Source organism: Dunckerocampus dactyliophorus, chromosome 2 (genome assembly GCF_027744805.1).
Source record: "Dunckerocampus dactyliophorus isolate RoL2022-P2 chromosome 2, RoL_Ddac_1.1, whole genome shotgun sequence".
Classification (NCBI taxonomy): domain Eukaryota; kingdom Metazoa; phylum Chordata; class Actinopteri; order Syngnathiformes; family Syngnathidae; genus Dunckerocampus; species Dunckerocampus dactyliophorus.
Window position 1 is genome coordinate 11,414,234 of NC_072820.1, and position 265,878 is coordinate 11,680,111.

General features: G+C 40.7%; 6 protein-coding genes and 1 long non-coding RNA gene across 18 annotated transcripts; 2 read left to right on the forward strand and 5 right to left on the reverse strand.

Moving 5' to 3' along the window:
• Positions 1-2,693: 2,693 nt before the first annotated feature.
• Positions 2,694-114,062, reverse strand: LOC129177480 (receptor-type tyrosine-protein phosphatase S-like). Of its 7 annotated transcripts, none has more exons than XM_054768673.1 (37): positions 113,747-114,062; positions 89,074-89,285; positions 79,932-80,077; positions 75,742-75,883; positions 63,258-63,446; positions 50,050-50,160; positions 43,954-43,968; positions 42,213-42,482; positions 41,752-42,131; positions 38,599-38,800; positions 32,347-32,483; positions 32,121-32,265; positions 29,930-30,247; positions 28,905-29,098; positions 28,756-28,782; positions 27,234-27,351; positions 26,413-27,075; positions 25,597-25,691; positions 24,953-25,206; positions 24,057-24,144; positions 23,669-23,887; positions 22,994-23,151; positions 21,242-21,253; positions 20,897-21,009; positions 17,748-17,845; positions 15,772-15,895; positions 14,601-14,776; positions 14,377-14,496; positions 13,167-13,321; positions 12,787-13,072; positions 11,437-11,615; positions 9,132-9,258; positions 8,706-8,831; positions 7,412-7,566; positions 7,194-7,329; positions 3,886-6,398; positions 2,694-3,362 (listed from the first exon to the last, which is right to left on the reverse strand). In XM_054768673.1, exons 2-36 carry the CDS (start codon positions 89,213-89,215, stop codon positions 6,330-6,332), a joined length of 5,889 nt encoding a protein of 1,962 aa, XP_054624648.1. In that variant the 5' UTR covers positions 89,216-89,285; positions 113,747-114,062; the 3' UTR covers positions 2,694-3,362; positions 3,886-6,329. The 7 variants fall into 7 exon arrangements, with proteins under 7 accessions (XP_054624648.1, XP_054624647.1, XP_054624650.1 ...); XM_054768672.1 differs by having other exon boundaries at positions 79,929-80,077; XM_054768675.1 differs by lacking the exon at positions 43,954-43,968.
• An 85-nt stretch (positions 114,063-114,147) lies between these two features.
• On the reverse strand, positions 114,148-124,838 carry fem1a (fem-1 homolog a). The gene has a single exon (XM_054768680.1). The coding sequence runs from the start codon at positions 124,668-124,670 to the stop codon at positions 122,817-122,819; it is 1,854 nt and encodes a 617-aa protein (XP_054624655.1). The 5' UTR covers positions 124,671-124,838; the 3' UTR covers positions 114,148-122,816.
• A 4,166-nt stretch (positions 124,839-129,004) lies between these two features.
• On the reverse strand, positions 129,005-138,004 carry LOC129176983 (C2 calcium-dependent domain-containing protein 4C-like). Its single transcript, XM_054767621.1, has 3 exons — positions 137,833-138,004; positions 135,841-136,607; positions 129,005-130,020 (listed from the first exon to the last, which is right to left on the reverse strand). Exons 2-3 carry the CDS (start codon positions 136,576-136,578, stop codon positions 129,469-129,471), a joined length of 1,290 nt encoding a protein of 429 aa, XP_054623596.1. The 5' UTR covers positions 136,579-136,607; positions 137,833-138,004; the 3' UTR covers positions 129,005-129,468.
• A 31,770-nt stretch (positions 138,005-169,774) lies between these two features.
• LOC129176559 (phospholipid hydroperoxide glutathione peroxidase-like) lies at positions 169,775-175,189 on the forward strand. The gene is made up of 7 exons (XM_054766704.1): positions 169,775-169,875; positions 170,540-170,634; positions 170,875-171,019; positions 172,176-172,327; positions 173,800-173,824; positions 173,921-173,980; positions 174,106-175,189. Exons 1-7 carry the CDS (start codon positions 169,810-169,812, stop codon positions 174,136-174,138), a joined length of 576 nt encoding a protein of 191 aa, XP_054622679.1. The 5' UTR covers positions 169,775-169,809; the 3' UTR covers positions 174,139-175,189.
• A 624-nt stretch (positions 175,190-175,813) lies between these two features.
• LOC129177395 (phosphatidylinositol 4-phosphate 5-kinase type-1 gamma-like) lies at positions 175,814-193,311 on the forward strand. Of its 6 annotated transcripts, none has more exons than XM_054768486.1 (18): positions 175,814-176,126; positions 181,402-181,427; positions 182,163-182,252; positions 182,428-182,558; positions 182,645-182,762; positions 183,600-183,752; positions 184,056-184,355; positions 184,462-184,670; positions 184,741-184,824; positions 185,033-185,081; positions 185,229-185,313; positions 185,473-185,649; positions 187,037-187,193; positions 187,301-187,369; positions 187,441-187,954; positions 190,744-190,818; positions 192,110-192,185; positions 192,258-193,311. In XM_054768486.1, exons 1-17 carry the CDS (start codon positions 176,039-176,041, stop codon positions 192,170-192,172), a joined length of 2,388 nt encoding a protein of 795 aa, XP_054624461.1. In that variant the 5' UTR covers positions 175,814-176,038; the 3' UTR covers positions 192,173-192,185; positions 192,258-193,311. The 6 variants fall into 6 exon arrangements, with proteins under 6 accessions (XP_054624461.1, XP_054624462.1, XP_054624463.1 ...); XM_054768487.1 differs by having other exon boundaries at positions 192,110-192,177; XM_054768492.1 differs by lacking the exon at positions 175,814-176,126 and adding an exon at positions 178,185-178,248.
• A 10,797-nt stretch (positions 193,312-204,108) lies between these two features.
• LOC129173866 (ephrin type-A receptor 4-like) lies at positions 204,109-247,362 on the reverse strand. The gene is made up of 19 exons (XM_054765135.1): positions 247,096-247,362; positions 245,838-245,905; positions 240,024-240,221; positions 239,697-239,807; positions 237,920-238,274; positions 220,484-220,639; positions 217,385-217,891; positions 213,276-213,400; positions 213,001-213,160; positions 212,812-212,923; positions 211,811-211,869; positions 211,564-211,677; positions 211,309-211,494; positions 211,175-211,236; positions 210,886-211,095; positions 209,454-209,630; positions 206,067-206,254; positions 205,816-205,995; positions 204,109-205,291 (listed from the first exon to the last, which is right to left on the reverse strand). Exons 1-19 carry the CDS (start codon positions 247,250-247,252, stop codon positions 205,174-205,176), a joined length of 3,243 nt encoding a protein of 1,080 aa, XP_054621110.1. The 5' UTR covers positions 247,253-247,362; the 3' UTR covers positions 204,109-205,173.
• Positions 247,363-251,387: 4,025 nt separating this feature from the next.
• Positions 251,388-256,483, reverse strand: LOC129173871 (uncharacterized). The gene is made up of 4 exons (XR_008567318.1): positions 256,066-256,483; positions 255,389-255,527; positions 251,910-252,044; positions 251,388-251,833 (listed from the first exon to the last, which is right to left on the reverse strand). It is a non-coding gene; the product is annotated as an uncharacterized LOC129173871 (long non-coding RNA).
• Between the last annotated feature and the right edge of the window lie 9,395 nt (positions 256,484-265,878).

Sequence of the window (265,878 nt, forward strand, 5' to 3'; positions counted from 1 at the left end):
TTTGCTCTTGTCGCTTGTCATTCGGATCAGTGTGCTGATCCTTGTCTCTGCGGAGACTGGAATGTTTTTATACTTTCAGTATGATTTTACGAGTGCATCACATCTTGAGTTGCCAGCACGTTTGGAGTCAAAGTGAAAACTTGAGGTGCTTGCATTGTTGCAATTCAATTCAATTAAAAAAGTCAGTGAACTATGAAGCCCCCGAGGGGACATGGAGGGAAAAAAATCGATAGGTTAAAAAAAAAAAAGACAAACTTTTGAACTTGCAAAACACCTATCAACATGAGACTGGATAATATGTTGGGTTTATTCAAATTTCTGCTTGTTAAAACTCTGTTTTTTTAATACAAGTAGGCTGTGACGATTGGCTGAAGCCAAGAGTACTGGATCCCAATTGCAGAGTCGAGAGTCCATGCAACAAAAATGTACTAACAGAAAGTGTCCACACAGTAGAAAAAACAGGAAACACAAAAATACAAAGTACAACCGAAAACAACCCGGATCTAGTCACTGGTTGTTTTCAGGGAAAAAAACTATCACGAAAAACGCTGCTGAGCACGGAAAAAAACAACTAAGAACTAAAGGACCTGCTAAAAAAGGAAGCAGAGAAAAAAATAGTAACTCAAAACGCTGCTGAGAACCAAGCAGGATACACTGGCTAACACTAATACAAACCACTGAAGGAAATAGCTTGGCAGGGAACAAACAGGGAAATCGGGAAGACCTGGGTTCGAATCTCTGTGTGGAGTTTGAATGATCTCCGGTTATTCCAGTGGGATAGGCTCCAGCACACGCGCGCAACCCTAGCGGAGATAAGGGGCATAGAATATGGACGGGTGGAACATTTCGTAAAAGTGTTCATTTGCAGGTGGTCTCGGAATGGAAGTAGTGGTATTGGCTTGTATAGTGTGGAGTGCACACTGTAGGGGGAGCTCTACAAGAAAAAACTAACAAATAATAAAACAAAAAAACAAGAACAAATCAAATAAAATGATACAAATATAAAAAAAAAATAAAAATGAAACAAAAATAATGAAACAATGTAAAAAAAATAACAATCAAATCTATATCTGTAAAAAAAACATATTTTTGAAACCACTAGGATGATGACGTGCAGAGTTCTTCCTTGTTGGATCAGCACCTTATGTTAAGTCTAGGTCACAACCGGTCGTACGAGCTCCTACGGCCGGTTTATGTGCAAAAAAACGCAAGAAACAGGGCGCGCGTGTGACGTGCTGATTTTGAAACCGTAGACCGGCCACAGACCGGCCGCAGAGGTTCAACAAACTCTACGGGCGCTTCCATTTTTTTCAGTTTGCAAGATAAACGTACGCACTTCGTACATCTTTGTGCGTCATCCTCCCCGCAAACGTATGTCTTTCATATGTTTTGCTGGTGTCAGGTTTGGGTAAAACGTCAATTTGTTTGTAGGTTTAGTGCGACCAACGCACGTTCACATATTTCCATGCGTGTCGAGATCTTACTCCTTCATGGTCATCACAACTGCATTCTCCATGAACAACAACAAAAAAAATGCAGCGATTTGGGGAACGGCAAAAATCGCATGGCCAAAAAAAAAATCACACGTCCGATTGTGAGCTAGGCTTTACACCAATGCTTATTTCCGAACTTTGGCTATACACAATTCAGATTTGTGCTTTATTCAGAAGTTATACATAGAAATGTTGAATTAATTCACTGTCTTGCAATATTTTTCTATTATTGTTAAAAATGTTGATAATAATAATAAAAAGTAAAACATCCCAGATCTGCAGCTTTATCCACAACTGAGATATTTTAAATGGGTTCCATAGTTTTTGGGTAATTCTACTAACAAATACACCAAGATTCTTGTTCCTTACTATATGTGGCGCCCGTGAACATGTGTTCCACATAGTGCTTGATAAAATCCACCATATGAGATCGTTATTTCCCAAAGAAATACCAGTAACCACACCTCCTTAGGTGTGGACAGCCATTAAATAACAGCAAGCAGCTTCGAGTTGCCAACTGAAAGCACCGAAGGCTGGTGAGGCAAAGAGCAGACGTGTTCCTGCATGTATGAGGAAGTGTTTGTACAGATTTGAAAATGATTAAATGTACCACTACATAATTGAAAAAAAATCTGCAAGTCAAACAAGTCCAACAAGTATAAAGATCATTAGTGAAGGCAAAAAGGCAATAGCTGGATGTGATGATCTATGTTTTCTTTTCAAAAGCAAATCAACATATGGAGTAAAATGATGGCACGGCTTGAGTAAGGAACTCAAGAAATATCTAAATGTCTAAAAAAACAGTACTATCATACGGTGTTTTAGTTCTATGGAAGAATGCTGAGAGCCATAGTGTCTGATAACATTTATCCTGAATTCATTTATTATCTAACAACTAATTATTCATTATATATTCTCTGTTTTTTAAAAATTCATTATACAATGTACAATGGTGCGAAGAAGTGTTCCTGATGTCTTATTTTTTTGCGTTTGTCACACTTAAATGTTTCAGATCATTAAACAAATTTCAATATTAGTCAATGATAAAACAAATGAACACAAAATGGAGTTTTTAAATGAAACTTTTTATTATAAACAACATTAAAAACAAATCCAAGCCTACATGGCCCTGTGTGAAAAAGTGATTGCCCCCTAAACCTAATAACTGGTTGGGCCACGCTTAGCAGCAACAACTGCAATCAAGCGTTTGCGATAACTTGCAATGAGTCTCTTACAGCACTGTGGAGGAATTTTGGCCCACTCATCTTTGCAGAATTGTTGTAATTCCGCCACAATGGAGGGTTTTCGAGCCTTTTTAAGGTCATGCTACAGCATCTCAATAGGATTCAAGTCAGGACTTTGACTAGGCCACTCCCTAGTCTTCGTTTTGATTTTCTTGAGTCATTCAGAGGTGGACCTGCTGGTGTGTTTTGGATCATTGTCCTGCTGCAGAACCCAAGATGGTTTCAGCTTGAGGTCATGAACAGATGGCCGGACATTCTCCTAAAAGATTTTTTGGGAGACAGCAGAATTCATGGTTCCATCTATCACAGCAAGTCTTCCAGGTCCTAGTAGCAAAACAGCTCCAGACCATCACACTACCACCACCTTATTTTACTGTTAGTATGATTTTTACTTTTATGCCAGATGTCATGACCTTAACTGAGGCGAGTGATGCCTGCAGTTCTTTTGGTGTTGTTGTGGGTCTTTTGTGACCTCTTGTGTCGTCGCGATGCTCTTGCCGTAATTTTGGTTGGCAGGCCACTCCTGCGAAGGTTCACCACTGTTCCATGTTTTCACCATTTGTGGATGATGGCTCTCACTGTGGTTCGCTGGAGTCCCAAAGCTTTAGATGATTTTTTTGGTGATCTGAAACATGTGATAAAAAGTGTGACAAACATGCAAAAAAGAAAAAAGATGCAAAAAGAAGGAAGCAAACACTTTTCACATCACTGTATACAATGTCAGCATTTACTCTTTATTTTTTCCTTTAATGAATAAACTATCCATCAATGATAACACATTCTTATTATTTCCTGTCCCTATTAGCAAAGCTGGAGAAGGTGCAGGATTAAATAAATTTTGCTTCTAACTACTCCTTTTCGGACATGCTGAATTGTGCAAACGGTAAACCATGTGGCCTCCCTTAACGTGACACTGTTTAGCATGTTCGAACTAAACTAAACCAAGCCATTTATGACCAAAATATTAGAAGCGGTTCATTATGATAGCACAGTACTACACAACCACAACAATAAACATATACTGTAGTTCAATTAATACCTTATTATCAATCTATAGTTCAATTGATACTTTATTATCAGTCGAAAGTGAGCATTATATGTATAATTATATTGGTATATTATACAAATCATATTAAAATATCACTTACCTGTCGAATCAGACTGCATTATTGACTCTAAATAGGGATTGTTCCTTTTTAAGCTAGTGGTCCTACGAAGGAGTATTAGGACCAGGCTGAAAAAGAAAAGAAAAAAAAAACATATACTACAGGTTTAAAGCCGTAAATTTACGAGGAAGAAACAAATACAACTTGGGGCTGCCTGACCATGTCGCATTTCCGCTTCTTTGTCTCCATCTGGCGGCAATGACAACAGCAATGACAACAAAGTTCCACGGTGCTGCATTTCCAATCATCTGCTTTTAATACAAAGTCAAGATATTATATCTACATCTATGTCTTTTTTTAAAGGAAAGAACAGGTACATAAGTGAGGGAGGATGGCGTCATCAGAGCTGGCCCTTGACACATAATCATTACGCCTCGTGTGTGTGTGTGTGTGTGTATCTTAAAGTAGTTCTCTTGACACGACGACTGTTTAGAAAGTGAAGAAATAACATATTTCCATATATGTCACACACTGTCAAGACTTCTAGACCACACATCGACTTCATATTATTTTTCAAACAATTTTTTTAAGGGCGAGTAAAGTGTAGCTGAGCCTTCTGTCAAAAATACACTTGCTACCATGTGCTTTAGCAAACTACATCTGATGCCCTTTGACCTTGTTGCTAGGATCACCAATCTTGTCGCTATGGAGGTCGAGTAGGGGCCTGGGGCGGCATCACTGTAAACTTAAACTACCTGCCTCTAATATACATCTCTAACTAATACTTGGACATCAGTATCAAATAGCACCCTGCACAGAGGGCATACTTTATAATAGAGCAAATGAAAGAAAGCAATCAACAGAGCACCAAAATAAAAATAAAAAAGGGACAGAAAACGACATTGTATTGGTTATAGTTGCTAGATACTCCAAATAAATAAATAAAAACAACATAAAATGTAATAAAATAGATTCATAAATATTTTTTAAAAAAGGGGGGGAAAAACAAATCACATTAAATAAATATTACACGATAAGGCTTGTTTTTGCGACAATAAGAACTCAGCTGTATAGCAGGACTCCAGTATTAAAATGTATGTACAGGATTTCGGGCGGAAGTATCATCAATTTGCTGCACTATGGCATTGCTGCTGTGCTCTGTAGTCACCACCAGTTATGATGAGAGGACAAAACATCAATTGGGAAGTTAAGGACATGGAATTCGAATGGGACTGTAGAGGATTTAAAGTAAAGAACACCGTATTGACCAGAATATATGACTGTATTATTCCCTAGAAAGACTCATGCTGTATTCAGAGTCCATACATGCAAACCAGCGAGGCAGAGCTTTTCTTCCCGTCACTGGAAAAACACACACCGATGAGCTGGAGAGATACAGTTATGACACACTTGAAAAAAAGTGTGTCAAAGGTTGGACGCAATCACCAAAAGGGGGATTTATGATGCTAGTTATGATGATTAGATTTGATGCCAAAAATGGGAACTTATACTCAGGGTCGTCTTATATTTGGGTCATTACGGTATTTTTCATGATTAAATGGTAAGGTTTAATTGCAATGTGGTGCACTTCAAGTAAGCTGGCTTCAGAGGGTGCTTTCTTCCTCACTTTAAGATCATGTAAGATAATAAGATATATGACAATGTGAGCAAAGCAGCATGTTAAAACACAAACAGCATAAGGCAATGATAATAATAATAAAAAAAAAAACACGCACACATACACACAAAACCATAAGACAAAATATAGGAAAAGTCTTTCAACAGCATCCCTGTCAATAAGCCACCATTGGAGCCGACACGATGGGCCTGACGTGAAGAAGAGGAGGATGAAGGCGCAATACAAGCAAATATCGCAAGCAAGCTTCGTCAAAGGCGCCAGCCCAGTCCGGAATATTCAGAGTCTCTCTTGGTCTGACATCACAATTCATGTTAAGCCATTGAGGCCACAGTTGATTGGCTCGTGTTGGCACTGTGCGTCTTGTCTTGGAGCGTCCAGGTGCGTCTCTAGCAGGCCCGTCCAGAACCTAACCATCTGCTATCATAATGACACCTTAGAAAGAGACCACATAGAAATGTTGACCCTTGCACTCTTGTAAGCCATGAGTACACCAAACCAATAGATACAAAGTTGAGGATAAAAAGCCCATTACGGGTGCAGCAAATATCCAGGCTCTTTGTGTGTTTCTTTTAGCATTTATACACATAGAGAATCAGAATTCCTGTTCCTGTTTTTGACTGGTTCATATTGGAGATAGCTGACCACGACACATACAGTATGTATTATTATACGTCCTTCACACTGGAACACTGAGGTAAGTATATGGATTACACATGGAGAGTCTAGCACAGCTCTTCAGCAAAAGAAAAGAGCGTGGCTGTTGTTAGACACGGATTTGTTTTTTTTTTTTGAGTCCTCGTTGGTGTTGATATCCCTCTTTGCTCCGTCATTCTGGTTGTGTCTTCGCTTATGTTGCATAGTGGTCAAAGCTACCCAAATACTCCAGAGCGGCCTGGTAGCAGAACTGGTACTCATCCTGCAGCGGAGAAAACAACAAGCAAAACGGAGCATTTTGATTTTCAAGACACATTTGAATACATTTATTTGGAATGCCATAAAGCAATTGGCTGAAAATGCACATGTACAGAATTAGAGGACATGGACATGACCATAAATAAAAATAGCAAAAACAATCCTAATGTACGTACTGAAAAAGTACTTCTGCTTTCTCCTTTAGTAATAATAGTAATAATGTACAGTCATTTTTTATTTTGGTCACTGCCTGGTCAGGAAAAACTAAACTACCTAACTAATCTAAACTAAATTATAAACTACAGTGTAGTTACAGTTATCTTTCAATTTTTTTAGATTTAGTAAAACATTGTAACTTTATTATATTAATTTTTGCACGGATCTTGCTTTTTTCCATAATTTTATTTTTGTATATATTTTACAATATTTTGTATTTGTTTTTACCTAATTCATTTTAACATTTATTTATTCTGTGTTACTATTGATTATTAATATATTTAAATGTTCTTAATAGGACACAGACCATTTTCTGCTTGGAAAATATACCTTTAACATTTTTTATTTTAGAATTTCACTGTATTTTTTTATATAACATTTTTTATATACATTAACAGACCCCTCCCTATTTAGAAATTAAAGAAAAAATGTAGGGTGAAGTCTACTTTTATAGTTTTTTCATAATCTGTTGTGAGAAGGTGCCTCATGAGCATCATAAACCATGAGAAGGGACCAGCTCACTTGAGTAAAGTATTCCATCTATGATTGCAAAGGGTGCAGTGTGAAGAACATGTTGGTGTACCTCAGTCTGCACCATGGCAGGCCTCTGTGTCCGCAGCATTTTGACAGTTTGGAAGATGTCCACTGCCCCTTCGTAGCGCATCCTCTCCAGCACAATGCTCAGAGTGATGAAGACACCTGTCCGACCCACGCCAGCACTACGGCCAAAACAACATCTTTGAACCACAGAGTCCCACCTGGGGGAGAAATACATTTGACCTGACTTGAGCTCCCTCTCACCTGCAGTGAACGCTGATTGGTCCATCCTGGCCAAACTGTTCCTTAGTTTTGTGCACTTGACCAATAAAATCGATAAAGCCCTCGCCAGATTTGGGCACACCTTGCTCGGGCCAATCAGTGAACTGGAACTGACGGACTGTTCGTGATTGACCATCCTGAAACAATATAAAGAATCAGGTTGGTTATTATTTGAACGTGAAAAGTAGTTATTCTGAGCTATCTTATGTATTCATAGAGTAGCCTGTTTTTTTTATACCCTGCATACCGGGTGTCTATTAGGGGTAAGGCGTTTGGGGGAGGCCTTATTTTCACAAATGTAACTTTATAATAACATTAAATAATATTCCATATTAAAAAAATCCGAAGATAATACAGAATATATATTTTTTTAATAATGATCAGTATAATTCTATATTGTATATCTATATTATATTAAGGCCTCCACCACTCAACGGTAGATCTCTAGATCTGTCTCTTTCTTCTAAGTTTCCTGGGCACAACTACACTACTCCCCTCTAAACGCAGCACTTTCTCTGCAGGGTCGAGGGTAAAAACCTTAACATAAATATGGTGGTTTACTATTACATATGGTGGTATCGGACATGCAGCAGTAAAGTCATTTTTTGGCATCACTTGTTGGTAAAATGAGGCATTTATTTGAGGTATGGTGATTCTACCAATGGATGACAATGGCACCTGGCGATTATGTGTAGCACGGCGTTTATTAGAGCAGACGCCACTACGCATTGACCGGTCAGTGAGACAGTGCCAGGCAATTTCGTATTTCCTGTCTAATGATTACAGTTATCTGACCCTGGATCAGCGGCTGTGGTTAACTTCCCGCTGTCGCGCTTCTATTGTCAGCCACTCTGGAGGCAATTACATCTTTTCTCCACCGCTCAGCCTTTCTGACTCCCCTTTAATGGAGATCAATAGAGCATCTGTCAATGTGGCGTCTGGGCCGGACAGGCTTAACTGGAGTTATCTATGACTGGCATGCGTATACACACACACATGCACACACACACATATGAACATGCAGTCACAACACACACCAGCTGTCAGGCTATTCTGGAGACAGCATGGATGAATTAGTAATCTCAGGTGGCTTGTTGTGATATGCCGGTTCACATACAAATGAGTTAACGTGCTGCAGGTCGATAGGACATCGCTTTGGGCCGCTGACTCCATAGAGCGCTGATAGATTGGGAACACACTAGAATAGTCAAGGTGATGTCAACGCTACTCTTTGGATACGACATGCAAAGGAGAATCGAAACAAACAGGGACACACCCTGGCATCTGTTACTTTGAACTCCCGCAGGATGTACTGGGGCATGTTGTACTCAGCCATTGGGTCCACAACAAAGTACTGGTACCTGGCTGAGCGCTCAGCTGGCCAGTACTGGTGACACTTCTCCTGAAACATCACACACACAAAAGCACTTTTATTATTATTATTATTATTATTATTATTATTTTATTATTATGGTTGTAGTTTGCAGTGGTGTGTACTGCATCATAGAGAGAGCTGTTTCTTATGTAATCTCAGCATGATGCAAACTACAATCTCAGAGTTAAAAATGGTTAAATCATCATCACTGAGCATGACTATTGTTGTAAAGGCAGGATATTCTACATAGATTGTTTAGGTGTACCTAATGAAGTGAACTGCGCATCAGGTTTTTATTGTGTGTCAATAAAAATAACATGTCCTCACCCGGCCCATCTCTCGCAGTTTAGTGAGCATGACCACGATAGTTGAGTTGTGCTCCCACAGCATCCTCCAGAAGTCCTCAGTGGTCTCTGCCAGTGGACCCTGGGTGGCGATGTAGCCTTTCTGCTGCCTACAAGAACGCACACACAGCGGTTCATAAAAAGTTTTTAAAATCTCCGTGAAACCTTAATAATAACGCAAGCATTGCCTACAACATTGGGTACATCTGCACACTGGATATTTAAAGTGCGGACCGCAGCTTGTTTTTTATTGGCCAGCGGCACATTGTAGAAATAAAATTAATCCAAAAAAATGGAAAAAAAAGAGCAAACATGTAAAATTTAAAGAGAAGAAACTGAAATTTTGACACTAATAACTACTAATAAAACAAAGCTTTGTCTATATATATATATATATATATATATATATATATATATATATATATATATATATATATATATATATATATATATTTTTTTTAGCCTGTTTACAAAATTAGAAAATGATTTTCACTATGTGGCCCTTGGTGTAAAAAGTTCGGACATCACTGCTCAAATAAGAGCCAATACAAATACTGTGCCTTTAAATAGATAATGAGGTATTCGTTTCACAATATGTTGTTGTAGTTGCACTGCATCTAGTATTTTGCTTAATTTACTCAACTACAGGTGGGAAACTATCTTTGTAGATGGTAATGGTAATGGTACTGTCCAAAAGGAGTAGGAAGAAGCAAAGCTTATTTGCCCCCCATTTGTTCCACATCTATTGCAGTACATTTATTCACTTCCTGTATTCCATATGTGATTTTTTAATCATGATGATGTAATTATTAAGATTTTCATTATAAATAGAGATCATATATATATAGTGTAGTAATACAGTAAATAAATAATAATGAATTTAGACAAACAAAACAAACAAGTTAAAGACTCTTCTTCCCTGTATTTCGCAAACATCAACTGCCTGTCACGCTATGCAGGACAGGAGCGTGTACTTCCTGTTCTGCGTCATTATTCTGGCAATATTAATCGGTGACAGTTAAAAGACCAGCGCCGTCAAATGCGCGGCGCTGGTTCATTGTTCATTGTTGATGAACTTCGTTGCCTTTCCAGTGCTGTCACCTAGACCTACCTGTTTATTATTTTTGTATCATTTTTCCCACAGAGCTTTTCCTCTCACTTTTGGTTTTGTTCTTGTTGTCTTGTGCAATTAAATTACTTTTAATTTTGCACTTCACCGCTTCCTCTCTGCATACCGGGGGTCAGGTCTTTGACAGCAGCAACCCCCGTCGTGACACTGCCTGTATTATATCTTGGTGCTTTGTTTGAGTTCCTTACTCAATCCGTTCCATAATTTGATTCCACATACTGAAATGCTGTGGGTTTTTAGCGTTGTTCTCTCATGTATAAGCGTTTCAAGTTTAGTTTTTCCCTAAGAGCATATTTCTCCTCTCGTAGAAAAGTATCGTATGACATTTTTGGGTAATAGGTTATTGTTAGCTTTATGCATTATTTTAGCAGTTAAAAAATGTACTAAATCAGCAAATTTTGATATTTGTGATTTTAAAAACAGGGGATTTGTATGTTCGGGCCGCACGGTGGCCGAGTGGGTAGCATGTTGGCCACACAGACAGGAGATCGGGAAGATCTGGGTTCGAATCTCCGTTGGGCATCTCTGTGAGTTTGCATGTTCTCCCCGTGCGCATTCATTACATTCCAAAAACATGCATTTTAGGTTAATTGGCGACTCTAAATTGTCCGTAGGTATGAATGTGAGTGTGAATGATTGTTTGTCTATATGTGCCCTGCGACTGACTGGCGACCAGTCCAGGTTGTACCCCGCCTCTCGCCCGAAGTCCAGCATACCTGCGACCCTAGTGAGGATAAGCGGCATAGAAAATAGATGGATTTGTATATTCTCTACACGCGGCATTATGGATCTTTTTTGCAGTCCATTCAACGAGTGAAAGGTGTCATTTTTGATACCGTTCAGTGTTATATTGTGCAATATGTTGTGGCCATCGTATATTTCCAAGTTGTCTTTATTTTTTGGTGGGCTCAAGAAGTAGAACAGTCAAAATGTGAGCGCACAAGCAGTCTGGATGCCTGAATCATCCCTACCCTCCATCTTTTGACATGGACGGTGCCGTGCAGTGAGCGAGGACGTGTACACGGTAACTGTAAAGCTGACGTGATGTGACAGGCGCAAGCACTGTGGTGAAAACCTTTCCAATCCATTCACTCATCAAGTGATCAGCAAGAGGACAAACGGCCAGGTCCTATTAGTGTTTTCCTTCAAGTAAACATACCTGTAACCATCGATGTAGCTGGCGTTTATGTAGTCAGACCCCTCTAGGCCTCTGATGGGCTGGAGACAGACGCGAGTGGTCTCGTAGGGCATGATGTTGACAAGCCGGTTCTTGAATTTGTTGCAGGGGAGGTTGGCTGTGACAAAGCGGGACGTGTGGGCCTTGGTGTTGGCCAGTCGCTGCATGAAAAGGAAATACATGCATGAATTCAATTATGAACGGATCCAAATTACTCAAACAAGGGATTGGTACCCTCAAAGCTACTGGCTTTTTTACAGTCACCCACACTATTAGAACAAGGTAACACACTTGTAACTTATGCGGGTGTTAAAATTGTACGAACGGTTATTTAGGGCATACTGAAACACACTGAACACAAAAATTTTGAAAAAGTAACAAAGATCCCAAATAAACATTATAATGTATCATAATGTTATTAGAATAAAGATGTAATATTTTAAGAATAAATTCACAATATTAATGATTGAATGCCAACATTCCTGCCATATATTACTTGCGTAATAATTTTTTTTTTTAAATAACAACTTTATTCGCATGCAATTATTATTTTATCCTTGTAAGATTACAATGTATGTGTTCACTTTATGATAGTAATTATGACATTAATGATTCGGTGAATTTCAAAGCAATTTTACTTAGTCTTTTCCCCTCACAAAACGTTTTTTCCTCAGTATTTTCCATCCATTCATTCTACGCCGCTTGTCCTCACGAGGGTCGCGGGGGTATGCTGCAACCTATCCCAGCTGACTTTGGGGGAGAGGCAGGGTACACCCTGGACTGGTCACCAGTCAATGGCAGGGCACATATAGACAAACAATCATTCACACTCACATTCATACCTATGGGCAATTTAGAGTCCCAATAAACCTATAATGCATGTTTTTGGAATGTGGGAAGAAACCGGAGTACCCGGAGAAAACCCACGCATGAGGAGAACATGCAAACTCCCCAGAGATGCCCAAGCGGAGATTCAAACCCAAGTCTTCCCGATCTCCTGACTGTGTGGCCAAACATCCTAACCCAATAACCCACCGTGCAGCCTCACTATTTATCTTTTTTTTTTTTATATTTCACAGCTGCTGTGCTTAATTTTTATTGTTTCTGTAATTAGCACCATAATCAATTGAAGCACAGCATTTAACTTGCGTATTAGCTTATACAGTGACAATAAAGGCTTCATAATTCATTCCATTTCACACAACCAACTACTATTAATATAGAGCACGGCTTTACAAAGTGTGGCACAGTGAGCCTCCCCTCAGAGAATACAATATGGTTGGGGCCTCCCCACTCCCCAAAAAACAGATTTTACAGTGCTTATTTGTGTACCTTAAACTCGAGCTCCATGCCAGTGACGTGCTCGCCGTTCTCCACCTTGGCCAGTTTCTGCATGTACGAATAGAGACTCCTCGCGGCCACCTCTGTGTTGCCGCAGGCCACAGCTTCCAGGAGTGCCTCGTGGATGAAACTGTACTGGTCCTCGGTTTGCACCATGTAGTTCCTCTGCGAGCGCATCAGGGTGACGTGACCATAGATGTCAGCGGTGCGCTCATGGCGGATACGCTCCAACATGGCGTCGATGACGATGAAGCAGCCTGTGCGGCCGACGCCGGCGCTGATGTGCAAGACAAATTTGTCAAGATAGGTGGAAAAAACACACACACTGGGAACTTTTTACTATAATTTCTTGTGAGATTATGCGACTTTACCTGCAGTGGGCGATGATTGGTCCGGCGTCTGGGGGGTTGCAGGCCTTGACCCTGCGTAGGAAGTTGAGGAAGGGGGTTGGATACTCCGGAACGCCGTGATCTGGCCAAGCGGTGAACTGGAACTGACGCACCTCTCGTCGTTCACTGCTGCCGCTCTGACATGACATGACAAGCCGAAGAAGTTATCTTTCAAGTTAAACTTTTATTCACGCTGCATTATTGAATAATGACAACCAGCAAGACCTGGGGGAGACCTGTTTTTTTTTTATTATGTTTTTATTTAATTAGGTATTTTATAGGGATTCTCCGATCGATCAGCCACTGATCAGTACCGGTCGATTTCCGTGAAAAAGCATGTGATGGGCAAATGCCGATAAATACCTTGCAAGGAGAATTTTAAAAAGCACATCACGCAAAACAGAATGACCAGGACTGTAGGTTTCCTGCTGTGTAACCTACCTAGATGGTTGGTGCCTCACACATTTTTTTAGTCATATAACAACACAATTCTCTATATGATGCTTCACGACACATCAGCACAAATTTTGAAAAGTGATAGTACACTTAAAAGCCACAGTTGGCCTAGTTTGTGTGTTTGTAAGTAGGCCACAGAGACGCACGAGTGTGACGGCCTGAGATTAGCTTCAGCAAAATGCTCTGCTTCCAACACTGGTCAAATCTCATCACCCCAGAGAGGAACGACAGCCTGCTTTCACTGGCCACAAAGTCCAGGCTAATATTATTATTCAGGATTTAGTACATAAAGAAATGCAAGGTCATTTAAACCAAAACATATCAGAAGTTATTTTATAACCTACTGCATTTTGTGCAGCATATTGTAGTAGTGATCGAAAGGACAAGATTGTGGCGACAAGCGGCCGAAATGACCTTTCTTAGAGATGAGGTGCACTGCACCCTTGCATCGAGAGGAGCCAGACGAAGTCGCTAGGGCATCTGGTCAGGATGCCTCACGTATGCCTTCGTGTTCAAGTTCACCAGAGTTCACTTGCTTCCGCTTGCTTGGTGCACACCAAGGTTCGGAAGATTGCGTTCACACTTGACCAAACGAATCGGACTAACAGAGGAACCGTACCAGAGTTTTAACCAAAGAAAACATGACAAGTGTGAACACACCCTTCCTCTAAGAAGTTTACTAGTGGATGTGACTGCATGTTCAACATGTGGAAAAGTACATAGGCAGAGAAATTACCTTATGCAGGGAAAAGGTGCGGACACAGAATGTAGCCAGTTCCATGGTGTCCAGCAAGGTTAGCTGGATTGTCCCGTATGTGTCTGTGCCTCGACTCGGCCAGTACTGGTCACACTTTATCTACACACATTAACGTCAGCGTTATTCGCAAACATCACCGATATCAACCTCCACAACATTGCAAATACATATCAAGTTAGCCTCATTTTATTATATTTTTTTACCCTTGATTTCTCTTCCAAGCGTGTCATCATGACAACAGAGGCCGCCCGCTGCTCCCACACCATTCTCCAAAAGTCCCCAAATGTCTCAGCCAGCGGCCCCTGGGTGGCGATGTAGGCGTTTTGCTTCCTATAACCGTCTATGTAATTGGCGTTGATGTAGTCACTTCCCAAGACACCTGCCAAACAAGACAAGTGAGGAACTTGACAAAATGCCATGCGCACATTAAGCCCACATGTATGACAACCAAGACAACCCATTAAAGCATTGGTGCCTTGCAGCTGCACCTTCTGTGACACGTATGTCACATACATATATACATATATCACATAAGTCAATCCAAGGCTCATGTGTGTGAATCTGGTGATTGTTTAACACTATATTCTATGCCACTTTACAGATGACAGTGACTCTACACTAAAGTTTGTGATTTGCGCAATATTTTAACTAAAAATGACACAACAAAATGGCTAAAGATATAACACATTGTATGAAGAAATATTAATTAAATCTTATTTAAGTCATTTATTTATTATTATTAATTTATATTTATTTCTGTATTATTTTTATGTAGTTTAATTCGTAATTCTGGAAAATATAGCGGTGATGTTCCCATATTTTTTGGTTTCAAAAATGTAATTTGGAGCGAGCTGCATACAGTCCCTTTAAGTAGTGTCTGTCAACACTACATTCTGGAGTCTTTTGTCACTATTTTGCGTCATTTTCACCTAAAACAACAAAGAAATACAAATTCACTGTAATGCAAAAGTATATAATTGTGGGTTTAAAATTGTTGTCTATCTGATTTTCTACTTATCAAACACCTTCTATGAAAAGTAGTAATGATAATGTAATAATATGATGTGAAGAAGATGTTTTTTTTTTTTTTAAGTTTTGTAAAACCATGACAAAATGAATGAGTCTGACATCACTGTTTGTAGGTTATTGGTGGATGAGAATCGAACAAACAAGCATTTGTCTGTGTACATTATGAGCTCTACATCAGATCTCTCCTGCGCCGGATGCACTTGAACACACTCAGGTTGTCTGACGCTCGCGTTTTTCCTGAGCTATGTTTGCAATTTCACTTTTCATCCATCAGACAACACTCTGTGACTCTTCCATCTGTATTTTATGTAACATCGTCTTTTCCCACCTACTTTGCCAGCTCACCTTCTATGGGCGCCAGGATGACTCTGGTGTGGTCGTATGCGATCACATTAGCATAGCGGTTTTTGGGCTTGTTGACTTCCAGGTTGGAATGCTCCCAAGTGAATTGCTGACCAGGGTCAATGGACTGGGAAGAGGAAGCAAATTGCACATAATAACAGCCCATGTTGGCATGTTTTGATGGTGGAATTGTTGATGTGGAATGATAGTGAGCTTTATAAAGTAGACACTTTATAAAATGCACTCCTGAATAAATCATGAACATTTGTCTGGACATGCAGATACGGTATAAAATAGATAGTAATAAATCAAACAGCACAGACAAGACCACTATTGTCTTGTCCACAATTTTACCAAGTGTAATATCTTTCATGTAAATTTTCATATGACTTATTATTTATAATTGTTTGTTGTGTTATTGTCTGTGTTAGCAGAACTCTGCAGATTTCCCTTGAACTGGCACAATACAGGCTTTCCATTCTATAACACAAACCTCCACCAAGACTTAAAAAAACTTTCACTTGGAAATCAATGACACTGACCTTGGATCTTAATTCCTAACTCAAATGTACAGTTTTTAAATTAAATGTACAGTAGTACCTCGCATAACATAAACCTCCTTTTACATAAATTCCACTGAACATAAAGAATTTTTGCTTCGTATTACAGAAGAAATTCCATACAACATAAAGTGTCAAGTCAGTGCAAGTCTTTTTTTTTTTTTCAATCAACTTTATTAATGCCTCAACACTTGGTGACGCCTTCTGACGCATCACGCTCTCATTGGCTGATTTTCGGGGCACCCCCTTCGCTCTCATCTCATTGGCTGATTATCGGGGCACCGCCTACACTCTCATCTCATTGGCTGAGTTATACAGCACGTACGTGAGTTTGTGTGAGAGACAGGCTTGTCCCTTCAAACTCCTTCCTCTTCGTAGTCCCCCTGAAACTAACTTAAACAATTAAGTTAAGTTACAAATTAAAATTTTGCACACAGCATTATCGTGTAGTGCGTGTGCGTTTGTCTGTGAGACCAGCTGACTCTTAGACTCTTTGAGTCGCGTTTCGACTCAGGCTAGTCCTCTTCCTCCTTCCTGCCTCCACTTGCGCTCCTGATCAAGACATCTCGTGAACGGTAGGATTGTTTTTGTTTTTCAGTTTTATTCATTTACAGTAATCTTATTTATTACCTTATTTTATATTGGAATGTTACTCTACTATGTTTATGCGAACGTTTTATTTTTTTTTATTTTTTATTTATTTTTTATTTTATTTTTATATTTTCCCACCATATTTGGTGGACTTTGAATATTTTGAAGTACCAAAGGGGCGAGTTTGGGAAGATCTTGGAACGGATTAGGCTATTTACATGTATTTTACGCTTCGTATAACATAAAAACCCTATAACATAAAGGTTCTCGGAACGGATTATTTACGTTGTAGGGGCGTCTACTGTATCTGGCGCAGCTACAGAAATTAGAACCATATAAAACAAAAACAGCACTGTGTAAAAATAAATACAAATAGTTTACAATTCAATTCAACATGGCAATAAAGATAATTGTATTACATATTGTATTATATAGTTCATATTACATAATTTATCAATACTTCTGTTTATAGATTTAATAGTATTTCAAACAAACTGTGTAGTGTTCAATATTTCCACCGTTCATGTTCACATCCAGTTTACATTAAACATTACAATTATAAAATTAACAATTATCAAAATGGCAATAGAGCCGAAGTCAAGGCAACACATAAAAAACTTAAGATTTTTTAACTAACCATAAAATAACCGCAATGGAGGTCAGGGCGCTCACGGCACAATTTACTTTTTTTTTAAGGTTTTGCATGGTACCAACCGCTACAAATGCAATGAGGACCTTTTTGTATGTATATGCATCTTACCGCTGAGTTATTTAATCAATGCAGCATACAATGGATTTATTCTTGTAGAACAAAAATGTCCGTCTCACCTCGTACTCCTGTGAAAGTCGGAGGTTGTCGTTAGCTTTCAGCAGCTCTATGTGTTCTGCCAGCTCGCTGATGGGAATTGGTGGATGGCTCATCATTCCTGCGTGACAATGTGCAAAGGGGTCAGAGGTCACTTTGGCACCGCAGGTCACCATCACTCATATGCAAAGATGTGAGGATAATTGCACACACGCAGAACATCACATATTATTAAGGAAGATGCTGAGGCAGAAAATCATTGTTGATCCGTGAGCGCGGACATAGTGAGGCAAGTCGGGTTTGTTTTGAAATTGTTTTTCTTTGATAAATTGTTTTGTATGCTGTTAGCGGAGCAGGGGAGCCAACAAAACAAACACAGACAGAACGCTAATTAGCAGGGTTTGAACACGCACACATGAAGGAAGCAACCTCCCTGAGTTCTTCCTCTTCACAGCTGGCACATACATGGCGCCAACAACGCCCAGCGATAAATCTCTACATCTTCAATTTTGAATGCATTTTATTCCAGCTATGAAATGAAGAGAATGACTGTCATGTCACTCATTTCCCTGCACTGATCTACCACTGCAGCACCCACAAGTAATCAACGCACAAATGCATGCCCGAAATGACCCCAGACCTCATTCGTAGGAAACAATTTTCATCTTTCCAGTGCATCTCAAAGGCAAAAAGGGAAGCAAAGAGGGCGCTTCAAGGCTGCTGTCACACAAGAGTAAAACATTGTTATGATGGAAGAGTGGACCTGAAGAGACTTATTCTATAAGATTTCTATTTTCAGATCTTTTCCATAGTGATTTGTCTCAACTCATCGACAAGGACATTGTGAACCTATGAGGCACCTCAGACCTCAGGAATATACTGTACATCTGAGAAAATGGGTGAAATCCATGTAAGCCTTATACCTTTTTTTAAATGTTGCGTGGAGGACGTGACAAGACTGGTGGTGCATGGCCAGTAGTGTTGCTGGACCCCACAGTGAGAGCAAAGGTAGCAATGTCAGTGGGGCCTCGCTCGGTTATATCAATCTGAGTGGTGAACGATGAGTCAGCCTTCACTCATACCCTTTTCACCTTTAAGCCTCATTCAAAATTCACTTTGCAAAGACTGATGAGGTTCTGTAATTTCCGTCTGTTCTGAGGAGCTGTCATGTGGAATGTGGGTGGGTGTAATTATTATTTTTTTTTACACACTGCTCTGACTCAGTCATGACGCTCTGACTGTATGACATGCATGGTGGTCGTGCTGACCTCAAGGGGATACGCTCATTTGTTTGCTTATGAAGGGTAAAATTAAAGTGAAATCAGATGTAAATTGGACTATCAGTTAGCACTCCCAAGCAAGAGGAATCTCCTAGTGTTCTGCACTCCTTTTTCAATGACAGTGTTGTGCAGAATAATGCTGCCCGGAGGAATTGTGCCATGGTGTGTATGTCGCTCAACCTTCCCTAGCTGAGGTCACGTTGTTCTTCTTTAAAGCACAAACTAGTTAAGACTGAATCATCAGTGCCTCTACTTGTTTCAGCCAAGTAGTACACTCCATTAAGCTCTAGTGGCTTGGAAAGGCAATTAATTAAAGGGGCTGTTTGTATTCAAATGTACTGCCAACATTATATCCCGCCTCTTCATGCTTTGAGTACATAAACCGATGCAACACGCATGCACACTAGTCGTGTTTGTTGTCAGCTGTTGATGGCTACTAACCTTGTCTATCATGGAAGGTATAGTAGCCATCATAACCACACAAATACTTCAAATTGTCGGTCACTATTCTAAGGCTGCTTTTGTGCATGTGCACACGCTATGGAGATGTATGTGAATGTGAGACAGCAGTGAGTGACAGCCATGAACAACAGTTAATTTATTTAGGCAGCAACAGTTAATTTTTTTTTTATGCAGTTTATTCACAAATTTTTGTTCTTTTAAACCACTACAGGTGGTCCTCGATTTACGGCGTTCTGAGTTTCGCTGTTACGTAGGCATTTCCATTAAGTATTCATATGGTCCAAAAAGAAAAAAAAGAACTAGCAGCGTGTGCACGGCGGAAGTAATACGCAGGCGGATGAATACATTGGCAGACTGGCACACGTGGTCGCGTCGGTACACTGAGAGGAACACTTTTGTTCTTTTTGGTTAATTATTTAAGGTTAATGTCCCTCATGACTCCCTAGGCAGTGAGGCGGACTTGTCTGGTGGCAGTGTGTAAAAGTGAAAGCCAAATTAGACCTCGTAAGACGCTCAGTGATGAAATCAACATTGGCTGCATGCCTGAAATGCATCGACCATCTTGAAGGATAAAGATGGTATTCATGAACATGTGAAAGGATCTGCTACTATGAAATGGACAGTGATAGCAGCAACAGAGTGCTCACATTATTGAGATTTCCTCCTCCCAACACCTGTCTCTCCCTCCTTGTAACCCCCCCCCCCCCCAATGTGCAAGACACCCACAGAGTTAAAAGCAAGGAATGGTTCCCTTTTTATTACTGTTTCATTGAATGCTTGTATTTAGTGTTTTATTACTGTATTTTATATGTCTTTCATGTGTTATGTGTATAGTGGTATAGTGGTTTAGGTATAATAATATGTCTAGGAATAAACCCCAGGACTACCTGTATTCGTAACATATGCTAGCCAGGTGGTGGTATTCGTAGATTATTTGGTTTCAAAAAAGGTAATTTGGAGTGAGTTCAATACAGTACATTTAAAAATATCAATTCTCCACACCCAACACTTAACAATCGATTATTTTGCATATACCAAACACTTCTAGTTGGGGCAAAGAGCTTCACTGTACCACATAGCAGAGAAAGGACATTGAGAATTGGCAGGAACAGAGTCAAGGTAAGGCAAACACATATGGGAAATTATTGAGAAAACAAGACTAAAACTAAAATATTCCGAGATAAAACACACTCTTTTCAACACAGTGCCATCTGCTTGATCTGGTAGCGACTGCCAGAATGTCCTGGTTTTAGAATTTCCTTTGGAATCACTGAAGTATCCGACTAACATATCCACTGCCCTTAATGTAAAATTTTTCACATCCCTCGACACATTAGGTACACTGATGAGTAAGTTGTGAATGTGTGAAACTGGATGAACTGATGAAACAAATAGAAGCTTGGGTACAATTATAAGCGCATGCTCCATACCTGGAGTCTGGAAATTGATCCGTCTCATCTCCACTGGATCTGTAGGGTGATGGGCCATCATCTCTGCATTACTCAAAAGACTCTTCGTTCCCGGTTCTGATTCTTTACGCTTGCTGCTCAGACACACCAGTTATTGAGAGAGCAATTAGCACAGGCAAACATGCAGTCAGAAAAATCTGGAGTCAGCGCTTACGAGTGATTAGCATTAGCACTGGCGACTTCATTTACATACATTAAGAGATGTGCCGTTCTGCCGCCTATGTACTGTTACACAGTGTGGTGTTATCGTCTGTAATTGCTACAGGTTACACGGTTACAAAGTGTTTGACATTGGTGTAATCGTACCTGTCAGGTTTGCTGTTTCCAGTAAAACACACGAACAGGAAGGAATAAGTAAAGGAGAGAAAAGAAGGGAAATAGACATATTGTTAGCAAGAAAATCAATGTTACATTAGTATTCAAGTGCTGGATGGCATGGAACAGCAGACTGAAGGTTGAACACGCTTCACTTTAAGCAAGGCTACACACCAAAATATTAATGGGAGCCATTTAGGCAAAATTGTTTTTGGTTTGCCGAATTGTGCACGAGTGCTAAACTTGGTAGAAGATGAGAATACATTTGATGCAAATTGAGACTTTTTAAAATTTATTTCTTTAACCTTCCTGAGCCTCGAACAACCTTGGTAGAAATTAATGTCTTTTAAAAAATGCAGGTATATAGAATATAAATAAAATAGTATTTTTGTGTGCAGAAAATGTAGAATAAAACGCACTAATATCAGCCTTGTAATTGAGATTTTTCTATCATAAATACAATAAATAAACATTTAAATACATTTTCTTGACAAACTATTGGAACACTTTACAATAAATCAATTGATTCATTATTTGTCTTTACATATAGTTTAAAAGGGGAATGGAAATATTTGAATATTCTGAATTCCTATTTCAATGACAGTGTATTGAGTATTGAGCAGATTAATGCTAATTAAATTGTGCCACAGCATCAATCCAGGGTGTACCCTGCCTCTTGCTCGAAGTCAGCTGGGATAGGCTCCAGCATAGGCCCGCGACCCTAGTGAGAATAAGCGGCATAGAAAATGAAATGGATGGAAATTGTGCCACAGCGAACATCATGTTGTCTTTTTCAGATGGCAAACAAGCTGAGATTAAATCAACAGTGCCTCTGCTGGTCGCAGCCAAGTAGTACACCCCATTTTGCTTTAATCAATGTCCACACAATCAGCAGAATTTTTCCCAATCAATTAGTCACTTACAATCCCCATCTCGATGGATCATTGCTCATATTATAATCAATACATCTTTGTTGACAATTTCCACAATGTAAAATATGCCATTGAGCAAATTATTTTCTATTGAAGGTGCTGTCACGGTTAAGTATTGTTGTGATTACACACATCTTAAAACAGTGATTAATAACGTACTTAATGTACAATTAAGTACCATGTTATGGTGGTCTTGATACTTTTTCTTGTTGATCACTTTCAGGCAAGAGTGGAATGTAGGTGCTAGCGTTCCAAAGTACTATATCCTGCCCTCTTCCTGTTAAGCCATGACTGCTAATTGTCGATAGCTTCTCTGAGATTGCGTGTATGTGTACGTGTTTGCACACTACGGGCATGTGCCTGTGCACAAGCCGTGAGTGAGTGATAGCCATTAACGCCAAACCCCTTTTCGGGCCAAATGACAAACCTCATTCAGTTTAACCCATAATTGTGAATAAAAGAATATAGACATTTTTTTGTACAATTGGTTCTCTGAAACCACTATTGGTAACATAAGCTAGCCGGTGGTGGTGTTCTTAGATATTTTGGGTGAAAAAAGTGTAATTTGGAGCCAAGGAAGCATGGCGCGATTAAGGCATTGAGCTCCGAAGTTAGAAATGCACTGGGGCCACGCTCTTCTTTCATCATTACGCGTATGTTCATTGTAAACACAACAATGAAACCATTGTTCAAATTCACATAGCTTAAAATCCTCCCTTGAACTTTGAAAACACTCTAAACTTACATGAAACAGCCACAGTCTCATGATTGCAAATGTCTACAGTAGATGGTGCTCATCGCTTCCACTCACTTCTTGTAGAGAAGAATAGCGATGACAATGCAGATGATGAAGACCACCGCCAGTACGGGTCCTACCACCCAAATGAGACCATCACCTGCATCCAGGGGCTGGGGGTCTGAATCTGGGGCGATCACAGGGTCTGTATATGGGCTGGCCACGTACATCTTCTGTAGATAGGGAAACAGATGCACAATCTGTAAAAACCATCTGGCTCTTAGTGTAAAAAAAAAAATACTGGTTAAATGCGCAGTTATGTTAATTTGTTTGGAGTATTTAGTCAATGCATACATAATCTATTGAAAGATTAGAGAACTGAATCAAATGAAGTCATTTTACTAGCTTAGATGGACTTTTAGAGAGCAGCCTGAGGCTAAAATACACCCTACAAAAATAAAAGTCTGGGAGCAGAATATTTATGTCCTTTCCAATTCAATTGCACACATCTAGCAGTTGTACACAAGGAGGCAACATCTCTCTAGTCACCAATCAATCTTTATTAGTGCTGTTGATGGAAATACATGAAGGTTATTGCCTTTTGCTGGCTACACCTTGACTGACGTGGATTTTATTGTTGCAGCTGTGAAGCCATATTGATTTCAATGCATTGTGACAGCTTGCTGGGTCGAGGGGGGAAGGGAGGTCGTGGAAAGAGAGAAAAGAGATGTGACATGCTGGCTTTCATACCCCAGTTGTGGAGTTGAGTTCTGCAAGGATGAAGAAAACATATTCCTGCCCGGGCTCTAATGCTCGGTTCTCAAATCCTCCGTAGTCCAGCTGGTCCCCCAGGGTGAAGAAGGCTGGTAGGGTGGCAGGTGTGAAGCGGGCTGTGATGTAGGCGCGGCGCAGGTCCACCTGCTTCTGCTGGCGAGAGTCTCTCTGTTTTTGACTGATGTCTTTCAACAGCTGAGACATGGACCGGCAAGAGAGGAGGAGAGAAATGATGCATCCCAATAGTGATGACTAATAATTGAAATAAATTCAGACTGAACTGAAAGTGCATTCAGTTTTGGTGTGTGGGTGTTTATGGATCTGTCCCGCCCTTCAGATCAGTGGGCAATGTTATGGTTCTCACCTCCTCTAAGTCCATTTCATCTGGGCTCTTGAGGTGTCTGATGACGCCTCTGGCCCTCCTCAGTGGAACCACAACAACATAAACATTCCTGAGGGAGCAGGAGAAAACCAACTGTATAACATCATCTGTACTCCCAAAACAGCATACACGACTGGAACAACTTTTCCTTTCTAAGTTATTGCATTGTTTGTATGTCGTACTTCTTTCTATGTACCTCATACAGAATACAGATTGAATTGTGAAATTCATGTTTATAAGTAAAATTTCTCTTAATTCATATGCTGCTTTCTTTGGAGTATTTTCCTTAGTGCACTTCGTCTTACTTCCTGTTCCCTTGTCTTTCGTTGTAATTTAGTGTTTTTTCAGACTAAATTGTCCTACTTTTCAGTTGTTTAGTTATTTAACAACCTGCGTACGTCCTGTCAGCATCACAGAAATGTTTCTAGTATTGTCTATAATTATACTTCATGGAGGTTAGTAATTATGGTGTTTGATCGGACAACTGATATATGAAGTGTAGAATTTCCAAACCTGTTGCTTTGCCAAAGTGTCAGTATTGTATTGGCAATACCAAGTGCAGTTTTAATTGAAAATTTGGAGTATCGTCCATCTCTACTGTTCAGCGGCATCGTGCAGTAAATCCCTTGTTAGCCACTCAAATAACCTTGTGGACGTGGTTGACATATTTTTTTAATGGCCTATTAGCCTATGATGCTTGAGCTCAATAAACTCTGCCTGGCAACAACAGCTGGGAAATCGTTCATCCACCAGAAAATCTAAATCGGGTACAGTATGTGGCTGATTTCATACCACTGATTAGAAGACTAAGTTTACGTTAATGCAAACCCTGCTAGACAAAGAAGTACAGTAGTTGCATCCCTAGTTGCATCCCTTACTTGACAGGTGTTCGAGACTCCAGTGACGGCAGGATTATGGTGACTGTGGTCTCTGTGTCGCGGGTGTGGTCAATCTCAGGGCGACGGATGGTAATAGGCGGCGAAGTTTTGGCCGTGATGCGGTGGCGAAGTCCGCCCATGTTGCCTTCTGGGGCTGTGATCTTGAAGTCGTAGCTGGTGTCGGGCTGAAGGTTTGGGATGACCGCCTTCTTCAGGCGAGCGTCCACCTCCATCTTCTGCCGGTTATACTCCACCTTGGAGGAAGCGGAAGAGACAGAGGGGTCAGCATAACTGCTCACGTGTTAGGGCTACATGTCTGCCATGTTTTTGAAATGTGCCATCTTTATCTTTTCTTGTAATGTGTCTCTTTGGGGTGTTCCTCATGTACAATTGCTACTGGAACAGTTTCATACTAACTCGTTATGGGAACGTTTACAAATTCATCTATTATTTGCTGACCATACCCAGCTAAATTTGACATTTTAAAACATCTGGATTACTACCGGACTGCTTCTTGAATTTACATTTTTTTTGGGCCACTCATAGAGAAACACGGTTGGGTTCTACTGCACTAAGGATGTTACACTGTCAAACACAAGGATATATGACCAAATATTAATTGATTCATCACGTGATGGACGTACAGTAAAGCGATAAGGGTTGCTGCTCTCTGGGAACTCCCACGTTAGAAGAACACTGGTCCTCGTGGCCAGATTGACTGAAAAATTCCTTGGCACATCTGAAAGAGAACAATAAAAAAAAAGGGCAATCAGGGGAGTACTTTTATTAAAAGCAACGTCTCAGCTTTCCCACGCTGTGGACCTGGAAAGAAAAAAAGTCAGTCAGGTGAGACAAGGTGGTTAGGAGGATGGACAGGTGATGAGGAGAGTGGATTGCGACAGGAACAGAGAAGACAGCACAGCAGCAGGAATGTGACATGCCACATTCTCCTAGTGTAAGGTTGTGTTTGTTACGCTTCCAAGTCCGCATGTCAGCAAAGGCTTTAGATGAAGTGGCAGTGGAGTTTATCAGATTGAACAAAAGCAAAAAAAAAGCTTACCGGCAGATAAATCACCAGGCCCTGTTTTCACTTCATTTTGACTGTCCACTTACCTTGTGGATTAGATACTGTATACTGATGCCCTGTATTGACTTTTACCTGGGGGAATGTGAAAAGCAGTGCTCTTGAAGCAAACATCCATTAACATTCAGGCTCTTTCCACTGGTGAAGGGTAGGTGATGGAGGTAAGTGAGTGAGTGGAAGAGATTGAGGGGTTTGTCGCCTTCCTCTAGATTTGTTTTCAGCCTCTTTGAGGTGCATGGCAAAGGAGAAGTGGGGGTCAACCTGTAAGAACTGGCCCGCACTTCATTTAGGAGTGAAATCCACAGCAAGGGGAGATGTGAAGTTGAAGCAGTGCTTGGGTGAAGGGTGTTTCCCGAGCTCTGAGGGCCAACCCTACCTGTTTCAAAGGCCAGGGTTCGGCACACCAGAGGGGGGCTGAAGGGGCCAAGCCCCGCCTTGTTGCGGACTCTGAGTTGCACCTCGTAGGCTGTGCCGTGATTGAGGCCCAAGATTGTGTAGCTAGACTGGCTCGCTGACAGTGTGACCACGTGCAAGGGAGCAGGGAGTTCTGGTACAGAAAAGGGGTCGGGGACGCTTGAGGGTTTTGGCCGTGCAGCCTCCTTGTAAGCTATGTTGTACTCTGTGATGATGCCATTGCATTCCTCTTGGTTAGGGGGCAGCCAGGAGAACTGGAGGGAGAAGCAAGTGGCATTAACAAAGTCAGATATTTTTGGGTATCCTGAAGGCGGAAAGACGGGCACTGTTATTTCCCGCTGCGCTACATCTCCGAAACCGGCTCGGCTCTTCGCAGAGAGAACAAAAACGTAGGAGGAGCCTGGGGAGAGGTTTGTGACGGTGAAGTTATTCTCATTAACTGGGAACTCTATTGTGGTTTCTAGGGTGGTATTCTTCAGGCCAAACTGGAGGCGGTAGCCATGAATTTCCAGTGGGAGCCTCAGGCCATCAGAGTCCGACTCTGAGCATTCCAGTGGAGGAGCCCATCGCAGCACCACTGATGGACCCGATCCCAAACGCACCCACAGGCAGGGGGAGGCAGGCACTGCAAACAATGTTGGCAGCAGAAAATCTCTTTTAATAATCAATTAAACTACATAAACAAGGCATTAAAATGTATTTGGCTGCAGTGGCTGACTGTAAAATCCCCTTTGGAGTAAGTTTGTTGCTAAATCTAGAAGTGTTTACTCAGCATATGCTTACCCATCCCTGAGGTCTGCACCAACTTGGCTTTGCTATGTGCTCCATCACCTTTAGTAGTGTATGCTGCTACCGACACTGTATACAAAGTCTCTGCTTTCAGGCCTCCCAAAATCATCTCCTGTGAAGGTTCACACAAAAACAACTTACTAATTTTGTTTAGTATTTTGCATTTACTTTGTTTTAAATTCTGCATTTACGATAGATATCACATATAGCAGGGGTCATTAATTTAAAATGAATGAGGTCTGTTTAAGCAATTTTTTTCACAGCAAATGCACTTCAAATGCATCAGACTAACTCATGTGAATATCAAATGTACTGAAACCCGGCACATCTCTCTAGTGACTCAATACAACACAATTCTCTTGGCACAATTGCGTTTAAAAGAAAATGGGACCAAATTTTACTTAAATAATAAAATGTTTGACTGTACAAACAATTAAATGAACACAAGAGGCTTATTTTTAAGTTAAATAAAACTCCACCGGTTTCTCAGATTAAAAACATTAATAACACTAATTTAATAAGTGGCTCTTATATTTCTCTTTAATTGGTCACGGGTCCGTAAAGGGCCATCACTGTGTCCGTGTCGGGACCAAGGTCCGCCATGATGGCTGACATATGTGACACCTTATGAGTGCCCACCATGGGTTGTGCACAGAATGCTTTGGAAGAGACGGTACTCGACATATAGTACATATAATCTCAAAGTTTTATAATCATTAGACAAGTTTTAGTTGATAATGGCCATGTTTTTCAACAAGTCCGGTTCAGATTTTACAGACTTGTCAGTCCCTTAAAAAAGGTATGGTGGTGATTCAGCTAAACACCTCAAAGCAACAGTGGGTATTTTGCAAAGCCCATATGAGCTGTATGAGAAATTTCAAGTCAATCTGACGTATGGTGTGAAAGTTTGGGGTTTCATAACAGCTCCACCATGTGGTGAATTTGTCAGAAAAGTGATAGCACAGGTAGGAATGCATGTTTCTGACAATTTTTGTGTGCAGCAGTTCAGGACTAGAAGTGTACATACAGGTAGATGAAAAAAACCACTGACAGGACTGATGGGACTAGAGGTACAATCAGTCACTAGAGGTTGGACTCTGATAACGGATAATTATCTCAGTGCTCCAGTTTTTGATGCATCCATATTTTGCTCTTCTGTTCCTTTTAAGTTTTAGCAAGAATGCAAATACCAAGTTGAATTCATGCGTTTACATGATTAGATTATTAAAAACACAGTTTTATGTACAGTAAAATAACAAATGTTGGACACATGTCAGATCTTCTTACAGTTTTATTCCCTTAGATCCAGAAGACATTATGGATCTGGATGAAACTTGATCTCTCATCCTACTGTAGAAGGCAGTCATTCATTCATTGAATTCATAAGTGATAAATGCTTAAGGCTTGGACTATGTTATACTGAGTGCCACTCTAGGGTAGTTGTATGACGTACTAAGTAGTAGTATTAATAGTGAGTTCATTCACAATGACAAGAGGATAAAGAGTATGCACTCACATACTGAGTGGAATCATCCTCCTCCATCTTAACATACAGCCCAGACACAGCAGACAGATGGCCCAGACAGACGAGAGGAGAACACATTTAACCGACACACAACTGAACGTTATTCCTCACATGTTGATATTCTTCTGTATTTATATCACCTGAGCCTCATCCAACAGGAGGTCTTTTATCCAAGGAAGGTTTCTGGATTCACTGCCCACAGCACGGCTGTAGTGCACCTGGTAGCCACGGATCTGACCTTGCCGCAACCTTGGCAAAACAGACCGCCAAGTGACCCGAAGTGCAGAGGAATTGAAAGGCTGGACGTCCACGTGACGAGGGGCTGCGCCTGGAACTGCAGAGGCATATATACAAAATGAATTTGGTTTGTTTGGTTCATCGCTTATTTATTAAGAATTATATGACTTTAGTGGCATTCCACTTTTCACGGTAATCTACTAAACCAGACTCCCCTCAGAGAATATAACACAATTGGAGCCTCTCCTAAGTCTCCAAAAACTGATTTTGTGGAGCATATTTTGTGTAGTTTTCTGTTCACTGTAGTGAGTGAAAATCACTTCTTTTAGCCTTTAAACCAGTGGTTCTCAATTATTTTCCGTCATGACCCACCTACGAGACAGACATTTTTCTAAATGTCTAAACGAAAGTGTTTGGAGGTGCTCGAAATTATGATTTAAATTGCTAATGCTAATTGCTAGCGCATGGGATTTCCAAATTAGCATCACACTAGTGCATTTGTTTTCATGCACTTTACGTCAAATGTCACAGACAAATTATTTGCATGTTATGTAAGTCATAATTGACATGCTTTATTTTAGTAAGTTTAGTTTTAATGGCTCTTAAATGGCATCCATTGCTATGCTAGCAAGTAGCGGGAGCAGAAGAACACTGATAGTGACAGTCTCCCCTGCCACTTGCGCGCCCTCTCACACCTTGCCCCCTGTAGGGGGGGCGCACACCCCACTATTTGAAAAGCACTGTTTTAAACATAACTGAGTTTAGCTTAGCTGGTTTGAAAAAGATGTTCTTCTTTGTGTTTTTCAAGCTGCTGTGCTTCCCCTAAAGTATTCTGGTAACTCCCAGGGGGAGGTCCGCCTCACACTTTTGATAACCCTTGTATTATACAATTACTGTAACAGTTTGTTGGGATGCTTCTAACTCTTACCATCCTCATCAGTTCTGCAGAGCACAGGTGAGCTGTTGGGTCCAATTCCTTCAGAGGTGGAGGCTGCCATGGTGATGTTGTACCAGCTCCATTTCTCCAGCCCCTCTACTAGTGTGTTCCCCTGCTGGGCCGGGATAGGTAGCCCATTGACCTCCTGGCCCTGACCTCTGCCTCCTGACCCAGAAACTCTGCGGTACCTCAGTTCATACCCTGCCAAATCGCCATTCTGGCCCTCCAATGGAGGCGGCCTCCAACTAACTCTCAGAGAGGTGGAGCTGGCGCTCTCGCAGGACACACCCTCGGGCGGGGCTGAGGGCTCTGATTGGACAAGGGGGTCAAGGAGGGCGGTCGGTAAAGCGTTTGAGAGTAGGGGTTGAAAAGCAAGAGGGAGGAGCGATACAAGTAAAAGGACAGGGGGTAAGGATAAAAAAAGGAAACAATAAGAGACGAAGGTAAACTGAAAGAGATGACACCAGGATAAGCATGAGAATAAAAACGGAGCAAGCACACGGTGTAAAAGCATAAAGCTTAATGAAATCAAGCAGAGACAAGAGTATTGACTGTGAGCGGACAATTTAAAGCAGAGACGTCTGGGCTTGGATTGTACAGCATGAGTGGGAGCCAGAGAGTCCTAGCTGACACATTCAAGTATCTGCCCACTCAGCTGTAAAGCCACTGCGCTGTTTGCCTCGGGGGACAATCTAGATGTGCACCAAACCTTGGCGATAACAAAGCGCACCCTGGGAAATGCATTTTGCTTCAGGAAATAGTCTGCTTATTTAGAGCTTGGCCTTCGCTGCACCCCTTCTGATACCTACTCCAACGTCTTCACGATTTCTTTTTTTGGGAGGCAAAAAGTGAAAGGACACAGGTTAGAGTTATCAAGCACATTTTAGGCTGAAAAGACACAAGTATCAAAGAAATAGTTATCACCACCAACGGCACAATTTATAGCATTTTGCCATTTTCTCCCTCAGCAACACAAAGCCTATTTCAACACATACATTGGTACTTAGAAAGAAATTCCGGTCCTCAGCAATGGTGTTTAAATAAATCAGGGGTGTCCAAAGTGTCTGGAGCTTGTTCTTTATTGGCCCTGGCATATTCTTAAAAAAAAATCAATTAATTATTAATGAGATATATTATTAGGTATAACACTAATTTGCTTTGTCACCTATAACACAAAGCTAAAGTTTGGATGTTTTGTTCAGATAGCTTATACATTGACCTATATTGGAAAGATTTGATGATGTGTATTAAAGTGGGCTCCACGCCCTTAAATATTCTGTATATAGCCCTTGGTGGAAAAAGTTTGGACACCTCTGGTCTACATGAAAATCCAATTGGAGGCTGTCAAGTACATACCAAACCAACAGCTGGCAGGACTCTTTTAGGCAATTAGAAGCCTAAAGAAAGTCCGTTCTGGGGAAAAAAAACACAGTAGTAAATTGAAAAAGTGAAATGGTATAAAATTTTTTTTAAAAAAATCCGACCAGCTAAAAAAAACAAGGGTTTGCAAAACCATTTTCTAAAAAAAGGCCAAAAGAAGTAGAAAAATGCCTTCCGTGTTTGTGTGGACAAAACGCTAAACTGGCTAAACCCAAAACTTCAGCCTAAAAAGTTGCATTTTAATGTACGATGCTTGGTTATTGTGTTTGAGTGAGAAAAAACGACAAGGGGAGAGAATCAAAGTAAAACTCAAGAACAGACTGTCTGGCACTTACTTACAACCATAGGAGGCCAAACCACAATCCTTTAATGCTCCATTCCACTGCCTGCTAGCCATTAACTGGCAGACATCTTCACCTTTTCAAAGATATTAAGACACTGATAGAGTGGGGAAAAAAGTGAAAGCAGGATGGAAAGGAGGAAGAGACAAACATTAATCCGTGCTCCGGCTCCATCTGTCCTGACGTTTTTGGCTGTGTAAGAAAAACGAGAGGCTGAGCGGAGGAGGAAGAAAGCCACAGCAAAAGGCAGATGGATGGATGGGAGTGGGCTTTGGACACATGGCTTGATAGAGGAGATCAATGGCCAAATGTAAACATGGCTGCCAGCTTGTACCAGGTCAGTGGCCATCTACTACGAGTTGTGTATACATGTGTTTGTATGGCATTTGTGTGCACACTGAAACCCAATACACCTGCAATGTGTGTGTTCATCTTATGAACCCAAGTAAATGTAGACGTACTGGCTTGTGATGTCCTCTGCACCAGTTCATTGGTGAAGGCGCCGATGCCTTTGTTTGAGATGGCGGCCAGGGAAAAAGAGTACTCCGTGTTGGCTTTCAGACCCTCCACGGTGTAGGCGTTTCGTGGGCCAAAGGTCAGCTTTTCCTACAAAAGTACGAGTGTGTTACCACCAGAGAAAGTGATACTTTTAAATATCTTGTATCTCAAGGGCATAAGAGGCCGTACCAAACTACCAAACTTGACAGGTTTATAAAGGAGCTCGTAGTTGATGATGCCCTCCTTGGTGTATGCAGGCTCCCAGGTTAGTTCAATGCTGGTGTCTGTCACTCTCCCAATTTTGAACTTCCCCGGTTGTCCTGGAACTGGAGACAGGCATAAGACGAAACCGGTTAGGTTTTACATATAATCATGTGGTACCGACACAGTCTAGAGATCTTATTGGAAATGTTGCAGTTGCAAACATACAGTAATAATGCACCTTTTAATGATGGTTACATGTCGGCAGGGGTCCCAAACTCTCCATATTTTGTGGCCCATTACTTGACATCAAAGTTTAGTGTCAGCGCGGTCCGCCCATCACACACATTTTAGATTAATATTATGTAGATTGTGGCAGACTCGAGTCCCACAACAGATGTTTAGAGCCCTTTTGAACTTGCTGAAAAGAAGTTGAGGAAGAATTCCTCCTAAAGATTGAGAAGATTGGATCAGTTTTTTTTAGAATACTTGAAACCCTTTTTTTGTGCAATACTTGATGTGGGCGAACCTCACCCAGATTCTACCTCCAGCGGCCCCCAGATATGTGGAGTTTAAGACCCCTGATGTAGCTCATTTTATGGTCACTTTGTCAGGATTATTGGCAATAACTAAGATATCTGCATTTTAAAAAATTGTCTTATAAAAACATTTTTTTTTTATTGTGCAGTCAAGGTAATATTTATCAGACAAGAGTTGGATACAAATGTGCTCTTCATATATTTACATATACAGTTGTCCCTTGCTACTTTGCACTTCGGATTTTGCGGTTTCAGTCTATCATGGGTTTTCAAAAAATATATCAATTCATAAATCATGCTGTTTTGTGGTTCAATACGACCTATTATTTGTCAAACAATTTGCGTATCTAAGCCAATGTAATGTATTTTTTGCCTAAATTAAGCATTTTCAAGCATAAAAGTTGCTACACGAATTAAAATACAAATATAAGGCATTCAAAAGACCCATTCAAAGACGCTGATGAAATGTAGTATTGTACACTGGTGACCAGGTGTCAGTAATGTTACTGTAATGTTTGATGAGACACACAAGGACCACACAAGGACTGTTGATCGCCGGAACAACAGGCTTTTATTGCAGGTTTAAATGATCTCACAACAGGCACAATAATCCCTAATAAAAACACGGGCTACTGTTTCAGTCGCTAACCAAGCAAAGCTGAAACTCAACTCTGAGCCCCTGACATCACTTAATTTATTCTAGCGGCACACACAAGTCTTATTTTTGTCTTAAACGGCTTATTTACTGTATTGGGTAATGCGAGTGTAAAGGTGAGTGTTTTTCATGTCTAGAGGGCACTAATAATGTGAAAAAAAAGTGTTTAGAAGGTCATAAACAGTTACTATGCTATAACTACAAAAATATTCCATTTACTGTACATATAGGAAATCCTACTACTACTACGGAAAATCACGTATCACAGTCTGGTCTGGAACCAATTAACCACAATAAACAAGTGATACTGTATATTCATATACTGTATATTAATATCCCTGGTGTTAACACTACACGCTTCTGTCTTTTAATGGCACAGAGCATGCGTTTGATACCCAGCCTGGGTTGCGTCAGGAAGGGGATCCGCCGCAAAAACTAAGCCAAAACCATTCATGCAATGGACTCACTGTGGCGACCACTAACAGAGAAAAGCCAAAAGTGGGGGGAAAAATGTATACATACTGTATCAGTATACCTAGAGACAATTGTTTCTTCTGTGTACAGTACATTAGTTCATTTTGTTTTCCATACTGCATATAATTTTTACCTCCGAAAAGGACATCAACAACAACAAAGCGCCAGCATTTATCTGTCTGTCTATTTTTAAAATAACTGGAAAAGTTCTGAATGTATTTGGATGAAATTTTCAGGAAATGTCTGAAATGGGATATGGAAGAACTGATTAAATTTTGGGGGTGATCCAATTAAAAATTCAAAATTTTCCCGAAGTTCAATATTTATACTGAAATATACTGAAAAACAATTCAAAATGAAATTCACACTTTCCTGTAAAATTGCTACTATTACTGCTCCTTCCACATTTCTCAACCAATTCACATCATTCCAACTCATTCAGCAAAATCAGGACATTCATGCTATTAGCAACAGCACAAGAATTCCCAAATTTTTTTGCTCGCTTTTTGGGATCATTTTTTTATCTAAAGACTTTTAACTACTTCAGACCGTTTCAAAGTCAAAATTTTCAACTCATTCGGCCTTCCCGGTACATTGCTATCATGCTATGTGTTAGCAGTGCTAGCATGCTAACATTAGCATACTAGCATTTTTAGCTATTTTCATGGGTAGACACATATATAAACACTTAGCACTACTATGCTACCTGTTAGCATGCTAACGTTAGCATTGCACAATCGTGCTAGGTGTTAGCATGCTAACTTTAACATATTAGCATTGCTGGAATGTTAAATTTAGCCTAGTAGCATTTTTATCCATTTTCATAGCTAGACACATATATGAACACTTAGCAGTATTATGCTACCTGTTAGCATGCTAAGGTTAGCATTGCTAGAATGCTAACATTAGCCTAGTAGCATTTTTATCCATTTTCATAGCTAGACACTTATAAACACTTACCACTACTATGCTAGGTGTTAGCATTCTAACATTAGCAATCTAAATATGTAGATAAAATAAATGTAGGACTCTTACACATACTTATGGTGTGAATCACGATATGGGGGGAACTATGGCACTTGGCGGAGGTCTGCGCTCTCCGAGGGCTTTTCTAGTCTGTTTGTTTGTGTTCAAAATAACTTGAAAAGTTCTGAATGGATTTGGATGAAATTTTCCGGAATTGTCGGAGTTGGGCTATGGAAGAACTGATTGCATTGTGGGGGTGATCCGGATCACCGTCTGAATCCAGGATTTTTTTAAAGGATCATATAACATATAAAGATAGGACCATTTTTGGCATTTGTGCATATAATTCTACAAAAAATGGTCAAAGCACTTTGAAAAAAAAATTAAGGACAAGTTTCCAACAGGTACTACAAAATATCAAAGACTGATCCAAAAAAATTTACCATTATTATTTTGGGGGGAACTACGGCGTCTGTGCTCTCCCAGTGCTTGTCTAGTTGCACATTGCTATTTCATTTTTAATTATTCTATTTTTAAGTACTTATTAAAGTACAGTACCTGTTGCACTCTTTTATTGGAAGGTATGCATCTCGTTTGGTTTTCTCTCTTAAGTCTTATGTTGTAAAGTTAATGCCAAGAAAAATCCTACATACTGCACACTGTGTCATAATCATAGTAGTAAGAACTTTTTTCCACCAACATGTATTTTGCTTGGAATTATTCATTTGAAATATAAAGCTGTTTTTAATCCTATATAAAACCTTTTTGCTTAATTCTAGCTGATTCATGTCACCACCAAGCATCATCGAAATTTTATAATATTTTTACATAACCCACACTTTTTGCGCATGTTGGAAAAAAAATGACAGAATCTTCAGGTACACGTGTCTCGAGTCTACACAAGAATTTCAACTTGTAATGCCATCACAGATTTGTGAGTTTTAATCTCATCATGTCGGGTGCCACATAAAACATAGAAATTTTGCGAGAGGTGTCGCCACGACATGAGCGGCTCCGATGTACCAACTTCTTGCGGCGCGTTAATCCCTGTTTTTATTCACGGCTAACTCCCCGCAAAGTTCTGTGGCGGCGTGTGAACGTTAGAAATTTTGAGGGATGCGAATGTGGTGACAGGTCACGCTCAGTACTGCGAAGAGGCTTGCTTGCACTTGACACCTGATAAGCTGCTTGGCCGTTTGTATGACACAGCGGTGACACTGCATTAGGGGCAGGAGGTGTGCGATGTGTAAAGTACCCTATCATTCCGTATTTTCTTTCTTATACAGTAGAAACATTTTATATTCAATACAGAGGAGTGATTTAATTAGGTGTATAAACAAACTTGCCTCATCATCCTTATAGTACTCTTTTTGAAATAAACCATCTGACTTTGTATTCATGCTGGCTCTTTTTTTCATCTTCCACATCAGAATCCAATTTTACTTTCCAAGGATGCCGAGTTTTTTTGTTGTTTTTTAAAATTTAAATGCCCCATACTGTGTATAACTGTATTAGAATGAGAATACGTCTCGGAAAATCTTGCTATCCCTTGTCTTTTTCTAGTAAAAACGGAAATTCTCATCTTCATGATGGACAATTCACATTTTTTCCAATTTCCAACTCTTGTGTGCTTAATCAAATGATGTGTCAAGAAGTGGCGGCTCAAAAAATCGGGAGAGGAGAACTGTGCATGGAGAGTCAGTAAAAAGGGGATTTTATAGGTTCGTAATTCAAACTGCCTAGTGCAGGGGTCGGTAACCCGCAGCTCCAGAGCCGCATGCGACTCTTCAGCCTCTCTGTTGTGGCTCCCTTCACAATGCTCGGATACTTTTGTAACACCCGAGTGGGGAAAATGTGCATTTTTAAAATGAGTTCAAAATATCCAACTTTCTGTAAGGCCGTGAATGTGTCCTGGCTGACTTCTGAGTGATGATTGGATGAGAGCGAGGAAGGGACGGCGAGCCGGTGTTTGCCTGCCTGCGTTGGTTGAGACATGACAGACACGTCTTTTCCCCCACGCAGCAAATGAATCATCGATATATTCCCCAAAAAGAAACATCTCAGGAGAAAATAGACTTTTAGAAATTCCTTTATCTTTTCTGCCAGCGATTCTGGCTTATCTTTATGCTTGATATGTGAAGCAAAACAACAAAAAATGCTGAAAGATATTTTCAAAACAAGCACTTAACACTGTCTGAAAAGTAGTCATTTATTTATTTCAAGTAGACATAAGTCCACTTAATGGGCTCCATACCATTTATTTTCAATGGAACCTTTGCGACAGGGCGATTATCACGAGTCTCTGTCCTGCCAAGCGACACGCAAAATGTGTGCGTGTTAAGATTTTGTGCCCGTGCACGTCATCGTGTACAAGCTGGCTTGCGACGCGATCCGAGAAAGTTGAAAAATGTTTTAATCGCTGTCGCCCAGACGAGGACAAATCAGCAGGAGCCTCATTGACGGACCAATGAGCGGACAGAATGCTATTCAGGACGCTCTCGCAGGTAAACACGGAGTAATAATACTTGCCTTGTCAGATTTCCCGGAGCTATTTGACATTTCTAAAAAAGAGATACAAGAGATACAAACTGGAACTTGAACCTGGACTATATCAGGTAAGTTCACATTAGTTTACACAGAAATTTATGTAAGTTTATCTTTGATACCAGCAAGGTCTGGTACTAGCAAGAGTACCCAAACAACACCAGACGCTCTTCCTCCTCTGAACTACTTTGATACCCCAAAATTCCCTCCAAATCTGACAGCCAATTAAAACCGTGGGAGATTTGTAATTCGCTCTGGATGTGAGGGCATCGCTCACCGGTGTCGCTGGCCACAGCTGCTCGTCGCCATAGTCAGTGAGCTTAAAGAAATAGGCTGTCAATTCACTGTGCTGCACATTTCTTGAGGCGTCAGGTAGAGAGGTTTAACCAAGATACTGTCACAACCCTACTGGTTGGCGTCCGTTACACATGCACGCTGCACTTCTACTTGCTGCATTCCGTTGTTATATTTGTTAAAATTATGAAAGATTCCAACTTTTAATTGTTTCTAAGATGTTCCTTTAAGCCGATATTTTGCAGCTCCATACAATTTTTCTTTAGTGGGCGAGGGGGCAAAATGGCTCTTTTGATAGTAAAGATTGCAGACGCCTGGCCTATTGGGTGTAACTATCATATGCTCATTTTCCATTGGCCTATGGGGCACTTATTCTTAAGTGAATTCTCTTGAATTCTGCCTAGCAACAAGTGGCCACAGTGGAGGAGCCAGACATTTTTCATTGGGGTGGCCAAAGTGAGGCCATTACTCACATAAGGGTGGCAATAAGTTGATACCTGAAATGGCTAGATGGCCAGTGGGGTGACTGGAGAGTGACCAATGGTGGCGCTGGTGACCATGTAGCTCCGCCACTGAGTGGCCAGGCAATGGCTCACAAATGCTTTTTGTTCATTGCAGTCTTCACATTTTTCCCATATAAACATGCCACTGACTCTTTTATACACACAAATTCTAGCTTGCTTTTTCCACTCAACTCAACAAATGGGCATCTGTGCTTCGTTGTCAGACACACATAAGATGGATGTGATATACTTTCACAACACTGACCTCCTGGCATGACTTTAACATGGACCGGGTCAGAGAAGGGCCCATCCCCGACTGAGGTGAAGGCCAGGACTTGAATGGTGTATGTCTCGGAGGTCACCAGGCTCTGTATAGTGGTGATCACACTGTCCTGGACATTATGGATCTTCCACTCATTCATCGGACGGGACGGGTCCATGGTGTAGTACACGCGATAGCCCTTCACCTGCAACATGGAGAGATTGACAGATAGCGTGTTGAGTTTTTAAGGTCATCCTCGACTGAGCTGTGATAAGTGGTCACCCACTTAATCTCACTGTTTTGCATGCACGGTAATCCATAATACCTTCATTCAGCATACAAACAACTAGTATTTATCACAGCCAAGGTCGTCGTCCATGAAATATGGTCTTACTTCAATCCAGATGGTCATGCGGATTTGTTGGTTCACACTTTGTTAGAGGTCAGTGTCATAAGGTGATTTCTAATACAAACTGAGTGCGTTCTCACTATGTTACTATACTTGTTTTGTGTCCTTACCGATGATCTCCACCAGCTATCCTGTTGTCACGTCTTAAAATTTGTAATCCTCACATGCATTAAATGCACTTCTGTGAATATTCTAGGTGGCTAGGCATAGACTCGGAAAGGAAATAAGGCTTCAGAGGGAGTGCTCTCAATTTAGAGCAGAAAGTGCAATCACCCTCTCTTTCTTTCGAGAGCGGGATGGCACTGATGGTGTTAGAAGGGGTAAAGAAGGGAGAGCAAAATCCCTCTAAAGGCCATGAACCTGCACACTGCAAAACAGCTCCCAGTGGGGAATTTTATGAAGGCTTTAATGTTTTAATCTCCTTAAAGTCTCTGTGCAAATCTAAACCTTGTTAGTCTGTCGTCAGTAAAAGCAAATGTAATTTCAGATGGGGATAAATCTTTTTTTTTTTTCTGTATTAGTGGTCACTACCAATACCTCTACTGTTAATATCACACAAAAGCATTTGCAATTTTAAAGCAATCATTTTATTGTTTCCCCAAGAGCAGCAGAATGTGCAGAATTAAAACATTTAGATGGAAGACAATAAAATAACTTCTGCAGTCTTAACTCTCATTTTTTCTCAGAGGGCAGACTTACGTTCCTTTACTACATAATTTTAATAATATGGACACATTTAATATTTTATATCAGAAATACACTTACTGGACACTTTTTAGTATAGTTTAATGTGATCCGGTGTTGTATAAAAATATAAGATAAATAAATAATACATTACTGCTAGTACATTTACTAATAAATAGAGCATAACAAAGTCATAAAATATATTATTTTTCATTGGTATACTGTCAGAGATAATTTCTCAATTGTCAACTTTATTATTTGACAGTATGTTTTTATTGTTAGAAACATGTCTCAACATGATGCAGCTGCGTATATGGGAATTTAAGTATTAAAATTAACAATTAAAAAATCTCTTGAATTTTGCTAAATTTCAAGTTTGTCTGTCTTTAATAGCAAATTAAATATCCATTGGGGTATATACACAGTATATATAGATATATATATACAGTCAAACTTGTCTATAGCGGCCACTAGAGGGAGTCTGCAAAAGTGGCCGCTATAGACAGGTGGCCTCTATAGACAGGTTGGCATCCAGTTTGAATGTTGACCAGTAGAGGAAAAAAAAGAAAAAAAAGGGGGAAAAAAATATTAATGTTGACCAGTAGAGGGCACTGTGGACTGCGGATAAAAGTTGTACAGCACTACTAGGCTTGTTATTATCATGGTTCATGGTTTTAATCCTGAACATGCATGAGTCAAACAGTAGCACATCACATAGTACAATTCACAATTTTGCATGTCCAAAAAGGAGTAGGAAGAAGCAAAGCTTATTTAATCCTACCCCTAATCAGTTTCACATCAGTTGCAATACATTTATTCACCTCTTGTTCTTCCAAGTGTACTTTGTAGGTCTACATGACAATGTAGTGCAATCATAGCCAAGGTTTTTACATACTAAAAGGAAGCTAGAGGCTTAATAATAACTGATAGAATATATCCACGACCCACAGAACAAAGCTGTGCTAGTAATGTCTTACGCTTGTTTTTTATATTTTACAGTACTTTTTATAAGGCAGTGTCATTACAGCTTTAGTTCATCAGGAAGTGACGGGAAGTGACGGTGGGCGTCCCGAGCAGGAGAGCTAGGCTCAGTGCTAGCTGTGAGTTTCGAGAGAGTTGGGAAGTGTGTTTATGTTGGCGTGGATGTAAAGTCCTGCAGTGTTCTCCGCTGTTAATAAAGCCATTAAAGTGCATCGGCGACGTGAGTCTCTCCTTCCCCACAACAAGCGGCATTACAGTACAGTATTGACCAGTGCACACCAGGAAATAAACGGTGTCATTTCTTACAGGCATTGGCTGGACAGCTATGTAGTGGGGCTTGTTTAAGCTTTGCCTTGTGGGCAAGCAGGAAGGACAGACAATGCTGAGAGATGTGTGTGTGTTCTGAGCTGCTGTCTGGTGGCCGCGTTTAGTAAATAAAGTTGTCTTTGATTTCCCCCCTCTATAGGGTGATCATTTTCATTTCTATCAAATTATGTGGCATCATTTTTTTACTAATACATCACCTACTTATTATCAGGAAAGATATTCAAGATCATTTTTCCCCCAGTTTAGATCTGATGTGTTTTCGAAGTGTTCCTCTAATTTTTTTGAGCAGTGTGTGTATATATATATATATTTAAAAGGTATATTTAAAAGGTGAATATACTGTAAATCAACCAATTAATTAAAATATTGTAAAACTGAGCAGAAACGCATGACCATATCACAATACAACATGCTCCTTATTATGTTTTTAAAAATGACCAAAAAATGTCATTTAATTCACACTGATTGTTATCAATTTCAATGAAAGTGTGCTTCTAAAATGTAAAATTAATTGGCTAAACTTTTAATGGGAGTTTTTCAAACAGTATGTAGGAATTTTCCACCTATTGCAACTGTGACTTTATGTCGTAGTTAGTTATGGTAGTGTATACAAAAATATGCATTAGTCTACGAAAAAAGAAGTACAGTACGATAAAAAGCAGAACAATTTTTCTCGGTATTTAGATTTTGAACCATCCAATGAAGAACATTCTCCTGCTCACATGTTATTAAAAAGGTTCTTGTATTCATCCCACCTGTCCATTTGGCTCCTCCGGTTCCTCCCAGCGGACCATCACCGTGTTCTGTGAAATAATGTGGGCCTGGACGTTTCGGGGCGGGCTGGCTGGGGCCTGCTCTCCCGTTCTGGCTTCCACACGTACAGAGGGTGGTCCCTGACCAATACTGTTGAAGGCCGACACTCTGATTTCATACTCTGTGTTGGGGTACAGCCCACCGATGCTGTAGCGTGTGGTGGTGATGCTGTCCACCGTCTCGTATTTGCTGTCCGGACCTTTAGCTCGGTACTGGATGATGTAGTAGGAGACTGGGTCGGGGTTACCAGAGTCCCAGGTGATGGTTACACTGGTGGCTGTGGTCTCTGTGACAATGGGCGTACCAGGAGGTTTTGGCAAAGCTAGGAGGAAATCAAGATAGATTAGGATTGCTTGTTGAAGCGATGCAGTCCATTGGTGAAGGGGCCTGTATAGTCTCTTACTCTTGACTAAGACCTGAGCCGTGGCCTCGATGATGCCCAGGCTACTCATGGCCACACATGTGTAGTTGGCAGACTCTCGCACGCCGTTGAGCTCCAGTACGTTCCGGCCGATCGGCATCTCGTCCTCAGGGGTCAGGTCCTCGGTGCCCACCATCCACTTGACATATGGCATTGGAGAGCCCACCGCCACACAGGTGATGTTGACGCTCCCTCCCGGCATGATTTCATGGTTGGAGGGAAGGATGGAGAAACGAGGGGGGACGCGGCGCACTGGTAAAGGAGGAGAGTTGGGGGTAGAGAGGAGAGGGCAGGAGGTTGAGGAAGGGTGGGGATAAGAAAGGCGGAGAGAGAGAGAGGAGGTCGGGTGAGGGAGAGAGAAATCAGATAGAGAGAGGCAGAGAGCAAGATGGAGAGAGAGTGAAGAGAATAGAAGTAACAGGAAGGGGGAAAATGAACTTTAGGGTTTTTGTTTGTTTTTTTTTACAGAAATTGCAAAGGGATATTTCACGTTTACTCCCATTTACTGTATGGCACTGATGATTCCAACAGAAAGACACACATCTTGTTGAGCTCATCCCATCAAGAGTGAGCTGCCTAGACAAACAATAACAAAGTGACAAACTCTTGAGTAACGCTTAACCAGGGCATGAGGTCTACAGTCAGTTTCTCTTTTTTGGAAATTTAACATTTTTTAATTTTTTTTCTCTGTGATGATGTAAGTCTGACTATGATTTTAATGTGCTATAACTTGGAGCCTCTGGTATCGTTCAAGAAGATGGCTGCACTAAACTTTGAGCTCTTTATGAGCTTAATGATGGGCTGATGTCAGATAAATTACATAAAATACACTATATGGACAAAAGTATGGGGACGCCTGGCCTTCCACAGAAAGTGCCAATGTATGAAAATATAAAGTTGGCCCCCGTTTTTGTGGCTACAACAGCAAAAACCTGCTACAAGAAATGTCCTTTCATACAGAAGGGGTCTGATGTTGGACTTGAGAGAGGACCTGGCTCAGAATCTAAAGGAATCAGAACTGGAGGATAGAAGATCTTCAACACCAACCTCACTCAAGCATGTCTTTATCAACCCAGCTTTGTGCACGGGCTCACCGTCATGCGGAACAAAAAAGTGCCTTCCCCAAACTATACTATAGCATAGATATGTCCAAAATGTCATGGTAAGATTAAGATTCAGGACTCCAAGGGGACCTCAACCTAACACCTAATAGATTCATTGGCTAATTAAGTCAAAATCATTTTGCCCATACAGTGTAAACCCAATGCTGCTCGATACAGAGAGACTGACCTCATCACTTAGGTCACTTTGCATGCCTGGGCGACTCAAGAGGGATAAAATGGTGGACAAACACAAAGAAGAGAATGTGGAAGTGGGAGGGAGACAGCGAGGAAACAGGTAGAGGGAGAGAAGACAGCGAGGAAGCGAGAGCGAGCGGCTCTGCTTCGCTTCCGCGCAATGACGAGGCAATGTAAGCACAGGACAGCCACATTGCAACAACAAGATACTGTACAGTACACAAACTCTCAAACGGATCAGTCAAATGAATGTGGACAGGAGAAGGTTCTAAAAAGGTGCTGTGGCAGTTACGGAGTGATCATCGGACACGTCAAGTAAAGAACAAGACAGCATGAGAGAGGCAGAACAGAGAGAGAAGAAGAACAAGTGCGGGCAAAAAAGTGAGGTAGTATGTGCATGTTTATAAGTTAATAAACTTATGTACATGTGTCTGTCGCTCCTACACATCAGGGTGCGGACAGAATGCGGAGGGAGAGGAGAAAAAAGAGGGAGGGAGAGGAGGGGTAGAGAGATAAAGACAGGGTTAGAAAAGGTTTTTTCGGGGGGATGGAGGGAGAAGGGGGAAAGAGAACAGGAGCGAGGAAGAAGAAAAAACATGAATCTATTTAAAAACACAGCTATACCAGAGTCAGGCCCATTCAGAAAGCAGGTGCGAAGTAAGAACATAAAAAAGTAGAAGAATAGACTAGAACGTATGCTGAAGGAAGAAAAAGAAAGAAGACGGTCACAACACAGAAAAAGACAAATAGATCAATGAAGAGACATTTTAGAATGGCAGAGAATGAAAGGGAAGGTAGAGTAGAAACAAAACTGTCACTTAAGCAACATAAAATAGCAAAAGCAAAGATTTTTAGTAAAAAAAAAAAAAAAAAAAAAACAATACGATGATTCATGAGCTGTTTTCCGCAGCTGGCTAGTAAAATATACATTTTATTTTTAAACTCAAGAGAATAAATAATATTGGTAAATTCACATGATAATCTCCACTGCTTAATGAGTGACATCGTTACTTGGAATCTTCATGGGCCTCATCCCTTCTACTCAAAGAATCTAAAGACAGTTGAATAAAAGTTAACATTTGTGCATTTAGAGGGGAAAACGTGATGCCTCCACATTCATAAATTGCAACACATTTTGGAGTACTTGAGGACAATAAAGCTGGAAGATGCCCAGAATTGGATAGAGAAGTTGAAGACAAGGAGGAGACAGAGACAAAGATCTGTTAGAAACAGACATGATTAGGCAAGCGTCTCATCTCACGAGAGCATGCTGGACACACACACACACTCACACAGACACACACGGACAGACTGTATTCAGCATGCACGGTACAAACAGTGCAATGCAGCTGCACCTTACGTCTATCAATAGTCACTGATAACACTTGCATTAGCAATAACATGATGATGTAATTCAAAAAGGAGTGAAGAGCACACTGTGGAGACTTCCGTGCTATAAAGTGAGCTTATTACAAGGGATAATCCCTTTCTCTCCCTTTCTCTTGTTTAAAAGTAATAGAGGCAGGGCCTCATGATTCCTCTCCATTATCCTGAGTTTGTGAGTGTGGTGAGGTTCCATCTTTATTAGTGCAGCCAACTTCAGTTCCCGTTCTCTATGCGGGGACTCTGGAGGCTATGGGCTGGCTGGTTGGCTGGCTGGCGGAGACCTTGGCACAGCCAGAGGGATTACGGCTCTATCTGTACAACTTCTACACTAGAGTATATAGAGTCATTCAGGACGGTCGCCGGGCTGACATTTACATTGCAGCGCCATCCCATTTGGCTCAAGGACATAGCTTTCATTAGTCACTGTATTAAGGCGAAACATATCCCTTCAATGCTTGAGAATGGGAATGAATAGGATTGATTCCAAATGTCAATAGAAGCATGTCAGAGTGTTTGGTGGAGATAGCCACAGTTGAGACAAGTGTTATGACCATAGAGAGAATTACACAAATTTGTGCTTATTTGGGACAGTGGAGGCAGACTGTGACACGAGATCACCATATTGGCTCTTCTAAGTTGTTAGCATATCGGACATGACACACTACGCTTTGTCATTATTACATGTACATCAAGCGTTTCTTTAGGCAATTGCAGACAGTACCAGGCAGGTTTATTTGAAGGAGGCATCTATTTGAGAGGAGGCACACATGAAAGTGTGAATGTAAGGATGCACCTGCGTAAAAAGTTTAGAGGTTTAACTCTGCAAAGTAGCAAGCAAGCCATGAGGTACTGTATGTTCGAGGCACTTTAATAAAAGTATACATATTGCCTTGATTGCTGTTCTGTTCAGGTTATTGCTGCATGGCTGTAACACCATGCTTAGGTGTATTTGGTTTGCTTTAGCTGTGTTTCCTTTTAAAACGTGGCTTATCATGGCTTGGTTTGCCTGAGAAACAAAGCTTAAAGACTTTTGTGTGCTACTTGGGAATGCTACAGAATGGGGGGAAATAAATAGGACTTTTCAAAAAATGTTGTGGGTAATGACAGATAATTTAAATATATTTACCGGTGAGTTAAATACTGTCCTGCTTCTGTGATGTCACACTATTTGAAGATATATGGTAGTAAGGTCACGCGGTGGCCTAGTGGTTCCGATGTTGGCCACACAGCTTGGTTTGAATCTCTGTGTGGAGTTTGCATTTTCTCCCCGTGCGTGCGTGGGTTTTTTTCAGGTACAGTGGTATCTTGGTAATCTTGGTACAGTGGTAATTTCTGCTAAAATTTTGCCTTGGCTTGCATATGCCCACTTGTTTAGCATCTAAAATACTGTCCAGCTTGTTTATGCAGCCATCTTGGATCACGTGTCTAAGACGAAATCTCGTGATACTTGCACATGATCGTGCAATGCATTGTGGGCCGCGGGCGACATTTTAGAGGGCGCCATTATAGAGCAACAGCGTTTGTTCATAACCGCGTTGTAGATACACAGCCTAAAAAACACATGGACCGCACAAAAGAGAAAGGCGATGGACCGTACCGAGACAAGGGTGCAAGACCTCATAATTTTACAGTTTAAAGAGAAGACCGTCGTCATTTCAGAGGTACACACAGCCGCACTGTCGGCACAAAATGACCACATTGCTGCACGACTTATTTACACCTTGTCAAGTACTGTTTACGTCTAGTGCACGACAATAGTATGCTTGATGCACATTGTTCCGGCAAGGGTATGCGTTGTCACCACAACTTCTCGCATCCATGAAGCAGTAGTGGAGATATTCGATCCAGCTGTGTCCCGCTCTGTCCCGCCACGCAACAGCAGGCATTACCCTTAGCTTCATTAATTCCATTATTTGCAAGGGACGTATTTCCCCCCCGACTCGCTCCAAGAGGTGGTGCAAAGTTAACACATCTTTGATACGCACTGCCCGCAATGTTTGCACATAGGTTGCGGTGCGTTTATGGTGCTTTTATGGATTTACATTAGTCAAATTTGACAGCAGCGCTATGTTTTTTGGCGAACAAATTGCTGTTATAGGGTTGTTGTCCTTTTTTTGTCCCAGGGTGTCCACTACAGCTAAAATTATGTTAAATGTTCACTTCTGCATTTCATATGCCATGTTAGTGGCATTGTTTTTCGAATGTAAAACTGTGCATGTTTAAAAGCCTTTAACAGATCTCTCTGCATTGATTTTCTTGTCGCATGAGTGCAAAAACAGTTTTAAAAAAAAGGATTGCCCTCCAAGCAAAATCCCCTCTCCTTCGGGTTATTAAAAGTGATTTTAAATGTTCAGTTGTCATTTGTAATTATGTTTGCATTATTTTCTCCATGTAAAACTATAATTATTGTCTATAGAATGTGTTTTGTGTTAACATTTTTGGGTGTCTGAAACGAATTAATTGGATTTACATTATTTTGTATGGGACAATTTGCTTTGGTCAGAGTTCGTTTTGGTTTGAGTCTGACATCCTGGAACAGATTACTGACGTTAACCAAGGCACCACTGTACTCCTGTTTCCTCCCACATTCCAAAAATATGCATGTTAGGTTAATCGGAGACTCTAAATTGTCCATAGGTGTGAATGGTTGGTCTATATGTGCCCTGCGATTGGCTGGCGACCAGTGCATGGGGTACCCGCCTTGCGCCCACCACACAGCTTGCACAAAGTAACTCTCTACATAAGTTACATTTGCACTATGCAATAACTTTATACAAAAATAAAATAAAAATAAAATAACTACATACAAAAGCTTAACAAAATACCTATATACAACGACAGGTACTTAGAACTAATAATAAAACAAAGTTTTGTCTTTAAATATATATAAAGGCTTTTTTTTTTAGCTTTTTTACTAAATAAAAAAAAATACATACAAATATAAACATGGCCCCCTGCATCCTTTGATTTTCAATATGCTGTTCTCGTTGGAAAACGTTTGAACACCCATGGCCTATATTGCCTGATGGGCCAGCCGGCACTGTATATATTACATATATTATATATTACAGTTTCAGTGACATTCCACAGGCCAAAATGTCTTGTATCTTTCAAAATAATGTCATGAGCCTTCTGCCCAGCTGAATAACCGCATTAATGAGATAGATTGACCAGCCCTGAGGATGATAACTGTGGCTAAATGCTTGTTAAATTTATCTAGAATGGTGCAAGTTAATGCAGCACCTAGCTCCACCCAATCCAAATGCAGCACAAAGCTCTGAGCAGCTGCAGCAGCATTGTTGGATGATGAGTCATCACTGCAAGCAGGCTGCCATTTAATAATCTCATATTGCTAATTAACAGGACTGAAGATGGTGACATGAAAAAGAATGCAAGGGTTTACGCTGTCTCTGTCGCTGTGGAGCTGAAAATAGAAATGTTTCATTCCATATTAAGTCATGGATCCAACACAAGTGCAGCTTGGTTCAAACCAAACAACAGAGCATGGTACAAGTATGCAAGGTTCCCAATGGATGCAACAAGTGCAACACTTGAGCAGATGCAATGTCAGGGTGATGCAATGACACAGAAGAGCAGAGGAGAGGGCAAACAAGACAAGACACGTTTAATGGGAGAGCACAGTGGTAGCGGGATCACAGTGCGCCATGCTCTCGACGTGCAAGTGGTGCACATTTCTCTTTCTCTCTCGCTCCTTTCATGCAAACATCACGTCCTTTTTAATCGTCCAATTCTTGAGTCTCCATGACAACAGGGCCATACCATGCAAGAAGGAAAAAAAAAAACATTGACTGAGGGGAGCTGAAGGCAATACCAAGGGTTCTGCGTACAAGGCCTCACAATGCAGTCAATGCATTCAGCTGCGTAGGCAGAGCGGCTTTGGAGAAATTAACTTCATCTGGGAGACGGTTTTAACATCTATATACAGTGGCGTATAGGGCTTTTCTTTCTTTCTTTCTTTCTTTACTGTTTCCCTCTGTTTCAATGAGTGAAGCTTTCTGAAACAAAGGAGTAACAAAAGAAAAGAGAGAGCACACCAACCTTCTCGAAGCTCTGGGGGATGGAAGGGGGTTGATGCGGAACACAATGACGTGAGGAGAGAGAACGAGGAAACACAGAGAGAATAAAAACGGCCAGCGCAAAGCCATACACCACTCTCTCTCTCTCTCACACACACACGCGCACACACACACACACACACACACTGGCATGCACACACACGCACACACACACACACACACAATGTTGAGGCTAGAATCGTTAGAATTAGTTCAACAAGGATCATGTGGATGCACAATGGTGCCATTCATGTGAAATTCAAAATATCCAAAATGTATTTTTTTTTATCATCTATTGAATCGAAATTGTTGGCTTTAACAGGTCAAATAGCCTCAGGTACAAAAACTACAGTTAGGTGCAAAAGTATTTGGACACTGACAGACTGTTGATAACGTTGCCTTCATACACCACCATGACGTATCGACATGTGATTAAAGTATAGACATTTAATTCTAATTTGAGAGGCGACACAAAAATATGGACTTTACCATTTAGGAATTGGGCAACTGACATAATTGTTAATACAACCATGATCTTTAATACACTTGCTGCTTCCTGTCCAGAGTCCATGCAGTCAGTGGTTATATTTAAAATGCTATCAATCATCCAAATACCATAGAGACACTGTGCATTAAAATATTCCTAATTCAAAACAGTATATTGCCATAGTTGTGTGAAACCTCTTAATTAAAGCTATACACTTGAATCACATATTGATGTGTCATATCCAATGTGCTGGTAGAGGCAAAATCATAAAAACACTGTCTTTATCCAAATACTTCTGGTCCTGTTTTTTAGAGGACAGATCAGCGACATCTGCATGCAGTTAAACCGTGGTATGTTTGTAACCACACCTCGATTTACGGTGGACTTGTTAAGGTGGAAAATACCAAACAAGATCAACACATACTGCAGACAATGGGTTGGTTAGTATAATACTTGTTGAAAGGGCACGGTAATGGAAAAGAAATGTGCACCCAAGAAGAGGTGATTTCAGTGTGTTGTCTCTGTACGTGTGTGTGTTTTTGGCGGTGGCGTGTTGTGTGTTCAGGCCCTACCTCGCACGTAGAGGTTGGCTGGCGAAGAGTAGCGCACCCCTTGAGAATTGGTGGCCACGCACTCGTACTTCCCTTGGTCCGTTTCCTCGCTGTTCTCGATCTGTAACGCCCCTGCAGGGAAGAAGAAAGATTTCAAGTTGAGTCATTTTTAAGACGTTTCCACCGGCATCCGGCTGTCTTTTGGATCATGTGTTTCTTGCGCTTTTCCTGTGTCTTTTACATCGTGACCCTGGGGTATCCTCACTTGTACTCCCTTAGAAGCCATCAAAGTCTGCTTTGTTGTTATTTTTTTGTAAAAATACAAGGCAACCTTGCCCATCCTCTTTAAAAAGAGAACAAAAATGATGACAAATTCAAAATGAATGCACGTGTCAAAAAAATACTTTTTCTAAACTCAGAAGACAGTTAAAGAGCTTTTTTTTTTGGTCGTCTACTTTCACGAGTTAGTATTTCCTGAGTGAGTTTGTTCTTGCAGTTCAGTGGCACACAGCCCGCGGTGCCCCACAGCAGCGACCCAATGATGCTCTTCAGCTCATCCACTTGTCTCTTTTATTTCCTCAATTTTCATCCTCCTACTTCCCATGTCTCCCCAAACTAAAAGTGTTTGCAACATTTGTCAGGTGTTCTTTTCTTCCTAAGGGTTCTATTCTTGCTGCTGTATTTGTTCCCTCATGCTAACGGGCCTTTTGAATTACCAGCAGTGATTTTTCTGTTCTTGCAGCCTGCTGTGTCACATTCATCTCATCCAAAACTGACTTTGACATGAAGCCGGAGGAGGAAGTACAAAACCACGGTTCATACTCTGCTGCATTGTGCTGAGCGAAGACCAAAAAACAATGGCATAACAATTCAAAATGCACACACACAAACCCACACACTTGGTTGGTGATGCACACAGACGTGTAGAACAAAACGTACACTCACGGTCATGTGCACACACACACACCCACACAAATATATATATATATATATATAGGCACGCAGACACAAGATATAGACTATTTTATATTGAGACACATTAAAGGCCTCAGGCTGGTTAAATATATCCACACTTTATGGCAGAATATCTTCAAGCTGCATCAATGCAGCATGGCTATAGAGCGCTAGAGATGTGACTTTTAACCTGCTGCCCTAATAAAGTCAGAACCGTCACCACACTAAAGATGATTTGTTCTGTCTTCCAACTTCCAATCTGCATTTTTTGAAAGGTTGATTTGCTTTTTATTTATTTATTTTTTATTGTGGGTAGGTTATCATTGACAATTCATGTCATGAATGCGCATGTGTGCTGTGCCATGTAGGGTTGACAACACCCATACTGAGCCGACAAGGAACGCACTTCGTCCCGTACCGCCGTGGGAAATGAACACTAGTTTGTAAAAACTCCAATGGTTTCAGTTGCAAGCGTGATCACTCCCTTGTCAAACCTATTGGCGTTCGACTTCTCTTGCATCTCTCTATACACGCTTTGGCTAGCTGTCCACAGCTAGATAGCTAGAATTATCCGCCGAACTTCTCATCTTCGGACTCCAAATGTGACCTTTTACCACATTGACATTTTGTTTTTAAAACAAACAACAATGCGGTTAGTTTGGAGCTCGTTTTTCTCCCACGGGGAAGCGGATATTGTATCCATCGGCTACATACTAGCTTTTTCATGTGTCTATTTGTGTCATTGTATTATATGGCTTGTCCTCCAAACACTAGTTGTGTGTTGTTGTTCAATGAACATTACCTATTAGCCAGAGGCCCTTGGCATTGTCTGACGGTGGCCCTGGCCAATAGCACCGTATAATAAGGTTTTTTCATCTTTTATGATTCTTTTATGGATTTGTGGCATCTTATTATCACTTTGATTAATAATAACTTTGTAACATGTAATTAAATAAATGAATACACTAATAATATATAACCGTACAATAATATAAATAATATTCGATTATGTGCTTTAATATATAATAAAGTTGGAATATTAGAACATTTTAATATAATACAATATTCAATTTTTCTTATTATAATTATTATTCAATTTAGGAGAGATTCCACACATTGATGACAGCATAAAAACTATAAATTCATGGTCATAGATGGCGATAATGCAACCCGTCTGACAACTTTATTGATGATATAGGACCATGTCCTATGAAGACCTGAATGGCACTGTACCTCCTCGTCGCTGTGAAAATACTCAGTCGCAGCCATTCACTAGTTTGGCAGGGAGACAATGGCTTAAGCCTTGGTGGAGGTAAGTGCTCTCTGAGTGCTCCTCCTTAAAATTTGTGATCCAGAACCAACTGCAGCAATGGCCAATAAAATGACGCTTCCCATCTTCTTTCGAAAGATGACTCCTTTTCTCTTATAACCTACTTCCAAGAATGCATAGTGAAGATGTGGCTATGTTAAGAGTAATCAAATAATACATATTTTAGGTCAATGATGTGAGTGCATTACACAGTGAGGTGAAACAGCTGCATAATGTTGTTTTAATGAACACTATTTTGCGAGTCCCTTTTCAATGAAATTCAGAGCAGTGCTGGTCTATCGAGTGGATGCGCAGACTATCATACAAATTAAAATCTAATGGTGGACGTAATGTAATTTCCACTTACAACAAACCACTACATGCACAGAGTGTGTTATCCTAATGACAAAAGCAGATTGCATCAATTAAAAAAGACAGACCAAATGAGCTCTAAAAGGTTCTACAGAGAGCAGTTTGTGTGCTTTTTTTGTGCATCATTCTCCGAGGGAGATAACGTGTGATTTGTTTGCCACATCTTGGGCTCAACTTTGAGAACTGAGGTTCAGCAAGCTAAATCTGTCATCTACCTAGGTTCTTTTTCACACACCACATAGCACTCCTGTTTTTCTCTGTCTTTGCTCACCATGTGATGAACACGAGGATATCAGCTCTCCTCCAGACAGAAAGTCTAGTCAGACAGAGTTCAGGTGAGAGATGTTTAGCCGGAGATGCTTCATGTAGCTCGACAATGCAAACCCTATTATTAACCTGTGCATACACAAAATGTGGTAGCGGTCAGATGTGATGAATGTTTTTAGTCAAGATGAACTGAAAAAAAGAGAAAGTGAGGGAAAGAGATGGAGAGCTGCTAAAAGAGCCAGAGTGAGATATGATCTCTGTAAAGTGAGCTGCGGGAAAATGGTGAAAGGTGTATCATGCCTGTCAGGCTGAAACAATAACGGATACGGCTAACCTGATAGCTCCACCAGGTCAACAGCGAGTCAGCTGAGGTGGGATGCTACCATCTATCAATAGGAAGATTCTAACTTTAATCCTTCTGGAGCAGCACTTTTTTTTTTATATATCTGCAATACAAATACTGAGATTGTTACTCATTCACATGCATTTTGTGCACCAACAATGTGTTTCTCTTGTTATTATGATTCTACTGCACCACATGTCTGATCCAAATGTGAACAAAATGTGTCCAAATCCAAAAATAATGGAAGATTGAAGGCGAGATAGATAAATAGATAGATAGATAGATAGATAGATAGATAGATAGATAGATAGATAGATAGATAGATAGATAGATAGATAGATAGATAGATAGATAGATAGATAGATAGATAGATAGATAGATAGATTCTCCTTTGGTGTGGTTGCATGTTAAAGCGAAATAAAATTGTATTGTATCGGCAGACATCCAGACTCAGGTTTCGGAACACGATGAGAAGTGCAAAAATGTTGATCGGTGCATCTTTATATGCTGGGATGCACTCTATTACACAGTCGTCCCTCGCCACATTGCGGATCGAACATCATTCCCTCACTTTATTGCGTTTTTTCAAAAATGTATTACTTAATAAATGATCGCTGTTTCGTGGTTGACTATGGCCTGTTATTAGTCAAAAAATATTGAAAGACAAGTCATGTGTAGTATTGTGGTCACTCGGCGTCAGTGATGACCCAAAACATTGATGAGACATGACATTACATTACTTTCACACTGCATGGAGTTAGCCATGGCATGTCTGACATGATAGAGTGAGAAGAAGTTATCCTCCCATTCCGCGTGGAAGTGGTAAGTTTTTGGCTTCTTATTTTGTCCTTCTTTCTGACTCAGTTTGAAACCCTAGCTTAAGTTTAGAAAAAATCAATTGGGGCTAACTAGTTAGCTCGCTAGCATCCTATGCTTAAACTGGTGGCCATCTCTTGTGTCCCTGCAGTGATCCCTGTAGCCTGCACATTACAGTTGAGCAATGTGTTGTAATAATAATAATAATAATAATAATAAAAGAATAATATGCGTGTAAAGGTGACTATGGGGTGCTATTTCATGTCCACAGAGCTCTAATAATGGTAAAAATCATATTTAGAAAGTTACAGACACGTTTTCTATGCTCAAACTATGAAAATTTTGCATTTATTCATATTAACTCCTACTTCATGGAAATGTATTTATCGTGGTTGGGTCTGGAACCAACTAACTGCGAGAAACGAGAAACGACTGACTTGATTATTTTATTTGATATTAGTCAATTTCTCCACATTCACAGGCAACTGCAGAATAAAATCTGGTTACTTGTCACAAATATCTGAGAAAATGCCATATTTAATAGGAATGCTAGCATGACAAAAACATGTAAAAGTAAAATGTTTTTAAAATGTAAATAAAGTGAAAAATGTGTCAACGAATCCAATACGACGTCCTGCTGGATAAATAATAGAATAAATAATCTTCCTGCTCAAAATGATGTAAGAAACTTGCAAAAGACTGTGAGATGCACTATTATGAGTGAAAAAGACCATTGAAAATTAATATTATCTGTGATCTAGTCTAGACTATTTTGAGGGACCATCATTTTGCACTATAAAAACATTATCCTTGAATTTATGTAAGACTAAAATAATGCTCTTTGGTAATAGCAGAAAGGACACGTACGACCAAATACAAATAGACGGAGTGAACGTTGAAAGGGTGAACGAAAATACATTTCTGGGTATCATAATAGATGAAAAAATGAACTGGAAATCTCACATCAAAAATACATAACAAAAGGTGGCGAGAAATACTTCAATATTGAATAAAGCAAAATTTGTTCTTGATCAATAATCACTCACACACAGGATAATACATAATGCCGCGTATAGAGAACATATAAATCCCTTATTTTTAAAATCACAAATATTAAAATTTGCTGATTTGGTAGATTTTCAAACCGCTAAAATAACGCATAAAGTTAACAATAACCTGTTACCCCAAAACGTCGTACAATACTTTTCTACAAGAGAGGAGAAATATGACCTTAGAGAAAAATTAAACTTGAAACACTCATACGCGAGAACAACGCTAAAAACCCACGTCATTTCAGTATGTGGAATTAAATTATGGAACGGATTGGGCAAGGAATTCAAACAGTGCACTAAGATGAGCAAATTATAAAAACAATACAAGCAGTTGATGTTTGCAAAATAGAAGGCAGGAGAGTCTTGAACGTGTTTTGTTATGCTTGTCTCTATTTATTACTATTTATTTATGTATTATTATACTGTTTATTATATTGATTGTGAAAAAAATCTTAATAAGGACATCATCATATTGTTACAATACCTTTCATCCTACCTACCATTATTCTATGTATTTAAAATATCACATATGAACTACAGGAAGTGAATAAAATGTACTGCACAAGACGTGGAATGGATGGGGGATAGGATTAAATAGGCCTTGCTTCTTCCTACTCCTTTTGGACATATGGAAGTGTGAATTTAATTATGTGATGTATTCCATTGTAACTTGCATGCATGTTGAAATAAAATCAAATTAAACCATTACCATTCTTTTGTACCAGGTAAATTCTGGCATAATCTATAGCATTCTAAATTACTCTTCAATTACAAACATGTGATGTGCATGTAGCAATAAAGGGTATGAATAATTCTGGACATGGAACTTTTTGTCAAAATGAAGAAAATAGCAAGCCGTCTTTTGAATTCATACCTCTTTTGCGGTTGCTGGGAATGTTGAATCATTGTGACTGTGATCATTTACTATATAACAGGGAATGAAACTTGAGGCAGAAAATAAGAAAGCCTCTTAGATCATGATTAATTTCAAATCATTCTGTATTTCTTTTTTTTGCCAACCCATTTGATCAACCCACAATTCTTAGGTAAGGCAGGTCTATCTATTACCCAGCAGTCAACCTCCGGGGCCATATTGCAGGCCATCTGCTGGCTAGGCTGTGGGTCTCGGAGGCTGGTCAGTGTGCTTAGGTAAACTCTGCCACTCTCAGTCTCATATGTCACATACTGACAGATAGCTTGCCATGCTTAAACCTCACTCATGTCTGAACTGCACGGGGAAGCAAATGGGAGAAGAAAAAATAAAGAGAGAGAGAGATGGAGCTCTTGTTGAGCTATGAAGTCAGGAAAAGTTCAACTCTACATTGTGCCATATGTTTCCTCCCACAGGTTTGATTGTATACGTTCATTAAAGGTGAACAGTGAGACACATATACTGTACACCCTCAGATATATTTGTTTGTGTGCTTGACACAAATAGGGCACAATGTAGTTTAATAATTAGCCCAATGGGATATATTACTATACAGTGCATTACACTTGGAGGGACAGAAGTGGGCGTTACCTCTATTTGTGACAGTGGGAACTTTGTAAAATAGTGTGCAGTTCTTTTCAAAATCATTTTTCAACCTCACTCATATCAGCAACAGAAAAACAAAAAGAAAAAAAACAAAGAAAAGACGAGGGAAGAAAAACAACATTTGTGTCCCTAAACACACCCCTGGCCGCGGTCCAATGAGAGCTGGCAGCCGTCTACAAAATCAGAGGCAGCGCTTGGAAGGTGCCCCCATTTAAGCAATCTTAAAGGAGCGTCATCCACACAGCATCTCGCCTCTATTTTGCACCTCGCTCAGGTGTAATTGATTTCCTCGCAGGCGTCTCACTGCAGCGTTTGGTTCATTATACAGTGCATTTTGTTGCTCAGCTCTGTGGCGCTTTTGTAGAGTTGAAATCCCATTAAACCTCACACAAGTCTGTTACAGTGCAATTTATCTTGATGCTGTTTCATTGGCCTAACATGCTGCACTGATGAATGAATGTCATGTCTGGGTGACACCGCAAAAAGGACCAAAACAACTCCTGGCAAAGAATAGGTGAGTGGATGATTAAGTACAAAAAAATATGCTGAAAAGAGTAAGCAACTGCTGCAGACAACTGTATTGTGTTCTGTATTGCTGCTGGGTTTGCTATGATAATCACGACAATTTGTTGTGCATTTAATTTCATATAAGTGAATTTATTACATTGTTAAACATTTATTTACATGATTGAAGTATTAAATTAGTATTCTGTTCAACTGGCATGTCACAAAATTCAGCAAAAATATAAAGTAAAGACGTCTGTGTAGGCTCTCAGTCGTACAGGAGTTGTTGTTTATCAACATCGCAGGGACAATTCTAGTGGGCCTCAATCAGCAGTACATCTACACCTTAAAGCAACCAATCACTCTTTTCAGGACAGCGAGGTAAAGATTTTAGCCAAAGAAAACAGATGGTTTGAAAGAGGAGTAAAGGAAGCTATTTTTGTCAAACAACAGAACTCATCATTGAATCGGAATGGTGGTTTGAGGTGTAATTTGGACCCTGTGTTCAGCAGGTTACTGAGACCAAAACCCACAGCTCTTAGTCTTGCAAATGAGGTGGAGCCAGGGCCGAGCCAGAACAATAGATGCTAACGAGCCAGTATCAGAGTCGTTCATACCCAACTACGGGGAGCTACACTTCCCTTTGATCGGAGGTGCTAATGGCAGGAGAGGATTAGACCACTACTCCGCCCAGGCTTAGTGTAAGGAACCAATAGGAGGAGGGTGTTGGCACACCAATTCCGCCCACTCTTACTGTAAGGCCTAGGCTACCAGCACTTATTAGTTCGCTGACGAAGCTCTTCGGATGAGGAGCGAAACGTCCGACACTTTCTCCACAGAAGTACAGATGAGATCTCAAGAGGCCTTTCCCTCGATAAAGTAAAGACATTGCTTTAGCACCAGGACTGTGTCAAACGTACCACTTTTGGCACCCGTATCAGGTCAAATGTTAACGATATTGTTAAACGCGAAATCTCGCGGAAATTGACAAATTGCGAATGAAATGCTGTCATCATGAGAAGGAACATTTGTCATTTGTGTGGGGAAGTCTTTCCGCAGCAGACCGCTCAATCGTGGCAGAATCTCATAACAAACACTAGCTCGACCCCTTACGAAATAAAAATGTAGAAACAGCGACATGAAACACTGCAGAAAGTTGGCGTAAAAACTTCAAAACTCATCTCTTCCGGAGCGTGAATGGACGCTAGCTGGTTTAGCTTAATTTGGCATGCTAGTGTGGCTGTGTGCATAAGACTCAGGCTGTATGAGTGTGTTTACGCAGTGTTGTGTTTTACCGCTTGTTAATGTAACGTTAATGTAATGTTTAGCATGCCCACTGACGTCATGCAAGTTCTGAGTGAAATAAGGACTATAGGTACGTTTGTTCTTTCACCCGGCTTGTCTTAACCGTCAACGGCCATTCTCAACACACACAACACACTTCCGGCCCTCAAAAAAAAAAAGAGCGCTATGCGCCACATCCTGTCTAATTTGGCCAATGATGTATTGCATCAATAAATGTAAGCATTTTTGCATTTAATTAATGGACATTTTATTTACTGTCAGAAAACTACGCACTCTATGCTGGTAAAATACGTGTAAAAGGTAAAAAACAGAATTCAAAAAAATTAAAACGGAATTTGGAGAAAAATAACACGGAATTTTGGGAAAAATAAAACAGATTTCATATGGCTCTAATTATAGCAATAACATACTGATTAGGCCTACGACCTTAGCTACCGTTCCCATATTGTATTGATTAAAATCAATACGTTTCCCGCTCTGACGAGAGAAAACATTTGATATTGACAAGGATAAGTACATTTTTCACCTTTGGCCGAAGCTAATTTTGCTATGTTGTCTGGGTTGTAAGTTGGCAGGAAACTGGTTGAAAATGGATGTAACCTTTCACCTGTGCTAAGCCAAACATCTAACCTTTTGAAGTCAGTAGGGTTCTGGATGAGATCCCTGGGCGTTTTATTAAAGGGACTGTACGCAAAGGGCTCCTTATCTTACGATATTATTACACACGCTCTTGCTGGGTTTGTCCCAAACACTCTGTCAGTCGGCAGTCAGGTAGGTCAGCTGTTGCAGACGTTTTAGGGTTTTTTTTTTAGCTACAATTGTACAAATAAAAATTGTAAACCAAAGGTTGACCAAGGGCAGGATTGCTGGGCGGAGGATGTGGGCTCGAGCTACAGCAAAATGGTTTCGCCTCACCATCACTTTCATTATCTCTGAGGACAAGCTGAGGGAAAATAGCTGAGGAATGCTTGTCTGCTTATTCCAGGAGAGACTGTGTGGTCTCTGCAGAGGAGCACAAACAAAGCTGAGCAAACTGTCTTTAGTGCAAATTGTTCATCCCTCAATCCATCCTTCAATACACGTACTGCCTCCAAATGCAAACATTCATTCTACGTACACCATTTGGTAGAATGAGGATAGAGAATGAGTATACAGTATATAACAAGAACATCAGCAAAATATAGAAGCCTCCTGTGTGAGGTTGGCCAGAAGACTTCAGGACAGTCGGGGCAGCTTGACAAAAATAGAGAAAAAACCTTTTCAGACTGAAATTAACTTCAGTTATCGAGGAAAAGGCTTCTTGAGACGTCATCTGTACTTTTGTGTAGAAGGTGTCGGACGTTTCGCTCCTCATCCGAAGAGCTTCGTCAGCAAACTAATAAGTGCTGGTAGCTTAGGCCTTAAATACAGTAAGAGTGGGCGGAATTGGTGTGCCAACACCCTCCTCCTATTGGTTTGTTACACTAAGCCTGGGCGGAGCAGTGGTATAATCCTATCCTGTTATTCACACCTACGATAAAAGGGAAGTGTCGCTCCCTGAATTGGGTATGAACGACTCTGATACTGGCTTGTTAGCATCTATTGTTCTGGCTCGGCCCTGCCTTCACCTCATTTGCAAGACTAAGAGCTGTGGGTTTTGGTCTCAGTAACCTGCTGAACACAGGGTCCAAATTAAACCTCAAACCACCATTCCGATTCAATGATGGGTTCTGTTGTTTGACAAAAATAGCTTCCTTTACTCCTCTTTCAAACCATCTGTTTTCTTTGGCCAAAATCTTAACCTCGCTGTCCTGAAAAGAGTGATTGGTAGCTTTCAGGTGTAGATGTACTGCTGATTGAGGACCACTAGCATTGTCCCTGCGATGTTGATAAAGCCTTTTTTGGAGCATTTGCTTAGTTTCCCCAATGTAGTGCTCTTTGCATTCCTCATCTTTACAGTGGATGGAATAGACCACATTGCTCTGTTTCTGGTTTGGAGCCTTGTCTTTAGGATGCACTAATTTTTGTCTCAGGGTATTTACTGGTTTGAAATAGGTAGGAATTTTGTGTTGCCATAAGATCCTCTGGAGTTTTTCGGAGACCCCCGCTACATAAGGGACTACCACTCCTCTCCTTTTTGCTTCTGTGGGCTTTTGGGTTTCTTTCCCTACTCTCTTCTTTTGACATTTGTTAAAAGCCCACCGTGGGTACCCACAGGTTGAGAGCGCTCTCTGGACATGTTGTGTCTCCTTTTTCTTTCCCTCAGCACTAGTTGGTATTTGTTCCGCTCTATGTTGGAGGGTCCTAATAACCCCTAGTTTATGTTGTAGTGGATGGTTTGATTCAAAAAGCAGGTATTGGTCAGTGTGTGTGGCCTTTCTAAAGACCTCTGTAAGTAGCTGTCTGTCCTTTCCTATAATTACCTTGCAGTCTAAGAAGGCTAGTTGGTTTTCTTTAGTGTCCTCGCGAGTACTGTATTTAAGGCCTAAGCTACCAGCACTTATTAGTTTGCTGACGAAGCTCTTCGGATGAGGAGCGAAACGTCCGACACCTTCTACACAGAAGTACAGATGACGTCTCAAGAAGCCTTTTCCTCGATGGACAACTCCTGTACGACTGAGAGCCTACACTAACTTCAGTTATGTTTTGGGGTAAAAAATTGTGATATCGGTAGATATCGGTATCTGGTTTTTCCCCTATAATGAAAACCGGTTTTAAGAAATGCTGTACATACGGGCGTTTTAATGTTCACAGGCCCGGGATGACACCGTCGTTTATTCACATACAGTGCAAGCCCACTTCCTTTGCGCTTTCCACAGGCTCTCGTGTCCCTGTCTGCTCTGAGTGTGCTAAAGTCCGCTAGCTCCCCACGTTGGCATCTGGGACGATAGCTGTTTCAGTGCAGCACAGTAAGTTGCACTCCCTGAAGGTCTTGACGTGCTTTGTCTACTTGTGGATCTTGTTCGGTAGTGAATTCACGTTTCCCATGATAACAGAAGGTACCAAAGACTTGAATCTCCAATTCCTTGCTAGCCGCTTGGCTTTCCTCTTAGCCCCAGCTCTGATTCCTCGATACGGCTTCTTTCCTCAATGGGTAAACAGGGAATCACACCGATGCGGACCTTGCTCTCATGGCAAGTAAAAATGTGATTGAATACGGACGAGTCCATAGGATAGAATATATAACTAAAAGGAGACCTATTATATTAATTTTTGGGCCTTTGTATTGAGTTCTGGACTTCTATAGAGCAGCTACACACGATAACCCGCACAGAGATCTTCCAGACTCTGCACCTCCAGGTTCGCCTCTCGCAGAGCCCACTCCGCTGTGATTGGTCACACTCCCAAGCCCTCCCAAAGACTTCCGGACAGCTGCCGAGCCGCTTTTGTCCGATTACTTACACCAAAAAAAAACGTGAGGCCACTGATAAATTGTTACTTACCCCTTGTTCTTCTGACTCTTCAACACAACAAAGTAATGTAGGAAAAGTGTTGGACTTCACAAACAGTTTGGCGGATAGTCCAGTTTTGTATTGGCCGATGTTCACAAAACATTAGCCAATACGCTTTATAATACACTTCTTTAGGTATACCCAAACAAACATTTCCTGGGAGCCATTGCTCGACGTGCTAACACCGTGAACAGAGCGAAGCAGAGTGGGGGTGCTGGGCATGCCAATATAATGAAGTCCGGGTTGCATGGACGTCAATGGAACTCGGTGTTAAAAAAAAACAAACTCTGTAAAGCACAGCGTGCAGAGCCATCCACAACTGCTTTCAGGGCTCACTTCTAAATGCACAAACCTCATTATCTGGCGCATTGGCATCGTTTAACACGAGAATACAACATTGTAACAACATTTATAGGTCAGAAAAGAGGAAAAGCATAATAGGTTGCCTTTAAAAGATGATAGAAGTAGGAGAACAAACAGAGCTGCTTGAAAGGCAGCCACCGTGGCGGCGCCAGTTAAAAAAAAAAAAAAGTATCTGTGTTGTGCCCTGCGATTGGCTGGCAACCAGTTCAGGGTGTACCCCGCCTGTCACCCGAAGTCAGCTGGGATAGGCTCCAGCATGCCCCCGTGACCCTAATGAGGAGAAGCGGCATAGAGAATGGATGGATGGATGTATCTATCTATGTTACACATATTGATATCAGTATCGGTTTGGAATTGGAAAATTGGAAATTGAGAGTTGGATAACATCGGCATATCGGCTATCGGCAAAAATGCCAAAATCGGACATCCCTAGTTATGTTAAAAGGCAAAATAAATATTTTTTTTAATTCCTACATTGAGAGAGTAAACAGAGTCTTGGATAAACAGAAAACACCCCAAAATATGCTGCAGAAAATCGTTTTTTTCTGACAGTAAAGGAAGCCACAGCCGTATCATACTCTCTGAAGGGAGCCTCACTGTGTCACACTTTGAAAACCCCTGATCTGAAGAGTCTTTGTGACATGTGGAAATCCACATTCCATAGTTCAAATATTATGTGGGTAGGGTTAGACACCTGTTTTAACGGGGTGGAGGGTGTCTCAAATGTTGATTAAAAAACAGCTTTTTTTCCTTAGCACCAGAATAAAGCAAATTCATGAAATTGGCTTTGAAAAAGGCTGTAAATCCCCACAGCGTCAGAACATGTAATCTCTCAATCATAATCACAAAGCATGATAATCACCAAATTTAGAGCAACAGGGATTTTATATGATAGCAATGCTAAGCTCGAAATGTAGTGTTTGCTTGCTTTTTGTAACAGTGAAGAAGCTGGCCAATGAATTATCTAAATTCTCACCTGATCGGAGTTGTTTGATGCGACCTTGGCTGGAGCCAGGCTCAACGGGCAGGAAGTCCTTGAACCAGGAGATCTCTGGGTCCGGGATTCCGCTAGCGGCACACAGCATGGTGGCTGTCCTTGTGCGCTCTACCACCTTCAGCTGGGGGCCCATGTCGATACTGGGAAAGCCAAATGGCAACAGGTCCTCTGCATAGATGCACAAAATAAATACTGAGCTTCAATGGAAGATGACAACACTCCAAATCAGTAGAAAGTCACACTTGAGCATACATAAGCTAGCACTGTCTTATCTTGTAATACCATGTTGCTAGTTGGTGACAGGGAGCTATACAAAAGCAAGAAAATGACATAATAATGACATAAAAGTTGCACCTTTATCTTGGACTAACAATAATAGAGGTCTGTTCCTTTGAGTTGTAGGCACAAAACAAGTCACAAATAATAAGGGAAGACTGTTTCTTTATTGTTAGCATTTTTAGCATTAGCATACATGGTCCACAGTCTTGATTGGTTGGATGGTTTGGATTGGTTTGCATGAATCACCAACTTCACACAGATCATTAAAAAAAGCATGAAATAATAAAGTCTTACCGATCACTTACACACATACACAGTGCACATATAGCTGAATAATAAACAATAAATATAGCAACTTCTGATCAATCCATGTCAATTTCAACCTTAAAATAATGTACTGATTTAAGCCCCAAACAATAATCTCCTTTTCAATTCACCCCGATTAGCGGACCACCAAATGACTGATGGTTAGAAAATTCACATAGACAGGGTTGTTGTGGAAGCCAACACAATGCAGGGACGTTCTTAAAAAGTCTGGCTGTTTTCTCTAAACATAAATGTGTCAAAGTGTGCTGGGTCAAATCTAGCCATGCATAAATCCTTCCTTGTCTCCGTTGGTGGAGAAACATAAGACTTCCACATAAGCGCGGTGATGTGAGACCCCCCCCCACCACCACCACCCTGCCTTTCACATCTGCAGCCGCTTGAAAGAGAAGAAACTAGCAAAGACAGCGGGGCCACTATCCTTCCTCATTAAAGCCACAGGTTTTTTTCCCTCAGCTAGCTAGTCATTAGGTGATTTAGTAGGCGGCCAGACACGCAGCAAGGTTCGCTGTGTTTCTGACAGGCCGTCACTACAGGAGGATAAACATACCGCCCAATCAGCAAGAGAGTTACTGAAAAGACTCACACTAGTGCACACACAACACGGCATACTCCCTGCCGACAAACACAAGTGTATGGTGATGGTGGCATTGAACTGTGTGTGTTTCCCAGTGTGGTTCTGCGTCTTTGTAATGATTCCTGTCTAATAACTATGCAGAGACCTGCTCAGAAACAGCAGCAGCAATTAGAAGCCGAGATCAAGAGGAGGGGCAGGGCACTGAGGGTAATAAGGACTTGTTAGCAGTAATTGTTTAAATGCACCGACTATTAGAGAGGCAGATCTGGGATGTGTCGACATGCTCCTGGATATGTCTGGTTTTATTGTGGGGCTGCGGACCAGTGTGTGCACGTTGTGCCTGCAGCTTCACTACATTAACTAAATCATTGTGATTACGCACACGTCCAATTGGAATATTTTGCACTGCATCTCCAAGAATCATATACAGTGTGAGATATAGGGGTCATTCTTTCATTGTTTAATAAACTGTTTACTTATTTGTGATGCAGTCTTGTTCTTTCTATTTCCTTTTTAGAAAATGGTAAACACACAAGTAGGTATGAACATGTTAAAGTAGAGTAAACGGAAGTGTAATTACTGTACAGTGGAACCTCGTTTAACGTACGCCTGTTAGAGTGTTTTTCGGTTAACGCTGAAAATGTATACCTTATACTGTACAATGTCTCTCCTGGTATTTTGCTCTTTATTTGTTCAACGTTTACTAAGCTCTTTATGTATTTATTTACGTGTTTATTGTGCATTGTCCTTTTTCTTTCCTTTTTTGAAAATGGCAAATATATGAGTTATACACTGGAAAAAATGTCACAGTAAATGTTACTTTAGTTATACATGTAAACCATGTGAGAAAACCGTAGTATTTATTTAAAAAAAATCTTTGCAATGTTAACTTTTAATTAACTATTTTATCTTAGTTTACTTAATATTAGGTAGTAAATTGTTTTTTTAACGTACATTTGAATAATGATACTTTAGTAACATCTAGCCGCACGGTGGTCTAGTGGTTAGCACGTTGGCCAATACAGGAACAGCCTGGAGATTGCATGTTCTCCCCGTGTGCGCGTGGGTTTTCTCCGGGCACTCCGGCTTCCTCCCAAAAAAACATGCAGGTGAGGTTAATTGGCGACTCTAAATTGTCCATAGGTATGAATGTGAGTGTGAATGGTTGTTTGTCTATATGTGCCCTGCGATTGGCTGGCGACCAGTCCAGGGTGTACCCCGCCTGTCGCCCAAAGTCAGCTGGGATAGGCTCCAGCATGCCCCCGCAAACCTAATGAGGATGAAGCGGTATAGAAAATGGATGGATAGTAACATCTACTTAAGTAGGATCACATTTTGAGAATACCAAGTAAAATCTACAAAAGAAAGTTCATTTGGTGACGTCAGAGGCACTCACAAGCTCCCTCTGGTGGCCCGCCAGGCATGGCTGCTGGGCACTCATGGCTGCTGTCGGCCAATGACCTGCTCAGCTGTTGATTGTAATTTTAAACTCGTATTTGGTACTTGTCTTGTAGCCTATATTATTATTATTATTGCTATTATTTGAGTGTTAGTTTGCTGTGTGATGATTTTAGTGTTCTTTGTTGGCTGTTATTGCGTAATGACCTCCTGCGATTTCCGGTTTAACAAGTTCCTTGAGGGCTCACTTATAACTTGGGATTGGCATCTGCTAAAGAATGAGCTACTGATTTCCGAGCGGCACAGTATTTAAATGATTAGTTGTGGCTCTGAAGTATAGGAGACGTCACAAGTTTAGACATGGTCATAAATTAGCCGCACCGCTAGGTTGAAAGCTTAATAAAATAATAATATTTGTAGTACACTCATGCTGGAACAGAACAGGACCTTCCTCAAAATGTCTGCGGAATTATTGATTGAAAGGTTCAGACTATGGTCCCAAACTCTGTGGGTTGGACAAGATTGCACATAAGAGTGATAGTTTCCTCCTTGGGGGGTGTGCGCTCACTCATAAAAATAGGGTGAGGAGCACAGACCTATGGGAGGGACTCAGTTGCTGCCCTTCATATTGAGCCAATTGAGCCCTTGTTCTGGGAATGTTCAACCGGGGAGGGATTGTTTCACAGCTGGCCTCGCAGTGTCCCCCTGATGGAATTGGAAGAAGTGGCCAATGACAACAGGCAAGTCGAGGCATGCCCTCTTAGCCTGGATTTTACACTATATGGTTCACGTGACACAATTCAGATTTTTTTCTTGTCCCATGTGTCATGGCAGTCTAAAGACAAACGAAAGGCATGGAATGGTGCATCGTGCGATGATGTATATCTATTTATGTCAGTCTACATCAGGGGTCACCAACGTTTTTTCTTGCGAGAGCTACTTTTAGAAAATGAAAATGGCCACGAGCTACTCATTTCTGTAGAAATGATTTTCATACCTTATTTCAACCCAAACAAAGCAAATATGCTTGTTTTACCAAAACATTCACAAAATGCTGGTTTCAGAATACTTTTCTTTCTAGTGTTCTCACATTGTTAACTGAAAACCTGAATGAAAAGCAGGCCTGCGGGCACCTCATGTGGTCGTGGGGGGCTACCTGGTGCCCGCGGGAACTGTGTTGGTGACCCCTGGTCTACATAAACAACACAGCCAGGTCGAATTTTTAAAAAAGCACAGACTGTAAATCAAAACTAGAGCAAAAGCATAAAGCAGGGGTGTCCATATTATGGCCCAGGGGCCGTTTTCGGCCAACAGCTTGTTTTTATTGGCCCTTGACATATTTTAAAAATAAAACAAATATATTATGAGATATATATATATTATAAGATATTACACTAATGTGCTTGTCACCGATAAACAAAGCTAAGATGCGTTGTTCAGATAGCTTAGAATATACAGTACTGACTTACATTGGATCGGTTTCGGCATCTTTAATGTACAACATGTATTAAAGTGGCCCAATTTTTCTGTATGGGGTATGTGGTACATAAAACTCCTGTTCATGTGTGTCACAGTAAATGTGTTCTCCAGCAGATGTTGGTGGCAGACAGATTTGTAGAGGACAAGAAGTGACGTCGGCGGTTCAGAGTTGAGTTTCAGCTTGTCCTGAGTTACGGCCCCAACAGTGGCTCATGTTATTATTAGGATTATTATGTTGTTCTTATTGTGTCTATTGTGAGATAATTTAAACTTTTTCTTCCAATCACTTCTGGCCTTTGTTTCACTAAACACCAACACTTAGTGGCCAATGTAGGATACTACATTCACATTTAGACTGCTTCTTCTGCCTTGTATTGTATTTTAGTTAATTTAGCCATTTTTATGATTGATAAGGCTTAATTTAGGCCAAGAATAAGTACAAGTTGCTTAAATATGCGTATTTTTCAGTAACAATAGGCCATATTCAACCATACTGATACCGTCTGGACCCGGACTCGAAGAAGTAGAAGACAACTCCAAATTGACATCCATAGTTGATGTTCTGCTATGCATTCTCAAAAAATGTGACTTATGGAATGTGATACACACACCCACTCATGTGTATACAGTTTTTTCCACTTTCACATAGACACAAACACACAAAGAGGCTCTCCAGTAAATAGGATTAAGCATCTCGATGACAGCCGTCCAGATGGCCAGACACGTAATCAAGCAGCCATCAGCCCTCTGCTTCCTCTTCTCCTTACACTTTTAACCACTATCTCTCTTGCACACACACACACTGACACCTCCTCCATACCTGCACCTATAATTACATATTCCCCTTTCCTACGGCTGAAAAGCAATTACCAGTGGCAATTTCCCTGCCTATAAATCAAGCCTACAGGAGCCTCATGATCGGAAGGACAACAGAAGCCGCTGAAATGTTGTAAGCTTTGGAATCCGTCCGAAAGGCAGATCGTGGCCATGTCAAGGGTTTGCTTGTTTTTCCTTGGCTGATCACCACCTCCAGGCCCCCTACTACCCAAACACACGACAGACGGGTACCATCTGCTTCCTCTGTTATGGGGTAGAGAGGCTCAATGGTGATCGGATCATTCTTTTTTCTTTAAAATTCATCAGCTTTGAAGAGCCACCTTTAGATAGGAACATCAAGTAGCTGCAGCTGATGCTTGAAGGGAGAAATGACACCATTAGGCGCAACTAAAGGAATCTCAGAAGCGAGGCAATCCTGCATAGAGATACGAGATGACTATAAAAATGAAGGGACAGAGGATCGCCGCTCCCATGTATCCCACGATAGATCAATGCTAATGATCCTTCCGAACTGTCGAAAGACGGAGGAGGGGACAGGAAGCAGAGGAGGGCTATTGATAGGCAGGTCAGGATGTGAGCTCCCCTGAGGTGAAGAATATGCTATGCCTTACATCTGCTCCCCTCCGTCCTCCCCCAACCCTTCTCCTTAGAGGACTCCAATTGTCTTTTTATCATTCCGCCGGCTATGACTGCATGAACTCCCTGGTTGTTAATTACCGCACACCACTGCAGAGGGGTCAGTGTGGGTGCATGTTTGTATTCTGGGCAGGTCTTTACCAATACCGCAAATGCCGTGGAATCTCTAAAATTAAATTTCCCTGACGTTTTGCAATTCGGACACCCCCCCCCTAAAAGTCACATAAATGATGTTGCATGATACCTCGCCATATCTCGAGAGGCCTAGGTTCAGTGAGCATCTAAAGGATTACTGTACAGGGTACCAGTGATGTCAAAGAGGAAAAGTAGAACAGCAGCCATAGATTAATTGATTCACTGATTGTTAAGAATCTGCTTCCTTGTTTGGAATTGATTGTTGATTAATCTTGAAGCACATGAGACAAAATTGAGTGCGCTACTTGGTGTGCTGTTCATTTGAGTCGTCACTTGTTTGCTGTCTAAAGAAGCCAACATGAGGCAATCTATGGAAAGTTGAGATACTCCTACAGGCAGGCTCATTCTGCTAAATATGACACTGGCATGGACATTTTTAGTCAAATGGCCATGTCTACTTCACACACATCTCTATCCCGGTTGGTCAGTACAAATATAATAAAAATAATAAGTCAACAACACCATTAATAAAAGCAACTAGATCGGGAAATACTGTACATCGCAAAGTTTAGTGAGTTTAGTATGGTGGCCCAGAAGTGCAAAACACTTGACAAACTGGAAAACACTTTTACATTTCAGAAACTTCAAACAAATGATTATTTCAGAAAACACATGAACAAAACACAAAACTAACAAAAATTACAAAAAAACGAAAAGGGATTGGAGCAAAGTCCAGATTGAAAGGAATGAAGGCCAATAACGGTACATGAAATGATCAGCTTTCAACATGCGAGTGTGCAAAATAAAGACATGAAATGCTGAAATTGAAAACAAGGTGATCAAACAGCAGTGAACACTCATCTTCCGCGTCAGGCATAATAAATGTAGCAGATGAAATGTCCATCTTTGTTCTTACACAAAAACCCGTTTCCATGAACACACAGTTGCATGTGTCCTTCATTGTTTCGCTGTGCTGTTATTCTCTGGGGGTGTCACGTGTGACCAACGATTTGTTGGAAACAACATGATCGCGATTCTGTTAAGTTATTCTCCAGTAGCAAGGCTGACATGGGCAGCCCATATTCCGACTAGATGAATCAGTATCGCTCTGCCAGAACATGAAATGACGATCCTGCGGCCATGAACAAAAAGATGAGTTGACCTAGCTGTCAGTTTGGCCTGTAGTACATTCCCTTTCCAGTGTGTGTGATGGTAATTTGTGTCACCTTTTGTTAATGTGTTTTCTGAAATGTAAATTGGTTTAAAACTTTTGTTAACTGTATTTTTTATGTAAATGAGTTTTTCCTTTTGTTAATGTTTTTTTTCTGAAATGTTAATTTCATTTGTTTTCCGAAATGAAAAAGGTTAAAATCACTGCGTGACTCGCCGTCAGCAAAGGACGTGTAGTTTTATCCTAGTTTAACTTTTCTTTACGCTTGTACGGAAGTTAAGAATGTTAAAATGGTATTTCAAATATCGCCTGTACTGTTAATAAAGTTTTATGATGGCGACAGGTTCACGCTGGAATAGATGAATAAAATTTCCATTGTTTCCTATGGGATTGTTTAATAAAAAACATTCCCAGATAGCTAGGGATATAGATACAGACTAAACAGCTGGATGGATACATAGCGCAGATACATGCTTAAACTGCAGCTACATGCATATCCTGCAGATACATGTGACAGATAGCGGATGCTACAGTATAGTTGGCTGTAGAGAAGAGGGAGGTGGGAGCTACAGGTATTGAGCCAGCCTCCTGGGTGAGTCAGCGGCTGCTTGAAATAGATACTGCAGGCATGGCCTTGATCACGCTTTTCACCAAATGAATCATTTATCAGACACAAACACTGCAGTGCAAAAAAGTACAGCTTATTTTTCATCTCCTGGTTAAATTGATAAGACGGCATATGGAAAAATGTGCAGTGCGTATATAAACACAGAGAGTGTCAACAGCATTTTCACGAGAAAGCTGGCAGGGGCCGAGCAGCATTGTTCCCCGGAGCTTAGTGTTTGTGGCCACGGAAAGGTTGAGCATGTACATTTTGGCCCGGTTATGTTTGCAGAAGGACATCCAGGCCTGGTGCCCAAAAACAAGGCGGTGAAACCAACCCAATTTGGGCAAATATGCAATTCATTTTTACACATACACACACATACAAACTGGCAGAGAAGACACACAGAGTCGAGCACGTAATGCAAATGATGCAAACAAACAAACAGGACTCCAGCTTCTCTCTCCCGCGCTGCTTCTCTTTGTGTTTCCAGCTCTCTTACATACACGCGGTCACACAAGCACACACACAAAATGTTTGGTTGAAAAACAGGTTGCCTATTCATCCTGTGGTTCATTTGTGTAGGGAATGGCCACGTGCATGAAAGAAGCCTTGAATAAAAAGAGCCTGATTCAGGAATAATCTGCAGTCCTCAGAGGCTCTAATGCTTTGACTCCAATAGACTTCAGGAAGGCTGAAGAGGAGCACTTTAAATGCTAATGGCCCTTTATGAGAATAGATCACAACACTACACAGCGCAAAATAAGGCCCGCAAGTCCCCTCTATATCTACAAACTGTACTCTCATCAGGCAGCTAAACACACACATCAAACATAGCCATGTCACACGCTGCCATGCAAACAAGCGTGGCAAAGGGAGTGCAAGGAGAAGAAAGGGGAGGCAGGAGGTATATGAAAATGTAAAAACGTGCATTTGTGTGATGAAAGAGCCAGTTTCTCCACTCAAGGAGTGTAATCCTCTTGCAGGCTGAGTTGATACTCTCTTTTTTTTTTGCTGCTTGAGCCGCCGGCCTGCCAGTGCAGCAGACGCCTTTGGGGGGCGGGGGGTGAACAATCTGATCTGGCTGTCCGTTAGTCATATGAAGGGTGTTTATGGTGGTGGCAGATCATCTCTCCTCCCGTCTCTCTCTCTTACTCTTCCTCTCCCATCCCCGCCTCCCGGTCTCCAAAAATGGGACACTGGGAGGTGAGTATAATCAGGATTACATTGCACAAACCCAATTATGCACAACACGCAGTCATGAAGGAGTTAATGCGCATGTATTTGCAACACAGTCATCACAGTTGTGCACATGCACACACGACTAAACAAGCACTTTGCTGCAGGACCTCTCGCCCACCAGAGGTTTTGCAACATGCAGAACTGCAGATATTCACTTTTCCTGAAGGCTCAACAGCATGACTGCAGTGTGCATAGAAGTACTCCTTTTGCACATGGAAGAGGGGCAAGGAGGTGGGAGAGTTTGGACAGACAGTGAGATCAGGCAGGATAGATGACTGTGAAAATGAAAAAATGAATAAAACAAGAGGAGGAGAAATTAGAAACCTACTGCGCTGTGGGCCACAGAAGCCTGGGCCAGTAGTCAAAAGTAAGTGAAATAAAGTAGAAGGGTGGGTGATAGAAGAGGAAAGGTAAAAAAAAAAAAAAAAAAAAAAAAAAAGATAAGATCTCAGTGATCATAAACTGCCACATCGCTGTCCATTAGCAACCCTATAGAGCAGTCAGCCACATCCTGTGAGTCACCACAAGAACCACACCAGCTGCTATTAGTGTCGGTCAACCATTATACACAATGATGGCATGGACCCCATCAGTGGACAAAAATACTTTTTTTCATAGAAGTGAAAAGTTTTGGTCACTAATGGAAAATATTTGCGACATCCTTCGCTCGTGGACCATTTTCTCAAGTGAACAGAGTTGTGATTTTGATATTTTACAAACGTCAGCGCACTTAACTCCGTTCTTGGATGACATATAATCTGCAGCACAGCAAAAAGCATGTTGTAGCTTCTTGTGGTCCATAGCTTCAGAATTATTACTGGAAATGCACTCAAAAGTGAGAGTTCTCAAAGGATATGAGCAAAAAAAAGGGGGGGAAGCGGGGGCACGATTTGAGAAGCACTGCGTTAAATGTTCATTCATCCCTTTTAGTCGTCATTTATTTGCATTTCAATTTGTTTTCTGCATGTAAAAGTATGATTGTAAATGTATTTTAAAAAAGTGTTTTGTGTTAACATTGCGTGTCCGGAGCCGATTAATTGGATTTACATGATTTTTTACGGTAAAAATTGATTCAGTTAGATTATGTTTTGGTGTGTGGGGCCTTCTGATTAGTGACGCTAACTGAGGTTCCACTGTATTTGAAATCTATAGCACTATACAAGCTCTATACTGACTGCTACTATCCATGTTGGATCTCTGTGCGTCCCTTGAGCAGATATACTAGAACTGTTGCTGCAAGGTAAGAGATGCACTCGCTTTTGTGAGATATATTTTTAATCTATGCTGTATTTAAATGCACAACACTGTGTCACAAAGTGTGCTAAACTAACCCTGTGTTTAAATGATTATCATATCATGCCCTTTAAAGTGACTTGCAGTCTCAGCCGTTAAGCCGTTATATTAAAAAACAATGAGAGTGAAGGTCAGGCTGAGATTCTTCCACACAGTATCGCTGTATTTAAAATCACAACAAATGGCTTGTAGAAGAACATGTCGTTAACTAAATGAATCAAGGTGTTTATCTAAAGAAGCTGTTCTAACCCAACCAACGAATTGGTTCACAACATCCCATAATTAACCAATACAAGATGAACATTACCTTAATACTGACTTAATTTGTTATATTGTATTTCCATCAAAGAAACAGATTACTTTACAACATACACCCTATGGCTACTTTATCAAGTAAATCAATTACAAATACAGCAAATGAATCAACAATTCTACCGATACATAGATAATAAGATACAGTTGTAGTTAGCAGTGGTGTTGGCCTCACAGTCATATTGTGGGTTCACATCTCTGCTGGAACATCTCTGTGTGGAGTTTGCATGTTCTTCCTGTGCATGCCTGGGTTCTCTCCGGGTACTCCGGCTTCCTCCCACAATCCAAAGATAAGGATGCTATGTTAATTGGAGACTCTAAATTGTCCATAGGTGTGAATGTGAGTGTGAAAGGTTGTTTGTCTATATGTGCCAAGCAACTGGCTGGGGACCAGTCCAGGGTCTACCCCTCCTCTTGCGCGAAGACAGCTGGGATAGGCTCCAGCATACCCGTGACCCCGTGGATGGATGGATAGTTTGCAGTGGTGTATTCCACAGAATCAGACAGTTTTTCATGCAAACTACAACTACAATAATAATATAAAAATAAAAATAATCTAAAAAAAACTTTTCCAAAAGTTCAGTTGTTAAGGACAAAAACCTACCTTTGCGTGGGGACAAAAAGCCCAAAACCATCCAAAAATGTTTTTAAAACATCCGTGTTCATGAGGACATTGCCTAATTAATATCAGGCGTTCCAAACGTGTGCCATTTGGACACCCTTGGTCACATATAAACAAAACTCCATGCAAGCAAAACACCATGGCTTCCTGACACATTATCTTGTCTTTGAAGACTATTTTGTCATGATTGAAGGCAGAAACAAAATTATGAGACAATATATTGATGTATCGATGGTGTACCATGAGAGCTAACGATACAATACATCGGGATATATTGGTCCAACAATTTTCTCATTGTTTTGCCAAGCTCTATTGTAGAATCAGTCAGTATTGAATAATAGAGTGCTTTGCAAACTAGGCCACACAACTAGATAAGAAGGGACTAAACACATACACTGTCAGCAAACACTCAAAGCTCAATAATGTGCTGTTGATGGTTAAATGGTGTTACATGTCATTGGTATTTGTTCGGAACTGAATGTTCTGTTGGGAAGGTATCTGACGATCCATGTCATTGCTACGTGGTCAGAGCCTTATGTAAATAGATGTACAATAAACTAAGAAGCGCTCCTCTTCTCTGTCACCGTCAAGCTGTGACCGAGTACAGTTATTTAATATTCCACAACAGTTTGCGCTCAATAACTTTGTTTGTAAAAGACACAACTATATTTGAAGTTGAATATTGTTGACATCCCTCACAATCCTCTCTTCTATTCACTGCACAGTGCAGCTGATTAGGAGGAATCAAATCAAAGATGTCATGATAGCAAGAATTCATTCAGATAAAAGAAACACAAACAGAAACAAGGCCATGCGAGCACACGCACTGAGAGGCTTGCCCCCCCCCAGGTACAGTTCACCACGCAGTAATGGCTTTTAGGTTGCTGCTGTGTACAGAAATGATGGGCTTGTGTTAACAGATGGGCAAGGGATGGTCTGGCCAACCTTCTGTTCATCATTCAGCAGAGCCGACTCCTCCATTCTTCTTACCTTCTTCTCCTCCTTTGCGCTGACATCCCATTTTGTCTCTTTTGTTTCACTTGACTCGCACCACCACCCGTTTCTTCACCCTCTGCAACTGTGGTTCACCTTCCCTTGCCCTCGCTCCCTCTCTCCCTCTCGCATTCACTTCCTCAATTTCCTGCCGACAGATACGGGTTGTCTGCCAGCCCGAAGTCTAATCCCCCGATTTTTCTTCATGGACTCGAGCTGCTGGGGCAGCCGTTCCTCTATTTCTTTGTCCTTTGCCACTCTGCTGGGCAGCTAGCCAGTGCTCACAGCTGCAAGGCAAGTTCATAGCGTGTTGGAGAACCACATTGTGTTCCTCCAAGGAGACTGTGAACCAGTGATTAACCAGTGCTCTGGCCAGGATGAGAAGTGATTGGGGCATGCTGGGATGCAGCGCCACCACTAGCTGGCAGGCTCTTGACTATAAAAAGAAGAGCCTACTGCGGAAGGCTGAGTTTTGGCCCGGCTCTACACAGCTGAAGCCAGGTGCAGGCACCAGTAATAAGAATGAAGATGCACGGACAGCCACGTGTTCCTTTGTCTCACCTCTGATAATGGCCAGCTTTGCAGTGACTGACAGCTCTCCTTCGCTGTTGCGTGCCACACACTCGTAGATGTTCTCATCTCGAGGTGCTCTGAGAGGTTGGATCCTCAGCACGGCGCCTGCGCCTTCGTCAAACTCGATGGTCTGAACAGCCACAAGAAAACACACATTAGTCACATCCAAGTGGATGCATGCGTTTGCAATAATAAACAGTTACAGTGGACCCTCCGAAGTAAAAACATTCCCATCCCGGGGGTTGTTCAACCTTTGATTTGTTCAGATGTTGAATTGATATGTTCCATGGGTCAAATTTTTAACCCATTAGAAGGCAAGGAACCATATTTGAACACCACATTATGTAAAACATCTGATTATGCCCACGTAAAAAAGAGGTACACTAAGTCCCCTACTAACGAACATCCGACGTGCAAACATTCGAAGATACGAACACAAGCCGACTGGTCTATTTTTTCATGTGTAAAAAGAGGTACACTAAGTCCCCTACTAATAAACATCCGACGTGCAAACATTCGGAGATATGAACACAAGCCGACTGGTCTATTTGTTCATGTGTTTTGCCTTATAAGTCCATATTTATACTGCTACATGCTTGACCAACAAATCCATATTTATACTGCTACATGCTTGACCAGCAGAGGGCACTGTGACACTGCTAATGGGACCAACAGATGGGAAGCTGAGGAAAAGGAGAGAGGAAGGCTAAGAGTTGTATGATACAACCCGGACAGAGCGTGTGATTAAAATTTATGAAGAGTTAATAGGCGTGCTTAATTCTACACCACCCACAGAACACTACCTCTTTTAGAAGAGTCTAACGACGACGACGATTTGTCCTTTTTTCAATAACTCCTCCTCCTCCTCCACAACGACGTATGCTCGACCACTCCTCTTCAAAGGTAAATAACATTTATCATTACGTATTATTATATCATTTTTATTATTGTTTTTTTCATTAATTATCCTCGTTTAATATTACTACTACATCCAAACTCATATTTACGTACATATACTTATACTGTATATGTATACACATACATGTAGTACCTACATATCATTGGTAATATTACCTTTTCCCCGACTTAAGAACAATTCGACTTAAGAAAGGTCGCCTGGAACCAATTGTGTTCGTTAGTTGGGAACTTAGTGTAATGCAAAAAACTGTTATAATTAAAAAATATTATAATAATATTATGTTCTAATTGTTTAAAACATTGGACAAGTTGTATTCATGGCATTAAAAATATATAACATGTGTAATTTTTACATAAATTGTTATTTTAATTTGACTATGCACCGTATTATATACGTTTCAAATGTCTACCGTAAGTTAAAGTGCTCGTGACACCTATAACAAATACACAACACATAGAAACACATAAATAATGTGTTCGAGCAAAAGCCTGCCACACAACACTCAGGCATAATATTAAAAAATATGTATAACAACAACAGAAAATCAACAAAAAACATGCCACCACAACACAAAAACAATTGAAACAAAGGAGGGGGCAGTTCCGCATTCTGCTCCAGATGTTTTTAGTGACGAAACCTTAACAAAAGTCAACATTCGCGCGCACGTCAAACATAGGAAATATGCGTTTCAATGTAAATTTTTCAAGATGAACGTGTTTTGGTGTCATGAGCACTTTAAGGTGCAATCATTTTACATTTCTTTACTACTATATTATTTTATTATATTTCTACTTCTTATATTAAAAGCCAAAGGAAATGCAAAAAACTCAAGTATGAGGAAAGGAAACAAGGGTTTTTCTTGTCTCCTCTCGTTTTCATTCACATTTTGGATTTTGGTTTAATTTACATCACTGTTAGGTTCAGCAATACTAAAGTGTAAATTTCTCCATAAATTCTAGATGACATTAATTACGATTACTTGCCCCCCTCATGAGGATACGTACCTGCAGGGAAGCGGTGCCTTGTGCAAAGACACCCCAGTGTGTTGTACTTACCATTCTGGGCTCACTGTTTGGAATTTAATGTTATTTCATGAATTAGAATATGACTTTAAAGACAAGCATTAATCATTAGTCTTAACGGCATGCACGTTTAAAAAGAACAAGATAAAGCTTTATTCAGATGGAATTTGCTCACTGGTGCATGAAGCCCACCAAAAAATTTGACCCGTGATCCTCTGCATCTGTTCAGTCCCCCAAGCACCTGACTATCACTCGGTTTAACCCCCCATCCCTCATCCCCCTGTTAATCAGCTTCAAACACGCTCACATGAGCCGACAAGGAACAAAATTCTGAATGTTGGATTATCGCAAATAATAATTGAAACAACATTTGTACCGCAGACACGTCATGAATTGTGTTTGCAGGAGAATTTTGTAGGAAATCATACAAAAGGTTAAGCACTGCAGTACATTTATAACTGCACTATTTTCAACTAGGGATGGACATTTAACAACATTTCCTTCACCAATGATGAAAATGAATGATCAATGAACTATTTGTTTTATAAATATGGGATGGAAATGTCTTTCTGAATGTTCCGAACTCCTGTTTCGATGCCACTGTTGTATACATAGAATGCTGCTGCTTGGAGGAGTAGAGAACTGCGTGGATGTAACTCGACTTCTCATCGCTGATGTCATTTTGTCCTTTTTTAGACGACTAAGAGCTTGTCCACACGGGAACTTTTCCTGATGAAATCAGTAAAGTATTTGATTGTTTCAGCCTTAAATTCACATGGCAATGGCTCTCTGGGTGCCCTAAAATGGCTTATAGAGTGGGAAAATCTGATAACGCTGTGTCGTGGTTGCCTTATGGACAAGCAAATCGCTACTTTTTGAAAACAATAGCATCACCGCCCCGTTGCTGTGACCGCTGACAAAAAGCCAACATAATATCTGAATATTTCGACTGGCATGACTCACAGTCGACATTCTCCTGATATTTATTTGTCTTATACTCCAAAGTGACTTGCAGAAATTAATCCACAAGCCGGACCAGCGGAAAACGACAAACCTTATGCTCATGCGTTCTTTCTTCTTCTATCATTTTGGTGTGTCACATGATTCTGCCTGTGTGTCTGTTAACAGCGCCACACGTAGGTGTGCCTTATGTGTTACATCATTTTCACCCGTAAGCAAGTTTCCATGTGGATGTTACTATTTACTGATCTGACATTGTGTGGACGTGATTTTTCTTCAACCCACCAAAAAAACACAAACAAACCCAGGAGCATTCCCGTGCGGACAGGGTCTAAATCAACAGTGTCTCTCCTGGTTGCAACAAAGTAGTGCACTCCATTTTGCTTCAAAACACAAATCACCAACAATCAATTCCACACAGTTGTCAGTCAATCTAAAATCTAAAATCAATCTAAAAAATATATTTTTTTGAATTATAGTGCACTACTTTTTCTGTGGAATCTTATTTAATTCTCATAACTTGGGTGCACAGTGTCTATGGATACAAGTAAACATTACTGCTAATTCCACAGTTTGACCACTGTGTCCAAATGACTTCCTGCATCTTCTTAAATATTTATAGATTTCAGAAGAAGCAAGAAGTATATAGTAGATGCCTTTAATTGCTATTTAAGCATACTAAGTTATTCAGGGGTTTACTGTATCACTTAATGTTTACATTTTGGGATAAACACGTGGAATATATTTTAAAGTTAATGAAAGTACTCTGCAATGTTGTACTGTGATCTGATGTTTACTTTTACAGTGGTTTAGATCAGCGGTTCCCAACTGGTTTGGCTGCACCGTCATTACTCATGGACAAGCACTGACCCAAACTGCGGGATTTTTTTCAACTCAAACAATTTATACTTAAATGGACTATTTGCAACACAACATGAGCTGCAGCAGTGAGACGTTGTGCTCTCTTTATGGCGTATCTGCAGCTGTGTATCGGACGGACGGGATGTTAAATCCCCACTCAATTTACCTTGTGGCGACATAGCCAGTATACAGCACAGACAAAAACATGAGGTGCATTCATGGACATTGGGTATATATATTTATTTTTGCCCAAGCATAAACCCGCGACCGACTGAAAAAGGTCCCGCGATTCTCGTTTGGGTCCCGACCCACCAGTTGGGAATCACTGGACTAGATGACCATGGAATCTAAAATGTTTGTGCAGAGCCGTGCGTGTCATGCTGCAAACATAAGAGCTTGCGCACTGTGACAACCACCTCGATACGCTGAGAGTTGACCTTCTTGCCCTTCTTGTTCCAGTAGACGACCGGCTTGGGATTCCCAGTAGCTTGGCATACAAACGATGCCACGCCTCCTGACACGCCAATCTGGTCTGTGGGAATCTTGGTGAACTTGGGAGCAGCTAAGGAGAAAGTAGAAAGGCCACACATGTGTGAAAGTAGATCCCTAAAAGACAGCAAACTGGCTAACGCAACACCCTGCTGACTGGTCCCCAATTTGCACTGGTCAAACTGCCTTTGTGCTCCCTTGGCTGTGTGTTGTGCTTACTTCCTGGGTATCATCTAGAGGACACCGTCAAGGACTTCCTGTGGGTCATAAATAAAAGATAGGCTTTGGCTTCAGAGGACCTGCTTTCCCTGTCCATCTCTCTACTTAACACACTGCTTGTTCCAGGCTAGTCAAGCCCTCAACTGCAGCTAAAACCCTTTTAAAAAATGGGGGTTCTTATGTAAGCATTTAGTGCACAATATATAAGCATCTAATCGGTGTGTATTAATAACAGATGGGTCAATTTGTCTGCGGAAGCATCACTTTGGGAGATTTGTACTTTACATTCTAAAGACCTTTACCATTTCAGTGAGTCTATCAACATTAGTGCTAATTTTGAGTTTTACCCAGAGGGGGAAATTGAGGAGAATGATCGCTACTATTATGTTTCGTACGGAACTGCAGGAGTGTAGAAGTGTAGCAATTGCCCTGTGCAAGAAAACAGCAATTTCCAAGTCGGCTATTGAGCCAATAGTAGTGAACCTGTATTTTTCCCTGCGAGTGAGTCAGATCAATCAAAGAGCCAACACGCACACACCCCTTTGCTATCTGTCTGTGGCCTGTTGCCATGGTGGCCAGCTTAACTCCTCGTCAGCTACAGAATCGCTGCGATCCATCAGGGTGAAGGCAGGATGACCCTTACCATGGCAACCTGAATCTCTCCTCCCACTTCCCTGAAGTCTGGGCGGCTAAGGTCCTGCTGTGTTGACTCACTCCTGCTCTGTAGATGCAATAGGAGCCCAAAAGCAGCCTATCAAATAATCATTTGCAGATTCTAAAGGCTGTTTGCACTTTTTCACACTCTGCTCATCTCACTGGATAACACAGGCACACGGTTTCATTACATAGGAAATAGAAAGTAAACACACCCTGGTTAAAAGAACACGGTGCTCCGATGTAAAAAAAAGAAGGAGAAAAATCCTTTAAAAACTTAAAATTTTCAGGCCAAGGACACCCAAACTGAAGGAAAGATGGCGCAAGGACCCCTCCTGTATGCAGCGGAACCTCGGTTTTTAGACCCCGGTTTTCGTATGATTCAGTTTTCAACAAAAATCTTTGCCTTGCAAACTTGTATTTTACCCTTTGGTACGTTGAATTTTGTGGTATCAATAAAAATGTGAACAGACTACCCCCAGCATTGCTTGTTTATTCAGCCATCTTATATCACTCACCCAACACCAAATCACAATTCTTCACATAATACCAGGGCATACTGTAAGGCTCATTCATTTGGCAACATTCAGGCAGTATTGTCGAAATGACGGGTATCTAAACTTTTTCCACCGAGGGCCGCATTGTAAAAAATTAAAGAAAGCGGGGGCCCATGTTGATATTTTTAATTTTATAAAACCCCCAATGCTATATGCTAAGAAGTTAATAAACAGTGTACATGTCAGCTTTGTGTTATTAGCGTTAACATTTCTACTTCTTCTCCAAAAAAAACATCACAATCTGCAAGACGTGTAACCCGGAAGAGTTTGCAACTGTGGACTGGGCAGATTACGCATTGCCCAGCATGCTTTGCTGTAGTTAAAATGATCACTTTTGACTGTCTTACGCCTCTTTAAGGTGATATTTTATACAGACAGGTGTAATATTTACAGTGCTGCAGTTTTTAGCTGTGTACAGTTAAATTATTTTGACTTTTGGTCTGAATCTGGCAACCTTATTAAGAATGGATGAAGTTGAAGTTGCAGCACGGGCCAAATTTGGCCCCGGGGCCTGAGTTTGACACATGTGGTCTATAGTACTGTCGCTTTAAAAGATATATTGTAATAAATACTAAAGACTCTTTAACCTTTGCACATCTTGAAGTGCCATGAAAATGTGCTAACAGATGTGTCAGATTGTGAAGGCTTTTCTTGTGCAAAGCAGGAAAAATTATCAGCACTCAGTTGGAGGCGTTTGTGACAGTGAGAGACAAGAGGACACTGGACGAACTCCTCTCATGGACAACCCCACCCACCCACTCCATCGGACAATAGAACAGACTCCAACAGACTCCTCCAGTTCTGTTCCCACAGTGAACGCTACAGGACTTCATTCATTCCATATGTCAATATGGCTCTACAATACCTCACCTGTCTGTAAAAGATAATTCACAACATTATTGGGCAATACTGTCTGTCCTCCCTTGTATGTAGTGTAAATTTACTATTTTACTCACTATATGTAAATATTTTTATCTTCTATTGTTTCTATTTTATAATATTTCATTCATATTGCATTAGTGTTTTTCTTTTTTCTTCTGCAACTGAGCTACTGCAACCAAGCAATTTCCCTTGTGGATCAATAAAGTCTGTCTAAGTCTAAATCTAATAGTGAGTCAGATTATCTTGAAATATGGGATTATTCCATGAATTTATCTTAACTATTAAATAAACTTACAATGTAGCTTTTCTTCCTTGTTTGAATAGAACTGTATGATTTCAAAGTACTGTGTACAATTAATGAATAAGGGCCACAGTGTGGCGCTCTGAGTAACTTGTGAGAAGCAATGTAAGTGTAAGTTAATTGTGACTAATTTTGTTATTGTTATTATTGTTGCTAGTGCTAATGACGGTAATGGTAATGATAAGTGGGAATAATGTTGATAAAGATTGTTATTGTAATTTATTTGTATGTACTTTTTCTTTTGGTTTTATTATGATTGTTTCTGATGTTATTATCATTGTTGTTATTATTATTATCTTTAGTATTGTATTTGTATGTCTTCTCAATTGTTTTGTGTACATTTTTATCCATCGCTCCCTCACTCTATCGCGTTTATTCAAAAATTAATTCATTAAAAAATGATCGCTGTTTTGTGGTTGACTAGGGCCCATTATTAGTCCAAAAATATTGAAAGACCAGAGTGAAAAAAAGTTATCCTCTTATTCTGTGTGGAAGTGGTAAGTTTGTGGCTTATTACTTTGTCCTTCTTCCCCACTCCGTTTGAACCCTTTCTGAAGTTTAGAATTAAAAAAAAAAATTGGAGGCTAACTTGTTAGCTCGCTAGCTACGAAAATGTTCCATTTATCAACATTGAAACCTACTTATCACGGTCGGGTCTGGAACCAATTCACCGCGATATTTCAGAGGGACAACTGTACACCTCAGGTTTGTGTTATTAGCATCAACATTTCTACTTTTTCCTCCATACATTACGCCTTTTTGCTCTTATTTTGCTGTTGTTTTTGTAGAATGTGGCACAGGCCAATAAAAAAAAAATGCCACGGCCGCACTTTGGACACCCCCGGTCTAAATAAATGGCAGCACCGTACACTGACTAGTCATATCCTTATGAAATTTTTATAGTATCGTTCCTTTAAACTCTTGCACATCTTGAATTGCCATTAAAATGTGCTAACAGATGTGCCGGAGGACGGATGTGAAGGCTTCTCTTGTGCAAAGTCCTCTTCATGTCACCCCAGTTGGATTTAGGTCAGGGCTCTGGTTAGTTCATTTTAAAACCTTTAAGGTCAAAGTTTTATTGACTTGGATTTATACTTCCTTGCCATTGTCCTGCTTCATCTTGCGGTTTATTGCCAAAATTGACTGCTATTTCGACGGGTAGTACTAAAGCCCCAGGTTGAGCTGTCGACAAACAATCCAAAATCTTGACCCGACAACCACTAGGTCTTGATTTTGAATTCGGAAATGTGGCTAAGGAGTTAAACCTCGGTTTCATTGGATATTGAACACGTGCTTTTAGGAGACGGAAGGGATATTTAGCCGGGCTGTTTTAACAGTGCTGTGTTCACTGTCAATATCTACTGTATATTGCCGCTTGAAAGATACCGTTTTGGAGAGATGCAGTGTGCCACAAAAAAAATAAATAAACAAACCCCGGATGTCAGAAATGAATTGGTTCCATTTAATGCTCAGCCACAATTCTCAGCAGGAAGATACAAAAAGCTGAAGTTGGCACAGTGGAGTCAATCAGAACAAATTTATGGCCATCATTTGAAGACCCAGGAGCACTATATATATCCACCCTGCTAAACTCTAAGAGAGTCTTGGGACACTAGGATTAGTGAAGCCCTTAAAACCCGCAAAAGTACCAAAAAAAAGGTAATGTTGGACTGCCTTGTTCCTGTGACAGGATTATGATTGTATTCCATATGCCTTGTTGAGCTTGAACATGGTCTCACTGGCTTTATGTACAGTCCAGAGTGTTTTCTGTGCTCTCTTAAATGCGCTTCAACACCAATCCTCTTGCAAAACCGACCCCGCTGGCAATGTTACCACTTAAGCCTCTTCTGAAAGCCAGGGAAAAGCCCTGCAAGGCACTGACTTTGTGTGGATTTGCACTGAACAAAAACTTGTTATGACTGACTTGTTGTGGGAAGCTGCCTGGAAAATGGGGGACTAATGAGGGGCTCTTGCTCTTAATAGAAGCTTTCACTCCTTTTCACCCGAGCAGCCAGGTCGACTAATCTTCTACCACTAGCCCGCTTATAGAAAACACCTTTTTAAACCTGTAATCGTCTCAGTGACTGACTGCGCTCAGTTGCAGGCAGAACAATACAATCAGCATCAAATTGGTTCTCTTTGTCTGCTGCTGGCCAAGATGCAATCAGCATCGTAATGTGGTAAAATGCAAATTAATTTGATGCTCTTTGAAAGATGGATACTGCCCAGGAAGACCTGGTGTCGCAAATTGCGTCTGAGTTCCATAAAGAAACGTGACTGATGTCAAAGGTTTTAAGTGCAGACAGCTGTGGTCTGACAAGCCTTTAAGCCGCTTTTAATAATGCATTTCTTCCTGTTTGTGTGTTTTGACAAGTGCACAGTTAATCCCACTTTAAGTTGTTTAATGAGCAATACTTAGATATGAGGATCATATAACGAGTGACTTAATGTGGCTTGAAAATGAACAGCACTGTAAAAACTGAACTCTAAGCAAGAATAAATAACTAAAATCAAGGTTCATTTATTCATTTAATCATTTATTTTTGACTATCGGCATATTTATTAACTTACCAAGTCCTTTCTATATCAGAGCAATTAGCTCATCCTAAGTGATACATACTAAATTATGAGCTATACAGTGAAACCTAGGTTAGCATATTTTTAGGTCCATGTGAAACATTTATGCAAAAATGCCTCGGTTCGTGTACATTTCACAGTTAGCGTACAATACGGCGCTCATCTTGTCGTGTTATTAGTCCAACCGTTTTCGGAACATATCGTCCCTGTTAATCACAAATCGTCCCTGTTAGCAGCGTGTTAGCATGGAAACCGGAACCGGTATAATGACGAGCTGTGTGCCCTCCGTCGAGTTGTGCATCCTGTGGCGCAATACTGTGGATTGTAGTGTGGCTTTGTCCTGGTTATGTAGCTATTTAACAAATGTACGAGTAGATAAAGCTATGTAAGTACATGTTTGACATGTGTTCACATGAATATCGTAAGTTAATAAGTCGTAAATGTCATTGTTTCATAGGCTGTAGTGTAAAAACATATGCAGTCGTCTCTTGCCACTTGTGGTTGGAATTTTGCACCTCTATCACGTTTTTTTAAAATGTATATTCATGAATAAATCATGCTGTTTCGTAATAGAATATGGCCTAATATTAGTCAAGAAATATTAGGGACGCTCCAATCAGGTTTTATGCTGTCGATTCCGATACCAATCATCCAGAACTGAAATTTTTCATGGGACACGGAATTCCTGGCTGCACCCCTGCTAAGACTATATGACATGAAAAAAGGAACCATAAAATCACCTTAATTTAGACAAAAACATATTTTACTTACTTTCTGAAGACAACATAAATCACTCAGATGATGAGACGCCTTCCTTAAGGAGACTTTGGTGAACTCGGTGTAGTTCCGCCGCTGAGAAAGGCTGCTCTCGTCCGGTCAATTCACTTAATTTTTGGGTTTAGCTTAGCTGTCTGACAGTCACACACATACGGGTGAGTGTTGGCCGCATGGCTGCGTTAGCTGCCATTTGACTGATGATCAAAAGTCACCACAGCGGATGAACACTCAAGAGCTAATGAAAGTTGCAAGAGAGCATTTTAATAAAGCAGGTAAGAAATTTAAGAAATAACGCATAGCAAAACCCGAAGGTGGTGTCCATGTGGATTTATTCCGTTCACTCATCATGTATTTGTATTTATATGCATTTATACGTTTTCTGCATGTAACACTATAATTGTAAAAACATTTTTTATGCATTTTGTGTTAACATTTTAGGGTGTCCAGAATAGATTCATTGGATTTGCAGTACGTCTTATGGGAAAAATTCATTCAATTAGCGTACATTTTGGTTAGAGTCGGACCTTCTGGAGCGCATTAATGACGCTAACCAACTTCCACTATACCTCTCAAAATAAGCAAAATAATGTTTTTATATACTTAAGATATGCAAAAGTTGTCTGATATAGTTAGATTTGTTCTTTTTTTTGTCAAAAATGGATTTAATCTTCTGTAGATTTCAGTTTTTACCGAAATAAACTAAGGTTACGTTGATTGAGATGTCTCCCCGTTGTAACATGTGCAGTATGCTCTACGACAAAAGAGGGTAACAATAACATTTGAATTTTAGTGTGTCATTGTTTGCTTCCAGTCGGTATACGATGTAGAAGTGCATTATAGTGTATACTACACACAGTACACTGTATGTATAGGGCAAATATGGTCTCAGATCAGTAGTAAAATAATAAAACACATTTGAAGAATTTCCATTCATTACTTTACAAATAAATGTATTTCCTGTGTTTGTTTTGTCAGAATGTGTAGCTGTGTGTGTGCGTGTGCGTATGAGCCTGTGGACCACTGAGGCAGAATATCTGAGCAAATGCGGTCATCAAAAAGATGATGAGGAACATGCTGATGGGACCTCCCGGCTTATCAAAACACATTAACAAGCCACAGTCCGGTTGTAATGTACTGACAAGACTGCTGTCACTACTCTGGAACACACACACACACACACACACAAACACACACGCATACATTTTCCAATAGATGCAGAAACACAAGCATGTGCAAGCCAGACCACAGGGGTATATAGATCCCCATACAGTCACACTAAGGTACAGTGTATCCACACCTGATTACGGTATACTGTACTGCAGCTGGCGTTCACGGCAGGAAGAGATGCACATATGATATATTTGAAACGCCAGAATGTCATATCGGGAGGTAACAAGGAAGCATGGAAAGGAAGCATCAAAAAGTGTACAAATATGATTGACGGCTTATTTCCATGCTGACATGCCTTCAACATGTTTCTCTCTTGACATCCTGCCTATTGCTTCAGAAACACTCCCAGCCGTCACCGAACTTTTGTTGCTATGGCAACTAAATAATGTAGGACAGCCTGTTCTCAGAAGAATTCAGTAGGGGGGCACTCTAATTATTATAAAGTGACATATAGTATCCGGCAAAGGTCTTTGGCACCATTAATGCAATTTCATAACGACTATATATGAATACAATGTCACTCAGTAGAGCTCTGAACTGTGTGTGTGATACCTCAACAAAGTTTTGCCTCTCTATGTGTGTGCTCTTACTGCTTAAAATAAAATAACTAGTCCTGCAGTCGTAGTGCATATTTAGGGGTTTAAAAATGACAATATCGGCAACATTCCTCACAACAGGTGTGGCTCATCACTCCACCAAGAGGACTGGGAAGACAGAAAAGGAACTTCACAATACGCTTAAAGAAAATATATATGTAGCATTGCCTTGAATTTAATGGCCAAATAGGTTTTGTGGCTGCTAGTGGGGTTTAATTTGGTGGAAACGGGCCCAAATGACTCCTTTGATGCTAAAGGTTACCGACCTCTGATCTATACAGTCGTCCCTCTGCACTTCACGGTTCAAATTTCGCAGCTTCGCTCTATCATGGTTATTCAAAAATATATTAATTAATAAATCATGCTGTTTCATGATTGAATATCACCTATTATTAGTTAAAACATAAGCATATTTAAGCAAAATCCATCCATCCATGCATCAATTTTCTATGCCGCTTCTCCTCATTAGGGTCGTGGGGGTATGCTGGAGCCTATCCCAGCTGACTTCGGGCGACAGGCGGGGTACACCCTGGACTGGTCGCCGGCCAATCGCAAAATGTTACATATTTTTTGCCTGAATTAAGCATTTTCACGAATAAAAATGGCTAAATGAACTAAAATACAAATACAGTAGAAGACATTCAAAAGATGCATTCAAAGACGTTGATCAACCCTAGTCACTAGGTGTCAGTAATGTTACTGTAATGTTCGGCAAGACACACAAACACCAGACATGATCGCCAGAACAAGTTTTTTTTTTTTTTTTGCAGGTTTGAATTATTTAACAACAGGGACAATAATCCCTAATAAAAATCCCTAATAAAAACACGGGTTACTGTTGCGGCCGTAACCCACGGCAAGATGAAACGCAACTTGAAACCGACAACATCACTTCTTGCCCGCCACTCGCTCTGTTCCCCTAGGGAACACATTTATGGCAACACACGAGTCTTATTTGTGTTTTAAATGGCCTCCATGAGTGTAAAGATGGCCATAGGGCTATTAATTTGTGTCTAGAGGGCTCTAATAATGTTTAAAAAAACATATTTAGAAGGTTGTAAACAGGTTTTCTATACTCTAACAACGAAAACATTCCGTTTATGAATAAGTAATCCTACTTGGCTGAAATTCACTTATCACGGCCGGGTCTGGAACCGATTAACCACGATAAACAAGGGATTACTGTATTGCAGTACTTCCAGCTATTTAACAGTTTGCTTTCAGATTGATCCTGTTCATTTTTAACACGTCCTCAGACACAGGACCTGTTGCAGTTCTAGTCCCTTTGTGAGCACTACCCGAAAATGAAGAGAAATGTAAAATACAGTAGACATACCTAGTGCTCCATGCACACTGTTCACTTTATTGAGCAGGATGACGAGAGGCAGCAGTAGACACAGCAGGGGGGTCCTGAGGCGGAGCCCAGGGATCAGCCTCCTGGACTGGGTGAGAGCTCCACCTGTGCTGTGTCGATGCATGGTCCCACTGCAGGGCTGCTTGGAGACGACAGAGATGTGGGTGGGGCTTCACTCAACAGGGGTAGGCACTCTGCAGATGCACATACAGAAACAGGAAGGTCAGCCAAAACGAATGAATGAACATATATGTCCCACCTCTGACTCATCACTTAAATGTCAGCATGGAAAGATTTTAAATGTGAGGTAGAGAAAACATCCAAATAAAGAAAAACGAAAGGCAAATTCATGCTAATGCAGGATTAGGTCTTTTGATTTAGCCAGAGCACTTCTGACTGGGATTAACAGCTCAAGTGGGGCAGCTCTGACTAAACTAATACTAGAACAATAGAGCTGCTGCACACCAACTGAGACAAGAAACACACCAACATTGTTTTTGTCTTTCTTCTACTGCTTTTGCATTAATGACTGTCTGTGCCGGTGAACCGTGAAATAAGCTACAATGATACATTTTAAGTTGTCTTGCTTTGCACAAAGGTTCCTTATAATTTCATTTCTCTCTCGCTCTAGCCTAAGTAATTCTATTTCACTGTTATGGTGGAACATAAAGACGTAGATTAATAAGAGAGCTCGAGTGTGCCACAGTAATGAAAAACACATAATTGAGGGGTCAGAATGCGGCAAAAATGCAATAGCAGCAAATGCATCAAAGACTGCGGGTTTAATAGATGTCCCCCCTCAAGCCGTGGAGGAGGATGGTGGGGAGGGGGTTGTCCATGTTTTGATCCCTCTCCTCATAAAAACATGCCCAGCCTCACACATATGGATGTCAGCACATAATTCAGCTCTGTCTTCTTGCTGAGAATTAGACAAGCAGCGCCAATAACTCTTCAGTCCTGTCCTCCTCCTCTCCCCACATGTGTCAGGACACAGGTGGGGGAGAAAGGAGCCTTTGTTAACCTGCCACACATCACAAGCACCTACGCAGAGCATAGCGACAAAACTACTGGGGCACTACAGACTCCATTTGTTTATTGTGGATCTTAAATCTTTCGACTACCAATACATTTTGGACAATTCCACATTTCCGAAAGTACTGGTGAATACGCATAAATGCATGCTTCCATGGCTCGGCGTAGGGAAATTTCAGAGACATTTGGGGTGACCAGGAACAGTAATGATTCAGGTTTAACATCAGTGACCTCTGAATGAACAAAAAAAAAAAAAATCATGCTCAAAATATCGTAGATATACAGTAATCCCTCGTTTATCACGGTTAATTGGTTCCAGAACCGACCATGGTCAGTGAAATTCCGCGAAGTAGGATTCCTTATTATAAATGAAATATTTTCACAGTTAGAGCATAGAAAACTTGTGTACGGCATTCTAAATACAGTTTTTAACATGACTAAAGCCCTCTAGACACTAAATAACACTTGTATAGTGACCTTTATACAAGTATTACCCTATATGGTAAACAAAATAAGAGTAAATAAGCCATTTAAGATATAAATAAGACTCATGCTCGTGTGTGTTGCTTTAAATGTCTTCTGTTGGGGGGCAACCAGCAAGTGATGTCGGGGGTTCAGCCCGTGTTTTTATTTGGGATTATTGTGCCAACTGTGAGATAATTCTAAAATATAAGAGCCGCATAAAACCATGTTTTACCAGCAATCAAGTCTGGTGCTTATGTCTAATCAAACATTAAAGCAACATCACTACACCAGTGTAGAACACCACATTATCATGTATTTGACTGCGTCTTCTGAATGCCATATATTTGTATTTTAGTTAATTTACCCATTTTTATGGTTGAAAATGGTTAATTTAGGGGAAAAAAATGCATACAGTTTGCTTAAATATGCATATTCTTTGACTAACAATAGGCTGTAATCAAACACAAAACAGTGATGATTCATTATTGAATTATATTTATATTTTTAATACAAATATAATAATATAAAATATTTTATATTTTGAAAAAACGGGATAGACGGAAGCTGCAAAATTTGAAGGATGTTATGGGGAGGGTCGATTGTAGAAATAAAGTGTAGATGTCTTCCCAGAAGAGTGGAAGCTGTTTTAGCTGCAAAGATTGTCCTGACTGGATTATAAGATGACCCTTAAAGGGGCTGTTCCAATCGTTAGGCTTTATATCCCGCTTTATTCCTGCTTTGAGTACGCAAAATATGTCCTACATAACACACGCACGCACATTAGTTATGCTTGGTTTGATTTGGCAAAGTTCAGCTGCTAATGGTTGCTATCAGAGAATGTACAGGATAGCATTTCTTAACAATAGCATGACTGCAGATTGTTGATTGGCTGATCGCTTCTCTGAGACTGCTTGTGTGTATGTGAACGCGCTACAAATGCAGTCATGGAAACAATGATTACACCACCACCAAAAGTTACGCACAACCACTGGCAATGAGGTCCTTTTTTTAAAAATCCATCTATCTATACATCCATTTTCTTCTGCTTATACGGGTCACGGGGGCAGCAGTCTCAGTAGGGAATTCTAGACTTCCCTTTCTCCGGCCACCTCTTCCAGTTCCACCGGGAGGACACCAAGGTGTTCCCAGGCCACATGATCCCTCGAGCGTATCCTAGGGCTGTCCCGGGGCCTCCTCCTCCTCTGTTTTTTATTTTTTATTTTTAGTATAGTTCTACTGTGGTCGTTGTTTTGTTTTTTTAGCTCATCATCACTAATGCGCTCCGAGCCGCCCCTGGCCAATTTGGTGCCCGTGCAGAATTCTATTTCTAGGCCCCCCATTACAAAATGACTGTATTCCAAACCGGAGCACCGCCAGGAATTCTGAGCCCCATAAAAAAAAAATCAAAATCAAATTGGCCACCGTCTGGGTAGCTGTGGTCACCACATCTCCAGGACCCAACTGACCCATTAGAAGCTATTTTTATACTATTTGACTTGAACCTGAATTTAGTTAGATGCATGTTTTGGACTAATTTGAATACTTGGGAAATTAATTGTTTAATAAATGAATTTTAGTGCAAAATAACAAATGTACACAATAAAAACAAAATTGTTTAGGCCTGGGATCAAACTCAGGCCCCCTGCTGTGCCACTACATGGCCAGGGCCTGACAGATGAGACTTTATTCTCTCATTCTGCTGCGTGGTGTTAGTCTGTTTTGGCAATGAGAATGTTGTCAGATGTTGTCATTTCTTTTTTTTCTGTCCTACCTTAAGCTAACTTAGTGTCTATGCCTCACAGCAGTGATGCACATCCTTTGTGCAAAACGGGCCCCCCCCCCATGGATCGCGGGGCCCTATGCACAGCACGTGTTCTGCACGTAGAGAGGGACGGCTCTGAGTGCACTTGTGAAATAATACAAAATATCTGAATTCGTTGCTTCTTCTTTGTTCGTATTCTGGATTCTTTTTCGACGTTTTACTTTAATACTATCGGTCAAATTCCGAACTGTTGAGCAACAGGTTTGCGAGGTGTCCCTATACATTTGTCAACATTGAGTACAACGCACAGAGCATGACATAGCACGTATTCGCAGGTGACAGGTATCGTCGGTATTGTCATTGATGGATCAGTATGCTCATAAGCGACGCCTTCACTGTGACATCCCTGCTGCGTGGGCGCTAATGGCGTGTCGAGATTACCGCCGACCCTTCCTCGCCTCTCTGCTAAACGGAAGAGGCATTTCTGGTGCGTTACATATTCAAAGACTCCCCCGTCCACTTATTGAGCTAATGACCTGCTCTAACACATTACTGGCTGACACTTCCTCCTCCTAAAAATAGCCCATCTGAAAAATACATCTGTCTATCTGCTATAGAGGCTCTATTTCGCTCTCCCCTCTATTGCTCTGGTCTTATCTAAGGGCTCGGTAATCGAGGTTGAATAGAAAAGCTTTCAACATGTCTATTTTTTTTCAATTGAACAATACGATAAGAAAAATCAGATCAGGGCTCATTCAAGCGCCATTGGCAGCATGTTAAGTAAATTCCCCTCTTAAGGAAACTCAATTTGCTGCTGTTAATCTAACTAAGGCTGCTGCTCTGTGTGCAGCCACATGGCCACTCCAACATTAGACACTGCTCATATATATTGCACTCTCTGCTGCCTCCCTCCTGGATGAAGCCTCCCTATCTTTCGGTGACCTCACCATAACCTTACATATCTTTTGTGCGATTTATCCGGTGCGTCCTGTTGTCTTTCACCTTGTGACAAAGCCCTCTCTCCTCCAATCTAGTCACTCACCAACCCTCTAAACCCTTAATCTCACCATGGTCTCACTCCCGTATGAGGCGCTGTATTCCTGAAATCTCCTCATCTCCCTCCCTCCTTCCTTCCTTGTTAACCTCTCGTGATGCCATCATCCCCCTTCCTCCATCCTCAAAGCACTGTAACCTCTTTCTCATCGCCAAATCCTTTCTCCTCTGCCCAGCTGCTCTGCACCGGCTCCTCCAGCTGTTGCTGAGCCATCGACAGCATTCAGACAAAAGGCTTTGGAGCGTCTTACAGCTGCGAGCCAAAGCAGAGGCAGTAAGCAGCAGACCAGCCTGATGGGTAAAGTCTGCCTGTGTTAAAACTCTCTGGGCTTGGAGCTAGAAAACAACCATGCACTTATGGTAGCACAGAAAGGAAAAGACATAATCAACATCAGGTTTTACCTTAAGGGGCACTCCCTGCTTGGTTTCCCTATGAATGCCAGTTTGCAATTGATCAGTTACAATGGAATTTGGTGCCTGAGACATTACACTTTTTATTTGTTGAGGTAAATTTAGGCCGCTGGTTGTAAATATGCCATATGCATCTCTGGTTGAAATATGCTATACCCCTAACTGCTATGCATACAACCACTGCAGCACATCAGCCATTATTATTATTATTGGCTTTTGATTAATAGGACCATTTCGGTTTATGAAGCATCATCACTTTACATCATAGAAGAGACTGTACAGGGCATTGCAAAAGGCCTTACACACAAACACACACACGTGACATGCGGGTCATGTGTCATGCGAGGTCCATTTATTTATACGTTCATCTATCCATCCATTTTTTGATAAGTGCAGAGTCCAGTCTCAAAATCTGCTGTACCCCAACTACCAAATATTATTTAAAAATATCGGTAATGCACTGGAACTGATATTTATCTGTCTTTTTAAGCAGTATATGTAAACTTCTGGTTCCAACGGTATATGTCGCTCCGAAGTATAAGTTGCATCAGTCGCATCAGCCAGAAAATACTTCACGAAGAGGAAAAAAAATGTCTCTAAGTCACACTGGACTATAGCTTGCATTTATTTAGAAATTTATTTCACAAAATTCAAGACCAAAACTAGGCATTTAATCTGGAAAGGCAAGTTAAAGGCAACTACACAATAGCACACAGAACAACAAGCGGAATAGGTATGTTAACGTACCGCATTAACAGTCATTCAGCTACTCAATAATATTGAAACATACCTGTGGGACTGAATAGGCTAAATTAACTTCAGCAACAACAAGCTAGCGAATCCAACAAGCAAGTTCACCAAGCTTCCAATCTCATCCCACATGATTGAATCCATCGAATTCGTCATCCTCGGCATCACTAGCCTAGACCGCCCTCTCGTGGCTGTCAACGATAATGCTCACTTCTTGGTTCATGTCAGTCAGTATGAATTAACGTTGAAAAAAACATGCATAGAGTGTATATATATATATATATATATATATATATATATATATATATATATATACTTCTCCCATCGTGTTGCAATAATTTCGCTGTCAATCAAGTCTTTTATACATCATACCAGACGCCGGTGTGGATGCCATCACCATCTAATTATCTGATACCGGGATTCAGTGTCAATGTGAGAACATGCACACATTTACGTCAATAATGTAGCCAGGTTCTGTGTGAAATTCACAGATGAACAATCCACTGTTACAGCCTTTTGTTACACTTACTCCAAAAGGAAGACCAAGTTTTGTTGTTTTTGCCTTTTACACTGGTCAACCTCTTTTTTTATACTGGTGTGACAGCAGAATGCTAAAAATAGCACCTTTTCATGACACTTTCATCTCATTCAAATTAAGCCTGATTGTTTTATTGTCAGTAATGGTTAACTTATTTTTACACTTGTATGACTGTTAAGACACATTAACATTGCCTCTACTGTTCATATACTGTAGGTTTTATAATGGTTACGTTTTGACTCTGGAATACTCATTTATGAATTTTCTACTGACTAAATTTCATGAAAGTAAAAAAATAATCTTATATTAAGACAGTATATCTGGCCAGTTCTTATGAAGATATTTTGGACCAGAAATTAGTTATTTTTTTCTCACAACAAGCTGAAAACCTGATTTTGAGTATTCTTCAGCAACAAATGACAAATACTTGTCTTAAACTAAGAATAAAACTGGTTACATACACTTTTTAAATGTACTCACACCCACCAAATATATCTATGGATTTGCTGATTTTGGACCAATGTGAAGGCTGCACAACATTTTGCTTAAATCTAGCCTCATAAAAGCTAATTTTAACTCAATTTATGAATCTTGTAAGGGCATTTGACTTAATGCTTACATTGTAATAAGAATGTTTTATCTCAATTTAAGCCATAAATAAGATTAATGCTCGTGTGTGTTCCCTAGGGGAGCTGAAAAGCGGGTGGGCAGGAGGTGATGCCTGAGGTTCAGAGTTGGGTTTTAGCTTGGCGTGGGTTACTGCAGCAACAGTAGCCCGTGTTTTTAATAGGAATTTGTATTATTATTATTGTGAGGTAATTCAAACCTGCAACAAAAGCCTGTTTTTTGGCCAATTAAGTCTGACGTGCGTGTATAATTTTTTGTACTTCACAATGGTGAATTTTGGCAAAAAAAATTCAAATTTGTTTCAGTACGCTGAATATGGTATTCAACCACGAAACAGCATCATTTATTAATTCATATATTTTTGAAAACCCGTGACAGAGTGAAGATGTGAAATTTAAACCAGCGGCAAAGGGATAACTGTACTACTAAAATATATATATTATCATGACTACTACTGCGATTTTGGGGTGTGCTAAGGGTCCAAAACAGGGGTCTCAAACTCACGGCCATTTGTGGCCCGCCGGGTCATATTTTGCGGCCCGCGACTAGACATGGAGGAGTAGTGTAAATGCTATAAAAAATATTTATTTTTGATATGATTCTACTTTATAGCATTGATCTACTTGAGAGACATGAGATGTTGTGTTTTCTGAAAGAGTTTAAAATAGCGTTACTGTTTACACCGAAACTAAAATCCTGTTTACACGTATGTTGCTAAAACATCCTTCATTCTTTTAGTACCATTGCTGCTTGTAGTCTGGTTAAAATATGCTGCAAAAATTCCACCCCTTTTGTATCACTTGTCTTCATTAGGGTCACGAGTAAGCCGGAGCCTATCCCAGCTGAATGCAGACCCTTCCCAGCCCTATTCCCAAGATTCCCAGCCCTATTCCCAATACTTCATGCGGCCCAGCCACAACCAGACCCTATCTCCAGCGGCCCCCAGTGAAATTGAGTTTGAGACCCCTGGTCTAAAAACACCTATGGTAAACAAAAAATGCATTCTGAGGCTCCTCGTGGGCAATGCAACACGCTGTGATCATCTCTCAGCATCCAGCAGACACGAGGCGACGGGGGGTGGGCCTTTATTACTATTTCAGCGTAACAACACAGATGGCCATAGATTGGCGGGGGGATACATGTGCTATTTATGGTAGGGGGCAGCTAATGACACCACATCTCAGGTGGTGAAATGTACACTGCTTATTGTGCTCCATCGGTCTGATGTAATATCATTGTTTAGCATGGCCCTGCTCCTCTGGGGGAGGGAGCAAGGAAGATGTTTTTTGTCACCACAAGGAAGTTAAAAGGCTGTGTCCATGACAACAAGATCATTCTGCAGCACCATGCAAGCTGTGAGAAATTATATTTTTGTTTTGTTTGCAAAATGGAGAAAAGAAGCAGAAATATTTTATACAAAGATGTTTATGATGGGAAAGAACAACATCACTCTGCATTGCACCACAAAACTTTTTGGGGTGGAATTATAATTTATTCGCACTCACTTTTGTTCTTTTGTGTTTACACCCCAGTCTGTGATCTAATAGTGCACACGATGCAGCTCTAAAATAACCTTGTTTTCAATTATTCATGGCTTTGTGTGCCATTCTTTTGATAAGTTGGGAGGAAGGCTGTATTAGTCACACACTGCGGGGAGTGGCTGGGACTAATATTACCTCACGCTTCCTGTGACCCTGCAACCTCTAGGCGAGTGACACTTGCAAATGCACGAACACCCACAGGGCCACACGCACACACACCGACACACAAAACGCACACGCGCCAAAAAAATAAAAATAAAACACACACACACATAAACATAGCAGATGGCAAAGCATCATGGGGGAGATTGGCAGTCTCTCTCTGTCATACTTTTCTCTCTTTTAAACACACAAACTTGAAGATGCGCACACACACACACATGCACACACACAAATGCACACAGTGAGGATCAGAGACACAGGATGAAGTACGGCTTACTGCAGGCACGAGCTGCGTTGCCTCGGTTACATTTTTAGGAGTGGAAATAAAATATCTAAGACTCCTCTCTAACAAGAAAACACACCTGTCACTCAAATATGGAGAATTCTTGCCCTGCATATAAATGAATGTGGATGCCTCAAGTGCATTCCTGTCTTTCTTAATGCTGTAAAATTCCTAAATGAGGGTGATAAATTATTCATTAGCATATAACGTTACTTACAGTACACCTGCACAATCTAATAAGATCCATCATAACAACAAATCTGCCTTTACAATGACAACAATGCTCACTTTAGACACTGACACCAATCTATAACACCTGCCTGAATTATTATTTCTGATTCCCCGGTAAATTTGACTGCAAATAAACGGATTTGATTTTATTTAGCGCTTTTCAAGGCACCCAATGTGCTTCACAATTAAGTGAACCTATCATTCATTCACTCCTTAGTCACACACTGGTAATCTACAGCTACATCTATAGTGGTTATCTATATCTGTAGTCACAGCTGCCCTGGGGTAGTCTGACAGAAATGTGGCTACGGCCTACGGCCTCTTCGACCACCACCAAACATTCATTCACATTCATACACCAGTGTGGACAGCACTGGAGGCAAGGTGGGCGAAGTGTCTTGCCCAGGGACACAACTATGGCTACGTTTACATTCAGTCAAATAATCCTATCATAACAGAATTTTAGCAATGGAAAATATGTGGAAAATAGAGCTAAGGGCACTACCCATCCACCCATCCATCCACCCATCCATCCATCCTCTATGCAGCTTATCCTCATTAGGGTCGCCGTGTATGCTGGAGCCTATCCCAGCTGACTTTGGGCGAGAGGCGGTGTACACCCTAGACTGGTCGCCAGCCAATCGCAGGGCACATACAGACAAACAACCATTCACACTCACATTCATACCTATGGACAATTTAGAGTCTCCAATGAAGCTAACATGCATGTTTTTGGAATGTGGGAGGAAACAGGAGTACCCGCAGAAAACCCACGCACGCACGGGGAGAAAAAAGCAAATGCCACACTGAGATACTTTAACTCTTTCAATGCCAGAGACGTCTATTGACGTCTTTTGCTTTCTTTCGCGGGAGCTACAGATCAAAGTCTTATTCATCTTGTGTGTGAATTTCTGACTTGTAGGCAATGTACTTCTGTCCCGGTAGGGGGCAACAGTTCTCTTTTCCTCCGACCGGCAGCGACAGATTGTCTATGAAGAAGACGGATTGTGAGTTGAGAGAGGAAAATGGCGAAACACATGCAGAAATCGAGCCGAGACAAAAAATACAGGCAGCTAACAATGTCACAGAGCTTGTCTGGCGGTGGATCTGCCTTCGGTAGTGACCGTGTTTTGACGGCGTAATCAGGTGGTTTTGCTGAAACTACCCTACGTTCTACCACCAATATCTAAAGACCCAAAAAGGCTAGAAACAAACTTTTTTTTCTGATGAAAGAAGAGAGTCTAAAGTTTCTTTAGATAGTTTCAATGTTTATGTAGTCCTAAAACTCAATGTTCTGTGGGTCTTGAAAGTTCTGCAAAAATGCCCAGTATGGGGATCTCTGCTTTGAACATGGCTGGCAGTCAATGGGTTAAAAAGATATTTTAAACATGTATTCATTTACAAATGATTATTTATACATTTTGAATGTGTATTATTTTAATTTATATAATATTAATATTATTTAATACAGTATAATTGTTTTGAATAAAAAGTGAATGTATTTCTATGATCATTTATGGTGTTTCTGAGTCTTATGAAGCATTTTCCTGCAGAATGTATCTTTGTTGTCATTATATACAAATCATATACAGTATATTTTATGAGGCATAAACTCTGTAGCTTTTCAGCTTTGACAGCAAGTGTAGAGGTTGGAAGTGTTTTGAGGTGGTGCATAATTTAAATATATATTTTAAATATATTGTATATACTCTCTACATTTTAGCTTTAAATGAACTAAATAGTTTTTCATTGACATTATACTTTTTGGTAATATTTACATTATATAATATAATTTTAAGTCTGTTTTAAAATGAAAATAAATGCATTTATTTATTTTATGAATGATGAGCTACAGATTTTGAAGATAAATCTGTATATTCTGAATGATGAAGCTTTCCTTTTTCTTTTCATTGCTGTCATCATGAACGAGCAGATTGTTTTGGTTGTTATTAAAGAGAATCATGAGAACAACATATATTTTTATGAGGCACATCCTCTGAGGCTTTCTAGTTTTTATAGCAAGTGTTTTTTAACGATGTTACTTCTTAATTCACCATTAAGGCGTGACTAACGATCTGGAAGATATTCAAAGTGATGGATTTATAGCCGCACTTTGCTTCATTTTAGCTACATTAAAAGTGGCATTGCTTGCTTTTTGGTGCTGTTGCTTGCTTGGAGTGGCAATTGAAGATGCTATTAACCTTTCCCAATGCACAACACCAGCACGTCATTAAAATTACACACAGGCGCCACGATTGCTTCGGACCATTTTAGCTGGTGGATTCCTTTTTCCTCCCATAAAAAAGCTTTGGGTGTGCTTCAGCTGTTGCTCATCACAATTTCATAGCGAGGACGACACAAGGAATTGAGCATGAAGCCTGGCTAAGTCTTCTCTGCATAAAATAACACAAAATATCTCCCTTCTGCATAGCTGCTTCGCAGCCCAACAACAAGGCAATGAAACGTACACACACTCCACTTATTGTGGTTCCAAGGGCAAAACCCACCAACACTGCCATCCCATAATGGAGGCATCAGATGAGCTGGGCAGCTGATGGAGAGCAATAAATGTATCACCAAATGGCATAAAAGTACATTTAGATGGACAAGATTATCACAGGATAAGAGCAGAGAGAACTCTCGTCTGGGAGTGTTTGTGGAAGTGAAGCTGCTCTCTTAACACAAGCCCAAGTCTGCAAGAATAAGTCAGACACACAAAGTGTAATAATCGAGTATGATAACATCTAATTGAGACACATTCTAATTGGATTACATTAGAGAAGTAGGCTTCAAAAATGTCTTATTGGTGGGGGTGCTACTTTTATACACATAATGTTTTCACTGCATCACACCGAAGCCATGACGTTTGAAGTCATCCATTCATCTTCTGCTGCTTTGGTTGCTACAGTTAATGATACAGTTAATCAGTACAAAGTAAAATTGTATTTGTTGAATTGGGATTTCCTGGCTGGTAAAGACAAAAAACTGTAATTTCATGGTTTTTGTTGTTGTTGATTTTGTGACAAAAAGTTAATGTCCAAAATTACTTATAACCTTTCTCAATAAGGGCATGTCCAATGTCATACAGTACATGTTGTAAAACAAAGCTTTGTCTGTAAATATATCAATAGTTGGGTTTTTTTAGCCTTTTAACAAAATTTTAAAATACATAAAAATATCAAAGTGGTCCCCCGCATCTTTTGATTTTGAGTGTGCGGCCCTCTGTGGAAAAAGTTTGGACACCCCTGCTTTAAAATGTTGGAAAAGATAGTGTTTAAAAAATCTAATCAAGTTTATATGAATCACTTTCAAATGATTAGCATGTTGGCCACAGTCTGCAGATCGGGAACACCTGGGTTCGATTCTCCGTTCGGCATTTCTGTGTGGAGTTTGCATAAATTACGATTATCTGTGATTTATCTCTGACTTCTTAAAGTAGTTTCCTATTTACAAATACTTTTTTTTTAAATTTAATTTAACAAATAAGAAATTCTGATTGAGCAAAGCCCCGCTCAGGATTATTTTAGACATTACCGAGATCCTTTCGAACAGGCGTGTCCTAGGCCACCATTTTATTGGCTCACAGCATATCTTAAAAATAAAATGGAGCTTTGTCCGCCTCAGAACATGACAGAGGAGGATTAGGGTGACATTGAAAAGAGAAAAAAATGTCGGAATATGATTGAAATAAACTAATACTTTTTTCCACGTATAACACAAAGCTAATTTAAAGGCAGTTTTCCTTCATATGTAACTGTTTAATACATCTATCTTATATTATTTAGTTCCAAAAGGTGAAGAATATACAGGTTCCCCACGCGTCCAGCGATTTTTCTGTATGCGTTTGTCGGTGGAAAAAGTTTGGACACCCCTACTGTAAACCAAAACATGGGCCTAACAGTACATGAGTGAGGCGTAATGTGGCCATGTTGTTATATTGATTCTACATTTAGTTAATTTCAAACATGCTTCACAAAGTTACATTAAGTACATCACGCTTGCACAATTCAACATGTCCGAAAGGGAGCAGGAAGAAGCACAGCTTATGTAACCCAACCTCCTTATGTTTGTAGGTGCTATTCAACATAAAATATTTATTCTACATCGTTTTACCTCATCATGTTTCTTTTGAATGTTGGTGCAAATAAAAACATTCCAGCACATTCAATGATCACTTGACAACATAATGACATCCAAAAGATACATGCACGTCCACACAAAAAACACAGGGCATGCAAACGCAGTGGTTCATATAATATTCTTTCAAATGTCTTTCAGCGAGCTCTCACTCTTTATTTCTCTGTCACTGCTTTCTAGTCAGAGGCACACAACATTTATGTGCAGGCAGCTGCTCATTTGAGGACGGTTGGGTCCCTGACAACTCTGTCGTATTCGCTTTTTCAAGGCCTGCCGAACACGCTAAGAGACATATATGCACATACTGACGCCCATCTACAGTAATGGTGAAATTTTATGTTAATATCTACCTATCTTCGGTATATACTGTATCTTTCCACATAGTTCTCCCCATCCTTTTTCAGAAAGATGAATGGTTGAAAGTCTATTGAGAAAACACCTACACACACACACACACTGTATAGGACAAACACCTCTAACCAAGAAACACTGCAGCCAATTAGTGCGCTCCTCCAGGAGCAGAACTGGACACCCTGACAACACAGAACTTCATCTCCCAGGACGTCATTGTCATCCTCCATACGCCATCATCATACTCCCTGTGACTGCACTTCGTTAAGAAGACATGCAAAACATGTATTTATTTTTCTAGGGAGGAAACCAAATGATCTGATTGCTTGTTAAAGCAATCATCTGAGTTCACAACAGTAGCCTGAAGAAATGCTGTCGACTTTTATGAACCCTAATTGGTTCATCATTCAAAAAAAAAAAAGCCTTGCTGGGCAGCGTTAATGTGAGCAGACACCAAGCCTTCGCAGTGATCGGGATAAGAATGTTATTTCCTGAAAGGATGTTAAATACAGACAAGCACCTGGCACAAAAACTCACACGTGATGTAATTATACAGTATGTCGCAGACGATGTTGCTGACAATTACTTTTTACCCCCTCCTGTGCTGCAATCTAGAAGCAATTATTTATTCGTGCTCTCTTTACGTAAAAGATCAGCAGCAACATCAGGAGGCGCTTATTAATTTTCTGTAGATGTGATTTCATTCTCTACTGTGTATTTGCGCTACCATGGTACCACCTGACTGACTTTGTCACATGACCTGTTGCCCACCGGGAACTCATTATCTCACCGCTGAAATCTTCCTTGGAAATTGACTTCGCCTTATGGTACAGTCGTTCCTCACCAGTTTGCGGTTCGAACGTCTCATCTTCACTCTGTCACAGCTTTTCTAAAAATATATTTATTCATAAAACGTGCTGTTTTGTGGTTGAATACAGCCTATTATTAATCAAAAATATGCATATTGAAGCAAATTTTAAATTTTCTTCTGCCTGAATTTAAGCATAGTCAAGCATAAAAATGGCTAAATGAACTAAAATGCAAAATACTTAATATGAGGCAATCAAAAGACGCTGTGGATACTGGTAATGTTCCTGTAATGTTTGGTGAGACACACAAACACCAGACTTGATCACTGCAGCAACAGGCTTTTATTGCAGGTTTGAATTATCTCATGACAGGAACAATAAGACGTAATAAAAATCCCTAATAAAAACATAGTCTACTGTTGCTGCTGTAACCCACGCTAAGATAAAACTCAATCCTGAACCCCTGACGTCACCTCCTGTCCGCCCGCCACTCAGCTCCCCTAGGGAACACATTTATAGCAACACACAGGATCACGAGTCTTATGTCTTAAATGGCTTACTTACTCTTATTATGTCTACTAATATTGGATAATACAAGTTTAAAGGTGACTATGGGGTGTTATTTCATGTCTAGAGATCTCTAATAATGTTTAAAAACATATTTAAAAGGTCAAAAACAGGGTTTCCATGCTCTAACTACAAAAATATTTGATTTATAAATAAGGAATCCTACTTTGCAGAAGGTTACTTATTAGAGTCGGGTCTGGAACCATTAACAAGGGATTACTTATTTGGTTTAGGTTAAGATGGAGTATAGAGATAGAGATAGATAGAATGGAAGCCAACAGCACTACTGATGGATGACTTTCATTTTGGCCAGGCAGCAAATGCTGGGGAACAAACTCTGCTTAAATGCTGCACACGCAGCTTGGCCATGCACTTTTGTCACTAAGCAGCCATTGCATGACTTCCTGATGGAGATGAGATTTGTGTCACCAAATGAATTTTTCCTCGAGGAACGATCAAGTGGTGAATCGAATCGAAAAGTGAAGTAATGGGCTAGAAAAAATGCGTTTGTCCTCAGTCTTGCCCAGATCGGACGGGAGCGTGAAACGCAGACTTCTGCTCGGATGCGTTCCACCAACAACTGGCCATTATTCTCAGCCCGTTCAAATAAATTCTTCCTCCAGCTTGTCATCCCTCAGCACTATGTGGAGACAGAATAATCAGGAAATGCCACAAATAAACAGTGCGTCACATCAGTTAGGTCCACCACAGGAACGTGTGCATTATGGCCACAAATTGCTGAATATTACCGCCAATGTTTTCCACTGCATGGAGTGATGCATATACCAATGCTTTTCAATTGGTGGCCCGCGTGCCAACTGCGGCTCACAGACGATATCAGACCGGCCGGAAAAAATTACAGCATCTTTTTGTAGTCTTTAAATCAGCAGGAGAGACAACACTTCCTTTATAAATATTGGCTCCTCTGTTTAATAGACAATCTATGGTCATGAGCAGGCCAGTCACTCATCTGCATTTGTGCAGGGAAAACGCTGACTACTTAGCAGTAAGTGATGTTCCTGTTATATAAACAATCTTTGACTGTTGGCATTGCTGGGTTGCAACCACATGACCGAGAGGCAGTTTGCGTCACTTCCGGCATTGGGATTTGGTGGCAAACATTTCACTACGGCCACATACACAATCAATTTCATCGTACAATGCTTGGCAGATTAATGTGAATTACAGTGCATGCCGTTGCAATGATTTGCTCCAATTGTATGAGTGTGCATGGTGTGTTGCATATACAGCTGCAACAATTATTAACTATTTTGGTACTCAAGTCATTGTTTTTTTTATTTAAAAATGTAACTATGCTGTGATTTCAGCCTCTCAAATGGGAATATTTGTACATTTCCTTGAAAGCAGATCTATTAAATTTGTGTTGTAGGCATGTTGTAGACATTCACACACATCAGCTTTCTCGCTGGAAAACACTGATAGACATTTTTGTCTCTTTTCTGATATGTTGTGGACCAAACCATTTACTGTGTTTAGTTTAGGTTCGGCGATAATTTTTATATACCGGTATAAATTCTTCCAATGATGAGAAAATGACTCATACTGGTATAAATGATAAACGGAAACAAGCCGAGTTGATGGTTGCGCGCCGCGGCGCACTGTACTGACACACTGGGGCCTCACGTGTACCACAGCATGTAGGGCTCTATGATTTCTGGAATCGTGGAATTGCCCAATAAAAACGGAATTTACTGTTAAACGCGGAAACTGACATAATAATGTGAACGAACTGCTGTCATCGTGAGGAGAAGGAACGTTCGTGTGGGGAAGTATTTACTCGACGGACAGCTCAATCATGGGACAATCATTACAAACACTAAACCGCCTACTCCGGAACTAAACAGTTTGAAATGGTGATAAACACCGGCAAAAGATGGAGTAACCTCCTCTTACGGCGCGTGAATGGAAGCTTGCGGGGTTAGCTTAGTTTAACACGCTAGTGGGATTGTGTTTGTGTGACTCGGGCTGGATAAGTATGTTTTGACCGCGTTGTGTTTTTTCCGCTTTAATGTAAGGAGCGTTTTACAATGCCGACGACGTGCAGGTTCTGAGTGAAAAAAGATGAGAAGCATGTTTATTCTTGCACCCAGCTGGTCTTACAAACATTCTCAACACACAGAGAACACACTGCCGGCCTTCAAAATAAGGGCGTCGTTTGCCCCATGTCGTTTGTGTAAACAAAATAAGAGGGTCATAGAAAATGTATTACATATGCAGTTGGAATTTCCATCGGTGATTACATCTTTCATAATCACAAACAGGGGCATTACAGTTTGTTGAAGATTTTGTAGCAATGTTTGCAGAAGCTGACATCGCATTAGAAAATTTTGCCAGGCTACATCCATTTCTGAATTACTGGGCAAAATTGTCAATTGATGTGTTGCATCAGTAAATACCATATAAGGATGTTTGCATTTAAAAAGACATTTTATTCACTAAACCATAAAGCACTATGCTGGGAAAAAAAAAAAGTGTAAAATGAGCAGAGTGGAGCAAGAGACCATAATATGCAAAGCTTATAGAAGACTCCGCGGAATTTAATTATGCCATCATATCGCAATACATCCAAAAAATATAATGATACATGCTAACGTCCATGTCACCCAACCCTAGTTTGGTTCATATTTATTTGGTCCATCTAGGACCTAATCGATTACTTGATTAATCAAAGCAACAAGCTTCAGATGAGTTGACTAAGAAAATAATCATTAGTTGCAGCCCTAGTTGCATAAAGACATGAAATACTTGAAAATAAAGCGATCGAACAGCGGTGAAAGCTTATCTTCCGTGTCAGACAGACATCATGAATGGTGCAGATGATTTCCTGAACTTTTTCCCTTTTATAATGATAATGTGTGTGTATATATGTATATGTATATGATGCATCAGAAACAACTAATGCAACTTCAAACCTTGTAGGAAAGTGGGACATATACAGGTTACCAAACCGTGAACACCTCCAAGAAAAAGACAATTACCAAGATAGCAACAGGCATTATATAATTGTGACATGTAATTAGTAATGCCATGCATTACTTCAGTACAACAGGTATTGAAAATTAGCTGACTATCGCGGATATAAGACGGATGCAAGCGTTATACATTGTCTCTGATTTTGTCTTCAAATATTTGTCTTGAAAAAGAGGCGCCGTCTTATATTCGGGTCAATACAATACTCTAATGTAATAGGCATAACATTTGGAACGTGCTCCTCTCAAGCCTGCCCTGCTTAATGGAGGTCTTTTACAACAGTTGTTTATCTACTGCAGCTACTACTTCACAAACTGCCATGTGGAGGAGGGCCAAGACCTCTTCCTTGTGGTGCCTCAGTTTAACAGCACATTGTGCCTCAATGCTCAATGCTAGAGCCGACACACTAAAATGTGACCATGAGCTTGACGGGTGTAGCAGGTGCTCAGGGAGGTAAAAGTGTCCTTGAGGGAGACACAAAACACTAAGCAGCTCCCTGCAGAGTAATGAAGGCCACCTCCATCAATGCCCTGCTCCGGTTGGCCCTCAGAATTAAGTGGGAAATTGTACAAAGGTTTAGGACTATATACACCCCTGCAGGCATGCACATCAAGGAGTAAGATAAGATAAGATAAGATAAGATATGCTGAATCTCTGCTTGGCCATCTCTGCTTGAGCATCTCTGTGTGTGTTCTCCCCGTAGGTTTTCTCTGGTTCCTCCCAAATTCCAAAAATGTGCAATGCACATTCCAAAAATGCATGTTAGGTTAATTGGCGACTCTAAATTGTCCATTGGTATGAATCTGAGTGTGAATGGTTATATGTCTGTATCTGGGGTGTACCAAAAGCCGCCCAAAAGTCAGCTGGGATAGGTTCCAGCATACCCCCCAGCATGTGTCTCTATGCTGGTGCTATAATCTAATATTATACCGTACGTACATCTACAGTGGAACCTTGGTGAGCATCATTAATACATTCCAGAAGGTCCTACTCTAACCGAAAGGGACGCTAAACTAATCCATTTTTCCTATTAGAAATAACGTAAATCCAAATAATCCATTCCACAAAGCCAAAATTGTTAATACAACCACGTTTTTTATAGTTTTACATGCAGAAAACAATTTGAAATACATATACAGTAAATATATATAACTGATGAATGAAAGGAATAAATGAAGATATAAGGATACTTTTACCTTCACTAAATACTGAATCGAAGACTCTTGACGTGACACGAGGTGGCAGCGAGATGAACATCTTGCTCGTCAACACCACCTTCCTGTTTTGCTACAAGTTATTTCTTGAATTCAATAGTGTTTCTCACCTCACTAACCCAAAATGGAGTCTAGGAAAGTTGCAAGTGCCAGCATTCTGATAAAGACGGAGAGAAACATGAGTGCATTCAACAAATACCTCATCACAAAACAGGAAGGTGGTGTTAAAGAGGCAGGTGTTCATCTCACTGCTGCATGGTTTTGGGAACAGTCACGTCTTCAATGAAGGCAAAAGTCAAGTTAATGTCCTTAAATGTCCATTTATCTATGTATCCCTTTCATTCGTCATTTATATGGATTTAGAATTGTTTTATCCATGGAAAACTATAATTGTAAAATTATAAAAATATGTTTTGTGTTCATTGTTGAAAGTCAAACGCTGATGACATCATAGACGTGCAACATAGTCGACTTCCAGTTCTGGTTGCCATTTTGTTAGCAAGCTATGGATGCTAATAAGACGTTTTGTGACAAAAGTAAATTAAGAACACAGTTGGACTCATGCAATGTTATAATAACACAACAGGACGTGCGCCATATTGTTCCCTAACTGAAAAAATTACATAAACGGAGGCAAAATTTGTGCGTACATTTTTTTACTTTAACTGAAAAACATGCTAACCGAGGCTTACGCTAACCAAGGTTCCACTGTATGTATACAAACAGTGAACCGTAATTTCCGAACCTTTGAGCGCATCTGAACATAAGCCACACCCACCAAATTTAAAGAGAAAAATTTTGTACATATATGGGACACACTTGTTTATAAGCCTCAAGTGTCCACGTTGTAACATGGGATATTTACACAGAAAGACACACTATAATCCTTGCAATCCTACCTACACTCGGTGTTCCCAGTGCCACTCATTAGCTTTGATGAGTGAGATGTGAGACGCTTTTTTTTCCCATTGGAGCTCTACAGCTTCTGCGATCCAAGCAGTCCAAGCAGAAGGTGTAGTAATTCTATACTTGATCAAAAGTACTTAAAATTTGTCAGATCAAAACACAATTGCTGCATAAGACTTCAAAACGTGACATTAGCATCCACTTCGCAACCCCAATTTATTACATGTAATTGATCGTGGTGGTGCACCACTACAAAATAAAAGTTGCCACACCTTAAAAATAAGGGGTGTTTTTAAACTTGAAAACAATTTTAAGTAATACATTGTATGAATGGATATATACTATATAGATACATATATAGATTATCATTTAAGCACATATTACTTTGAAAACTATTTAAAATATTAAAAAATTTCAATGCGCTTACAGTAATTTTGATAAGCATGCACCGGAATCACTTGTCTGCCTTGCTGGCACTTGCGCATGTGACCAGATATGCTACACATCTTGTGCTGACTTTCACTTTGTTTTTTATTATCGGGAGAATGAACAATATCCTGTAAAATGTGTAGTCGACTGACGACAGCTTGTCACATGCTATACTTATCTATGCCAGCATATGCGATTGCTCACGTTTCAATCTCATTCCACTTTCTGGCATTTTTGTTTACACATAACATGCCTGGCTGGCGGCATCTAGCCAGCTCGGAGCTATTACGTTCATGGGATACATCAAGCACTGATCATCATCACAACTTACTTTTTGAAACGGTCACTTAACAATCTTGCTCTCTTGTTATCGTTATAAAACGTATGGCTTGTCTTCAAAAACTAATTGTGTGTCGAAGTTGTGCCACAGACACACGTAATGTGTACGGCTTTAGACAGTGATGCTATCACTGGGGTCTCCAACCGGTATCACCAGCTGATGTTGAGTAGTTCCATCCATCCATTTTCTATGCCACTTGTCCTCATTAGCCCCACTATTTGAGAAGCACCGTTTGCAATAAATTGCTTACAAACACACGCACAAAACAAATTCTCGCTCCGCTTTCTTCATTTTGCATTTTGAAGCTCTACTTCTCGCAAATTTTCAACTGGTCTTAAAATTTTGAACAGGAGTGTACGTAACTGGTGAGGAGCATTCTCTGACTTGTGTTTGTGTCGGTGTTCGTCAAAATTGGAGCCTGGAAGGCTGAGCCTACACCAGCTAACTTATGGTGAAAGGACTGGTCAATCACAGAGTCATTCATTGTGAAGATCACATTGAGTGGGAATCAAACCCCAGGTAGCTGTAAGTGTTATCTATGTGAACTACTACACTAGCACAATGTAACATACCGAGAGACCCAGCGCAAATCGGAGAGAGTGCCTTTTTTTAACAGTTGAAATGGCCCTCGGTGAACTAATGCTGGCGTTTCAACAATTGGACGTCAAAAGATTAGACTTCAAAGTGGATGATGCCAGGTCTTTGTACAAGTTCTGATGAGGCATTTTGTCTTGTGTGTTATCAGCCATCTTGTCAGTCAGGCCTAATGACTCCTGTCACTCAGGGATGTAAGTGTCAAACCCAGTCAATGGCAGCACCCACGTTCCCCCATGATTGAATAATAACCTCTGTACACTACAAATGTAGCCATTTTTGCACAGAAACAACGCTAAAGTTCAGTCAAGAGACGGCAAAATCTACGGCCACCGCAGATATACACAACATCTTCCTGTTTTTCTTTTGTGGAAGAGAAAAGATGGCGCAGGAGGACGATGAAGATGTCTTCAGACGTGTCAGCTGTGATGAAAGGAGGGGCAAATGACTGAAGACAAGAGGTGGACAGGAGAGGAGGAGATGAGAGGTTGTGAAGGAGTGTGCATAATTCATCCCATGCTGACACATCACAACCTGTGATTCATCTGGAGAAGGGCATCAAGTCAGGTCACCGTCTCCACATCTCTCAGCCTTCACTTTTGTGCGCACGTGTGTCTGAACACACACGCAATCATCATGGCACACAGCCACCTGGATTTAAAAATGGATGCTCGTTTATCTGGAGGCCTTGAAAAAAAAAATCTCTGCTTGCTATATTAAACACACCTACGTAAGCTAGATAGTTCCAATACAAAAAAATGACATAATTTAACAATGTGTTTATTATTTGAGTTGTAGTTGGCAGTGCTATTAATAATTATATTTTAATTAGAGTTCATTATATGTTAATTATGTTTTGTATTTTGTTTCTGACTTTATTCCCAGAATATTTTGGCTTTATTCCTGTAATATTTAGTATTTTTACTTTTTTCCCGAAACAAATTTTCCAAAAATTACAACTTCATTCTTTGTTTTTTTTTTTTGCTTCTCATGAAGTTACGACTGAAAAAAAATGAAGCATTTTTTCTTTAATATTTCAACTTTATATTACTAGAATTACATTATTTTGCCTAAAAAATACGACTTTATTCTGGTAAAATTGTGATTTTTCTTTCTCGTTAGAATACACATTTATTCCCATAATATTTTGAATTTATTCTCGTAAAATTACAGCTGTTTTTTTCCATTTCTGTTGGGTTTTTTTTCCAACTATATCAACTTTCTTCTTGTAAATTTTCTTCTCATAATGTCTAACATTTTGAATTTATTCTTGTAAGATTATAAGTTTTTACGCAACCTATTTTTTCAAAAATTACAACTTTATTCATTGTTTTTCTTTGGTTGAAAATTACAAGCTTTTCTCTTTGGATTACATCTTTTTTTCTCTTCATATTTTCACTTCATTCTTGTAAAATTACTGCTGATTTTTCCATTTTTGCTGTTGTTTTTTACATTTTATTGTTAAATTATATTTTTAGAATGTGACGCAGGCCACAATTGCCCCTCGGGACACGCTTTGGCCACCTCTGCTTTAGGGTGTTTAGTCAAATTGCCACAAAAGTTTTAAAAATTTGAGCAATATTGCCTGAAAAACAGCCCCCATTTTCCCACAATATTATTAATAATCCACACCATACCACGGTTCATTCTGAATGCCATGTGTATTGTTTTGAGGAAAGGACGAGCGGCGCACACAAAAGCACGCGCTTTCAAGTATCCCGTGAAGGTCAATTAACATCGAGCCTTTGACAACAACTGGTTTCCTGTCTTCTTGCCGTGCAGGTGACTAAGCGCTCAGCATCAAAGATTCCTTGATGTTCTCATTCATTTCAGGCAGAGGTTACGACAAAATGTCAGAATGGGCACAATATGTAAGGCACAAGAGGAAAAGCGAGCGATGCGATCCAGTAAGAATGTGGGGAATAAGACTTCAATGAGGGCCTTTGACGTGAAACCAAAGCGGCTCCACTGGGAGTGCGTGTCATTTGGCATATTCAAGACTGGATGGATCTTAAAGTGGTGTATGCTTGAGAGAGGCGGGAAAACCATTGAGGCCCACGGTTGAACCCTGTGAAATGCTATTTGAAGGAATACACGCCGTGAGTGATTTCACAGCGCTCCTGACACAGCTAAAGTGAATATCTGTGAGACCCAGCATCACTGAGCTCTTGGAGGAGGCACTTTCAAACTGAAGAAGTCATTTTGTTTTCACATAATGAACCCTTCCTAGACCAGGTGTGTCCCAACTTTTTCCACCAAGGGCTGCACACTGGTAACATTTAAACAGAGGACGTTAACAAAACCTAATTGCTGAGATACGGAGAATGGGTATACAGTAGGATTAAATAAACTCTGCTTCTTCGCCACTCCCTTTCAGACGTGTTGAATTGTGATGTTCCTTAATTCACTTAAATATATCAACAACAGCCACATTCCTGTTAAATAAATGCAAATGTCCACATCGCAGTCTCTCTTATTAGAAGACAGCTGTCAGTGAAGTTGTGATGAGGAGGAAAACATCCTAAAGAAAAGAATTCATGTGTAAAAAATGACTGATTAAAATAATTAGGGATGTGGAAATGGTCTGGAACAATAACCAGCAAACACACTATGCCTGGGGGAAACTGTCCCATCTGTATGTCGGAAAAGACTCCCTTGGTTTCACCAGGATAGCACGATACAGTCTGCTGTACATACACATAAAGCACAACCACACACACACACACACAAAAAAAAACAATAGGCACACTAAAGGAGCATTAAAAGCAAAAACAAGCATCAGCAGTGAGGTAAAATAGTTATATAGAAACCATGAAATGACACCCAGCAGCTTGCATGTGTGTGTATTGGCTAAAAACACAAGTGTGTGTAATTATAGATGTACAGGGGTTCCGTGGACACAACACCGGTATTATACATGCAGGTGGTCTTATTTTAAGCACAGACTGACAGCAGCAGATGCAGCAGCTAGTCTATTGTCTAGAAAACAGTCTGCTTAAATAAGTCCATCCACTTTGCCACCTGGTGCCACACATGCACACACACACACACACACAAACACCACACACATTAATCACTTCATTATGAGCACAATAGCACAAATGGATTTGTAATAGGCATGCCTCTTTGAAAGTGGTGCCATTAAAATAACTTGAACAAATCCACGTTCTGCAAAATAAATAAATCATGCTGTTTTATGTGTATGAAATATGTACTTGATGTAGGAATGCTCGTAAAAGGAGGTTGTCTTGCTGAAATGAACAAAGGATGCTCCTGTGTGCACCGTCCCTCGTGCAGCCAACAATAAGCACAGTGGGGGGATTGGGGGTGGGATGGAGAGGGACGCGCTCCACAGTGCCATCCGGTCTCACCCAGACCACCATGCATACAGTACATAACATCATCATCTGCGCATAACACTGCAAACCATGAATAAAGAAAACATTGGGTGGGGGCGCTCACCTTGGCGGGAAGTGCACAGTCTTCTTCTTCTATGCCGTCTGCGAGATTCATGTGGGTGGATTTGCAGCTGGAAGCTTCCACGGCTGGAGTGTAATCCAGTGGCAGCAGAGCTCCACTCAAAAAGAAGAGTCTGCCTTATAAAGGCGGATGCATGTCACGCCGTCCTGCGTGTCCTCCTCTTACGCTCCTGCTGCGCCTCTCCGATGCCTTCTGTGGGCAGAGGGTGGCCGGTCGGGCGGCTTCAGATACTGAAACTGGTTGATGTCATTGATAGCTGTCTTCTCCCTTAATGCCCTCCTCCTCCTCCCAACTGTCTTCCTCCTCTCACACACAGGAGCTCTTCCCCTCCCCCCCTTACGTATGACGTGATGCACGAGAGGTCTCCAATAGCAACCGTATCGCCCATCACACCCATTACCAGCTGGCTCCCAATCGCCTCCTCTATGCTGGACAGACCATGACTCTTGTAGGTTTGTTTGTTTTTTTTTTATTCAAGAGAGGGCGAATTTCTCTGCACCTGAGGGTAATACCTGCAGAAAAACATATTGGAGCACATACATTGTACGATAAAGTGTTCAATTATCAATGTTATGGATGCTCAATATCAGGCCACGTTAGGCGCACCAGTCTAATGAGACCAAAAAGAAATATGCTCAGTTTTAGTAGACGCTGTCAGAGAGCTATTAATTGAACATGGTGTTCGTTGTTGTGGTTGTAGTGTCATAAGAAATGTCTTGCCCATCTCACACAATCAAACATGATTATCAATCAAAACCTACATTTAAACTTATAATGGCAGAATGTACACCTATTGTTGTGGCACAAGTGGCATGCAGAATACGACGAAAAATGTGTGTAGAAAATAACGGAATAACACTGATTTTGATGAGTAAACAGAATTAAATGTAGAAATTACTCTGCACTGTAAAATGAAAAGTGCATATATATGTATATGTGTTTTAAATTTAATTAAAGAAATTGGATTTTAGGAGTTCAATTCAGACTAAGATACTCATGAACGTCTCACAAAGTTTTTGCAGTTCATTTTCTGATTAGAGCGTGAAGTGGTAGTTAACAATACTGAAGTTTTTTTGGAAAATTTTTCAAATGTTATGAGATGCTCGATATTCGAGAGCAGGGAGGCCTTGCAATATTAGCGCAGGCCTGCCAACATGTATGAATTTGTCGTACGCATTATCCAATTTAACGCTTAAAAACACTTGAATGTAGAACCACTGATCTACAGAATTAAGTTTTTTTAAAAGAATGCTATTTATTAAAAGTTTTTTTTTTTTAATTGAACTACTGAAATAAATGAACATTTCAAATGTATTCTTATTTATGGAGATGCATATATTGCATATACTGCAGGTACAGCGAAAAAAAAAAATTCAATATCATGAAAAAGTTCCAATATTTGTCACTTATTTCTGAAAGTGAAACCCATATATTACATACATTCTTTACACATAGAGCAAGCCTTTATTTCTTGCAATTTTGAGGATTATGGTTTACAGATAATGAAAAAACAAAATTCAGTGTATCAGAAACTTGCAATATTACAAAAGGATATTTTAGAAAGAAATGTCACTCTCCTGAATGATATTTTCATTTCTATGCATTCAATACTTGGTAGGGGTTATTTTTGCATGAATTACTGCATCAATGCGCTCAGCCTGTGGCATTGCTCAGGTGTAACGAAAGCCCAGGTTGCTTTTTTAGCAGCCCTTTCTCTTATCGTCCTCTTGACAATACTGCACCACATATATTCTCTAAGGGGTTGCGGTAAGGCCAGTTTGTTGGCCAAGCAAACACATTTACACCATGGTCATTCAACCACATTTCGGTACATTCGGCAGTGTGGGCAGGTGCCAAGTCCTGCTGGAAAATTAAATGAGTATCTCCATGACGCTTGCCAGCAGAAGGAAGCACGAAGTGGACAGTGACTGTGGACAGTGGACCAACACCAGCAAATGCCACGATGCCTCATCATCACTGGCTGTGGAAACTTCACACTGTTCTTCAAGCAATGTGGATTCTGTGCCTCTCCACTCTTCCTCCGGACATTGATTTCCAAATGACATGCAAAATTTACTTTCATCTGAAATGAGGACTTTGGACCACTCAGCAACAGCCCAGTTCCTTTTCTCCACAGCACAGGTAAGATGCTTCTCTTGTTCTCTGGTTCAGGAGAGGCTTAACACGAGGAATGCAACATTTGTAGCTCCTGATTTTGCTTGACAATACCTTTTAAGGCTGCAATTATGGATCCTTTTTGCTGGTGCACTTTTACCTTCCACTTAACTTTTGATGAATATGCTTGACCTTTTGTAACTTACTCTCCTGGTGGAGGGTGCCAATGACTTCTGGACATCTGTCAAATCAGCAGTCTTCCCCGTGATTGTGTAGCATGCTGACCCAGACTGAGAAACGATTTAAAGGGTCATGAAACCTTTGCAGGTGTTTTGAGTGAATTATTTGATAGGGTGTGACACCATCACTTTCCAAAATGGAACTTTATCACAATATTCACATTTATGAGACACTAAATTTTGTGTTTTGATTAATCTGTAAATCATATTCATCAAACCTGCAATAAATAAAGGCTTGATATAGTTTACTCTTTGTGTAATGAATCTATACAGTGGGAGCTCGGTTAGTGTATGCCCCGGTGAACACTGAAAACACGTGCCAAAATTTTGCCTCTGTTTGTTTTTTTTACCTTTATTTAACCAGGTAGCTCCTGTTGAGGTTAATCACCTCTTTTTCAAGGGAGACCTGACCATACATATGCACAATTTACAGATTATGAAAAACAAGTACTGCACGTCATAGTCAACTTCAAGTACTTAGATATAAAAGCACGCAATGAAGTTGGGTTAGTTTCCAATTGTTCTGCAGCATATTCCACGCCAAAGGTGCAGAAAAGATAAAAGCCTTTTTGCCCATTTCACTAAGAGCAAATGGGACAGATAGCGACCAATAATGTTGTGAACAGAAGGAGTAAGGATCAACACTTCTCCTTACAATCAAAGCACAAAAGTAGAATGGCAATAAACCGAGTATTGCTTTACATATATGTAAAAGTATACCAATGACTGAGCCTGCAGGTGGTCAGTTACGCCACAAATCAAAAGTGTTGACACATGACGTTTTTATAGTTTTACAATTACAGTTTTAAACGCATATAAATTAATTCTAAATGCACATAAATGACGAATGAAAGGGATAAATGAACATTTAAGGTTACCGTACTTTTACCTTCATTGAAGACGTGACTGTTCCCAAAGACACGATACGGCAGCGAGATTAACACAGTCACCACCTGTGTTTTGCTTTGAGTTACTGCTTGAATTGAACAGCGTTTCTCACCTTCTTGATCAAATGCTGGGACACTTGGAATTTTATTTGGCTAAATTTTAGGTTACTTTGCAGCCGTGATCAAAAGAAAAAGTAGAAACTTGAGGTGAGAAACACTACTGAATTCAAGAAATAAGTTGTGGTAAAACCGCAAGGTAGCGTCCGGTGTTGATCTTACTGCTGCATCATGTCATCGGTAACAATCATGTCTTCAAAAAAGGTCAACATATCCACAAATGTTCATTTATCATTTATATGCATTTCAAATTGTTATCTGCATGCAAAATTATAATTGTAAAACTATTAAAATGTGTCTTTTGTAATATTTTGGATTTTGCTTTCTGGAACAGATTAATTAAATTTACATTATTTCTGATGGGAAAAACTGATCAGTGTTTCGGTTAGAATCTGATCTTCTGGAATGGATTAATGACGCTAAGTAAGATTCTATAATATCTTATATTAGATTCTCTATACTATAATACTGTATATGGGTTTCACTTTCTGAAATGAGTGACAAAATACCAAATTTTTTCATGATATTCACATTTTTTTCACATGTTACTTAATCATTATTTAGAAGCTACATGTTGGGCTGTGTATAATGTTTTACCATCCCATTCAGGAAGTAATTACTTCAAATTTAAAAAGCATCTGTTTAGAAAATATAGGGATAGGGATGCAAAAAAACCTTTAACAATTGGTGATTTTGTTATTAGGGCTATCAAATGATTAAACATTTTCATCAGATTAATCAGTTTTTAAATTAATTAATCATGATCACTCAGGGAGTGGTCTCCTACGTGTGCCCAGAGTCAGGACCAAACACGGTGAGGTTGCGTTTCAGTTTTATGCTGCCAAAATCTGAAACAATGTTCCAGAAGATGTGCGACAATCCTCAACTTGGCAACGTTCAAATCTGAGCTGAAAACACTTTCATTCAACTGTGCATACGGTAACATTTTACAATAAAAAGGTACACAAAAATACAGTAGTTACTGAGGAACTAATGACTAAGGCACAAACATTTAGACTAGTTACTGACAAACTAATGAAGAACTAATGAGTAGTTACTGAGGAACTAAGGCACAAAAATTTTGAGTAGTTACTGAGGAACTAATGACTAACTCAGGGGTGGGCAAACTTTTTGACTCGCGGGCCGCATGGAGTTAACAAAATTGGCCGGGGGGCCAGACTATATATTTGATACATGCACTCTATTTTACGCTTACAATTCTAACAGTCCAGCTGGAATTATAGTGTCATACAATCTGCTATAGGTATGTGCTTGTGTCCCTTTTTTCAGGAGCACTTTAAATATCAAACCATATCAAATAACAAAATTAAATTTTACAGTTTTTTTTTTTTTTTTTTTTTACTGAGTGTTTTTTACTGAGACACCCGGAATGTACATGAATAAAAGGATGTGATATACAATATGAACTATGAATGCTAAAACAATGACTATTAAAGAGTATGTGAATGTCCCTTTTTTTTACCTCCCAGACAGTGCAGTGGGTATGGTTAAGTTGTGTGACACAATTTTCTTTACTTGTGTTTGCTTGACACTGTGGGTGGGGTAGTTGTCTGGATTGCTGCATGTGAAAAGCTACTTCAACCATCAAAAGGTTGTCTCAGATTGACTCTGACTACTAGCAAGTCATGTTTCCAGCTTACTTTACTTGGGAAGCAACTGGCGGGCCGGATTCAAATGCTTGGCGGGCCACATGCGGCCCCCGGGCCGTAGTTTGCCCACCCCTGGACTAACTAATGAGTAGTGGTTAGGGTTAGAGTTAGGTAGGTTCCTTCCTCATTACCTACTGTAATTTTGTGTACCTGATTGTAAAGTGTTAGCATGCATAAGACACCTGAAAGTACTTTATCTGCACTCTTAATTTTTTTAATCTTTTTTTTGGTTTATGAAATGATTTATGGAACGTTTTGTAATGATTTTAGAATGATTTTATGTTTTGTTGAATGATTTTATGAAGTGATTTTACCCTTCTTTTCTGTAAAGCACTTTGAATTACCTTGTGTATGAATTGTGCTCTATAAACTTGCCTCAAGCTTAAAGATACCACACAAGCCTACAAATCTATTTGTCTAAAACTACTCTTTCATCTGTGATTGCCTGGCGACCAGTCCAGGGTGTACCCCGCCTCTCGCCCAAAGTCAGCTGGGATAGGCACCAGCTTACCTGCGACCCTAGTGAGGATAAGCGGCATAGAAGATGGATGGATGGTCTTTTTCATAGTAGCAGAACATTGAATCACACTTTAAACCGTGTTATTATGAGCAATGACGGGTTGCGCGCAATGACATCACGCAATTTAAGGTAAATGTACTTGTTTTCAGTGTATTTTCCAGCATACTTAAATGTAGCAAATTGTACAACACTAAGAATATCCACTTCATGTTTTTCTTCATCTTCCTGGTTATTTACACAAGCGCGTTATAAAGCCGTATTTGTGATGTTCAGAGTGTCCCTGAATGCATCTCGCGCTCTTGACAATGAGGAAATGTAGTTCCCTGGACCAAAAGGTACGGTACATACAACTCCATGGTGTTGGAATTGTACCGTTGATGTGTTCAGGTCAGAATGAAGTTAGAAAAGAGTGTCAGACTGTGTTACTGTGTGGGGATGCTCAACTGTGCTTATGATGACGGATCTACATAACAGAGGCGTGCTTGCTCTGGTGCAAATGCGTTAATTACACAAAAAAAATGTACCGTAATTAATTAAATAAATGAGTTTCCGCGGTTTTACTGACAGCCCTAATTGTTGAATATAGTCACTTTCATCTAAACAGCTGTTGTAGCACCATGTTATTTTGATCTTTATATTAAAGTAACAATAAAATCAACAAATGTTAATGGTTCAGCGTAAAAATATCATATAGGTGAAAGAAATGCTAGCTCTGCTTATTGGAGGTTGAGTCTTGAATATAGGTCACAAGAAAAAAAAGCGACATCTGACACTGAGATGTTGTGACACTCAGTATTAAAGTCTTTGTACAGCAGAATTACATCCAAATACATACAAATATTAATACTCCAGTTCATGTGATTGTGCTGTTGCTTTAAGAGAGACGGAAAAATATTAACTGAGCCAATTGTGACGTGATATATGATGAGCTAATTGTTTGGAATAAGACATGGCTAAATATAATGCGTTGATGAGTGCGACATCTAGTGGAGAGACGTCGTTATGATACTTTACAAACCACTACAACAAGCCTACATGTTAGTGACTAAATTATAATACAATGTTTCATAGAAGGGTTGTAATTAATATAAAACACTGTCTAAATTTCATGATGAGCACAACCACCTGGTATTCGCTGCAGGAAGTGTCAGAGGTCATATGTTTTAACAAAATAGTGGACACCAGCTGGTGCCAACATGACACCTGAACTAGTTACCTGAACAGCCACAACGGCAAGTCATTAAAACAAGATTACAACCCTTTTTTAACTTTCTGGGACAAATGAGTTGACAGTGTCTGTCACTCCTTACACAATAAAGGGCGCCTGCCTGTGTTGACACAGTGCCGTCACTCCCAGTCACCCCCTGACCTCCCCGAGTGAGAAGTGTGACACTATTCCCATTTTCAGAGTTGATGCGAGGGCAAAAGATCCCTAAAATTAGAAAAGCAAACACCCTGTCTCTCCCGCTGCCCTGCAGCAGTGACACTCTTTCCACTCTATTTATACTATGAGCACACGACTTGCAAAGATCAAGTTTCTGTTATTCTTTATTTCTGTATACCGCAGTTTAAGTGAGCAAGCTGAAGCTTTTTGGTAAAGCTATGACGTGCACTTGAAATTAGTTTCTAATGTTCTAATAAGAACTTTATGGCCATGATGATGATTTAAGCCATCTACAACAAATGCATAACAAGATCCTACTACAGAGGAAAGAAATTACGCAGGCCAAGATCCAAAACGAGCTCCACGCAAGATATTTTACACAAAGACAAAAAGGAAATAAAGAAACAAGCGCCATACACAGGTCATGCTGCCACACACACACACACACACACACACACACACACACACACACAATGTTCATATCAGCGCTGAAACAAACCAGCAGAGAAAGAGAAAGGCAGCGGCACTTCATAGCCTGAATGTAAGTAGTTAATTGCAAGCATCTGCATCTGCATTTAATGTGGTTTACAACATAAACACATAGCAAATATTCAAGATAACACAAAAGAGAAACTATTTAAAATAAGACTATAATGCGCGTGGCCACAAAGCCATCAATTCCAACAGCGTCCGAGGTTAAAGTGGATTTTGAGTTGAGAAGTTGTTGTAAAATGTTGTCGTGTTTTTAGATGGCCACATATATGGTTTGGACATTAAGGCATTTCAAGGAAACATTTGGAATCAGAAGATATAAATCCGTTGTCTAAAAAGCAGCTCCCATGTCAAAGAAGCAAATGAGAAGTAACCTTAAATCCAATCTGTTCACAGTGATACTTTGCTTCAGTAACTTGACAGCCTGACCTCAGTGTAAAAATGTAAATGGTGTCTCTCAAAATAACCTGAGGAATACCCTGTCTAAAAAGTAACTTTTTAAGTTTTGGGTTTATGTCAAAGTTGGATTGATATGTTAGTGGCTTTACATAGCAAAGGAAATAACTCCTTTTGTTGGCATTTGGTACAGTGCGCTTAACAACTTCCCAAGCAGACAAAACATGTTAAAGCAGAAACCCAACCAAAAACAAAAAATACAAGCAAGTGAGGCTGATTAGGTTTAGTGAATAATCAACTGTGAATACTTTGGACAAGCAAGCGTACTCAAATTGTCTTTTTCATGCATCATATTTGACCAGATGTTGTCAGTCACTCCATAAAACAATTTAAATACAAGCATACTGTTAATTTTGGAAGGTGTCAATTCTAAATGCTGGCCTAAGGTGGGATCAAAGTACAGTTAAACCTCGGTTTTCGAATGCCCCCATTTTCTGCAAAAATGTTTCCTTTGTGGTGGTTCTCGTACATAGTCTCAAATTATCGTACAATATTACGTGTAACAAACTGTTGAATTTAGGTATGTTGAAACTTGTAATATTAATACAGATTGCTTGTTTATTCGACCATCTTGGATCACACACCCAACACCAAATTTTGCAGTAAGCTTACACAATACTAAGATATCCTGTAAGGCACACTCATTTGGCAAAATAAAATGAGAATGTTACATAAATCCGTTTGTCGCATCAACAATAAGTTCCATCCTGGCAAATAAATAAGAATTCAAGGAAGCTAACATTGCAAAAGGGCTAAGGTGTAAATGAAACAGATACCACAAATGATCAAAGATGTTGAAAAAGTTGTTGTTGGTGTGGATCCCATCCTCTCTCCCCTGTTCTCCTCCCTCTACGCTCCCTGCCGTCTTTGCAAACAAGAGTCCTCAATGAAAGGTAAAAGTGATGTTAAATGTTCATTTATCCATTTCATTCATCATAATTATTTCACATTGTTTTCTGAATTCAGAATTATAATTAATCAAATTGTATTTATTGTTAATATTTTGGGTATCTGCAACAGATTTACATTATTTCCTAATGGAAAAATATATTCTGTTATCACTGGAAATAACGAAAACCGAGGTACCACTGTAACGGTTCCAGGAGTGAAGCAAGCAAGCAAAGTATGAGGTCAAGAGGAAGAGTAATACAGTCAGGGGTCAGTGATGGAGGTCAGTGCAGCTCAATAAAAGCTTCCATCTCCTCAGAGATGAGTCCCCTGTAAGGAAGTCTGTTCTTTTCAACTGCACGGGCCGCCAGGCACTGAAGGGTGATGTAGTTGAGCGGGAGGAGAGCCGGGTGTCCAATATTGTGCTCATCTAACAGCTCATAGGCTGTCTTCCTCTGTGCATTGGTGGCATCAAAGTGCGCCCCGGCCTTCATGAGAAGCGCCATGATCTCTGGGCAGCCATTGCAGGCAGCGATGTGCAGTGGAGTGTTGTTCTCACAGTCCCTTGAGTCGACATCGGCGCCGCACTCCAGTAGCACTGACGCCACCGCCTGGGAGGGGAAGCGGCCGACGGGGTAGCGTCCCACTGACGTGGTCTCCTTGTCCACAGCCATGTGAAGCGGCGTGAAGCCGGAACGACCGCGAGGATTCAGCTTCAATAGGCGGTAGACCGTGTGTTTCTTCTGGTGCTCCTGCTCGGGGTTGCACTCCAGCTTCTCCAGCAGAAAGATGAGGTGGAGGATGATGGCAAGTGCCTTGGTGAACTGAGGAGCCTCCGGTGGGTTGTCCCTCTGTGCCACAGCTCGCTCTACCTCTCGCACGCTTTTACCCAACACAGTCATCAGATCATGGAAGGTGATGCGTGTGGACAGGGTGCCCTTCGCACGGTCTTGTAGGACAAAGGAGAAGAGCTCTGCAAAGGACAGGAAACTTGAGGCGGTCATGGGGCTGAGTGGGTCCAGGTTGCTCTGCTGCATATCTAAAGCGTATTTCCACAGGCTTATGCATCTTTCAAAATTTCCAGAGTCAGCGTAGACGGCCCCTCTGTAGCGGATGTAATAGGAGGTGTCTGGGTGGGATGGTCCCAGGATCCGTTCACGAACCAACAAGGCCTGCATCCTCATCTCATCAGGGTCTGTGATCAGAGCCTCCAGTTCCTCTGCACTGTTCACCTCCTGTGCACAGCCATAGGCTGGAATGGGTGGCCCAGGTGGGGGCTTGGTCAAGGATCCCGCTTTATCCCCTGGCTGCCTCAACTCCATAGCACGTCTCCAGTACTTCATCGCTCCCAACAGATCCCTCTTCTTGTCAACAAAGGTGGCCCCGAGAAGTTCAAGGGCATCTATTCGCTCTTCTCTGGAAGTGCGGGGCTGGTGGGCAAGGTACTCCACAATGTTGGTGTGTCCTGTAACACTTGCAGCTAGGAGTGGGGTCATTCCATAACCATCTCTCTCCATGCGGGCGTTGCACTTGAGCAACATCTTCATGATGTCCAGGCTTCCAGACTCGGCACAGTCGTGGAGGGCAGTGTTCCCTTTGACGCTCTTACGGTTGACATCAGCCCCACGGTCTAGTAGGAACTTAGCTATCTCCTTGTGGCCCTTGTAGCAAGAGATCATAAGGCAGGTGTGGCCGTGCCTATTGGCGACCTCCATGTCAGCTCTATGCTCCACCAGGTAGCGGACAATTTCCAAGTGGCCGTCGAAGCAGGCAGCCCGTAGCGGAGTGGAGTTAGTTAGCGTTGCATTGTTCACAGAGGCGCCATGTTTTAAAAGCGTTTTAACCACTAGGAGGTGACCGGCTGCCGAAGCCGCCCACAGCGGCGGAGCTCCTTCGATAGTCTCGCCATCAAAGTTCACCGAGCCCCCGAGTTCAACATTGGCTTTACAATGTTCAAGGAGATAGTCTACAACCTCTAAATGTCCATATCGCGATGATATCAAGAGAGCGGTGCCTCCCTGTGTTTTCCCCTCGGCTAAAGCTTCAAGCTCTTCGGGAGTTTTGTTGCTCAGCAACTTCTGGATAAGTTTCAGCTTACCATCTCTGGCCGCGTTGAACACCGCCGTAGTTATGTCCATTGTTAAAGGCTCCGTGCTGCCTCACTGGACATCAACCCCATAACCACTTGTTTACCACCTAACATGTAAGGGTGGCTTTAACAAGCTCGGACAAGCGACCTTAGTTCGGGTTTGTGTTCTAGCGCTCATCTTTCTTCCATTTTGAGGGTGCTGTCAAGATGGCGTTTGTGTTGCATGACAGCTCTGTGTTTACGATAGAGGCAAGGCATTATGGGTGATGGAGTTGTAACCGTTCAATGGAAGCGGGCTTTTCCATAGCTTTTAAACTACATCTCCCATAGTGCAGCTGAATTAAATGACCTACCAGCTGATGGGTTCGTTGGTCGCCACCTGGTTATGTCCAGGCTTTCAGCTAAAAATCGCCTATGAAAGTGCCACTACTGTTTCACTGTTTCACTAATTCGGACATGGTGTCACCATTTATTGAGAACCAAAAGGTTCCTGAGGGAACATGGAAAAAAATGGGGAAAAAAGAGCATTCCCTAATGATATTATCCATCTATAAGCAACATAGATTTTCACATGAGGGAATATTCTAGATATGCTCACTTTTTGAGCCGAGCATCACGAATAAAATGCAATATGAATTATTACTAATTAGGCCAATGTTAGCAGATGTAAATGCCACAGCAGTCCGTGTGTGAGTACTCAGGTACTCAAATCTTCTTATATTACAAAATTTGCTGAAGGAATAAACACTCGGAGGAATCAATCAACTACAATAGAAGACTTGTTGTATTATAGCAAGGAAAAAGAAAAAAAAACAAAACAAAACACGTCACACATAAATCACTGCCATCTAGTGGTCGCAATGAGATACAGCATTTTGACATATTTCATGTAAATATAACATGAAAAAGGAAAGTCGTTGCTCCAATGTATTCATTTTTTTAATGGATAAGTGTTCATATGTCAAAGTTGTGCGATGTTGAGCGTTGAGAAATGAAATGACTAGTATGGTATAGTTAGTGTTAATTTGCGTTCACAAACTGCATGCTGGCATGCCAGCGGTCTTTCACCCGCTCTATTGGCCGCGACAGTGTTGCTTTTAGCAGTCATAATGTTTTGGGAACTCCTGATAACTCTCCATAATAATTAGTTACTCGTTTTTTGTAGCTGGGATGTCTACATTTTTCAGCGGAAGTAGAATAATAAGACACAAACACCGCCTTTCATATGAACGCGCACTTAGCACAAAGCCGGAAAGTAGACTTGACCAGTGTTGCCAATTTGGCAATTCTGTAGCTAGCTCTGGTGACATATTTTCTCGAAAGCGACTAGCGACAAATCTAGCAACTTTTTCTGGTGTTGTTGGGGAGCTTTCTGGTATTTGGAGACTCAAAAGTGAAAGCATGTGTTGTTCTGCATTTTGTGTTTTCACGGAGCAAAAGCGGGTGCTGTTGACGGTGGCGCCCCGCCCAAAGGCAGTCACAAGCCGGCAGTGTACAGTCAGCTTCCGCAGCACACTGCCTGGATAAAAGAGGAGGGTGTTTATATTTTATTGTTAGTCGATTGCTACTCTTTATTTGTAAAATGAAGTGGATTAGCTTTCAATTCTTGGGGTAAATATAATTGATGAACCAGTTGTTATTACATATATTCACCAGAAGAGTGTGCTACTCACGAGCCACACTGAGTCATGTTAATTGAGGCGTTTTTACTCACTTTTTTGTCTCGCATACGACGTTACGTCATATGCAAATGCTATGCAAATTAGACAATTATGTCTTAATATACAACTAAATATATAGATGATGAATTATATAGTCACGCTGCAGTAAACAACGTATGCACAATTTGCTTGAAACAGATTCCAAACAATAATCAGTTCAAGCAGTGAGCATTATAGAATTGTCATTGAGCCAGGCTTCTGCTGTTCTTTCTCTCTAATACAAAACAATACTGCAATTTCTGCCCTGAGGTATTTTGGCAAGCTTAATCTAAATATGAATTTCTCCATGGTAGTATATATTTTGGGATAGTTGACAAATCTGCTGCAGTAGCTATTACTGTATTTTTGATACTAACAAACAAAATCCAAATCTTGTGTATATTAAATATTTGTGTTGTGTTGTGTGACATCTATGGATATTTTCCCCTTGTAAATACTACTAACTAAATGTAGATGGTAGCAATAACTGAATACATTGCATGTGAATGATGAAGCCAGACCAGGAAAGGCATGAGTGCCGGAATGCAGAATGAATATGAGTATTTACGCCACAGGGGAAAAATGTAGAATCAACCAAAAAAAAATAGAGCGAGCAATTGCAAAGCATTACTGAATCGCATGGTAGAGCTAAATGTCTGCATATGTTAATACTTACGAAAATGTCAAAAAATGCTACTATGCTAATGTTAGCATGCTAGCGCTAACATGCTAACACCTAACATAATAGCACTAAGTGTTTATACAAGTTTCCACTTATGAAAATTGATCAAATGTTATTATGCTAACGTTAGCAATATGCAAAACCAAGCATTATAGCTCTAAGTGTTTGTCAATGTTAATACTAATGAAAATGGCTAAAAATGCTACTATGCTAATGTTAGTATGCTAGCAATGCTAAAATGATAAAGTTAGCATGCTAGCACATAACATGATAGCACAAAGTGTTTCTATGAGTTCTTCTTATAAAAACGACTGTCTACGCATGTTGATACTCGTGAAAATGGCAGAAAATGCTACATGCTAATGTTAGCATGCTAGCAATGCTAAATGCTAGCATGCTAACACGTAGCATGATAGCTGATTGAGTTGTGCTTTTTGACTTTGGAGTTGTTAAAATCGGTTGAGAAATGTGGAAGCAGTAACAATTCAGTTTTTAGAGAAAAGAGGGAATGAAAAATGTTTGTCATGCGTAAAAAGGTAGCCTGAATGTCCTGAACGTATTCGTGAGTTTGATGGTGGAATGGGTTGAGAAATGTGGTAGTAGAAACAATTGGTGCATTTTACAGAAAGTGAGAATATTGCATAAAACGAAAGAAATTGTCATCTGAAAATCTGGTTGCCTGAATGTCCTGAACATATGGAATATGGAATGGCTTGAATGGGTTGAGAAATGTGGTCGCAGAAACTATTGATATGTTTTTACAGAAAAGTGTGACTTTTGCATAAAATGACAATTTTTTGTCATGTGAAAAATAGGTACCCTGAATGTCCTGACCATGTCAAACGGTTGGATGTTGGAATGGCTTGAATGAATTGAGAAATCACGTTGAAAACATTTTTAGAAGAAGAGGAAGCAGTGTTCCAAAATCGTGTGAATTTTGCAAAAAATAACATTTTTGTAATGCAAATCGATCATATTGAAAGCCCTGAATTAGTGGAATGGTTTCACGGTGGTATGGTTGGAATTTGTTGAGAAATGTACGAATAGTGGAAGTTTGAAAAATGGCACATTCATTTTCAACGGGAAAAATGCTGAATTTCTGGATTTTTCGGAAAATCTGGGAATGTTTTGAAATGTCTGAATGGACAGCGAACTATTCCCAAATGAGCTGAACGATTTGATGCTGCATTGGATTAAATCGGTTGAAAAATGAAGGATTAAGAGGCCAAAAAAAACACACGGTGGGATAAGAATGATAAAAGCACGTGTTTAGAACTTTATAAGCATTCACACAATGAATACTACATAGTTAGAATGTTAGCATTCACACAGTTACTCTTAATGGGTTTCATTGCTTTATTTTTATTTTTCTAAACAATGCTTCTTTTTTTTTAATCGTTCAGTTCAGTTATTTGGTTGAACGTATTTTCTCCCCTTTTCATCGCCATGTTCAAGAGGTCAGTAGTCACTGGAAAGTATGTTAACTATTTTTGTCTTCAGGGTTGTCAAGGTATAATTCTATCGATTGACCAGTAGAGGGTGATAAGATACTCTTTCTTTTCATTGTGCAATATGACGACGTGTTGGGCTTCCTATTTTCATTTTTCTCCCTTGGGACATGTTAATATCGAACAAGAAATGGTCCAATAAGTCCACATTTAATCTGAGCACACTTGTACCTCTTGTGTTTTGGAAGAGTAGTCAAGCCAGAATTTTACCTCTTGCTGCCTTTTCTAACTACTATATCTTGGGCTCACTGGGAGGCACAATTTAATCAAAAATGTCTTGGCAGAAAATTAAACAGGGAGTTTGAATACACAGAGACAATATTGTGTGCAAATAAGCGAGATTAAGCCCCACAAATGACTTCCAGTCTGGTGTTGTCTCATGGGACCCCCCGCTAAAAATATTTGAGGAAATCAAATAACGCAAGTCAGTGAAACAAAGCTGCAATACCTCCCATAAAAAAAAAAACACTCAGCCTTATAACATTTAGCGTTTTATTGATTAATTGAACAGCAGCAAGTCACTTAACAGCAGCTTCATTCAGAAAGAAATGAATTCCCGATTACAAAATCAAACAAACTATTTATGTATTTCAAATACACAGGAAGGCCACACATAAACATTATGCATCACTGTGGGAATTTAAATCCCATTTAAACAAGACTATCACAACCCACTGGAAAGGACACTTTGCGAACCCCAAAAATACACAAACAAGGTTCCACTAAATTGCAAACTAACAAATCGATGAAACCTCGGAAAGTGTTAATGTCATTGTAATGTTAATGTAATCGTACTTTTCATAAGTGTTTTGGTTTTGCTTTTTGTGTGCAAGATACAACTCCCCCAGGATTCCTTCCACCAGTGCTTCAAATCTGTGGAGTGGGATGACTGCAGGGAAGAAAAGACTGAAGATCAGGGGCTGCTTGTTTTTCACCAAATTCTTCGCAGGGGTTTTCCTACACGCCAGCCAGCAGCTCACTGAGCCGCACTTGTCGTTCTCCAAGAAGCACATCTCTCTTCAGACTGGTTCCCTTGTTTACTACTTTTATCTTCATGGCCAGATTCTTGACTTGCGCCTGAGGCAGCGAATCAAAGAAAAAGTCCTCGTTGAACACAGGATTCCTGCTGTTCTTGATAATAGTGCTTCTCTGTTTCTGCTTCTTGCCGGGTTTCAGATAAAGTGCCACACAGCAGTTGATGCTCTTAAGGTCCGTCTGCCTATCATAAATGGCCTCTGCCGTCAGCACGCGCACCCTCAGCCGCGCTGCCTCTGGATCGTAGTGAGTGCTCAGCCTGAGTGTCCCCCCCTTGTGAAGGTTGATGACGTGCTCGCGCTGTAAGGGGTCAGACGCTGCACCTCTCAATCCGCTGCTTTTGCATCTACGCAGGGCGGGAGAGGTCGGGCAATGCATGCGGCGGCGTTGCATGTTGGGGCTGTTGTCGGCTGAGCTACATTCATCAGTGGAGAGGGAGCTGTGGCGGGCCAAGGAGCGTTTGGCACGAGATACCTAGAAACAGACGAGAATGAGTAAATTACGGCAGTGAGTAGGACAGAAAACCAACACCTGAACTGACCGATGCTACGTCACCCAGCCTGATCCCAAGCCCTTGTAATGGGAATGGTTGATTTTATGTTTTATAGAATTCTTTTATGAATTTATTTTAGCCTTCTTTTCTGTAAAGCACTTTGAATTACCTTGCCTTGTGTAAAAAGTTGACAAACAAAACTATGACCCCGAATGGGAGAAGCTAAAAGGTCAGAATTTTACCTTTTGAATGTATAATACAGTGGAACCTCACTTTTTGTATGCCCCGCTTTTTATAGTACAGTCATCCCGCAACACATCACGGTTTGAATTTCGCGGCTTCGCTCTGTCATGGTTTTTCAAAATATATTAAATTAATAAATCATGGTTGATTCCGGCTTATTGTTATTAAAAAAGTATGCATGCTTAAGCAAAATGTACATATTTTTGGCCTAAATTAAGGATTTTCAAGCATAAAATGACTTAAATGAACTAAAATACAAATACTGTATAAGGCACTCAGAAATTGCATACAAACACATTGTGGTATGTACTATTCTACATTGGTCACTAGGGGGCTATCCACACGGAAACGTTTTCAGGTCAAAACCGCCAAGTATTTTAACGTTTCAGCCTCTCATCCCCACAGGAACGGCATTCTGGGTGACCTGAAACTGTCATTTTTTGAAAACGACTTCTAGAGTGAGATAATCTGAAAACGGCAGGTAGTCGTTGCCTTTTAGACAGGCAATACATCACCGACCCACCGCCGCCTTGTCGTCGTCACGTGACCAGAAGTGACCTGTGATGATAAGCCAACATAAAATCGGAATATTTCAACGGACATACTGTAACTCACCCAAGTCAACATTTCTCCTTATATTTTGTTGTCTCCATAATGACTTGCAGAAGAAATTCCACTTCTTGTAAGTCTAAAAGAGCCTTGACATAGTGGAAGACGAGGGACTTATGTCTTTCTTCTTCTATGGTTTGGTGTGCCACGTGCTTCCCACGAGTGTTTGTTCACAGCGCCACACGTAGGTGTGCCTTTTGTATTACATCGTTTTCATTCAGTGATTCGTTCCCGTCTGGATGCAACTATTTACTAATCCAGCACTGTATGGATGCGACTTTTTTCAACCAAGTCTTTCAACCAAACCATTATTAGAGCCCTCTTGACATTAAATAACACCACTATAGTCATGTTTACACTCATATTACCCAATATAGTAGACATAATCAGAGAAAATGAATAATTTAAGACATAAATAAGACTCGTGCTTGTGTGTGTGCAATAAATGTCTTCCAGACCTGTGAACAGGAAGTGACCGAAAAATCACGTGATTGGCATATGCCTATAAATGCCTTTCAACGCCGATCACAAAAGCCAATCACCTGTGGCTGTACTATTTGCCCTAACTAACATCTTGGGCATCGTGCTTCACCCACTTTCCTTCACAGTGAGCCAAAACAAAAACATGATGACTGCCGTGTTGAACTTAACTACCAACACATGCCACGAAAACTATATTGCGGGGGTACCACGTTAAAAGGCTTTTATTTATTATGGCATTTGAAGAACAAACACTTGACAGTGTACCGTGATATCCCTCTGAACACAGATGCAGGCAAAGTCTCATTTTTAGTTCTGCTAGACCTGAGCGCTGTCTTTGACAGAGCTGACCATGTGATCTTATTATAGAGGCTTGAAAACTTGGTGGGAATCCTTGGTACTGCTCTAAACTGGTTCAAACCCTATCTGGAGGACAGGAAGTACTTTGTTGGAATTGGTAACTGTGTCTCAGACCAAATGGCTATGACCTGTGAGGTTCCCCATGGGTCAATCCTGGGAACCCTATTGCTAAATCTGTACATGCTTCCTTTAGGCCAGCTAATACGCAGCTGCAATGTGTCCTACTAGAACTATGCAGACGACGCTCAGATCTACGTGTCGCTGACGGACAGTGAATGTGGTCCTGCAGATTGACTTTGCCACTGCATCAAACAGATCAGTGTGTGGATGCAAAACTCAGACAAAACTGAAATCACGGTCTTTGGCCCACGGACACAAAGAGAAAGTGTTATTAGCCACCTTGAGACGCTTTCTCTAAAACCTTTTCATCAGGTTAGAAATGTAGGGGTAATAATGGACTCAGATCTGAATTTTAACAGCCACATTAAATCATCAGCTTTTTATCACCTAAAAACAAAATCAACGGAACCGTGTCTAAGCCAGATTTAGAGAGACTAATCCATGCCTTTGTCTCCAGCAGGCTAGACTACTGTAACGGCCTTCTCACCGGGCTCTCTAAACGAGCAGTAAAACATGCTGCTGCTCGAGTCCTGACTAAAACTAGGAAATATGACTCAGGTCTCTCTCTGCACTGGCTTCCTGTCGCTCAGACAATAGACTTTAAAACAGCTCTGCTTGTATTCAAGTCTTTTCATGGTCTTGCGGCAAAATACATCTCTGACATGTTAGAGCCACATAAACCATCTTGAGCTCTAAGAAGCTCAGGCAGAGATCTCCTGTGGGTGCCCAGAGTCAGGACTAAACACGGTGAGGCTGCCTTTCAGTTTTATGCTGCCAAAATCTTCCAGAAGATGTGCGACAACCCTCAACTTTGGCAATGTTCAGATCCAAGCTGAAAACACTTCTATTCAATTGTGCACATGACAACTACAAGCGTTTTATCTGCACTTTTCATTTTTTATTTGCTTTGTTTTATGGAATTATTTATAGATTTTACCCTTTTTTCTGTAAAGCACTTTGAATTACCTTGTGTATGAATAGTGCCCTATAAATAAAATTGCCTTGCCTTGCCTTACCGTGGTTTTCGAGGCTCGCGGTGTGATCATCAGTCAAATGGCAGCTGACGCAGCCATGTGGACACTCGCCCGTATGTCCGTTACAGTCAAAAGGCTATGCTAATACCCGAAAAATAACTGAATTCATCGGACGAGATGACCAGCCTTTCTCAGCGGTGGAAGACCCCAGGTTCGCCAAGTGCTCTCTTACTCACCTGGAAGTCCTGCTAGAGCTCCAGTGTACTCTCAGTGTACTCTCCCACCCAAAGTCTCTTTAAAGAAGGCATCTCATCCTCTGTAAGTTTCACCAGTGATATATTTTCTCTTGAAAAAGTAAGTCAAATATGTTTGTCTAAATTAAGGTGATTTTATGGTTCCTTTTTTCATATCGTATGGCCAATAGCGCTTATAAATAAATTGAAAAATGTATAATTAATTCATGTGATTGGTATTGGTATCGGACGATTTCAGTCCTGGATGATCGGTATCGGAATCGGCAACATGAAACACTGATCGGATCATCCCTAATTATGGTTATTATATTATTGTGCCTGGTGTGAGCTCATTCAAACATGCAATAAAAGCCTATTGTTCCAGCAATCAAGTCTGGTACGTGCGTTACTAGTAACACCTAGTACCAGTGTAGAATACTACATTTCATCGTCTTTTACTGTATTTGTATTTCAGTTCATTTAGCCATTTTTATGCTTGAAAATACTTAATTAAGAATACGTAAAATTTGCTTGAATATGCATAGACCACAGTCAACCACAATACAGCAATCATTTATTTATTCATTAATTTTTAATTAAGATATAAGGAGGGTGCGATGTTCAAAACGCGAATTAGCAAGGGACGACTGTGCGGCGAAACAGCGTCCATGTGGCTCTTCCGTCTCCTTCCCTCCTCCCTCCAGTCATCTGTGTCTGCTCGTCTCCAATACACGTCAAAGTCATGTTAAATGTTCATTTATCCATTTAATTCATAATTTATATGTATTTGACTTTGTTTTCTGCATGTAAAACTATAATTATTCCCCATAAAATGTGTTGTGTGTTAATATTATTTTATATACTGTTTGCGTACGTTTTCCAGTTAGTGCACAGTAGCGTGTCTTGTGTTATTGATACACTGCATGAGTCCAACTGTGTTTTTTAACATATTTTTATCGCAAAATGTCCTGTTACCATCCTTAGCTTGCTAGCAAAATGGCAACCGGAAACATATGTCAGCTCCGTCGCCTGTCTATGATGTCATCAGCGGTTCACTCTCAAAAAAACCTAAAACATGTTTTTATAGTTTTACAGTTATAGTTTTACATGCATAAAACATTGGAAAAAATGAAGAACGAAAGGGATAAATGAACATTTAAGGTTACTTTTACCTTCATTGAAGACATGGCTGTTCCCAAAGACACGATGTGGCAGCAAGACACCACACGGACACCACCTTGCTGTTTTGTCATGAGCTATTTCTTAAATCAATACTTTCTCAGCTTCTTTATCAAAACGGCACTTACAACTTTCTTTGGCTCCATTTTGGGTTACAGCATTAAGGTGAGAAACACTATGGAATTCAAGAAATAACTCATGGCAAAACAAGAAGGTGGCATCCGTGTGGTGTCTCGTTGCCATATCGTGTCTTTGGGAACAGTCACGTCACGTTCAGTGACGGTAAAGTAAACTTAAATGTTGAATGTTATGTATTTATTAGTGCTATCAAATGATTACATTTTTAAATCAGATTAATTATGGGTTTAAAATGAATTAATCATGATTAATCAACATTTGAAATGATGTCTGAAATATGACCATTTATACTGTGTTTTATTGAAAAAAATCAAAATGGATTATATATATTTGCAATTATTAACAGCTCCAAATGAACTGAAAATTTCAATCAAGCTAAACGGTACCACACGTCTTAAGAAATCTATTTACCCAACACTAGTTTCTTTAATAGTAGCAGAACATTTGAATCACACTAACCGTGTTATTATGAGCAATGACAGGTTGCGTTCAAACACACCACGTCATTTAAGTTGAATTCATATTTTGAGTGTATTTTCTGGGATTTTCGAGCATACTTAAATGCAGCAAATTGAGCTTCCGCATTTAGTTAGAGTTAGAGTTACAAAGTGAGTGGTAAGAATATGCGCTTATTGCTTTTCTTTGTCTTTCTGTTTATTTAGACAAAGAACAAAGTCGTCAATGAAGAAGTGTTGTTCCGACAAAGAAGGGACAAAAGGCCCGTTTGTGAGTTGGAAATACATATATGTTGTTGGAACTGCACCGCTGTTGATGTGTGTACAGGTTAGATTAAAGTTATAAAAGAGTGTCAGACTCTGTGTGACTCTGTGGGGAACTACACTGTGCTGCCGTCTGTCATCATAACAATGAGATGTGGCTTGCCATAAGGCGTATGCTTTAATTATGCTAAAAAAGTTAACGTAATTAATGAAATAAATTAGTTACCGCCGTTAACGCGCTGTTTTTGACAGCCCTAGTATTTATATGCATTTCGAATTGTAGAACTATAAAAAGATTAATAAACAGATTAATTGAATGTGCATTATTTGTTATGGCAAAAAGCGTCCGTTTCGGTTAGAGTTGGCCTTCTGGAACGAATTAATGACGCTAACCAAGGTTCCACTGTACATTATTTCTTATTGGAAATCATTATTAAAGTAAAAAATATATATCATGCGTTTTAATTTTGGAAATTACAGTTTATGCTTTGAATGAATGTCCCATACTCTGCGGAATCTGCGTAATAAATGGCTCAGCTACAGTATAATTAGAGCATTTACAGCATACAGCTTCAAAGCATACCTGTGCTTTTAGGGTATGCCAATCATTTAGACTTGTACTTGCACTTGTACAGTATATAAAACATACAATAATACTAATGAACCTAATGTACCTACCAAGCTTTTACTTGACAGTACATGTGAACCGACTTCATTTCTGAAAGCCAAAAAAGTAAAGTACTTACCTTGGCCTTTGTCTCCTGGGTGATGGAGCGCAGGAGAGAGGCTGAGCGGGACAGCAGAGGGGAGTTAAAGGGTGACGATTCTGCTGAGGAGCAGGTGTCACTTTCTCCACCACTAAAGTAGCGGTATGGGTTCGTATCCACCGGGGCCAGATGAGTCCCTCCTTGGCAGCGCCTCTGGGAGTTCGGGGAGGTATGAGGGCTACCTGGGTTGCTGTGGAACAGGCTCTCCTTGCGACGGGTATGGGGAGACTCCATCAGGGTGGAAAAGCCGTAGGAGGTCTGAGCCTTGGGGACATAAGGCAGAGACATTGCGGTCTGTGACTGGGGGTCTGCGTTGGTGTTGACACCATCCGAAACTCCCGTGGCTGGCTCGTCTGCGCTCTCTATCTGGATGATGTGACGGTTGGCTGACTTTTGGAGGCTGCGTGTGTCCCCTGCCATACGGGAAAAGAGGCGAGGACTGCAGGGGTTTTTGCTGCTACGAGCTCTTGGGCTCTGGATGCAGATGACATGGTCAGAGGAGGACGGTCGCAAGGTGGAGCAATGCTGAGGCTCGGGGGTTTCTGATTCCTCTGGTGGGCAGCAGATAAGTTTTGGGGGAATGAAGAAATCGGGAATCTTTTCTGGAGTGAGGACATTAGCGTACACAGAAACAGGAATGGCCTCAGTGGTCTGTGGGGACTGCAAGTGTGTCCCACTGCTCTCCATTGAGCTGCGGAGCTTCTCCAGTAGCCACATGTCCACTCTGATGCCTCAACCCACTTGTTCTGCATTAACACAAAAGTCAATCAACAATAACAGACACAGCCATCTGAACTATATTTATCTACCTGTAGCTCTTTTTATCTAGTCGTTTATCTATCCATTCTATTTGTCTATTTATCTGTCTGTGTGTCAAATACATTCAATTTAAATAAATAAGCGATCTATTTGGCTGTCTTGTTCACTGTTACAACTGATATATACAAATAAATGAACAAATAAATGTTTATAATAACTATCTAAGGAATACAAATAAAACTATAGTAAAAACAACACTGCAAACTAGCAAAAAAGCCTGTCTATCCTTAATGTTTTAATGATTATAGAGGCATATATAACTTATACCTCCCGTATTTATTAACGTATGTATTCATCCATTAAGATGTCTCTCTCTATGTTATAACTGATACATACAAATAAATAATAAATACATAAAAAACAACACCATAAATAAATATAAAACAATAAATGCATATAATGAATACCAAATACATAAAAAAATATAAGGAATACAATTCAAATATAGTAAAAAAAAATACTGAAAACTAAAAATAAAAAAATCTATACAACTTATACTTTCTGTATTTATTTACGTATGCATTCATTTATCTTTAATCTCTTTATTGATTTTAATTTATGATCTTTGCATTTATTTATCTATTATTTAACATTTAAACACAGAAAGTGAACAAACTATCAGTAATTGACAAGACAAGGGGAAGGGGTGGGATGAGACAAGCTTTGATTCTTCCTATTTCTTTTCCGACGTGGATTGTTAAATTGCTTAAGTGTAAACATGTGATGTCCCCCACTGTGTTCAAAACAAACAGCCTAAACAAAACAAATAAACCATGACATTAAAATTATACAATAAGTTACTTATATATTTATATTAAATTAGAAAATATTCTATATGTATGATGTCATATATTTGTCAGGTTTAAATACACTATTGTTAACGTCACATGCTTCCAAACTAGCAATTGTGCATTGCAGATGTAATCAAAAGGTAAACAAATACCAAAGAACACAGGCATGCCACCACACGCCCAAGCATCTGACTAACACTTTAATGGAACCTGCGAAGATAGATACATTCGTCCTCTTCATTAGATAGATGTTGCGTAAAATGTCCAAATTAACTCTTTACGCATTGTTTTTACACAAATTGCAACAAGTGACTCCAAAAATGTTGTTCGCGTTGCACATGCTATCATCAGATGTACCTACTTGTTGAATTCGCTCCTTCAGAAGTGCCCACAATTGGTCCTGATCCAAGCTTCTGTTTCGGTTAAGGTTCTGTTCCGATCAGTTTGAGAACAGAAGTGGTCCAGCAGCAGTCTCCAGCGAGGAGGGAAAGGCAGTTCCAAGAGAAGCGGTCTCTTTATAAAGAACAGCTCCGTGACTCTGGAGCCAATGGGGACGTAGTGCAAGCTTCTCCTGATATTTACCATGAAACGATTCCCTTCGCGCACTTAATCTAATTCAAAAGCACCTACAAATTAACTCACGGCGGGAACGGTAATTCAAATAAAAGATCTACTCTCTATTATGTGTTGTTATTGTTGTTGAGGATGATGATGCACAGAGAAATCATGTTGCTTACATCCACTTTATGTACTCATTCAGCGCTGATCATGGAAAAGACAACCTTTGTAGCGATAATAGGACTTTCATTCAGGCGAAATAAGTTATTAACATGGTATTAGTTATTATTTCCATGAAAAATACAGGGTAGAAATGTAAAATAATGTAAAATACAGTCGTCCCTTGCTACATCACGGCGCAAATTTTGCGGCTTCACACTATCATTGTTTTTCAAAACTATATGAATTAATAAAGCATTCTTAATAGTAGTTTAAAAAAAAAGCACATTTCAGCAAATTGTACCTATTTTTTGCCTAAACTAAGCATGTTCAAGTATAAAATGGTATGGCATGGTTTAATTGCTTTCAAACATGCATACAATTCAAAATTCCACATGTTTAAAAAGGAGTAGGAAGAAGCAGAATTTATTTAATCCTACACCCTCTCCATTTCACATCAACTGCTAATACGTTTTTTTCCACTTCCTGTATTCAACATGAGGGTCGCCGGGGTATGCTGGAGCCTATCACAGCTGACTTCAGGCAAGAAGCAGGGTACACCCTGGACTGGTCACCAGTCGCAGGGAACACATAGACAACCATTCACACTCACATTCATACCTATGGACAATTTAGAGTCACCAATTAAACTAACGTGCATGTTTTTGGAATGTGGGAGGAATCCGGAGTACCCGGAGAAAACATGCAAACTCCACACAGAGATGCTCAACGAAGATTCAAATCCCGATCTTCGACACCTTCTGACTGTGTGGCCAACTTGCAAATCACTAGGCCACGAGGCCTCCACATGTTCAGAACACATTGCAGGAGTCTTATGGCTTATTTCCTCTTATTTATTTATTTCTACTATATTGGGTAATATGTCTTTAGAGGTGACTATAGGGGTGTTAGTTCATGTCTACAGGGCTCTAATAATGTTAAAAATCATACTTAGAAGGTGGTAAACAGGTTTACGAAACTATTAGATTTAGACACATGGAACCTTACTTTTTGGAAATTCACATAGCACGTTCAGTTCTGGAACCTTGATAAACGAGGGATTACTGTATTATATTACCACTAATAATAATAATAATAGTTATAATAGCCATAATCAAGAAATGCATAGTTATAGATGACCATAATATATCCTACTAGGCATCCTGTAATTGTCTTTGACACTGTATATGCATCAAAAAAGTAAAAAAAACAAGGAATAAATAAATAAAAGGAAAAAACACAATAGTCAGGTAGAGTAAGTGTAAGTAGTGTAACCTTATTATTGTATTTAGTAATAACAATGAAAATAATACTAACAGGATTCTGGCTCATTTCGTCAACAGAACACCCTTATTTAATACCAAAAACAACTGGTTGTGTTCCTGAATACTAACAATTATAAAAACTCCAGTCATTTATGATACTATATATGATCTGCTTATTATACCTTCTGTTTAGACTGTAATTATACTGTACAATATTGTTTTTGTCTAAACTGGCTAGTTAACGTACGTAACTCTGATACTACAAGGCCCAGAATGCACTGCAAAAGCTGACATGTTGTCTTGTAGCTGTCCCCCTCTCCCCTGTTAACTGTATCACTCATTTGCGCTCATGAAGGTCTTTTGAATCAAGTTCAAGCAGTAGTTTTGTGACGGAAATAAACAGTGTATTTTGATCATTTGAAATGTTACGGGGTACAGCTGTTCTCTAAATTTTTCACTAGTTTGCCAGCGACTGTTATCTGATGTAACTAATCCTACTATACGGAAGCCTTTGAGGGTCAAAAAGTGTTAAGTGTTTTGTTATATAAGTTGAAGCTATGAGGAGGTATTGAGGCATTAGTAACTGAGTTTACATTGACCAGTAACATGAACACTTGAGTCAGCTGAGTCTTTAAGTGCCCTGCGACTGGCTGGCGACCAGTCCAGGGTGTACCCCGCCTGTCGCCCGAAGTCAGCTGGCTCCAGCATGCCCCCGCGACCCTAATGAGGAGAAGATATAGAAAATGGATGGATGGATGGATGTAGTTTAGTTTGTGAAGATGATGAAAGCCAAAGAACATGTCCAACATACTGAGCAATTTTGCCAGGTGTAAAAACATGGAGGTGGATCTGTCATCGTATTAGCAGCAATCTCGTAGGAGTCAACTGGACCAGTTGGTATTCTGCTGCGGTTGAAGAATAAAAACATACCAGGGATGAATATATAGTATGTTTTACCTTAAGTGTCTGAATTTGAATCTCTAGTCAAAATGGCATCTCTACAAGAAACTGCTAACTGCTAACGCTATTAACATCAAGGATGATATGCTGATTTGGTCCCAGTATTCTAACCCTTTACTTGCTTATTCTGTACTTGTTTATATGTGAGCGGCAACAACATGTAGCTTTGCCTTTGAAAAAGGCCTCCTCCAATTTACATTTTTCTTCAACAGATAAAGCATATTTACTTTTCATAATAATCAAAACCTACCACGGCCTCCAACCTAACTTGTTGATAATATAAATGTAGCTTTTGAAGACAAACATTCAATATAAACTGAAAGTTGCTACTGTTTGTGCAAAGACGGCAAGGAAAAGTAGATTTACGTAAATTCAAAAGTGCTTCAAAAGTGCTTTCACCCATGTTTTTTGGTCTGAAAATAGAAGCCATTAGAGATTAGTGAAGCCTCATTAGATGGTGGCATGATTCACCCAGTGGGCTCGCCATGCATTTAGACATGAGAATAGCTACTTCTTTCAAAAGACATCTGAACGTTTGCGTACATGCATTTGATGTTTTATTAAATAGCTACAAAATTCAATAGACTTTAGTATGTGAAGTACAATACACATTTTCCCAAGGATTCAGTGGGAAGTGCCTTTGTTTATGCAGGACTTTGAAGAAATGAAGTCATCTCTAGCCACTTTGCGGTTCGAATTTTGCAGATTCACTCTATCACGATTTTTCAAAAATATCTCAGTTAATAAATCGTGCTCGTTTAGTGGTTGAATAATGGTAATGGTAATGGTTTAATTTATTTCGAACATGCATACAGTTTACATTGAAATGCTTCATGTTACAATTCACAATTCCACATGATTTAAACCTACCCCCTCTCCGTTTCACATCAATTGCTAATACATTTGTTCACTTTCTGTACATGCACTATTTACATAATTCTTCCATACAATAAAAAACAGTTGTTTGTGAACACAAACGAAAACAAAAAACAAAACGAAAAAAAAAACTTTTTTTCCCCTCCCTTGTTGTTGTCCGGAATCATTTGTGGTCTGGATAGCTAAAGGTTTCCACTTCCAAGTCTTCCTGTCATTTCGTCTTTCATGTTATACCGTGAGTGTCACTGAATGTAGATACATGGATTGCTAATTCCAGGACTTCTTGTTGAGCAGGCACTTGCAACGTGGTCGTGATGTCAAATGTCAAATGTAATTGAATGTAATCCTTCCAACTGTGTCCTTTCTTTGTAGGTTGTATCTTCCATTTTTTTTTCATTGTTGTCATAGTGATGTGATCTTTAATATTTATCCGAATTGTTGATAGCTTGATGTAGATTTTGCCGTTGGTGCTCCAAGTGCTTTGTAACTTTCCCTGCTTCCTCCAATCTTGTACTTCCTTGGCGATGTCGGCGTTGTGTTTTGTCAGATGCTCATTCATGTACACGTTTGTACCTTACAGCTTCTTTCCCTATTTCAGCAGTTTTGAATTCCCTATTGGTGATCTGAAGGATAGTGACGGGTGAGGTGTTTCTGCCATACAGTGGGATGCAAATATCGATATGGTGTGGATATCTACATCCACCTCCTTTGATTTTTGTAAACCGGCAATCTATTGCTTTGTTGAAGCAACATCAATTGAATCTGTTTTTTCTCTGTTCTGGACTGGTCATTTGTCTTGGGTGTAATTCGGAGCCCTGTGAGGATCATATCATTCATTTGTGAATTCTGATCCATCTCATTGATTGTACTTTTCATTTGTTCCATGATATTTTCCTTTGTTTCTTTCTCTTCTCTAATGCGCAAGGCAGCATTATCATCTAATAGTACTTTTATATCATCCTGTAGTACCTTGATATCATTGCGTAGTGCTCTGTTTTCCTCTGTAGGGTTTTTAAGCTCCTTAAGAGCAGCACGCAAGGCAGATTTATCATCTTGTTGTACCTTGATATCATCTTGTAGCGCCTTGGTATCCTTGCGCAGTGCTCTGTTTTCCTCCTTAAGGTTTATGACTTCAACATGGATCTCCGTGTAGCTCTTCTTGAGTCTGTGGTTCTGCGATTGTACATTTCCAATCTTATTTATGCTACAGATAAGGCCTATTATTAGTCAAAATTATGCATATTAAATGAAATTTTACATATTTTTCCCCTAAAGTAAGCATTAAAATGGCTAAATTAACTAAAATAAAAATATAAGGCATTCAGAAGACACATTCAAAAACGCTGTGAATGATATGTAGCATTCTGCACTGGTCACTAGGTGTCAGCAAAGCCACTGAAGTGTTCGGTGAGACACACAAACACACACCACACACACACACACACACACACACACACACACCGACTTGATCGCCGGAACAACAGACTTTTATTGTGGGTTTGAATAATCTGAGGACAGGCCCAATAATCTGGAATTTCCTCTTGTGGAATAATAATGGCATATTTTATCTTTTCTTAATTCTTAATAAAAATCCCTAATAAACACAGGGGCTACTGTTGCGGCTGTAACTCACACCAAGCTAAAACTCAACCCTTCACACCACTCTGTTCCCCTATGGAACACATTTATAGCAACACATGAGCACAAGTCTTATTTCTGTTTTAAATGGCTTATTTTCTGTTATTATGTCTACTATATTGGGTAATGCAAGTGTTATGGTGACTAGTGTAAGGGTGTTACTTCATGTCTCGTGCATGCCCTATGCTCTAACTACAAAAATATTCTATTTATAAATAAGGAATCCTGTCTGGAACCAATAAACCACGATAAATGAGGGATTACTGTACAAGTATGTGTAGGTATACACCACTTTTCCTTTAAATGTTTTCAATGCATTCAATTGTTTTTGTTTTTTTTTCAAAATGACTCATCAACATAATGACTCTTCCATACAAATACAATAAAGTGACAAACAAGTAGGCTCATGTGACTCAAGTGAGTCTTTTTTAATTGGTTGCTGAGATGTTGATAAATGAGGACATCTGACTGGAAGTCATCCGATTCTTCCCACACACTCTTCAACCCAACATACTGAATAAATCATGGCAACTATTTTGCTCCATTTAAGTCTCTGTTGCAGTCAAAGAAAGTACCTGCAGTCTGTGCACATGACCTGCAGCAGTTGACCAAAAATTACAATGTTTCAGTTGGTTTTATCTAAAATATATTCTGTATTAATCTATTCATTATACAGTGTTAGTTTGTTTCAGTTTTACCCCTGTATGTTTTCAACCTGCAGCATTCATGTGATTGCAGCATTTTTGGATTCGCAGCATTTTCCCGTTGCATGCGTTTTGTGGGGCTTGCGTGTTTTTGGTTTTGGGGCATTCTGGGGCATTCTCGGGCATTGCTGCGCATTTGCCGCAGTCGGCTACCGTACATTACCATTCCCGATATTAACAAAACATCAACAGTTCCAAAATGGCTACTGTTTTTTTTTTTCATATTATATTCACGGGTCTTTGTGCCCTGCTACACGGGTAATCAAAAATTACATTAAAACTATTCAATAGTTATCACACCTGTTTTTATTATTTTTACTGTTTTTTTCTATTTTAATGAAAACAGATATGACAAAGAGTGGTATAAAATATTACGAATTAGTCGCTCTACCCATGCTGTGTATTCGTATGTGATTTTGGAGAAATAAGTCGTGTGTGGTTAGTGAATCACCACCTTACCGTGGTGGAGGGGTTTGTGTGCCCGAGTGATCCTAGGAGCTATGTTGTCTGGGGCTATATGCCCCTGGTAGGGTCTCCCAAGGCAAACAGGTCCTGGGTGACGGACCAGACCAAGAGTGATTCAGAAGACCCCTATGAATAAACACACGAAGAGAGACCGCACCTCGCCCGGAAGTGGGATACCGGGGCCTCACCCTGGAGCCAGGCCTGGGGGAGGGGCTCGCAGGCGAGCGTCTGGTGGTCGGGCTTTCACCCGTGGGACCCGGCCGGGCTCAGCCCGAAGAAGCCACACGGGATCTCCCCCCCGTAGACCCACCACCTGCGGGGGCAAGCATAAGGGTCCGGTGCATTGCGTTTTGGGTGGCGGTCGAGGGCGGGCACCTAGGCGACCTGGTCTTCGGCGGCCAAATCTGGTTCTTGGGACATGGAACGTCACTTCTCTGGCGGGGAAGGAGCCCGAACTTGTGAGAGAGGTTGAGACATTCCGACTAGATATAGTCGGACTCACCTCGACCCACAGTTTGGGTTCTGGATCCAAACTCCTCGAGAGGGGTTGGACCTTGTTCTACTCTGGAGTTGCTGCAGGGGAGAGGCGGCGAGCTGGTGTGGGCTTATTAATAGCCCCCCGGCTCGGTGCCTCTGTGTTGGAGTCATCCCCGGTAAACGAGAGGGTCATTTCCCTACGCCTTCGGGTTGGGGAAAGGGTCCTGACTGTCGTTTGTGCGTACGCGCCAAACGGCAGTTCAGAGTACCCAGCCTTCCTGGAGTTCATCAGAGGGGTGCTGGAGAGCACCCCAACTGGTGACTCTGTCGTTTTGCTGGGAGACTTCAACGCCCATGTGGGCAATGACAGTGTGACCTGGAGGGGCGTGATTGGGAGGAACGGCCTCCCCGATCTGAACCCGTGCGGTGTGATGTTGTTGGACTTCTGTGCGAACCACAGTTTGTCCATCACAAACACCATGTTCCAGCATAAGGATGTCCATAAGTGCACATGGCACCAGGACACCCTAGGCCGCAGGTCTATGATCGACTTTGTAGTCGTATCATCAGACCTGCGTCCGCATGTTTTGGACACACGGGTAAAGAGAGGGGCTGAGCTGTCAACTGATCACCACCTGGTGATGAGTTGGATTAGATGGCGGGGGAGGATGCCGGACAGACCCGGGAGACCCAAACGTGTAGTGAGGGTGTGCTGGGAACGTTTGGCAGAGTCTCCTGTTCGTCGAGTCTTCAGCTCTCACCTCCGGCAGAGCTTCTCCTGCATCCCGGGGGAGGACGAGGATATCGAGTCCGAATGGGCTCTATTCCGTGCCTCCATTGCTGAGGCAGCCGATCGGAGCTGCGGCCGCAAGGTGGTCGGTGCCAGTCGTGGCGGCAAGCCCCGAACCCGATGGTGGACACCAGAGGTCAGGGCTGCCGTCAAGCTGAAGAAGGAGTCCTATCGAGCATGGATGGCTTGTGGGACTCCTGAAGCAGCTGACGGGTACCGGCAGGCCAAGCGGCACGCGGCTTCGGCGGTGATCGAGGCAAAAACTCGGGTGTGGGAGGAGTTCGGTGAGGCCATGGAACACGACTTTCGGTCGGCCTCGAAGAGGTTCTGGCAAACCGTCCGGCGCCTCAGAAAGGGGAAGCAGTGCCCGGTCCACACTGTTTACAGTGGGGACGGGAGCCTGCTGACCTCGACTGAGGATATAGTTGGGCGGTGGAAGGAATACTTTGAGGCCCTTCTCAATCCCACTGACATACCTTCCCTAGAGGAAGCAGAGACTGAGGATACGAACGCGGACAGTTCCATCACCGTGGCTGAGGTATCTGGGGTAGTCAAAATGCTCCCCAGTGGCAAAGCTCCGGGGGTGGACGAGTTTCGCCCTGAATTCCTCAAGGCTTTGGATGTTGCGGGACTGTCTTGGCTGACACGTCTCTTCAACATTGCGTGGAAGTCGGGAACAGTACCTCTGGATTGGCAGACTGGGGTGGTGGTCCCCCTTTTCAAGAAGGGTGACCGGAGGGTGTGTTCCAACTATAGGGGGATCACACTCCTCAGCCTCCCTGGGAAAGTCTATTCCAGGGTGCTGGAGAGAAGGGTACGACCGTTAATCGAACCTCGGCTACAGGAGGTGCAATGTGGTTTTCGTCCTGGTCGCGGAACACTGGACCAGCTCTACACCCTTGCAAGGGTCCTGGAGGGTACTTGGGAGTTTGCCCAACCGGTCTACATGTGCTTTGTGGACCTGGAAAAGGCATTCGACCGTGTCCCTCGCGGTGTCCTGTGGGGGGTGCTCCGGGAGTATGGGATTGGTGGCGCGCTACTACGTGCCATTCAGTCCTTGTACAACCGGAGCAGGAGCCTGGTTCGCATTGCCAGTAGTAAGTCAAGCCTGTTTCCGGTGAACGTTGGCCTCCGCCAAGGCTGCCCTTTGTCACCGATTCTGTTCATAATTTTCATGGACAGAATTTCTAGGCGCAGCCAAGGTGTCGAGGGAGTCCAGTTCGGGGACACTAGGATCTCATCTCTGCTATTTGCAGACGATGTGGTCCTGATGGCCTCATCGAGCTGTGACCTGCAGCGTTTACTGGGACGGTTTGCATCTGAGTGTGAAGCTTCTGGGATGAGACTCAGCACCTCCAAATCCGAGGCCATGGTTCTCAGTCGGAAAAGGGTGGATTGCTCCCTCCGGGTTGGGAATGAGGTCCTGCCCCAGGTGGAGGAGTTCAAGTATCTCGGGGTCTTGTTCACGAGTGAGGGAAGGTTGGAGCGTGAGGTCGATAGGCGGATCGGCGCAGCGTCTGCAGTAATGCGGTCGCTGTACCGGACCGTCGTGGTGAAGAGAGAGTTGAGCCGGAAGGCAAAGCTCTCAATTTACCGATCGATCTATGTTCCCACCCTCACCTATGGTCATGAGCTTTGGGTCATGACCGAAAGAACGAGATCGCGGATACAAGCAGCTGAAATGAGTTTTCTTCGTAGGGTAGCGGGACTCACCCTAAGAGACAGGGTGAGGAGCTCGGTTATCCGAGAGGAGCTCAGAGTAGAGCCGCTGCTCCTTCACATCGAGAGGAGCCAGCTGAGGTGGCTCGGGCATCTAGTCCGGATGCCTCCCGGACGCCTCCCTGGTGAGGTGTTTTGGGCATGCCCAGCCGGGAGAAGGCCCCGGGGAAGACCTAGGACACGCTGGAGGGATTATGTCTCACAGCTGGCCTGGGAACGCCTCGGTGTCCTCCCGGTGGAGCTGGAGGAGGTGGTCGGGGACCGGGAAGTCTGGGCTTCCCTACTGAGACTGCTGCCCCCGCGACCCGGACCCTGATAAGCGGAGGAAAATGGAATGGAATGGAATGGAATGGTTAGTGAGAGCGTGACAGGGAAATAAGGAAGGAGTGTAAAACAATGGCAAAGAAAGAAATTGTACAAATTGGATGTTTCTGACTTTTTTTTATCCTCCGCTGCAAGGTCAAATTGACCTGAACAGTATGTATAGCATCCAACAGAAACATGTTAGTACTTAGACATTTATACATTCTTGCCATTCACCTTGTGCTATTTTCATTTTTTATTCTTCCCACTTACTTTTGATGTAGTTGTCTAGTGTAAGATACTCTTGCATTATTTCATAGATTTCTACAATTTTACCTTTAGTTTGACTTATTAAATAATTTATTACACTATTTTCAGACGTATTTTTGCTATTTAATGAATAAATATTTGAAAAAAATGATGTTTGGGTGTCTTGTATTTTGAGGTTATTGCTTCAAATGATGATGCTTGTATCCATAAACTGAATTCTAATCCCAATCCAAAGTGGTTTAAAATCTCAAACAGAAAGGTCCAATTTACCAAAACAAAGGCCTTTTCGGCATCTATTGTCAATAGGACAACTTCTTGATTGTTTTTTTGCACATAGTCAATTATATTTATTGTTCGTCTTATGTTGTCTGGTAACACTCTTCCTGGTATAAATCCACATTGATCCGGATGAATTATATCTACAATACACTTTTTCAGCCTATTGGCTAAGATAGCTGCTATTATTTTATGATCTGTATTCAATAAAGATATTGGCCAGTAGATGATTTATGTCTGAGTCAAGTACTGTATGTCGAATGAAAGAATATAACGTGCACAATAGGCAGAAATGTTTAAGTCCACCTACACATTTGTGCAAGGGCAGCAGCCTTCATTAGTGACAATTCACTGAATGTTCCTTGACTGCTATTAAAAGCTCGATAGGAAAAAACTATTCCCACATCACAGTGTTATTGCAGCTCCATCTATGACAACATATGTTATTACCTTTTTTTCATGGTGTGCTCCAGAAATACCGTATAATTGGAGGAAAGCTGTTGCCTTGGTAGTCGTGTCCTGCGTAGACAATATTTATTATTCTTGGTACTATATAAAGATAATGTGTCCACTGCATAATTATTGTCTTGTTAAATATAGTGGAGCAACTGGGTTTCGGATGTTTTTACGAAACTCTCACTGCTCATTTTAGGTGTATTTTTTTGCGATTTAATTTTATACATGGGCACAGGTGCAGTGTGCATTAATGTCGTTGTAGGTGGACGTTTCTTTGTAACGTTCATCTATCCCAGGGGTGTCAAAGTCGTGCCATGGAGGGCTGAGACAAATGCAGGTTTTTTTTTTCCAGCCGGTCACTAAAGCAGGTGATTTTAATGATCAACACCTCCTTCAATTTGAGAGAAGGAGCTCTTCAATTAAATCACCTGCTATAGAAAGTGGTTGTAGAGAAAACATGCAGTATCTCGGCCCTCCATGGCACGAGTTTGACACATGTGATCTATCCCTGTCATTTGTAATTTATATGCATTTAGAATTGTTTTATGCATCTACAACTATAATTGTAAAACTATAAAAACGTGTTTTGTGCTAACATTTTTGTGAGTCAACCACTGATGACATCATTGACGTGCGACAAAGCTGACTTCTGGTTGCTGTTCCTGTTTTCTGACCTCACTGGGGAGTTTTCTAGTATGGTGAGAGCACGTATCGTTCTGCATTTTGTGTTCTCACTGAGCAGCGGCGGGTGCTGTTGACAGGCCCGCCCCGCCCAAAGGCAGTCACAAGCCATGATGTCAAATATTGAAAAGTTGGCAACAGTGTTCCTGTTTCCATGTAGTGGCAAGCTAATAGGATTTTGTTAAAAAAATTCATTAAGAACACAGTTGGACTCATGCAGTGTATTAACAACACGACAAAATACGCACCATATTGTACGCTAACTGGAGAATTTATGCAAACGAGGCAAAATTTTGGTGTAAATTTTCAATGTTAACCAAAAAACATGCTAACTAGGGCGGATGCTAACTGATGTTCCACTGTACTATGGTATCCTGTAAGGCACATTCATTTGGCAAACTCAAATGAGGACGTTACACACTAGTTGGATGTTACACACGAGTTTTACAATTATAGCTGTACATGCAGAAAACAATTCAACCATTAAATTAACATTTAACGTCACTTTTACCTTGATTGAGGACTTGATTGTTGACAAAGATGACTATGAAGCATCCGATGAGGGACGAGCACAGAGCCACACGGACACCACCTACGTGTTTTGCTATGAGGGCGACAGAGCTGGGGGACAATGACTTCTGGTTTCAGTTTTCATGCTAACATGCTGCTAAAAGGGACATTTTATGATTTAAAAAATATGTTCCGCACACAGTTGGACTCACGCAGTTGATAACATTTTAATAACACGACAAAACACGTGCCGTGAAATGCAGGCGAACCGAGGCCAAATTTTTGCATACAATTTCGACGTAAACAAAAAAATCGGCTAACTGGTCCTTACGCTAACTGAGGTTCCACTGTATATGCATGTTTTCTTTGTGGAAAACAATAATTAATGTATTTTTTGAGTTTCTGGAACAGTTTAATTGGATTTACATTCAGTTTTTGTACATTTCGGTTTTTGGGGCACCCTTTGGAACAGACTGATGACGAGGTTTCACTGTACTATGTGCACTTGTGTGTAACATGTACTAGGTTACCATTTACTAATAGGGTAAGAAAAGGATTAAATAATTGTAACAACATTTTTGTAGGTAGCTTATTCAGTAATAAAACAAAAAAGCCTTTTATGCTGTATGGTGGCTTTGTTATTTATTTTGTTGTTTTGTTTGTTGTGTAGTTATACAGTCTTGTTTGTCACAGCTGACTACAGACTATACAAAAATTCTTGTCTATTTGGTTTGCAGACATCATACCCGGCAAATCCAACTGAAGAAGGGCACAGTGAAGTCAGACAGTTTGAGTCAGACCCCCACGAGAAGACGTTTAAGTAGAAAGAGCAGTTGAGTCATCGACATGGAAGCAGGAGGATCATGCTGACTTTGAAATAGTGGCTGGAGTCCAATAGTGGTGCAGGTTTGGAATGACGAATCCCCTGTTGATTGTTGGCTTTTAATATATTCTTCATGGAGGAACGCAATTACTATTATTATTTATTTATGTGACTCAACCTGTCTGGATAAGATGCTCCTCACGTAGAAGATGTGTAAGTTTTAAACCTGTTTGTTCAGTGAACACAAATCAGGATTTTCTGATGTGTGAAAAGAGACCAGTGATGGTGAATCTACTTGACCAATGAACGACCACTACAGTAATCCCTCGTTTATCGCGGCTAATTGGTTCCAGATCCGGCTATGATACGTGAATTTCCGCGAAGTAGGATCCCTTTTTCTAAATGGAAGTTTAGAAAATGGAAGTTATAGCATAGAAAACCTGTTTACGACCTTTTTAAATACAGTTTATATTACCCAATAGAGTAGACATCATAAGAGTAAATGAACCATTTAAGACATAAATAAGGCTCATGCTCGTGTGTGTTTCCTATAGGACAGGAAGTGATGTCAGGGGTTCAGAGTTGAGTTTCAGCTTGCTGTGAGTTACGGCCGCTTTGTGCCTCTTGTATGATAATTCAGACCTGCAATAATATAGACTGTTGTTCCGGAAATCCAGTCTGGTGTGTGTGTGTGTCTCACCAAACATTACTAACACTTATCCAGTGTTGGCAAGCCTTCTGCTTGAAATATAACTATATTAAATATGCATATGTTTTGACTAATAATAGGCCGTATTTAACCACAAATCAGCATGATTTATTAATTAATATATTTTAGAAAAAACGTGATAGAGTCAAGCCACAAAATTCAAAGTGGCTAGGATAACACCATATTGCCCCAAATATAAAACCCAAATATAAAACGGCCCTGAATATTTTTAAAACCCCATTTTTACAAAAATATCGTGTAAGACAAAATAATAAAAAAAGACAAAAACGTGGAGCCTCACAATCCCTCTGGCTTTTTGGGTTTAAAGCAGGGGGTGTCAGAAAAGTTACCACAGGGATAACTGGCCTATGGCGGCCAAATGTTCATTCATAGCGCCGTCGCTTTTTGATCCTTAAATGTTGGCTTTTCCTATCATCGTGAAGCAGAAATCACCAACAGTTGGACTGTTCACCTGCTAATAGGGAGTGTGAGCTGGGTTTAGAGTTTAGAGTGTCGTGAGACGAGATGAGACGAGAGAAATACATATGTTTCTTTGCCGCTCAACAATTTTTTGATGACTGTGATGTCTTGAAGCAAAATAAAAGACGACACGTCTTTTTCATGCTTAAGACAATAAATGGTAAGTAGTTTAGTTTAGTTGGGTGTACAGATCATCATATATCGTTTCATTGTTTTCCACTCACAGAGGACATCAGAGCAGGTGGATGCATTGTATTTATGATGGAACATCCCATCTTCCATCAGCGTCTATGCCAATCATTTCACATCTGACTTTAGCAACCTGGATTAATAGAAAGCCAGACTGGCAATGCAACTGTTTGTAAGAGATGGATTGATAACAACAGTCTGTAGCAAAGCTAAGCTACAGAGAAAGGAACTGTAAGTATTAAAAAATGACTATGGGTACTCTGCATTAGCTATTTAGCAGTTGTTGTAACATTATGAGGATTAACTACATGTAAAGTTATCTGCATTACTTTCCAGAGAATGTACAGTTCAGCAATCCCTCACAACTTCGCACTGTGAATTGCACGGAGTCACTGTATCATGGCTTAATATTAATTAATACATCATGCTGTTTTGTGGTTGAATATTGTCTATTATTAGTCCAAAAATATAAATATTTAAGCAAAGTAAAAAAAAAATTGAAATTGAAATAGAATTGAAATTAAACATTTTCAACCATAAAAATGGCTAAATTAAGTAAAATATAAATACAAGGCATTCAGAATACGCATTTAAACATGTGAAAATATGTAGTTTTCTACACTAGTCACTAGGTGTCAGTAATGTTAGTGTAATGTTCGGTGAGACACACAAGCGCTAGACTTGATCGCCGGAACTAGCTACTGTTGTGACCGTAACCCAAGCCAAGGTGAAACTCAACTCTGAACCCCCGACGCACTTCCTGTCCTGCTGCCACGCAACTCTGTTAGACCGGAACACATTTACAGCAACACACGCGAGCATGAGTCTTATTTATGTACTAAATGGCCTATTTACTCTTATTATATCTACTATATTGGGTAATAGGAGTGTAAATGTGACTATAGGGGTGGTATTTTATGTCTAAAGGGCTCTAATAATGTAAAAAAAAAACATATTTAGAAGGTCGTAACAGGTTCCCTATGCTCTAACTATGAAAATATTAAATTTATAAATAAGGAATCCTACTTTGCATAAATCCACTTATCATGTTCGGGTCCAGAACCAATTAACTGCGATAAACGAGGGTTTACTGTAATTCAATAACATCCTATTGTATCAATAGGGTTGGGTGTTGTTTATTTACATATTATCCGATAATGGAAACGGTGTCAGTGTTTAAACGGTGCCAGCACTTAAAACGGGGAGAACACGCAAGCTCCACACAGAAATGCCCAGCGGAAATTTGAATCCAGGTCTTCCCGATCTCCTGGCTGTGACTGTGTGGCCAACATGCTAACCACTAGACCACCGTGCGGCCCGCAAATTTAAATACTTAAATAATATAAATAAAATGTAAGTCATAAATTCACCAAAATGATATAAAACTGATCACAGCAAAACCAGCTGCAAAACAGAAAAAAAAAATTTGGACGATTTCTTCTTCTGGCAGCCAGCTTGATTTTTTTTCTTTGTGGGGGACATGATGCCCCGTCAGAGCACTGTGAACGAATGAGTCGCTTAGCAATAGGCTGCAATAGCAACCCTAAAAACAACCTATACTTCGGGAGTCAGATTGTGGTTTTGCATGTTTTGATGGTGGAAACGATGCAGTGGATGAAGATAAAGTTAATTACAGCAGTTCTGTTACAGTTAGAGTAATTAGCTGTAAGTCATGTGAAAGCATTTGTCTCATGTTTGTGTTGCTTTGTGTTATGACAGAGGTGTACGTTGGGGGTACTCTCGCACAGATGAGACCTAATTAAGGATGAAACCACACAGTGTCTTACCGTACTGTTTGCATTTTAGGGGAACTTACTTTAGAACACTCTTGAAGTTTCTGCTACTCAATGCACACAAATAAGCAATGGCATTTTTGAGTTTCGTCTCCCATATTTACCGTTTGCGAGTCCTACCAAGTGGAATGAAACATTTTGCAAGGTGGTTGGAGGTAGTCTGAGACAGTCTTAATTTTTATAACTGACATACCTAAATAAAAGACCCCCCCATGCTTGGGGTTTTGATGCACCCATCCAGTTTTTCTCCCCAATTCAATGCCCCTGATTGTACAGGGTTTATGATAGGAACGGTTTGGACTACAATGAATGATTCCAAATGTAATTGATTGAGAATGTTTTTTTTATTGAGTACACAGTATTTGCAGTACAGTTCTGTTTAGCAGTGTCACAGCATAGCTAAAAAAAAAGCCTGACAATGATGTTTAATGATGTTTAAACAAGTAACTATTATGGCGTCTTTCCCTCAGAGATCTTGCTTAAAACGTACTAAGAAAACAGACTGTTACCCAAGCGCATGCAGGCTGGCATAAGACTCATTCGCCATCTGCAATGAAATCCTCTTTGAGGCTCCGAGTCCGTCACCCCATCTGGTTTGGGGCCACAGGGCACCAAGGTAAACAAACATGAAGCGCGATTGAGAAAGTGAAGAGAAAGTGACTTTTCTGTGTCTGCCTTCAAACTTGTGGTGATACGCTTATTTGAGGATGAGCACATATGCGGACCAAAAGAGCAGATGATTGGAGAGTACATTGAACAAGTAAACATGGCGAACACAACAGTGGACAGATGGAGATGGGGTGAAGACAGTACAAGATGGATTATGTTCAAATGAAACACGGACCTATACCATCTGCAAGAAACAGTAGCTAATTGATGAGGAGAGAAGGAGAGAGAAGTCGTTTGATTTCTTGCTTCATTTTGAACCCAGTGCAATCAACACAGATGTTCTTCCCAGTGCATCACGTAAGCGTCTAAGTCCAGCAATGACACATCTCTCTGGAACTGCTCATTCTTCTAATGTGCAGGAGAGAATTAAAGTGTGACGAAATATCCACATATCCAGCTATTGAGATATTTCACTTAACGATGGATTATCAATCAACGATCAACCTCAAACAATTTAAATAACCACACAGTTTGCACACAATAACTCTCTATATAAGCTACATTTACAATATTAAATACGTATAAACAAAAACTAAATAAAATAACTATATAAAAGCTATACAAGATACATATAACTACAGTCATCGCTTGTTTACTGTGGTTAATTAGTTCCAGACCCAGTCGTGATAAGTGAATTTCCACAAAGTAGGATTCCTTAATTATATGTATTATGTATGTATATAAATATGTATGTATAATATATATTTTTTTTACATTATTAGAGCCCTCTAGAAATGAAATAACACCTATATAGCCACCTTTACACTTGTATTACCCAATGCAGTAGATATAATCAGAGGAAATAAGCAATTTAAGACATAAATGAGACTCATGCGCGTTTGTGTTGCAATAAATGTGTTCCAGATGTGTAGAGGACAGGAAGCGATGTCAGGGGGTTCAGAGTTGTGTTTTATCTTGGCATGGGTTACAGCCGTAACAGTGGCCTATGTTATATTATTATGATTATTATGATCATGATTATTACGTTATTATTATTGTGCCTGTTGTGAGATCATTCAAACTTGCCTGTTGTTCCCGTAATCAAGTCTGGCGCTGGTATGTTTCACCAAACATTAAAGTAACATTACTGACACCTAGTGATCAGTGTAGAATACTACATATCAAAATTTGAATGCGTCTTCTTGATGCCTTGTATTTGTATTTTCATTCATTTAACCATTTTTATGCTTGAAAATGCTTAATTTAGGCAAAATTATATGTAAAATTGGCTTAAATATGCATATATTTACTAATAGGCCATATTCAACCACAAAACAGCATGATTTATTAATTTAATATATTTTTGAAAAACTGTGATAGGGTGAAACCATAAAATTTGAACCGCGATGACTTACTTGTTGTCATTTGGAGTAATATTAATTGGCCATTTGGATGAATGTCAGCTTTTCCATTTTAAGAGTTAATAGTAATTACAGTGCAACCTCGGTCAGTGTTCACCCCGGTTTGCGTGTTTTTCCGTTAGTGTATAATATGGCACGCGTCTTGCCGTGTTATTAATACACTGCGTCAGTCCAACTGAGTTCTAACTGTATTTTCATCACTAAACATCCTTAGCTTCTATCAAAGAAGCTTAGCTTACTAACAAAATGAGACCCAGAACCGGAAGTCAGCTACGGTGCCTGCCTATGATGTCATCAGCTGATAAAAATGATAAAATACATTACGAACACAGTTGGACTCACGCAGTGTGTTAATAACATGACAAGATGCGCGCCACATTTTACACTAACAGGAAAATGCCCGCAAACCGAGGCAACATTTTGGCGTTAACGGAAAAACACACTAACCGGGACCTATGCTAACCGAAGTTTCATTGTGTAGTAATGACTCCAGCTGTGTGGGGAGGTGAAGAATCAAATGTTTCATTCAAGGTGAGAAGAGATCTACATAACACAAGTACAAAATTGTGTTTTTAAAAAAAAATAACTTGTCAGAAATGATTTAAGCTGCCGTTCATCCTGATGTTCTACTCGACAAGAGAAACTCCCTCTGTTGTTCATCTACTTTGGATCACCTCCCTTTTGCTTTTTTTCTGTGCATTGTGTGTGACAATTCTTTGACAGTCAAAACGGTCGTGCCAGAGCCGAGTGATGAGTCTTCACACAGTATGCTGGCTGTGAGCACACTGTGACAGAAGAAAGAAGGGAAGAGCGTATGCTATACTGTAGCAGGCAGGCCATCATCATCATCAATACAAATCAATCACTGAGTGAAGTATGACAGACGCTGATTAGGTCATAGATAAGAGACGCTTAATTGGAGGGCGATACTTTAAAAACCCTATCATATACCATTTTTAGGTATACCAAGTGGAATTACATTGTTTCGTTAACCGGGAAGATAGTCGACAAAGGGATGTTTATATCTGTTCTCCATTGCAATATAATTGATCTTGCATATCATTTTTAACTCTCATGCAGTCTTCCAGTTGGCTTCTGAGTGTCAGCATAGAGCCTGAAGGGAGTAGGAAGCAATGTTCTGCAAATAGGAAATATTAAAAGAGAGACGGGAACCTATAAAGGCTCCTCTGAGATTGCTGACTCTCTCCATGAATATCTATACATACATATACATATATATATATATACTGTACATATATATATGTACATATATATATATATATATATATATATATATATACAGTATATATAAGGCATGAGAATGACTCATTGCACATCACATTTAAGATATTAAGATGTTATTTATGATCACGGTCACAGGTGGTTAAAGGTACAGTGAAAGGTCAACGTGAAGCGATCTGATTTAGACGCCTTTCAAAACTTTATTTCCCACAGGAAATAATGAAACTAGAAATCACCCGCTCCGGGTCATGTCACCATCATAACCATCATAATGTCTTTAATAACTGCAGAGGTGCTAATTTTTAAAGTAACATTTCCACATTCTTCAGTTGTACAAGTATAAAGATAAGTTCACCAGTGCTGTCAGTGTAGCATGTTGGGCTGCAACCGCTGAAAATTGTAATGAGATTAATAACAGAGCCACTGCAGAATAGATTAATCATGATCACTACCCATTCATTATTAAAGGTGCTGTCTGCCTTGGTCACAGCAACTGCATGGGGGGGGCACTAACCTTTGACTGCCCTCTTCCCGCTCCGATGTTGCAAGCCATGTATGTCCCATGTAACACACACGCATAATAAATACATAGAAACAAAAACATAGAACCATTATGTTGCTATTGCTGCAGGCGTTCATACATTTACAAATTACCTATAAATCAGTGGTGTCAAACTGCTGCTCGGCATTATTAATTAGATATATTATAAGATAGTACCAGTGTTGGGAGTAACGGCATTATCATTAACTGTCATTCATTGTGTATTTAATTAATTAATTTATTATTGTCCCAGGCCTATTGGCCACAAGACATTTTTTTCTCTATGTCAACTCTTGTCACGTTTTCATCTCGTGAGATCTTGTGGTAGCCCTAGCACTGGATGTTCAGATAGTTTAGCATATATTGACCTACATGAGTGGTTTTCGAATCTTTAAAGCACAGAATGCATTAAAGTGGCCCCTTGCATCCGTGCTATAGCTGATTATCAGTGAATATGAGTGCCTTATAGAAGGGAGAAGTTCCAAAGACCCCATGACTGACAGGGTGGTGTAATGATAAATGCTTTTACCTGTAAAGGCAAAGGACCTGTGTTCGAGCCCAGGCTAATATACTGTATGTACAGGTATGTTTTACTAAAGTTTTGTACTAAAAATAAATGATTGAACTATTTGTTTCCCATGTATTCGTATTACTCCAAAACAAAACTCTGACTAAACTCAGGTTTGAGTCAAATAGCATGAATATACAGTACAGTAATTTTTAATTGGTCAATTTAGGTCCTATAGATGTGGTAACCAAAGCTGCCCAGGGGGGCCCAGTGTGATTTTTTTCATGGGGCCCAGAATTTCGGGCGGCTGCCCTGTCAAATTGTAGCTTTTATAATATTTAATCATGAAATAACGCTTACACTGCATCATCCTGAGATGAGATGTTGAAACTCAAGTTACAAGAAACAACGTTCAGTATGATGCACCACTGCTGCTGCACACTACACCCACAATGATAAGCATATTGTAAAATGAATACCTAATGGCATCAAGCAACAGTGAGCACTGTTAACTTTGCTCTTGTATTGGATCTTATTCATCTATTGCTGTGTACCCAATGTTGTGCATTGTGAGTGTACAGAGAGCAGAATGTACATTTCCATTTCCCTAAACAAGATTCTGCAGACGCTATTGGGGTTTGGCTTAAATCTAACTGGTCTGTTACACATTTAGTCCATCTTAATCCCAAAAGCCTTTTTATATTGGATTGTTTTTGTGAGTGTCTGTTTGGTTATTTGCAGGATAATGCCAGAACTACAAAGGATGAATTTGACTGAACAATGTGCTGGTTAATGGATGAATCCTCGATCTTCCACAAGGTGGTTCTTCCAACCTTTTGAGATTGTTGTTCTAATAGCAAACCTTTACGCTTTCCAATAACATCAGCAAAGATGGCCAAGGGGGCAAATCCGTACTTGGGCCTTCTCAACTGACTCCTGTCAAATCCTTTGAAAAACCTGACTGATTTCCAATATTATCCCACATAGGATGACTGTGGCAGTTGAGGTCTAAGGTGAAACCCATCCATGTTCTTTGCCAGTGTTTTCCTGACCCCAATTTTGAACCGAGCTACTTCACATTTTCGGAGAGCTACAGTACATCAGAGCAAGAAGCCCACTGATTTTCAAGCCTTCCATTCATTCCATTCAAGTACCAGCTGCAATTTTCAACAGACCTTCCTCAAACCTGACGAGAGAGCGTTTCAAATGTTATGATGGTGGTGGTCCCTGTGTAACGGATGCCAGCCTGTGAGGCTGTGCAAGTGTACGTTGGTAAACCTCACTCCCTCTGCCTTAAGAGCTGCGCTGAACACGCGGTCAGTCCGGGCTTTTGGCCGTGTGGTCAGCGCTCTCGCCTCTCGCCACTCGCCATTGTGCCATCTCGCCCGGAGCGGGCGGTGCGAAACAGGGCGGTACATCAATGGGCGTGGCCCCTTGGGGGGGACGGTGAACTGTCAGGGGAGGCATGACAGGCGGGGAGTACTTTCAATGATATGCCGAACTGCCAACATGTACAAATTGATCGTACTTTGCGGGAAATTTGACTCTTGAATACACTTGTATGCTTCACAGCTCTACATTTGATTGCATTTTCCTGGTTTCAGTTTCGAGTTCAGTCTGTACAATACAGATAAATAAAGCGATATTATCATTTTCTTAATAGTATTTCAAATCGGGGGTAACCATTGCTGTACATAAACGAATAGTTTTGTTTCATTTAGACACATGCATTATAAAAGGTAAAGTGATATTACTACATACAAACTTGAGAGAAGCTTCTTATTATTAGTGAATGTACAGCATATACTGTATTCTAAAAGTGAGACGTGTGACACTTTCTACCACACATACTTCCACGCATACTACAAATTAGCTGTCAGGTTTTTCTTTAGATTTCAATTTCTCTCTCTGCCTTCTGACGCCCACTGATTTCTCCACCTTCAAGTGGTTTATTACTGCACATGAGTCACAGACCACTTTATTCGTGACATAAGCAAATAATCCCACCTGTCAATGTGGCCCTGCTATCCTGTTCGTGGTCTGTCATACAAAAGTTCAGTGTCCTTGCTGTTGGCTTTGCCTGTTTTGTTTTTTTGTCTCTTGGCCCACCCTCGGAGGCACACAATGGCAGCAGTGCAGTGAGGGTGTTTGGAATGGAGGAGGACCTTAAGTGGTGAGACAATAACACAACACGCTTAACACCACAGAGCCGGTGTTTATTTATATTGTTAACACTCCTACAACTACACTTGGACACCAATCAGCCTCCAACGAGCTGAATGCAGCTGCCAGCAAAGTTGAACCAGCACACCGTTGTTGTTATTTTTTATCATTTTTTTATGTTTGCTGTTCAGTAAACAAATTATTATTATTATTTTTATATCGTTATAAACAAGTATCCGTTATGGATAATGCATTTTTGCCAAATACGAGCATGAATCGAGTACATCTCGTCATTATCCGTAATCATGATGGAAGAAAATGCTCATTATGTATTCACTCTTCACGCTCTGTGATTGGCCAGTCACACACAGCGACCGCCACTGTGCAGGCTGGAGCCACATGGGAGCTGAGCGGTGCCTCATTCACGTGCACGGCGCAATTGGCAAGTTGAAAACGGCTCGTGTGGCGTTGCCTCCGCTTTATTAGGTTTTCCTCAGCTCGCCTCTATTTCGGTTTGTATCTAAAGTTACTTTGTAAACTTCTTCCGTAAAGTACGTAGTACATTTGACAAGACGGCGCTGTACAGGTCTGTGTTGCGTCAGTTGCTTATGCAACTCATTTGGTGTAGCATGACCGCTTTTTTCCTTGAAATGCATTTTTGTCTTATTCCATGAAGTCACCATAAAACAGGTGTGCTACCTACAATATAACAATTTGTGCAAGTCTCCACAATGGATTAATCTAAAGGCTTATGGCTGATTCATATCGATACAGGAGGCTGCTACCGGCTCAGCCGAATCGTTCGCTCGTCAAACCGGAATATCCGGTCACATTGGTTTATTGTTCACCTAATATTTGGATATTTTACCCTGTAAAAAAAGGGTTGAAGACCTTTTTTCCTCTGTTGCTAAAGCAACAAGTAAAGGTCGTGACCATTTCAAGCCCACTGAGTTGAAACTAAGAAGGCAGGAGAGAGACTTTATCCACTATGCATGCTGCAGCCAACATCTCCACCTGTTAGTGAGCTCCAATCTGTCCAGTCTTTCATGTAACTCCAGCTGTTGAAAAGAAGAAATGAATTCAAATATATTGCACCTGAGTCTATACACACACTTTCCCAACTCTGGCAGAGAAGAATCACTTTATTTTAGTACACTCTTCACTTTATGACACAGTGTTCCTTTTGATGAAACCCCCCACCGAACAATTCATCCTTCACTCAAATTTTATTTTTAGCATTGGTAATGTGCGCCTTTTCGCTTGGTTATGGTTCATAGCCACAGGAGTGTGTAATTAACACTGTCTCATGGTGCTTTTGCGCTAATGGCTCCCGCAGTCTCCCTTTCAGTCTGATGTGAGCTGATGCTAATTAAGCCTCTGAAATACATTTGTCATTAAAATCTCATTTAGATAGGGAAAGCAGAACAAGCACGGAAATTGATTTTGTTATAGGTTTTTTGCTGTGAACGAAAGGTACACATTTTCCTTGATAAAGTAAGCCCATAATTTTATGGACTATGAGTTTTTTACACATGCTGTTATATTTTTGAGTTTCTCCTTATCTCCGTTGCAAGTGCTGCAAGTGCTAAAGTGGGATTCAAATGTTTGTGTGTAAAGTGCCTTGAGATAACTTTTGTTAAAACTTGAATTGACTTGCACGCCTTTTGTGACACATTTTGCTTATTTCTATGCACCTGCGACTATACTGTACAACACAATATACATGAAGATACAAATGTAAATATACTTAAGTAAACTCTACTGTGCGAGAAGTGGGGAAAGACAGCCTGATCAGTTGGGCCAATTCTCAACAAAATTTATCGCAACATCATGCAATTGACACCAACATGATCAAGCACTTTGGCGACAGAGGCAGGGAAAAACGTCCTTTAAAAACCTCGAACATAACTGAGACGTCTGTCTTGATGAGGTAGGGAGACAGAGTAGAGGGACAGACAGAGAGAGGTAAAGTGACTTTTGCTCATTTGCATACAATATTTAGTTATTCAGTTATGACTAAGCTAACAGTGCACTACAATGACTCATTTCAAGAAGCAGTAAAAGCAATTGATGTTTATAAAGTACAGGGAAGAAGACACCTGAACCACTGTGCACATCCAATGCTATAGCTAACCAGACTACAAACTCTTCATTTTGGGTGGGTACATTGTCTGTACTCACTCACCATCAAACTGAGTCTCTGTCAACTATTTCATCAGCTATTATCAATTTCTTACCATGATAAAGTCGGTTGTACATTGAACAAATGTATTGCAACTGGTGCAAAACGGATGAGGGGTAGGATTAAATAAGCTTTGCTTCTTCCTACTCCTTCTTGGGTCATGCGGAATTGTGAATTGTGTTATGTGAACCGTTACCATTACCATTACCAAGCTAAACTACTCTAAAACATATGTAGAAAATATGTTTTTATTAGTTTGTCTTTCTTTAAATATTTAGTGAATCTTTTACAAAGAATTGCTTGAAGTGAAATCTACAGTTGTCATGGTAAAACAATAGATACATCCTTTTCATGGGACGATGCTATCACTAGGAATGAAAATTAGATATCGGTTCATATCGGTGTCGGTTTTTCTGCTTCCCTACTTCCCTTTTATCGGAGGTGCTAATAGCAGGATAGGATTATACCACTACTCCGCCCAATCTTAGTGTAAGGAACCAATAGGAGGAGGGTGTTGGCACTCTTTAAGGCCTAGGCTACCAGCACTTATTAGTTCGCTGACGAAGCTCTTCGGATGAGGAGCGAAATGTCCGACACCTTCTTCACAGAAGTACAGATGACGTCTCAAGAAGCCTTTTCCTCGATGGACAACTCCTGTACGACTGAGAGCCTACACAGACGAATCTAATATACTGGATTTTACTTCATGCTGCGTTCATGTGTGATGTGCTGAATGAGCCCAGTTTCTAATTTCACTGATTATATTAGAGCAGTGTTTGATATTTTGAACTTTACTTTGTTCTTTTGTTATACGCATGTTTCTTTCCAAAATGTGTCGTTGCCAGCATTATTTAATTGTGATTGTTATTTGTGAATTTATTAAGACAAACCTATCTTGCTGATAGTAGGAGAGCATGTTATTTTGTTATTAGTCAAGATTTTGGAATGCCATTTGATGAGACCAAATGTTTAAAATGAATATGGCACTTTTTCTATAACTTGTATTGCATATTGCAGCATTTGTCTTATTTTTTACAAACAGCGTTTATTTGTGAAATGCATCCGGTGACATCACAGTAAAAGAAGGGAAATGTGTTCATTCATTACAACAGATTTGACCTGACATTTGTTTGAGGGTAGAGCTGCAGCCTATAAGTAAGAAAGCCAATATTGAGCATCTCTAGTTATATATGGGGTAGTCTGACAGAAACCTACGGCTTCTCTAACCACCACCAAACATTCATTCGCCATTGTGGGCAGCACTGGAGGCACGGTGAGTGAAGTGTTTTGCTGGGTGGAGGGAGCGAGGATGAAACCGCCAACCTTCTGGTGTCTGTACAACCTGCTCTACCTCCTGAGCTACTGCCGACCTTCCCTGGATATTGAAAACACCTTTGGAAAATCAAACAACCAGAGAACCTTGAAGCATGTAATCAAAAAAGTCACAGGCAACATGTGCTGAAAAGGTCTTGTGGGTATTTTTGATATTTGCCAAGTTAGTGCATGTAGAAATATCAGGAGTCTTTCAATATTTGGAATTGAGAGGCGGCGTGACTGAGGGAATCTTGAGATTACTTTCCTTGACATCTGTGCTGCTGCAGTGGTCAAAGGAAGAAACAAAGCAGGGTGAAGAGCACAGACAGATGAGGGAATGGAGAGATGGAGGGGATGACAGAATACAACAGGCAATATTGCGATTTGCAAAAGAATAAGTGGACTCAGCAGCTGAGGTCAGTCTTGCTGTGAGGCAGCAGGTGGATGTGAGTTTCTTCCTTTTCCTTTTGTGATGGTTTTGATCAGAGAGTGGCGTTGTGGGTCACCATGAAAGGCTGCGGCACATCACGCCATTTCACAGTCCACAAACAAGTACATTTCCAACTGAAGCACTTTTCACCACGTTGCTCTTGCGTGACTCATGTCTTTGCTGTCTTTTTTAACAAGCTCAGCTCTGATGTGTTAAAAAGAATTGTACCTGGGCCAATTTTTGCTCTGCTTTTTAAAGCAAGGAAGCAGAAAGGATTAATTTAAATCTTTTTTTCCCTAAATGGTGTATAAAAGTTGGAGTCAAGCTAGAAAAAGACAATTACTGGCATTTTTTAAACCTCTTTTGCCTAAAACTTGCAGTACTTAAAAAATGTATTGCCAAAAAAAAGACAGAGACCAGCATGAGCTGAATATGTTGAAACACTCAACACTCACAAACTAATGTAAAGTAATCCCTTGTTTATCACGGTTAATTCGTTCCAAACATGACCTTGATGAGCGAATTTCCGTGAAGTAGGATTCCTTATTTAAAAACTGAATATTTTTGTAGTTAGAGCACACAAACCCTGTTTACGACCTAAATATGATTTTTAACATTATTAGAGCCCTATAGGCATTAAATATCCAGCTCAAGAATTGTGAGCACTGGGACCCCACAGGGGTGTGTGCTGAGTCCGCTCCTCTACACGCTCTTCACCTATGATTGCGTGGCCTCCCAGAACAACACCAGCATCATTAAATTTGCGGATGACATTACAGTCATCGGCCTGATCACTGGTGGTGTTGAAACATCATACAGAAGAGAGGTGGCGGACCTCATAGCTTGGTGTCGTGATAACAATCTCCTTTTCAATACAGATAAGACTAAAGAGATGATCATTGACCCAAGAACAAGGGAAAAGGAGCCGCATAGACCCCTGTTTATTGATGACACTGAGGTGGAGAGGGTGAATACCTTCAAGTTCCTTGGCACACACATCAGCGAGGACCTCACCTGGTCTCACAACACCCAACAAATTATGAAGAAGTCCCAAAGGAGACTGTACTTCCTGAGAAGACTGAGGAAATTTGGCATGTCCACCACAATCCTGAGTTGCTTCTACAGATGCACTATCGAAAGTGTCCTTACCGCCTCCATCACTGTTTGGTACGGTAACTGTACAACACGTGATAGGAAGGCACTCCAGCGGGTGATCAAGACCTCACAGAACATTGTTGGGGCAGCCCTCCCCTCACTGCAAGACATTTATAAAACTAGAGTCCTACGAAGAACACACAACCTCATCAAGGACAGCACACATCCACAACACTCATTATTCACACTCCTACCATCAGGCAGACGCTACAGGAGTTTGAAGTCCAGGACCACAAGGCTGGCAAACAGCTTTTACCCACAGGCCATCAGGCTTCTCAACGAAGCACTCACACACGCCGCACGCAACACACGCACACACTCATAGCACTTTATTTATTTACTTATTTATTTATTCATTTATTTGTATTATTTATCTGTATTAATGTCTTCTGTTGTTGTTGCTTAATTTATTGGTATTTATGTTTCTTATGTTCTTATTCTTTTTCTTGTGTTTTCTTTCTTTTCTTGGGAGAATGAACAGAATATGAATTTCATTGCATAGTATAACTGCCTGTTTTACTATGCATATGACAATAAAACTCTTGAATCTTGAAAATAACCCCCCTATAGTCACGTTTACACATAAATAAGACTCATCCTCATGTGTGTTGCTATGGGGCTTTCTCAGGCAAAATATATACATTTACTGCACTGCTACTGTATCCAGTTGAGTAATGTTCTTTATTGGATAAGACTTGGGAGAATGCGCATTGCAGAGGATGTAATGTGACATCGCCAACTACTGGTCTGGCATGCATGTTGCAAAATTTTTAGTCTTTGCCTTTGGGCTCAGCTTTTTCTTCACCTCGACCACATCCCTGCAGACACTACACCAATCCACCTGTCGAGCTCACAATCCAGCCTCCCACACTCCCGATTCCGAGATACTGCACTTAAACTGCTCCACCTGGGGCAAGACCTCACTCCCACGCCGAAGGGTGCAATCCACCCTTTTCCGTCTGGGAACCATGGACTCAGATGTAGAAATGCTGAGTCATTCAAGGAACCTTAACACTCAGCTGCAAGCCGCCCCAGTAAACACTGAAGGTCACAGCCTAATGAGGCCATCAGGGCCACATCATCTGCAAATAGCAGAGATGAGATCCAAAGACCCCCAAAATGGACCCTATCAACACCTTAGCTACGCCTAGAAATTCTGTCCATTAAAGTTACGAACAGAATTGATGATAAAGGGCAGCCCTGCTGGAGGCCAGGCTGAACAGGCTCGGCTTACTGCTGGCAATGTAAACCAGGCTCCTGCTCCTGTAGTAGCGTGCCGTGAACCCCATACTCCTGGAGCACCCCCCACAGGAAACCGCAAGAGAAATGGTCAAACACCTTTTCCAGTCCACAAAGCATCAGTTGGGCAAACACCCATGCACCCTCCTGTACCCTTGCAAAGGTATAGAGCTGGTCCTCTGTTCTACGACCAGGATGAAAACCACATTGCACCTCCTGTAGCTGAGGTTTGACTAACGGTTTGTAACTCTGGAGTAGACTTTCCTAAGGAGGCTGACGAGCGTGATCCCCCTAGAGTTGGAATAGGGGCGACTACAGCCCCGGTCTGCCAATCCAGAGGTTTTGTTTCCAACTTCCACACAATGTTGAAGTGACAAGTCAACCAAGACAATTGAAATTCCCCAATGAAATTGCTGAAATGAAAGCATCACTGCACCTTTAGGATCAGAAAATGACTTTTCTTATACCTGGCTGAGGCAGCGCAGCCAAAGCCGCAGGTTACTGCATTGATTTCAGGGGGGGATTTTAGCGATATGGATTTGGGATAGAGTCAGTGGGCCAATTACCTGTCAGCTGAAACACTGAAAATCTGAACATGACACGCCCGCCTTGTCTCACAACGGTCTGAAGGAAGGTGGAAGATAAGGAAGCTGATGTGGACTATTGAGGCTCAGTCAGGGGGAAAAAAACGGCACATCCTGTTGCCTTGCCAACCAAGCCCCTCAGAGTGTGAGGGTTAAATGTAAACGATTCTCTGCCAATGCAAATATAGGTTGCCATCTGCTTTCATGGCTTCCTTTGTTCCATGTTGAACATGTGTGTAATCGGATTTTTAAAAGCAATCAGTGTGGGCCTAGTAATTCTGAAAATAGAAATCAATATAAATATAAAACAACAATAATCCTTTCCTTTTTTCCAACTCCTAGCAGACCACCATGGATGATTTTAACTGTCAAATTAAGAGTGTGTTAAGGATAAATTCTGGTAAAGTTTTCCAGTCAATTTAATAAAAATGTATTTTCTGACAATTAATCGCCAGCGGATTAAACAGCCATATGCGAAGTCAAACAGCAAACTTGTTGCTTAGGAACAGTGAGAAATAACCCAAACTTTTTCTAAAGCATCTGATCTAATCCCCCCTGGTGCTGCTTGTGTGTGTGTGTTGTGGGGGTTGGGGTTGGGGGAGTCAAGTTTAGCAGAGGTGGTTTCTAGGCAACAGTTTTGTTTTTAGATTTATACAAAGCTTGTTTGTTCTTCTGTGGTTTTGGTGTCTTTGTTTTTAACTCATTTATCTTCTTTGTGGGGTTGTATGTATGGTATTCTAGTTCTTCATTGACAGCAAGAGCAAGAATGGGAAATAAATCACTATTGTATATTTTTTAGCAACAGATCAGTGGTTGTTTTTTTAATTATTATTTATAATGAACCTAATGTGTTCCTTTGGAAAGTAAACATCCACACTCGGGAGTGGTGCTCATTATTTTATCCGCTTATTAGAAGTCAATAAAAGGTGCCATGGTTGCTCTATTTGACTGCATGTTATGCTGGAATCTTATTTTAAGTACCACTTCTGTGAAGCTACACTTAATTCAGTAAAGCAAAGACAATATGATAAGGCAGTAGAAAACTGCCATCTTGCACCATCTCACATCATCATATGTAGAGTGTGTAACGAGAATATACTGCACCATAATATGCATTCATTCACATTGGCAGCTTTTCCACTACATAAAGCATTCATGCAACAGCACTATTGCCTCTAGAACACTACACATCCATATTTCTTGAGCCCATGCCTATTTCAGTAGGACCGTTTTATTTCATTTGTGCTCTAATTGGCTATATGAGATAATTAGATGCTTTGAAGGGGATGTTTCAAATGGGAAAGCCCTGTTTTGTCATCATACCCCAATTAAAGGTTTCTACCGCCGATGATATGACCCCCATGTCATCCAATGGCAACATTCATGCATTTGCGTTTGCAAAGAACGTATCCCACTGCTTCCACAAACACGGATGCTCATTTGAAAGATGCCTTTTAATTATCCCAGGCAGTCATTTGCCCTGTGTTCCAGATGTCAGCCTGGTCAACCCTTTTAAACTAGCCATGATGGCCATCTTGTGACATTTTAATTAAATACAGGACGACCTTGTGTAACTTGACATTACATAGAGTATCATACACAAGTGTGCACAGCCCCTCACAGTTCAGCAACCATTTGTATTACTGTACAAAGGACGATACTATAGAAATCAAAGGTGTTTATACGTTACAGTAGTCAGTATACATGTTGTATAGTGATACAGATTAACTATCCACTGAAAATGAGTCAACACACAGCCATGATTAAATAGCGAGCCTTGCATATAGTCAAGTATGGTGGTGGTATCGTCATGGTCTGGGGGTGCCTGCTGCCTGCATTGGGGACCTGCAGTTCATTGAGAGAAACATTAATTTAAACATTAATTTAAACTCCTGTATGTTAACATCATTGACTGACTGGCACGTTGAATTTACACAAAAAGTATATTGTGGGGCGTTACTGTTTATTATGCCCCACTTCAATAGCCTGCCAATTAAACGCGGCAAATTGCCTTGTCACTATCTGACATCGTGTCTATTTCAATACACTGTCCTAGAAAAACGCTTGGAAAGTAGTCATTGACCCAGTTGAAATGCCAGTACTGTGAAAGCAGCACATTTGACAATGTGGAAAAATAAATCCCTAATCTATAACCCATCCATCTTCTATACCGTTTATCCTCATTGGGGTCGCGGGAGTATGCTGGACCCTATTCCGGCTGACTTCGGGCGAGAGGTACACCCTGGACTGGTCGTCAGTCAATCGTAGGGCATGTACACTGTAGACAAACAACCATTCACACTCACATTCAAACCTATGGACAATTTAGAGTTGCCAATTAACCTAACATGCATGTTTTTGGAATGTGGAGTACCCGGAAAAATTATCTATAACTGTATTAATTAATAAATGTAGCTAAGCATAATGTGATAAAGGGATTATAAATTCTATGCTGAAACAAACATTGTGCATACATTTACAGTGTGACTTCACAGCATCTCTATTTCAATTATTTGAATCTCTTGCCCTCTGAAAGAAGGCACAGTAAAGGCAAACGCAGCCATCTTTCCTACTGTAGGATAGCACCCTCTGTTGGACAAAAGGCAGAACCACATGGAGTGTGACGTTTCCAAAATAAATTACTGGCATCCTTACGTTGACTGATCAGTGTTACTGATCTTTACATTTCACTTTAAATTCACGGTAAATACTGTATTTGTTAAAAAACAAAAAAACAATGTGTTGCTTTCAATTGGACATGCAGCGCATTTAGCCTGCACATGCGCGGTGCTTGCTGGTAGGCGGGGCTTATAAATGACGCAACAGCGGTCGTAAGTGTCATCAGTAGCATGTGGCTCTGGCGATCTTCCGTATTGTTGGGTGTGTTGGGCTGTAGAGGAGTGGTGAGAACCATGGTACGTCATTTTAACGTAATGTAAATAATGTTTGAAAATATGTACACGCGTTATTATCCATTTGTCTATCCACTGTCGGAGTGTTTAAGAACAACTACGTAAACCGTGCTTATTTTAAACTTGGTGCAACAAAGAAATGCGTCCGACGTCGATGCAATTCATTGTGCAGTCAGTGTTTGGCCGATCAATATTAGAAATGTTCTGTCAGTTAAGCATCAGACGTGGAGGACTTGGCTTACTGTGCAGTTGTGTGTTCACGCAAAAATGAATACTAATCTGTCGCGTTTGTGTAACGCAAACGTCAAGATTTGTGGCGTTAGCTTGCTATGCTAGCTGGCGTTCCAGTGAGAGACAAACAAGCTCTGTCATACTTGTAATCCTGTATGAAAAGGCACTTCAGGAAAAAAACATGCCATTTGTTTGTTTGATTTTTTTTGTCAAATTGATTTCTGGCGTTAGCTTAAACTACTAGCTGATTTGAATGTCAAAATTCCATACTACAACGGCGCTATACTCAAGTATACTGAAGTAAAAAAGAAGGATTCCTTAGCTGGCTTTTCCCCTACATTTTATACTACGCAACGGTCAATTACGTTTTGCTGTGCTTGCTTGAACTTTAGCCCCTGTGTTACTGAAACTCGCACTTGTATTTCTTCACATGCAGTGTGCACAAGTGAGCGACTGGCAAACTGCCAAGTCAATTTATGAGTTCTCTGCCAAAGATATTGACGGCAATGAGGTGTCCCTGGAAAAATACAGGTAAGATAATGTCATTGTGCACGACCTGTCCTAATGCTCAGACGCAGGCTTACTATTTAGTGGTTTACTGCACTCAGCAGACTCTTCATTGGATAAACCTGCACTGTCTACTGTAATAAGCTCCAGTACAAGAACTGTATCTGAACCTATGTTTTTTAATGTAGAATATTCAAAGCAGAATACTGCTTTACTGCTTTTCAGCTTTCTGACCCCAGTATGTCCGTGTGCTTTCTCTACCAGGGGTTATGTGTGCATCATTGTAAATGTGGCCTCTAAATGAGGAAAGACCAGAGTGAACTACACTCAGCTGGCGGAAATGCACGCTTCCCTGGCTGAGAAGGGTTTACGCATCCTCGGATTCCCATGTAACCAGTTTGGAGGCCAGGTAACTTGAGTCATCCCAGTGGTATTTTAAAAATACAGGATCTAACAAAAGTTTGTATACCCGTCAAATTTCAGCAACCATGTTATTGTATTGTCTCAAGAGGCAATACCACAGAAATGAAACTTTAGCGTAACTTAGTTGGTGTACACCTTTAGAAAGCGGTATAGATGTACCACCCTCTAAAATAACTCTGCATACAGCCATTGTCTAAATAAATGGAAACACGGCCAAATTGTGTCCCTATTGTCAGTATTTAGTGTGAGCACCAGGCCTGTGCAAATTTGAGAATTCAATTCAATTCAATGGAAGAATTTGAATTTGAATTGACTCCACCCCACAGGATGTTGAATTAAATATGAATTACAGAAAGTGGAACAGAATTCAATGCAATTCATAAATTCATTCTCATCACAGATCAGTGAGAATGAAATACCTTTTAACATACATTTTTCTTCCAAATGACACGAGCAGACACAAACATTAAGCATACTCTTTAATGTTGGAAAGTTGAGCATTTTATGAGAAGTGAAAGTATAAACCACCTTTTGGCTTTCAATTATTTATATTTATCATCACTTTACTTTGCTAGTGTACATCAAATGTTTGGACAGCCATTTTAAAGACGTGGATAAAGCGATTATCGTTCCAGGCCTAGTGCCCACAAGACAATTTGAAATGGAGACAGACTTGGTCACTCCATCACCTTCAGCTTCCTCAGCACGGCAACTGTCGTCTTGCGTGTGTTTTGTGCTCCTCTATGTTGTTAAACTTGCGTGGGGCTCTGTTTTCCAAGAAAGGTGTTACAGAATGTCATAGTACATGTTGGAATTTATGTTTACCTCTGAACTTCCGCTCAAAAGGTCTGACAATAGTCATGCAGACTATGACTCTACCACCACCATGCTTGACTTGGTACTCACTTGTGTTTTCAGTGATTGTTGGCAGCTATTTGGACAATAATGGTTGTGTGTTGGGTCATTTTCAGTGGATAGTAAATCTATAGTGACTATAGAAGTGGTAAACTGACTATAAAGTATGTCTAAGTTTCATTTGTATAACATACGCTTACGCTGATCTTCTTGTGCTGTAATTTGAGTTACACATTACAGGTCAAAACTTGCAGTAAAGTGTATATTTCATCCTGGTGATGATCTAGGAGCCTGGAACCGAGGCAGAGATTAAAGAGTTTGCCAAGGGGTTCAATGCAGAGTTTGACCTCTTCAGTAAAATTGATGTGAATGGAGACAGCGCTCACCCTCTTTGGAAGTGGATGAAAGCTCAGCCGAAAGGAAAGGGAACCCTGGGAAAGTAAGTTGTTTTCTAGCAAATTACACTTTTAAAAATGGCTGCCACTATAGCTTTTTAAATGTGCCAACTGTTTGTATTAAGCAGATGCACCTAATGAGGTGTCCTATGACAGCGGTTCCCACACTTTTCACAGTTCGCGTACCCCTTCAGACATCTGGCTGGAAGTCATGTAATATATGACATTATATTTTTTTTAAATCACGTCTTATTTTTCAACTGCATAAACAGGCCACAAATTTAAAACGGAGAGGGTTTTAGAGGTGTAAAATATCTCCTGGCAGGTTTGTCTTCTTTTGGTGAATTTATATACAAGAAGTGGTGACAAGCTGTGGTAAGATGTGGTGAACTGATCTTTATGCTCTTTTGCTGTTCTTTGGTTTGCAACAACATGGAAATAATCAGTATAATACAATGCAACTAATGTTACATGTAAACATAGTTATGAAAACAAAGGCACATGAAGTACAGAAATCAATAAGGAAATATTTCAAATGAGATTATGCACCTACCAAAAATGCACAGCAGCACAGAGCTAGCATTATTAAGCCTCAACTCAACTTAACATTTGTGAATAGAAAATACGTGTCTGTCTGTGCCGCGTCAGAGAAAGTCACACACAAGTCTCAATCTGCGTCACACTGTGTGTCCAAGGGCCACCGAACAAAGTGGCCGTACCGCCCAAAGACACATTTATGAAAGCATAAATTTACTTACTTACTTATACGTGCAATACCCAGGACTTTCTAACATCGTCAGTGCATCCAGTCAATAAACAAACGACAGGCTCATACAGCTCAGAAAACACACTAATTAGTCAAAGCACCACGTAAGACCAGCTGTCCTTTAGCACACAATATAAACGATCTTGAAAAATCTTCAAGATTAAACACGTTCAATGCACGACGTCATAATCAAACTTATTTGTTCGATCTAACGCACAGTGAACAATGAACAACTTCATGCTGTCACCTTTCTCCTGCACTGTACTACTTACTTGCTGTGGCTGTTCACAAGGTGTTCAAGCTCATTACGTAAATCTCAGTGTTGGGCGCTAATGTAGTCGAGCAGTTTTTAATTTTGATTCACGTACCTGCTACAGCAATCTGCGTACCCCATGTTGGGAACCTAGATCCGTCTAAGTATTTAATATTGAACCATTACATTGCTGCATTGATGCGATGTCATTGTGAAACCTAGAATGCAAGACCGTACATACACTGTGTGTAATAACCATCCTGTTGCTTCATTCCGTTTCAGCTTTTTTTTTCCACTGTTTTGACTTGGCTTTCAAAATGTTGCACAGTTTTATTCCTCTAAAATGGATGCTATTGTTGCCATTTCTCCAAATACATTGGATGTGATCTTAAAGTGTATTAAGCCAATACCATCTTCTCTCTAAAAAGTTTGTGATAAGTTTATGGTATAATCTTGTCATGATCGGATTTAAGTCTAAAATGTTCTTCTCTTCACAGTAACATCAAATGGAATTTCACAAAGGTAATGTACTTTCAGATTGCAGTTTTGGAGTATTTTTTTTTTTGTATTTTCAGAGCCATCAAGGTCATGACTTCACTTTTTTGTATTCCTGTACAGTTTCTTATAAGCAGAGAGGGACACGTGGTGAAGCGATACGGCCCAACAGATGATCCCAGAGTAAGTGGGTGCCTTCATTGTTTGACACCTTGAAATTGCTTTCTTTGATTTGTAGGATTCACTTTGGAAATGTATGATTTGCTTTGCCAACATGCTGAATGTGTCTTGGTGGTTCTTTTTTTCAGGTGGTGGAGAAGGATCTGCCAGCGTACCTGTAGTAATAATACAGCCATCCTCTGTGTGCATGATCACACATAGATCTCATATTGCCTTGAGGTTGTTGGTGTGTGTGGGTGTCTGGACCAATGACGGCCTGCCTATAAACCCAAACATTGGGGAGGGCAGGCCTGATGATTTAGCGTGCAACTACCCTTCAGACTTACCCACTACACCCAACATTTTAAGACTATATGAGTAGCGATTGCTTAGTGATCTAGCACAACTTTTTACAAAGCCATTCCAAAGAATGCCATCTTTTGTTTAGTCTCATGTGATCATGCATTGTGACCGCTTTGTAGCAAGATGCTATAAACTCCATTGACTTCTCTAAACTACTGACTATGTTTGCACTGAACCTGCAGGTAGATTGTCACACTGTCATTATTTTGTCATAGCCATTTAGCTGCACTTATCACACTCATTGTGTCAGGGTGAGTGTTTTAGTACACAAAGTTGAATCCAATAAATCAATTGCATCTGTTGGTTTGTTGAAAAGGTATTGCTCATTGTCCCAAAATCAAATACAGTAGTTAAATCCTGGCAATTTGATAGTGGATTTATCTGATATGATGAAACTGAAGATTATTAAAGTATGCATTTCATGAAAGTCTACTGGGTTTTGTGTTTAGACTTAGACTAGCTATTCAACTGGTGGCCCGTGGGACACATCTGATCCATGAATGACATCAGACCGCCCCGGAAGTGACATTTCTCCGGCAGGTGTCTTAAGAACGCACTTGACGTATACAAAGTATTTGACAAATGTTTTTATAGCACGTAGAAAGTCAGAGCAGTCGTGTCCCATATAAGCTTTGACTCGTGTTCTACAGTAGGCCCTTCAACAGCACAGCGCTCCTGTCCTTTAGAGATTTGACTGCTGTAAACATATAACCACACAATGACTCCAAGCTGGTTGCTTATCTGAGACTGCTTTTGTGCAAACGTTCCGGACATGTACGTGTATATGAGACAGCCGTGATTGACAGCCATGAACACCAGTTATTTTATTCGGGCTGAGCGAAAATGTATGTGTTCATGGTATTTTTATGCTGTTTCATTTGTAATTAAAATATATACCCGGTTTTTGTACAAGCTCTTCTTTTAAACCACTATTGGTAACGTGGTAGTGTTATTCAAAAAATGTAATTTGGAGCGAGTTGCATACTGTCCCTGTAATTGGCATTACACTTACCTGGAAATGGAAACATTTTACTTTTTGCATAAAAAAAGATGTTAAAATATCTGTGTAACCCAGCATTGGTGGAACAATACAGACAAAAATTGAAGTCTAATTTTTTATTATCTCATTTCTTGCTGTTTTTAAATACCAAACTTTACGAGGTACATACATAGAACAGGTTTCTAAAATGGTATAGTTCTATACTTTACCTTAACCAGCGGCATAATCTAAATAGACGTTCAGTATGAGAATGAATAATCGTGGTGCGGTTGGCCGAACGAAGAGGCCCCACTGGTACCTCTGATTCTCAATCAACTCAAAATTAAATGTACACCTATTTTTGTACCTTTGCTGTACAAAAAGGACATCAGTTATATTGTCTTTGATGCGAAAATTATACCTATACAGTATGTGTTAGCATGAGGTGATGACGTCACGGCCAACCGGGTTGTAGATCTGTAACGTACCTGCACGCGCATCCGTCGCGAGTGAAATGACGCACAGCAGCAGCAGGCGGCAGCAACGATGAGGGTCGCGCGACTCACCGCCTAATAGCTCTATATTATTATTCCTGCGTGTCGCCCATATTAATATACGTTCGTGAAGCTATGTAGGTTGTAGTGTTGCCTATAGGCACTGTGACGGTAATGTGACAGACAGCATTTCTAGCCGCATCTGGCTGGGCTACGGACCGCCGGCTGTGCGAGCGCGGAGCTGTCATGGAGATGGAAGAACTGACTGCGGAACCTAACCGGAGGAGGGAGGAGGAAGCTGGCCTCAGTCTACAGCTGGACCTCGCAGACACCGGTGTGTATGTTTCATTAATTTTATTTCGGGAGTATGTGTTTTATCGTTAAATGTTCACATAGGCCGCCACCATCATTGGGGAGGAGGAAGACAGACTGACAGCAAGGTGCCCGCCTGGATAGGAAGTTGTGAAGTAGTTTATTGTAATATATATGAGTTGTGCATAAGAAAATGCCTATTCGAGGAACCAAATACGTTTAAATGAATAATACATTGGATTGTTAGATAACATTAGCATCACAATTCAAGTCACTGCTGGTGTTCTGTTGCAAGTGGCCACACAGTGTCTTCTCTAGAATGCTTTGTGTGAGATGCTGTCACTCATACTATGAAGCTACGAAAGCTAAACTACTGTGGGATAAAAGCTGCAGAAATACTGGTTGTATGCTAATCATAATAAGTGAAATGCATAGGAAAAAGGAAAAGCATGACACCTCCGCTTGACACCTTCCTACAAGTTGTAAGTCGCTGTTCCTCAGCCTCTAGTAATCTTTGCATGTCTTTTTTTCCATCCTCCCTGATAGATCTGATGAGTGCCTTACGTAATGCGACATGGAATTATAACATAAACCAAGCACACTAATCCCCTGGTGATATCACAGCGGGAAAAAAAATATATCACACACAGTAGTATGCATGACAATTTTATGATATTTTGGTGCAAACATAAATTAAGAGTTACATCATCATATTCAATGTGCTGTGTTAATGCATATGCGTTGCATGTGATCATGAATAACCGCACTAGATTATGCAACTACAATAAAATAAAATAAAAAAAAAGTGCAATAAAAAAACAACAGCAACGGAATGCCATTTCCTCCACGAAATAAGCAGAAATATAATCTTTTTTTGCATGGCACGCAGGTCTCAGGTCTATGATATTAATTGATGCACAAAATGAGCTTTCTGCCTGAAAACAATCATTCAGAGAGTCAAAACAGGCCCCCTTTACAGGTAGTCTGTCTGCTGTGTTGCTTGTAGCTCATGGCACAAAATTCTGTCTTAACCCTAATCCCACGCAGACTCAGACTTGTGTGTGTCTTTGCTCCAGGACAATCCTCATTGTTGTGCTAGACAGGCTTTGTTGCAGTGTTAATCTGCAGGTTTGGACACGTCTGTGTAACCCTTAACATAAAAGGGTTTAAGAATACTGTATCTTCAATTAAAATCCAGGGACAAAACAAGTGCTTTTTAATATCCTTTTGTACAAACAGGTGACAAAGACAATACAACCTGCAGCGCTTCAGCAGGCGAAACACACTCTAGTCATTACATATACAGAGCAGTGAAAAAACTGTGGTGAAAAAAAGGCTTGCTGTGTGTGATAGTTTCTATCCACTAAGTAGTGCACATTACTGTGACCTACAGGACTGGAGTGGAACAGTACACTGTAAAATATAATAAGTTGACTTTACTTTAAAAAAAATATGCAAACTCGCTGCATCCCAAAAAGGAATTTATGTTAACTTAGATGAACTACATGGATTTACTTAATAATTTTGAGTGTGCAGTACTTAAATTATACAAAATAATTGGATTACTGTATAGTAATTTATTTTGAGTTTGCAGTACTCAAATTATCTTAAATATTTGATTTGAGTAACTTTTTATTTTGAGTATGGAGTACTTAAAGTAACTTGAATCAATTAGATTACAGTAACTTATTTATTGTGATCTTCCAGTACTCAAGTGATATCTTAATTCGCTTTAGTGTTGGTCATCCATCATATTCCGGTCAACTTAATGGAATCGAACTTTATGAGAGCCACTGTACTCAGGTTCAACACATCTGGGAGTCTATTTTGAAGAGGGGAAAAGGTTTTTGCACTGGATCAACTTGCCTACCCCAGTACCGGTAGTTTGTTTTTCAAACTAAGCAGTTTCTGAGGTAGTGTTTTGCTTCTGCTTGAATGAATCTGAGTGTGTTCGCCATGCATTTTGGGTAATCTAAGTGAAGAGCATACATAGGCAGAATGGCTGGGGAAAGTCTCTAACATTGTCCATGACTGTACTTCCCTCAAGTATGATGGCAGTGGAGATGGGCTGGAGGTGCACTGCATTTAGACCCTGCTGCTGAGCATCTTTGTTAACCACTGTCAGCACGCCAACTGTCACTGAGGCGAGTGCTTCTTCCTTCGCTGTATCCTTCAAAAGAATACTGCTGGTTGACCATGCAGTCGAGGTGAACACGTGCAGAAAGTTTTGGTAGCTCGAAGTACATGTGGCAGCTCTGAGCATGTCCAAAAAAACGCCCAAAGCACACTGGGTAGAATACTTTTTTTTTTTTAAATTTGACTTAACCTGGATAAATCAATTTAAACATGTTTTCCAAAACCAAATTACTAATTACTTATTTAAAATTAGTGTTCATAACAGGTTTATGAAGAGAGTTGGGTTCACTCATCTTATTTAATTAATTTGTATGTTGGCATTTACAATGTATCACCTTGTGTAACGGATGCCAGCTGGTGTGATTGTGCAAAAGTACATTGGTAAACCTCACTCCCTGACGCCTTGAGAGCCGTGCTGGACTATCAGTTGACAGCTTGGGCTTTTAGCTTGTTGGCTGCCCAACCAATTTAGTGACAATCGATGGTTCAAGCCCCGGTGGGTGCAGGGCCAGATTGCGCAGTTGACCATCATTACACCTGCACACTTAGAATGCACATTTGACTAAATTCCTTGATGGACTATTAAGAGATTGTTTGTTTTTAGGTTATGTTATTTTTAATATTATGGCAGAAACTCTTTGTGAATGTTCTGAACTCCTAATGCCTGTGTTGGATTGAGCAAAATAAAGCATGGAGGTCTGTATGGATGGAGTTTCCCATAGCTAACATAATGTTGTTCTTCTCCAACAGCGCCTCTGCTGGTTGCAACCAACTAGTGCACTTTATTTTGCTTCAATTGCTTCAAGTCAATTCCACACAATTGTCACAATCCTAACAATGGCGGGGGTCAACCGAGTGCCACTTTTAGGGCCATGTGATTTCCATATTAACGGAAACATGGACGGAATCTACTGTTAAACGCGGAATCTCACAGAAATTGACATAATGTGAATGAAATGCTGTAATCATGAGGCGCAGGAACGTTTGTGTGGGGAAATATTTCCCCAGCGGACTGTTCAATGTTGAAGTACAAACATGGGCATTACTATTTGTTGAGGATTTTGTAGCAATGTGTGCAGAGGCTGACATCTTATTACAAAAATTAGCAAAGCTACATTCGATTCTGAAATACCAGGCAAAATTGTCCAATGATGTATTGCATCAATAAATGTAAGGCTGTTTGCATTTAATTAATGGACGTTTTATTCACTAAACCCAAAAAGCACTCACTCTGTTGTGGTAAAATCAGTGTAAAAGTTAAAAAATGGAAATGTAAAAAATTAAAATGGAAAAAACCCAATTTGGGAAAAAATAAAACGGATTTCATAAGGCCCTACATGCTAGGTAACTTTGTCAAGGCTGAACTCGTGGAACAAGAATCGAATTAGATTGTGCGGGCGTACTTAACGAAGTGTCGAGGGAGTGCATCATTCCTTGAATGTTTTCTGAACTGTTGACCCTAATCTTTTTATTATAACAATGTACAGTTTTCCTTTAAATCCCACTGTTCTGTGACCTCCTCTCTTCTAGCATCTGTATCCCTCTCATTAAGTCAGGTGTTCCATTTCATGTGTCCTCCATCAGCATTCTTCTGAATATTTATAGACATATCTAGACACTGGTTGTGTGGACTTTTTTGATCTTGAAGAGTAGAAGCTGGTGGAGCTGACATTTTTTTCTCTCCAACAGAAGAATTTTGTTTGCATCTGTTAGCCATTAATGAGAAGTTATTTTTGTTTTGTCAGGACCGCTATCGAGCCTCGGCGATGAAGCAACATCTGCTACGAGCACCGTTTGCTTCAACGTGGCTTAAAAGTTCATTATCCCTACTTTGGCCTTAATCTTCACCCTGGCATGACCTAAAAAAATAGCATGACGATGCAAACCAAGCGCAAGTGAAGTAGAAAGATCGGTTTCGTTTCTGTTTGACTTCCACCACTGATGCTCTCTTGCCTTCTACTAGTGTACAAACCAAGCACCAACACAATCTTCCTGTTGGCTGCAGAGAGATGTCTCATAATCCCCTTGTGTGGTTGGTTGGCAATGTGGTTTCCAGACCCCAGCCAATGACAGCACTCAGATTAGGGAGGAAGTCAATCCAATAGAGTTTTACGTCCCCAGTACAAATGTGACTGTTACAAGAATAGAAAACTCAGAGAGAAAACTGCAGTGGTCTGATTGGTTCGGCCGGAAATTTGACTGCTTTGCTTTTCTGTTTGGGAATATCAGATCTTTGATAAGCACATGACACTGAACTCTTCTGCTTGGTGAGTTAACTGCTGATTTGTCAGGAGTCAAGTTGATGATGAATTAATCTAAAAAAAAAACAAAACACTGTTATCAGTACATTGGATCAAAGAAATTAATTGCATTCCAATTTATTGCATGTTTGATGATTACAGTTGAATTATTGTACAATCTGTAGTGCTAACATCTACACTCTAATAAGCCTAACAGGTCCACTGTTCTTGAGTGCATGCTCATATTACATAACTAAATCTCTTAAAACCTTTGTTGACTGCAAAAGCAGTAGAGGAGTCCTTAGTTGCTTTTCACTAACATTTAACATCACATTCTTGTGACTAGACAATACATTTTGGAGTGACTTTGCATGGTATGGACAATGTTATTGAACATACATACGACTAAACTAGATAATACAGTATATTGACAAGTAATTAGGTTAGATCCCTCGGGTCTCCTTTCATCTGACCAAGGCACTTAAATGCTTCCAGAAGTTTGCAAAAGTCATTTTCAGTTGCATAGATGCTTGGATGTGTTTGCTATAGAAGAACCTCAACCCCTTCATGCTTCACAAATACTATCATCAATGAATGTACAAAAAATCCCCCACATACACACACACAACTTCTCTTCTGAGATCTTTATTTTATTCCATTTTAATTCCTGTTGGTGTACTGACCAGGTGTTCAAATACCTTTGTCCAAACATCTGATAGCATTGGGGAATAGTTGTGCAGTGGTGTTTGTCATCTAGAAATTGTGAGGTGGAAAACAGGTGAATAAATATTTAGTTTTTTTATGTTAGTTCAGTTGGGTCTGAACAAATGGATGCATCATTCCCTGCTTAAGTGTGACTCTAGATATACAAATGTGGCATTCATGTTTCCCCCATGTCTTTCTCTCCCTGCTGTTCTACAGATACAGCCAAGAAGAGTCAAGTAGAGGTGAGTTTGCTGGTTGTCCTCTGTTCTCTGTGGACAAAAAAAAACAGCTTTGTGGTTTGTGTTTATGTTTATGTTTTTAAATTTGATTTAAAAACAGAACATGAAAGTATTGACTTATGGGGGAGGTGCCTTTCATTTCGTGCAGCGGCAGACGTGCATGGGTGTGCCTTATAAAATGCATGGAGGTTTAAAAAAGCATTCATCATGCGTTTTCGTCTCCATGTAAGTGCGCACTGATTTTAAAGATATTCTACACGTCATTGTACATCTAATACCTCACAATATTGTAGCGTCGAGCGTCACTGCTAGAGTATCCAGCATACTTTGTGTGCAGTTTGTTGTAGCGCTCATTCGTTGTTACCCACATGGTAGTTCATTGTTAACATGCGTGTTGACCTACCAATTAGGTATTATGGCACCGTGAGTAAGACAAATGGCAAATGGAAGAGTGCCACATACACGGTGAAGTGCTATTACAAGTATGCACTTCTGATGCCATCTACTGGACATAGTAGTAACAACAAGCTGTTCATTCACCTCATTGTAATGTGAGCAGATAATGCCAAATATTTTTTTAAAAAAGAGTGCGCTAAATCTTTCTGTGGCGGCCCAAATTGAATTGTGGCGGGTCACCACAAATAAATTCATATATGGGAAACCCTGCATATTCTTGTAATGTAACGTATGTATTGTGCACTGACAAACTTTCCTGCCTTTAACTGTGGTTTTTGACAGATGCCATCCCCGTTTGGAGCAGGCCAAGCTCATGAGAAGAAGATCGGCCACAGAAGAGTAGATGCCTCCGGAGAAACAACCTACAAGAAGGTTGGCCATCCCTCATCTTCCCCTTGTCTTGATTACACTCTGGTTGTCTTTTTTCTTACTGTGTGGGATTCTTTCTATGATTCTGAAGTACTAATCCTATGTAAGCTTGGCTTCCCGATTTCATCAGCTGCCCTCCACCTACATGTGACTGTGTTCTTTTATCCATCGCCCCCAGACCACCTCCTCCGCCTTAAAAGGGGCCATCCAATTGGGTATTGGATATACTGTTGGCAACCTCAGCTCCAAGCCCGAGAGAGATGTGCTCATGCAGGACTTCTATGTAGTGGAAAGCATCTTCTTCCCAAGGTAGTCATATACTGTATGTAGCGTGCACATACTAGTGTTCACAGTATCTAATTCACTCGCTCTTGTTATTCCTCCTTTTGTTGCAGTGAGGGCAGTAACCTCACGCCAGCCCACCACTTCCCAGACTTCAGGTTTAAAACCTATGCCCCCGTGGCCTTTCGCTACTTCAGGGAGTTGTTTGGGATACGACCAGATGACTACCTGGTGATGTTTTGGTTTTCTATCTAATTCTTATACAGGATGACCTTGGTTTCATATGTCCAAAAAATCAAATTCAGGAATATGGGAGCATAGTTGTTGGCCTATTCTTGAATGTTACAAGTGTTTTGCACCTTATGCCAATCTTTTCCTGAGTATTTCTGAATTTGTATTTAATTGCATGGTTTGTTTTCGATGCTGGATTGTTGTCATTTGGCTTAAACATCACATTTTACTTTGTGACAAAACATCAAAACTGCAGAAATGACTACTCCTAGAGGCAGCTTCGAGTGCTTAAACTAATCACTTCACTCACTTCAGAGATCTAAACATGATATACAGTACTTCATTTGATATCTGTAATAGCAGACGCTTGAACATGAGCTAAATATAGATATGTGTTCCTTATGATTACTGATGATTGACTGACGATTGGAAGCGTTATCAAAGACAAGACCCCCTGCAAATCTATACACATATATATTCCCTATAATGCAACACAACGTAGATGCGGATGCACATTCTTCCGCACATTTTGCATGTGAGCATGCACATTTGCATACATGCACGAGCAAACACTGGACTCGACCGCAGTGTTTAAGCTCACACCGACTGACTCCATGTGCCAGGGGAAGATTAGTGGGCTAAAGCTTTCTTTTTAAAACTCAACATGAAGCAACAGCAGACAGTAGACACACAGTGTATCTCGCAGCATGCACTATTTGTGTCTGGATAGAACTGCTGAAATGTTACATTAATTTGAAACACTGTAATATTGTAAAGACTACAAATCACATATTTGTTTAGGTTTTAACATATGTGTGTCTGTGTGCTCCTTTACAGTATTCTCTCTGTAACGAGCAACTGATTGAGTTGACCAATCCAGGAGCTAGTGGATCCATATTTTACGTTACACGAGATGACGAGTTCATCGTCAAAACTGTCCAACACAAGGAGGCAGAGTTCCTACAGAAGTTGCTTCCTGGGTACTACATGGTAAGTAAGTCCCAACAAAAACCCCTCTACTGAGAAAATTTGCCATTCATATTGTCGTTTAGTTGATCTGTTTGCTAGCTATCCTATCTCCTGGCGGTGGCCTTGATCATAGCAATGACGCCAAGCAGCAGCTTTGTGATGGTCAAGGGGTAGTAGCTAAGTATACCTTAACAGGCTTAGAACACAGCAGCACGAGCCAAGACCTTGGGGTTATGTCACGCTGTCTAGCAGGTGCAAGGCCTCTGGAAAGAAACAAGTGAAAAATGTCCAAACAACTAAATAATCTAAAAATTTATGTTTCAGAACTTGAACCAGAACCCTCGGACGTTGCTACCCAAGTTCTTTGGCCTCTACTGTGTCCAGTGCGGGGGTAAAAACATTCGGGTTGTTGTGATGAACAATATTCTCCCACGCTCCGTACGCATGCACCTTAAATTTGACCTGAAGGGCTCCACTTATAAGAGGCGAGCATCCAAGAAGGAGCGAGAGAAGTCCAAACCCACTTTTAAAGATCTGGACTTTTTGAGTGATGTTCCTGAGGGCCTCAGTTTGGACCAGGATACATACAACGCTTTGGTCAAAACTCTGCAAAGAGACTGTCTGGTGAGAGAAAGATAAAGAAAATAATGTTAAAGTAAAAGTCAAGTAATATGAAGTATACAAAAACATAATTATTTTATGTGTATGTATTGTATGTGTTCCATTGCAGGTGCTGGAAAGTTTTAAGATTATGGACTACAGTTTGCTCCTTGGAGTCCACAGCAAGACACAAGCAGAGAGAGAGCGTCAGTCCCAGGGTTCCCCAGCAGATGGCGCAGATGAAACGCGTCCTGTCGGCCAGAAAGCTCTGTACTCCACTGCAATGGAGTCTATACAGGGAGGGTCCACATGCAGGGAAACTCTGGACCATGATGACACGTACGTTGGCATGTCACAATGCTCATTCCTATGTCTGCACATGATGGTAACCCTTTCACTCTGCTTACAGAATGGGTGGCATTCCAGCTGTGGGAGTTAAAGGAGAGCGCCTCCTCTTGTTTATTGGTATCATTGACATTCTGCAGTCCTATCGGTATGAGTCCAGCATCTTAATGATAACATTCCTTGACTAATTTAAGTAGCTAAATCAATACTCTTAACTTGGCATGGCTACCTTGCACAGTACAAATGGATAACATCTATGTACACAAAGATGCAAGAGGTCAAACATAAAACAATTGTTGTAAGAAGTTTAATAATAAAATGTAAAATGTTAGCCATGAAATTCAATTATCTTACAGGTTGATTAAGAAATTGGAGCACTCTTGGAAGTCTCTCATCCATGATGGGGTGAGTAGCTTTCCCTGGCCCTTAGGTTTAGCTTATTGCATTGCAATGCATTGCTCATTTATTTTTATATGTCTCTTACACAGTACACAATGCACTGTGCACTCACCTCAAGTCATTTCTTCCCCTATCCCACCTGCACACCTTCAGGACACAGTATCCGTTCACAGACCAGGTTTCTATGCTGAGCGCTTCTACAAATTTTGTAGCGACGTCGTCTTCAAGAAGAATTGCTGTGAGTTCATACATGTTCATTTGACATGCCAGACACAACATTAAGTACAAAAGCAAAATATTGAACATTAACAACCATGTCCAGCTCCAATGTTGTGTACCTAATGTTGTGGCCAGTAACGTGAGTGAAGGTTCATATGAGCATCCTTTGCTTTCACAGCATTGAGACCGTCTCCTTCTAAAAGAGGACGAGGAGCTCTTGCCATGTTCAAGTCCAGTGCTGGTGGATCTGGGTTGAGCAGCCAGCATCCCTCACAGAGTGATGAGAGGAAAGAAAACATGGACAACCTGGAGAGCCTGCGAGGACCTCATAGCTTCCTCGTGTTGGAGGACAGTGGTAGGGACACTTATCAAAGGTGTTGAGGAAATATGCAACACACCGTTTCTAGGTGCAACGTCAGGGCGTTTTTTATCAGTGTGTGTCTTGAACCTTTTTTTTAATTCAAATAGAAAACAGAATAGATAAACAGAACTTCTGAGCATCTTGATGGCCGTCACAAGAAGTACAACAGAAAAGATGAAGTGCTGGTTTTTTTGTGTGTGTTTTGCATTGTTTCTCTCTGAACTTTGCCACACTATTAACTTTAACCGCCTGCACTTGAGTGTTCCATTTTCTGCTTAAATGGGATAAAGTCAACCATTATTGATCCTCTGGAGAAAGAACAGCTCAGCAGCGGAGCAACAGCACTGCCAACAACTAAAAAAAGTACAAGCATAACTTTCCCCAACAAGAAATGCACTCTTTAAAATCCACACAAATTTTTTTCAAAATGTATGCAGATTTGTTTCAAAATACAATTCTTCTTTGGCCTATGCGATAGACTTTTGGCAAGTTTAAAAGCCTTATCACAGTTTTACCTGATTTCTGTTAACAAATACAACAAATTGCAAGCTCCAACAACAAAAAAACTGATTGATGGTGGTAACAGCTATAAACTCATACAAAATGGGTAACTAAATGTTTTGTTATTTCTGTTAAATACTGCACAATCCTGCAACGCTATTTCATTGAATGAATTGCAACAATAACAAGTCAATGTTAGTATTTTAGATCATACACATCTATGTCTCTTATTTTAAGTGCAATAACATAAAATAGGCAAATAACAAAAGGCCTAAGCTTCTGAAAACACATGCCTGTTCTGGAGTTATTTGTAATTCATCTCTCCCCTGAATCGAAATGCACCGCTGCTTTGCTCAAACCTGAAATTCTTAAATCCTCATTAATCTCGTCACCATCCCCTCCAGTGAGGCAGTTTCCCCAGTGCTGTTTTTAACCCCGTGCTGTAACGAGAATGCTGGACATGGCAATCTTTCCACGTTTTTGCCCAGTCTGCATAAATTTCCATGAATTCTAGAGCTGTCATCAGCAGCACTGCAATCTCTCCAAGAATCTAAGCTGGAGAAATAAAAGACTGCACTGTGCTTGTGTCCGTATGCATCAGTTGTGCCAAGATGATCCATCAGAGGTTTGACTACTCTTTCTGTAGTCTTGCTTGGCTTCCGCTGCAGTACTTGTGGAAAAAACTAGCAAAGGGATGTTTTCTTGCACATTTTAGCTGAGATATATTTTAGATTTTTACACAGTAGGTATCCATATTGAAGGCAGCTGATCACAGCTGATTACACTTGTGTAGATGTGAAATTTCGTACTTCTTCCTGAGATATTTACCATAAGTTCTTTATGCCATTATCTATTTATACATTTGTTGTTTGCCAATTAGGGCGAGAGCCACCCTGCACGCCTCCCTCCTTTGAAGATGCCACCACAGCATCAATCGCCACCACGCTCTCCTCTAACAACTCCTTACCCACCACCCCCTTCGATACACCCGAGCACCCACGCTGCAGGAAACAAATGCTCTCACCCAATGTGGCCAAGTGAGAAAGAGAATAATGACTCTTTTAAGAATATTTAAAGATGATTAACTTGTTTCAAGTTAATGTGACTGCTGGACAGCTGATTGTATCACATTGTGTAATTTAAGGTCCCACAAAGATGTAGTTGAGGTTCTTGAGAAGAAGCAGGACACCATAACAGTGGAGGTGGAGCTCAGGTACAAATTTCTTTCATTGTATGGTCATGTACATTGCTGTCTATTTATTAATAACACTCCATCTTTCACAGTAAAATTCCAGCCAGCACCGAGCTCACACAGAAGACAGAAGCAACCTCGCCAGCTGACAATCAGCCCAGCTTCATTCCTCCATCCACTCCTCCTTCTTTCAGTCCTTCATCTGTACATTCCTCATCCACCCTTCCTCCCACCTTCCTCTCTTCCTCCACCACTGCTCAGTCAGCTTGCCAGTCCTCCTCCACACTTTCCAGTTCCATCCGCCCATCCACCAAACCACTCACCTCTCCGTCCTCTCCCCTCACCCACATCGTCCCTCACCCAGCCACACAAACCACAGTAACCCCCTTGGCCCAAAATGCGGCCACTCTGCCACCCTGCTCAGCATTTACCCCCATCTGTCCCGCATCCCCTCAGTCTTCCATGCAGATCTGCTCTCCTCATCTTTCTGAGACTCCCCCCACTGGCGAGCCAACGAGCTCTCCAGCAATGCAAGACTCAAGTAATCAGCTGTCCAGCAGTCACAACTCATTGGATGGGGAGGTGCAGGTTTCTGATATCTACTTTGTAAGTCCTTATCGTAGTCTTTGTTGTTTTTTCTGTTTTGACTACACAACATAAGCATATGTTGTCTTAAACCCAAAAGAATGCATTTCCTAACCACATTGTGAATTTGTTGTTGGCTATCTTCTGACACAAAGGCAAAATTATTCATATTAGTCACATATTACCTTTTCTAAAAGTATAGGTGATATAACGCGCTAGGTCAGTGATGTACAAACTCTGGCATGGGGGCCATTTGAAACCTGCAGCTCATTCTTACTGGCCTGCGGTATATTCTTAAATTTACCAGCACCCAAACATTATGATGGAGAATTAGAGGCACACTGTAAAGAGAAAGAGTTCAAATGTTAAATGTTACAAGGTCTATTACAATGCTAGGGTTGGAGTTAGGTTAAGGATAAGGCCCTAACCTAACTCTAACTTTAGGGTTAGCGGTTAGAGTGGGGTTTAGGGGGTTATCATAGGGTTAGGGTAAGGTCAGATTCGGTTTAGGGGTTAAAGTAAGGTTAGGGTAGGGATAGGTTTGATTTAGGTGTTATAGTAGGGTTAGGTTTGGTTTGATTTAGGGATTATAGTAGGTTTAGAGTAGGGTTAGGTTCATTTTAGGGGTTATAGTAGGGTTAGTGTTTGAGTAGGTTTAGAGTTAAGTTGGGGTTTACCTCGAGACCGGGTTTATTACAGCAAGGATAGGGTGAGGTTTTAGGGTTGTGTTTGTGTTTGATTTTAGGCCAAGGTATGGTAATGGTCATGGTTTCATTCATTCATCTTGAACATGCACACGAATTACACTGGAGCGCATCACATGCCACAGTTCACAATTCCGCATGTCCAAAAAGGAGTAGGAAGAAGCAAAGCTTATTTAATCCTACCCCTCATCCGTTTCACATCAGTTGCAATACATTTGTTCAATGTACAACAAACTTAATGATGGCAATAAATTGATAATAGCTGATGAAACCAGCACCAACACAGTTAGATAATCAGTGAGTACTCAACAGAGTTAGTTGTCAATGTAAGACTGGTTAGACATCGCATTGTCTGTGCACATTGGTTCAGGTGTCTTCTTCCTTGTACTTTATAAACGTTAACTGCTTGTATTGTTTCTTGAAATCGCTCATTTTAGTGCATTGTTTGAGTATTTTACTCAATCTGTTCCATAACTTGATTCCACATACAGAAATGCTGAAGGTCGTTATTGTTGTTAGTGCAACCCAAGTGTTTTGGGTTTTTTTTTTTTTAGATTTACATTTTTTAAGACCATATTTCTGCTCTCTTGTTGAGAAGAATTGATTTTGAACATGTTATTGTTTACAATATTGCACGTAACCAACTAGTCCGTTTGTCCTGTACTGTATCGTTCCACAAAATCGAGTGTCCAAGCAAAGCATCTTACATGTTGCTGATACACATTCTGTACATATTTTATTGAGGGTGACTGCTAAATAACCCATAATGGGGCCAAGACAGTTGCGAATGCCAGCAATTTGCCAAAGAAGGTGAGAAACACTGTTGAATTTGATCTCGCCAGGATGTACAGGAAGTCCACATGCGTCTGGAACTAATTAATTGGATTTACATTGTTTCCTATGGGAAATATTGCCATAGTTATTATATAACCAAGTTAATAATATAGCCAAGTTTTTGTCTGGCCTTTTGGTACGAATTAATAAGAAAAACCGAGTACCCATGTATATTTAAAGAAAAAAACAGCCTGCTTGTCAGCTATGTATTACAGGTGTATGATTATTAGTGTTATCAATACCTAAAATCTTTCTTGCTACATTATGGCTTTTTGCTCTTTTTTCAACTTTGCTGTTGTTGTTGTTGTTTTTAGTTTTCTTGTTTAATTGTACTGTGATTGGCTGGTAACCCGCCTCTCGCCCGAAGACAGCTGGGATAAGCTCCAGCATACCTGCGAGCCTAGTGTGGACAAGCGGTACAGAAAATGGATGAATGGATGTTTAATTGTATTTTTATAGTGTGCTGTGGGAAAGTGGCCCCCAGGCGACACTTTGGACACCCCTGGGTTAGACCCTTTAGAAGGGTCAATTGGGTTTCCTCAAAATAGTCCATTAAGAGAAGTCTTATAAATTAGCTTCAGTATATACTGTAGAAAAAAGGCAAATATTTTTGAATAATATGTGTAACACAGCCTCTTAAAAAGGACACTTTCTCGTGTTATTCCCAGCGAGAAGATACCCATTCAACAAATTAAAATTCACTTGAGAACTCAAACTTTGTCCAGGGTATGAATCATTTGAAGCTTATCTATATATGCTGTACCTGAAAAGCAGTGAGACCTGAGGAGCGTGTGTAGGTGATAATGGACAATGATTTTCAGTGTGTCAGCTGTTATTTTAATTAGTGTGCACACTGCAGCGAGTGAGTGAAAATCCATCTTTGTTGTTTTTCTTTGCTCTGCTGGGTCTCCTTGCAGTGGCCCAGTCAGGACAGCGTGATAGAGTTATGATGGTGAGAAGGAGGGAGGGAGCGAGGGGTCCTGGTACGGTGTGCACGCACTTATGGGAGTTTCTCAAGCATGAGGCTGCCAGCGGTTGTCGTTTTGAATGCATCAGCAAAAAACAAAAAAAACCCAGAAGGTTCTCTTTCCCAGCACAGCATGATGTGTTTATCTGCCAACCTGCAGTCATACACACAGTCAACATCACGCAGAGCTCACCATCGTTTCACCATTTGTGCTATCATTTAATTCACACATTTTCTCCCATAGAACTGCTTCCATCACCTCATTTTGCTACCTCACATGTACTGTGTATGTGTCCATCCATCAGTATGCAGATGGCCGATATTGGGTGTACTCTCCTGTTCTTGGCCGTCGTAAGCTAAACTCTTGCTCGAGTTACACTGTAAGTCACCAGCATGTTAGTTAGACTCATTAGCTATTAGCAGAGGTGTGGACTGGAGTCACGCGACTCGAGTCACATTTTGATGACTTTGTACTCGACAATATCATGCAACATGACTTGGATTTTGACATCAATGGCTCGGGTGACTCGGACTTTAGTCTGATGACTTGAAAATACTTGAGATTTACAGTGAATGTGTAGAGTAAAATGTGTCCCCATTCAAAGTATTCAACTAACACGATTGTTACGTAATTTCCAGCAAGACAATGTATTTTCCCTTTGAATCTCCTCGATGAATTCATCTATTAATGTTCAGTCCGGTTTAAAAACAAACAACGAATGTGTTGATTCTGTAAATCCCGAATGCTGTGTCAGCATTTTTTTTCTGTGACTCTAAGTCTTGTGACTTGTATAAACTTCTGACTTCTAAGGACTCGAAAATGTCAAGCCTATGACTTTGGATTGACTCGAGCTCTCTTGTTTTGACTTGAGACCTGACTTGGACTTGCACATCTTTACTTGAGACTGGACTTGATTCAAGACTTGAGACTTAAGTACTTGAGACGTGCAAAACACTGACTTGCTCCCACCTCTGGCCAGTAGTCATTTACTCCATCCAAGCGCACTACTGCTAGGAGGGCTTATGGGTCTTCAGAAGTGCTCTGTATAGAAAAGAATCTTTGACATATTAATTGTGTGAATGTTGAGAGACAAGCTTTCAAGATATAGCAATGATGTCAGGCACATAGGGCACATACAGTACAAGTATCTGCATGGTATCTGTGAATGACTGTGATATGCTTTGATGTGTTATCTTTGTATGTACAGTATGTAGTGGCAGCATCTCTCAGCATTTACACACACACTTTCTGAGTCTTAAAAAGCCAGCTCCTGAAGGGCCATCATTTGTGTGCATCATTACAACATTTAAGATGCAGTGTTAGACTTGTGGATGTTTGAACAGCATTGGCTTCTGTAGCGCTTCAGTGGCTTTTAGCACAGAGGAGCTGACTAAGGTCATTAGTGCAAGAATTAAAGTTGACTCCTCTGTTCCACTGTTGACATCATAATGAAAGCTGCACACTGGCTTGCCTTAAATCAAACATGAAAACTTCCAAATTATCACATGAAATTAAAAATCGACATAAAGAATGAGTGAACTGTGAGGTAAATAACTGAGCGGCTTTACAATAACCTTATGTTTGAAAGCATTTCTTACTTCTCATTTCCTCTCACCACTCTTCTCCTGTCTCCTCACTGCTGCATTCTGCTGGCCAAATGTGGTAAGCAGACTCAGGAGTACCGGAGCTGTGTGCGCTCTCCTCACTATGGCTCAGAGGATGACTTGCCATGAGGAAGGTGAGACAGTAAGTATTTACATACTTCATTCACGCTGTGTTATTCTCCTGTGCTTATTGTCTTGTGTTTTTGCCTTTCAGGAGGCAGCAATAAGAAGAAGCTGTGAGGTTTTCCAAAGGCGCAGATTTAATGATATTTTAATGCTGGTAGCTTAAGCTGCATGTGGGCTTTTTGCAGCTGTGATACACATCAGTTAAAAATGTAACATAAACACATTTAGATTCAACACTATACTCATCCTTTAAGGCAAATACATACACATAAATCCACAGAAATATATATATATATATATATATATATATATACTGTATATATGCAAGCAAAACAAGAATCCTCAAGCTTTGCTTTTGGACAATCTGAAAGGACACTGTGATTGATGGCACTGTCAGCAGTGGCTATGCAATATGGACACATATTCTGCGCATTTATTTTTAGTAAAACGCACAGGATGTATCATTTATTTATTTGCACTTTATTAATGCACTTTTAAAATGATAATTTTTCATTATTGTCATTTATATTTGTCAGCGACAGATATTGTGTTGTGCACTGTTTATGCACACTGTAGCGTTGTCATGTCTACTCACTGTCCGACATGCCTTAGTGACTAACTCGCTCATTTATATCCACATTATTGTGAATGTTTATCATGAGACATTCCCATTTGAGCAGTATTAGGAGCCATGAACATACTTAATTTCAAGTTTAAGAAAAAAAAATGTATTCATTGTACATATAATGTGTATGTGCTGTAGCACAATCATGTAAGTCTATGTATGCCTGTTCATCTGTAAATAATGTCATCCGAATATTTTAGGAAGTGGAATTGTGGACATCATGCTCAACCCCACTAGTGATTTTATACTAATTTGCATTAACTTTCTTATGAAATCATGCAAAATTCTCCAAATAACACAGTAGGTCCTTTTGTGCATGATCTGTATGTGCATGCGTGGGAATTGTGGAAAATTGTTGTGCTGGTTTTTGTCCAAAAGCTGTCTATATATTGGTGTGGGACACCATCTATCAGCATTTTCACTGCGTCTGAAGTCTCACATAATGTACCTGGATGTTTGTAATGTGAATTCAGTTAATGAGAAGTCGTGTACTGAATAAAGGGCATGTTCACGTAAAGACGCTATGATCCTTTTGTAACAGGAGACACAACATTTTATGTGTGGATCACATCCTTTTAAGCATGAGAACGCCCCCCCCCCAAAAAAAAAACTATCAATGAAAAGCACTAGTGTGATACCTCTGAGGTCAAACAATTTTTCCCATAGGAAATAATAGGCATAGAAATGATCAGTTCCAGTGTCAAACTGTGGCCACCATAAAAGATTTATGAACTGTGCAATGTGTTCAAGTATAAGTGCCATACAAGTGTAAAAAGAAGTTAACCACAATAAAATGTGGAGAAAAACACTTTGCTAAACACAAAGATAACACAAAGTTTTGTCTATAAAAACATATAAAACGGCTTTTTTGTAAAAATTTTTTTTAACGTTTTTACAAAATAGAAAGTATCAAACTGGCGCTTGGATCTTTTGACTTTTCTGTATGCGACCCTTGGTAGTAAACATTTAAACGCCCCTGTTCTGAAAATTTAATCAAACAATAAAACTTTAAAAAAAAACAGCAAAAGTGGAAAAATCAGCAAAAATCCTACAAGAAGAAAGTTAAAATATATATATATATAAAACGTGGTCATCTAACAGGTAAAAGTCTTAATTTTACAAGTATTAATTTTACAAGTATAACGTAATATGAGGAATAATAGCATGGAGTTGTTTTTTACAAGTTATAATATGGGAATAAAGTAAAAAAAAAAATCACAATAATAGGCAAAGAAAATTTATGAAGATTATTATGAATTAGGTAAAATCGTGCAGTAGGTAAAAGTATTGGGACAACGTCCATTGTCATGTGAGAAAAACATTTTGGGATACTGGCTGGACCAGGGGTGGCCATTCCGTCGATGCTACCTGTAGATCGCCAAGGTAGTTTGGGTCGATCGCGTAAACGTCACTTTGTAGTAGTCATATGACATCAGTCAGCTGACATTAAGCTCCCCTACTGATTCGCGCTTGCTCCCCCGCTGCATTTCAAGCTACACACGAAGATGCAACTTTCATCTTTATTATTCTGATTATGGATGAACTAACTCTGCGGTAAGATGTCTATATCTATGACACAAAGTTATCTGTTCACTTGTAGCGGCTAGTTACGTAAAAAAAAAGTTTATTGTTCACTGGCTTTGCTTCGTCATGAACTGTACTACAGAAATCAGTGTTTTCTACGCGTTTGCTTCTTAAACTATTATTTCATGATGAAATTAAAAATGTGCCCATTGGTGAAACCTTTTCAATATGTTTACTTGACTTCGGCTGCATTGTCTTTTGCATTATCATTTTAAATTCTTGTATATGGGTAATGTTTGATAGCAAATGCTAACTGGATGTAATACATGAACTGTGTGCTCTAATGAACGTTACATAGCTAATTTGACTGACATATTACCAGTACTCAGGTTATGTACACAACTATTTAGGTGTTACGTGTAATTATCTTTATTTCCATTTTGAAGTGAGTTATGATAGCAACTATTTTGATTATCTGTAAACTTTGAAAATGTGAATGTGAAATACTAATCATTAATATTTACAATAGAATTTCAGAGTTTACTGGTTACATTTTGTGTATGTTATATGATTTATAGAAAGAGGTAGATCATTTTGACTTGTACTTGCATGCTGAGAAAGTGCGTGCACTCCTGTTATACGTGTATAACGTACATAAATACATACTCATATTTTTGAAAAATAAACATAGTAAATATATATACTTTCTATAGTTATAGTAGTAGGTAGATCTTTGGGACTTGGTCATTTTAAAAGTAGCTCGCAGGCTAAAAAAGTGTGAGCACCCCTGGGCTAGACTATAGTATTGGGCCACCGCTGTAGTTTTCTTTGAATGTGAGTGCGCTTACTTAATAATATATAATATTCTTTTCCTTTTCAAGTCCTTCTTTTGGAATTAGAGCCTCCAAAACTGTCTCCTGAAAAATTGGCTTGAATTCAGAAGTGTACCACTTCAGAGGCCTTCAACGTTTGAGGCTCCGCTGTATACCGACAGCTTTTGAATGCTATTTTTTTCCTGCTTTTTATAGGAAAACTGCACTTTTTTGGAATTTTGCCCATCATCCATAATCCTTATGTGAGACATGAACACAGACGTACATATTAACCAAGCTACAGTGACATTGTAACTACGTTAGTAGTGCATTGACACTTTGCCACACCACACCGCCTAGCTACTAGCCGGCTAGCGACTAGCTTCACCGCACACTTGCCTGCAGCGCGTCAGCGCCGCGCTCACAATGCCTCAGGTCACTACCAAAAAGGTAACGCTACATATTGAAGCTGTCACCACTGCTGCTGTGTTTTTATTTTTGAATTTGGAAAAGTTAAGGTGTAAGTGTTCATTTCTATGTTGCTATGTAAAACCAATGCGCCAAGCAAGGAAGTTCTGGTAATACTTAAAAGGACCAAAATACAGCAAAATACATGTAATACATGTTATCATGAATGTCCCTGTAACTACATGGTCACAGCATGTATATAAAACCATAAAACCGTGTTGGAGGTTTTTGGAGGTGTTTTAATAGCGGTCTTTTTAAGCGGTGTAGGTGTCTCCCATTATATGCAGTAATGAGCTATCTCTTTTCATCTGTTTTATATCTTTAGAACGCATAGAAAAGAGAAAGACGTGTATTCATGTCTCACATAAGGACTGTGGATGATGGGCAAAATTCCAAAACAAGTGCAGTTTTCCTTTAAGACTTAATGAAGGAAAAGAAGGATTACAGCGCGGCAGCTTGTGCACCTGTTTGGAAACGGGCCGTCACAAAGCCGAGCTTTGATCGGCGGGAACCACAAATAAATGCCTTTGTTCTTTCAAAGGGGACAGACACCCAACAAATGTGTGTGTGTGTGTGTGTGTGTGTGTGAGTGAAAGAGAGGGAGGTAGGAGACAAAAGGCGAGAGAGCAAGCAGGCTTACATCAAGGGTTGTTCCTCGAATCTGTGAGTGGGAGATGGAGGCTCACCTACCCACAATGCCTTGCCTTCCCTTTTACAGCCCACTCAGGTTTTTTGGGAGCATGTGTCTCCTCTTTGCAGGAAGTCATCAGTCATCTCCAGCTATTCTCAGAGAGCGTCAGGTGCCAACTTGGAGTGAACCTGTAGTCAGCCTTTCTCTCATCTGATCTCCCACTTAGGTACATTCACATTGTGCTTGGCAAAGTGTCACATTCTCCGTGGCCTTTCTCTCACACGCACACGCACGCACACACACACACACACAGACACACACACACACATCGTCGTCAGAAGTCTGTCAGTGTCTTAAGGCACTATTTATCTTTGGCAGGCTGAAGAAAACAAAGCCATCGATTTCTAATCCTAATCCCCTCTCTACTGCCTCGCCACTATTGATCATCTATCCATCCATTAATGAGATGGAAGAAAAGAGTGGAGGGCTGATGAAGGACAAAGCCAACATGCCGGTGTGCGCCTCGTCTTTTGTTTCCAGCCAGGCGTGCCCCTGTCACTTTCACTCACCGTGCGGTGGAAAATACATGCAGGGTTACATTTTGAAGAGGTTTAGCAAACACAGAGCCGGGCCGCTATGCCTAAATATTGAAAGTGGATGATATGGATGAATGCGCTCAATACACACACACTCGCAGAGGATTAAATTCCAGTGCAAACACCAGTGATGGTATGTGAGCTATACTCTCTGATAATGACCCATTTCCCCTCTGCGGCGCTTCTACACCATCTCAGGATCATTTTCTCAACAACCTGATCCTAAAACAACAGCGGTGAAGCAGTGCAGTTAGGAGGTAATTGCATATAATAATGTGTGCTGGTCCTCAGTCGTCTGCGTCTTGCTGTGATCGCTTAAAGTTAACTTTGGGTCGCTTCGGGCACAAATGTAAGCACTCAGCATTGTCAGCGGTAACGATCTGCAGTGGTCATCTTCGACCTGGAATGAATTCATGGTTAAGGTTTGGCGTATTATACAGCAATTTGAGGTGAAATAGAGTGCACTACTGGCTGCAACCAGCAGGGGCGCTATAGATTCAATGTAGCATATCATGCACTGTTGTCAGATTACGGTCATGTGTCAAATGCAGGTTAAATAGCCTACAAAAAAAGTACGAAAATACGTCTTAATCTAAATCATGTCGTATTGTGGATTACAGGTATGTGGAACTGCACTTCATCATCCTACAAGGTATTTCTCATTTTTGTGGTACCTTATTTAGCTAGGAAACACCTCATGACTACTTCTGCTACTACTACTAATAATGATAACGCTACTATTAATAATAGTTACTATAATAACAATAAGAACATATTTTAGTTTATTATTGTGGTTACATTAATATATATAGAATATATATGGGAAAAAACATTATTTTTTGTGTGATTTGAAAAACATACAGACCTGATCAAAATCTTAAGACCAGTTGAAAAATTGCTAGAATTTGCATTTTTCACATTTGGATCTTAGTGAGGTTTTAAGTAGCGCTACAATATGCAAAAACAAGAAAGGGGAGCAAAGTCATTTATTGAAAACAACAATTAAACTGAAATAGGCTGTTGATCAGCTGATCAAAAGTTTAAGACCATCGCTCAAAAAATAACAAGAAACTCTCCAAACCACAACAAAAAATGTTCTCTGTAGGACTCAGTAATGAGTAGCTCCACCGTTCTTGGTAATCACTTCAAAAGTTGGTTTTGGCATGCTTGATGTGAGTGTTTCCAGGAGGCTAGTGGGAACAAGTGGTGAAGATGGCTTCACGAAGGGCATCAACTGTCTGGAACTGATGCCCATTTTTATAAACTTCCCTTGCCATCCATCCTCAAATGTTGTCTATGGGATTTAAATGAGGGGAACATGCAGGATGGTCCAAAAGAGTGATGTTATTCTCCCTGAAGAAGTCCTTGGTCAAGCGAGCATTGTGAACTGCAGCGTTGTCCTGTTGAAAAGCCCAGCTGTTACCACACAGACGAGGGCCCTCAGTCATGAGGGATGCCCGCTGCAACATCTGCACGGAAGCAGCCATCATTGTCCTGCTGCAGAACCCAAGTTGGTCTCAGCTTGAGGTCACGGACAGATGGCTGGACATTCTCCTTCAGGATTTGTCGGTAAACAGCAGAATTCATAGTTCCATTTCTCACAGCAAGTTTTCCAGGTCGTGAAGCAGCAAAAAAAGCCCCAGACCATCACACTACCACTTTTATAAAACGCATTCAAAGATATTTTCAATACCTCCAACTTCGTCTCTCTGTTTATCCGTCCAACAAAATGTCTTTCTGTTCGTGAAATACGGTAAAATGGACATATTTCAGACAGATTAATCATGATTAATTTAACAGCCCTAATTTTTACACGATATCGCTTCAAGTCCCAGTTTACATTCCAGTCCTCACCGGTGGCCACAGGCTTTGGGTAGAAACACAAAGAATTAGATCATTGATTTCCTCCATGGGGGTGGCTGGTCCTTCATGCTGCTATGCTTTGGAGCTCTGCGGGGCATCGTGCAGCGTCTCGTTTTCACAGCCACGACCTCCCTTCTGAAGACCTCCACGCCTCGGTGACCTGTCACCTCGCGAGGAACAAAGCATTATTCTCACTAATTTATCCAGCCTGAAATGATCAGGTTTCACAACTTAAGCGATTTCTATTATTCGTCATATTTTACCCCACCATTGTCCTGTCGTTGTGCAATTAGCGGCCATCACCACCAGCCGAGCGTTGGGTTTATGCAGGTTGAAGTTGGTGGAGGTCGAAATAGAGGTGGAATGAGAGTAAATATTGGATTTGTGTTTCCAAATTCGTGCTAATGTCGCTAGCTGTCCCTCTGGATGTGTAAACAGGCCAGATGCTTTGTTGACAACTGACAAGCTCATGAGGTGATAATGTGTCAATGTTGTGTTTGCACATTTTTCCCATGCGGCCTAATTGACTACAAGAATACTGGGTTACTTTCGTTGAACGTTGTTGTCATTGAAATGGATTCTCCATGCTCCTGGTTTGACTCTGGATATTTTTTCATTTTGGAGGGAAAGCAGCATACCATGCACTGTTGTGAATATTACAAAGCGTCATACTGCAACCGACCCTCAACCAAGTCTACCCTGATCTTCTCAGTTCAGGTTATGGATAGGCAATTTTTTTGTTTTGCAGACTACCATGCACTCTCATGGCCTTTCCAATACGTTGCATTGCATTGTATTAAAGATAAGGTCCTGGAGGCATTGCAGCATGCCATGCACTACTGAGACTATTTCTATGCATTTCACTGAAAATGACCCTCAACCAAATCTCTTGATGTGGTGATTTTTATGCATTGCCTGACAATTCCAATGCGTCATATAGAAAAGGACCCTCAACCAGCAACGCAGCATACAATGCATTCTTGTTACTAATCCAGCACTTCAAATGGTTCTCATTCGAGCCTATCTTGATTTTCTAGTGACACTGACAACTCGCAATTCAGGTTTCGGATACGTCGTTTTTTGTTTGGAAGGTATCGCAGCATACCATGCACTGACGTGACTATTCAATGAATGCTTTAATAGAAAGAGTACTATCCACACATAGATTCTCATGACATTATTTGACCTCCTGCGACCTCTTCTCCAAACATTGTCAATAGCATGGTTTAAAAGCCATATCTGGGTATGAAAATGTCTGTGATCCTTGTAGGACTGATTCCAACCATTAGCCTGAATGGACACAATGTCAGTACTAAAAAAGCGTGTGAGGAAACACCTGCTGTCATTGCTGGAGATCCCAAGCTGCCGTCTGCAATGTTTGCCCACAGACTTGTAGGATTAATGTTAATCGCAGTGGTATTCCTTTTGGGATCTTGAGTAAACCATCCATGTGATGTGGGAGGCCTGGTAGTCACAATGTTTCAAATTGTTTCAATTTCTTCTCACTGACATCTTCACACCACTCAGGTGCTGCCGACTTAATTTTAAGATCTATTAGGCAAGGCTTCCGAGGGCTGAAATACTAAAATGACAAACTAAACTCTCAGCTTTGTTTTTGCATATTTCATGTTTTCTAGGCAGAAATGTCAAGACCATCAACTTTAAAAAATGCATGGCGCTGCAAAAAAAAAAAACTGGCACCCTGGGGTTGTTTTTCTCCGAGTGTGTGTGATAATGACTGCAGCAGAAGAAGTCATTACTAGTGGGCTAATGCGTGTCAGATGCTACCTGTCCACAGCAGCGGCAGCGGCAGCAGCAGCAGGGGAGAGCGAGGCAGGGCTTGTGCGACTGGCCAGCATAATGAGAGAGACATAGCCAGCCGTCTTGGACAGCTGCTTTGCAACATGGACTGTGTGCGTCTGTGTATGTGTGTTTGTGTGCATCTTCTGATGCTGCTAGTTTGGAGGAATACACACACACACACACACACAGCAAAACACACAGCCTTGTCAGTCCTGCCGTGGGAATGCCCGCGGCATTATGTCCGTCTTTGAGGGTGATGCTTTTAATCCTGAAACAAATCTCGACTTTGGGCTTGTGTGTCTGCGGCTGTGTGAGCGTGCCCGTGTGCAAAACTCAATCTCACAGCCATTAAGTTACGGCTGGCTGTGCAGCAAAGACGCCCCGCTGCCACTCCCACATGGAAGAGCAGGCAGGATTAGCCGGATCCATACGAGTCTTAATCTGGGGACAAAAACCCACAATGGCCTCCCACTGAGACATGGAGACAGAAGGATTCAATTTGATCGTCCCTCCTCAATACAACAAGAGTGTCTTTTGGGGTTAACATTACTACTGCTCATTCTTGCAGCGATCAATGTTGCTTCGGGGCCCGCACGATTATCCAATTGATCGATTCCTTTTATCACAATTCGGGACACATGCCGGCACGATTTGTCACAGTGAATGCAAATGAAGACTTCAAATTAAAGCAAAATAAGTCCAAGCGTGTAGATTGTCATCAAGAGATCACAAAACAGAATGACCATATTACCTCATACATCTGTAAATGGGGGCTTTTATTTACTCAAATGCAGAGAGCACCAGGCCTCTTAAAGGTGAGGTCTTTATTGGCGTTGAGTTTTTTAGTTTTTTAGAAATATGCATTTTTAGAATCATATTTGATTTTTTAAATAAATAGTGCTCAGCAATGAAGTATATAATATAAAATAAATATAAAAAATAAATATTATAAATAAAAAACATAAACAGTGATAAATCTATGCTTGATTTAGTAAAAATAATTACATAAATTAATCATGCTTACTAATTAAAAACTCTATAATGTAAACTAAATGTACTCTATATACTGAATAATAATATAAGAAATAATAATAAATATGTGACCAATAAAAGTACAAATTAAACAGTTAAATAATATTAAATTAAATAATACAGATGATATATGAGCAGCCCCCAGAGTATAAACACGGAGGCACACAAAACTATGAAGTGTGCACAGAGACGAGATAAAGTACCATATCTTAGTATCATGCATGGAAGTCATTACAAACAAAAAAGACCTCATTCATTTGATAACTACAGTATTTAATTTGTCTAAACAGCTACCACCTTTTTTGTAAATAAGGAGGCGTCTATTTTGGGAGAGGCACTAGTAGTTATGGCAGTTAATCAAGACACGGCGTCTATTAGAGCGGAGGCCACTATTTGAGCAAATATGCTAATAGAAAAAAGCAATATGATTTATTTTTGCAAAACAACACTGTGCATCTGTTAATGTGCATTTAAGAGGCGAGCACAGCGTGCGATACATCATCCCAAAAGGTGGCCTGTGGTCACGTGACCACATGACTGTCTCATTATTGGAGAGGAGCAGTCAGTTTCCCTGCCTGGAGCCAAACGAACTCCTTCTTCTCTCTTTCTCTGTCTCTTATTTAGGCGGCATCTGCCTCATTAACCACCATCAGCATTTTGTTTCTGGAGTCATTGGGAGTAAGTCATGGGGGAGGGATGTGTGTACGTGTGTGCGTGCGTGTGCATGTGTGTTTGTGCAGCCAAGTCTCATTAGGCTGGAGAAACATTGGCATATTTGCCAGACTCCCGATTCTATCATCTCTTCCTTTATGTATCAAAAGTATCCTCCAATCAGCTCCCCAGTGTGTGTGTGTGTGTGTGTGTGTGTGTAAGAATATGTGCATGGCATCATATTAGAGGACAGATGTGTGCTGATAAGACAAGTTTGCACAGTGAACTCAGCCCAATTTATCCGGCAAAAACGTGATGCCACATGGAGACAGCCCACAGCGTTTTCTTCTCCTTTTGATTGCAAGATACTTCTTCTCTCTATCCTCGCTTTTCGCTGCCTGTCCTCTTGTTCACACACAACACACCCTTACCTTATCGGGCTACGCTTTCAAAATAATGGTTTCTTCTGCCATAGATGAGCGCTTTAGTCTTAATTCAATGTACTTTTATTCAGTAGTATCGCAAATGTCCATCCATCCATCTTCTATACCGCTTCTCCACATGAGGGTCGCGGGGGTAAGCTGGAGCCTATCCCAGCTGACTTCGAGCGACAGGCAGGGTACGCCCTGGACTGGTCGCCAGCCAATCGCAGGGCACATATAGACAAACAACCATTCACACTCACATTCATACCTATGGACAATTTAGAGTCTCCAATTAATCTAACATGCATGTTTTTGGAATGTGGGAGGAAACCGGAGTACCCGGAGTAATATTATTTTGAACTGTTTCTCCTTCCATTACTTTTTTTTTCATTTTACAAATATATCAACATTCTATATTCTACGTTTTTTTCCTCATACTAATACTAATATTCTCTTAATATTTTGACTTTATTATCATAACATTGTAGCATATACCCAACCTGATTTTCCTAAAATGTCAACTTAATTCTTTGTTTGGTTTGTTTCTTATATAACAACTTTTGTCCTATAATATTTCAACTTTATGCAGTTTTTTTTCTGTTAATATACTGTAATGACGTTACTGCCTTAATGTTTTGTCTTTATGCTTGTAAAATTGCAGCTTTTTTCCTTTTTTGCTGTTGTTTTTTAAATTTTATTGCTTAATTGTATTTTATAAGCAGTCACGGGCCGTAAATGCCCCCCGGGCCGCACGTTGGACACCCCTGCCTTACATGCTCAACAGATTTACTCTGCCAGGGAAAAGTGTGAGATACTCTTCCCCTGTTATACAGAATTTATTTGACTTTATTTGAGGTTTTGTTGTTATGCAAATTTGGAACGTCCGGACTGGAGTTGGAGGGGATAGAGAAGAAGTGAAATGAAAACGGGGGGGGGCGGACAACACAGAGAGAGACAAGAACAACAGCAACAACAACAATTGTGACAACAATAAGAAAACAACCGAAACAAAGAGAGGAGAGCAGAAAATATCAACAACCACAGTGATAATACTGCATTCAAACAGTCATACATATTAGTAGTCATAATAGTAATGAAATTATGTTATTTTATATTATATATACTGTATATTTGTAAATATATTTTTCTATTATTTTTTATTATGTTTTTAGGGTTGCATGGTGGTCTAGTGGTTAGCATGTTGGCCAGCACAGTAACAGCCTGGAGATGGGGAAGACATGGGTTCGATTCTCCCCTCCCCCCATTTCTGTGTGGAGTTTGCATGTTCTCCGCATGCGTGCGTGGGTTTTCCCCGGGTACTCCGGTTTCCCCCCACATTCCAAAAACATGCATGTTAGGTTAATTGGAGACTCTAAATTGTCCATAGGTATGAATGTGAGCGTGAATGGTTGTTTGTCTATATGTGCCCTGCGATTGGCTGGCGACCAGTTCAGGGTGTACCCCGCCTGTCGGCCAAAGTCAGCTGGGTTAGGCTCCAGCATGCCCCCGTGACCCTAATGAGGAGAAGCGGTATAGAAAATGGATGGGTGGATGGATGGATATTATATATCTCAATTCAGGGGAGGCGTATGTCCATTTTTGTTTTGGAGGCATGGCAGCATGTCATGCACTGTCATGACCATTCCAACGCCTTGATGATTCCCATAAACATTCTATGCTATCAATATGAAAACCCTAATACTGTACTGTACAAGAATGGGTTTTGACATTTATTGCAATGCAATATGGCAGTCAATACAATTCCTCTTCACTTGGCTTCTAATTTACAATATAGAAACTACATTTAAAAAAGACCATAAATAAACCAAATATTTCATGTAGCTAACGAGAGACAGACACGACTGACTGATTCTAATGAACGAGTCTAATGAAAAAAGTATAAACAAACAGCGCTATAGAAACAAAAGCGAAAACATTCAGTCTGTTAGTATGTAACTGGAGACATATTCGCCCTGACTCCTCCCACTTTCACTTTAACTTTGCATAATCAGAAAGTTCAAACAAACGTGTGACATTTAGACACAGGGGAGTCCATTATGTGTGACTTTACACCACATGCACACACGCACGCATGCGCACACACACTTGAATTTCCTGCAGTCTGAGCCTAATCACTTCTTCTGCACATTTATGTTCCCACAGCATGAGCAACACTAACACATACATACACACACACACACATGCGCACACACACATACAACACATTTCTTCAAGTCAAGCCCAAAGCAGCAAAAAAAAAAAAAAAGTCCAAAATAAAACTGGAAGTCTTTCTGCTTTCATGTCAGCCTTCACAAACAGATAATGAAATAATGCAAAAGAGAAGTGAATAAGAGGATGTGGCTTCAGTCTCAGTAGCAATCTGCGGCCACGACCACATCATGTTCTTAGAAAACTCCACAGAATGGAAGTCGACAAAAAGTGCTGCTTTCTCTCTTCTTCTCGCATACTTTCAATACGCTCCTTGTACTGGTCCACTGGTGAAACGTCTCCCTAAAGTGCATGGATGAGGTAAATGGAATTGTTTTGCACACAGGTGTGTATCCATCCTGTCCTTCAGACGGGAACCATTGTGTGCTGCATGTGCTGCATTTGAGACAACATTTCTTGCTGCACACTGGCAAGGAGTATGTCCTGGTGGGAGGGTGTGAGGATTCCCAGTCTGTCCATTTCCCTGTGAAATAAAAGTCCAAGCACGAGTCATGAGAAAAACATCAGTGGGGCACCAATCACGTACAATAGGTAGTCGATACAGTAATCCCTCGTTTATCGTTTATCTATATTTTTATCTATATTTATACATATTTAAACACAAAGCTTTGTGTTGTTTATTAGTAGCAACATTTCATCTTCTTCATTTTACATTTTGCCTTTTTGCACAATTTTTCCCTGTTTGTTTTGGTTTAATTTTATCCCTACAATGTGCCGCGGGCCAATAAAAAACAAGCTGCGGCCGCAAATGGCTCCCGGGCTGCACTTTGGACACCGCTGGCTTAAACAAACATCTTTGTTCGCTATCAGTGCGACTGTATATGCCTTGGAGCAATCTGAAAAGTTTGACCAATTCACAGATGCGCACACAATTTGCTCGTGTTCCATAATAGATGCCTGTTACTCTGCAGTTTATCTGCAGTTTAGCCCCCAGCCATTATTTGAGGAAGTTCTATCAACTAAAAGATGTCCTGAAAGTGCACTTACTGGTGTGTGAGTGCCAATAGGCTGTCAAGACTGGAGTATCCTGCTGCCACCAGGATCTCTGTATATCTCTCCAAACCGATGGACTGCAACCACTCACACAGCGACCACTTGGCTACACACATCTCTGGTAGGACTGACACACACACCTCCGGACCCACTCCTGACTCCAACATGGTGGGTCTGTGGGTGTCAATCACAGTGCGGGTGTCACGTGTGGGACCGTAATAGGACATTACGTGTCATTTGTTTACCTTTCCCCTCCGGTCCTGCGCAGAGTCCCGGGGTTGCGAATAAGTTTGTCCAGCATGTTCAAGATCTGGCTGAAAGTGGGTCTCTCGGCTCGCTCTCGCTCCCAGCAGTCCAACATGAGCTGGTGCAGGACCACAGGGCAGTCCATGGGAGCAGGCAGGCGGTAGCCTTCCTCTATGGCTTTTATCACCTACAGGTGGAGAATGGACACTCTTTATTGATACTGTATATAAATAGGGTGTATGTTGTGAAGGCCGCTATGAGAAGGAATTACACTGACAAATAATATTTAACAGTAATGTTGTGAAAGTTGACAAGTTGTTGGTGTGGATCCATCCATCCATCCATCCATCTTCTATGCCGCTTATCCACTAGGGTCGCGGGTATGCTGGAGCCTATCCCAACTGACCTTGGGCGAGGGCAGGGTACTGGTCGCCAGCCAATCGCAGGGCACATACAGACAAACAACCATTCACACTTACATTCATACGTATGGACAATTTAGAGTCACCAATTAACCTAACATGCATGTTTTTGGAATGTGGGAGGGAACCGGAGTACCCGGAGAAAACCCACGCACGCACGGAGATGCTCCACACGGAGATGTCTAACGGAGATTCAAACCCAGATCTTCCCGATCTCCTGACAAACATGTTAACCACTAGGCCACCGTGCGTCCCATTGGTGTGGATCCCTAACTAATAATTATTTCACATTGCTTTCTGCATAAAATTATAATTATTCTCAATAAAAAAATTATTTTTGTTAACGTAGAAACAGATTAATTGGATTTACATTATTTGCGTTTTGTAAATAAGTTTTAGTACTGGTAGTCGATACAAATAAATACATTGATTAGTCATACTTCGGATTCTTTCACTTGTGTGCAGTGCTTGTCCTTTAAGTAAACAGTCATATCAGAAACTCAACAAATGTGCTGCTCTTAATTTGAAGTTTCAACGCAAACATCTGCTCTGAACACGGAAGTAGCCAAAGTACAATGCTCTTAATGTTTTGCGAGATCTCCCAAAAGTTTTTTGTTATCTCCCAAAAGTTTTGCAAGCTTTTTGAAATGTGTGTTTTTGTTTTACCCATACTTTTTTTTTTTTTTTTTTTGCCGTGTCCCCTCGGGGGCTCCGTACTTTGTTTATTTTGTTTATTTTTAACATGCGTAACAAAGTCACTTGTTTCCACATTCAACATGTCTGAAAAGGAGTAAATCTTATGCCACCATTGTTATATTTCTTGTTTTAGCACAGACCTGAACTGTGAACAAAAGCACCGTCCATCTGGTATTCTTGCATACCGATGAGCAACACATTAGCTATGAAGCTGTTATGGTAAGAAACAAAGTATATAGAAAGTGTGCTTTCAAAAAATGCAAATGAGCTTCACAAAGGATTTTTTGATTTTTTTACCTTTAGAGCTCCCTTAGAAGTGCTTTCATCAACTCCATCACCTTGCATATAATCTCATAGTGCGTAAAAGTATATTACGGCACTGTGCCTGCACCCCGTCAATGTGTGTTGGCCTTGATTTGAAAGCAAATGCAGCAAAATCTCCACGAAGGAGCAGAGGTTAAACACACTCTTTATGCTTTGTTTGTGCTCTCCTAAAATATCACAGACACGGTGCCTGTTTCATGTATTCTTCTACATCAAGGGGCTTCATTGAAGTTCACATAATTGGTCTCCGTAGGAATAAACGTTTGAACACAACCCAGTTGCACGTAAATCGCGGTTTGTCAGAGCAAATGGCCAGTGAGTTCTGAGTTTGCTCTATTAGTACTTGGACTAAGAAACTACGACACTGTCAATCCAGCAGGAAGCTCTAAAAGAAAAAGTGAATTCCCAGGGAACAGAAATTGTTTTCATGCCCCCCTGCCCCATTTTCAAATACTAGCGAGAACCTGTAGTATTTATTTATCTGTACAAACCACTGTATGCGTTGCTGGCATCGTTGCAGGAATGAACACTGACGGACCTTCCAACCTTGAATAAATTATAGTATATAAAGTACATATAAAAGCATAGCACAGTGTTCCCTTGTTTAAAATAGCTCACAATAAGTGAAATTGCAAAGTAGCCAACTTTATTTTTTCACAATTATTACATATGATTTAAGGCTGTAAAACCCCTCACCATACACTTTATACACTTTTCTCAGAAAGGCGTTTATTTCTTTATTTTAATTCTCAACCTACGAGGTTGGACACTAGAACGCGTACGCGAACTCACGCGTATTTCACTGCTCTGAAAGTTTCTCTTCGTCCTGGCGCCGCTCTGCCGAAGCGTTTTTGTATCTTTGTTAAAACATAGTGTTGCTGTATCCTCATCCTCCTCCAACCGAAGACTCATTTACAATATCCTGTAATGGCAGCCTACAGCTACGTAACCTTCCATCAGCGTGGTTAGCATCCTCCTCTGCCTTGTGGGTGCATGTTTCAAGAGATTCAAGATTCAAGAGAGTTTTATTGTCATGTGCATAGTAAAACAGCAGTTATACCATGCAATGAAAATCTTATTCTGTTCATTCTCCCATGAAAAGAAAGAAAACACAAGAAAGAATAAGAACATAAGAAACATAAACACATAAACATAAATACCAATAAATTAAGCAACAACAACAGAAGAGACATTAATACAAGTAAATAATACAAATAAATAAATATCATCGACATTGTGGATTTTGTCAGGGAGAAAACTTGCAAGTCACAATGCAAGGCAAGCTGTTTGCTACCGACTAGACCAAAGGAAACACGGCCATTTGGCACGAAGGAGATTGATTGACGATGGTCTACAGCCAATCAGGACACAGAAGGCATTGGGCGGGTTCTCCCTTAGCCAATAAGGACGCAGAACACAATAGTTGGGTTCTCCCTTAGCCAACGACGACGCGGAACACAATGCGGGTTCATAAGCTCTAAAAAAAAAATAAAAGCACTAACAAACCCCCCAGTGAAACAGCGAGTCCGCAAAATATGAACCGCGATGGAGCGAGGGAACACAATATAGTATTCACATTTCCAGCAGCTCTGCAAAAATGTCATAAAGAACATAATTACTAAAATCACAAAAGAAATTAAAACAACCAAGGCAAGACATGACAGACAAGAAAAATAAGATATAGAATAAGAAAAGATAACAATAACAACTCATCTCATACGCAAGGTACAGTCAGAGTCCATTTATGTGCCTAAAGGTACAAAGTACTCTAAAACTGCCCTATGTAGAGCATATTAGCACTTTGCAAGTACACCAATACATACCACCCCAGTGCCAACATATTGTGCTCCTATGTACTACTATGATGCTGTTGTGCAACATGGATTTTGCTGGTTCTTCTGCTAGTGAGACATCTTGTAGGTTAGAGGAGCTAAAAATACTCACATCCTGGTTGTTCATGTCCCAGTAGGGTCTCTCGCCGTAGGAAATGACCTCCCACATGACGATGCCGTAACTCCACACATCACTGGCAGTGGTGAACTTCCTGTAGGCGATGGCCTCTGGAGCTGTCCACCTGATGGGGATCTTTCCTCCAGGAGAGAGGTAAGTCCCAATGGCCTCCTGGATCAATGATACAGGTGCAATGTCGTTCAGTGTAAATGCATTGCAACACATCTTTATCTTGTCGGTTGGTTAGATAGTTTGAAATTTGCTGAATCGGCATAGTTAAGTGGTTAGTCAGTGAGTTTGTAAGCAAAGTAATCAGTCAGTTATTCTGTCATTTAATCAATGAGTCATTTTAGTTAGTTTGTCGGTTGGTCAGTCATTAAGTAAGCTAATCAGTTCATCAGCCAGTCAGCTTATTGGGTAGTCTGTTTTCCAGTTAGTTAACCTATCAGTCAATTATTTAGTCAGATTGTTAGTTAGCTTGTTTTTTAGTCAATCATTTGGTATGTCAGTCAGTAAGTTATCCAGTCAGTCAATGAGTCAGGGAGTCAGACTGTCAGTTAGTTTGTTAGTTAGTCAGTTAGTCAGACACGGAGTAAAAAAATAGCAAATCAGTCAGTTATTCAGTCCAATAGTCATTTAGTCAGTCAGTCATTTAGTTAATTGGTCAGGCAGTTAGTCAGCTAGTTATACTGTCAGTTAGTCAGAGAGTGAGTAAGCCGTTATGTAGTTAACTAATCAGTCAGCCAATTAGTTAGTTAGGTTCCCTGTCAGTTAGTTAATCAGTCATTCAGTCAGTCATTTAGTTAGTTAGTCAAACACTTAGTGAGGGGTCAGTCATTCCGCCAGTTAGTCAGACAGTGCATGAGTTAGCTTGTCAGTCAATGAGTTAGTCAGTTACTCTGTCAATCAGTCACTTTGTTATCGAGTGAGTTAATTAGTTTGTTAGTTCGTGGGTCGGTCAGTCGGCCACTCAGTCAATCATTTAGTTAGTCAGAACCTTAATAAGTCAATCACTTAGTGGTTAGTCAGTGAGTTTGTGAGAAAATTAATCAGTCAGTTATTCTGTCAATTAATCAATGAGTCATTTTAGTTAGTTTGTAAATCTATCTGTCAGTCAATCAGTTAGTTAGTCAGCAGGTTAATATATCAATCACTTCTCCAGTTCTCCAGTCAGCTAGTTAGTTATTTGGTAATTTAGTCAGTACAATGGCATATTTTTTTTTTTATTACGATCGGTTGTTCTTGCTGTTGGTGTGTGTCTATTTTTCTCTTCACATCATTTGCCTTTATTTCCATCAGGTAAAGACATCCAAATGTGTGTATGGTACATGCACTGACACACACGCCCCAATAATAATAATAATAATAGTAGAAAAAGGAGGTATGAGCACAAGTAGTTTTGATTTTCATCCTCTCTGTGTCTTACCCTGGTTGTGTATGCGGCCTCGGGGTCGTCCTCCAGAACCCGACTGAGGCCAAAGTCAGACACCTTACACACCAGGTTGCTGTTGACCAGGATGTTTCGTGCGGCGAGGTCTCTGTGAACGTAGCTCATGTCTGACAGGTACTTCATGCCTGAGGCGATGCCACGCAGCATGCCGACCAGCTGGATCACCGTGAATTGGCCGTCGTGTTTCTAAACGGTGACAGGATAAATGATGATCGAGCGTCAACTTTGCAAATGAAAAATGAAGACATAAAGGGAGTTAATGTACCCGAAGAAAAGCATCCAAGGATCCATTTTCCATGTATTCTGTAATGATCATTAGTGGTTTACCTAAAAACACACAGAATAGTCATTAGAATTCATTATGATCCTATATTGCTGGGGCGGTTTGCGGCAACTCACATCTGGTGACAACACCCTCCAGCCTGATGATGTTGGGGTGGTCAAACTGTCCCATGATGGAGGCCTCAGACAGGAAGTCACGCCTCTGTTTATCCGAGTATCCCGCCTTCAGACTCTTAATGGCCACGTACACTTCTCGCTTTCCTTGCACACGTAACCGCCCGCTGCACACCTCCCCGAATTCTCCTACACAGCAAACAGCAAACGTCAGCGCCAAGTAAGCAGGCGTGTGTAGGTTTATGCGTATGTGCTAACCCATGCCGATAACTCTCTCGATGTGAATACAGCTGACGTCAATCTCCTTGGCAAACTCGTGGATGGCCTGATCTGGGTCCTCGTAGGTGAACGGGTCCACGTAGATCTTCACTCCTGCCGAGGAGGATGATAGATGTAATTTGTGTAACAGTAGCATACGTTACATAAATGTCTTTGCTTTTGTGGTGGATAGAATGCATCTGCTGGGTTTGTGTGTGTGTGTGTGTGTGTGTGTGTGTGTGTGTACCTGGATTAAGATGCTTTTCTTCCTCTGAGTCTTGCTTGGTTTTACTGTACTTGCTCCTCCTGATCATAAATTAGTTACATTTAACACACAAACAATGAAAATAAACATTGTCATTTGTGCATGTTTGTACAGTTTTCAGCAAAGTGATGACAATGAGAAGAAAGAGCAGCAGGGACGCAGGCCGTGAGCACATGAAAGCGTTCTGGGAAGTGGAAGGGGAGGAGAAGTAGGGGGTAGTGGGGAGGCAGGGGGAGGCCTCAGGTAGTGGGAGATGAAAGGCGTTTTCCACTAAACAAAGAAACTGTAAAAAAAAAAAACTCTTTGTGGCTGAACAGGAACAGGTGTGTGTATGAATGTGCATCTGTGGGCACCTGCTACGGCTTTGTGTGCCAGTGTGTGTGTGTGTGTGTGTGTGTGTGTGTGTGTGTGTGTGTGTGTGTGGGGACGCAGGCACACACACAGCACACAAACGCACACAAATAGGTGGGACAATGATGACAAGTCAGGGACAAAGGGATTATCACTGTCTCCACTCTAATCCCCCTTTAAAAAGCTGCAGGTAGCACACACACACGCGCGCACACACGCACACACACACACACACACACCTTATTTAGCCGAACAATAGCAGCATCTCTGAGCGATAGTGACGGATTGGTCATATACATTATTCATAAAGTATAAACTCAATGGACACTTCATTAGGCACACCTGTACAGTTTAATGGCTTTTACACAGACAATATGTCACTAAATTGAGAACAGACCTCCATGAAGATAGAACAAGCTCAACATAAATTAATAGACAATTCAATGTAATTATTATGTATTTTTTCACATGTTTATATTTAAATTTACTGAATTATTCACTGAGAAATTTAAGAAATTCCCTGATCAAAAGTCGCATTAGGGTCTTTTGTAGTGGATCTCATTAAATGTAGTTGATGTTATGGATGGCGCATGCGCATGCCTACGGACGCTTGTGTGTTTGCATGTGCATACCTGCGACTAATAATGAAGATGGCTGCCGATATGAGCAACAGAATTCCAACCCCGCTCACAGACAGCAGCAGGAAGGCGGAGTTGACTCCTTCTCCAATCAAAGGGAAGGGATCTAAACAGGAACAAAGGCACCATTTTATATTCCTTGCTAAAAACTTACAGGTGATTCACCAAAAACAAATGTTGTACCTGAGTTGGTGGAAAATTCAAAGGGGGCGCTGAACTCCCCGTATCCGGCGGCGGTGCGAGCTCGCACATGAAACACATAGACGGTAAGTGGGTTGAGGCCTGTGACATCCACGCTCCGAGAGAAGGTCCTCATTATGCGGTAGGACCTCTCCTTCTGATCCTGATTGGATTGGACAAAAGGACCTGCTTTTGAATGCCTGACAACAAATCCATCTGACGAAAATATTGGCATTCCAGGCAACTAGCTGGACTGCATTAACCTGCCAACCGCTCACCTTCTCATAGAACTTGACCTCATATTCCAGGATGACCCCGTTGGGTTGATCGGGCTGTTGCCATGACAATGACAACGTGTGCCTGGTGACATCAGTGACTTGGATGGACGACACCGGCGAGGGAGCTAAGAGAGAGGAAGACATTAGGACTCTTCATTAGGTACACAGTCTAATGGCATCCAATACAAGCGCTTTATCAAAAAAGGCAAAGAGGTATCATTATAGCCCTTTATTGGGCATGGTGCCATCCTATTTGGAACCTGAAATGAGCTTTCAAATGTATCTTCCCTTGGAACCATCTCTTCTCTCACACAATCAAGAAGAAGAATGGGAATGAAGACCCATATATGGCATATTATGACAATGTATCACATTATTCAACTAAGAATACCTAATACTTAATATTATGGCCAGTAGTTGTGAGCAGGAGAGAATTATGTCACTTGTGTGGTATTGATTGTTGATTAATCGTGTCTTGAAGGACTAATTGCAACCAGCAGGAGCACTGTTGATTCAGTCTCAACTAAAGGACATTAACTCCCCCAGGCAGTAGTATTCTACAACGCTGCCATTGAAACAGGATTTCAGAACATTCAGAAAGAGCTTTGTTCATTGCATTTAAAAAGATTATTACAGTCATCCCTCGCCACATTGTGATTCGAATTTCGCAGCTTGACTTTATGAAAAACATAATAATTAATACAGCATGCTTTTTCGTGGTTGAATACGGTCTATTAGTCCAAAAATATGCATATTTAAGTGAATTGTCCGCATTTTTTTTCCCCTAAATTAAGCATTTTCAAGTATAAAACTGGCTAAATGAACTAAAACACAAATATAAGGCATTCAGAAGACGCATTCAAAGCCGCTGTGAATGATATGTAGTATTCTGGTCACTGTTATTCTAATGCGCAATGAAACACACAAGTGCCATACTCGATCGCCAAAACAATAGGCTTTTATCGCAGGTTTGAATTACAACAGGCACAATGATCCTTAACTACTACTACTGGTGCGGCCGTAACCCACGGCGAGCTAAAACTCAACTCTGAACCCCTGACGCCGCTTCCTGTCCACCCGCCACTACGCTCCCCTAGGGAAACTTATTGAAACACACACAAACACGAGTCTTATTTCTGTCTTAAATGGGTTATTTTCTTTTGTTATATCTACTACATTGGGTAAAGGCGACTGTAGGGCTGTTAGTGCACGTTTAGCCATATTTAGAAGGTCATAAACAGGTCGCCTATCCTCTAACTACAAAAAAGTTTCCATTTATAAAGAAGGAATCCTACTTTGCGGAACCAATTAACTACAATAAACGAGGGATTACTGTAGTTCATTTTTCCCCATAATTGGTCAAGGAATTGAAATGAGACAAACACCAATTCCTAATAGTCAGTCAGCGACATCAAATATTAAATACTTAGATAGATGTATGGCGAACCTTTCCCGACACTCCCTTTCACCCAACTCCTGGGAGTTGACCTCAATCTTATTCTGTCCCATTCCATCGAGGCAAAACACCTCACTCAATCTATAGTTTTACATTGTTCCATTTTTTTTTTCTCATCTGTCCCTTCCCCTGTTTGTTCTCTTTTGGGGCTGGTCACATGACACGGAGCCATATGGTGGTGCGGGTTGGACTTGACACATCCCAGGCATACGCTCATGTGGAGCACTCCCAGCTAGAACTTATTTCCCCGGGGCACCTCAAACTTAGCAGGTGTGCCACTTTCCAAATGCCACAGCAAAGTGAAGACAGTTGAGATGTAATGACATGCAAAAAAGTAATGAAGGGCATGTGTGGGAAACGCCACAAAGCCTCAGCCAACACCCTCACAACTAAAATGAAACACGCCATAAAATCTGGGTGACTGGAAGAAGTCGTTTATACATACATTTATAGCTTCCTGTCGCTATTTTGCGTTGTGCTTTACAATTGTGAATACACAGCTCTTTCTATTTGTATTTAAGTCATTGATGTACAGAACATCTCCCAGAATGCTTTCTGACATCCGCTTGAGAAGGCTCCTATAATTAATTCAGCCGTTGTTGAGTGTAGGAGGACAGCGTAATAACGATGGCAACGATAACAGTGAGAGTAAAGCAAAGCAGCTCCCTTCCAGAGAATGGAAGGCAACTGTTTGCACTTTTATTCATGCTGAAATAATGATAAACAGTATTTAGTATATAAGTTTAATTTTAAAATGTATAATTCTTTCAATAGGGGTAAAAAAATATATATATATCTGAGCAGGAACAAACAGATGCTGTGAAAAACAATGCTGTTTTTCAAACTCGGTCATATTTTTAAAGTTTTATTGTTCTTTATTTTTCAACCCATTCCAGTTTTGTTGGACACAAAAGTACATACAAAAAATGTCCAATATTAATTGGAGGTTTTTTTGTTTAACAGTGTGGAACAGCCTGACATTAAAAAATATTACGCAAAGCCACGGTTTTTAAACGATATATCCACATAAAAGCAAATTGGAGGTTGTAAAGTGCATGCCGTAGCAAAAGGTGGCACTATCACTTCTCAGTGTAGGGCCCTTTTACCCAATTAAAATTGAGGAGAAAGTCATTTCGGGAAAAGGCACAGCAACGGCAATGGGGAAATTGGGGACATGGAAATGATAAATGTGAAATGTTTTTGTTTTTTTCTTCCAGTTTTTACAATTTACATGCAAGCACTAAGTTATGGAATATCTTCATTCTTGGAAAAGTTTCAATTTTATTTGTGATCTAATAAAGTGTACATACAGTATCATTTTATCATAACCCTTCTCATGCCCTCAGAATATTTCCGAAGGCACCTAAAAGGGTCCCTGACATGATTCATCAACTTTGCTTAAATATGTTATATGTTGTTTGTAATTATGTTCTACATTGTTCAATTTTTGAAAGCGAACTGTAAATTCGTAAAAATTCCATTTATAGTTAATGGTGGCAGCCATGACAAACTAGCTCGCAGCTCAGCCTCATTCACGGAAGTGACGTCATCGGGGTGACATCCCTCAGCTGAAGCAAAGTAAACAGTGATACTGTAAGTTAGTTCTTTTCCCAAAAGAGGAAGGTTTAAGACAACAGTGCACGAAGCAAGTGCAGAGAACGAGAGACAGACGGACGCCCACCTCAAGTTCTGTTCTTTGCAGTAATAACTTCACTGACACTTGCTTCAAAAGAACACCTTTACAAGAAGCATTTGGCTTGAAGGTACGGTGTAAATGCATTTTGAAAAAAGATGCTATTCTGCCGGTACATAGGAAAAAAAACAAGACAACGAAGAATGACCACTACATCAAAGTTGACACAAGACAGTAAGTCATGTCTGCTAAACATAATGTCTTCTAAACACTATTCCACAATAGCGACAAGGCTGCAAAGCATTAAACATGTTACACAAACATCTTTTTGACAGGGATATGTTTACTGTGGAGGGCGGTGAACATTCATCCTTGACGTGCAACAATCAAACAGGCTATAAAACCCCCTTTAAGCTCATTAAGACGCCGATTTCAAACAATAATTGAAGGATAAGCAACTCCAGAGTAATTTACGCTTACAATTCTGTGTTTGGAAGGTGACTAATCTTCATCTCCATGTCTTAAGGCTCAAATCCATGTTCTGCAAGTTCTCTATTTCATCGCTTAATGTTTCTTCCTTCTCAAAAACTATTGGCACATCGCTCAAATCTTTGCTATAATCACTGTAAACATCCTCTGTCTCGTACACCACCGTGGCTGTTTACCGGAGTGAACATATGTAACCAAAGTTGATGAATCATGTCAGGGACCCTTTAAAGGCCACATGCAGAGAAGAGCACTTACAGTATATACATGGTGAGGCAATAGTGGTGATCGAAATTTGTGTTGCAATGATCTGGAAAGGTTGGAGGAATGTTGCAATGTTTAAGGAGGACATTTGAAGCATTTACAAGATTAAACTGTGCTAATAAATGTAAGTAAGTAAGTGTAAATATAATAATACTTAAAAGATGTTAATGTATATACAGTGCAGTATGTCGACCCATTTCTGCATACTTCCTATAGACTGACTCTTTGTTATTGCAGTCTTGAAGAATCAAGCAATCCGAGTGTTCTTACCTGCTTGATTGGTGGTCACAGAGACAGACACACTCTGAGTGGCCCCTTCAGCACCAGCCTGGGAGACCCCGTTGCGTGCTTGCACAATGAAGGTGTAGTGAGTGTGGGCCCTGAGCTCGCTCACCACCACCCGAGTGCCCCTCAGGCTAGTCTGGCCTGGAGAGAACAACACGTCTGAGCTGCAAGTTTGGCACAGCTGAGAGCCCGAAGCTGGTCTGGTGGATTCTCTCTGATAGACGCCTCTGCCTGACTGGACTTCAGGTCCCACAATCCCCTGGTCCGACTGCATGCCCTGGCCAATGTGCTGAGCATCAGGCTGGGTGACACTGTGATTCCAAGAGAGGCCTTTGCCACTTGTCTGAGCGTGATTGCCAGTTTGACAGACGAGACACTCCAGGTTGTAGCTGATGTCACTTCGACCTCCCAGTCGGCGAGGGGGGCTCCACTCCAGAACGACAGAGGTCTCATTCACCACTGAAATCAGCTGCTGTGGAGCTGATGGAGGCTCTGAGGAAGAGGAGGAGAGAGGAGCTTATTAACAGGATTACAATACAGTGAAAACTTTTTTTTGCCAAAGTTACACAAAAATTTTTTAGTTTCACCAGCTGGGACGCGTGACATCACTTCATAAGACCAACCCCAGTTGAAACTAGGGCTGCCTTTGACGAATCAGATTTTGTCCATAGTCGACTAATAGTCAAATATTGTTTTATGTTTTTTTTTAAGAGCATCGCAAATGGCAATCTGTATAAATACACATTTCATCTGTGACTTTTTTCACCTCAAAAAAGGGCTAAAACACTCAGATAAACAAATAAACATGGTATGTGTGCAACAACAGCACCTGTATTTTCTTAGTGACAGAAGTTGACAGATGCACAGCCTTTGGTCTTGCCTGTTTCAGCCACTGTTCAATCCGCCCGAAGTGTGTGGCAGTCGGCTAGCTCAATAACATTGTCCGGTACACCGCTGTACAGTCATGCAACTGTGAAAATTAGGACTTTGCAGTCCAAAGGTTTTTTTCACTAAAGACCGCACATTAGTGAGGAAAATGCTCAGTAAGGAGAATCTGTGCTAGCTTTAGCTTAGCTTGTATTCTGCTGTTCCTTCCTCGCCTTCGGTTACGTTGTCAATATCGCTCAGTGTTGCCAACTTGCCGACTTTGCGGCTAAATCTGGAAACATTCCAAACCCTCTTGGTGACATGTTTTCTCCAAAGCGGCTCGCGACAAATCTAATGACTTTTTCCAACGTCTATGGAGAGTTTGCTGGTATTTGAGAACTTAAAAGTGAAAGCACGTATTGTTCTGCCATTCCTGTTCTCACTGAGGGCATATTGGAGCTCTACGCATCCATGAATCACGCATGCGTGAGTCGCGATGCTGCCAGGGGTGGATTACAACCTTAAACGTTTCTTAATCCTCATTAAATTACTACTCATTAGACTCAAGCCTTATTCGTGCTTGGTCACTTACCTGTCAGTGTGTTAGAATGTGTGACGGGAGAACGTTGTGTGATAAATCAAACAAATAGTCCTAACTGCAAGAGGCGCTGGCTAAAATATTTTAATTATTTTATTTGGATGTAGTGGTGGCCAATTTTAAATTGACAAACCAAGAATAAAGTTTATTTGTAGTTCTAAACGTAATTAAGGTGTTTTTACTCACTCTCTCCTACGAGGTTATGCTTTTTTCCTACAGCAGCTGTTACAACATGATATGCAAATAATATACAAATTATCCAACGACATCATCTAGCGACTTTTAGGACAGCCAATAGCTACTTTTCTTACTGAGGAGTTGGCAACAGTGATTCGGCTTGCGAGCCCTTCCACCCAGCTGGCTGGTGTGTTTGGACTCCGGTACTCTGAACATCTCAGGGACGAGTCAAACATCGGTGATAAAAACGTTGGCGCTGAGAAATCCAATATCCAAAAGCTCTTGTCGAGTGTAAGATGTTAAACCAGATCCGACACGAACAAAATAATAACTACAAAACTGCAAAGTTGGAAGAGATGCTGGGCTTCACTGTGTGTCTGCACCGCCATCCTTATATTACCATGCGCCCTCGAATCACACTCCTCCAGATCAAATCGTCGAATAGTCAACTATTCTAAGACACCCCTAGTTGAGAAAAAATAACTCAGAAAGAATAACTGTGCAGCTGTTATGCTATTCAGCTTCTTGAGACAATACAAAGGAGGACCAGCATCAAAAAAGAGTGCTCAGAAAAGAAGAACATAAGAGGCAAACAAGAAGAAGTTCTGACGGTTTTGTTGCTGCTGACAATCGTTAGCTTCTCTTTACACTTGGGAGAAATGTGACAAATGTTAAAACTAAGATGTGTAAGGCGGTTATGAATGCATTGTGATTCTGTAATTCATGTTTAAAGTTAAGAATATATAACTATATTGGCTAACTTATTTTTACACTTGTATGACAGTTATATGTATTTACATTGCCTGTAAATACTGGTTTTATGATGACTGGATTTTTTTAAAATGGGAAAACCGATTTCAGATCAGAGGTCAACTAGCATCCCGAAACTGATTGCGTTGGGTTCTTTTGTATTTGCTCACATTAGCAGTAAGTGTTGTACGTGGGGGGGGGGGTGAGGCTTCCGCGCGTTTATGGCAGCAGACAAGAAATTTTATTGTTCAGTTTCTTTTTTGATGGCCCAACATTCTTTTCTGCGGTATTTCTTTTTTGTGTTTGTCATTTTTCCCAAGCCAAGAGAACCACGTGCTCCATATAGGCATAATTAAGTTTTACGACTGAGGTCTCCAAAGGTCTCCAGCGCAGGACTTCACTGAGAGGCTTAGACAAGCAGACAAGGAGAAAGAGGACATTTATTCACGTCAGAGATCCTTAACAGGATGTGGATGGTGGTTTAGTCATAAGTAACACGATCACCAAACAAGAGCGCCATTTAGACAAGTGCGTGTCTGCTGCCTGTGTTTTGACGGTGGGGGAGTGGGGGTGGGGGTGACGCCCAATAGCTTGCTTTTCTCCGCAAGAAACATACATTGTCTGTTTTCACAAGGGCATTGTTTCACTAGTATGTTTCCCCTTATGGCAAGTTTAGCAGTGTGTGTTCTTACGGGAGCAAGCCATGGAGGGACTGTCGCTGTCAGCTCTGAAAAATCCGGAGTGGCAGTCACACACCGTCGCCCCTTCTCGGAGCGAGTAGCTGTGTGGAGGACACTTGGAGCACCCTTCATCAGATGACCTGGACTTGTAGAAACCAGCTGTACACGCTGCAGAACAACACACATAAACATTAGTCAAAACATAGCAAAAGTCATGGGTCATACATCGGAGTGACACACCAAAGTTCATCCACATCTGTTCAATAGGTTTCAGGTTGAAGTAACACCACCCACCAATACTCAGCGCACTGTGGAGGTTTTAACCACCAATTACGTATGGAGCATTTTGCTTGAATCCCAAGCTGGAGCAGCACTGATGTGCCAGCAGTTTTCCTGCAGCTAATCATCACTGATCATCAGTGAAGCTGTTAATACAGGAGGAAAGGCAGCAATGCGCCGGCTAAATCAAGCGGAGAAAGAAGACCGCAGGCGACCTACTCGATCATGCTGGAAGTGAGAAAATATTAATGAAATAAACGAATGTTGCAAATGGTTATTGTGTGTGTGTGTGGGGGGGGGGAGGGGGAGGGGGGGGGCAGACATTTAGTAAACTAGTAAACACAAGCGTAAAGACTGTCCTGAAGTGACTTTTTCAACCTATGTGTCCTTATGTCAATAACCCGTCCATCCATTCTCTACCCTTGTTGACTGACATTCCTAAAGGTTTGAAGAACATAAAGCGAAAATGTTACCTGCTCTCGCAAAAATTAAAGATTAAAACTTTTTTTTATAGCCTGGCCAAATTTGTATGAATGGGTACAGCTGGAAATGACACAAGAAAGAAGACTGCATGATGTTAATAGTGGGGGCGTTGCAAGATTAAAGTGTGATGAGATTTCTCGTTTAGAAGAAAAAATAATAAATGAAAAAATTCATCACACTAATTGAAAATGAACTCGATAATTTTGTCGGTTACCATGTGCATGCAAGTCTGTTTCCCTCATCTATCGCCTCCAAACAGGCAGGAAGAGTGTTCACTCTGTGCATTAGTTCAGCACCTAAATGCTTCATAGAACATAGAATGGAGTGAGACCTCTTCTCATACATGGCGCAGCGCTAAACTGAAGCTAAAAGGTATTTTTTTCTTCAGAAATAAATCCTGCTTCTCTGCTCATGCAAGGAAGCGTTTAATTACTGCTATTTTCTTTGCTGATTATGGTGACCTCCTTTTTATGAATGCGTCAAGAGCATCTTTTAAAAAAGCGCGACACTGTTTACCACTCCGCTTTACGCTTTATGACTGTATCCTTGTATGCCGCAGCTGAGTTTCCATTCCGGGATATTTGCAGGTGGACTCATTGGTTGACTTTAATTTCTAAATGTATTCTTGAACTCCTACCATCTTACCTCTGCACATACATGCACAAATATCAACAACAGTCTGCTCTACGCTCAGAAAAATGTACTGATGATTGTTCCTAGAGTCAGAACAGAGTTGGGTAAGACACCCTTTGCATGGAATGATCTGCATAATAACTTAGACTTATCTCAACTTGTTACATTAGGAGAATTTAAGGCTACTTTGAAGGAATGTGAAATGAATGGGCTTGGCCAATGTAACTGTTTTGTTTTTGTTGGGAATGTTGTACTGTATGTTGGGAATGTCTTGTCAGAAACTTTGTGTTATGCTGCCGTCTAGGCCAGTGTAACCCGCCCTGTTTCGCACCGCCCGCACCAAAGCTCGAACACAGGACCTTCGCAATGGGAGGCGAGAGCGCTGACCACACGGCCAAAAGCCCGGACTGTCGACTGCGTGTTCAGCGCAGCTCTTAAGACAGAGGGAGTGAGGTTTTACCAACGTACACTTGCACAGCCTCACAGGCTGGCATCCGTTACACCAGGTCACTCTTGTAAAAGAGATTTTTAATCTCAGTGAGGTTTATCTGGTTAAATAAAAGATGATGAGCAAGGGAGCTTTGTGAGGAGCAATGCACTGTAGGGCAGTAGAAATTGATTGCAAAGCCAAGTGGCACAGCCCAGATGCAATCGAGCCAGTGTGCCGAATTTGTTTGAAAGTGGTGGCGACATAAAGGCAACACGGCTTGCCCACCTCAAACATATTGACCCGACCCAGTTTTCTCATCTGGGAATAAACTACACATCAAGATGCTGAGCCTTTGTCCTGACAGGCAACACTCACGTTTGATCGGCCAATTAAATACAAGCGGACCAGCTCAAATTCGCGTGCGTTCACAAAAATTGTAGTTTGCTACATCACAAAAGAAATGCTGCTCTTTAACACAGCTGAAACGCCAGCATTTCCACAAATGGTGCAAACGTTTGACAGATGTTTCGCGTCCAAAGTACCGTCCGGTTTGTTTATGCTGCCACCATGGATCACGCGACCAAGACGAAATCTTGGGATACTTGCACGTGATCGTGCAATGCATTGTGGGCCGTGGGCTCCATTTTCGAGCAACAGCATTTGTTCATGTCAGAGTTGCGGAGAGATACACGGCGTAACAAATACACGGACCGCACAAAATAGAAAGGCGATAGACAGTACCGACACAAGGGTGCAAGACCTCCAAATTATGCGGCTTAAAGAAAAGACCGTCGTCATTTCAGAGGTATGTAAAACAACACACGGCTGTGTTGGCACGAAATGACGACCGTCCCGCACAACTTATTTACACCTTGTCAAGTACTGTTTACATCTCGTGGATGACAATGCGCAATGCGTACGCGGTCTGTATTGTTCCTGCGTGGGTATGCACTGTCACCACCACTTCCTGCATCCCTGAAGCGGTAGTGGCGTTATTCGGTCCCACTGTGTCCCGCTGCGTCCCACGTGACGCCACGCAACAGCAGGCATTACCCTTAGCGTCAGCATTTTTTACACATAGATCGTGGTGCGTTTGCGGTGCTTTTATGGTTTTTACATTAGTCAAGTATGACAGCAACACTGGGTTTTCTTGGTGAACAAATTGCTGTTATATGGTTGTTATTTTGTCCAAGGGTCTCCACTACAGTTAAAATCATGTTAAATGTTCTCCCTTTCATCTGTCATGTTTGTGGCATTGATTTTTTTTTATGTAAAACTGTGCACTTTAAAAAGACCTCTCTGTATAGATTTTTGTGGCATGAGTGCGGAAACAGTTGCTCTCCAATGGCCTCCAGTCTCCTCTCCTCCATCTTTGCAAAACTAGGTAAAAGTGATGTTAAATCAGTTGTCCATTCATTTCTCATTTGTAGTTATGTTTGCATTATTTAATAAAAAAACTATGAAGATTGTCTAGAAAATGTGTTTTGTGTTAACATTTTTGGTTGTCTGGAACGAATTAATTGGATTTACATTATTTTCTATGGGAACATTTTCTTCGGTTAGAGTCTGTTTTGATTTGAGTCGCACCATTGTATAACCAAGGCACCAGTATACAGTATATCAAAACAACATCCAACTTGTTTGTATTGTAACACTGCAGTTGTTTCACAAATTTTGTCAACATGAAAACCTTTAACTTTTTTCTTAATAATGCACAAGTGAGATTCAAATTCAAATCAAATTGATCTTAGTTTAAATTTATTTAGTTTAGTTTGTACCTTGGATTTAAAATACATCTTTTGTGACACCAGTCCTGGAACTTCTGCGACACACCTTGGAGCCATCATTTTCGCTCTGACTTGACTTGATGTCTTGTTACGAATACGCCTGTTTGCCATCCAAGTGACTGACTGCAGACGTCATGTACAACCCAGCCTACTCTTCCACTTCCTCGCAGGTACCGTTTGATTTTAAGTGAATCAGTACTCGGTATTACCAGGAGTACCATAAAAGTACTGAATTCAGTACCCATCCTTGAAAGCCACTATCTGCAACTGGTTCAATTTGTTTCAACCAAACAATACAACACCACCACTGGCTAGCATTTGTTACCAATAGCGGTTTAAAAAAACAGATTGTACAAGTTTTGTTTTCCCAATTACGAGTTAAACTGCATAAAAATTGTTGTGAATTTTCCTTTGGCCCGAATAAAGTAACTGGCATTCATGGCTGTCACTCTGTGTCTGGTATTCACACACATGCCCGTAGCGCGTACACACACACACACACACACACACACACACACACACACACACACACACACACATAAAAGCAGTCTCAGAGAGGGGACCAACAAATTACATTCATGTTGTTGTTGAGCTAGGCTATACATTCAATGATAGCAAAATTGCTATCATTAGCTGACAACAAACAACTAAGGCATGTCTGTGTTACGTGGGGTTTACTTTCCGTTCTCAAAGCAGGAAGAGGGTGGGATATAATTCTTGTAGCACGTTCAAATGCTGGCAACCAGGAAACCTGTTGCATAAAATGTCTTCAACACATTGTTCTTCCTCTATCATTTGTCATTTGCAAATTTGGCTTGGATACAAATCGTTTTTGTCTGAAATGTATGTACCTTTGACTATTGGAGTTCAATAATTAGCGTAGTGAAGACAATATCTTCACGGACAAAGACTGACTCCTGCTATGCAAAAACACTTCACTTGATTACTGGACTCGAAGGTAACTGTTTAGAGATTTCAACAGTCAGAAAGGTACATGGACCCGCCTCAGCTGTAAGCGACAAGGGTTACAAAAGCAGCACCTTACAAAAGCCATTATACCCCAAAAGGTAAGCATTGTGCTGTTTTTGTAGTGTTAAGGAGCAACCTTTGGGCTCCTGGTTCTGGTTCTATTACATTGGTTTGGTTTGTCTTTGCCCTATAGAGGACAGCTCCCCTGGACAACTCAAATATATCACTTGGGTGTGCTATCAGTCTCCCGGAGCAACGACAGTCCAGCCTGAAGGCAGTATAATCAAAAGTGACTGAGGTCAAGTGACCCTTAACCCTTTATACAGTCCCTTTTGTCTTCCATATTGAGCAGTCAGAAAGGGCAGACGATAAGATAACCGACACAAGGGAAACATCATCGCACTGCTGGATCTAAAGGACAGCATCAGAGATTGATGAAGCTTTAAAAAAAGAGAGACATTTTGAAGATGCTTTTAGTCAACACTACTGAAATGCATTAAAATCCAAATGCAGTGTTGGCAGCCCACACGAACATAAGTGACATTTACAGAAGAGAAGATATGCATAAAGAGAGGAGGGTTTCCCTCCTGTGTACTGGAGTTTGCACATTGACAATGCAACAATGCAATAAATGAGAGCGTAATTATTCCACTTGACATCCACTGGTGAAGCCAAAAAGATAGGCGAGCACGGATGCAAAGGGGCAATCTTCCCCTCTTTAATTCCTGAAGGAGAATCATCCATTTGTTTCCTTTGCAATCATTCACCTTCTTTTTCATCATCACTCTGTATTCATCTCTCCTGGTGCTCAACTCCCTCACAATTCCAAAAGGCATGGAGACATCCCGGTGGGAGTGGGAAGAGATGTGTGGAGAATGTGTGTGTTGGAGTGTTTCAGCGTGCTTTATGACATGCTCATGAGTGGATGAGAGGGAGGAAGTCTCCTCTGTAATCGACTCACACCGACCATCCTGTCCCATCTGTGTGAGCCTCCATAGATTTGCCCTTTCACACACTCGCTCGCCCTCCCTTTCAGACTTTTCACCAGCTCCTCATTCGCTTCCTGCGCGCTTCCTCTACGTCCTCCACTTATCCCGCCTTGTATCGCTGAGTGGATCTAAACGTATCGCGGCTCTGCCCGTACACCAAACAACGACGGAATCACCTCCAAATTTAAACAAGCCGATAGCAAATGAGCAGAATGCAGAATACAAGACAAGTAATGAGAGAAAAGAAATGAGGAAAGAATCTGAGCTGCAAAGGATTTGAGGGTTGATTACAGTGCTCAACAAGGCTCTGCCAGGGGGGTAGCACACAGCACACATCACAGTGCCTTTGTCTCTGTCCCACCCAATCACATATCCCTTTCTCCAGCACTGAGGTCAGGATGAGGGAAGAAGGGAAAGAAAAGAAAGCACTTGGAGCCGTAAACTTCCTTCAGCACCCTCTCATGTCTCCATTCTTTCTGTTGTCTGTCGGCTTTTTTGTGGCTTTACCAGCGCTTTCAAAGTGTTTCAGGGGAGGGGGAGCAGGGAAGGGGCTTGACCTGGAATAGGAGCTCATGTGGACGTTGTTAACCCAATGTGAACCCTTTGCTACTGAGAGCTGCTCTGCAACCGGCATACAAACCCGATACATGGTAATCACATGGTACATCCTATATCTTTAGGGAAATAATGGCTTGTAACTCGGGGTGTCACAAGGCCAGACGATACACGATATTGGGTTCACGAGAACGAGACGAGGTGATAATTTAACATTGCCTTTTAGAAAACTACAATGACAAAATATAAGAATGGAAAAACACTTCTTTTTTAAAATTTAACTGAGCCATTAAACCATGCAGGTACATTTTGGTATGTTTTAGAACTGTTCATGAACCTAACAGTTAAGCGTGATGCTTTTTACTGTTGAACCTCTTTACACAAATTGAAACAAAAACAAAACTAACAAAAGCTGCTGCTGCTAATCATTTATGTTGACTTGTAGTTATGTAAAGACAAATGCAAAACAGATTGCAGTAGATTAGTTTTATTTAAAGAACTGCAGTTTCCATAATTCTTAGAGTGCGGAACCAGAAAGGCGCACATCTCATGTTTTGATATAGGTGATACACAGTGATCATGTTTTGATCCGACAAATCTCAAGTTTGATCAAATGTAGAATTACGACAGTGTCTGCTTGGACATTAACACAACGGCAGCTGTTGAATTCTGATGAACAAAAGCAGCCACAGGTGCGAGCAAACACGTAATGTTGGGAACACTGAGTGCAGGTTGGATTGCAAGGTTTATAGTGTGCTCAAGGCACTTAATATGTGGTTCCAATCCTTCCTCTCGCACTGCCACTTCCATATAAGGTCTATTATCTTTCAGAGTAAAGATGCCATAGTTCATAGTCCAATATTCCTGGCTGTCCTGTGACTCCAAAACAGTTTTTCTCCTTAACAAAAAATATCGTCATGTTTGAATCTTGGAACACCTCTACTTGTAACTGGCTGATATGGTAAAAAGTACTACTTTTCGACCCTCGACAGTGGGGTTTTAGAGCTTTAGGAACATACACTGTGGAGGTTGGATAGGGCTGAGGTCAGGGTTCTCAGGTTTTCCCCACATCAAACTCTTCCAACATGCCTTTACGCTTTGTGCATTCATGTTAGAACAGAAACTTGTTTTCCCCAAACTGTTCCCACAAAGTTGGTATCAAACGGCTATCCAGCTCCTATTGGCTGTTGAATTAAATTAATATGGGGATAATTACAGTACGGGGAGTTAACAAGCTCACCAGCAACTCTTGTAAAGTTAAATAAAAACTTCCTGAATATTTTCAGCCTTCATCTTAGCGTGCTTCCCTGCAGCAAAACAAGACAGAATGGAATTCTTACTCTCTCTCACAATCACACACACAGACGACACACACACACACTACTAGCTAGCAAAGCTGCCGCTTGTGTTTACTCCGCTCTTAACGTAACGTTATTGTAGTAGTAGTAGTAGTTATTGTAGTATTGTAGTAGTAGTGCTTGGCGTGCTTCCCGCTATTAAAACAAGTAAATTTAGTTTTTCACGCGCTCTCAATCACACACATGCTTTTACTATCATGGACTGTTTGGCTTCTTTCAAGTAATTCTAATGTTTTCTGCGGTTACCTTGACATGTGTGTTTCAGGATGTTCTGTACACGAGAAAACTTTCCTCTCAGTGTGTATGTGTGAGGACATCGGCCGCTTCAGATTGGCTCTGCCACTAACGCGTGCTGTGGCTTGCTTAACCAATCAGATGGCGCCGTGGTGGAGCAATGCTGGAGATAGAAGTCGTAGCCAGCAGGAGAGAGAAAGTGAGGCGCGGCCGCATCTGAGCCGAAATAAAGCAGTTTTAAATTGATTTATTCATATCGGCCCGTCGGATTTAAATAAAGGCAGAAACTGATAAACGTCAAAATTCCAAATATTGGCCCCGGTTATCGGCCCGGCCCAAGTTCAGAACTCAACATGGAACAAAAATGATACGGCTTATCTACAACATTTTTTCCTCTTTAATTTAATGTCTTTTAAAAAGTGAGCTTGAGCTGACCTTACCATCATTGTCTCCACACTCTAGCTGCCATATAGCCACTTGTTCTATAGTGCCATGTTCACAACAAGTAACCTCGTTTTTTATACTAAAAATGTTTCGGTTTTCGTGACGCAGTCTCGATTCCGGCCACGAATTGCTTTAATTATCTTTTATGTGTGTATCGGTGCTTTCTTCATAGAACACACACAGAAACAATGAACAACTCTCTATCTGTCTCCTTCCTTTCTCTAATAAGAACAGTGTGCCGTATGCTGGTGAGGCGTTCGAGAGCACTGCGTTTTTCTGTATGTTAGATGAATCTGCGCATATTTAAATGAAATACGAAAGTTGCAAGTTTGATAACACTAGTGAGATTTCGCAAAGTGAGGAAGTGATGATAAAATTTGGAATGACGCTAAGATTTCCCAGATAAAAAAAGGTGAGGAGAAAGACAGGGATGGGGGGAGCTCGGAGAGATGAAGACATGCACGAGAAGGTGCCCTTTGATTACTATCAGCATTGTTCACATTTGCATATGCATTCTTCTTCCTGCTAAAGTGCAAATGCAGCTTGTTGCAAATTCGGCTAAGAGCCTCATCTGCACACTGTATGCGTGGATGTGTGTGTGTGTGCGTGCGTGAGGGGGGTTTGTATGTGTGTGTGTATTCTCCTTGAACCCATGTTATCTGTCAACAAAGCCTTGTTCCCACCCAGCAGAGGGTTTAGGTGTAGGAAGTACCCCACGCTGCTCCGTATCTGACACCTGTCTGCGTGATGGATGGATGGATGGAGGAAGGGACATATTGATGGATGGATGGACAGACAGATTGATAGACCCTCACTTAAGAGGGAGGGACACTGTTAATCACAGGGGTCATGCCCTGTTAATTAAAACCTATAGAATGCCTGAGGAAGGACATGATTGTTATCATTTCTCTACTGCGTGCCTTCATTTAAATAAAAAAATGAGCCTGTCTTACAAAGCTTGGTGATAAATCCGGCTCATATCTTACGTTAAAGCCTGAGGAATGTGTTCCCGACATGCCACAGTGAGTTTTCTAAATTTAAACACACTAAACTGCTAGTTGGAAGAGAAATGTGTGCGCTGCCCAAAGCCCACAGTGCCAACATTAGCATGTGAAAGCAGGCCTTACAACAATGACCCCTCCCCCCCACCCACCACCACCACCACCACCGAAAAGCCTCCCTCTCACCCGTCACACAAAGATCACCCTCCAACAGTACCCTCCACCTCCCATGACCATGGATCAGGGAGTTCGGAAAGCGAAAGGGGATAATGAGAGGACGGAGCGAGTGCAGCTTGTTGCGATGCCAGAGAACTACAGAAGGACTGGCAACACTCCTCTACATTAACCTGGGAGAGTGACACAATAGGACACACACTCGAGTGGGCACACACACACACACACATTGATTGGTATGGAAGAATCCAAGCAATTACCCTCATCTGGCTTGCTATTAACAATCACTGGTGCCATTCCAGTCTCTCCTTACTGCTTTGGCACCTGCCATACTGTATGTACACAACATACACACTGTTCTCCTACCACACTTTGCTAACACACACTTATGCAAGCGTCACTGGGCAGTTATCCAGAGTTTGCACGCACAGAAACCAAATCAGTAATCCAACCCCATCTTGAGCCCAAAATGCAATGCAATAATTAAAAGGGTGTCGCTCAATACAGCATTCTTTTCCATCATTTGCTCACTCTGGCCCCTTTTAGAGGCAGTTTACATGGTGCAATTGCAGGACGCGCACATGGTTTGGGTGATACATGCAAATTGTAGCAACGTAATGAAACAAAATTTCAGAATGTATGGACCATGCCGAACAGCCAATATTCCAAATTTGGAAAGCCTGTTTAAATGTAAATGTTGGGACCTACCCTGTCCTGTTTTAAAGCAATGTTGCTGTCCACCCAGATGCTGGCGCTGATGTCAGCCCATTTCACACAAGGTGAACCTTTTCCTGTGTCCCTGTTCTATGTCAACAACACCGACACAACAGCTGAACTTCACTTCTCCCCCCCTGTTGCAATGAAAGCAACTGTCTCTGTCTGAGAAGTACTGCGTACGTTGCACCGTATGCTGTCACGGATGTCAGTCGACGTCAAATGATCTGATAACAGAATTTTGTGCCCATTTGTGAACTGCCCAGAAAAAAAAAGAGATTGGCTGATATGTCTCTGATGCATTAATTTTGCGGGATCTCGATGTGACAGAGGCATCATGCACCAACTGTCTGATTCCTGGATGCTGACTATTTGAATATTTGCAAGATTCTGTGTGAAAGGCAAATGCAGCTTATTGCCAGATCTGTGAGATGTCTGATGCTGCTATTTTGCGAGATCTCTGTGTAAAAACAGGCTCCTGTCATTCTGTCCTCTCACTCCTTTTTCTCTGTGCTCGTCCAAATGCTTTCTGCTGTCAGTGAGACACTGCAGGTGTGCTGGAAAGAAGCACAAGCATGAAATCTGTCCCGATGCCGAGGATTGGGAATGCAGACTGTACACAAAGAAGCATTCCAAGCCTCCCAGGCAGTGAGCGGCCCCGGGCAGCATCAGTAAGCCAAAAGCAAGGAGGTGGAGGGGAACACACACAAGAGTGAGACAAAAAGCAGTAGGCTCCGCTTTCACACTTGAGCCAGTCCCATTTCCAATTCTCTCTGTTGTTTCTCCTGCGCTCGCCTCGCGTCTCTCCGCCTTCGTTTCCGATCGTTTCAGACGGATCGCAGCTGTCAAACTTTTGACGACTTCATCTAGCTCGGTCGCGACCCTGCGCCGTGTCTGTATGGGAGTGTGTGTGCGGCTGTCAGTCAAGAACGTTTGACGTCTTCATCGAGTTCAGTCGTGACCTCTGTCTTAACCAGGGGTGTAGAAAAGCGGGGGAGTTCCTGCACTCTTGTGTTTCTCAACTCGTCCCCTTTGCACCCGATGACGACCCCGGACGCCCCCTTCGACGGGGGAGGGGCAGCTCTGCCTTCTGCTGTCACTGGCCCTTTTTCAATCTCCATATCTCTCCATTCAACATCTAATCCCTTCTTCCTTTCGACAGCTCCTCTTCTTATACCTCCCCCATGCATGTCACCTGTGTCAACAGTGAAAATGAGCGTTTAGCATTTCACCACATTGGTTGAGGCTCCTCTTGTTTCAGGAATCAAGTCTGGGAATAGGAGGTTTTGAATTGCTTGTTGCATTAGCATTCCATAAACATACATGTAAATTAAATCCAGAGGATCCAACCTTGGCTATTGCGCCAGGGAGTGTATTGAATTCTGTAAAACTGATCTGAAAATACATCTAATGCTTAAAGAAAATGCCATTATATGCATGTGTGATAAACATGAAGCTTCAGTGGTGAAGTTATTAGCTTAGAATTGCACGACAGCAACAAAGTAAAAATAAATGTGCTCCATGAAGAAACCCACTTCTATATATACGAGGTGTGAAAAAACAACAAATTATGGATTTTTTTTTTTTGCAGGAACCTTTCTGGTTGGGGATCAGCAGTGTTCTTAATATGTCTCATGGAATTCCTGCAAATGTTTTATACGAGATACTGTTTCAAATGTTTTTTCTACTTGATTGTGCATAACATTGCACAATGCTGACTTTTTGCCATGATCATAATTGGCATCTTTTACTTGCTTAAGCAGGCTCAATACCCCAAGTATACGTAATAGTGAGTCCCGCCACAACGCATAGTGTAGTGCTAAAAATGATATTTTTTGTCACAAAAATCTTACATGCAGTCACAATGTCAAAGCTAGTAACAGTAATTCCAAGCCATTACTTTTTTCCTACAAAATAAATGTGAGAGCTTGTTGCAGACAGTAAATACCTGTATAGTGTGTATCAATAATATGTGCTTATGTGAATGTGTATTTCATGTTTCAAGACACAAGAATGTGTATTTCATGTTTCATGTTTATTTTAATTGTGGATCATTTCAAATATGCTTTGTTTTATATCGAAAAAATTACACATAAAAATGATTGATCACAAAAAAAGATGCATCGAGATGCATTGATAATCGTTATACTGTATCATCACATCGCAGGCCTCGAAATTGTAATCGCATCGAATCGTGAAGTGGCCAGAGATTCCACCCCTAATAGCTAAACAAGCATACATAACCAAAATCGCCCATAAGCGTTTCGGAGGCACACAGCGTTTGGCCAATGATGGAATCAGAGATAGTGCATGTAAACAGGGACTTCACATAGAAGTGTGAAAAATGGAGACAATCTGACTGTTTCAGTGCATGTAAACATACTGAGTGACACAAAGTAGACTAGATGGTTTGGCAATATTCCACCTGAGTTAGTAGTAACAGAGCCTGGAATAGGGCTGTGTAGATGTTACATGCCGGAATGAGGGTTGTGTTGTGAAAGTATCTGGAATCCTGTGTGTGCTGTACGACAGCACACACAGTTAGGGGGAATATTCTGCCTTTGTTGCATTCCGTGTGAGGGCCACAGCGAATAACTGCTTTATCTACTGTTATGACTCTAATTTTGACCTCTTTGACCTCTGTGTGAAAGAGACAATACAGTATATTTTCAGTGTTTACCCCCACTTTCAGGCTACAAACCATCATTGTAATGGTGTTAAGAACAGCCAAAACAACACTGTTTTTATCCAAGTGTAGTGTTGCTTAGTTGGGTATCTACAAAACAAACCACTCCAGTTCCCTGTGCTTTGAGAAAGCGAGTAGCAGCTCGTGAAAGAACTGGTGGATCAGTGTCACACAACACGCTGTGCTAGAAGTACACTTCAAGTAGCAGGTGTCTTTCAGCCCGTCTCTTACTCTGACAAAGTGCAGGCGCGTGAGTGGAGAAAATCCAGAAACCTTTTGACCTTGACAACGGGTGGGAAGAGAGAACGTCTAAACCTCCTCTCCAAGCTCCCGCCCTCCCTCTGCTCTCCTCCCCTCATTCCCTCGCCGCATCATTTCTTTCAAACTTAAAATGGGAGAAGGCGCCCGTCAGGCACTGCGGGGTCAGAGGCTTCACTGCGGCGCCATTTGCTATTCACATGCACTTTGATGGATTTCCAGCGAGGCGAGCTGAGGCCGGCCAGAGAGCTGACAGGCGGCGAGAGGGAAAAAGGCAGGAAGAGAGACGAGCGCGGCCGACAGATAGATGGCACTTCACATCTGCTCCCGGTTCAACAGAGTCAAGGGTCTCCTCTAAATCTCGCTGAGGAGAAACATCTTTCAGACCTCAAGCTCCACCCTGCAAACCTCTTCCCTCCTTTGAGAGGAAACAAGCGGGGTGAAGGTCTTAAAGAACATTTGTCACACACACAAATTTGGCTACTGCTCATCTTATTGTGAAGAGAGGAAAAAAGCCGTTTCCACTCCATGCATTGCCAACTGGCACCAACTGCAATTCTCCCTTTATGTCCTTGTTTTTCTTTCCCTCTTCTTTTAAACTTTAAATTATGGCTCTGTTTGTTATACAATTAGCCTACTGGGATAGGCTTCATAAATAAAATAGAGGGAGCAGACCAGTGAGAGGCTCCCCCATATCCCTCTGATGGTCTCCGTCCATCTGTGTGGAAGTAAACAAGGGGAGGGACACCAAGTTGTATAAATGTCTCCACATAAGACGTTTTTGTCCGACGCACACAAACGCGCAGATTTAAGTCGTCCTCGCCACACCAGTCCCTTCCACGTCATCCACGCCTCATGTATGCTGGTGAGAGGTGCGAACAGCTTGCATATTTGCTACTGTAAAGTTCAGAGCACACTTGTACGTGACACTTTTTGTCCAGATGGCCGGACACAATGAAACCTAACAACTCGGAGTGCGCAGGAAATTCAGCATTTTAGAGCAGGATTTACCAAACTATTCTTTCTCAAGACACAAATTAGAACGACGACCCACAGTTAAAAAAATACATCAAATATAAATACATAAACATTCATTTTCATCTTCGGCAACGAATTGAGTGCAGTTGCATAGTTGTATCGCTGGGTTGTCACATGCAGTTGCAGTCGTCACCGGCTCAAACAGATGGGGAGCAAACTAGCGTATTCTACAGTGGACGTCTCTTGAAGGAGTGAGCAAAAATGCCTCATACGTGTGCTGTTCTCCCATGTGGAAATCATTCCAAATAGGGATTTTCGGGAAAGTTACTACTAAGATAAAGACATCATAAAAGGGACACAATTTTAGAAAACAGCCAAATAACGCAGAGAAAGGTGGCTGCTGAACCTGTATCTCCGGTCGAGTGGAGCTGAGTCTGAACATGCGGTAGTTTGACTGACAACAAGCAAAATTTATACTAAAACCAAAGTAAAAATATTGTTTGAAATTGAAAATGCTCATGAAAATGAGAAAAGCAGAACGAATTACCTAACAACACAAACTATAGATCTGTTATTTCCTCATACCGCTTCATGTAAATGCTCCAACTGTGTAGGTGCCCAATTACAGTGGAGCCTTGGTTAACATCTGCCCCGATTAGCTTGTTTTTTGGTTAACGTCGAAAATTGACGCTACAATTTTGCCTCTGTTTGCATGCACTCTCCGGTTGTCATGTTATTAATACACTGCGTGAGTCCGTCTGTATTCTTAATGTATGTGGTCTATGATGTCATCAGCCGCTGACTCTAAAAACACAAAACATGTTTTTATAGGTTTATAATTATAGTTTTACATGCACAAAACAATTCTAAATGCATATAAACGACAAATGAAAGGACTAAATGAACATTGAAGGTTATTTTTACCTTCACTGAAGACATGGCTGTTCCCAAAGACACGATGTGGCAGCAAGACACCACACGGACACCATCTTCCTGTTTTCTCAAATTCAATAGTGTTTTTAATCAAAATGCTGGCTTTCTTTGGCTCCATTTTGGGTTATAGTATTAAGGTGAGAAACACTATCGAAATCAAGAAACAACCTGTGTCAAAACAGAAAGGTGGTGTCCGTGTGGTGTCTCACTGCCACATCGTGTCTTTGGGGACAGCACATCAAGAATAACGGCTTCAATGAAGGTAAATATAACCTTAGATGTTTATTTATTTATTTATTTATTTATTTATTTATTTATCCCTTTCATTCATCATTTATATTTATTTATATGTGCATGGCTCAGATCAAGGGTACCCTTTGCTGTCTTCAACTTCACTTGAGTAGTATTTGAAATTGTTGTTCTAACAATGTGTACTATCCCTATCACTCTGACGTTTATAGAGGAGGAAGCTTACCAAACCATAAATTAAGCCTGTTCATGTTTTTATTTTGCGCTAGCACGGCTATGTTGTAAAAAAAAAGTGTCTATATTCCTTGTCATGGCTCTCCGACCAGAAATGGACTCACAGGACCAATTGGGGGGGTAAGTCACTGTTGGTGTAGTATACTGCTGATGGGGATGTCATACAACTTCATGTCAAAAAATCCGAACTATCCCTTTAACACGAGACTACGACAACACACACCTTCACCTGTTTGAAATAAATATTTCTAGAAATAAACTGGTGTTCTGGCACAGCAATACAGTCTATTAGCAAAAATTGACCGCCTAGTTTAACTGCAGGCTACTGTGAATCAACTGGCCAGGTTTCCAACAAAGTATTTATTAGTAATAGTCCATACGCTACACCCGCATGGAAAAAGCAGCGCGGTGAAACCATGAAGGCCACATACAAGAATGTATTCATGCAGACTGACTTGGTGTAAGAACTAAGGCTACAACTTCAGATTATTTTCTTGGTCAATTAATGTGAAACTTATTGTTTTGATGAATTGAGTAATCAGTCCAGATTGATAGAGATAGACGGACCAAATCAATAAAAAACAAACACAAACAGTTTGTGGTTCGGTGTGCAACATATCAGAACAGAGGCAAAAATGTCGATCACTGTAGGGTGTGAATATCTTGTTTTGCTTAAAACACAAAGACAATATGTCTGCTTTAATGGATGATGAAGGAAATAAAAACATATTCCCAGTTGACAGGCACATTTTACATTAAAAACGGTTCATCTAATATAAAATAAATAGTTGTCAATTCATTGGATAATCTATTAATAATCGATTCACCAATCGTTGCAGCTCTAGTAGGAACCCTCATAGACATGTCTAAAGTGCTAGTTTCATCGGCTACATTCACTATGTCTAACGCGCAAGATAACCTTTTCCTGCTGTTTGATCAGCTTCTTTTCAGCTATTTGGAGTCTTTATGCAACACACCATGCACACTCACAAAAATGGAGCAAATAATTTCAACGGCAAGCACCATCAATCTGCCAAACATTGTACAAAGATACAGTTTGTATGTGGCCATACTGAATGTTTATCTCATTCCAGAAGTGAAGCGGACTGCCTCTTTTCAAACATGCTAAGCTAACCTCAATTATATTTAAGGGCAAAATTTGTAGTTTTTACTGTGTGATAGTAAACTGAGCTTATCACAAAATGCCAGAAAAAATGATCCCAAAAATCCCCCATAAAGTTTATTGAGGTGTAGGGTAGCCTATTCTCTGAGGAGAGGCTCACGATGCCTCACTTGAAAACCCATCCTTGAAAGATTCTAATATTTTATTGAAATCCTTTCCTTGTAGAGGATGAGAAAAGCTTTAGTGCAATGTTTGTTCAGTAAATATAAAGTTAAAAGCGGAGAACAGTTGTTTTAATAGCCCATTTCTTTCAACCACAAAAAAGTGTTGCAATGAATTCAAATTAATTTGAATTATTTTTCCTTTTGTAGGGGATGAGATAAGACTTGCTGCGCTGTTTGTGTAGTAAATATGACACTACAGCTGGAATATGGTTGAAAACACATAAAAGCAGTCCAGCAGCAATGAAATAATTTGTTTGTTAACACATCTTGAAGGGGGGGTGACAAAGGTGTGTTGCTATGTTTGTGTAATAAATAGAAAATTGTTGGTTGGTTTAATATCTTGTTTGTTTAAAATCTAACTGGGAGAAAGAAAGAAAAAGAGTGGGAGAATGTGTCAATATGTTAATAATGCACGGTAATATATACAGTATGTATGTCGTTGTCAACATGTACAGTATATTTTGTGTCAAAGCGAGCGCCAAGCTGGCTGTTTACAGTTTTGATGATCGGAATTATGTCAAATATGTTTTAGAATTAACTTGTAAACAGTGGAGTAATAACCATTGCTGACATTAGTGATTCATCTACATGTAGACTTGTCAGTATACTGTGTAATGAAAGTGTGAAAAGAGCAGCTGAATTAATGCGCCTTATTTGCCGCCAGTCGCTAGAATGACTCAGACCATAACCATAAAAACAAACAAGCCACTTACCTTTGCATGCACTGCCCTTTATTTCGTATCCTGGGTTACAGAGGCATCCGCCAATAGGAACCAGCCACTCTCCATCAGCGCCGCAGTACATTTTAGGTTCTTCTCTCTCCTCTGATTGGTCGACACAGGACCCCCTGACCTCCACTAGGGATGAAGTGTCAGCTCCAGTCACTGTGTCCGGAAAGGTTGCCAGGTTTCGGATCGTCAGGGGGCAGGTTTTGTAGAAAACCCGAACAGACACCAAGGCGATGCAGGCGCCAACATCCTGGAACGCCAAGTAGAAGCCCTTTCTGTTTGTCACCTTTACGTCCCGCACCTCGGTGTTCAGTTTCATGATGCGGTCTCCAACATCCACCTGAATTGCCAAAGAAAGGCTGTTCAACCATTGCTGCTAATCACATTTTTGTCTATTGATTGCTATAAGTGTCAGTGTCAACAACAATGAACCATCCTGATTTGGATCAGCGTGAATGGTCTACTTCACAAAGTCTTCATTAACATTCAAGTATTATTCACTGAGCAGTGTTGAAAATGTAATTTTTAGTTAAGCCTCGTATACAGTATAGCCCAGGCAGGGAGCGTCATTGTTACCGCATGTCCTAACCGTCATTCTGGAAATATTCCAGCTTCGGAGGTAGTACGAGGACAGCGTCTGTGTCAATTGTGAATGTCGGGATGGTGGAACAGGGGTGTGACACTCCTGCCGTGTTGTGTTGAAAGTGATTCTCGCTGTCTTTTTTCATACACTGGCCTGCAGCAACATCCTGGCTTTTGCTGTGTAAAAGCACACAAGAGTTGTGGCCATAGCCCCGCCTTCGCTGGATTCTGTGTAAAACGCTGAATTAATGTTCCATTATACTATGACTGTAAAGCAGCTATTTTGCAGGATCTCTGTGTGAAAGGTACAGTCTACTTTGTGTTTCGCAGAAGATGAAGCAAGATTGTTGTATTGTATTGTATGTACTTTATTTATCCCACAGCGGGGAAATTTACTTGTTACAGCAGCAAGACAAGTAAAGAGAACAGTGTAAAGAAAGCATAGTGTCTACAACATGGCCACGATCACGAGGCCATATCAAATTGTGGGGTTCCACTGTAACTTAAAGTAGTAAAAACTACAAATAAGTATTATTTTAAATTCCGGTGTATAAGCCACACCCACTAAATTTAGAGGAAAAAACTAATTTGCTCATATATAAGCCGCACCGGACTATAAACTGCACACGTCGACGTCATAAAAAGGCATATTGTGGCAAGCACGAGTTTGTGAGCACCAGGCAGCTCTTTATTTGACAGGAGCCAATCTATGAGCCGTGAAAAAACTCACGGCGAGCTTGTCAACCCATTGGAAATTGCAGGAGGCCTTTGATGTAACTGAAGTTAGCTTAGCAGGTTTGAAAAAGGTGTTTTTCTTTATTTTCTACAGCTGCTGCGCCTTTAATCAATGCTTCTTGGTAAAAAGTTGATAAAACAGTCCTAGAGCTGACAAAAATATGCTGAGTTCTTTCTGGACCCATGCCCCACCCCTCCACAAAGTCTCTGGAAATCACTTCCACAGTTGTAATCCTACAAAACAAAGAAATAAAACAAAAACAAAACCCCCACTGGCGGAGGTAATTAGCAAAGACCTAGAAATATTCCTACATGTTCTATCTGAGATAAAAGTGCTTGTTACACAAATAAAAACATTACATCTAAGTGCCGCGGGAGGGTTTTCTCTGAGATAAGAGCAATTTAAAGTGAGCGTAGGCGGGAGGATGAGGAACTCGCTCGTTACCTGAGTGAAGCTCTCGTCGGCCGCCACCGTGTCCACCTTAATGAAGCTGCTCTCTTTGATGAAGTTCTCCTTGTCTTCGTTGGACTCGTGGTAGTACAGATTGAATGTCTCCTGCGAGACAAAAGGGATTTAAAAAAGAGAGAGAATTCTATTTATCTCTGCCAGTGCTCATCTTGCCTCTTTATATGATAATGAGGCAAACTGAGGTAGTAAAATATAATAAATATACATCAGCAGCAAAGAAATCCCATACATCTTTTCATCTAATGCCTTGTTTAGTTTATTTAAAGGTGCCACTCAAACAATACAAATTAGAATTCTTCACACCTTACAAGTGCCAGTCACCCCAGGCAGGCTGTTGCAGTCTCTCAGGGTGAACTTGACCTCCACGTAGACACGCTGAGCACCAGATCTGGGAATCCAGTCCGTCCTCAGCCAGTTGTTCTGATTGGGTTCTAAGACGTTGCACACCTGGTACGTCCTGATGGGGATGTTCTTCTCATCCATGATGCTCACCTCCTCCCACTGCAAATGAACATCCACACATTCATCACAACACTGCATAACAATACAGAACAATCATGGGAGAAATATGCCGCTAAAGTTAGATTAGATTACAATAAATAGAACTTTATTGGGCATGTGCCCTCACGGAAATTAAAATTCCAATAGCACCAAAATTGTATGCATAAAGTTCCCCTAAACATTCGCTGAAAAAAAAGTTCCATTCAGTAAGTGGACTCACATTCAATTACATTCTATGCACATCGCCACTTGTTATCTGAGGTAGGTTTATATAATTTACCTTAGTTAACTTAATTCTTACAGTTGCATGACTGTTACTACTACTACTACTACTACTACTACTACTTCAAAGATTGCCAGTATAGTATAGGTAAAACCAACTCAAGCAAGATCGTAAAATCTAAGAAAAGTACATTAAAAAAAAGTTGTAAAAGTATTTTAATTAAATAAACATAAACATAGCATATAAATAAATATTAGATATAATATATATAATTATAAAGAATATAAAATAATTTATATGAATAAACATAAACATAAGATAAATGAAAGTATATAATTAATATAAGAAATCAGGTCTAAAATACTTCTCTTTGACTAACCAGCTATTTATTCTTACCAGGCACTTTCTATTTTAGACCAATTTTCTTATCTGAAGTAATATGCACGAAAGTCTGAGATATACATCTAAAAAAAATATGCAAAATAAGCTAAATTTGAATCGCCAAAACATCAAATTTCACTGTTCACTGTTGGCCAATTATTTTGTGTGCAAGGAAATAATTGTAAGTGTAATAATAATGTAAGTAACGTATCACAGATTTGAGTACATATTACATAAGATAAACAACTTGGTCTAATATAGTAAGATCATCCATAGCCAAAATAAGTATTTTTCACCTAGTTTTTGCAGTATAAACAAACTTGAGGTTGAGCTGTATGCCAGATTGTGTACTCTTTAGTTTGAAGTCTTTATTTTGAAGTGGAAAAAGTATGTCCGTAACTACCGCTGTTATGATTAATCACTTTATTTTGTCCAAAGCATCTGCTGCCAAGTTGAGATGCCTTGAAATGATGCTGCCAGGGGGAAGGAAACCCAGGAGAAAAACAATGAAATGTGTTTAAAAATAAACCTTGCGAGCATGAAATTGTCTTTTGTTGTGCCGTTTCAAACGCCGGCCCCCTAAAAGCCAAATCATTTTACAAAACATTTCACAACAGTGCCAGCTGGAAAAAAGGTCATTTGGAGATTTCATTTGACCTAATGTTTACCAATACAAAATGTGAACAAAATGTAACTAAAGTACTGGTTTTAAACATTTTAAACCAAAAGAACCTCCACTGGTTCCTCATGATGCATGGTGCTCATAGCTTCATTGACTGTAGCCATTCATTGTTGCATCGCCATTCTGCAGCAGTTGCCATTCCACTTTTTTTTTTTTACAGTCACATTTCCATGCGAGTGAAGCGGGCTCAGCCTTCACTGCACCATCCATCTCAATAGAGGCGGCCACTTGCCTTGTACTGCGACCCCTCAAATGACCGCCGAGGCTCCCAACTCCAAATTGGCTTTTTATTGCCACTGAATAATAATCTGCTCTATGCTTACAACTGAGAGCCACACACACTTAAATGTGCCATGTCCAATGAGGGACAACGCGAGGGAGGGTGCGTGAATGATGGAGAGAGCATGCACACTGGTGGAAAGGGGGGTGCGAAGTGAGGGCGGTGTGCATGGACATGTGTGCAGTGAACCTTGATCGATACGTCATCAGTGCTGATTATGTCAGTTAGCTAATAATGGCTTATAGCGCACATCCATTAATGAATTGATGATTAGAGCAGTGTGAGTGTGTGTGGGTCCGTGTGTGTGTGTGTGAAGGTGGTGTCACACTACAAAATGACAATTTAATTTTTAAATATTAGCTGACATTTTTATTGGCCTCACAATTACAGCATGAGCCCAGCTCGTTATTGTGAGTATGTCATCTCTTCCATTGGGATGCCAGTGGGTCAATCTGGAGGTGCGAGTTTAATCTTCTTTGAGCAAAGAAGTGAAGGGATTTTTTTTTGTGCAGCATGTTCATGTAAAGTATATAGCCGGGCTTTTCAACTCTTCAACAATTAAAGGCGACCTGTTATGCTTTTCCTCTTTTCTGACCTGTAAATGCTGTTACAATGTTGTATTCTCGTGTTAAACGATGCCGTCGCGTCACATAATGAGGTTTGCGCATTTGAAAGTGAGCCCTGAAAGCAGTTTTGGAAGGCTCTGCACGCTGTGTTTTTATTAGTATTTTTTACACAGAGTTCCACTGACGTCAATGCAACCCGGTCTTCCTTATATGGGCATGCCTTACATGGGCATATTTTGTGTAAGTAATCGGACAAAAGGGGTTCGCCAGCTGTCCGGAAGTACTCGGGAGCACTTGGGAGTGTGACCAATCACAGCGGAGTGGGCTTGGCTGGAGGCGTACCTGGAGGAGTGTTGGGGTGGGGTAAATTACACAGACCGTTTGGGCATGAGGCAGGAAACACTGCAGGAAGAGGTGCAGAGTCGGGAAGATCTAGAAAGCTTTCTGTGTGGGTTATCGTGTGTAGCTGCTCTATAGGAGTCCAGAACTCAATGCAAAGGCCTGAAAATTAGTATTATCTTGTCAAAAATACCTTCAATATGGCAGTTGTTGTTTGTTGTTTTCAAGAACCTACGACAAAAACACTATTCAAAGATTATCTATGTAACAGCAGGAGCGCTCTGCTGTTTTTAAAACATACTGAAAAAGCACTACTGTAAGAACACTAGTCAAAGGCCCTTCATATGACAAGAACACTATGCTGTTCTTAGAGATTCCCTGCGAAAAAATCCAGTCCAAGATGTTCTATATAACAGGAGTGCTCTACTGTTTTTAGGGATGCACTGCAAAAAAACCTAGCCAAAGATCTTCTATATGAGTGGAGTGTTCTACTGTTTTTGAGGACCTCCTGCAAAAACACTAGTCAAAGATCCTTTATTTGACAGGAACATTCTGGTGCTTGTGAGCGCCAACTGCAAAAACACTATTCAAAGATTCTTTATACGAGAAGAGCACTCTGCTGTTTTTAAGGACCTACTGTAAAAACACTAGTCAAAGACCATTTAAATACAGGAGCGCTTTGCTGTTTTTAGGGGTGAAAAAATCCAGTCCAAGATGTTCTATATAACAGGAGTGCTCTACTGTTTTTAGGGATGCACTGCAAAAAAGCTAGTCAAAGATCTTCTATATGACAGGTGTGCTCTACTGTTTTTAAGGACCTGCTACAAAAACACTAGTCAAAGATCTTTTATACAACAGGAGCGCTCTGCTGCTTTTAAGGCAAAAACACCAGTCCAGGGGTTGGCAGCCCACGGCTTCAGCCTCCTTGTTGTGGTTCCCTTTCCAACATTTGCAAAAAAAATTTTTAACACTGGAGTGGGGAAAACGCGCATTTTTGAAAATAGTTAAAAATATCTGACTTTCTGTAAGAACATGAATGGCTGAGTTCTGACTGGTGATTGGATGAGCATGAGGAAGGGAGTGGAAGCCGCTGTTTGCCAGCCTGCGTTCTTTGAGACATGACAGACGTCTTCCCCCGGCCCCGCGGTCAGCTAACCCTTAATATATCCCCCCAAAAAATAAACATCTCCGAAGAAAATTGAGTTTTTATTGAGTTTTTAATTCTGCACGGAAAGATTCCTTTGTCTTCTCTGCCAACTATGCTGCCTTATCTTTATGCTTGCTATTTTGCGAGAAACAACAAAAAAGGTTGAAAGATATTTGCAAAACAAAACAAGCACCCATTTTTGGAAAAGCAGTCATTTTATCAGACCTACAGTCTAGCCGGGCTCGAACCGGCGACCGCATTAGTCCACTGATTGATAGTTAAGTCGAGAAGTGTTAGCCAACGGGCTAAAAGTAAAAGGCTGTCAATTGCCGTGCTGCGCATTTTTTAAGGCGCCAGGTAGTGAAGTTTAACCAACGTATTATCACCACCCCACTAGTTGACATCTGTTGCACATGCACACTGCACTTATGTTTGTTGTAATCTGTTGTAACAGGTAAAATTAAGATTCAAACTTATAAAAGTTTATAAACTGTTATGTTAAGCTGTTAGCGGTTAAGGTTGCCGACCCCTGCACTAGTCAAAGATTCTTTAAACGACAAGGGAGCGCTGCTGTTTTTAAGGACCTATTGTAAAAACACTAGCCAAAGACCATTTATATCACATGGGCGCTCTGCTGTTTTTAGGGATGCACTGCAAAAAAAAAATAGTCAAATATCTTCTATATGACAGGAGTGCTCTACTGTTTTGAAGGACCTACTGCAAAAAGACTAGTCAAAGATCCTTGACAGATCCTTGACCCTCGAGATGACCGAAGCGCTCTGCTTTTTTTTTAAAGGATCTATTGTAAACACGCTCGTCACTGATCCTATATATACGACAGGTGCACTTTGCTGTTAAGGATCTACTGCAAAAGCCCTAATCAGACATATAAAAAAAAAAGAGGTGCTCTGATGTTTTAGGACCTATTAAAATGCTAGTAAAACATTGTCTGCATAACTCTGCTGTTTTTAGGTAGCTACTGCAAAAACACTAGTCAAAGACCCTGTATGTGAGAGGAGTGGTCTGCTGTTTTTAGGAATTTGCTGCAAAGTCCTAGTCGCTCCCTTTTCTTCCTAATGTACCGCCACTATTATATGCGATACCTCCGCATCACTTGAAACCTGTTGTACACAATATTACGCATCTTCCACAGATTTTCTACCTCGTCAAAAAGGTCCCATAAAGAGTTGAGCTCCAAGAAATTAAAATTTTATAACCGATATACGACGGCTCATGCTTGGGAGGGTTAATGTGCATCTTAAGAGCATGCGTGCGTGCGTGAACAAGGGCATGAGCACATGCTGCTGGTGCGGTATGCATGTTTTTATGTATGTGGGTGTTTAGAAAGTGGGCTGCGCAGTAAAATGAGGTGCGATGCCTCCTTGTCTCGTCTCATTTGGAGTCTTTGTTAACCGACTGAAAATTGCAGCTGCCAGAGGGAGAAAAGCTTTGCCCCGGCAAAGAGATCCCCTGTGATGTGTATGTGAAGCCAGGGGATGCAGAAAGTGGCAGAGGGGGGACAGAGGGGTTGGGGGTGTGTAATCAAAAGCTCAGTGCTCGCAGACCAAGACCCTGTCAATCAAGTAGTCTGTGAAAGAATGAGCGTATAAAGACCCAAGAAACAAGAGTCAAGTTCACCAATAACTTAAACCAACAACTCAGTGAGAGCATCAATGCACTGTGAAAGTAAAGACAACTTAATATTTTCACAATTCATTCTGGCTAATGCACAGTAGACAGTAAAAAAAAAAAAAGACACCCACCACCAGGCTGCTTTATGCCATTTAGTGTGCCAAACACAATGCCAACTAGCTCATGTTAGCACTTAGGCTGGGTGGACAGCTCATTTCCAAATCTGTGGGATGAATATGTAAAGTTTCCAGACTTGTGTGTGTATGTGCGTGTGCATGTGTGTGTGTGTGTAATGCCCAAAAAGACAGCAGGTTGTCCACAGCATTCAAAAATTAAAAGAAAGACAAATAGACAGATTTCACTCACCCCTCCTTCGGAGGGACTTGCTGCCCATTTCAGCTCTCCTGGCACTGTCCTGGTATCCAGCAGGGTCACTAAAAATGACACACACAGAGTACACCGTGCTTCAATAAAAAATATAAATATATATGTATACAGTATATGCATTTATCAGTGTGGATCCACTAATGACCACTAAGCTTTGAACAAATACGAGGATGTGTTCACATCATTATACCAGCTTCTAATCAGCTTCAATGACAATATACCAGCATACAATTTAAATTAGGTGTAGAGAATTAAGCCAAACAGCACAACATAGACAAAAGTATTGGGACGCCTGGTCGCGAATGGAAGACAATTTGTCACCGCTTTGCAGCTCTTACAGCTTCCACTCCTCTGGGAGTTTTTTTTTGAGTATTTATGTGTGTATCTTTGGGATTTTTTTGTCTATTTGAAAGCTCATAAGTCACTCATGTTAGACCATCAAGATGACAAGGGTGCTCCGCTGCTTTAAAGATGTTCTGCACAATTGCTATAGTCAAAGAGCCTGCATACTATGCCGTTTTTAGAGATGTACATCAAAAACGCTGCTGCTGTTTTAACCATCAGCAACAACTACTCAACATTCATCTGAGTGATAAATGCACTCTGCTGTGTTTAGGGATATACTGCAAAAATGCTAATGAAAGATCCTCAATATGACAAGAGTGCTGTGCTGTTTTTAAGGTTTTACTGCAAGAACGCTAGTGAAAGATCTTCTATAAGACATGCCCATTCCTGTTAGACCTAAGGAAGGACCGAGCTCAAAATATGTGTTCATATAAGATTGAGTTAACATGGTCCACACCAAACTCATCCAAGCAAGCCTTTGCAGTGCTTGTTCTGTGCACATGGGACACAACAAAGTTCTTTGCTCATCCCTTCAAAGTTGGAAGCATAGAATTGTCCAAATGGGTTTGAGAAGATAAAAAAATCAAGTTTATGGGATACCCGGGTGTGTCCCAAACCTTTTGTGTTGGAGGTCTGGTCAGGTCTGTCATATAGAACTGTATGTTACACATCATCAATAGGTCCTTCAGAAGGAAATAATTTAGCCTGCATGGCATCTCACTGTGCTTAAATGAGTATCACCACATCAGAAAAAAAAGACAAATGTCAACTTTTATCCTTCATATAAAAGCGAACCATCCTTGGACGCACACCGGGCGCACACAAGCCAGGTCTTCCTCCCAGCGCCGAAGCCCACATCGCGCACAGTCACGCAGTCTCAGTCTCTCTTTACCTTCATTTGTTGGGTAAATCCTCGTCCTGGTGCTGGAAACTATTGCTATTATCCATATAAACGCCGAGAATATTCGCCCTGCATGTGCAGCCATGTGTGGCGAGGGGAAGCGTCCGTGTTGGCTACTGGCTGTGCGCGCTGGCTGCAGAGGATCCATCCCGTTGGGAAAAGTGTGTGTGAATGAAGACGCCAAGGGTGTGTGTGTGTGGTGGGAGTGAGTTGGATGCAATGGATATCGGGGAGGTCTCTTCCTCGGATGCTTCCCGTAATGGTCATTCAGACTGCATGAGGCAGATGACAGGCACCACTTGGGTAAATAAAGACACTATAGGAAATTATCAGTTTTTTTTTAAACTGTGCAAAAAAGTATTTGTGATTATTTGTATCATAACTTACACGTGTGTAAATTTCTTATCTTTCTCTATATATCTAGTCATTTTTTAATTTAAGAGTGCACCCAATTGCACTATTTATTACGCTTACACACAGTCTAGTGAAGCATTTTATAACATTTATGCATAAACATGCACCGAAATGTGTCATAATTTGCTTTTAAAGGTTTGAAGTGTTTCAATAAATGTGATTACCACCAGGCACAATTAACATGACAAAAGTGCCCCCTGTTGGTGAATGTTGTTCATTGACATTCACAAGTGTCAATCATCTTTACTAGTAGTGTGTTTTTTTAAATCTCTGAAACCGTAATAGAGGTAATAAAATGCTCATCCTAGAATAATATCGCTGAAAGTGAGAGTAGTTGGAGCACAAAAAAAAGAGTGAAAACATGGCGGCGCAAACAAAAAGCAGCCTCGTGACCTGCCCTCCTACACTGTCCCCTGCTCTCAAAAGGATGTGGAGAACATTTTTGGAAGCACAGCATGGAAAAGTAAAAGTTAAACTACAGAGATGTATGTTTTATTCATTTATATTTGACAACTGGTCATTTTTCATTTTCATCCGTGTGTATGTACTATAGTTATGGCAGAATTTGTTAAAAAGTTGCAGAAACATTATGCCATGGAAAGCTAAGATGTCAATTGTTCATGGGATGTTGGATCATGTTCATCTTTAATGCACAAGATGTATCCTTCAACTTTTCTGTATGCATCCCCTGGTAGAAAAAGTTTGGACAGTCCTGCTGTTGATTCGGCTCATATAGTTAGGATACTTTCGAATGGTGCAAAAGATGGAGTTGTCTGTTATACTTCGGTGGTCATTTATTTTTAGTATTTAGCTACTGTCTTGTGTCAAGATAAGATAAAATACTGTCATTTGGGGCCAAACTGTACAGTATATTCACCTTCCCATCTTGTTTTTTGTTTTTACATTGAAACCACATCGATACTGTGTAAGGCATCCTAATGGAGCTGTGAAGAGCATCTGCCGCTTGGAGACGCCAAATAAAAAAAAAAAAAGGAACTCACGCTTTCGATGTGCCACTCTCCCCCTATCAACCATAATACCATTTTCACGTTTCTTTCTCCCTCAGTGCCACGATTGACTGCGCAATCACAAAGGCCGAATTAGCCTTAGTGGGGAACGTGATTTGGCCATTTCGTCCAATGGCGTGGAGCGGCAGAAATGGAAGGCCTATGGCGTGGTGGCGCAGGTGGGTGGGACTCGCGTGACATGGATCCGTTGTTTCTGGTCATTTGTGTCACCAAAGTTTTGATTGATGACCGTTGGGATGTTTTCCTATTCTCCTGTGAGATTCACAGCTCTCTAGAGGAGAAGGGGGGATCCCCAGCAGGCCTCCTACTTTAAGTTTGGCTCTTGGCACTTCATCACACCAACACGTCCACATACACACACACACACATACACTTCTTTTGTTCCGTTGGGCTCCCCAGATGGCCGCTGCCCACACATCTGTATTGTGGTACTCTAAATACAGATGGTGTGAACGTGTGTTTTTCTACATGCTAACACGGACGCATGCATCAACATTTGCACTTGCATCACTCGCATCAACATGCAAGTGACTCATATGATCGAGATCCAGACAAAAAGATGGAACAGGAGGAAATGAAACACACAGTCGTCAAATGTAAACGTGTGAATGTGTGCGAGAGAAAAGCCCTAGGGATGCTAGGTGTGTGGGCGGCAAGAGAGACGAACAAAGGAAGCAGGGAAAAGAGAGCGGGGGGACAGCGCACTGCCGGGAGTTGATTGGCTGGTTGGGTGTCGGTAGAGTATGGATGAGGCTGGTGGTTTTGGCAGTGTGGGGAGTGGGGTGGTTGTTGGGTGTTTGAAAAAGGATCTTCCCTCAAAGCCTCACGAAGATATTCCTGGAGGGATTTCAGCTCTCATTCAGCTTGCAGTCCAACACAGAGCGCTGACTTCTGTGAGAGCTCTGTGTTTACAAAGTAGTGTGATAAGTTGGGAAGGGTACCAAAATGTACCAACTGTGGACAAAGGCTGGAGCTAGACACACTGCTGTCCAATGATTGGTCAACAGAGAATTGCCACTATAGGCGACAAGGACATCACCAAAAAAACAAATTCCATGGATTCAGTTACCTACTTCTTGCCCTGTATCTGGGGTTGGTGTGTGGAAAACTTAGACAAGTTTACTTACCTTGCTAGTGACATTCAGGCTCTTGGTGATTGTGTCTGTGACTTCAATAAACATCTGTTGTAAGCAAGGGGAGTAAAGACAATCATCACAACAAGGACATCCCCAGGAAACTCCCCGGACAATGAACTGAATCTGTCTCAGGTTTTGGAGTGTGCAAATCGTAGGCAGGTTTACTTACCTTGGCAGTAAGATCCAGTCTTCTGAAGATTATGCTCATGAAGTCAACAGATCTATTGCAAGCCCTGGGGAGTAATGGTCGACAGGCAATCGTCACAACAAGTACATCCCAAGGTCCCTGGACAACGTTCTACCAAAGTCATGAGTGTTTTGGACTGTGTATGTCCTGCTTAACAGACCAAGATGTAGGAAATCCATGATTTTGGATGCTGTTCCCAGTCGTGTATTTGTGGGTAGTATGACTGTGGAAATGCTCACTTACCTCATATTAATCTTGACAGTCCTGGCAGTCCTGTGGGTTAACCAGTGACCACAGACATAAAATGAATATCTTTTGTACCAAGTCCCTGAGGAAAGTCCTTTGTAAAACAGTTCGGCTTCTCAAGGATACCCAAATGGGACATGTAATTTGTAACATTCATGAGGGGCTACTAAGACACTGCACAATTGCCATGCTTTCCGGAGAGTAATCTGACTCGAATGTGCCTCCTCACAGAAATGTTCCAATGGAGATTTGAACCCGGATATCCTGACCGTGAGGCAGACATGCTAAGTATGATTCCCAACAGATATGTATCTTTAAACATATGCATCTTAAAAGTTCAATTTCACCGAGAGAAATTCAAGAAATCAATGTCTATAATGCCATGTAAACATACAATCATGCTCTATACAGATGTATAGAGCTAATGGAGTATACCACCTATGCATCCCGTGGTGGAAAGACAAGCCAGATGAGGCTGAACTGAACTGTACCACTTGGTGGAAACAACATAATAATGCTGTCACAAGAAGGATTCTGTCTGCTGTGGATAAGACACATATTAGTCCTGCTTTCTGTGTGCATGTGTAACTGAAGTCTTCAGGTCCACAAAGCATCACTAGCATGTCGGAGCTAAGACTAAGACAGCTGCTCATCTGGCAAATTATACGCCAGATAAGCATGTGCATTCATGTAAAAAAAAAAAAATCATCAGCCCATACAAACTTTTGTGTCAGACGTTTTTTGGCTCATCTCTGACAAATTCCAGCCTGGCCTTCCTATTCTTGTTGCTAATGAGTGGTTTGCATCTTCTGGTGTAGCAATTTTACTTTTGTTCATCAAGTCTTCTATGAACAGTATATAGTGAAATTTACACCCCTGCTCTCTGGAGATTGTTGCTGATGTCACCAACAGTTGTTTTAGGGTCTTTCTTTTCAGCTCTCACAATGTTTCTGTCGTCAACTGCTGATGTTTTCCTTGGTTTACCTGTTCAATGTCTGCACTTAGTTCACCAGTGTTTTTTTCTTCTTCAGGACATGCCGAGTGGTTGTACTGGCTATGACCAATGTTTGTGCAATGGTTCTGAGTGACACATGGCTTCCATCTTCTCTCAGATTTGTAATTTGTTGTTTTTCACCCATAGACACCTCTAAATGCAGTCTAAATGCAGGCTACACAGGCAAATCTGTCCTACCCAATCTGAAACTGAGCGCAGACATTCAATGCTATTTATTGATTGAATAAGCAATGTAATAGAACACACCTGGGTAACAAAACACACCTGTCAGTCATACATTTCAATACTTTTGCTCACATGTAAAATGGGTGGGTTCAAACAGAAAATTATATCTTTTAATTTGTGCAACCAATCCAGACACAAATACCTGGAATTGAACGCTGTAATGTCTGTAACATTGTGTGCGCCTTTAAAAGGTGGGGCCTGGGAAGTGACATGTGTGAAGTCAGCAGTACTTTATATATTGTACATGTGCACTGTATTCAGTTCAGAGGAAAAAGTAAATAGAAAATGTAAGCACCCAGTTTGATTATCCACAGTGGCATCTTCAAGTATATATGTGTGTGTGTGTGTGTGTGTGTGTGTGTGTGTGTGTGTGTGTGTGTGCATATGTGTATGCACTTACATAAACATGGAGTCACAGTGATGAGATATTCTCTCCCTCCATCTGTTCAGATGGCATTTCTGTCCTCAGAGGGCTACACTAGAGAGGGAGAGAGCAAAAGAAAGATAACTGTCTAGTGGTGTGACTCCATGTGGAAAAAACACTTTTAAATCACCTGTGGAGCACACTTGGCATCCATCCACCCATTTTCTATGCCATGTGTCCTCATAATGGTCATGGGTGAGCTGGAGCTATCCCAGCTGACTTCAGGTGAGAGGCGGTATACATCCTGGACTGGTCGGCAGCCAACCTCGGGGCAAATACAGACCAACAACTAGGGATGTCCAGTATACAGGAGATCCCCACACACTCACAATTCAGCATTCATGGCCCCGCAAATTCGCCAACATTGTTTTTTTTGGGGGGGCGTATCAATTACTCTTGTTTTTTCGGAATGTAATCTACTGTATTTGTGTATTTGCTAAGTTGCAGGCTTCCATGGAGAATTAAGGTACAGCAGACGTTCAGGTTACACAGACGGGTTCTTCATTGGTACATGTGCCACCCCTCCACAAAGTTTCCCAGACATCGTTTAGGTAGGTTTTACATAATCTTGATAACTAACACTTATCGCCTGGTCTGTACCAAACTGAAATAAGTCTCCAACTTCCAAGTCTGTTAAACAGTAAGGCTTGTGGTTGTCTTTCCAGTGCTTATAAAAGTATGTGTCTTTGTGGTGGTTCAAGTGTGTGTGAGGGCTTTTATTGTTCCACTCATCCTTATCTCCCCTTGGCGGAGAGCCTGGACCGTGTTCCCCCCTCAGCGATGTGACCCGAATCCTTAGATAAGAGACCACCCTAAAAATACCCCTGCTCTATTCTTCTCACCTCTACTGGCATGGAGTATCCTCAGGAGTCTGGACGGCCGAGGTGTTTGCTCTGCTAGACTAAAAAACACCTCCAGGCGCCTTCTGATGTCACAAAGGTTATTGCATTTCTGAAACCCCCACCATTTCTATTCTGTTCTGGCTTTTTGAGTCGGCCTGAACAGCACAAGTGCAACTCAGATTGTTACATCACAAGTTTCCTTATCATTTTTTTCCCACAATAATTCCTCATCACCCCCGCAGCTCCTGCAGTCACCCACACTGTGGACACACAGGGCAGATGGGATGTAGGAGGAGATGGAGAGGACACAAGCTTCTGGGCTCACAGATAATTCCACAACAAGTCATTTACTATAACTCTTCACAATAAACCAGCGAGGAGCACATTGTTGTACGCGTTTGAATGTCAGAAGGAATTGGAATAAACATGTTTGAAGAGGATGCCAAATGTATTTTGAGAGCTTTTCAAATTCTCTGCGGTGAAGAGCTATTACACAGACAGACAATGGTTCCTTTTTTAGTAGTTTTGAGGAAGTTTCTTGCTGATTTGTAATGTTTTAACTCCAAACACTCTTGCCACATTTGACATGTGAGGTTACAAAGCTGTCATTTACTTTTCCTTTTGTGCATATCTGTGTGTGAACCCTTGCCTTTCTTTCAACCCAAACCCACGCAGCTGACCAGAGGGGGTCTTATGTGGGTGGACAACTCAATGGTGATCCTTTCTCTTTACCCTCGCTCCTCGCCACCAACCCAACCCCCACCCGACTTTTCTCGCCCACAGGTGTTCAATAAGAAAGAAGGAAGAAGCCCTCAGGAGCAGTGTTGCCAGATAGAGAAAATCTCAAAATAATTCATTAAGAAATAATCACTGTTTTGTGGTTGAATACGGCCTAATATTAGTCAAAACATATGCATATATAAGCAAAATGTATGCATTCATATCCCAAATTAAGCATTTTCAATCATAAAAGTGGCTAAATGAACAAAAATACAAATATAAGGCCTTTAGAAGATGTTATATGTACTGAAGTGTAATATCTGTGACGTTGTGCGCACCTTTAAGAGGCGGGGCCTGGGAAGCGACGTGTGTGACGTCAGCTAGCTACTGTAGAGTTGCGGAGTGTTAGCATGGTTAGCAATGGGGAGAGTGTCATTGACTGGCGTAAGTTTTGGCTGACAGCAGCTCCTGTGTGAAGGTTCACTGGGGCATTGCAGTCGTATTCTACTACACTACATTGGGTAATACTAGTGTAAAATTGGCTATAGAAGTGTTATTTCATGTCTAGAGGGCTCTAATAATGCTAAAAAAAACATATTTAGGAGGTCTTAAACAGGTTTTCTATGGTCTAACTACAAAAATATCTCATTTATAAATAAGGAATCCTACTTCACTCTCTTGGTTATCGCATGGCCAAACAGTGCACCTGAAAAACTAGTTGAGTGCTCAAACAAAGTATCTACACATTGGTGACTCAGTCTCTGTCTCTGACACTATAGACAGATTCCAGCAAGGGGATCCTTTAATCGCATCTCTGATGAGGCATTCAGGCAAACTGAGTAATTCTGAGTGTTGGAGGAATCTCTGCTTTTTAAATTTAGTACAGCTACAAAAAAGAACTTTGATAAAAAAGCAGAGAAACATAATTGAATTCTAGAAAAAGTACAAAAGTAACATTTACTATTACAACAAATACAACAATTACAATTGGATTGTAATGTAATGGTTCTTTAGTTAACACAGGTTGTAGGGGGAACCGTTTATGGGAGACACATAACAGGAAGTGAGTAAGTCAGTGTGTGGAATGATGATTGCTCCTGCTGCTGAGGTTTATAATAAAATTCAATTGGGAAATATGGAACAAGGTTTGCTTTTATTAGTAGCAGAGCACTTTCAACCACAAGGGAATGAGTGAAAAACCCTCCCCTTTCTGATATGTTAATATGCTAATATTAACATATTTTCAAAGTGTGGCATAGTGAGCCTGCCCTTTGGGAATATAGTACAGTTCAGGCCTCCCCTATTTCTGAAAAAAAATATTTTTCTGGAGCATATTCTGTGGCATTTTCTTTTCCCCCATGTTTACTCGATCACTGGAGGAACTAAACATTTATCCGTTTTGCCTTTAAACAGAACGTCAGTTAAATATGTTTCTTCTTTATTTTGCTGAAGCTGCTGCTCAAGGGACACATATTCCTATTATTATATCAATTAAAATGTCAGTTTTGAATAATGGGGACTTTTAAGATGTAACCCCCCCCCCCCAAAAAAAACAATGAAGCAAACATTTTAAGATAACACATCTGTTGTATCATTTCCAGCTAAAATAAAAATGCACTTTAACTCACCATGTGACCGGAGTATTAATTATTTTAATTGGTTACCTTATGTGCACCCTTTACTAAGAAAACGTTTTCAAATTAACTTGATATGCTCGCTGCTAATCATTTAACTTGAAATATGCCGACCTCTTCAAGAATAACATGGTCCAGGTGAGAATAGTAAATATAGAGCATCACGACAAGGTGTTTTTCTCACCGAGGAGCGGCAAGCTGGTGATAAGAGGCTGTGTTTCGGAGGCTTAGCGAGGATTAAGCTGTCAAACCACACAATTGTCCAGTTTATCAAGTTACCTTTTCTTTTATCAGTAAACTCACACACACACACATGCACACACAAACACACAGGGGTGAAATTGAAGCCACAAGCTGCCCCCCGCCTTGGATCACACAATGCATGCATGTGACATTTAAGCAAATATACTTACCCCATTGTGTTATGACAGATGTTTGCCATTTTCAACCTGCTTGGAGTGGATTTGCCCAAACATGCAGCGCCCCCCATTGGCCAGACAAGGTAAACATGAATGACGTCATCAGCAATGTGGCAGGACAACGAGGAAGGTGCTAAATGTTGACGTGTGGAAGGGCAGAGGAGGGCAAAAGTCATAACGAGAACAACATTAGTCACCATCTCCCATGCTGTCTCAAGTACAAAGTACTAACTACTGTTTTGGTTGATGGAACTGAACAGAACTGAAGTCGATATAAAACATACACTCACTGCTCATGCTCGGTACACAATTGAATAAGAATAAGAGATTTCTAATCTTTCAGATATTTCGTCTGCTATTTTGGTTCCATTCATTTTGATTTAAGGCAATAGTACAATGGAATTGCCACCATTGTGCCAGCCGTTTTGCTTTTTCTTTGGCTTTTTGTGAGTTTCTTCCACCACAGAAAGCTACAGCACAGAAGAAAAGTACAATGAAGACCATTGAACCGTAAACGGATGCACAACTTGAGAAAGTTGTGGCTGCATGCAGCACCGGTGGTCGTATGCTAATGACTGACACTTGTTTGGTACACGTTAAACAAAGCCAGTGTGACATTTGAAGGTACACAGCTAGAAGTGACAAAAATAAACACGTTAACGTTAGCTTACCTTGGTGTTCCACATCTCTTCTTGCCCCCTGTCTCCTCTCGAGTGGCAGCTGCCACAGGACTAGAAGGACTAGAAGTAAATAACACTAGCGCCTCCTTGTCCCCCATTGTTGTTGTCTAGTTGTGATGCGTTCAATTAAGCATGGTTTTTGAAGTTTCCCAGCAGTGTTATGTGAAATGGAAAACAATTTTTCTGTGTATGCTTTTATGGAGATGTTTTACAAACAAACTGTAATATGACCCCCCTGAACTGAAAAAGCTTTCACGTCAATGTTGACTTCAAAAACAAATTAAACATGCGTGAGCATGGGAAAGCAGTAGACATGTATCTATCTATGCTCAGTATATTGCTAATAAAAAAGAAGGAGGAATGTACACCAGAAACTCACCAGCAGTGGACTTGTCGTATGCTAATTAGCCGCACAGCCATTTGGTACATGCATCCGTCTGGGCTGCTCGGCTATGGCTATGGCTAACTCAACAATAATGATGCCGTTCCGCCCTTCAAATTTCGCTGTTTTGTGGTTAAAAAAATATGGCAGTATAAGTAAATTTTACATAATTTTGGCCGAAATTAGGCATTTTTAAGCATAACCATGACTAAATTAACTCAAATACAAATATACGACATTTAGAAAATGCATTGATAGACATGCTGATATGTCATATTCTGGTTACTAGGTGTCAGTAATGTTGCATTAGCCACTGCAAGTAAATAAAAAAGAAACAAGGGCCTGTCCAGTGTCAACATGTGTGAATCTATACTGTGTCTTATTTTCTTTTACTATATCTACTATATTGTGTTATACAAGTCTAAAGGTGACCATAAAGGTGTTATTTCATATCTAGATGGCTATAATAGTGTTAAAACCCGTATGTAGAAAGTCATAAAAAGTTTTTTTCTGCTCCAACTACGAAAATGTATATTTAAAAATATTATATTTATATTCCATTTATAAATAAGGAATCTTACTTTGTGGAAATTCACATACCAATTAACCGTGATAACGGATGACTTGTACTGTACTACCCAATCAATGTAATATTTGAGGATATACAGCTAGAAACGACAAAAATAAACACACGTGCTAACTAGTTAGCTTACTTGCTGGTGGGCCTTAGCTTTGGATACTGCTGTTGTACACCAAGATGTCCACATTGCGGCCCTCAGACGTCCTAACGTCATCAAAGCTCAGCTTTATGCATTTACACACAGCGACAGCATGTGGGAAGAAGGATGTAGTGATAGAAAAAAAAGGAAAAATAAACGTCTATCTGTGGCAGCGTTGAATGAGTTATGTGAACGTTTCATTTTTGCATCTCATAGCACATAACTATGGTGCGTTCACGGACGTAAAAAAAAATGCAGAAAAGCTGGTTTCAACTGAATTCATGAAATGGTTAGTTTTTTTTAGTGCATGAAAACATACGGAGTGTAAAATTTGGTGGTACTGTAGGCAGACATACAGTGCAGTTTATGCAACATTTGCTGGATGACCCAAAATTTAAAAAATAACATTGCGATTGCCTGTAATGCATGTAACATGTTGAATGCACATACAACGTTCGAGTTAAAGACGTTGTGCATATGCGGTTCAGCTGTTCTACATTTGGATTTCTGCAGATGAACTGGGTCATGGCAAGCTTTATCACAGCTAAATAAATAAATTAAAAAAGCAAGATTGCTGATGAAGTAAAACACTCCTACGTGCACCCTGCACTTTATAAGGCACAGCATGAAATTATGACAGTGGATATTAGTCTTGTTCCCACTGGGAAAAGTATGGCAGTATGTGTAACAAATTAAATTCAGGCAATTATGCATGCATGGGATCTAAATATTCCATAATCTGCGGTGAAAGAGGGGGATGTATCTAAACTGAGGGAGGAGTAGTGCGATGCATGAAGATGTTTATGGTTGTGAACCCAGGAAGCATGCACAGAGATGAAAACCACCGAGAATGAGATGTGCAGACCTACAGCAATATTATCAGCACTTTGAACAGCCCACATAAACACACCTCATGGTTGCATAATGCCACAGCGAGGCTAAATGTGTTAAGTGTCAAGATTTGGGTGTCATTGTGTGATATTTGCCCTTCCTGTTCTCTGTTTGTCAACTACTGTGAGTGTACAAACACATACAATGTGTTGTCTATACTATATTATGTACAGTATTGGGTTCTTCAGACCGCAACGTCAAGTGAGAGGGCGAGACAGATTTGCACACGAATTTTATGCTTAATCCTTAGAATTCTTGGAAGGAGGTTAAAATGCTTCATAGTTCAAAAATGGAAAAAAGAGTAAACGATTTCTGAGTACCACATAAACCTCCCAAAACAACACTCCCATAAGCCACACTTGCTGCAATTAAAGAAATTACCAGTGGAGGTCATGAATTGCAGCCATGCGAAGTCACTTTAAGCCATAAAATGTTCACCTTGTCATCTTTAATGCTTAATTATTTCGTCATTGATGCAGACAATCTTTGCAATGGCTGTAGATGAGGTTTTTAAATCTGTATAAAAACAGCTCTGCCCTGCTCTGCACAGTGGCGTGACACCTGCCTGTCCAATAATATAACAACAACAACAAAAAGCCATGACGCCTTCCCATCAGCTGGAGGGCGACTTAAAAATGTTTAATGAGTCGTCCTGTCTCCTAGCTCATGCAAACGCATGGTGCGACTGTCAAGAAGGCTGTGTAGTACGCTATTTCTGCTCTGGAAGCCACAGGGGTTAGATGATGCGTCTGTCACGCAAGGTGACTCCCTCTATGGCTCACGCGCTGCAGTAACTTAGAAACTCCACCAGGTGGCAAACGAGACGTGTAGTTGTCACACTCATTGAACCATTGCATGACTTTTACAGCAACATTACATTAAGTTGCTGTGAAATATTTCTACGGTTATTTACTGTAATTTGCAGCTGTGTTTTTTTTCACAGTCAATTACAATAAAGTTATCATTATTTGCTTAAATTTCACAGCTATGATTTTACAGTTATCGTAAATTCCGGTGTATAAGCTTCTACTTTTTTCTTAAACTTTGAACCCTGCGGCTTTTACAGTGGTGTGGCTAATTTGCTCTTTGAAATGAACGACAGAAGCCGGCTCGAGTCGCTGGGAGCCAATTGGGAGACGATTAGTTTTTTTCCTCGTCATTTTACCTGTTAAAAGGTACTTGTCATTGGTCAAGATGTGTGGCGCCGTCTCTGTGTCCACACTGAGCTGGGGAGGGGCGGGTTAAACAGAAAGCTGTGGTGCTCTTGGAGCCGGTTCGCACGTGACCGACACATCACTTAAGTCAGTGTTGCCAGGAAGGAGGGAGACAGGTTGCCCTGACACAGAAAGGGTAAGGAAAAATCACCCCCTGAATGCCAGTCTTCAGTAAAGACACATAAATAGTTAGAAATTTGCAAGAACTTTGACCTATTTTGACCTAATTTGCCTATTGAGATGGGTCTTTTTGTGTTTTATAGCATTTATTATTTTTGTAGCTCTTCATTGAGGTTTAAATAAATTCATTTAAATAATAAACATTTCATATAATGTATTGTTACATTAGTAACTCATTTTACACAATACACATAATTTGGTAAAAATGAATTTAAAACAACATAAAAATCTCAGGAACCACTTGGGAGGTGAAAAGGTCGGCCCTTTTTAGTGAGATAAGCCAAAAAAAACGACTCTTGAAAAAGAGCAGAAGTTTCCATCACTAGGGATTATCAACCCATTGGAAATAGCAGGAGGTCATTACTCAATATAAAAGTTATCACACAGCAACTAACAATCGAAAGGTAGCTTTTCAATATACAAGACAAGTTTACCAAAACCAGTTTAAAATAAGAAATCAAAACTATTTTAACTTGAATCCACAATCCATTGCATCAAGCAGAGAAGTTCATTGGCCAATGGCGGCCCGCTCCCGGAGCCGGGCTGCCAGAGGGAGCTCATGAGCTCCCATGAGCTCATGGAGTCCCTGGGAGCTCATGAGCACCCATATCTGACCCATTTTGGAAGGCCTTGAGAAAAAGAGCGGGCTCCATGGTGTGGCACTCCGGAAGAGCTTCTTCTTCTTTTTATCGTTCCCTCTCACTTTAATGTCATACCGCCACCTGCTGTACAATTATGTGTTTGATTTTTACAGTTATATTCAGTGAGTACAGCTGATTTTGATTACATTACTTTACTGTGAAATAACACTTAAATACCGTGAAATGCAAGGGTACTGTGTAATTTTACAATTTGTTGCAATTTTACAGGGGATTTTGATTACAGTATTTTACTGTGAAATAGTACTGTTAATGCTGTGAAATCCTGGTAATATTTTGCAGTGTGGTAGTGCAGAAGAGTCATAGGAACATTGTTTTGCAGGATTTCTGTGTGAAAGAGGCTAAATTGTAATGGGTTCCTGTACGTTTGTTCGTTTTTGTGTAATACTGGTGGGGTGTTGCAAGAGCTCGTGTCACAAGATCTTGTGAGATTAAAATGTGGCAAGATTTCTCGTTCAGAAGAAAACTGTCTCATGGGCACTAGGCCTGGGATGCCAATAAATAAATTAATGAATCACACAATAAATGAAATTGAATTCAATAATGTTGCCGGGCGCAATACTTTGCCATGGGGATGCGTGTCTGTTTTCCTCGTCTCCTGCCTCCAAAGAGGCAGGAAGAGGGTTCTCTTTGTGCTTTGGTTTAAGCACCTTGGTGCATTTGTTCCATAAAACAACGGCATGAATGGAGTGAGCCCTTTTGTCAGTAATAGTCTCTTTGTCTCCCAGGGCCGGTATCATACATACCAAGTGCAGAAGAATGTAGATTGCAATATACTGTCAGATTTTGTTTATATTTTTTCATTGTACTTTTCTTAAAAGTAAAGTTAAAATCTCGTCTCGTCTTGTTCTCGTAGACGCAATCTTGTGTGTCATCTCGTCTCGTCTGAGTGTCTCGTGACACCCCTATTTACTACCTACACACAACACACAAACCAACAGAAAACAAAAAGAAAAGAGCTAAAAACATCACAGGATGCTGATGTGGAACTGTTATTGCGTTTATACCAAACATACAGCCATGACTGTGCGTATCTTGCATCTCTTACATTAAACAAAGATCTTTTAAATGTCAATATATCACGTATCAATGGCTATCAGTCAACAATGGAGGGCACAGGGGTGTTTTCCCTGAGTTTGCAAGCTACCCTGTAAAACAAGAATGTATGTAATGTACAAAAAAACCAACAAAGTTTGAGATGACAAAGTCCTACTCCCTTAAACTCTATGGGCTTCTTGAGTAACTTCTTAAGTGTAGGGCACAGTGGAGTTCGAACTGGCTTTGCGGGCTTCCCTGTAAAACAAACAATATAAGAGTTATATTGTGTGCTTCATTGTTCATGTGACATGCGTGAAAACAATGTCCAATACAAGGTCAACAGAGTTTGAGATGACAAAATCCGACTCACTCAAGCTCCATGAGCTTCTTAATGACCCAGTCCTGTTTCCAGTGACTACACACCTCCCCCTCAGTGGTCTCAAATCTGGGTGGGAGATTAAAAAAATAAATACTCACATTCCAGTTTTATCATTTTTAAGTTTTGCGGGATCTTGGGTCTTACATGATGGCACGGACACATGGAAAGTTCCTCCTCTGGATTCTGTAGCCAGTGATTGGAGCACTGATCTCACCAATGCTGGTCTCAGTGCAGCAATGGGTCACTGTTCAAATGAAAATTCATCCTAAAATATGACATCATGTGTATGATTTTGTCCAATTCAAAACAAGAGGATGAGCTGATTAACTTACCAGGTTTGGCAGCGACCAATGCCAGGTAGCCCATGAAAAGAGCCAAACAAGCCAGTCTTGCAGTACGTACCCGCATGGTTGTTGCCTGCGATGTTTCAGATGGTCTTGGACAAAGCTGACTGTTTGATTGCACAACGACAAAGCTGATATTTTTCAATTTTTGGATCAGACCTTCGGCTTTTATAGGAGAAAAAGAGGAACCAAACTGGGCTGTTGGTAGGGAGGGGACACAGTTAGGTGACGTACTCCTGTCCTGACATTTCACCACACTTGCACAGATGAATGAAACCGTTTTCAGACAAATTCATCTTCATATCGTTAAAAAAATCCTGACTTTGCAAATGTTTCCATCCATCCATTTTCTATGCCGCTTATCCTCTTTAGGGTCGCGGGCGTATGCTGGAGCCTATCCCAGCTGCCTTCAGGCGAGAGGCGGGGTACACCCTGGACTGGTCGCCAGCAAATTGCAGGCCACCGTTCACACTCACATTTATACCTATGGACAATTTAGAGTCGCCAGTTAACCTAACATGCATGTTTTTGGAATGTGGGAGGAGAAAACCCAGAGTTGGACAATCATCAAGGACATATTTTTGTATTATGGTTGTGACTTCAGTTTTGTGATTCAGTAACTTTTCTGCTTCATGTGTCATTTTGAGACCTTCATAAAAATGTCTTGTTTTTTCAGTATAGACCTGTAACAAACATAAAAAATACTGAGGCAGCAGTGTTATTGAGCACAAAATGTATATCTGGCTATGACTGTACATTAGTCCCTTCTTTATTGCAGTTAATTGGTTCCACACCCAACCATGGTAAGTGAATTTCCACAAAGTAGGATTGCTTATAACTAAATTGAATATTATCATAGACCATAAAAAACCTTCTAAATACTGTTTTTAACATTATTAGAGCCTTCTAGACATGAACTAACACCCCTATAGTCACCTTTCCACTCGTATTACCCAATATAGTAGACATTATAAGAGTAAATTAGTGCGGTGGTCCCCAACCCCTGGACCGCGGCCCGGTACCTGATGGTTTCTATTGTGCATTTCTATTGTTAATTACTTGCAAGGATTAAATTACGAAAGCAATAATTTAATTACACGTCTTTATTACGCATACAAATTCAGTTATGGGTAACCAAGCGCGCTGTGGGTTTGACTTTTGGAGTATTCTGAGTCTTTGTATTATATTTCTATTATGAAATGTGTCGGTTATCATTAAGAACGTGTGAGGTGAGAGCTCATTACTCTTGCTATCATTGTGAGGCAGAATTCACCAGAAAGAGCTATCAAGCTGTCAATCCTTTCCGTGCCCGGGCCGGGTGAGGTTTCCCATGTTGAGTCAAATTAAGCCACAGGCTCCACTCCTGGGGTAAAAACCCCCCCACAAAATAGAACCGGAGTCCTATTCCATTATTCCCACCTGCGGTATTCAGGCAACCGGGCCTGCTTTGAACACTTTTTTCAAAGTAAATGCTTCAAGCCCCTTACTAACTTAACTTAACTAACTTAACTGACCTGTCTCACAACGGTCTAACCCCAGCTCGCCTTCCCTATTAGTGCGTGAACAATCCAACGCCTGGTGAATTCTGCTTCACAATGATAGGAAGAGCAGACATCGAAGGATCAAAAAACGATGCCGCTATAAACGCTTGACCGCCACAAGCCAGTTATCCCTGTGGTAACTTTTCTGACACCTTCTGCTTGAAATCCAAAAAGTCAGAAGGATCGGATTCTCTGCCTTGTTATGTGGCATGCCCGTGCATGCCGTTGTCTTCCGATCGCACCAAAGCAGGGGAAGTGTGCTCACACTAGCCCAACACGCCGTGCTTTGGCTGTGAAGTTGGCCCAAGTGCAGTACAATTGACCAAGCGTGCATTTGTGATAACTGAATTCATGCTTGTGAGAAGTCCCAAACAAAAAATCCAAAAGACCAATGAAAGCCTCCTTGGTGGAGGTAACAACAACACAGCATATTAATGAGGTATCTTTATTTAGTTTGGCATAAAATACATCTCTTATATTCAGTGAACATGTCACTGTAAATATATCATACATGTATAAATACTTTTAGCAATAAATAATAAATTAAAACAGCTACTATTTTAAATATTTTAAATTAATTTAAGACAGTTGTGTGTGTGTGGATCATCGTCAAGTTCTTTTCATGAACTGGAGCGCACAGTGGCGTTCACACTGGCTTTGCGGGCTTCCCTGTAAAACATACACAATATAAGAATTATGTCGTGTGCTTCATCGGCATTGTGTGTTATTGTGACGTGTGAATGTTCAATAAATGGTCAACAGAGTTTCACATGACAAAATCCTACTCACTCAAGCTCCATGAGCTTCTTAATGGCCCAGTCCTGTTTCCAGTGACTACACACCTCCCCCTCAGTGGTCTCAAATCTAGATGGAAGACAAAAAAGAAATGACTCACATTCCAGTTTTATCATTTTGAAGTACTGAAGGATCTTGGGTTCTTACATGATGGCACGGATGCAGGGAAGGTTCTTCCTTTGGATCCTGTAACCAGTGATTGGAGCGCTGATCTCCCCAACGCTGCTCTTAGTGCAGCACACGTTTACCTTTATTCCTGTTCACATGAAAATGCAGAATAAATGATCAGATCTTGTACAGTATATGACTTTGTCCAATTCAAACTGAGAGAATGAGCTGGTTAACTTACCAGATGTTGCAGCAACCAAGGCCAGGTAGCCCATGAAAAGAGCCAAACAAGCCAGTCTTGTGGTGCACACTTGCATGGTTGTTGTCTGAGGTGCTCCAGGTGGTCTTGGCAAAGCTGACTGTATGATCTGGTAGATGGAGAAGGCTGATCTCCTCTGGCCAGACCTCCAGGTTTTATAGGAGAAAAAAGAGGAACTAAACGGACCGAAAGCGTCATCTTTCTGCCTTTTGTGGCGTGTGTGTGTATGTTTGGGAGGGGACACGGTTAGGTGACACACTCCTTTCCTGACATTTCATCATGACACTTGACACAGATGAATCAAACAAGCCCAGACACATTCATGTTGAAAAAATGTGGATAAGAAAAAGATATTAATGCTCCTTTTTGACTGGGAGGTATTCATTTGACCCTACAGTCTGTGGTTGTGGTTTGCAGTGCTTTGCTATACTGAGAGCGCTTTCTCATGAGGTGGCACAAAATAACGATATCACCTTGTATCATACTGTATCTTCATCTCCACCTCTCACGGTACAGTTTTAATACATCACTTTCAAATACTGATGCTGTTTCTGTTAGATTGTTTTCCCTTAAAGTTTACAACACTGCAAAACAACATTCATGCAGGTGGACATTCATCATGTACATGACTATTACACAAAGTGGTCTTCGAGCTCCGTATGTGTGCCGTTTCTACGCTGCGATGTAAATTGAGTATTGGTGAAAGTTGGGTTTTATACCTAAATTATACTGTACTATTATTATTTAAGCATGACTCAAACTATATTAGATTTGACAAACCTTACCTGTAGATTTCTCCTTAGCAAATATCATGACATAACTACTATTACCAAAACAAAAAATAGAAGTACAGAAGTACAAACCATGGCTCCCAGGGGTTTAGAAGCCAACAAGAGCCGGTATCTTCATCAATGGTAAAGGGCTGGTCTTCCAGCGCCATCATTTCTTTAGCCCTCGGGTCATGGCTGGCAAACTTTTTTGCACTTTTCAAACGTTGGGAACAAGCCCTGGTTGTCGTAGTGATGCTGGCGTTTCAGGTGGCTGATAATGTTTGATGTGTTGAAGGTCAATGTTTGTTTTTTTTTAGATTAAACTTGAATAGTTAACTAAAAAGAACAAAAGTGAAGTTGTCCTTTCTCTTAGTGTAGCAATGCAACAACATGTTACTCCACCAATGTATTCATCCACCCACTGTACGTGTTACTCAGCCGCGCACAAATAACTTGTTCTCTTTTGCTTTTTGTACAGTATTCATAATTAATGGCAGTGCATATGTAACCACAAAAAGGGCGAAG

Excerpts from the sequence above, each read along its gene's own strand:
- LOC129177480 (XM_054768672.1), bottom strand. The coding sequence starts at position 89,215 with ATGCATCGACACAGCACAGGTGGAGCTCTCACCCAGTCCAGGAGGCTG. Across the intron at positions 13,322-14,376 it reads GCACCTTTTCCCTGCATAAG|AGCGGCAGCAGTGAACGACG; the intron begins GTAATTTCTCTG and ends ATGTCATGTCAG. Across the intron at positions 11,616-12,786 it reads GCATGGAGCTCGAGTTTAAG|CGACTGGCCAACACCAAGGC; the intron begins GTACACAAATAA and ends CTTTTCATGCAG.
- fem1a (XM_054768680.1), bottom strand. The coding sequence starts at position 124,670 with ATGGACATAACTACGGCGGTGTTCAACGCGGCCAGAGATGGTAAGCTG.
- LOC129176983 (XM_054767621.1), bottom strand. The coding sequence starts at position 136,578 with ATGTGGCTACTGGAGAAGCTCCGCAGCTCAATGGAGAGCAGTGGGACA. Across the intron at positions 130,021-135,840 it reads CCCAGGAGACAAAGGCCAAG|GTATCTCGTGCCAAACGCTC; the intron begins GTAAGTACTTTA and ends GTCTGTTTCTAG.
- LOC129177395 (XM_054768486.1), top strand. The coding sequence starts at position 176,039 with ATGGAGATGGAAGAACTGACTGCGGAACCTAACCGGAGGAGGGAGGAG. Across the intron at positions 176,127-181,401 it reads GCTGGACCTCGCAGACACCG|ATACAGCCAAGAAGAGTCAA; the intron begins GTGTGTATGTTT and ends GCTGTTCTACAG. Across the intron at positions 181,428-182,162 it reads CCAAGAAGAGTCAAGTAGAG|ATGCCATCCCCGTTTGGAGC; the intron begins GTGAGTTTGCTG and ends GGTTTTTGACAG.
- LOC129173866 (XM_054765135.1), bottom strand. The coding sequence starts at position 247,252 with ATGGATCCTCTGCAGCCAGCGCGCACAGCCAGTAGCCAACACGGACGC. Across the intron at positions 245,906-247,095 it reads GATTTACCCAACAAATGAAG|TGACCCTGCTGGATACCAGG; the intron begins GTAAAGAGAGAC and ends TGTCATTTTTAG. Across the intron at positions 205,996-206,066 it reads CGCAGGACCGGAGGGGAAAG|ACCCACCATGTTGGAGTCAG; the intron begins GTAAACAAATGA and ends TGACACCCACAG.